Raw genomic sequence first — 288,358 nt, 5'->3', positions numbered from 1 at the left:
AACAATACCGCCCGATCTCCTGCGCACACAGATGTTGACGTCATTCGAGAGTGCAACGCCCTTGGGGCACCCCGGACCGGAAATTCAGTGGCGCCCCCCTCCTTTCCGCCTGGCGTGACCAGGGTTTTTCGCCAACAATTCTCCTACATTAATATGTTTGAGGAGCAGTGTTTGCGAACACTGCGATTCAGCAAGGAGGTGGTCACTGAGCTCTGCCACCTGCTTCAGCCAGATCTGCAGCCTCAACTGAGGAGCAGGACGTCTCTGTCGGTGGCAGTGAAGATAACAGTGGCTCTCAACTTTTATGCCACCGGCTCATTTCAATCAGCTACTGGGGACATCGCCAATATCTCCCAGTTCGCGATGCATTGCTGCATCCATCAGGTCACAAATGCCCTCTTTAAAAGGAGACGAGAGTACATCTCTTTCCCCATGACCCCGGACAAGCAGCAAGAACGCGCAATGGGCTTTGCAATGATAGCGGGCTTCCCCATGGTGCAGGCCGCCATTGACTGCACCCATGTGGCTTTACGGGCGCCGCAAGGGAATGCTGAGGATATTCCGCAACCGAAAGGGCTTCCATTCCTTAAACGTCCAGTTGGTCTGTGACCACAGACAGCTGATACTCGCTGTCAATGCCCACTTTCCAGGCAGCAGCCATGATGCCTTCATCCTGCACCAGACTTCTGTGGCAGACCTTTTTGAGGCACCGCTTCACCCAGGAGGTTGGCTTCTCGGGGACAAGGGATATCCTCTGTGCACCTGGGTGATGACCCCGCTCCGTTCGCCCAGCACCCCTGCTGAGCTACGATACAATGAGAGCCATCAAGCTACCAGGAACATCGTTGAGCACACAATCGGCGTGATCAAGCAATGGTTTCGCTGTCTGGACCATTCTGGAGGAGCCCTGCAGTACTTGCCTGAGCGAGTCTCCCACTTCGTTGTTGTGTGCTGCATGCTGCATAACCTGGCAATCCTCAGGACCCAGCCAATGCCACCAGACATTGGAGCACCAGCAGAGAAGGAGGAGGAGGGTGAGGAGGATGATCATCAGCAGCACCAAGGCGGGAGGGAGGCACAAAGTGGAAGGGCCGTCCGTCAAGGGCGCATAGCAAGTCGCTTCTAGGCCCCCTCTGAGAGAATGGCTTCTGCCATTCAAACAACCTGAATGAAACTATTCCGCAACCCCTAAGCCGGTCAAGGCAACAATGAGTGCAAAGACCAAACATGCACATTTTGAATACAGAAACTTCTTTATTTCCGAAACTGTGTCTCATTTCCGCAAGACAAAGTAATAGAAAGAAACACCAATAAAAAAATAACTGACTCCCACAACCTGGAGACAATGTCCAAAACAGCAACAAAAATTTGACCATGACCCTCGGCCTTCAATAAAACAATGGCTCAGTAATTCCTGTCACAACGCGTGAGTGCGGATGGGGTACTCACGCGTGTGCCCGGAGGAATTGCCGGTTTTCAGCATGCACAGCGCATGCGCTGAAAACCGGCATTTCCTGTCCTCTGACCCAGGGGGTTAAGAGGCAGAACGCGCACGACTGCACAGGCAGCGCGTGCGCAGTGAAATTCCTTTTTTTTTTCAGTGTTGCGCGTGTGTAAAGGCCTCCGGTATTTACGCATTGAAAAACCACACGTAAGTACTTAGTTTTTCAGGTAAGTGGTCTATTAATACAATTGAGAATTTTTTTTTCCACAGGTTTGTTATTTTTAAAGTATTTACAGTAAGGTAAGTTTAGTTTTAGCCCCGATTTTTTATATACATTTTTTTTTCAAATTTTAAAATTATTGTTTAAAATAGTTTTTCAGAGTTCTTTATGGTTCATTTAAGTAGTGCAATGTTTTTTTAAATTTTCTTTCAGGTTTAAGTAGTGTTTTGGGGCCAGGAGTTTTCATGAGTTTGACAGCTCTTACTGTCAAACTCATGAATGAACTTTTGCAACCTCCCATTGGTTGCCCTGTGCTCACGTGATCCCAGCCGGCTCATCGCACTAACTACGCCGCTGGGTCACGCACGCACAGCGCGGCAGGACCTCAAGTGGGCCAGTGAGAGGAAATGCAATGCGGGCCAGAATTAAAATGTCAGCACGCCGGGTAAGTGAACATCGGGGGCTTGCACACGCGGCAAGCTCCCGATTCTAATTTCAGGGCCATTGAAATACATTTTGCCACACCTCCTACTTTTTGCCCTTCGAGGGTGATCTGCCTCCCTTGTGAAATTGCCCCCTTCCCACCCTGCAGCTCCTCTGTAATGGAACCCCAGTGGCTGCAGCAAGGCTGGGGGAAGGCTGCTGAGTGTCAGAAACTGAGACTGCAGATGCCCTTGAGGGACGGCCTAGACCAGCTCTGGGCCTGGAGGGCCCGGCTGCTGACTGCTCCAACTCTGCATGGGCGGCAGCAGTCTGTCCTACAGGTGGTGGCAACTGCAGTGGAGAAGTGACAGTGTTGGCAGCAGGAATGCTGTCATCTTGAGAGAGGACAGCAACTCCCTGCTCGACCGACACACTGGCACTCCCACGGGGCAGCACTTCAGCATGCGGAGCAATCTGCTGGAGCACAGATTGCTGGCCTGCTGCAGCGCGGTGAGAGCCCCGGGGAAATCTGCCCGATCCAGCGAGGGTGGCAGCAGTTAGTGCTCGTGTGGCCTCAGTCTGCGTCTGCATGAGACCAGCCACTGATTGCATTGCAGCACTTAGCATTTGCGTGGCAGCCGCCTGTGCTACAGCGAAGTGCTCCACACTCCTTGCCAGTGATTCAATGGATTCGGGCATCTTTGCCACTGCAGCCATGAGCTCATTGTGCCTTTGCTCCGCCTGGGCGCTCATTTCAGTGAGGACCTGCTCCTCATCTGCGTTCAGTGCAGCAGGACTCGAGGCCATACTCTCCGTCCGGGGAGAAGGCCCCTGAGCTTCCCTACCCCCTCGCGTTGCTGCAGCCCGCTGGGTCCTGGAGCTTCACCCTCATCAGACCATTCCCCCCGCTCCCCTCCAGGAAGGTGTGTCCCCAGTATGGGCATGGGCTGCCTCGGCAGAGGGTTGCGCTGATGGTCCGGCTTCCTTTTCCTCCTTGCCTTCAGCTTCACTCCCAATGGCAGCTTGAAGGCCCGTCTGCTCACCTGGTGAATCACCATCTGAAAGCAGCGAGGTACAAGAGTGGCTTTAGCGTGAGGACAGGGTGGCAGCAAGGGAGACATGAGTGCAGCGATGTACTGATTTGGATTGAAAGTGTCAAAGGCTGCTGTTGTGAGGAACAAGTGGAAGGAGAGAGGACAAAAAGGTGATGACCTTACCATTGCTGGCCAGAATGGGGTGGGCGTCTCCAGTGGTGATGGGACCAAGCATCCAGCTTGCCACAATCCTGTGGACGCGCTGCTCAAGATCGCCGAGGGCTTGAAGGTGAGGCCGCCCTCCACCGGTCCGTTGCTGCTGCCTCCTATTATGAGATAGCTTGGCCTGCAAGAAAAAGGATGGCATCTGAGCAAATATGCAGCCATGATCTTGCCTGAAATGCCTCCCATGGTTGAATAGCCCTTACTGTATGCAGCCATGATCTTGCCTGAAATGCCTCCCATGGTTGAATAGCCCTTACTGTATGCAAAGTGTGGAATGTGCATGTGTGTTTCATGAAAGGGCCATAGGTGTTGGATGAGTGTTGGGCATTGGGGCTTTCAAGACCCTCTGGTCATAAAGTGAGGTGGAGATGGAGGGATGAAGAAGTTCTGAAAAAAGGCACTCACCCTGACGATCCGAGTGAGGTCGTTGAACTTTTTCCTGCATTGCATAGGGGTCCTAAGCACCATGCTGCTTGAGGTCACTCTGTGAGCCACCTCCCTCCACGCTTTTCTGTATTCACTTGGCAAAGGCCTCCTGCCACTCTCTGGGTACAGTAGAGATCTTCTGCGCTCCACCGTGCCAACCAAAGCCTCCAAGGCACGCTCACTGAAGCACTGTGCTCGCTCCCTGGCCCTCTCCATAGTCCTTGGCGGGGAGATTTCGCCACAGGTCTGTCCAGGCCGAGATTCAAGGCTCCAGTGAGCAGGGTGTGGCTGCAGAGCAAGATCGACCCTCCCCTTTAAGAACTGACCAGCGCCAGTGTGTGTGACAGTGCGTGACAGTGTGTCCGTGTGTGAGAGTACGTCCGTGTGTGACGGTGTGTCTGTGTGCAACAGTGTGTCACAGTGTGTCCATGTGTGACTGTGTGTCCATGTGTGACAGTGTGTGATAGTGTATGACAGAGTGTCTGTGTGAGACAGTGTGCCAATGTGTGACAGTGTGTCCGTGTGTGACAGTGTGTGACAGTGTGTGCGTGTGTGACAGTGTGTCCATGTGTGACTGTGTGTCCATGTGTGACAGTGAGTGACAGTGTATGACAGAGTATCCATGTGAGACAGTGTGTGACTGTGTGTGTGTGTGACAGTGTGTCCATGTGTGACAGTGTTTCCATGTGTGACAGTGTGTGATAGTGTATGACAGTGTGTCCGTGTGTGACATTGTGTCCATGTGTGACAGTGTGTCCATGTGTGACAGTGTGTCCATGTGTGACAGTGTGTCCATGTGTGACAGTGTGTCCATGTGTGACAGTGTGTGACAATGTGTCCATGTGTGACAGTGTGTGACAGTGTGTCCATGTGTGACAGTGTGTGACAGTGCGTCCATGTGTGACAGTGTGTGACAGTGTGTCTGTGTGTGACAGTGTGTGACTGTGTGTCCATGTGTGACAGTGTTTCCATGTGTGACAGTGTGTGATAGTGTATGACAGTGTGTCCGTGTGTGACATTGTGTCCATGTGTGACAGTGTGTCCATGTGTGACAGTGTGTCCATGTGTGACAGTGTGTCCATGTGTGACAGTGTGTCCATGTGTGACAGTGTGTGACAATGTGTCCATGTGTGACAGTGTGTGACAGTGTGTCCATGTGTGACAGTGTGTGACAGTGCGTCCATGTGTGACAGTGTGTGACAGTGTGTCTGTGTGTGACAGTGTGTGACTGTGTGTCCATGTGTGACAGTGTGTGACAGTGTGTCCGTGTGTGACGGTGTGTCTGTGTGTGACAGTGTGTGATCTTCTTAGGCAGTCCCTCGGAACCGAGGATGAGTTGCTTCCACATTAAAAATGAGTTCGCAGGTGACTGATGAGTCCAATGCGGGACCTACAGTTTCTGTCACAGGTGGGGCAGACGGTGTTTGAAGGGGCAGGTGGGTGGTGTAGTGTCCGAGGATCAATAATACTCAGACTGCAGGAGAACAATAAAACAGGTATTTACTGAACAGAGAGTAATTCAAGACTGACATACAGAAGCCTGCTATGGCTTTATATACAGGGGTGGTCACTGCCAGTACTGCAGTATAGAATCAGTTCTTCTCTTAAAGGTACATACACAACAATTCCTCCCCTTTTAGATAAACAGTACATAACATTCATTTAACAACTAAATAATAACTAATTACAATTACAATTTTCTCTGTACTATATACATCAACTGAAATAATCATTTATAAGTTCAGTCTTTGAGGAGGCTTCCTGATCCTGACTGGATAGCGCCTTTCTCGAGTATCCTGTTCTTGCGGCGGAGTTGATTCTGGTTCATTGTCATTGGTTGGTTCGTCAGCTTCCAATACCACTGCTTCTGAGGTAGACGCAATCTGTACTTCGGGTTGATTACCAGATGCCCCTGCTTGTGGTATGGGTTTGGCTTGTTCCTGTGACTCTAGAATCTGGTCAGCATGGCGTCTCACGATGCTCTCTCCAACGTCCACTGTGTACATTAGTGGTCCCTGCTGTGTGCATATCGTTCCTGGCTGCCATTTTTCTGTTCGGTAGTTGCGGGCCAAGACTGGTTGCCCCATCTTGAAGCTCCTGGTTGGCTTCTCATTTATGTGCTGGAATTGCTTATCCTCAACATCTCATCTTATGTTTGGTTTGAGCAAATCCAGGCGACATCTTAGCCTTCGGTTGAAGAACATTATGGCTGGAGCTTGGTTGGTGACTGCATGTGTCGCATTCCGGTAAGCAAACAAGAAATTATCCACCTTGTGTTGCAGTGGTATGTCGTCATTATGCATTGCCTTTATTGCCTTTTTAAAGGTCTGAACAAACCTCTCAGCCAATCCATTTGTGGCTGGATGATATGGGGCAGGTGTGTAATGCTTCACCCCATTATTCCTCAGAAACCTCCGGAAATCCTCTGACACAAACTGTGGCCCATTGTTGGAGCAAATCTGTTCTGGCAAGCCATTCCTGGCGAAGATGGTCCGTAGGACTGCAATAGTTTTCTCTGTGGTGGTGGAGGACATTTTGATGACCTCTGGCCATTTTGAATGGGCGTCCACAGCGATTAGGAACATTGAGTCCATAAATGGACCAGCAAAATCAATGTGTACCTGTTGCCATGGAGATGAGGGCCACTCCCATGGATGTAGCGGGGCCTGTGGTGGAGCATTTTGGACCTTCTGGCATCCTGTGCATCTCTTCGTCATATCACAGAATCACAGAATCACAGAATCACCACAATGCAGATAGAGGCCATTTCGGCCCATCGAGCCTGCACCGACACATATCCCACCCGATCCCCGTAACCCCTACACCAACACATATCCCCGTAACCCCACGTATTTAATCCCCCTAACACTAAGGGTCAATTTATCATAGTCAATCAACCTAACCCGCACATCTTTGGACTGTGGGAGGAAACCGGAGCACCCGGAGGAAACCCACGCAAACACGGGGAGAATGTGCAAACTCCACACAGACAGTCGCCCGAGGCTGGATTCGAACCCGGGTCCCTGGCGCTGTGAGGGAATCTTTACTGATTCCCGGCCACCACACAAACGCCCTGTCTAGGCTCTTCATTTTTACCCTCAGGAAGCTCATTGAGCACTCTATCTCTCAACTTGGGTGGAATTACCACTCGGGATCCACACATCAAGGTCCCCCGGCACACTGACAGCTGTTCTCTCCTTGGCGAGAATGCTGGCAACAGTGAGTCGCCATGTGCTGGCCATCCCTTCACCGTCAAACCATAGACCCGAGAGAGTGTCGGGTCATTTCGGGTTTCCTTCTCTATACTTGAGTTTGTAACAGGTAGACATTCGACTATGGTTGCATGGAATATCTCAACAGGGTCCACTGCAGGTGCTTCCTCTACCGTAGGCAACGGTAGGCGCGACAGCCCATCAGCCTTTCCATGCTGTTTCGTACCCTTGTACTCTATGTCGTACTGATGTGCCCCTAGAAAAAGTGACCATCTTTGCAGCCGTTGCGCCGTCATCGCCGGAACGCCCTTCTTTGGGTTAAAAATGGAGACCAGGGGCTGATGATCAGTCAGTAGGGTGAATTTCTGCCCGTGCAGATAGTGATTGAACTTCTTCACCCCCCACACCAGGCTGAGGGCCTCCCTGTCAATCTGGGCGTAGTTACGCTCAGCTGAGGTTAACGAGCGTGACACAAAGGCTATTGGCCTCTCTGAACCGTCAAGGAATTTGTGTGACAGCACCGCTCCGATGCCATAGGGAGCCGCATCACATGCTAACCGAATCGGTAGTGTTGGATTGTAGTGGGCCAATACTTCTTTTGAAGTGATTAGGCATTTACATTTCTGAAAGGCACGCTTACACTCATCACTCCATTTCCATGTTACTCCAGTTTGCAGCAGGGCGTTCAGTGGGTGCAGAATTGTAGATAAATTCGGCAAGAACTTATGGTAGTAGTTCACCAACCCGAGGAACGACCTCAGTTGTGACACATTTTCCGGTGCTGGAGCCTTGACTACAGCTTCAATCTTGTCCGGCGACTTATGCAACCCTTCCTCATCAATCATGTGGCCACAATACGAGATTTGTCTCCTGAAGAACTCGCATTTGGGGCAGTTGGCTCGTAGCCCATATTCCTGTAATCTCGTGAGCACCTGCTCCAGGTTGGCAAGGTGTTCACTGTCATTTTCGCCCGTAACCAGGATGTCGTCCAAATAACACTGGGTCCCCGGGATCCCTTGCAGGACTTGTTCCATCGCCCTCTGCCAAATAGCCGGGGCTGATGCTACCCCGAATACCAGTCGATTGTACTGGTAAAGGCCTTTGTGAGTGTTTATCGTGAGGTATTTCCTAGATGCTTCTTCCACCTCCATTTGTAGATACGCTTGGGCCAGATCAATCTTTGTAAAGCGTTTCCCTCCAGATAGTGAGGCGAAAATATCTTCTATCCGTGGAAGTGGATATTGTACTGTGTGCAGGACTGGGTTCACAGTTACCTTGAAGTCCCCACAGATGCGAACCTTCTTCGGTTCCCCAGGCGTGCTGCTCAATGATTTCTTCATTACAGGAACGATGGGCGTGGCCCACTCGCTCCAGTCCACCTTGGACAGCACACCCGAACGCTCCAGACTCTCCAGCTCTGCTTCAACGGCTGGGCGGATCGCGTAAGGTACTGGTCTGGCCTTAAAAAATTTTAGGTTTGCGTTATCTTCGATTTTTATCGTTGCCGTTACTCCTTTTAGAGTCCCAAGTCCTTGTTGGAACACCTCTTTCGCGTCAGTTAGAATCTTTGACAGTTGTCCAGGTGTGACGTCATCATCCTTTTTATCAGTCACAGTTAGCGCCTAAATTGAATGCCAATCCAATTGTATTTTTCGGATCCATTCACGTCCCAATAATGGTGGTCCTCCATCTGGTAGTATATATAGATACAGTTTCTGTGTTTCCTTGCCGTTGTATTCAACTGGCACCCTTATTTTTCCTCTGGGGTAGACTTTTTGCCCCGTGTATGTCTTCAATACAATGGACGTGTCCTTCAAGGGTATGTGTGGGAATAGCTGCTCATAGTCTCGTCGATTCATGACAGTTAGGGCTGATCCTGTATCCAATTCCATCTTTACTTAGGACCCTGCTATCATGAGGGTGACCCAAATGGTTTGGTGATCCTTCTTTGCGATCACGTTGTGTAACTTTAGACAACTTAGTCTCCTGCTCCCGGAGTCATTATCACTCTCCTGATCTTCCGAACTACTGTCTGTCATTTTTTTTACTTTCTTGTACTTTTCCTTAGTAGTTCTTGTAGTGTTGGTTTTCTTTCCCGACCTGCAGACTCTTGCTATATGTCCCATTTTCCCGCATTGCCTGCATACTTTGTCCTTAAACCAGCAGTCCTTCTGATCATGGGTTGTTCTGCCGCAGCGATAGCACTTTTCTGCTCCATACGCCATTTTGTTAGCGCTGTATTCTTGTGGTTTCTGTTGTATTTCCGCAGCTCCCCGTGCTGCTGCTTCGTAGGATACTGCCACGCTGAAAGCCTGTTCTAGCGTCAGGTCCTTTTCCGAAAGTAGTCGTTTCTGGGTTCCTTCACTCTGGAGCCCGCAGACAAACTTATCCCGTAAGGTGTCTGCCAGTTCTGCTCTGAACTGGCAGTGCTTTGATAACTTGCGTAGTTCCGTAAGATAGTCAGCATTGTTCTCATCTTTGTGCTGGTTTCTTTTATGGAACTTGAATCTTTCTGCTATCAGCAGCGGTGTAGGGTTTAGGTGTTCCTGCAAGATATTAACAATCTCTTCAAAACTTTTCTCCATTGGTTTAGCTGGGGTAATTAAATTCCGCAATAGGCCGTACGTTCTCGCGCCCATCAAATTTAATAATACCGACGCCTTCTTTCCATTGGCCACCTCATTGGCATTGCAGTACACTTCAATTCTTTCCACATACGTGGTCCAGTCTTCTACCTCGTTGTCGAAAGCAGTGATACTGCCACTCTTTGGCATCTTGGGTGATTTAAAATGGCGCCTCCCGCGCTTTTTCTTCTTCCCCAATGTAATAAAATGGCGCCTCCCGCGCTTTTCCTTCTTCCCCAATGGAATAAAATGGCGCCTCCCGCGCTTTTCCTTCTTCCCCTTGCTGCCACGCTGCGCCTAGCATTCTACAGGGTAATGGCGGCGACCCGCGGCTTCGGCGCTTCTCACTTTTCCTTCCCCGCGTTCTATCCTCTCCAAGCTGCCCTGTTCTTAAGCACCGACCGCGCCCTGTGCACTCCACCCTCTCTCGCTCTGTTTTCCTCCCGACGACGCTGCACGGCCCCTTTGCAGAGCCGCTCGATCGAGCCCGAGCCCGCCGCAGTCTGGAAGGGTCAGCGCACTACCTGCTACCAGCACGACTTGCTGGAACACCTCGACTCGGGAGCCAGGCCCAGCTCTCCACAGCCTCCCCTGCAACTCTCCGATGGATCCCTGGGCGGTTGTCCGCGGTCGAAGCCCGCCGTTCTGACTTCGACCTCCAAGAAGCTTCTCTTCAGGGAATAGATCCCCGTGAGGTGATGCAGTACTGCAGGTGAGTTCAAACCTGCCCGTCGCCAGTGTAGTGTCCGAGGATCAATAATGCTCAGACTGCAGGAGAACAATAAAACAGGTATTTACTGAACAGAGAGTAATTCAAGACTGACGTACAGAAGCCTGCTATGGCTTGATATACAGGGGTGGTCACTGCTGGTACTGCAGTATAGAATCAGTTCTTCTCTTAAAGGTACATACACAACAGGTGGGGTGCTTGGGTTGACGTGCGCTCCTTGCGCTGCCTGCGCTTGGCTTCCACTTGCTCCCGGCGAAGAGACTCGAGGTGTTCGGCGCCTTCCCGGATGCTTCTCCTCCACTTTGTGCGGTCTTGGGCCAGGGATTCCCAGGTGTCGGTGGGGATGTTACACTTTTTCAAGGAGGTTTTGAGGGTGTCCTTGAAGCGTTTCCTCTGCCCACCTGGGGCTTTCTTGCCATGCCGGAGCTCCGAGTAGAGCGCTTGTTTTGGGAGTCTCGTATCGGGCATGCGGACAATGTGGCCCGTCCATCGGAGCTGATTGAGCGTGGTCAGAGCTTCGATGCTGGTGATGTTGGCTTGAGCAAGAACACTGACGTTGGTGCGCCTATCCTGCCAATGGATTTGCAGGATCTTGCGGAGGCAGCATTGGTGGTACCTCTCCAGTGCTTTGAGGTGCCTGCTGTACATGGTCCATGTCTCTGAGGCATACAGCAGGGCAGGTATCACTGCTGCCCTGTAGACCATGAGCTTAGTGCCAGGTTTGAGGTCCTGGTCTTCAAACACTCTCTTCCTCAGGCGACCGATGGCTGCACTGGCACACTGAAGGTGGTGTTGGACTTCGTCGTCGACTTCTGCCCTTGTTGACAGTAGGCTCCCGAGGTATGGAAAGTGGTCCACGTTGTCCAAGGCCTTGTTGTGGATTTTGTTAATCGGGGGGCAGCACTGCGTGGCGGGGGCAGGTTGGTAGAGGACCTTTGTCTTACGGATGTTTAGTGTAAGGCCCATGCTCTCGTATGCTTTGGTGAAGGTGTTTACGATGGTTTGGAGTTCGACCTCCGAGTGAGCGCAGATGGAAGCATCGTCTGCATACTGTAATTCGATGACAGAGGATGGGACGACCTTGGATCTGGACTGGAGGTGACGGAGGTTGAACAGTTTCCCGTTTGTTCTGTAAATTAGCTCCACTCCAGTGGGGAGCTTACTGAGGGTGAGATGGAGCATTGCAGCAAGGAAGATTGAGAAGAGCGTTGGTGCGATGACACAGCCTTGCTTGACCCCGGTTCGTACGTGAATTGGTTCTGTGGTGGAACCGTTGGTCAGGATCACGGCTTGCATGTCGTCGTGAAGCAGGCAGAGGATAGTGACAAACTTTTGAGGGCAGCCGAATTTGAGGAGGACACTCCATAATCCCTCATGGTTGACAGTGTCGAAGGCCATGTACAGTGGTTGGTGCTGTTCCCTGCATTTCTCTTGTAACAGTGTGTGACAGTGTGTGATAGTGTATGACAGAGTGTCCATGTGTGACAGTGTGTCCATGTGTGACAGTGTGTGACAGTGTGCCAATGTGTGACAGTGTGTCCGTGTGTGACAGTGTGTGCGTGTGTGACAGTGTGTGCATCTGTGACAGTGCGTGACAGTGTTTCCATGTGTGACAGTGTGTATGACAGTGTCCGTGTGTGACAGTGTGTCCATATGTGACAGTGTGTCCATGTCTGATTGTGCCAATGTGTGACAGTGTGTCCATGTGTGACAGTGTGTCTGTGTGTGACAGTGTGTCCGTGTGTGACAGTGTGTCCATGTGTGACTGTGTTTCCATGTGTGACAGTGTGTGATAATGTATGACAGTGTGTCCGTGTGTGAGAGTGTGTCCGTGTGTGACAGTGTGCAACAGTGTGTCTGTGTGTGACAGTGTGTCCATGTGTGACTGTGTGTCCATGTGTGACTGTGTGTCCATGTGTGACAGTGTGTGATAATGTATGACAGTGTGTGACAGTGTGTGTCCGTGTGTGACAGTGTGCAACAGTGTGTCCATGTGTGACAGTGTGTCCATGTGTGACAGTGTGTGACAGTGTGGCTGTGTGTGACAGTGTGTGACAGTGCATCCATGTGTGACAGTGTTTGACAGTGTGTCCATGTGAAACAGTGTGAAACAATGTGTGACAGTCTGACGTGTGTGACAGTGTGTGACAGTGTGTCCATGTGTGACAGTGTGTCCATGTGTGACAGTGTGTGACAGTGTGGCTGTGTGTGACAGTGTGTGACAGTGCATCCATGTGTGACAGTGTTTGACAGTGTGTCCATGTGAAACAGTGTGAAACAATGTGTGACAGTCTGACGTGTGTGACAGTGCGTGACAGTGTGTCCGTGTGCGACAGTGTGTAAATGTGTGAAAGTCTGTGATTGGGTGCCCGTCTGTGACAGTGTGTCCGTGTGTGACAGTGAGTCCATGTGTGACAGTGTGTGATACTGTGTCCGTGTGTGAGAGTGTGTCCGTGTGTGAGAGTGTGTCCATGTGTGAGAGTGTGTCCGTGTGTGACAGTGTGTGACCATGTGTGACAGTGTGTGACAGTGTGGCCATGTGTGACAGTGTGTCTGTGTGTGACAGTGTGTGACAGTGTGTGACCATGTGTGACAGTGTGTCCATGTGTGTCCGTGTGTGACAGTGTGTGACCATGTGTGACAGTGTGTGACAGTGTGGCCATGTGTGACAGTGTGTCCGTGTGTGACAGTGTGTGACCATGTGTGACAGTGTGTCCATGTGTGACATTGTGTGACAGTGTGTGACAGTGTGTGACAGTGTGTCTATGTGTGACAGTGTGTGTCTGTGTATGTGTGTGTGACAGTGTGTGACAGTGTGCTCATGTGTGTCAGTGTGTGACAGTGTTTCTGTGTGTGACAGTGTGTCTATGTGTGACAGTGTGTGACAGTGTGTCCATGTGTGACAGTGTTTCTGTGCATGACAGTGTGCCCATGTGTGACAGTGTGTCCGTGTGTGACAGTGTGTCCGTGCGTGTCCGTGTGTGTCAGCGTGTGACAGTGTGTCCGTGTGTGACAGTGTGTCTGTGTGTGACAGTGTGTGACAGTGTGTAACAGTGTGTCCACGTGTGATTGTGTGTCCACGTGCGACAGTGTGTGACAGTGTGTCCGTGTGTGGCAGTGTGTGACAGCGTGTCCGTGTGTGACAGTGTGTCCGTGTGTGACAGTGTGTCTGTGTGAGAATGTGTGTGACAGTGTGTCTGTGTGAAACAGTGTGTGACAGTGTGTCCATGTGAAACAGTGTGAAACAGTGTGTGACAGTGTGCCCATGTGTGTCAGTGTGTGACAGTGTGACAGTTTCTGTCCATGTGTGACAGTGTGTCTGTGTGAAACAGTGTGTGACAGTGTGTCTGTGTGAAACAGTGTGCGACGGCATGTCCGTGTGTGACGGTGTGTGACAGTGTGTCCGTGTGTGAGTGTGTGACAGTGTGTGACAGTGTGTGACAATGTGTCCGCGTGTGATAGTGTGTCCACGTGAAACAGTGTGCGACAGTGTGCCCTGTGTGTGACAGTGTGTCCGTGTGTGACAGTGTGACAGTGTGTCACTGTGTGTGACAGCGTGTCTGTGTGTGACAGTGTGTCCGTGTGAAACAGTGTGTGACAGTGTGTCCATGTGAAACAGTGTGTGACAGTGTGTCCGTGTGTGACAGTGTATGACAGCGTGTGGCAGTGTGTCCGTGTGTGTCCGCGTGTGACAGTGTGTCCATGTGAAACAGTGTGAAATAGTGTGTGACAGTGTGTCCATGTGTGTCAGTGTGTGACAGTGTGTAGGTGTGTGACAGTGTGTCGGTGTGTGACAGTGTGTGCATGTGAAACAGTGTGAAACAGTGTGTGACAGTGTGTCCATGTGAAACAGTGTGAAACAGTGTGTGACAGTGTGTCCATGTGTGTCAGTGTGTGACAGTGTGTCCGTGTGTGACAGTGTGTCCGTGTGTGACAGTGTGTGACAGTGTGTCCATGTGTCAGTGTGTGACAGTGTGTCCGTGTGTGACAGTGTGTGACAGTGAGTCCATGTGTCAGTGTGTGACAGTGTGTCTGTGTGTGACAGTATGTGACAGTGAGTCCATGTGTCAGTGTGTGACAGTGTGTCCATGTGTGTCAGTGTGTGACAGTGTGTCCGTGTGTGACAGTGTGTCCGTGTGTGACAGTGTGTGACAGTGTGTCCATGTGTCAGTGTGTGACAGTGTGTCCATGTGTGACAGTGTGTGACAGTGTGACAGTGTGTGTCAGTGTGTGACAGTGTGCCCGTGTGTGACAGTGTGTGACAGTATGTCAGTGTGTGACAGTGTGTGACAATATGTCCGCGTGTGATAGTGTGTCCACGTGAAACAGTGTGCGACAGTGTGCCCGTGTGTGACAGTGTGTCCGTGTGTGACAGTGTGACAGTGTGCAACAGTGTGTCCATGTGTGACAGTGTGTGATTGCGTGTGGCAGTGTGTCCTTGTGTGTCCGCGTGTGACAGTGTGTCCGTGTGTGACAGTGTGTGACAGTGGGTCTGTGTGAGAATGTGTGTGACAGTGTGTCCGTGTGAGACAGTGTGTGACAGTGTCAATGTGTGACAATGTGTGACAGTGTGTCCATGTGAGACAGTGTGTGACAGTGTGTCCATGTGAGACAGTGTGTGACAGTGTGTCCGTGTGTGACAGTGTGTGACAGTGTGTCCGTGTGTGACAGTGTGTAAATGTGTGACAGTCTGTGACAGGGTGCCCGTCTGTGACAGTGTGTCTGTGTGTGACAGTGAGTCCATGTGTGACAGTGTGTGACACTGTGTCCATGTGTGAGAGTGTGTCCGTGTGTGAGAGTGTGTCCATGTGTGAGAGTGTGTCCATGTGTGACAGTGTGTGACAGCGTGTGTCAGTGTATCCATGTGTGACAGTGTGTCCATGTGTGTCCATGTGTGTCCATGTGTGACATTGTGTGACAGTGTGTGATAGTGTGTGACAGTGTGTCTATGTGTGACAGTGTGTGGCTGTGTGTGACAGTGTGTGACAGTGTGTGACAGTGTGTTCATGTGTGTCTGTGTGTGACAGTGCGTGACAGTGTGTGACAGTGTGCCCGTGTGTGACAGTGTGCCCATGTGTGACAGTGTGTCCGTGTGTGACAGTGTGTCCATGTGTGACAGTGTGTCCGCGTGTGACAGTGTGTGACAGTGTGTCCGTGTGTGACAGTGTGTCCGTGTGAGAAAGTGCGTGACAGTGTGTCCATGTGTGAAACAGTGTGTGACAGTGTCTGTCCGTGAGTGACAGAGTGTCCGTGTGCGGCAGTGTGTGACAGTGTTTCCGTGTGTGAGATTGTGTCCATGTGTGACAGTGTGTCCATGTGTGACAGTGTGTCACTGTGTGTGACTGTGTCGGTGTGAAACAGTGTGTGACAGTGCCTGTCCGTGTGTGACAGTGTGTCCGTGTGTGACAGAGTGTCCGTGTGTGACAGTGTGTGACAGTGTGTCCGTGTGTGACAGTGTGTGACAGTGTTTCCGTGTGTGAGAGTGTGTCCATGTGTGACAGTGAGTCCATGTGTGACAGTGTGTCACTGTGTGTGACAGTGTGTCCATGTGTGACAGTGTGTCTTTGTGTGATAGTGTGTCTATGTGTGACATTGTGTCTATGTGTGACAGTGTGTCCGTGTGTGACAGGCTGTCCGTGTGTGACAGTGTGTCTGCGTGAGAAAGTGTGTGACAGTGTGTCCGTGTGTGACAGTGTGCAACAGTGTGTCCATGTGTGACGGTGTGTGACAGTGTGTTCATGTGTGACAGTGTGTGACAGTGTGGCCATATGTGACAGTGTGTGACAGAGTCTGTCCGTGTGTGACAGTGTGTGACAGTGTGTCCATGTGTGACAGTGTGTCACTGTGTGTGACAGTGTGTCCATGTGTGACAGTGTGATAGTGTGTCCGTGTGAAACAGTGTGTGACAGTGTCTGTCCGTGTGTGATAGTGTGCGACAGTGTGTCCATGTGTGACAGTGTGTGACAGTGTGTCTATGTGTGACAGTGCGTGACAGTGTGTCCATGTGTGCCAGTGTGTGACAGTGTGTCTGTGTGTGACAGAGTGTCCATGTGTGCCAGTGTGTGACAGTGTGTCTGTGTGTGACAGAGTGTGACAGTGTGTGACAGTGTGTCTGTGTGTGACAGTGCGTGACAGTGTGTCCATGTGTGCCAGTGTGTCTGTGTGTGACAGAGTGTGACAGTGTGTGACAGTGTGTCCATGTGTGTCCGTGTGTGACAGTGTGTCCGTGTGTGACAGTGTGTGACAGTGTGTCCGTGTGTGTCCGTGTGTGTCAGTGTGTCCATGTGTGACAGTGTGTCCGTGTGTGACTGTGTGTGACAGTGTGTCCGTGTGTGTCAGTGTGTCCGTGTGTGACAGTGTGTGACAGTGTGTCCGTGGGTGACAGTGTGTCCATGTGTGACAGTGTGTCCATGTGTCAGTGTGTGACAGTCTCTCCGTGGATGACAGTGTGTCCGTGTGTGACGGTGTGTGACTGTGTGTCCGTGTGTGACAGTGTGACAGTGTGTCACTGTGTGTGACAGTGTGTCCATGTGTGACAGTGTGTCCGTGTGTGACAGTGTATGACAGTGTGCAACAGTGTGTCCATGGGTGACAGTGTGTGACAGCGTGTGGCAGTGTGTCCGTGTGTGTCCGTGTGTGTCCACGTGTGACAGTGTGTCTGTGTGTGACAGTGAGTGACAGCATTTCCGCGTGAGACAGTGTGTGACAGTGTGTCCATTTGTGACAGTGTGTGACAGTGTGTCCGTGTGTGACAGTGCGTGACAGTGTGTCCGTGTGTGACAGTGTGTCCATGTGTGACAGTGTGTCCATGTGTGACAGTGTGCAACAGTGTGTCCATGTGTGACAGTGTGTGACTGCGTGTGGCAGTGTGTCCGTGTGTGTCCGTGTGTGTCGGCGTGTGTCCGTGTGTGACAGTGTGTCTGTGTGTGACAGTGTGTGACAGTGTGTCCGTGTGTGACAGTGTGCCCACGTGCGACAGTGTGTCCGTGTGTGGCAGTGTGTCCGTGTGTGTCCGCATGTGTCCGCGTGTGACAGTGTGTCCGTGTGTGTCCGCGTGTGACAGTGTGTCCGTGTGTGACAGTGTGACAGTGTCCAACAGTGTGTCCATGTGTGACAGTGTGTGATTGCGTGTGGCAGTGTGTCCTTGTGTGTCCGCGTGTGACAGTGTGTCCGTGTGTGACAGTGTGTGACAGTGGGTCTGTGTGAGACAGTGTGTGACAGTGTGTCCATGTGAGACAGTGTGTGACAGTGGGTCCGTGTGTGACAGTGTGTGACAGTGTGTCCGTGTGTGACAGTGTGTAAATGTGTGACAGTCTGTGACAGGGTGCCCGTCTGTGACAGTGTGTCTGTGTGTGACAGTGAGTCCATGTGTGACAGTGTGTGACACTGTGTCCATGTGTGAGAGTGTGTCCGTGTGTGAGAGTGTGTCCATGTGTGAGAGTGTGTCCATGTGTGACAGTGTGTGACAGCGTGTGACATTGTGTCCATGTGTGTCAGTGCGTGACAGTGTGTAGGTGTGTGACAGTGTGTCGGTGTGTGACAGTGTGTCCGTGTGAAACAGTGTGTGACAGTGTGTCCATGTGTGTCAGTGTAGTGTGTCCATGTGAAACAGTGTGTGACAGTGTGTCCATGTGTGTCAGTGTGTGACAGTGTGTCCGTGTGTGACAGTGTGTCCGTGTGTGACAGTGTGTGGCAGTGTGTCCATGTGTCAGTGTGTGACAGTGTGTCCGTGTGTGACAGTGTGTCCGAGTGTGACAGTGCGTCTGTGGAGAAAGTGTGTGACAGAGTGTCTGTGTGTGACAGTGTGTGACAATGTGTCTGCTTGAAACAGTGTGTGACAGTGTGTCCGTGTGAAACAGTGTGTGACAGTGTCTGTCCGTGTGTGACGGTGTGTGACAGTGTGTCCGTGGGTGACAGTGTGTGACAGTGTGTCAGTGTGTGACAGTGTGTCCATGTGTGACAGTGCGTGACAGTGTGTCCGTGTGTGACAGTGTGTAAATGTGTGACAGTCTGTGACTGGGTGCCCATCTGTGACAGTGTGTCCGTGTGTGACAGTGTGTCCGTGTGTGACAGTGTGCAACAGTGTGTCCATGTGTGACAGTGTGTGACTGCGTGTGGCAGTGTGTCCGTGTGTGTCCGTGTGTGTCGGCGTGTGTCCGTGTGTGACAGTGTGTCTGTGTGTGACAGTGTGTGACAGTGTGTCCGTGTGTGACAGTGTGTCCACGTGCGACAGTGTGTCCGTGTGTGGCAGTGTGTCCGTGTGTGTCCGCATGTGTCCGCGTGTGACAGTGTGTCCGTGTGTGTCCACGTGTGACAGTGTGTCCATGTGTGACAGTGTGACAGTGTGCAACAGTGTGTCCATGTGTGACAGTGTGTGATTGCGTGTGGCAGTGTGTCCTTGTGTGTCCGCGTGTGACAGTGTGTCCGTGTGTGACAGTGTGTGACAGTGGGTCTGTGTGAGAATGTGTGTGACAGTGTGTCCGTGTGAGACAGTGTGTGACAGTGTCAATGTGTGACAATGTGTGACAGTGTGTCCATGTGAGACAGTGTGTGACAGTGTGTCCATGTGAGACAGTGTGTGACAGTGTGTCCGTGTGTGACAGTGTGTGACAGTGTGTCCGTGTGTGACAGTGTGTAAATGTGTGACAGTCTGTGACAGGGTGCCCGTCTGTGACAGTGTGTCTGTGTGTGACAGTGAGTCCATGTGTGACAGTGTGTGACACTGTGTCCATGTGTGAGAGTGTGTCCGTGTGTGAGAGTGTGTCCATGTGTGAGAGTGTGTCCATGTGTGACAGTGTGTGACAGCGTGTGACATTGTGTCCATGTGTGTCAGTGCGTGACAGTGTGTAGGTGTGTGACAGTGTGTCGGTGTGTGACAGTGTGTCCGTGTGAAACAGTGTGTGACAGTGTGTCCATGTGTGTCAGTGTAGTGTGTCCATGTGAAACAGTGTGAAACAGTGTGTGACAGTGTGTCCATGTGTGCCAGTGTGTGACAGTGTGTCCGTGTGTGACAGTGTGTCCGTGTGTGACAGTGTGTGACAGTGTGTCCATGTGTCAGTGTGTGACAGTGTGTCCGTGTGTGACAGTGTGTCCGAGTGTGACAGTGTGTCTGTGGAGAAAGTGTGTGACAGAGTGTCTGTGTGTGACAGTGTGTGACAATGTGTCTGCTTGAAACAGTGTGTGACAGTGTGTCCGTGTGAAACAGTGTGTGACAGTGTCTGTCCGTGTGTGACGGTGTGTGACAGTGTGTCCGTGTGTGACAGTGTGTCAGTGTGTGACAGTGTGTGACAATGTGTCCGCGTGTGATAGTGTGGCCACGTGAAACAGTGTGCGACAGTGTGCCCGTGTGTGACAGTGTGTCCGTGTGTGACAGTGTGGCACTGTGTGTGACAGTGTGTCCATGTGTGACAGTGTGTGACTGCGTGTGGCAGTGTGTCCGTGTGTGACAGTGTGTGACAGTGTGTCCGTGTGTGACAGTGTGTCCGTGTGAAACAGTGTGAAACAGTGTGTGACAGTGTGTCCATGTGTGTCAGTGTGTGACAGTGTTTCCATGTGTCTCAGTGTGTGACAGTGTGTCCATGTGTCCGTGTGTGACAGTGCGTGACAGTGTGTCCGTGTGCGACAGTGTGTAAATGTGTGACAGTCTGTGACAGGGTGCCCGTCTGTGACAGTGTGTTGGTGTGTGACAGTGAGTCCATGTGTGACAGTGTGTGACACTGTGTCCGTGTGTGACAGTGTGTCCGTGTGTGAGAGTGTGTCCATGTGTGACAGTGTGTCACTGTGTGTGACAGTGTGTCCATGTGTGTCCGTGTGTGACCGTGTGTGTCCGTCTGTCCATGTGTGTCCGTGCGTGACAGTGTGTGACAGTGTGTGACACTGTGTCCATGTGTGACAGTGTGTCCGTGTGTGACAGTGTGTGACAGTGTGTGACGATGTGTGACAGTGTGTCCATGCGTGTCCATGTGTGACATTGTGTGACAGTGTGTGACAGTGTGCGACAGTGTGTCCATGCGTGACAGTGTGTGACTGCGTGTGGCAGTGTGTCCGTGTGTATCCGTGTGTGTCGGCGTGTGACAGTGTGTCCATGTGTGACAGTGTGTCTGTGTGTGACAGTGTGTGACAGTGTGTCCGCATGTGATAGTGTGTCCACGTGCAACAGTGTGTGACAGTGTGTCCGCATGTGATAGTGTGTCCACGTGTGACAGTGTGTGACAGTGTGTCTGTGTGTGACAGTGTGTGACAGTGTGTCCGCATGTGATAGTGTGTCCACGTGCAACAGTGTGTGACAGTGTGTCCGCATGTGATAGTGTGTCCACGTGTGACAGTGTGTGACAGTGTGTTCATGTGTGTCAGTGTGTGACAGTGTGTCCGTGCGTGACAGTGTGTCTCCGTGTGTGACAGTGTGTGACCATGTGTGACAGTGTGTCCTTGTGTGTCAGTGTGTGTCTGTGTGTGACAGTGTGTTCATGTGTGTCAGTGTGTGACAGTGTGTCCGTGCATGACAGTGTGTCTCCGTGTGTGACAGTGTGTGACCATGTGTGACAGTGTGTCCTTGTGTGTCAGTGTGTGTCCGTGTGTGACAGTGTGTTCATGTGTGTCAGTGTGTGACAGTGTGTCCGTGCGTGACAGTGTGTCTCCGTGTGTGACAGTGTGTGACCATGTGTGACAGTGTGTCCTTGTGTGTCAGTGTGTGTCCGTGTGTGACAGTGTGTGACAGTGTGTGACAGTGTGTCCATGTGAAACAGTGTCTGACAGTTTGTCCGTGTGACACAATGTGTGACAGTGTCTGTTTGTGTGTGACAGTGTGCGACAGTGTGTCCATGTGTGACAGTGTGTGACAGTTTGTGACAGCGTGTCCGTGTGTATCCGTGTGTGACAGTGAGACCATGTGACAGTGTGTGACAGTGTGTCTGTGTGTGACAGTGTGTCCGTGTGTGACAGAGTGTGACAGTGTGTGACAGTGTGTCCATGTGTGACAGTGTGTGACAGTGTGTCTGTGTGAGAAAGTGTGTGACAGTGTGTGACAGTGTGTCCCTGTGTGACAGTGTGTGACAGTGTCGGTCCGTGTGTGACAGTGTGTCCGTGTGTGACAGAGTGTCCGTGTGTGACAGAGTGTCCGTATGTGACAGTGTGTAACAGTGTGTCCGTGTGTGACAGTGTGGCCGTGTGTGACAGTGTTTCTGTGTGTGAGAGTGTGTCCATGTGTGACAGTGTGTCCATGTGTGACAGTGTGTCACTGTGTGTGACAGTGTGTCCATGTGTGAAAGTGTGTCACTGTGTGTGACAGTGTGTCCATGTGCGAAAGTGTGTCTTTGTGTGACAGTGTGTCTATGTGTGACATTGTGTCTATGTGTGACAGATTGTCTGTGTGTGACAGTGTGTGACAGGCTGTCCGTGTGTGACAGTGTGTCTGCGTGAGAAAGTATGTGACCATGTGTGTCCGTGTGTGACAGTGTGTCCATGTGCTACAGTGTGTGACAGTGTGTCCGTGTGTGACAGTGTGTCCATGTGTGACAGTGTGCAACAGTGTGTCCATGTGTGACGGTGTGTGACAGTGTGGCCATGTGTGACAGTGTGTGACAGAGTCTGTCCGTGTGTGACAGTGTGACAGTGTGCGACAGTGTGTCCATGTGTGACAGTGTGTGACAGTGTGACTATGTGTGACAGTGTGTGACAGTGTGTCCATGTGAAACAGAGTGTGACAGTGTCTGTCCATGTGTGACAGTGTGCGACAGTGTGTCCGTGTGTGACAGTGTGTCCGTGTGTGACAGTGTGTCCATGTGAGACAGTGTGTCTGTGTGTGACAGTGTGTGACAGTATGTGACTGTGTGTCCGTGTGTGACAGTGGGTCCATGTGTAACAGTGTGTGACAGTGTGTCAGTGTGTGACAGTGTGTGACAACGTGTCTGCATGTGGCAGTGTGTGACAGTGTGTTCATGTGTGTCAGTGTGTGACAGTGTGTCCGTGCGTGACAGTGTGTCTCCGTGTGTGACAGTGTGTGACCATGTGTGACAGTGTGTCCTTGTGTGTCAGTGTGTGTCCGTGTGTGACAGTGTGTTCATGTGTGTCAGTGTGTGACAGTGTGTCCGTGCATGACAGTGTGTCTCCGTGTGTGACAGTGTGTGACCATGTGTGACAGTGTGTCCTTGTGTGTCAGTGTGTGTCTGTGTGTGACAGTGTGTTCATGTGTGTCAGTGTGTGACAGTGTGTCCGTGCATGACAGTGTGTCTCCGTGTGTGACAGTGTGTGACCATGTGTGACAGTGTGTCCTTGTGTGTCAGTGTGTGTCCGTGTGTGACAGTGTGTTCATGTGTGTCAGTGTGTGACAGTGTGTCCGTGCGTGACAGTGTGTCTCCGTGTGTGACAGTGTGTGACCATGTGTGACAGTGTGTCCTTGTGTGTCAGTGTGTGTCCGTGTGTGACAGTGTGTGACAGTGTGTCCGTGTGAAACAGTGTCTGACAGTTTGTCCGTGTGACACAATGTGTGACAGTGTCTGTTTGTGTGTGACAGTGTGCGACAGTGTGTCCATGTGTGACAGTGTGTGACAGTGTGTGACAGTGTGTCCGTGTGTATCCGTGTGTGACAGTGTGACCATGTGACAGTGTGTGACAGTGTGTCCGTGTGTATCTGTGTGTCCGTGTGTGAGAGTGTGTCCGTGTGTGACAGTATGACCATGCGTGACAGTGAGTCCGTGTGTGACAGTGTGTCCATGTGTGACAATGTGTCCATGTGAGAGAGTGTGTGACATGTGCCCATGTGTGGCAGTGTGTCCGTGTGTGACACTGTGTGACATTGTGTCTGTGTGTGACAGTGTGTCCATGTGTGACAGTGTGATCATGTGTATCTGTGTGTGACAGTGTGTGACAGTGTGTCTGTGTGTGACAGTGTGTCCATGTATGACAGTGTGTTCATGTGTATCCGTGTGTGACAGTGTGTCCGTGTATGACAGTGTGTCCATGTGTGACAGTTTGTGACAGGGTGTCCGTCTGTGACAGTGTGTGACAGTGTTTCTGTTCTGACTGTGTGTGTCAGTGTGTCTGACTGTGTGTGACAATGTGTCCATGTGTGACAGTGTGTCCATGTGTGACAGTATGTCCATGCGTGACAGTGAGTCCGTGTGTGACAGTGTGTCCATGTGTGACAATGTGTCCATGTGAGAGAGTGTGTGACATGTGTCCATGTGTGGCAGTGTGTCCGTGTGTGATACTGTGTGACATTGTGTGACTATATGTGAAAGTGTGTCTGTGTGTGACAGTGTGTCCGTGTGAGACAGTGTCCATGTGTCAAAGTGTGTGACAGTGTGTCCGTGTGTGACAGAGTGTGACAGTGTGTGACAGTGTGTCCATGTGTGACAGTGTGTCCGTGTGTGACAGCGTGTCCGTGTGTGACAGTGTGTGACAATGTGTCCGCGTGTGATAGTGTGTCTCCGTGTGTGGCAGTGTGTCCGCGTGTGAGCGTGTGTAACAGTGTGTCCGTGTGAGAAAGTGTGACAGTGTGTCCGTGTGTGGCAGTGTGTCCGTGTGTGATAGTGTGTCCTTGTGCGACAGTGTGTGACAGTGTGTCCGTGTGTGACAGTGTGTCCATGTGTGACAGTGTGTGTCCGTGTGTGACAGTGTATGACAGTGTGTCCGTGTGTGACAGTGTGTGACAATGTGTCTGTGTGTGACAGAGTGTGACAGTGTGTGACAGTGTGTCCATGTGTGACAGTGTGTGACAGTGTGTCTGTGTGAGAAAGTGTGTGACAGTGTGTGACAGTGTGTCCCTGTGTGACAGTGTGTGACAGTGTCGGTCCGTGTGTGACAGTGTGTCCGTGTGTGACAGAGTGTCCGTGTGTGACAGAGTGTCCGTATGTGACAGTGTGTAACAGTGTGTCCGTGTGTGACAGTGTGGCCGTGTGTGACAGTGTGTGACAGTGTTTCTGTGTGTGAGAGTGTGTCCATGTGTGACAGTGTGTCCATGTGTGACAGTGTGTCACTGTGTGTGACAGTGTGTCCATGTGTGAAAGTGTGTGACAGTGTATGACAGTGTGTCCGTGTGTGACAGTGTGTGACAATGTGTCTGTGTGTGACAGTGTGTACGTGACAGTGTGTGACAGCCTGTCCGTGTGTGAGTGTGTCTATGTGTGACAGTGTGTGACAGTGTGTCCGTGTGTGACAGTGTGTGACAGTGTGTCCGTGTGTGACAGAGTGTGACAGTGTGTCCGTGTGTGAAAGAGTGTGACAGTGTGTGACAGAGTGTCCGTGTTTGACAGTGTGTCTGCATGCATGCCTTTGCAAGCCTAAATTCGCACAGAAACTCAACCTGTGTGGATTTCCCAGTGGTTTTGTTGAGACTCTCACGTATGGTAATTGCCAGACACTTTGCTGTGTGCCATTAATTGTGAGGCAGCTGTACTGGCTCTTCTCAAACTGCATGCTAAATTTGCAAATTGCAAGTTGAAGTAACTATCGCTGCAGAATAGAGGGAAAGTACACTTCAGGTGGACACCAGAGGGAGCTCTTGTAGAATGTAATGTAAATCAATGTTTATGAATTTACCGCCCCAACACGGCACAGACTATATACATATTGTTTATGAATACACCACGTGGTACGAGGGACAGACCATAGGGGGGAAATATTCGGTATCGCCCCATTTGGGGCGCCATTATTGGAGGTGCGCAAAGTTTAGCGCCTGGCGCTAATTATCGCCTCCGACAGCAAACTTGGCTTTTATCGCCCCTGGAGGTGATTGGAGCGCTAAATCAGGCGCTACACACCTCTCTTAAGGCGCTAAGGCCAAGGAGCGAGGCGCTACCTCAGAGGGCGGGCGCAGCGCAGGTTCTGTCAGTTAGCGATGGAATACAGACACAGTGGCGCCGGTCAGTTCTTAAAGGGGAGGGTCGATCTTGCTCTGCCGCCACACCCCTGCTCATCGGAGCCTTGAATCTCGGCCTGGGCAGACCTGTGGCTAAATCTTGCAGCCAAGGACTATGGAGAGGGTCAGGGAGTGAGCACAGCGCTTCAGCGAGCGGGCTTTGCAAGCTCTGGTTGACGCGGTGGAGCGCAGATCTATTCTGTACCCAGAGAGTGGCAGGAGGCCTTTGCCACGCGAGTACAGAAGAGTGTGGAGGGTGGTGGCTCAGAGAGTCTCCTCAAGCAGCATGGTGCCTAGGATCCATCTCCAATGTAGGAAAAAGTTCAACGACCTCACTCGGGTCGTCAGGGTGAGTGCCTTTTTTTCAAAACCTCTCCATCCCTCCATTTCAATCTCACTTTATGGCCAGAGGGTCTTAAAAGCCCCAATGCCCAAAACTCATCCAACACCTATGGCCCTTTCATCAAGGGAAATTAGGGATAGCATAAGATCCAAGGAGAGGACATATAAATTGGCCAGAAAAGCAGTAAACCTGAGGATTGGGAGCAGTTTAGGATTCAACAAAGGAGGACAAAGGGATTAATTAAGAAGGGGAAAATAGAGTACATAAGGAAAATAGGGAACATAAAAACTAACGGTAAAAGCTTTTATAGATATGTGAAGAGAAAAAGATTGGTGAAGTCAAGCGTAGGTCCCTTGCAGTCAGAATCAGGGGAATTTATAATGGGGAGCAAAGAAATGGCAGACCAATTAAATACATATTTTGGTTCTGTCTTCACAAAGGAGGACACAAATAACCTCCCAGAGATGTCGGGGAACATAGGGTCTGATGAAAGGGAGGAACTGAAAGAAATCAGTATTTGTAGGGAAATGGTGTTAGAGAAATTGACGGGATTGAAGGCCGATAAATCCCCAGAGCCTGATAATCTACATCCTCGGGCACTTAAGGAAGTGGCCCTAGAAATAGTAGATGCATTGCTGATCATCTTCCAACATTCGATGGAATCTGGAACAGTACCCATGGATTAGAGGGTAGCTAATGTTACCCCACTATTCAAAAAAGGTGGTAGAGAGAAAACGGGGAATTACAGACCGGTAAGCCTGACATCGGTAGTGGGGAAAATGCTAGAGTCCATAATAAAAGATGTAATAGCAGAGCACTTGGAAAACAGTGACAGGATCGGACAAAGTCAACATGGATTTACAAAAGGTAAATCATGCTTGACTAATCTACTAGAATTTTTTGAGGATGTAACTGGTAAAATAGATAAGGGAGAACCAGTGTATGTGGTGTATTTGGACTTTCAAAAGGCTTTCGATAAGGTCCCGCATAAGAGATTAGCGTGTAAAGTTAAGGCACATGGGATTGGGGGCAAGGTATTGACTTGGATAGAGAACTGGTTGGCAGACAGAAAGCAAAGAGTTGGAATAAACGGGTCTTTTTCCGAGTGGCAGGCAGTGACTAGTGGGGTACCGTAGGGATCGGTCCTTGGACCCCAGCTATTCACAATATATATTAATGATCTAGATGAGGGAACTGGATGTAATATCTCCAAGTTTGCAGACGACACAAAGCTGGGTGGGCGTGTGTGCTGTGAGGAGGATGCCGAGAAACTCCAGTATGATTTGGACAGGTTGGGTGATTGGGCAGAAGCATGGCAGATGCAATATAACGTGGATAAATGCGAGGTTATCCACTTTGGTGTCAAAAACAGGAAGGCAGATTATTATCTGAATGGCAATAGATTGGGAGAAGGGGAAGTGCAATGAGACCTGGGTGTCCTTGTGCACCAGTCACTGAAGGTAAGCATGCAAGTGCAGCAGGTGGTTAAGTAGGCAAATGGTATGTTAGCCTTTGTAGCGAGAGGGTTTGAGTACAGGAACGAGGATGTCTTGCTGCAGTTGTACAGGGCCTTGGTGAGACCACATCTTGAGTATTATGTGCAGTTTTGGTCACCTTGTCTGAGGAAGGATGTTCTTGCCATGGAGGGAGTGCAGCGAAGATTCACCAGGCTGATACCTGGGACGGCAGGAATGACGTATGAGGAGAGATTGGGTCGATTGGGCTTATACTCACTGGAGTTTAGAAGAATGAGAGGTGATCTCATTGAAACTTATAAAATTCTGACAGGACTGGACAGACTAGATGCAGGAAGGATTTTCCTGATGGTCGGGGAGTCCAGAACCTTGGGTCACAGTCTAAGGATAATGGGGTAAGCCATTTAGGACAGAAATGAGGAGGAATTTCTTCACCCAGAGAGTGGTGAACCTGTGGAATTCTCTACCACAGAAGGCAGTAGAGGCCAATTCATTAAATATATTCAAGAAGGAGTTGGATATATGTCTTAAGGCTAAAGGGATCAAGGGATATGGGGAGAAAGCAGGGACAGGGTACTGAATTTGGATGATCAGCCTTGATCTCATTGAATGGCGGAGCAGGCTCGAGGGGCCGAATGGCCTACTCCTGCTCCTATCTTCTATGTTTCTATGTTTAAACACACATGCATATTCCACACTTTGCATACAGTAAGGGCTATTCAACTATGGCAGGCATTTCAGGCAAGACCATGGCTGCTTACAGTAAGGGCTATTCAACTACGGCAGGCATTTCAGGCAAGACCATGGCTGCATACAATAAGGGCTATTCAACTATGGGAGGCATTTCAGGCAAGACCATGGCTGCATACAGTAAGGGCTATTCAACTATGGCAGGCATTTCAGGCAAGTCCATGGCTGTATATTTACTCAGACGCCATCCTTTTTCTTGCAGGCCAAGCTATCTCATAATAGGAGACAGCAGCAACAGACCGGTGGAGGGTGGCCTCAGCTGCAACCCCTCAGCGATCTTGATATGCGCATCCAGAGGATTGTGGCAAGCTGGGTGATTGGTCCCGTCGCCACTGGAGACGCCGACCCCATTCTGGACAGCAATGGTAAGGTCACCTTTTTGTCCTCTCTCCTTCCACTTGTTCCTCACAACAGCAGCCTTTGACACTTTCAATCCAAATTACTAAATCGCTGCACTCATGTCTCCCTTGCTGCCACCCTGTCCTCACGCTAAAGCCACTCTTGTACCTCCCTGCTTTCAGGTGGTGATTCACCAGTTGAGGAGATGGGCCCTCAAGCTGCCAGTGGGAGTGAAGCTGAAGGTGAGGAGGAAGAGGAAGCCGGAGCATCAGCGCCACCCTCTCCTGAGGAAGCCCATGCCCACACTGGGAACACGCCTTCCCTGGAGGGGAGCAGGGGGGAATAGTCTGATGAGGGTGAAGCTCCAGGACCCAGCGGGCTGTAGCAACGCGATGGGGGTAGGGAAGCTCGGGGGCCTTCTCCCCGGAGGGAGAGTATGCCATCGAGTCCTGCTGCACTGGACGCAGAGGAGGAACGGGTCCTCGCTGAAATGAGCGCCCAGGCGGAACACAGGCAAACTGAGCTCATGGCTGCAGTGGCAAGGGTGCCCGAATCCATTGAATCACTGGCAAGGAGTGTGGAGCACTTCGCTGTAGCACAGGCGGCTGCCACGCAAATGCTTAGTATTGCAATGCAGTCACTGGCTGGTCTCATGCAGACGCAGATTGAGGCCACGCGAGCACTGACTGCTGCCACCCTTATTGGATCGGGCACATTTCCCCGGGACTTTCACCGCGCCGCAGCAGGCCAGCAATCTGTGCTCCATCAGATTGCTCCGGATGCTGAAGTGCTGCCCCGTGAGAGTGCCAGTGTGTCGGTCGAGCAGGGAGTTGCTGTCCTCTCTCAAGATGACAGCATTCCTGCTGCCACCACTGGCACTTCTCCACTGCACTTGCCACCGCCTGTAGGACAGACTGCTGCCGCCCATGCAGAGTTGGTGCTGTCAGCAGCCGGGCCCTCCAGGCCCAGAGCTGGTCGAGGCCATCCTTCAAGGGCATCTGCAGTCTCAAGTTATGACAATCAGCAGCCTTCCCCCAGCCTTGCTCCAGCCACTGGGGTCCCATTATGGAGGAGCTGCAGGGTGGGAAGGGGGGGATCTCGCAAGGGAAGGAGATCACCCTCGAAGGGCAAAAAGTAGGAGGTGTGACAAAATGTTTTTCATTGTTTTATTAAAGGCTGAGGTTCGTGGTCAAATTTTTGTAACTGTTTTGGACATTGTCTCCAGGTTGTGACAGCCAGTTATGTTAATGACTGTTTTTTTTTTGTGTTTCTTTCTATTAGTTTGTCATGCGGAAATGAGACACACAGAGTTTGTCAAATAAAGAAGTTTCTGTATTCAAAATGTACATGTTTGGTCTTTGCAATTATTGTTGCCTTGACCGGCTTAGGGGTTTCGGGATGGTTTCATTCAGGTTGTTTGAATGGCAGAAGCCATTTCCTCAGAAGGGGCCTAGAAGCGACTTACTTTGAGCCTTTGACGGATGGCCCTTCCACTTTGTACATTGTGTGCCTCCCTCCCGCCTTGGTGCTGCTGATGATCATCCTCCTCATCTTCCTCCTCCTCTTTCTCCTCCTCCTCTGCTGGTGCTCCAATGCCTGGTGGCATTGGCTGGGTCCTGAGGATTGCAAGGTTATGCAGTATGCAGCACACAACGAAGTGGGAGACTCGCTCAGGCGAGTCCTGAAGGGCTCCTCCAGAATGGTCCAGACAACGGAACCGTTGCTTGAGCACGCCGATTGTGTGCTGAACGATGTTCCTGGTAGCTTGATGGCTCTCGTTGTATCGCAGCTCAGCAGGGGTGTTGGGCGTACGGAGCGGTGTCATCAGCCAGGTGCACAGAGGATATCCCTTGTCCCCGAGAAGCCAACCTCCTGGGTGATGCAGTGCCTGGAAAAGGTCTGCCACAGAAGTCTGGCGCAGGATGAAGGCATCGTGGCTGCTGCCAGGAAAGTGGGCATTGACAGCAAGTATCAGCTGTCTGTGGTCACAGACCAACTGAACGTTTAAGGAATGGAAGCTCTTTCGGTTGCGGAAATCCTCGGCATTCTCTTGCGGCGCACGCAAAGCCACATGCGTGCAGTCAATGGCGCCCTGCACCATGGGGAAGCCCGCTACCATCGCAAAGCCCGTTGCGCATTCTTGCTGCTTGTCCGGGGTCATGGGGAAAGAGATGTACTCTCGTCTGCTTTTAAAGAGGGCATTTGTGACCTGATAGATGCTGCAATGCACTGCGAACTGGTAGATATTGGCGATGTCCCCAGTAGCTGATTGAAATGAGCCGGTGGCATAAAAGTTGAGAGCCACTGTTATCTTCACTGCCACTGACAGAGACGTCCTGGTCCTCAGTTGAGGCTGCAGATCTGGCTGAAGCAGGTGGCAGAGCTCAGTGGCCACCTCCTTGCTGAAGTGCAGCCTTCGCAAACACTGCTCCTCAGACATATTAATGTAGGAGAACTGTTGGCGAAAAACCCTGGGAGGGTAAGGTCTCCTGTACAGAGGCCTGTTGGCCCTCCTCCGTCTGGCCATGATTGCCACTCTCTCTCTGCGTCTCTGTGCCCTCCGAATGTGATGGAGAAGTGTTATGTTCATTAATAACTAGACATTCTTATTATGAACACAGCTAGCTTCTAGCTAGTTATTTATTCAGTACATGTTCTCCAGGTACAGTATCTGTAGAGGCTTCCATGTGTGCTCCTGTGTGCAGGCTGCCATCTTGACTGCTGCCTTGTGGGTAGCCTAGCCTCATGGGTAATGTAGTCTTAATGTATATATAGCTGGGTAGTGTAGTTTTATACATACAGCTATATACAGCTCTACTGCTCCACCTAGTGTCCACCACAGAATGACATGTTATTGATCACTACATCCCCCTTTCTTTGGAGGTTTAACAAAATCAATATCACTCAACTTTCAAGAAAACAATAAAGATAATATCAGTAACACTTTTGTTAGTGCTCTATAAACATAAACATTTTCAAAACAGTCAACACATTTTCAAAGCTTTACATTGTACTCAAAGATTAAGTCTATCAGGCTCTTTTACTTCACGTGTGGATCTTCTCAACACGGGTAAGTCTGATGTGTCTTCATGAGATTGTTCTGGCGGTGAATGACAAGATGCAGTTGCGGCATTGTCATCAATCTGCTCTTGTATAGATCGAGGTCTCCTTGCGATCTTTGCTTGGAGAGGGTTTCAATGTTTCCTTCACTCTTCATGCCATAACTCTCAATGTAGTCAATGCACTCTCGAAAAACTGCTGGCAGCTGGATCCCATTATACAGCATAGTCCTCTCAGCAGCCTCGGCTAATGGAACACCAAAGATTGGCCTGAGGGAAGAAGGAGTATCCACCGGAACTGCTTCCTGCTCTGGTGCAGGCTTCTTCTTTTTCTTTTTCTCTTTCCACTGTTTAACAACATCTGCTGCGGTTATATCTTTAGACTTTTTCTCCTTGTGTTTTTACTCTTTGTGCTTAAAGTCTTTTTCTTTCTTCTTGGAGAAACTAGGCTTTTTGAAGACATGGATACCCTTTGGCCTTTTCATCCTTGATGGGCTCTCTGCTTCATCACCTGAGTCATCTGGTCTGCTTATGGCACAGTTTATACGGTAGACTCTCTTGACCAGTTCTAAGTCTTCACAAGCTTTGTCACCTAGTATTGAATCAAGTCTTTCAGCCACAACAGAAAACATGAGATGATGCACTTTGTCTTTGACTGTCACTTTAAGTCTGCATACACCTAAGCTATCTATTTTCTGTCCATTATAGTTCTTCAGTAGTACTGACTTTTTCTGCATTTTGGGCTTTTCTTTCATATTGTTAATGTCACTCATACTGATTAAGTTTGCTTTTGCCCCAGTGTCCAGTTTCAATGTAACTAATGCTCCATTTATCTGCAGTGGGATCATCCATTTGTCCTCTTTTACTGCATTAACTTTATGTTCAGCATTGTCTATTTCTGAGGGCTGCACATTTTCTGTATCTTTTTTGATATCATCACATGACACCATTCCTACAAAAAATGTCTCACTTAAATCAGTGTCCTCAATCACATTAACTCATTGCCCTTTCGTCGTTTTTACTTTTGAAAAGCATTGTTTGGCAAAGTGATTCATTCCATTACACTTTGTGCACATTTTTCCAAATGCTGGGCATTGTCTTAACTGGTGTTTGTAACCACAGCGTTTACAATTAGAAATGTCATCCTCCGATTGCTTTTCATTTCTGTTCTGCCCACGTTTCTTCCCCTTGTAGGGCACAGCACCGACAGCAGCACTTACTACAATCGCATCATTATTGATTTCACTGAAAGTCTTCGCATGCTTTTGAGCTAGCTCGCTGGCTTGGCATATTGTCACAGCATTTTCCAATGTTAGTTCGGTTTCTCTCAACAGACGTTCCCTGACTTTTTTATCATGAATACCAAACACAATCTGGTCACGAATCATGGATGCTTTGAGCTCAGAGAAGTTACATGTCTGTGCTTTCAGTTTCAGATCAGTTATAAAGCTATCAAAAGTCTCATTTTGCTGCTGTGTCCAAGAACAGAAGATATATCTTTCATAGGTCTCATTCTTTTTGGGAGAGCAATGTGCATCAAATTTTTTTAGCACATCTTCTAATTTCTTTTTCTCTTTCCACTGTTCTAATTTTTTTTTGTTCTCCACTGGATTAAATACAAATGTATTAAATACCTCTATCGCCTGTGGGCCTGCAACCATAAGCAGCAACGCTATCTTCCTTGCGTCTGACTTTGTACCGAATCCGATGGCTGCAATGTAGAGTTCGAATTGCTGTTTAAAAGTCTGCCAGTTGTAGTTGATTTTTTCTGTGACAATCAAACGCTCTGGTGGCTTCAAATTCTCCATGTCGCTTTTCACAATTTTCAGCAGATCTTCACCACCCTGGTACCATGTTATGTTTATTAATAAATAGACATTCTTATTATGAACACAGCTAGCTTCTAGCTAGTTATTTATTCAGTACACATTCTCTAGGTACAGTATCTGTAGAGGCTTCCATGTGTGCTCCTGTGTGCAGGCTGCCATCTTGACTGCTGCCTTGTGGTTAGCCTAGCCTCATGGGTAATGTAGTCTTAATGTATATATAGCTGGGTAGTGTAGTTTTATACATACAGCTATATACAGCTCTACTGCTCCACCTAGTGTCCACCACAGAATGACATGTTATTGATCACTACAGAGAAGGACGACGTTCCCATCGATTGCAGCCCCCATAGTATCTAGGCAATCAACGTTATGAAGGTCAAAATCCAAAGTGTAATGATCAATAACATGTCATTCTATAGTGGACACTAGGTGGAGCCGTAGAGCTGTGTAGAGCTGTAAAGCTGTATGTATAGGACTACACTACCCAGCTGTATATATATTAAGGCTACATTATCCATGAGGCACTAGGCTACCCAGAAGGCAGCAGTCAAGATGGAAACCTCCACAGATACTGTACCAGTCCACATGTGCTCAATAAAGTAACTAGCAAAAGCTAGCTGTGTTCATAATAAGAATGTCTATTTATTAATGAACATAAGATGGTACCAGGGTGGTGAAGATCTGCTGAAAATTGTGAAAAGCGACATGGAGAATTTGAAGCCACTAAAGCGTTTGAAACTCACAGGAAACATCGACTACAACTGGCAGACTTTTAAACAACAATTCGAACTCTACATTGCAGCCATCGGATTCGGTACGAAGCCAGACGGAAGGAAGATAGCGTTGCTGCTTATGGTTGCAGGCCCACAGGCGATAGAGGTATTTAATACATTTGTATTTAATCCAGTGGAGAACAGAGAAAAATTAGAAGATGTGCTAAAAAAATTTGATGCACATTGCTCTCCCAAAAAGAATGAGACGTATGAAAGATACATCTTCTGTTCTCGGACACAGCAACAAAATGAGACTTTTGATAGCTTTATAACTGATCTGAACCTGAAAGCACAGACATGTAATTTCTCTGAGCTGAAATCATCCATGATTCGTGGCCAGATTGTGTTTGGTATTCATGATAAAAAAGTCAGGGAACGTCTGTTGAGAGAAACCGAACTAAATTTGGAAAATGCGGTGCAAATATGCCAAGCCAGCGAGCTAGCTCGAAAGCACGCGAAGGCTTTCAGTGAAATCAATAATGATGCGATTGTAATGAGTGATAATGCTGCTGTCGGTGCTGTGTCCTATAAGGGGAAGAAACATGGGCAGAACAGAAATGAAAAGCAATCGGAGGATGACATTTTTAATTGTAAATGCTGTGGTTACAAACACCAGTTAAGACAATGCCCAGCGTTTGGAAAAATGTGCACAAAGTGTAATGGAGAGAATCACTTTGCCAAACAATGCTTTTCAAAAGTAAAAACTAAGAAAGGGCAACGAGTTAATGTAATTGAGGACACTGATTTAAGTGAGACATTTTTTGTAGGAATGGTGTCATGTGACGATATCAAAAAGATACAGAAAATGTGCAGCCCTCAGAAATGGACAATGCTGAACATAAAGTTAATGCAGTAAAAGAGGACAAATGGATGATCCCACTGCAGGTAAATGGAGCATTAGTTACCTTGAAACTAGACACTGGGGCAAAAGCAAACTTAATCAGTATGAGTGACATTAACAATATGAAAGAAAAGCCCAAAATACAGAAAAAGTCAGTACTACTGAAGGACTATAATGGACAGAAAATAGATAGCTTAGGTGTATGCAGACTTAAAGTGACAGTCAAAGACAAAGTGCATCATCTCATGTTTTCTGTTGTGGCTGAAAGGCTTGATTCACTACTGGGTGACAAAGCTTGTGAGGACTTAGAACTGGTCAAAAGAGTCTACCGTATAAACGGTGCCATAAGCAGACCAGATGACTCGGTGGATTCTGTAGTGAATAATTTCCAGGATGTGTTCAAAGGATTTGGAGTTCTACCATTCACTTACAAGATCCAGCTAGAGCAGAATGCTCAGCCAGTGGTACATGCTCCACGAAGAGTTCCAGCACCCCTGTGTGACCAGCTCAAGAATGAACTGGACAGAATGACCACACTAGGAGTCATCAGGAAAGTCAAAGAGCCAACAGACTGGGTTAACTCCATGGTATGTGTAAAGAAAAAGAACAATGATCTAAGAATATGCATGGATCCAAAGGACTTAAATGCAAACATAAAACGTGAACACTACCAGATTCCCAAGCGAGAAGAAATCACCAGTGAAATGTCAGGTGCCAGATACTTTACAAAGCTCGATGCCTCACAAGGATTTTGGCAACTAAAACTGGATGAAGAGAGCACCAAATACTGTACCTTCAACACACCATTTGGCAGGTATTGATTCCTCAGAATGCCTTTCGGGATAATATCTGCATCTGAAATCTTTCATAGAGCGATGGAACACATAATTGAAGGTCTGGAAGGAGTTCAGGTCTATGTTGATGACATCATCATCTGGGGCTCCACACTGAAAGAACACAATGAGAGACTGACTAAAGTGCTACAGAGCATACGCCGGAATGGACTGAAGCTCAACAAAGCCAAGTGTCAGTTTGGTGTCTAGGAAGTCACTTTCCTAGGAGATAATCTATCTGGTAAAGGAATAGAGCCAGATATGGAAAAAGTAAATGCCATACTCAAAATGCCCTGACCCACTGACAAAAAAGGAGTGCTATGCATCATGGGGATGATAAACTTCATTGGAAAGTTCATTCCTAACTTGTCAGCCAAGACAGCCTGTCTGCGAGACCTGCTACATAAAACAAATGAGTTCGCATGGACAGAAAGACATGAACAAGAGTGGATAAACCTCAAAACAGTGCTGACAACCACACCTGTACTCACCTTCTTTGACCCAACAAAAAGAATCAAAGTGTCAACGGATGCATCAAAAGATGGCCTAGGTGCAGTCTTGCTACAAGCAGAGGGTGAAGATTGGAAGCCTGTTGCCTATGCCTCCAGGTCTATGACTGATACTGAGTGTCGATACGCCCAGATTGAAAAGGAATGTCTAGGCTTGGTAGTTGGACTAGAAAAGTTTCATGGCTACATATATGGACTTCCCACCTTCACAGTTGAGACAGACCACAGCCCTCTGGTTGCCATCATAAAAAAGAACCTGAATGAGATGTCTCCAAGGATTCAACGACTCATGATGAAGCTGCAAAGATATGACTTTGAACTGATCTACACACCAGGCAAATACATAGTGTTAGCAGATGCACTATCCCGAGCACCCACAATGAGTCATGTGAGCTCTACTGAAGAAGACGTGGATGTTCATGTGAGCATGGTCACTGCTGCGCTGCCCGTGTCAGACACAAAATCAAAGCAAATTGCAGAAGAAACAGTAAAAGATACAGTATTACGAACAGTAATAGAGAACATTCATCATGGTTGGCCAAAAGGTTCCTGTCCAAAATATTTTCACATAAGGTCAGAATTGAGTGTCGCAAGTGGACTATTACTAAAACAGAACAGAATAGTCATTCCACAGGCTCTACGTCAAGACATGCTCAAAAGGATTCATGAGGGACATCTCGGAATTGAAAAATGCAAAAGGAGAGCAAGAGACACTGTTTATTGGCCTGGCATAAATAAGGACATTGAGAACATGCTAGGCAAATGTGAGACATGTCAGAAACACCAAAACAAACAAGCAAAGGAACCAATGATAGTAGCTGACATACCAACAGCAGCATGGCAAAAGGTTGGTATGGTCCTTTTTCATTTAAATGGTAAAGACTATCTAATAGTGATTGACTACTGTTCTAACTATCCTGAGATGGCGCTGCTCTCAAGCACCACAGCAAGCAGTGTCATAATGCATGTGAAATCCATCTTCGCCAGACATGGAATTCCCAGGATTGCCGTTAGCGACAATGGTCCGTGCTTCAACTGTAAGGAGTGGCAACAGTTTGCAGCACATTATGACTTTCAGCACATCACATCCAGTCCTTTGTATGCTCAGTCAAATGGTAAGGCAGAGAAAGGTGTTCAAGTTCTCAAGCAGCTACTGAATAAAGCGACAGAAAGGAAGTCTGATCCTTATCTCGCCCTGCTGAGCTACCGAGCCTCACCTTTAGACTGTGGTTCTTCACCTGCTGAACTACTAATGGGTCGCAAGTTGCACACCACGCTACCCTGCTGTGCAAAAGAACAGCAAAGTGAGGAACTGAGACAGAGACTTCAACTGTTAAAGCTGAAACAGAAATCATACTATGACAAATCATCCAAAACTCTAAAACCATTGACAAGGGATGATGTTGTCAGGATTGAGGATCCAGGTGCATGGAACAGGAAAGCTACCGTTCTTGAGGAAGTAGGACCAAGGTCATACACTGTTAGAACTGAGGAAGGACAGATTCTCAGGAGGAACCGGCGTTCCCTCCTAAAAACACAAGAGACTATTCAAGACCAGATTGATGACAATGCCGCAACTGCATCGTGTCATTCACCACCAGAACAATCTCATGAAGACACATCAGACTTACCCGTGTTGAGAAGATCCACACATGAAGTAAAAGAGCCTGATAGACTTAATCTTTGAGTACAATGTAAAACTTTGAAAAAGTGTTACTGATATTATCTTTATTGTTTTCTTGAAAGTTGATTGATATTGATTTTGTTAAACCTCAAAGAAAGGGGGATGTAATGATCAATAACATGTCATTCTATAGTGGACACTAGGTGGAGCCGTAGAGCTGTGTAGAGCTGTAAAGCTGTATGTATAAGACTACACTACCCAGCTGTATATATATTAAGACTACATTACCCATGAGGCACTAGGCTACCCAGAAGGCAGCAGTCAAGATGGAAGCCTCTACAGATACTGTACCAGTCCACATGTGCTCAATAAAGTAACCAGCAAAAGCTAGTTGTGTTCATAATAAGAATGTCTATTTATTAATGAACATAAGACAAAGTACCTGCAAAGTTATGGTCAGAAGCCAAAACTACCTCAGACAGCGTTGACTCAATGCAGAAGTCTCTCTTTCTCTCTTTGTCTCTCTTAAAATCTCTCTCTCTCTCAGAATGAGTGGTGCAAAAATGGCTACCACACAAAAGCCAGGAAGAGGCCCCCTTTAAACAGCACCCCACCCCCCACAGCGACTGGAAAGCGTTCCAGTCAAACTGTCGTCGGTTGCGCCAGGCGAAAAGGAAGGGGGTGCCACTCAATTTCCGTTCCGGGGCGTCACAAGGGCGTTGCACTCTCGAATGACGTCAAGATCTGCGTGCGCAGGAGATCGGGCGGTATTGTTTAGCGCCGCCGCAAAATGTCCGGTCAATTTTGCGAGAGACGCAGATATCGCCGCGCCCGGGCGCTAGTTGCTTTCCGCCCCACTTGGCACCCTCTTAAGGCGCTAACGGGAGGCACAACCAACTGAATTTTTCCCCCATAGAGTGAGAGTCATAACGGCACAGAAGGAGGCCATTCGGCCCATCAAGTCCGTGCCGGCTCTCTGCAGAGCAATCCAGTCAGTCCCAATCCCCCGCTCTATCCCTGTAGCCCTGCAAATTTATTTCCCTCAAATGCCTATCCAGTCTCCCCTTGAAAACATTGAGTGTCTCTGCTTCCACTACTTCCTTCGGCAGCAAATTCCAGGTCCTCACCACTCGCTGCGTTAAAAAGTTTTTCTTCACATCTAGAGCCCAACACACATCAGGACCTGGGAAACTAGAGCCCAACAAGAGCCAGGACCTGGGGAACCAGAGCCCAACAAGAGCCAGGACCTGGGGAACTAGAGCCCAACACTAGTCAGGACCTGGGGAACGAGAGCCCAACAAGAGCCAGGACCTGGGGAACTAGAGCCCAACAAGAGTCAGGACCTGGGGAACCAGAGCCCAACACTAGTCAGGACCTGGGGAACTAGAGCCCAACAAGAGTCAGGACCTGGGGAACTAGAGCCCAACACTAGTCAGGACCTGGGGAACTAGAGCCCAACAAGAGCCAGGACCTGGGGAACTAGAGCCCAACACTAGTCAGGACCTGGGGAACTAGAGCCCAACACTAGTCAGGACCTGGGGAACTAGAGCCCAACAAGAGTCAGGACCTGGGGAACCAGAGCCCAACACTAGTCAGGACCTGGGGAACTAGAGCCCAACAAGAGTCAGGACCTGGGGAACTAGAGCCCAACACTAGTCAGGACCTGGGGAACTAGAGCCCAACAAGAGCCAGGACCTGGGGAACTAGAGCCCAACACTAGTCAGGACCTGGGGAACTAGAGCCCAACACTAGTCAGGACCTGGGGAACTAGAGCCCAACAAGAGTCAGGACCTGGGGAACTAGAGCCCAACAAGAGTCAGGACCTGGGGAACTAGAGCCCAACACTAGTCAGGACCTGGGAACTAGAGCCCAACACGAGTCAGGACCTGGGGAACTAGAGCCCAACACGAGTCAGGACCTGAGGAACTAGAGCCCAACATGAGTCAGGACCTGGGGAACTAGAGCCCAACACGAGTCAGGACCTGGGGAACTAGAGCCCAACACGAGTCAGGACCTGGGGAACTAGAGCCCAACACGAGTCAGGACCTGAGGAACTAGAGCCCAACATGAGTCAGGACCTGGGGAACTAGAGCCCAACACGAGTCAGGACCTGGGGAACTAGAGCCCAACATGAGTCAGGACCTGGGGAACTAGAGCCCAACACGAGTCAGGACCTGGGGAACTAGAGCCCAACACGAGTCAGGGCCTGGGGAACTAGAGCCCAACAAGAGTCAGGACCTGGGGAACTAGAGCCCAACACTAGTCGGGACCTGGGGAACTAGAGCCCAACAAGAGTCAGGACCTGGGGAACTAGAGCCCAACAAGAGTCAGGACCTGGGGAACTAGAGCCCAACACTAGTCAGGACCTGGGGAACTAGAGCCCAACACGAGTCAGGACCTGGGGAACTAGAGCCCAACATGAGTCAGGACCTGAGGAACTAGAGCCCAACATGAGTCAGGACCTGGGGAACTAGAGCCCAACTCAAGTCTGGATCCTCAAGGCAGGAGAGAAAATTGGTGGAAAAACAGTATAAGAAGTAAAGGGAGGATGTTGACTTAATCTGAACACTGCTGCAAAATGGGAATTGATGAGTTGCCACAGGCAGCTGTATACCAGCAGGAGGTTGAGGCTTACGTGAATCGGGAAAGGAACTGAGGATGAGTTGGTTAACTGTAAGCTGGTTCCAAGGTCACACTTTGACAGTGCTATAAATAAAGCAGGCTTTGGACACAAAAGGGAGCAGTGCTGGAGTTGCCCCAGTTTCAAGCTTAAAGCCAGGACAAGAGAAACGTTTGAGTTTAAAAAAAATGTACAAACAATTCTTCTTCTTAGGCAGTCCCTCTGAACTGAGGATGACTTGCTTCCACAATAAAAATGAGTTCTCAGGTGACTAATGAGTCCAACGCGGGCCTACAGTCTCTGTCACAGGTGGGGCGGATAGTGGTTGAAGGGGCGGGTGGTGAGGTGTTTGTGTTGACCAGTGCTCCTTCCACTGTTTGCGCTTGGCTTCCGCTTGCTCCCGGCGAAAAGACTCAAGGTGTTCGGCGCCTTCCCGGATGCTTCTCCTCCACTTTGTGCAGTTTTGGGCCAGGGATTCCCAGGTGTCAGTGGGGATGTTGCACTTTTTCAAGGAGGCTTTGAGGGTGTCCTTGAAGCGTTTCCTCTGCCCACCTGGGGCTCTCTTGCCATGTTGGAGGTCTGAGTTGAGCACTTGTTTTGGGGATCTCGTATCGGGCATGCGGACGATATGACCCGTCAATCAGAGCGTGGTCAAAGCTTCGATGCTGGGGATGTTGGCCTGAGCGAGAACACTGACATTGGTGTGCCTATCCTGCCAATGGATTTGCAGGATCTTGCGGAGGCAGCGTTGGTGGTACCTCTCCCGTGCTTTGAGGTGCCTGCTGTACATGGTCCATGTCTCTGAAGCATACAGGAGGGCAGGTATCACTACTGCTCTGTAAACCATGAGCTTGGTGCTGGGTTTGATATCCTGGTCTTCAAACACTCTCTTCCTCAGGCAACCGAAGGCTGCACTGGCACATTGAAGGCGGTGTTGGACTTCGTCATCGACGTCTGCCCTTTTTGACAGTAGGCTCCTGAGGTATGGAAAGTGGTCCATGTTGTCCAAGGCCTCGTCATGGATTTTGATAATCGGGGAGCAGTACTGTGTGGCGGGGGCAGGTTGGTAGAGGACCTTTGTCTTATGGATGTTTAGTGTAAGGCCCATGCTCTCGTACGCTTCGGTGAATGTGTTGACGATGGTTTGGAGTTCGGCCTCAGAGTGAGCGCAGACGCAAGCATCGTCTGCATACTGTAATTCGACGACAGGATGGAATTACCTTGGATCTTGACTGGAGGCAACGGCGGTTGAACAGTTTCCCGTTTGTTATGTAGATTAGCTCCACTCCAGCGGGGAGCTTATTGAGGGTGAGATGGAGCATTGCAACCAGGAAGATCGAGAAGAGCGTTGGTGCAATGACACAGCCTTGTTTGACCCCGGTTCGTACGTGAATTGGGTCTGAGGTGGATACGTTGGTCAGGATCAAGGCTTGCATGTCGTTGTGAAGCAAGCGGAGGACGGTGACAAACTTTTGAGGGCAGCCAAATTTGAGGAGGACACGGCATAATCCCTCACGGTTGACAGTGTCGAAGGCCTTTGTGAAGTCAAAGAATGCCATGTACAGCGGTTGGTGCTGTTCCCTGCATTTCACTTGTAGTTGACGCGCGGTGAAGATCATGTCCATTGTGCCCCTTAGTGGGCGGAATCTTCATTGCGACTCTGGGAGGATCGTAAAATAACGACCGACATTGGAGTGCCGGGAGGGCCAGATAGAAACCTCAGTATTCACCAGGTTCCCCTCTGGGAAACGAGTTTGCAAATTCATCCGAGGCACTAGATGGAAGGAGGAAAAAGACAGGACAATACTTTCAGATGCACCAGGGTAGCACAGGGTCAAGGTTATGAAGGGTAAGTTTATTATAGGGATATTTCTTTATGCAGAGGACAATTCAGGGTTCAGTGGCTTCAGTCAGTCCTGTGAGTGGTCTGAGCATCTTACTCTTATGGAGACCACGATACTCTCGATTTACTTGTATGATAGCACGACCCAGGAGTGTAGAAATCGTACACTCGTGACCTGAGCCTGATATGCATGTCTTTTACGCATGTACTTGTTCAAAGTCTCCGCCAGCAGATTGAGCACAAACAAGGTTTTGTAGGAGTCTCTGCACTCCTAGCAAAGAATCTATAAACTCACTGGAAGTTAACAAACTGAGTTTAATGTATTAAAACTTTACAAAACAAGAAAATGCAGGAGAAGCTCTAAACAGGTCTTTTCTCTATCACTCCACATGAGGACTGGCTGGCCATGCCCTCTACCTCTGACGTCGTGACGTCATGACGTTTCCCGCCGTTGGGGACGTCACATGACCCACGTGATGACATCATCGCGTCAGATCACGATTTTGTCGATCTAGCTCTGTTTAACCAGAGCCAACATTGAAAGGTAATAAACATGATTAAAGGCAATTATACAAGTCCCTGTGAGAGTCTGTTAGTGGCTTTGCCACATATACCCCCCCAGAATTGTCTTTAACGAAAAGAGTCAATCACTGAGGAGGTCGGACAAGTCTGTTGGACCGACTCCTAAATTCCCGGAAGTGCCGATCGCCATCGTGGCCGCGGGGGAAGTACCGGGACCGGCGTGCTTGACTCGTGGCGGTCTATTCGACGGTCTGGTAACGAAACTGCATGGTGGGCGGCAGCAGTGGGCCTTCGGTCCGAAACGAGCATGGTAGCAGCAGTAACCGGTCATCGGAGGCGCCGTGGTCGGAGCCGGGGCCGGGCTCCTCGTGGCGGGGCATTGCGCGAGGGCGCAGTACTGTTGCCGGACCACGTAAATCTTATCCGCCTCTTCGGCGAGCGTAACGCAGTCTGCGGTTTCTGCTCGGGCGAGGGCCGCCTGGACTTGCTCGGGGAGTTGAGTAAGGAACAGCTCGCGAAACAGAAAGCACTGGGGCTCGGACCCCAGGAGAGTCAGCATATGGCTCATAAGCTCCGAGGGTTTGGAGTCACCTAACCCTGGTAGCGTCAGTAAACGGCGAGCGCGCTCCGCTTTGGTAAGACCAAATATCTGCAGCAATCGTGTCTTGATGGCGACATACTTGTCAGCATTCGGGGGACTCTCCAGAAGGCTGATGATTCTCAACGCCGTCGAGCTCTCGAGGGCGGAGACCATGTGGAGATATCTGGTCTGGTCCTGTACGATGTTGCGGAGCTCAAATTGCGCCTCGGCTTGCACAAACCAAGAGGCCGCCTGTTGTTCCCAGAATTGGGGGAGCTTCAAGGCCACTGCATTGGCCTCCATTACTGGCCCGTTATCTGCATTCACCGCGAAAAATGATCGCGAGGATTTGGGGTCACCAATGTAGGAGTCTCTGCACTCCTAGCAAAGAATCTATAAACTCACTGGAAGTTAACAAACTCAGTTTAATGTATTAAAACTTTACAAAACAAGAAAATGCAGGAGAAGCTATAAACAGGTCTTTTCTCTATCACTCCACACGAGGACTGGCTGGCCACGCCCTCTACCTCTGACGTCATGACGTCATCACGTTTCCCGCCATTGGGGACGTCACATGACCCACATGATGACGTCATCGCGTCAGATCGCGATTTTGTCGATCTAGCTCTGTTTAACCAGAGCCAACATTGAAAGGTAATAAACATGATTAAAGGCAATTATACAAGTCCCTGTGAGAGTCTGTTAGTGGCTTTGCCACAATTTGATACAAATTGTTAAGCTACTTTATTTCACAGCAAAGCAAACATACAGAGCAGTAGTTGTGATCAGATTCACTCAGTTCAACTGGTCCAACTTGTTTGTGTGTAATACTACAAACATAGAGTCATAACGGCACAGAAGGAGGCAATTCGGCCCATCAAGTCCATGCTGGCTCTCTGTAGAGCAATCCAGTCAGTCCCATTCCCCCACTCTATCCCCGTAGCCCTGCAAGTTTATTTCCCTCAAGTGCCTATCCAATCTCCCCATGAAAACATTGAGTGTCTCCGCTTCCACCACTTCCGTCGGCAGCGAATTCCAGGTCCTCACCACTCGCTGCGTAAAATAGTTTTTCCTCACATCCCCCCTGTATCTCTTGCCCAAAACCTTAAATCTGTGTCCCCTAGTCCTTGTACCATCAACTAGTGGGAACAGCCTTTCCCCGTCTAGCCTATCCAAACCCGTCATAATCTTGTACACCTCTATCAAATCACTCCTCAACCTTCTTTGCTCTAATGAAAACAAATCCAGCTTCTCCAACCTGTCCTTGTAGCTAAGATCCCCCATCCCCAGAACTATTCAAGTAACTCTCCTCTGCACCCTCTCAAGGGCCTTCACATCCCTCCTAAAGTGTGGTGACCAGAACTGGACGCAATACTCCAGTTGTGGCCTAACTAGCGCTTTATAAAGGTTCAGCATAACTTCTCTACTTTTGTACTCAATACCTCTATTTATGAAACCCAAGATTCTATATGCTTTGCTATCAATATGTCCTGCCACCTTCAGGGACCTATGCACATTAACTCCCAGGTCCCTCTGTCCCTGCACACTCTTTAAAGCTGTGCCATTAAGTGTATATTGCCTCTCCCTGTTCCTTCTGCCAAAATGAAGCACCTCACACTTCTCTGTATTAAATTCCATCTGCCACTTGTCTGCCCATTATGCTAGCCTTTCTATGTCCTGCTGCAGTCACTGTTTGCCACACCCCCAAGTTTGTTGTCATTGCCAAATTTAGAAATTCTACTTTGTATTCCAGTATCCAGGTCATTTATATAGATCAAAACAGCAGTGGCCCCAGCACTGACCCTTGGGGAACACCACTGTCTCCCATCCTCCAGTCTGAAAAACAGCCATTTACCACAACTCACTGTTTTCTGTCCTTAAGCCAATTCCTTATCCAAGCTGCCACTGACCTACCTATTCCATGAGCCTCAATTTTGTTAACCAGCCTTCTATGTGTGTTCTGGACTTATTACATGCAGATAGCACCCTCTAGTGGTAGTTAGTGTATAGCAGTGTTATTGTATAGCAGGGTGTTATTTGACCTTCTTCCTGTTTGACCCGGAAGTAGTATTCCAGGAAGAACCTGCTGAGTTATGAAGAAAGCCACGTGAGGGATTCTCAATCCTGTTGCATCCTTCTTATACGCTAGGCAAGATGCAATGTCTGTGAGTATCCTTGTTTAATAACATGATAACAACCTTGTCAGTGTAGTATTTTGACAATACTTTGTCTATAAGAAGTTATTAGCTGTTAGCTACCGAGGTTTAGCTACAGTGCTATTTAGTTATACAATTAGTCTACTCTGTTGTCATAAACATGTTTATATCTTATGTAACATCTAATGTATAGTACTCAGTTCTATGTACAAAACATATTTTGTCTTTGTTTACAGTTTCACAAAATAAATTCAAGTAAAGCTTCAAAACAGCAACCTGCTTAACGAGGAATTATTTGAATGAGTGTTTAGCTGGCTGGATAACTAGATAGGAGTACGTCTAGCGAGACCAGTACAGTGAAAAGACAGCCATACGGCTAGCTGTGCAGAGAGGAGATCCTTCACGTGGAGCAGCAAGGACTCAGAGTTAAGTGGCCGTCATCAAGGCGCAGAGTAAGCCATCACGACACAGCCAGCTTAAGTCTTCACCTTGTACACCACACTTACCTCACATCATCATGGCAGAAGGTAATACAGAAAATGCTACTCAGTGAGTAGAAGACCTTAAACAGTTAGATGGAACTGAAGAATCTGACAATCTGTCTATAAGCTCTCGTTACTGCAGATCGTCAGCTGGTTCTAGGTCATCAGCCGGTTGACGGTCGTCAGGTGGTTCTTGGGTAAGCATGGCCATCGCCAAAGCACGGGCTAGGCTAGAAGCAGCCCAAGCCAGAGCTGCTTATGCCAACAAAGAAATAGAAATAAAAGTTGACCAGGCCCGTCTCCAAGCTGACCAGGCCCGACTCCAAGTTGACCAGGCCCGTCTCCAAGTTGGACTCCAAGTTGACCAGGCCCGTCTCTGTAGTGTATGTGCCTTTAAGAGCCCCATGTGTACTGTAATGCCGGTAATGGCCACTCGGCTATATAAGCCTGAGTATTGTGTTGTATCCGTTAGTTCCCCTCCAGACTTTGTTTAGGAAACACCTATCAAACCAACTCCTGTCTTCAGTGCCTCTATCAACACACAGACACAACAGTGGCGACAAAGTGGAAACAGACTTACCTACAATTCGGCAGCACCTCAAGGACATCGATTCCTCTGGCGTCCAGAAGAATCAAGAAGTGAAAGAAGCTGTTGTTTCACCAGCTGGCCAAGCTGGTGGCAGGTACTGCGGTAATCCTTCCTGGGCATCAGGCTGGGGCTCCAGCGGCTGGCTCTACAGCTGGGCCAAGCAGCGAAAGCGGAGGCAAGCAGTAACAGACGGGGAGGGAGCACTCGGGAGACGGCCGGCGCTGCAAGCAGGTCGGCGTTCAGACCTAGAGAGAGAGTCTGGCGGGAACGAGTCTCCAACTGTAAATAAATAAATAAATAAAAAAGAACGGAAACCGCGGGAAACAGCGTTGTCATCGGCAGCAGCGGCGGGAAAGCGCGGGAAGCGCCATATCTTTTCTGCAGAAAAGAAAGAAAAGCGCGGGAAGCGCCATATCTTTTTTAAGATGCCTAATTCTGGCAATATTGATCCTTTTGATAACGAGATAGAGGATTGGACCACATATGTGGAAAGAGTGGAGGTATATTGCACAGCAAATGGAATAGAAGATGAAAAAAATGCTTCAGTACTTCTAAATCTAATGGCCGCAAAGACATACAAGCTGTTATGAAACTTAATCACTCCAGCTGAACCGATGGACAAGAATTTTAAGGAGATTGTTGATACCCTACACTGCCAATTCGAGGCAGGACTGGCAGATTCTCTACGAGACAAATTCGTCTGCGGTCTCCTAAGTGTAGGAACACAAAAAAGGCTACTTTCTGAGAAAGATTTAACACTGGACAAGGCTTTCAGTGCAAGAGGAGCTGCAGAGATACAGCAAAAGCCACAAGGCTTTGGCACCCATGAAATGACACGGGGTTTCGAGAGATGTTATCGCTGCGGCAGATCCACCCATGACCAGAGGGACTGCTGGTTCAAGGACAAAGCATGCAGGCAATGCGGAAAGATGGGGCACATTACACATGTATGCTGATCTGGAAACAAAAAATCCACTAACAGGAAAAAAATCAATAAGGAAAAGCACAGAAAGGTACAAATGATGACGGACAGTAGCTCCGAAGACCAGAAGAGCGATAGCGACTCCGGCAACAAGAGACTAAGCTCTCTCAAATTACATAATGTAATTGCCAAAGAAGATTACCAGACCATTTGGGTTACACTCACAATAGCAGGGTCCCCAGTTAAAATGGAGCTAGATACAGGATCAGCTCTGACCGTCATAAATCGACGGGATTACGAGCGGCTATTTCCGCATATACCTTTGAAAGACACATCCATTATCTTGAAAACATATACGGGGCAGAAAGAATACCCCAAAGGAAAAATAAGGGTGCCTGTTGTATACAACGGCAAGGAAATACAGAAGTTGTATTTATACGTTCTACAAGATGGTGGTCCACCGCTGTTGGGACGTGAATGGATCAGGAAAATACGTTTAGACTGGCACTCCATTCAGGCACTGACGGTGACCAGTAAGAAAAAAATGATGATGACGTCATACCTGAACGATTAAAAGACATCTTGGCCAACGCCAAGGAAGTGTTTCAAGAGAAAGTAGGAACCTTGAAAGGCATCACCGCCTCAATAAAAGTGGAAGATGCAGCAATTCCCAAGTTTTTTAAGGCAAGACCAGTGCCATACGCAATTCGTCCAGCAGTCGAGGCAGAGCTGGAGAATTTGGAAAAGGCAGGCGTATTATCTAAAATAGATTGGAGCGAGTGGGCAACACCCATCGTCCCAGTCATGAAGAAAGCATTGAAGAATGATAAATCTGAAGAACAGAGAAAAATTTGCATCTGTGGAGACTTCAAGGTGACTGTAAACCCGGTCCTTCAGACGGTACAGTATCCTCTTCCGAGGATAGAAGATATTTTCGCCTCACTATCCGGAGGGAAACGTTTCACCAAAATTGACTTGGCACAGGCATATCTACAGATGGAGGTTGAAGAGGCCTCTAAAAAAATACCTCACGATAAATACACACAAAGGTCTGTACCAGTACAATCAACTGGTTTTCGGAGTAGCACCCGCTCCAGCTATCTGGCAAAGAGCTATGGAGAAGTCCTCCAAGGGATTCCGGGGACTCAATGCTACCTAGACGACATCCTTGTAACAGGAGAAAACGACAATGAGCACCTTGCCAATTTGGAGCAGGTGCTCACTAGGCTGAGAGAACGGGGCCTACGAGCAAATCGCCTCAAGTGCGAATTTTTCCAAAATCAAATATCATATTGTGGCCACATAATTAATAAGGAAGGGTTGCATAAGTCACCTGAAAAAATTGAAGCGGTCATAAAAGCCCCAGCACCTGAAAATGTTTCACAATTAAGGTCGTTCCTGGGATTAATAAATTACTATCATAAATTTTTACCGAACTTATCAACTCTTCTACACCCTCTTAATGAACTGCTACAAACAGGAGTAATTTGGGAATGGAGCGAAGACTGTAAACGTGCCTTCCATAAATGCAAAGACTTAATCACGTCCAAAGAAGTTTTGGCTCATTACAACCCATCACTGCCAATCAGACTGGTGTGCGATGCATCCCCTTACGGCACAGGAGCAGTATTAATGCATAAATTCCCTGATGGCTCGGAACGGCCGATAGCTTTTGCGTCACGCTCATTGAACTCAGCTGAGCGTAACTATGCCCAAATTGACAGGGAAGCACTCAGCCTGGTATGGGGAGTGAAGAAATTCAACCATTACCTACACGGACAAAAATTTACCTTGTTGACTGACCATCAACCCCTCATCTCCATATTCAACCCTAAAAAGGGTGTTCCCATTGTGGTAAACCACTGTTAACTCTGTACAGGTCCGGGCATGTCTCCGCCCCTGACTCCACCCCTAAGCCCGGGTATAAAGGTGACTCACCACCCTTCCCCTGGGAGCTCTTAGGATGGATCCACTCGCAGAGGCATGCTCCAGTTCTTAGTCAATAAAAGCCTACTTCGTATAAGTTCAACTCGTAGTCTTTGGTGTTGTTGATAGTGCATCAATTTTATTGACTAAATTTTCGACATGGAGCAAATCTTGAAGCCGGAACGTTTAGACCTGGATCCTCAAGCAGCAGATGCAGCCAATAACTTTGAACACTGGCTGAGCTGTTTCGAAGCCTTCCTGGAGGCCTCCAGCACTATCGTCACTACAGATGACGCGAAACGGCTTGTCTTGAACTCACGGGTGAGCCACCGAGTCTACTCGATCATCCGAGACGCCACAAATTACGCGGCCGCCATCGCGACGCTAAAGGAACAATACATGAGGCCTGTTAACGAGGTCTACGCCAGAAACCTCCTGGCTACCCGAAAACGGCGCCCCAGGGAATCGGGCGCTGAATATTTACTGGCACTGAGAGTCTTCGGCTGGGCCTGTAATTGCAAAGCGGTGACGGCCAAGGAATGCATGGAAGACCTGATCCGAGACGCCTACGTAGCCGGCATCAGGTCCAACTATACTCGGCAGAGGCTGCTGGAACAGAGGGGGCTCGACCTGCAGAAGACGGTGGCCCTCGCTAATTCGTTAGACGTGACCCTCCAGAACATGGACGCCTACTCCCCTGACCGGACGGCCACGTGGATGTCACGGGAGCAGCCATCTTGGGACCCGGTAAGGCCACAAGCCGCCAGCAGCCCAACTACAGCTGCAATGACCAGAGGCCAGAAATGCTACTTCTGCGGCCAGGCCAAGCACCCCAGACAGCAATGCCCAGCAAAGGACGCGACCTGCTCCAAATGCGGCAAGAAAGGCCACTACGCGAGAGTGTGCAGGGCGAAATCGACCCCCAATTCCAGCAGCGCCACGTGTGAACCGTGCAGGCCGCCATTTTGGACCCCACCAACCACGTGTGAGCCGTGCGGACCGCCATTTTGGGCACCAACAGCCGCGGGGGAGCCGCCATCTTGGACACCATTTCGAGACCAGGCCCCTGGCACGGGCGAATACTACAGCGACCCACCGACCTCGACGATGGCCTCCATCACCCTGGACCAATCTAGGCCCCATCAACTAGCCAGGTCCATGATGAACATAAAGGTAAATGGCCATGCCACAAATTGCCTTTTCGACTGCGGTGCGACGCTACTCCCCATCGGTTATGCCCACACGCCACCAGGTCTTTATGGCCTCAAAGTCCCATACGGCGGACATCGGCGGCTACTGTGTAGCGACTCTGACAGTGAACGGCGTGGAGTACAGAGGTTTTTAATTCCTCGTCCTGCCACAGCTCTGCGCTCCCGTACTGCTAGGATTAGACTTCCAGTGCCATCTGGAGAGCGTCACGATGGCATATGGCGGGCCCCTGCCCCCACTTACAGTCTGCAGCTGGCAGAATTTAAACACGGCGCCGCGCAAGTATGCAGCCTGTCCACCCTGAAGGTCAAACGCCCCCGGTTGTTCGCTAACCTCGCCAAAGACTGCAAGCCAATTGCTACTAAAAGCAGGCGGTACAGTGCCGGGGATAGGAGCTTTATTAAATCAGAAGTAGAAAGACTCCTGAGGGAAGGGATTATCGAGGGCAGCACCAGCCCATGGCGAGCCCAAGTGGTGGTAGTGAAGACCGGCGAAAAACAGCGCCTGGTTATTGATTACAGCCAGACGATCAATCGATACACGCAATTAGACGCATACCCACTTCCCCGCATATCTGACATGGTCAACCAGATAGCACAATACCGGGTATTCTCGTCGATTGATCTGAAGTCGGCATACCACCAGCTCCCCATCAGGCCTGAGGACCGCCAGTACACGGCCTTCGAGGCCGACGGTCACCTCTACCACCCTCCGAGTCCCCGTCAGCGTCACCAACGGGGTCTCGGTCTTCCAAAGGGAGATGGACCGGATGGTTGACCAGAACGCGCTGCAGGCCACCTTCCCCTATCTAGAAAACGTCAGCATCTGCGGCCATGACCGGCATGACCACGACGCCAACCTAGAAAAATTCCTCCGTACGGCCCAACGGCTGAATCTGACATACAACAGAGAAAAATGTATGTTCCGCTACCCCGCGCCAGTACCTGCTCGAGAAGGGCATAGCCACGAGCAGGACTACCAGCTACAACCCCCGGGGTAACGGACAGGTAGAGAGGGAGAACGCAACGGTGTGGAAGACCGCCATGCTCGCCCTAAAATCCAAGGGCCTCCCAATCTCCCGCTGGCAAGATGTCCTCCCCGATGCGCTCCACTCCATACGATCACTGCTCTGTACTGCCACAAACGCCACCCCTCACGAGAAGGTGTTCGTCTTCCCCAGGAAATCCACCTCGGGGACATCACTACCGCCATGACTGACGTCTCCGGGACCCGTCCTGCTCAGGAAACACGTGAGGAGCCATAAGACGGACCCCCTGGTCGAAAAGGTTCACCTCCTCCACGCCAACCCACAGTACGCCTACGTGGCGTATCCTGACGGGCGGGAGGACACAGTCTCAATTCGAGACCTCGCACCCTCAGGTACCACCCGAAACACCATCGATCACCATCCACTACCTCCACCCACCACCACTACCCACGACGCACCACCGGGGTGTCTACCATGAACTGACGACATGCTGGTGCCATCCCTACCCCGAGAGGACGACACGCCAGTGCTCTGTCCCACGCGAGAAGCGGCCGCGGGCAAAGAACCGCCGCAACCGGCACCACGAAGATCATTACGGCAGACAAGACCCCCGGAGAGACTTTCTATACGAACTTTTGAAACACTTCACCCCGTCGGACTCTTTTTTAAACGAGGGGTGAATGTGGTAAACCACTGTTAACTCTGTACAGGTCCGGGCATGTCTCCGCCCCTGGCTCCGCCCCTAAGCCCGGGTATAAAGGTGACTCACCACCCTTCCCCCGGGAGCTCTTAGGATGGATCCACTAGCAGAGGCATGCTCCAGTTCTTAGTCAATAAAAGCCTACTTCGTATAAGTTCAACTCGTAGTCTTTGGTGTTGTTGATAGTGCATCACCCATTATGACAGCGCAAAGGCTACAGAGGTGGTCCCTTTTCCTAGGGGCACACCAATACAACATAGAATACAAAGGAACAAAACAGCATGGGAATGCTGATGGTTTATCACGCCTACCGTTGCCAACGGTAGAAGAGGCACCTACAGTAGACCCAGTGGAGATGTTCCACTAAACCATAGTGGAATGTCTACCAGTAACAAATTCTGCCATTGAAAAGGAAACGAGAAATGACCCGACTCTCTCACGAGTCTACGACTTAACGGTGAAGGGATGGCCAGCACATGGCGAACCACTGTTGCCAGCATTCTCGCAAAGAAGAGAACAGCTGTCAGTGTGCCGAGGAACCTTGATGTGTGGATCCAGAGTGGTGATTCCACCCAAACTCCAGGATAAAGTGCTAAAGGAGCTTCACAAGGGGCATCTGGGTGGAGTGAAAATGAAGAACCTAGCCAGATCGTTTGTATGGTGGCCAGGTATCGATGGAGACATCGAAGAAATGACCAAGAGCTGCCTAGGCTGCCAGAAGGTCCAAAACGCTCCACCCCAAGCCCCTCTACATCCATGGGAGTGGCCCTCATCTCCCTGGCAAAGGGTACACATCGACTTTGCTGGTCCATTTATGGACTCAATGTTCTTAATCGCGGTTGATGCACACTCCAAGTGGCCGGAGGTAATAAAGATGTCCTCCACCACCATGGAAAAAACCATCACAGTATTAAGGACCATATTTGCCAGGAATGGGCTGCCTGAACAGATCTGTTCTGATAATGGACCGCAATTTGTGTCCGAAGAATTCAGGAAGTTCTTAAAAAACAATGGGGTTAAGCACTACACGTCCGCCCCATACCATCCCGCCACCAATGGATTGGCTGAAAGGTTTGTCCAGACCTTCAAGAAGGCCATAAAGGCCATGGGTAATGAAGACATAAAACTTCAGCACAAGGTGGATAACTTCTTGTTCGCATACAGGAATGCAACACATATGGTTACAAACCAAACTCCCGCCATGATGTTCTTCAATAGAAGCCTAAGATGCCGGCTGGATTTGATCAAGCCCAACATCAGAAGGGACGTGGAGAACTGGCAATTTCAAGGCATGAATGAAAGGCCAACTAGAACCTTCCAGATAGGTCAACAAGTTTTGGCCCGGGACTACCATACCGAGAAATGGCAGCCTGGAACTATCTGCACATGACTAGGACCGTTGATGTATACCGTGGACATCGGAGAAAGCATAATAAGATGCCATGCTGACCAAATCATAGAGTCATCCAAAAAGGGACAACCTACACCACAACTCTATACGCCTAACGATGAAGTAGAGATACCCATATCTACCTCCGATCCAGTGATACTGGAACCCGATGAACCCGACACTGGCATTCAAGCCGAATCAGCCTTGCCAAAAGAACCTACTACACCACCAGAAACTACTACACCACCGAGGCGTTATCCAGACCGAGTCAGGAAGGCTCCAGAGAGACTGACTTATAATTAATTAACTGCAGCAATGTATAGATTATTTTTCTTGTAACATGTAATTAATAATTACTTAAAATATTATGTACTGGTTAGCTAAAAGGGGAGGAATTGTAGTGTATGTGCCTTTAAGAGCCCCATGTGTACTGTAATGCCGGTAATGGCCACTCGGCTATATGAGCCTGAGTATTGTGTTGTATCCGTTAGTTCCCCTCCAGACTTTGTTTAGTAAACACCTATCAAACCAACTCCTGTCTTCAGTGTCTCTATCAACACACAGACACAACAGTCTCCAAGCCACATTAGATGCTCTGCAGGAAGAAAAAGAGATAGATGCTGCATTAGCTGAGGCACAAGTATTGGAGGCAGTTTTGGTGGAAGCTGATCCTGAGACAGCTAACAAACCTTTCATTCCCGTTCCGCGGGAGAGTCGACTACAGCGCACCTCAGATTACATGAGCGACCAAGCCGACACACAGTTTACGAGAGAGAGAGATGAAGACCCGCACATCTGTACAGACTCAAGCACTTCATATAACATGCCCCTTGTCACCAACCAAGGTCAAAATGGACAGCATGCCTCAAGTCACAGGATCCTCCCCCGCAGAACAGAGGACACCGTGCAGAGGAATGGAGCGCTGAAGAGAGCAAGTCAGCAGCAAACCCCCTCTCGTTTCCTTGAGACCCCCAACAGAGCCCCATCTCAAGGCAACCATGCCACAGGCCCCACCACTTACGACCTTGCCAAATACCTTGCACGCAGCCAGCTGGTGACTACAGGGTTAACCACATTTGATGATAGACCAGAGAATTATTGGGCCTGGAAGTCTTCCTTCCGTGGTGCCATATCGGGCCTAGACCTGTCGGCAGGAGAAGAGCTCGACCTTCTTATCAAATGGCTCGGCCCAGAGTCCGCCGGACAGGCACGCAGGATAAAAGCAGTCAATGTGAGACATCCGCCAGCTGGGTTGATGATGGCTTGGGTGAGGTTGGAAGAAAGCTACTGCTCGCCTGAAGCCATTGAAAGGGCTCTCTTTGCCAGGTTGGAGAACTTTCCGAAGTTGACAAATAAGGAACCCCAGAAGCTCCGCGACCTTGGAGATCTGCTGTCGGAACTCGAAGCCGCAAAGCAGGACAGCTACCTACCTGGCCTATCGTACTTAGACACTTCCAGAGGGGTAAGTCCCATCATTGAGAAGCTTCCATTGAATCTGCAGGAGAAGTGGATATCATTCGGTTCAGAGTTCAAGCTAAAGCACAACGTTACCTTCCCTCCATTCTCTGTGTTTGCCAACTTCATTCGTAGAGAAGCCAAAGCCAGGACCGACCCAAGCTTCAACCTCTACTCCTCCCACACAGCACTTGCCAGAAGAGACAAGTTTGACAGACATGGAAAGACACCAATATCTGTCCACAAAATGCAAGTGTCTTCAACCGAGAACACAAGGGATCAGAAGAAATCTGAGGATATGAGCAAACAATGCCCTATCCACAACAAGCCCCATCCATTAAAGAAGTGCAGAGGCTTCAGAGAGAAGTCCCTGGAAGACCGCAAACAGTATCTCAAAGAGAACTCTATATGTTTCAAGTGTTGTTCTTCCACGAACCATCTCACCAAGAACTGCAAGGTAGATGCAAAATGCACAGAATGTGAAAGTGATCGGCACATTTCAGCACTCCACCCAGGCCCAGTTCCTTGGAAGTCAGAGTCGTCACCTCCTGCCTCAGAGCACGGCAGGGAGGGAGAGGGAGCCACCTATGCAGAGGTTACATCCAAGTGCACCGAGGTGTGTGGAGAAGGAGTGAGCGCAAGAGCATGCTCCAAGATATGCCTCGTTAATGTGTACCCTGTAGGACGTCGCCAGGAATCTGAAAAGATGTATGCCATACTAGACGAACAAAGCAATCGTTCTCTAGCAAGATCCGAGTTCTTCGACATCTTCAAGGTCAAAGGAAGTCCGTCGCCTTACATGCTGAAGACGTGTGCTGGACTTTCAGAGACAGCCGACAGGAGGGCCTGTTTATGGTATTGAGTCAGCCGATGGTAAGATTAGTCTCCCCCTTCCTACACTGATCGAATGTAATCAAGTCCCCGACAACCGTTCTGAGATTCCCACTCCGAATGCAGCTCATCACCACCGTCATCTGAGACGCATTGCAGATGAGATCCCACCTCTTGATCCAGACGCAGACATACTCCTGTTGTTGGGAAGGGACATCCTGAGGGTACATAAGATAAGGAAACAGATCAACGGTCCACATGACGCCCCCTTCGCCCAAAGGCTAGATCTCGGCTGGGTCGTTGTTGGAGACGTGTGCCTCAGGGGTGCTCACAAGCCATCTCAGGTGAGCACACTCAAGACTTCCATCTTGGAGAATGGTCGTCCAAGCTACCTTACCCCATGCAGTAGTCAGATCCGAGTGACAGAGAAGTTCAGTCATACGGCCCAGCCTCAGAACTCCCCAGCGCTGATCTCCACAAACAGCACACAAATGATGCTCACTGGAGAGGACCCGGGTCAGTCAGTCTTCTGTCGCACCACCAATGAACACAAACCTGCTCCATCGATCGACGACATGAGATTCCTCCAGATTATGGACAATGAGGTCTCTCGTGACAGCTCTAACAGCTGGGTTGCACCCTTACCCTTCCAGAACCCCAGACGACGGCTGCCGAACAACAGGGAGTATGCCTATAATCGTCTTAACTCACTCTGTTGCACACTAGAGAAGAAGCCAAAGATGAAAGCACACTTCCTAGAGTTTGTCAAGAAAATGCTTGTCAACGATCATGCAGAGCTAGCTCCTCCACTCCAGGAAGGCCAAGAGTGTTGGTACCTCCCCTCCTTCGGAGTCTATCACCCCAAAAAGCCAGAACAAATCCGCATGGTGTTTGACTCCAGTGCACCATATCAGGGAGTCTCTCTCAACGATGTACTCCTCACAGGGCCTGATCTCAACAACAGCCTCTTAGGGGTACTCATGAGATTCAGGAACGAGCCCGTCGCCATCACTGCCGATATCCAGCACATGTTTCACTGCTTTGTGGTGAGAGAAGACCACAGAGACTTCCTCCGCTTCCTGTGGTATCGCAACAACGACCCCAGCAGAGACATTGTGGACTACAGAATGCGTGTCCATGTCTTCGGGAATAGCCCGTCCCCTGCTGTCGCCATATATGGACTAAGAAGGGCTGCCAAGGAAGAAGAAGATGACTTTGGCAGTGATGTGAGAGGGTTCATTGAACGAGAGTTCTACGTCGATGATGCACTGAAGTCATTTCCGACCGAAGCAGAGGCCATCAGTACCCTTGGACGAGCTCAGGAACTGCTTTCACTATCCAACCTCAGGCTACACAAGATAGCCTCTAACAGACCAGCAGTGATGGAGGCATTCCCCCCTGAAGATCATGCTAAGGACGTCAAGGATCTAGACCTCTTTACTGACGACCTCCCCCTACAGCGTAGCCTAGGAGTGTCTTGGAACATAGCAACAGACACGTTCACGTTCCAAGCCTTAGATGACAAGAAACCCTTCACACGTAGAGGAGTGCTCTCTACAGTCAACAGCCTATACGACCCTCTCGGCTTCCTAGCCCCTGTCATGATACAAGGGAGGCTGCTCCTCAGGGAACTCTCCACATGCGCTGAAGAGTGGGATTCACCCCTTCCTGAAGAGATGGAAGCAGAGTGGGACAGATGGAGCGACTCACTTCAAGACTTACAGGAGATCCAAATACAGGTAGACTATCCTTTATCCGAAAACCTCGGGACCAGCCGAGTTTCGGATAAAGGAGAATTTCGGATTTCGGAAGGTGGGTCGGCGGGGGTCCGCGGGGGGGTCGGCGGGGGGTCGTGCGCACGACTTACGCTGACGCTCAGCGTAAGTCAGTCGGGGTCGGCGGGGGTCGGGGCCGGCGGGGTACGCGGGGGGGGTCGGCGGTTGTCGGGGCTGGCGGGGTCCGCGGGGGGGTCGGCGGTTGTCGGGGCTGGCGGGGTCGGCGGTTGTCGGGGCTGGCGGGGTCCGCGGGGGGGTCGCGGTTGTCGGGGCTGGCGGGGTCGGCGGTTGTCGGGGCCGGCGGGGTCCGCGGGGGGGTCGGCGGTTGTCGGGGCTGGCGGGGTCGGCGGTTGTCGGGGCTGGCGGGGTCAGCGGTTGTCGGGGCTGGCGGGGTCGGCGGTTGTCGGGGCTGGCGGGGTCAGCGGTTGTCGGGGCTGGCGGGGTCGGCGGGGGGGTCGGCGGGGGGTCGTGCGCACGACTTACCCTTTATCCGAACTTCCGCAACCGGAACCCTCTAAAAACCGAAGGTTTTTTCGTTCAGCGTAAGTCGTACGCACGACTTACACTAAACGAAAAAACCTTCGGTTTTTAGAGGGTTTCGGTTTTCGGAAGTCCGGATAAAGGGTAGTCTACCTGTACCTCACTCCTATACGTCCTTCTCTCCCTCAAATGTCCAATTCAAAGAGCTTTGTGTCTTTGCAGACGCATCCGCTAAGGCCATTGCAGGTGTGGCTTATCTGAAGGTCACCACTCAAGATGGACAAAGCAAAGTCGGCTTCGTCTTTGGTAAGGCCAAGTTGGCACCCCAGCCAGACCTCATCATAACCAGATTGGAACTTTGCGCAGCAGTATTAGCAGTTGAGATTGCAGAGTTCATAGTAGAGGAGATTGATCTGAAGTTCGAGAGCATCAAGTATTATACAGACAGCAAAGTGGTGCTAGGATACATCCATAACCAAAGTAGACGGTTCTACGTATACGTGAACAACAGGGTCCAACGTATTCGACAGTCCACATCCCCTGACCAGTGGAGGTACGTCCCCACAGACCTGAGCCCAGCTGACCATGGGTCTAGATCTGTAACAGCGTCCCTTCTCAGCAGCACGACTTGGCTGTCAGGACCTGCTTTTCTTCAGGATCAGTCCCTGCACTCCTCTGAACTCAATGAGTCATTCGACCTCCTCAACCCTGTTTCTGACTCTGAGATACGCCCACAAGTCACAGCGAACGTTACTCAAATTTCTAAGGACCTGATGAGCACCAAACGCTTCGAGTGTTTCTCCAAATGGAACACTCTCATAAAGACAGTAGCACATCTAACCCACATAGCTCATACCTTCTCCCAGCCTACACAAGAGAGTAGCTGCCATGGGTGGCACATCTGTCATAAGAGTCCCTCTGAAGAGGAGCTCAAGAGAGCCAAAATCCTTGTGATGAAGGGCGTACAACACGAGTGTTACTCAGAAGAGTTGAAGTGCATAGCAGCAGAACACAACCTACCCCCTCACAGCAGTCTATGGAAGCTGCATCCTATTGTCGACACCGACAGAATTCTCTGAGGTGGTCCTTCTTTTGTCGCCAGAGGACACCAGTGACAAGTAGAGTTAGGATTATGTGGAGTCGTTAACGACCCCAGATGGGGAGTGTTCTGGACTTATTACATGCAGATAGCACCCTCTAGTGGTAGTTAGTGTATAGCAGCGTTATTGTATAGCAGGGTGTTATTTGACCTTCTTCCTGTTTGACCCGGAAGTAGTATTCCAGGAAGAACCTGCTGAGTTATGAAGAAAGCCACATGAGGGATTCTCAATCCTGCTGCATCCTTCTTATATGCTAGGCAAGATGCAATGTCTGTGAGTATCCTTGTTTAATAACATGATAACAACCTTGTCAGTGTAGTATTTTGACAATACTTTGTCTATAAGAAGTTATTAGCTGTTAGCTACCAAGGTTTAGCTACAGTGCTATTTAGTTATACAATTAGTCTATTCTGTTGTCATAAACATGTTTATATCTTATGTAACATCTAATATATAGTTCTCAGTTCTATGTACAAAACATATTTTGTCTTTGTTTACAATTTCACAAAATAAATTCAAGTAAAGCTTCAAAACAGCAACCTGCTTAACGAGGAATTATTTGAATGAGTGTTTAGCTGGCTGGATAACTAGATAGGAGTATGTCTAGCGAGACCAGTACAATGTGGTATTTTGTCAAATGCCTACCTAAAATCCATGTAGACAACATCCATTGCATTCCCTTCATCGGTCCTCCCTGTTACTTCATCAAAAAATTCAATTAGATTAGTCAAACATCCAAAGAATTCAATATACAGATTGTTTATGAATATACCGCCTGGTACAAGGCACAGTCCATATACAGATTGTTTATGAATATACCACCTGGTACAAGGCACTGTCCATATACAATAGCAAAATACTGCAGATGCTGGAAATCTGAAATAACAACAGAAAATGCTGGAAACACTCAGCAGGCCAGGCAGCATACGTGGAGAGAGAAGCAGAGTTAATGTTTCAGGTCGGAGACATTTCATCAGAACTGGTAAAAGTTGGAGATGTAACAGATTTTAAGCAGGGAAAGGGGGGGTAGGGTAGGAAGGAACTGAAGGGATGGTCTGTGCTGGAATGCAAGGCAGGAGAGATTAAATGTTGTAAATGGGGATGGCAGAATCATCAACAGCTGCCGCCTGAAAAAATGGGGGGGCGGGGAATAGTCTGAAATTGTTGAACACAATGTTGATTCCAGAAGGCTGTAAAGTGCCTCATCAAAAAATTAGGTTCTATTCCTCGAGCTTACCTTGAGCTTCATTGGAACAGGCAACCGGAAGCTCGGGTTCACCCTTACAGACTGAACGGAGGTGTTCCGCAAAGCGGTCACCCAATCTGCGTTTGGTCTCCCCATTGTGAGCAGCGAATACAGTATACTAAATTGCAAGAAGTACAAGTAAATCACTGTTTCACCTGGAAGGGGTGTTTAGGGCCCTGGGCAGTGGGAAGGGAGGAGGTAAAACGGCAGATGTTGCATTTCCTGTGCTGCACGGGAAGATGCCGTGGGGAGGGGAGGGGCTGTTGTAGGGTGATTGAGGAGTGGACCAGGGTGTTGCGGAGAGAGCGGTCCCTTTGGAATGCTGAAAGGGGAGGTGAGGGGAAGATGCATTTAGTGGTGGGATCACGTTGGAGGTGGCGGAAATGGTGGAGGATGATACGTTGAATGTGGAAGCTGGTAGGGTGAAAGGTGAGGACAAGGGGAACCCTATCGTGGTTCTGGGAGGGAGAAGGGGTGAGAGCAGAAGTGCGGGAAATGGAATGGACACGGTCGAGGGCCATGCCAACAATGGTAGAGGGGAATCCTCGGTTGAGGAAAAAGGAAGACATATCTGAAGCACTGGTATGGAAGGTGGCATCGTCAGAACAGATGCGGTGGAGACGGAGAAACTGGGAGAATGGAATAGAGTCCTTACAGGAAGCAAGGTGGAGGAAGTGTAGTTCAGGTAGCTGTGGGAGTCAGTGAGCTTGTAGTAGATGTTTGTCGATAGCCTATCGCCAGAAATGGAGACAGAGAAGTCAAGGAAGGGAAAAGAGTTGGAGATGGACCATGTGAAGGTGAGGGAAGGGTGGAAATTGGAAGCAAAGTGAATGAGATTTTCTAGTTCAGGGCGAGAGCAGGAAATGGCACCAATACAGTCATCAACGTACTGGAAAAAGAGGTGAGGGAGGGGACCTGAGTAGGACTGGAACAAAGAACGTTCCACATATCCCACGAAAAGGCAGGCACAGCTAGGGCCCATGCGGGTTCCCATAGCAACACCTTTAATTTGTAGGAAGTGAGTGGAGTCAAAGGAGAAGTTGTTCAATGTGAGAACAGACCATATACAGATTGTTTATGAATATACCACCTGGGACAAGGCATAGTCCATATACAGATTGTTTATGAATATACCGCCTGGTACAAGGCACAGTCCACATACAGATTGTTTATGAATATAACACCTGGTATAAGGCACAGTCCATATACAGATTGTTTATCAATATACCACCTGGTACAAGGCACAGTCCATATACAAAATTTGGAGAAGTTACCGAACAGCTTGAAGATCAGTTAATAGGATCCATGGGAGATGCAGCATCTTATTCTAGCCCAGCGGCAGGCATGAATGTCAATAAAAAGGATGCTGCTTTACTCACCCTGAAACGTCTTGTTAAACCAGCTATTTCGATTCACATGCAACCGCACATGTCCCTCGTGATATCTGATATCGTAAAGCTGAACAAAGTACTGAAGTGATCTTGTGGATCAGTGTTGAAGTAGTTAATGGAGCATGTAGCCAGTTTAACCAGTACAGTAGTTAAGAATATTGGCCTAGAAATTCACTTGGGCGCGGGCAGCTCGCTCGCGCCCAAAAGTTAGCGCTGGGCGGGGAGGCATTAGCGCACGCCGTATATTCGTCTTCTGCGCCCCAATTCGGAAGCGGGCGCTATACCAGGGTGTGCCCGCCTCCGTTTGGGGCGCTGCAACTGAATATCGGCGCGCTAGTTGCCGCAGCGCCACCCGATGCGGTGCAGCAGGCTGCGGTACTGCAGGCCTCCTCCTTCTCTTAAGGGGGAGGTGCCTGCAACGGCCGGAGCCCCGATCGCGAGTGCCGGCAAAAGAGCCCGGCACAACGGAGAAGTGCCGGGCTCCACGGAAACCAGCCGGCAATGCCGCGGGGGGGGTGGTGGAGGAGGCCGGGGAAGGAGGTGCGGGCAGGCGGCCGCCGAAAAAGCGGCCGGCCGCACCTTCCGCTTTAAAGCGCCCCACTATGGCAGCAGGACGGCCCCGTTTTCTGGTCACTGTTTGCGCCCACTTCGGAGGAGGCGGCCGCAAATAAATATGGGGATCGGCGCGGTTTCGGGGCGTTACGGGCCACCGTGCACACCGATGACGTCATCGGTCCCGGCGCAGCGCTAACGGCTACCGCCGCCAATACCACTGCACTCAATTTCCGCGCTACCACCCCGCCGGCGCAAAAGACCTCTTTAGGCGCTAAGTGGGCGCAAGGCCCACTGAATTTCTAGGCCATTGGGTTTAACGATAAACTTTTTGGAGTTATTTAACTACTGCTGAAACTGAAAGCCCCTTTTATGAAGCCATTGACCAAAGCTCTTACAAGGGTGCATCTCTCAGTGTGCTGATTCTCATCTCGAAAACAAATCCATAGTAAGCCCATAACAAATCCCTTAGACTAGGATAGCAACAACAAGAACATTAACTTGCACCTTTAGCTTAGTAAAATGTCCCAAAGTGCTTCACAGGAGCGTTATCAAACACAATTTGACACTGAGCCACATAAGGAGCTATTAGGACAGATGACCAAAAGCTCGGTCAAAGAGGTAGGCTTTAAGGAGAGAGCGCAGTAGAGAGGTGGAGAGGCAGAGAGGTTTAGGGAGGGAATTCCAGAGCTTAGTGCCTCAGCAGCTGGAGGCAGGGCCACCAATGGTGGAGTGATGAAAATTGGGGATGCGCAAAAGGCCAGAATTGGAGGAGCGCAGAGATCTTGAAGGGTTGCAGGGGTGGAGGAGGCTACAGAGATAGGGAGGGGCAAGGCCATGGAGGGACTTAAAAACAAGGATGAGAATTTTAAAATCAAGGCATTGCCGGACCGGGAGCCAATGTAGGTCAGCGAGCACAGGGGTGATGGGTGAACAAGACTTGGTGCAATCCCTGCATATTGCTTGATACTTTCTAAACAATGAGCTGGCTGGCAGCTTCTAAGACAGCTTCCCTGGCTCTGGTTGTATATAGTACAGTGACCTGCCTCCTCTGCCCATGCACAGAAGGAACAGGTTATCCCAGAAATTCGGGTCGGAGGCTTCCCGCGGGTGCAAGCCCCTGACCTGCACTTACCTTGCGCGCCGGCCGTTGAGCTGTGGGCCCGCGTGGAATTCCGATCCGGGGCCTGGTCCAGCTGTCGGCGCGCAGTGCTTGCGTATCCCAGGGGTGCAGTTAGTTCGATGCGGCCCCTGGGATCACGTGGGCCATGGGGAGCCAATCGGAGCAGGGAATGCTCCATTCATAAGATTGCCAGGAAGGCCTGTCAAAACTTATAAATACTACGGCCCCAAAATAGCACTAAATCTTCAAATAAATTTTTTAAAAATCACATTTTTAAAATAAACTATAAATTACATGAAATAACTATTTTAAACAATAATTTAAATTTTTGAAAAATATAATTTTATTTTCTAACAGGGCTAAAAATAAACTTACCTTGCTTTAAAATATTTAAAAATAATAAACCTGTGGAAAAAATGTTTTAATTTTAGTTAATTCACCACTTACCTTGTAAAAAGCAGGCCTTACGCCTGCTTTTTACATGTCTAACTTCTGCAGACATACCCTCCCAGGAAAACCTGTAAAAACAACCTAAGTTTGATGCGCACGCGCAGCCTCTCCCGCGCACGCATTCGACCTCTGAAACCCTTTGTTCAGGGGAACGGAAGTGCCGGTTTCCCGCGCATGCGCAGTGCATGCAGGAAACCGGCACTTCCATTGGGCCTACGGGTGAGTACCCCATGCGTACTCACCCGTGGAGACCCGAATTTCTGGTACAGTAACTTCAGCCAGAGCCAGAAAAGTTGTTTCAGAAGCTGCTGCGTAAACAGTGCAAACAGGGGTAGGAAAAAAAATTGGTTGTCCGCTCCAAGTGTAGGTGGTTGGCCACTAGTGTTTACCTTTTGATAGAACACAAGGAACCATATCATAGAATGATGTTTAAAGCAACACAGGGGCATTTCCATATACCAGTCAGGAGCTGGAAACCCTACTGCATTATCCAACAACCAATTTGTGGCCTCTCTGCAAAGCATTACAGAACTGGCCATTGGTATAGCTCTTTTTGATGTTGAACAATACAAGGATAACTGCACTACAATGACTTTAATGAACTATTAAATGCATCTATTGTAATATCTCTTAATATAAAATAAGAATAAAGTGTAGATTATTCCTCACAGGTTATCAGGCCATTTCATGCTTGTACATTCCTCCTTCACTCATTGCCTATGAGGTTGACAAATTGACACTGAGATTCCATGGGAATGCGACCAGTTTCCTGCTGTCATTCAAACAGTAGACTGGCAGTAACCCCGGGGAAATGGTGGAAATGCCCATTTACTGCGTTCCGCCAGTCTCCCACCAGAGCTACGATGGGAGACAAGTACAACCCCGCACAACTTCAAGGCCACAACCTGTTACAAGCAGTCTCAAGATTAGAAGACCGTAGATTGAATTGGCAGCATGCAATAAGGTGTAATTGGCTCTCTTCAGCATCTGAACATGAACATGATAAACCTCAGCTCATCAGTGGGCCTCCCAGATTACAGCTGCTGAGTTGGGACTGATATTAACAAATTCAAGTGTGCATAATTGGCAATGTTTCCAACCCCCTTTTGTCCAGGAGACCCTGGAGACCAGTGAGAGCCTCTCATAACCCGTTGTGCATTATCTCTTCCGTGTGTGTGCGAAAGCATCGCACTTGCTTGGAAGAGATAATGCACAGTGGAGGCAACACAAGGCTGATTTTATACATCAAAGGATCAGCAAATTTATGAGGTCAGGGGTAAGCAGCACAAATGGAGGCCAGAAGCATATAGGCCTGTGAAGAATGCAGATGGTTCCCAAGTACACATTTGCATATTGCAATTGTGGCTTCTAGATTTTAGTTTAAACTGAAAACCACCAATAAAACAACATCAGATGAAAATGATCAATTATGAACCAAACTCTGGAGAACACTGAAAATACTACTTATGCTGACTACAAAAACAGCCGTTTCAAATCAATTTGCATCTACACTGAAAAATTTTCAGTTTCCTGTATATTTTAGAGGTCATTGAATAGGCTGGGTGAGAATGATGCACAAGCTTCATACTAACCATTTATAGCTAACAGTCTCACACTCTGGCTATAGCCTTTCAATGAGCAATGAGCCTTGTATGCACGCTAAGGTAGCACTTAGCAATCACTTTCAAATCATGATATGGAAGCTCAAGTTTGGGGAGGGCCACACATTTTGGTTTCCTGACTATCTTATCATAGAAAACATAAAACATAAATAAATTCTGGTTTGCAAGTTTTGTCGTCATAAAGAAAGAAAGGCTTGCATTTATATAACATCTTTCACGACCGCAGGACGTCCCAAAGCACTTTACAGCCAATGGAGTACTTTTTAAGTTTAGTCACTGTTGTAATGCAGGAAACGCAATGACCAATTTGCGCACAGCAAGCTCCAACAAACAGCAATGCGATGATGACCAAATAATTGGTTTTAGTTATGTTGGTTGAGGGATAAATGTTGCCCAGGACACCGAGGAGAACTCCCCTGCTCTTCTTCAAAATAGTGCCATGGGATCTTTTACGTTCACCTGAAAGGACAGATGAGGCCTCAGTTTAATGTGTCATCTGAAGGACAGCACCTCCAACAATGCAGTGCCCCCTCAGTACTGCACTATGAGTTTTGTGCTCATAGCTGGGAGGGCAGAAAATTGAACTAGCAATCACTTAACTATGTAGAAACACTACAAACTAGAAAGTGCTCCCAAAGAGCACTTCAGTATCTCTATCCAAAATGATCATGTGGTTTGGAGAGAAACAATATTACGTGGTAGCTCACTTGAGCCAGGAACCAGTGTGACTTTAGCCTGAAAGGACAGTATGCTAACCCACTGCTCCAACTGTCTCTCCCCACCTTAAAAAGCAGATTTATATCAAATTAAATGTATTTTCCCCCCCATCTTACTTGATGATTCTGTTGATAAATACATTGGCCAGTGTTGAGACAAACCGTACGGACACGGAAGGTCCAGGTTCAGTCCTGATTCAGCGCTGCGTTAGATGATCTCAGCCAAGGTGCTGTAATTAGCCTCAGTACCACTGGCTATGGAGGGGGGAAAACTCAGCCAGGCATCCCACTTAGACTTGCCAACCCTCCAGCGTTGTCCTGGACTCTCCAGTCCTGGACACTGCTGAGAGCAACCCAGGAGAAAAATCATAGGGGCATTAAAAAAATGGTGTGTTTTTTCATTTTCTTTGAACACTTTGTTGTAGATCAAGATTGGAACACACACTTTGGTTTCCTGACCATCAATTGTAGAATTGCAAAGTAGAGAAGTTATGCTAAACTTGTATCGAACCTTGGTTAGACCACACTTGGAGTATGATGTACAGTTCTGGTCGCCATATTATAAAAAGGATGTAGAGGCACTGGAGAGGGTACAAAAAAGATTTACAAGGGTGATACCCGAAATGTGAGGGTATACCTATCAGGAAAGGATGAACAGGCTGGGTCTCTTTTCTCTTGAAAAGAGAAGGCTGAGGGGTGCCCTAATAGAGGTCTTTAAAATTATGAAAGGTTTTGATAGAGTAGATACAGAGAGAGAATGTTTCCACTTGTGGGGAAGAGCAAAACTAGAGGCCATCAATATAAAATAGTCACCAAGAAGTCAAATAGGGAATTCAGAATAATCTTCTTTACCCAGAGAGTGGTGAGAATGTGGAACTCAGTACCACAGGGAGTGATTGAGGTGAATAGTATACCGGCATTTAAGAGGAAGTCACATAAGCGTATGCGTGAGAAGGGAATATGCGGATAGAGTTAGATGAGGAAGGACGGGAGGAGGCTCGAGTGGAACATAAACGTCGGCATGGACTGGTTGGGCCTGTTTCTGTGCCGTATATTCTATGTAATTTATATAACTTTTGTTTATTAGTTATTTAAAAAATTGGCGATGAAGAAAAAAGGCTGTTTGACTGGACAGGCGGTTGGAGACGAGAGGTCAGATGATGGAACCTCCAGGAATACTTCCAACCAGAGTTGACAACTTTAATCCCACTCCTCATTGCTCCCTCCTGCTGCTGACCAGTAAGATTAGTCACTGGACGGGGGGCGGGGTGGGGGGTGCGGAGGAGGCAATAAATGATAAGCTAAAACAAACACTGAGACATGCTGCCGCCCGATAAGCAATTTAATAATTGGAAATTATGATTATCTTCTCAGCGGTTTTCAAGCATCCAGAATCTCGCTTTGTGTGGGTGGCCAGGGAGCAGCACTCAGTAGATATGTTTGTTTGTAAGTGGAGCCCAGCCCTTCATCGATTTCATAACAATGTGAGGGAGGCAACGAAAATATGGATCCTGCTGCCATCACTGTGATAACTGTTCTTCAATGCACTTTGAAGCTGCCATTAATGGACTGTTCCTTTGTTTTCTTCTCCCTGCTTTCTCTCATGATACACCTGGCTATAAACACTGTTACTGTGTTTTGCTTCACTTTCTTTCATTCTCCCAGGACGTTTCAGAACAATCACAGATCTCACAACCAAAGGCAGGAGATTAGCAGTTTTTACTTTCTTTTAATTTTAAATTGTGTTTATTTTAATATGGTAGTGTAAATATTCCAGTAATTAATCCATTCCTGTAATATTAACATTTGGCTCGGTGTCATAGTGCGTGACCTGCAAACAAGCAAAACCAGCTGGCTCAGTGAGATGGTCATGTCAGCAGTCCAAGAGCTGACTTCAAGTTCATTTTAATGCTGTTTGTGGGGCATTGCATGAACATATTGGTTGGCATGTTTGCCTACGAAACAGTGACTGCATTTCAAAAGCAACTCAGCAGCTGTGAAGCACTTTGGGATATCCTGAGAATATGAAAAGTGCAAAATAAATGTAAGTTCTTTCTTCCTTTACCACTCAGTGATGGCCATTAAAGGAAAACAACTTTTTATTCAAAGCACTGAGAAATAAATATTTCATAAAAATATTCAGCGATTTTTTAAAAACAGTGCCAATTATTTACCTCCAATGGAGACCTCACAGGTCAAATCTCCTCCAGTCTACTAGGCTGCTCTGTGATGTCGTGAAATGGTAGGACCAGCCTGCATCTTGGCTTGGGCAGTGGGAACCAAAAGCAGAGATAGGTTTTTAAGGTTTTACATAGAATGTGCAGCACTGAAACAGGCCATTCGGCCCAACCAGTCCATGCCAGCGTTTATGTTCCACTCGAGCCTAAGTTTTAAGAGGCTTTTGAAAGGAGGGAGAGAAGTAAATAAAGGAAGAGCTTGCATTTATATAGCACCTTATTAAATCCCAAAGCACTTCCCATCCAACAAATTACTTTTGAAGTGCAGTGACCGTTGTTAGGCAGGCAAATGCGGCCTCTAGTTGTGCACAGCAAGACCCCACGAACATCAATTCAGATGCGATGAGCAATTTTTGCTTGAATCATAGAAAGGTACAGCGCAGAAGGCCATTCAGTCCATCGAGTCAGTGCCGGCTCTTCCGAAGAGCAATCCAGTTAATCCCACTCCCCCGTTCTCTCCCCATATCCCTGCAATTTTTTCTCCTTCAAGTATTTATACAAATCTCTTTTGAAGGCTACTATTGAATCTGTATCCAGCACCCTATCAGGCAGTGCATTCCAAATCCTAACCCCTCGTTGCATAAAAAAGTTTTCCTCATGTCGTCTCTGGTTCTTTTGCCAATCACCTTAAATCTGTGCCCTTTGGTTATTGACCCATCAGCCATTGGAAACAGTTTCCCTTTATTTACTCTAACTAAACACTTCATGATTTATATATACATTGTCGCAATAAGATTGCTGTTAGATCATTACATACTATCTGTTACATAAAGGGTTTAGAAAGAAAGACTTGGATTTCTACAGCATTGGCCAGGATATTGGGAAAAACCCTTGTTCTTCTTCAAATAGTGCCATGGGATCCTTAACACCCATTTGAACAGGCAGATGGGGCTTTGTTTTAACATCCCACCGGTTGGACAGTGTAGTGTCCGAGTATAAATAATACACGGACTGCAGGAGAACAATAAAACAGGTATTTACTGAACAGAGGGTACTCTTTTTGTTCGTACCAAAAAAAAACCAAATTGACTGTAAACAAAAGTTCAACTAAAACTTAACAAATCATATTAAAATTTGGTTATCCGGGTTGATGATGCACTCCAGTCCCCGCGGCGCCCACCGGTCGCAGAAATACTCAAGCGCACCGGCGGACACCGCGTGCTCCATCTCCAGGGCCACCCGGGCGCGAACATGGCCGCGGAAGAGAGGCAGGCAATCCGGCTGGACGACCCCCTCGACCGCCCGCTGCCTGGACCAATTGATGGCTCTTTTAGCCAGGCCCAGGAGCAGGCCCACAAGGAGGTCCTCCAACCTGTCCGCTCCCCTCCGCACCGGGTGACCGTAGATCAAGAGCGTGGGACTGAAGTGCAACCAAAAATCAAGGAGCAGCCCCTTCAAGTAGTGAAAGAGGGGCTGCAACCTCTCACACTCCATATAAACGTGAAACACGGACTCCTCCAGGCCGCAAAAAATGCAGGCGGCCTGGGAGTCCGTGAACCTACTTAAAACCTTATTGCACGGGACCGCTCCATGCAACACCCTCCAGGCCAAGTCCCCGATGGAACAAGGGAGGACTCCCGCGTAGAGAGCCCTCCATTGGGGACCTCCGCCACCGCCAGTCGGCAAGACGCCACGCCAAGGCGTGTCCGGACGGTAGACGAAGATGGCAAAGTGGAGAGTGTGCAGGAGCAGCCCGTACAGGAAACCCCTCCGCGCGGAATGAAAAGGCACGGAGGGTATTTCCTCGAGACGGCTCAAGTTGTGAGGCGCCGGTTCCCGAGGGGAGTTTCGGGGCCGGGCGCCGATGAGGAATTCCGTCCGAACGGGGGTAAGCTCGGACGGGATCGCCCCACATGCTTGAGCCACCTCGATACACCTAGTGGAGTCGGGGCCCAGTGCCGCTTTCACCGATTCGATGGCTTCGACCGCGAGCCGGACGTTGGCCCAGGACAGGCGCCGCGCCAGCTCCTCCGGCGCCATCCAGCCCGCTCCTCCGCCATCAAGCAGGTCCCCGACTCTGGTCACCTTGCCAGGCACAGCCCTGCCCTCCGTCAGCCGCCCGAAACCGCGTTCGTGGAGGTGTGGATTCCTGAGCAGCGGCTCCCGAAGGAGAGCCGCCGCTCCTGACGGGGGAGAGCTCCGCCTGGAAGTGACGTAGTTCCAAACCCATAGTAGTTCCTGGTAGAAGACAGGCAGCTCCTGCAGGCCGGCACGCCTGCCGCCCACTTTCGCGAACAGGAGCTGCGTGTCGTAATTGAGGCCGTGCAGCTGGCGGAAGAAAAACGTCGCCAGCGCACACCATCTTGGAGGATTCTCGACGTACAGGTATCTCTGCAGCGTCTGAAGACGGAAAGTCGCAGCCTGGGTGCGAAGGCACACCAGCGCCTGACCGCCCTCCCTAAGCGGGAGACACAGAACCGCGGCAGAGACCCAGTGCTTCCTTTTGTCCCAGAAGAAGTCGATGAGCTTCTTCTGCATCTTGGCGACAAACGCAGGGGGAGGGATCAAAGTGACCAACCGGTACCACAACATGGCAGCCACCAGCTGGTTTATGACCAGCGCTCGACCCCTGTAGGACAACACTCGGAGCAGTCCTGTCCAGCGTCCTAGGCGAGCGGTGATTTTGGCCTCCAGCTCTTGCCAGTTCGCCGGCCAGGCGTCCTCGGCAGGGCTAAGGTAGACTCCCAAATAGAGGAGGTGCGTGGTGCTCCAGGCGAAAGGCCTGAACTCCTCCAGCAGGGAGTCCACCCGCCACTGACCCACCAGGAGTCTGGAACATTTCTCCCAGTTGATCTTGGCGGAGGATGCGTCCGAGTAAATCTGCTGGCATTCCCGCATCCTCCGCAAGTCAGCGGGATCCGTGGCCGTGAGGAGCACGTCATCGGCGTAAGCCGAGAGGACCACCTCCACGCCCGGCCCTTGCAGAGCCAGTCCCGTCAACCTCTTCCGCAAGAGGCGCAGGAATGGCTCCACACAAACGGCGTATAACTGACCGGACATGGGGCATCCCTGACGCACCCCCCTCCCGAAGCGAAGGGGCGCCGTCAAGGACCCGTTAACTTTAATCAGACACTCTGCAGTGGCGTACAGAAGTCGGATCCGGGCGACGAAATGCGTCCCGAACCCGAATGCGCACAGAGTCCCGAAGAGATACTCGTGATCCACCCTGTCGAACGCCTTCTCCTGATCCAGGGAAAGGAAGGCGACCGACAGACCAGCCCTCTGGGAGTGGTGGACCAGGTCCCGGACCAGATGGGTGTTATCGTGGATGGTCCAGCCCGGGACCGTGTAGGACTGGTCGGGGTGGATCATGTGGGCCAGCACGGTGCCAAGGCGAGCAGACATGGCCCTGGCAAAGATTTTATAGTCCGTGCTGAGGAGGGAGACCGGGCGCCAGTTCTTAAGGAGGCGGAGATCACCCTTCTTAGGCAGCAGGACAATGACCGCCCTGCGCCAAGAGAGGGGCATCTCCCCGGTCGCCAAACTTTCCCCCAGGACCCGCGCGTAGTCGCCCCCCAAGACGTCCCAGAACGCCCTGTGGAACTCCACGGTCAGCCCGTCCAGCCCCGGGGACTTTCCCCTAGAGAGCTGGCGGAGGGCGCCGGTCAGCTCCGCCAGACTTAGCGGAGCGTCCAATTTTTCGGCGCCCTCCAGGCTGACCTTCGGCAGGTCCTCCCACAAAATTCTGCGCGCATCCTCGCTGGACGGATCCGGAGAGAACAGAGCCCCGTAGTAGGCGCGGGTCTCCGCGCTGATTCCCTCCGGATCCGAGACCAGAGATCCGTCGTCGGCCAGCAGCCCCAAGAGCTGCTTACGGACCCCCCGTCTTTTTTCCAGCGAGTAGAAGAAGGGGGAGCCGCGGTCCAGGTCCCGCAGGAGCTGGATCCGCGACCTCACGTATGCGCCTCGGGACCCGACGAGCTGCAGGTCCTTCAGCGCGCCCTTCTTCTCTTCGTACACCTTTCGCAGGGCCGGGTCCTCGATGACCTGACCGAGACGGGACTCCAGGTCGAGCACCTCCTTCTCCAACCGCCCGACCCGGGCCTCCCGCCTCTTGGTCGACCCCTTCGCGTACCCCTGACAGAAGAGACGGATGTGAGCCTTGCCCACATCCCACCATAGCCTCAAGGAGGGGAAGCCCCCCCGCTTCCTTCTCCAGTCAGCCCAGAACAGACGAAACGAATCCCGGAACCGTGCGTCCTCCAGCAGCAGGTTGTTAAAATGCCAGTACGCGGACCCCCCCCCGCGCGCGCAGCGGAGCGAGCTCCGCCCACACCAGGTGGTGGTCCGTGCACGGCACCGGCCGCATGGAAGCCGCCGGAACGCAGGAGACGTACGCCCGGGAAATGTAAAGGCGGTCGATTCTGGACCTTCCTCCCCCAGACCTCACGCTAGTGAAGGCGCTGGGGTCGGGGTGGAGATTTTGCCAGACGTCCACCAAGTCGAAGGACCCAACCAGGTCCCTCAACTTCTCCATCGCCGCCGGGCTTCGCGGGGGACCCGAACGGTCCCTCGCCTCGAGGGTGCAGTTAAAATCCCCCCCGAGGATGACGCACTCGCCCACGTCGACGGAGCCCAACAGAGCGGACACTTCTTCGAAGAATCGCACTTGCTGCGCACCGGTCTGAGGGGCGTACACGTTCACTAGATGGAGCGGCACGCCCCCCAGGTGAACAGTGACCTGGAGCAAGCGGCCCGGCACGTTCTCCTTGACCCCAAAGATCTCCGGCTGAAAATGCGGGGCCAGCAAGATAGCCACCCCGCTGGAATTGTTGGAGAGGTGACTCTGCTGACCCCTCCTTGCCACTCCAGGAGCCACGTGGCTTCGTCTCCCGGAACGGTGTGGGTTTCTTGCAGGAAACACACCGCATACTTCCCGTCCCGAAGGACCGAGAAGTTATTGAATCTGCGGCGCGCCTCCCTGCTGCCGTTGATGTTGAGGCTGGCTATGGTTATCTTCATGTCAGAAGCATAGTGCAACCTCTACCTACACCTAACGCGGGGAGGAAGCGCAGCCGCTGGTCAGCTGCCACTTCCTCAGCAGCCCAGTGAGAAACGTTGTGAGCCGACGCAGCTCGAGCGGGTTCACACCCTCGTCCGCGCCCATGATCTTAACGGCGGCGCGGACGGATACGATAAGCAGCGCCAGCTCCGACCACCTGTCGAGGGCCAGCCGGACCTTATTGCGCCGACCCAGGCACGTGGCCATAAAATCCCAGAGTTCCCTTACGGGAATGAGGGGAGACTCAGCAACGGGCACGAGGTCATCCATCGCCTCGTCGGCGCTGGAGTCCGAATCGACCTCCGTGCCAATCACCGAGTCCCCATCCTCCTCCAGGGGGTCGTCACCAGCGGCCGACCCGTCCGCCGCGCAGTGCGAAGCGAACGGCTCGGCCGCGCCAGCCAGCCCCGCCTCCGCCCGGATCCCACCCCCAGGATCGGCGGCAGAGGATTTCTCCCTGGGCTCCTCTAGGGGTTCTGGGCCAGAAGACAGCGGCGGTTCAGAGCTCACCTCTGCCCCAGACGCCGGAATGACCGGAGAAACCGGGGAGAGAACAATTCCCAGCTCCTCCAGTACGTCCGGCACCAGAGACGCAGCCAGGGGGCCATCCTCCTCCCCGCCACCAACCTCCGACCCAGCGGATGGGGTATTTTGAATTAAACCCTCTAGCAGGTCAAGCAGCCCCTGGGAGATGTCTGGGTCGCATTGGGCGAGCTCATTATCCTCGAGCTCGCCCGACCCAGACCCCAGGCCGCCCGACCCGGCGAGGGGTAACGGCACGGATAGAATATGAATTTCCGCCGCGGGTGGTTCTGCGACCGCCCCCACGGGCAGGGTCTCGTCCCCATCCCCGGGAGGCACGCGCCGGACAGACACATCTGCCTCAGCCTCCCGAGGGACAGGCGACCCCTGCCGATCGCTGGTGATGATGACAGCGGGGGGGGGGGCGCAGTACCCGTGGCGGGCGACGACTTCCCCTGCTCGGAGGGACCTTCCTCCTCCTGGTCCTCCTCCTCTTCCAGGGGGTCGCGCCTTCTTTTTAGCACGGAGGGAGCGAGGGAGACCTCCATGTCTGCAAAGGCCTCCTCCTCAGCTCCCTCCGGCGGAGCAGGTTTGTCGGGTTCCTCGGGCCCGAGCCCGGCCGCAGGTGTCGGCGTTACCGCTGCGGCGGTTGCGGCCACAGGCTCGGGCACGAGGCCCCTCCCGCTCGCATCTGCCCCGATTAACTCCGCGAGGAGCGCGGGTGTGAGGGGCTCAAGGGGCAAGGGCTGGCCATCCACGGGGGGACCCGCCCTAAGGTGTTTATTTTTTCGCCGCGCCTTCTTTCCGGCCGGACACGCTCCCTCCCCCCCGCCGGAGGCCTTGGTGGCATCGGCCCCCGATGTCGACCGCGCATCAGACGTTCCCGACGCGCGGGCAGATCCGGGGGGAGGAGCGGCGGCGGCGCCAGCCTCGGCCGCACGAGATGATCCGGCGGCCTTGGAGGCGGGGCAGTTTTTCCGGATGTGCCCCACCTCCTTGCAGGCGTGGCACCGCACACCGTCCGATGTCCAGAAGACGCGATAGGCGGTCCCCTCGTGGTGGACGATGAATGCCCCGTCAGTGTCCACCTCCTGCGCCAGCTGGATAAACAGCTGGCGCCGGAAGGAGAAGACGTGGCGAAGGCTGGCCTCCCGGAAGCCGAGCGGGATGGGTGTGATCCCTGACCTCACCTCCCCAAGTTGACGTAGATGGGGAAGGAGGAGCTCACCAGGAACATAGGGCGGGACGTTGGAAACGACGATCCTCTGCGCGGTGGCCTCGAGAGGATCCACCGGCAGGAAGGTCCCGCCCACGGTGAGCCCCTTGGCAATGGCCAGGGACACCGCCCGCTCCGACCCCAGGAAGAACACAGCCTTCCCATACATTTTTGAGGCCGCGACGATGGCTGAGGGGCCGACAACCCCAGCCATGGCTTTAATGCAGGCCTCAATAGTCATAGTGGGGTGAGTGTAGCTCTTCACCCCAAGCTTTTTAGTTATTAGTCTGAATGGTGACGGGGCAGCAGAAGCAGTGGGAGCAGCTGTGGCTGTGGCTGCCACTCCCGCATACGTCTTGGCTGGCCCCGTCACCAGCGAAGATGCAGTCGCCATTCTGGGGTGTTTTTATAAGGGCTACACTCACCCCAAGTCACAGGCCTGAAGGTGTTAATGGCCTCGGGTTAAAAGTCCTCCCTTGAGCAGAGGGTGCTGTTAAATTGAAGGCACACCTCTCCCCCTATTGATTGGAATTGGGAGAGGGGCCATCTCCCCTCTGCTCAAGTGGCAATTAATAAAAAGATTTAGTAGAGGTGCCTCTTGAGAGAGAGAGCAGAGAGAGACAAAGAGAGAGCGCGAGGGGGGGGTGGGAAGGAGGGAGGCCACAAAGGCAGGGTCGCCACTCAAGATGGCGGGTGGGTGGGTGGGTGTTGGCAGGGGTACACTCTCCTGATGGAAATTTAAAGTCTCTAAAACTGGTGGTCTTCTGGCAGGGGGAGAAGATGTCTTCACCTGGGGAAGCTGGAGATGCCCAGGCTCAGTCCTGCACCAGGTCTTAACGATGTAATTGGACTTCACCTAGGCAGCTCCAGCTGACCCAGGTCAGGCAATAGAAGGCCTTGTTTCTTCTTTTCTCCCCCCACCTAAAATACAAAGTCTTTGGGAGAGTGCCCCAAATAACACCCACCTGTAGATGTTCAGAAAGATGTTTCTTCCCTCCTTCCAAACAGTTGGTTGTTTTCTGCTGATGTTGGTTTCTCTCCCCTCTCCCCCTCTCCTGAAGTGGAGGCCAATTTGGGGAGGCAGTGATAGGAAAGGCCTCTCCCCTGGTTGATGTTATTGCAGGCCCCCTTTCTCCTTCTCCTCCTCTGTCCTCTCCCTCCAGGCACCTCAGTTGCTATAATGATGGTGGAGGTGGAGGTGGTGGTGGTCTATCGATATCCTCCTCTTCCTGGTCAGGGGACCACCACTTTAGTCCACTCTCCACTCTCCTAGTCTGGCTGCTCCTTCTGCTTGCTGCTGCACAGCCAGCAATGCTGTGAATGAGGTACTGAACAGAGGGTAACTTAAGACTGAAATACAGAAGCCTGCTATGGCTTTATAGACAGGGGTGGTCACTGCCGGTACTGCAGTATAGAATCAGTTCTTCTCTTAAAGGTACATACACAACAATTCCTCCCCTTTTAGATAAACAGTACATAACATTCATTTAACAACTAAATAATAACTAATTACAATTACAATTTTCTCTGTACTATATACATCAACTGAAATAATCATTTATAAGTTCAGTCTTTGAGGAGGCTTCCTGATCCTGACTGGATAGCGCCTTTCTCGAGTATCCTGTTCTTGCGGCGGAGTTGATTCTGGTTCATTGTCATTGGTTGGTTCGTCAGCTTCCAATACCACTGCTTCTGAGGTAGATGCAATCTGTACTTCGGGTTGATTACCAGGTGCCCCTGCTTGTGGTATGGGTTTGGCTTGTTCCTGTGACTCTAGAATCTGGTCAGCATGGCGTCTCACAGTGCTCTCTCCAACGTCCACTGTGTACATTAGTGGTCCCTGCTGTGTGCATATCGTTCCTGGCTGCCATTTTTCTGTTCGGTAGTTGCGGGCCAAGACTGGTTGCCCCATCTTGAAGCTCCTGGTTGGCTTCTCATTTATGTGCTGGAATTGCTTATCCTCAACATCGCGTCTTATGTTTGGTTTGAGCAAATCCAGGCGACATCTTAGCCTTCGGTTGAAGAACATTATGGCTGGAGCTTGGTTGGTGACTGCATGTGTCGCATTCTGGTAAGCAAACAAGAAATTATCCACCTTGTGTTGCAGTGGTATGTCGTCATTACGCATTGCCTTTATTGCCTTTTTAAAGGTCTGAACAAACCTCTCAGCCAATCCATTTGTGGCTGGATGATATGGGGCAGATGTGTAATGCTTCACCCCATTATTCCTCAGAAACCTCCGGAAATCCTCTGACACAAACTGTGGCCCATTGTCGGAGCAAACCTGTTCTGGCAAGCCATTCCTGGCGAAGATGGTCCGTAGGACTGCAATAGTTTTCTCCGTGGTGGTGGAGGACATTTTGATGACCTCTGGCCATTTCGAATGGGCGTCCACAGCGATTAGGAACATTGAGTCCATAAATGGACCAGCAAAATCAATGTGTACCCGTTGCCATGGAGATGAGGGCCACTCCCATGGATGTACCGGGGCCTGTGGTGGAGCATTTTGGACCTTCTGGCATCCTGCGCATCTCTTCGTCATATCCTCGATTTCTTTACTGATTCCCGGCCACCACACAAACGCCCTGTCTAGGCTCTTCATTTTTACCCTCAGGAAGCTCACTGAGCACTCTATCTCTCAACTTGGGTGGAATTACCACTCGGGATCCACACATCAAGGTCCCCCGGCACACTGACAGCTGTTCTCTCCTTGGCGAGAATGCTGGCAACAGTGAGTCGCCATGTGCTGGCCATCCCTTCACCGTCAAATCATAGACCCGAGAGAGTGTCGGGTCATTTCGGGTTGCCTTCTCTATACTTGAGTTTGTAACAGGTAGACATTCGACTATGGTTGCATGGAATATCTCAACAGGGTCCACTGCAGGTGCTTCCTCTACCGTAGGCAACGGTAGGCGCGACAGCCCATCAGCGTTTCCATGCTGTTTCGTACCCTTGTACTCTATGTCGTACTGATGTGCCCCTAGAAAAAGTGACCATCTTTGCGGCCGTTGCGCCGTCATCACCGGAACGCCCTTCCTTGGGTTAAAAATGGAGACCAGGGGCTGATGATCAGCCAGTAGGGTGAATTTCTGCCCGTGCAGATAGTGTTTGAACTTCTTCACCCCCCACACCAGGCTGAGGGCCTCCCTGTCAATCTGGGCATAGTTACGCTCGGTTGAGGTTAACGAGCGCGATGCAAAGGCTATTGGCCTCTCTGAACCGTCAAGGAATTTGTGTGACAGCACCGCTCCGATGCCGTATGGAGACGCATCACATGCTAACCGAATCGATAGTGTTGGATTGTAGTGGGCCAATACTTCTTTTGAAGTGATTAGGCATTTACATTTCTGAAAGGCATGCTTACACTCATCACTCCATTTCCATGTTACTCCAGTTTGCAGCAGGGCGTTCAGTGGGTGCAGAATTGTAGATAAATTCGGCAAGAACTTATGGTAGTAGTTCACCAACCCGAGGAACGACCTCAGTTGCGACACATTTTCCGGTGCTGGAGCCTTGACTACAGCCTCAATCTTGTCCGGCGACTTATGCAACCCTTCCTCATCAATCATGTGGCCACAATATGAGATTTGTCTCCTGAAGAACTCGCATTTGGGGTGGTTGGCTCGTAGCCCATATTCCTGTAATCTCGTGAGCACCTGCTCCAGGTTGGCAAGGTGTTCACTGTCATTTTCGCCCGTAACCAGGATGTCGTCCAAATAACACTGGGTCCCCGGGATCCCTTGCAGGACTTGTTCCATCGCCCTCTGCCAAATAGCCGGGGCTGATGCTACCCCGAATACCAGTCGATTGTACTGGTAAAGGCCTTTGTGAGTGTTTATCGTGAGGTATTTCCTAGATGCTTCTTCCACCTCCATACGCTTGGGCCAGATCAATCTTTGTAAAGCGTTTCCCTCCAGATAGTGAGGCAAAAATATCTTCTATCCGTGGAAGTGGATATTGTACTGTGTGCAGGACTGGGTTCACAGTTACCTTGAAGTCCCCACAGATGCGAACCTTCTTCGGTTCCCCAGGCGTGCTGCTCAATGATTTCTTCATTACAGGAACGATGGGTGTGGCCCACTCGCTCCAGTCCACCTTGGACAGCACACCCGAATGCTCCAGACTCTCCAGCTCTGCTTCAACGGCTGGGCGGATCGCGTAAGGTACCGGTCTGGCCTTAAAAAATTTTGGGTTTGCGTTATCTTCGATTTTTATCATTGCCGTTACTCCTTTTAGAGTCCCAAGTCCTTGTTGGAACACCTCTTTTGCGTCAGTTAGAATTTTTGACAGTCGTCCAGGTGTGACGTCATCATCCTTTTTATCAGTCACAGTTGTATTGATTTCTTTGTGGGTTCAATGACGAGACATTTATGAAAGAGAATGAGTTTTAATCTAAAGCTTGTTCAACTCTTTATACAGCATTTACAGGAGACATCAGGCTAGTGATGCATCTAGAACGAAACTGAAACTAAACTAAACTCAACTGCTTGTCTCTCACATGACCTCTGCTGGTCAGGCATAAGTAATCAATACATGCAACTATGCTGGTAAGGCATGATAATCAAACAGGCAAATAACATCACTATTTGCTGATATCATTACATCTCCCTTTCTTAAAACAAAAGTATTTTACTTTTAACTAACAACATGTTTTCTTTGTATTAATCTGCATTTTAACTGTAACACTTAATGAACTTACATTAACATTATCATTATCAAGGTTTTTTAACCTTGCTTTGTGTGTTCACATGAAATATGTAAATGCACTAGAACTTAAAGAAAGAATAAGATAACATTACTTCCTTCTATAACAATAGTCCTTAAATTTGCTCAATGAGTCTCTCAGGAGGCTTCACGCGTCTTGAGGATTTTCTGATTGATTGTCCTTGAATCTGAGTTGTTGCCTCAGATGATGTGTTCTCAGCTGTGTGATCAGGTTGTTCAACAGTATCAGTCTCTTGACCTGCTGTGGCTGGTCCCATGAGAAGATCTCGACGATTTCTTCTCAGAACAGCACCCTCATCTGTCTGAATGGTGTATGATCTTGGTTGAACTTCACTCAGGACAGTTCCCTTCTGAGTCCATATGTTTGTTTTGTCTTTGAACCTTACTTGGTCACCAGTGTGGAGCTCAAGTAGGTTTTGTGTTCCTCTGTCATAGTAGTACTTTTGCTTTTCTTTCTGTTGTTCTTTGAACTTCCTCACTTTCTCCCCCTCTTTTGTTTTCAGGAGGTTCTCCGGGATGGGTAGGTTTGACCTTAGCCGACGTCCCATCAGGAGTTGGGCTGGTGACTTACCACACTCGAGTGGCGTTGTGCGGTATACAAGCATGCTTTGGTAGAAGTCAGTTCCACTGTCTTTTGCCTTGTACATCAGTCTTTTCATTGTCTGGACCGATTTTTCCACGAGACCATTGGACTGTGGAAAGTGAGGACTTGACGTTGTGTGGACAAAGTCCCACTCTTTGGCAAAGTGTCGGAAACTTGCATTGTAAAACTGAGGTCCGTTGTCTGTGAAGACCTCGCTTGCCACGCCATGTCTGGAGAATATGGCTTTCATACATGTTATCACAGCATCTGCAGTGGTGGTGTACAGTCTACAAACCTCTGGATACAGGGAGTAATAGTCTGTGACTACAAGATAGTCCTTCCCTTGACATACGAATAGGTCAGCGCCTACCTTCTGGTAAGGTCTGTCTGGTGCTGGGTGTGGCTTTAGTGGTTCTACCGGATTGCTTGCTCGATATTTCAGGCATATTGTGCAGTTTGACACCTCATTTGTCACATCTTGGTTGATTCGTGGCCAGTACATCACCTCTCGTGCTCTTTTCTTACACTTTTCGATTCCCAGATGTCCTCCATGGATCCTTTTTAGCATCTCTTTTCTCAGACTCTTTGGGATAACTATTTTACTTCCTTTGTAGATGATGTCTTCGACCACTGATAGTTCCGCCCTGCAGTTCCAGTATTCTGCCATGTCAGGTGAGCAGTCTTGCTTCATGTTGGGCCATCCATCCAAGATGCTTTTCCTCAGTCGTCTCATTGTTTCATCTTTGTTTGTCTCAGTCTTTATGAGCTCCATTTTTGCATCTGCTATGGGCAGTGCACTTGTGATCATGTCCACGTAGGCGTTCACTTTTTCATCCATTGTGGTGTTTGTGGGCTCACTTGGGTCTACAACTCTGGACAACGTGTCTGTTGTATACATCAGCTTACCCGGTGTGTACGCAACATTCAGTGTATAGCGTTGCAGCCTGATCATCATTCTTTGTATTCTAAGCGGACAGCTATTTAGTGGCTTTTGGAACAATGCAATCAAGGGCTTATGGTCAGTCTCTACACTGATTGCTTGTCCTGCCACAAACTGGTGAAATCTTTCACAGGCGTATGTGATGCTGAGCAGCTCCTTTTCTATTTGAGCATATCGCGTCTCCGCATCTGTCATTGAGCGCGATGCATATGCAATAGGTTGCCAGTAGTCATATTGTTGCAGAAGAACGGCACCGAGCCCACTCTGTGATGCATCTGATGATATCTTGATGGGTCTCGCTGGGTCATAAAACCTCAGAACTGGTTCCTCTGTGAGCAGTTTCTTTAGATCGCTCCATGACTTCTCATGCTCATGATTCCATTCCCATTCTATGTTCTTTTCAGTTAGTCTTCTCAGTGGCGCCATCTTTTCTGAGAGGTTGGATATGAATTTACCCATGTAATTGATCATTCCATTAAACCTCTGCACGTCCTTTTTGCATTATGGCTTTGGCATATTCTCAATGGCGGACACCTTTCTGGGATTTGGTCTGATGCCCTCACTGCTAAGGATATCTCCCACGAATGTCAGTTCTGTCACCCCGAGCTGGCATTTCTCTCTATTCAGCTTCAGGTTTGTTTTCCTTGTTGCTTCCAGCACTTTTTTCAGTCTCTCGTCATGCTCAGTTCTCGTGGTTCCGCATACTATGATGTCATCCATTGATGTATCAACTCCCTCCAGGTGCTCATAGATCATATGGATAGTTTTGTGATACACTTCAGGAGCTGAGGCAATGCCAAATGGTAACCTTAGGAATCTGTATCTGTCAAATGGACTGTTGAATGTGCACAGTCTTGAACTTGCTTCGTCCAATTTCATCTGCCAAAATCCTGATGATGCATCTAACTTGCTGAAATACTTTGCATTTGCAAACTGTGCCATGATTTCCTCACGTGTAGGAAGCTTGAAGTGCTCTCTCTTTATTGCTCTGTTTAGATCTCTTGGATCCAGGCAAATTCTGAGCTTTCCATTCTTTTTGTCCACTACGACGAGGGAACTCATCCACTCAGTTGGCTCATCTATCTTCCGAATCACGTTCAGGCTTTCCATCCTGTCCAACTCTGCCTTCAGTTGCTTTTGAAGAGCAAACGGGACTTTTCTGCATGGATGTATGACCGGTGTCATACTTTTATCTACTCTGATCGTGTGTTCTCCTGGAATGCAGCCTAGACCCTTAAATAGGTCGTTGTACTCTTTCATGAGTTCATCATAGACTGTCTCTCCTTCGCTTTCCACAACGAGGACTCTCTTTACCAGGTTCAGTCTCTCACAGGCTTTTAAACCTAGTATGGCTTGCACATCCTTTGGCACCACGATTAATGCTAGCGTGTGCTCTCTGTCCTTGTGTGTTACTTTGACAATGCATCTTCCTTTCACTGGTATATCAGTACCTGAGTATCCTGTCACTTTCACTTTGATTCCATGTATCTTTGGTCTGGGTCTAATTTTCTTAAAATCAGTCTCTGATATCACGTTAACTTGTGCTCCAGTATCCAATTTAAATGGAATGTGTGTGTCATTCACTTTTAGTGTCAACATCCAGTCTCTTTCTTCTTTTTTGTTTTCAGACACAACATCTACATAGAATTCCTCTATCTCGCTTTCATCTACTGCATGGACCTTGCTTTGTTGCGCTTGGTTCTTACAGCAATGGGCATAATGGTTGCTTTTGTTGCAACTATTGCATTTTTTACCATATGCTGGGCACTTTTTTGGTGGATGCTGTGTACCGCATCGACTACATGACTTTCGATTGTCCCTTTCATTTTCGTTCACTGGCCACGCCTCTTTTTTCACATTGGCGCTCTTTTTGTTAAACGGTTTGTATCCGTTCTTTCTCACTGCATCCACGTTGCAGCTATTGTCACTGAACAGCTCCTTTGCCTGCAACTTCACAGACTCTGTAGCCCTGCACAGTGCTATGGCTTTTCCCAGGTCTAGATCTTGCTCTCTTAGCAGTCTTTCCCTTAGACCATTATCTGGAATACCACACACCAGTCTGTCTTTTATCAGCGAGTCTGTCAGTCCCCCAAATTCACACGATTTGCTTCTGTTTCTCAGTTCAGTCACACACTGATCAATAGTCTCACCCGTTTTCTGAACACATGTGAAAAATCTGTGCCTCTCAAACGTCACGTTATGTTTAGGTATGCAGCAGGCCTCAAACTGTTCCATTATTTTATCTAGCTTCATTTTGTCTCCATTAGCAGCGAATGTGAAATTATTATACACCTCCAGCGCTTCATCACCCACGACATGTAAGAACAGTGACGATTTCCTTTTATTACTTTTCTCGTCAGCTCCGATTGCCGCTAAATACAACCCCACACGTTGTTTGAACCTCCTCCAATTTTCAGCCACATTACCTGTCAACTGAAGCGTCGCCGGTGGGTGTAATCCTTCCATTTTTCACTTCGTTAGCTATTCCCCAATGGTAAGCAACGATGTTCTCTTTTGGCTTGCTAATTTGTGGAGAGCTGATTTAACTTCAGATTTTTTCTCTTCATCTCTTTCAATCACTTCTGACACCATGTATCGATTTCTTTGTGGGTTCAATGACGAGACATTTATGAAAGAGAATGAGTTTTAATCTAAAGCTTGTTCAACTCTTTATACAGCATTTACAGGAGACATCAGGCTAGTGATGCATCTAGAACGAAACTGAAACTAAACTAAACTCAACTGCTTGTCTCTCACATGACCTCTGCTGGTCAGGCATAAGTAATCAATACATGCAACTATGCTGGTAAGGCATGATAATCAAACAGGCAAATAACATCACTATTTGCTGATATCATTACAACAGTTAGCGCCTGAATGGAATGCCAATCCAATTGTATTTTTCGGATCCATTCACGTCCCAATAATGGTGGTCCTCCATCTGGTAGTATATATAGATACAGTTTCTGTGTTTCCTTGCCATTGTATTCAACTGGCACCCTTATTTTTCCTCTGGGGTAGACTTTTTGCCCCGTGTATGTCTTCAATACAATGGACGTGTCCTTCAAGGGTATGTGTGAGAATAGCCGCTCATAGTCTCGTCGATTCATGACAGTTAGGGCTGATCCTGTGTCCAATTCCATCTTTACTGGGGACCCTGCTATCATGAGGGTGACCCAAATGGTTCGGTGATCCTCCTTTGCGATCACGTTATGTAACTTTAGACAACTTAGTCTCCTGCTCCCGGAGTCCTTATCACTCTCCTGATCTTCTGAACTACTGTCTGTCAATTTCTTTACTTTCTTGTACTTTTCCTTAGTAGTTCTTGTAGTGTTGGTTTTCTTTCCCGACCTGCAGACTCTTGCTATGTGTCCCATTTTCCCACATTGCCTGCATACTTTGTCCTTAAACCAGCAGTCCTTCTGATCATGGGTTGTTCTGCCGCAGCGATAGCACTTTTCTGCTCCATACGCCATTTCGTTAGCGCTGTATTCCTGTGGTTTCTGTTGTATTTCCGCAGCTCCCCGTGCTGCTGCTTCGTAGGATACTGCCACACTGAAAGCCTGTTCTAGCGTCAGGTCCTTTTCCGAAAGTAGTCGTTTCTGGGTTCCTTCACTCTGGAGCCCGCAGACAAACTTATCCCGTAAGGTGTCTGCCAGTCCTGCTCCGAACTGGCAGTGCTTCGATAACTTGCGTAGTTCCGTAAGATAGTCAGCATTGCTCTCATCTTTGTGCTGGTTTCTTTTATGGAACTTGAATCTTTCTGCTATCAGCAGTGGTGTAGGGTTTAGGTGTTCCTGTAAGATATTAACAATCTCCTCAAAACTTTTCTCCATTGGTTTAGCTGGGGTAATTAAATTCCGCAATAGGCCGTACGTTCTCGCGCCCATCAAATTTAATAATACCGACGCCTTCTTTCCATCGGCCACCTCATTTGCCTTGCAGTACACTTCAATTCTTTCCACATACATGGTCCAGTCTTCTACCTCGTTGTCGAAAGCAGTGATACTGCCACTTTTCAGCATCTTGGGTGATTTAAAATGGCGCCTCCTGCGCTTTTTCTTCTTCACCAATGGATTAAAATGGCACCTCCCGCGCTTTTCCTTCTTCCCCAATGGAATAAAATGGCGCCTCCCACGCTTTTCCTTCTTCCCCTTGCTGCCACGCTGCTCCTAGCGTTCTGCAGGGTAATGGCGGCGACCCGCGGCTTCGGCGCGTCTCACTTTTCCTTCCCCTTGTTTTATTTTCGCTACGCTGCCCGGTTCTTGAGCACCGACCGCGCCCTGTGCGCTCCACCCTCTCTCTCTCTCTCTTTTCCCCCCGACGACGCTGCACGGCCCCTTTGCAGAGCCGCTCGATCGAGCTCGAGCCCGCCACAGTCCGGAAGGGTCAGCGCACTACCTGCTACCAGCACGATTTGCTGGAACACCTTGACTGGGGAGCCAAACCCAGCTCTCCACAGCCTCTCCTGCAACTCTCCGAACTCCGATGGATCCTTGGGCGGTTGCCCGCGGTCGACGCCCGTTGTTCTGACTTCGACCTCCAAGAAGCTTCTTCTCAGGGAAAGGTCCCCGTGAGGTGATGCAGTACTGCAAGTGAGTTCGAACCTGCTCGTCGCCACTGTAGTGTCCGAATATAAATAATACACGGACTGCAGGAGAACAATAAAACAGGTATTTACTGAACAGAGGGTATCTTAAGACTGAAATAGAGAAGCCTGCTATGGTTTTATATACAGGGGTGGTCACTGCCGGTACTGCAGTATAGAATCAGTTCTTCTCTTAAAGGTACATACACAACAGACAGCACCTTTGACAATTTAGCACAACCTCAGTATTGCAGTGAAGAGTCTTAAAAAGAAAGACTTGCATTTATATAGCACTTTTCATATCCCAAAGCGCTTTACAGCCAATGATGTACTTTTTGAAATGTAGTCACTGTTGTGATGTAGGAAACATGGCAGCCAATTTACACACAAGTTCCCACAAACAGCAATGTGATAATGACCAGATAATTTGATTTTTAGGTGCTGGTTGAGGGAATAATATTGGCCAGGACACCAGGGAAAACTCCCCTATTCTTCGAAATAGTGCCTTGGGATCTTTTACATCCACCTGAGAGGGAAGACAGGACCTCAGTTTAACATCTCATTCAAAAGATGGCACCTCTGACAGTGCAGCTCTCCCTCAGTACTGCACTGGAGTCTCAGCCTAGATTTTGTGCTCAAGAATCTAGGGAAGAGGTAGCAGAGACATTACTACATATTATTTAATAATTCATCAGAAAAAGGTGTAGTGCCAGAGGACTGGCAGACAGCTAACGTAATACTTATATTTAAGTAGGGAGATAGAACGTGTCCAAGGAATTATAGACCAGTCAGCTTAACATCGGTAGTGGGAAAAATAATGGAATTCCTACTAAAGGAGAGAATAAAAGAACATCTAGAAATGAAAAGTATAATCATGGATTTCAAAAGGGAAAATCTTGCTTGACCAACCTTATTGAATTTTTTGAAGAGGTAACAGAGAGAGTGGACAATGATAATGCAGTAGATGTAATTCATCTAAATTTTAAAAAGGCCTTCGATAAGGTACCCCATAATAGACTAATGATTAAGGTCAGAGAATGCGGAGTCAGGGGACAAGTAGCGGAATGGATTGCTGGCTGGCTTCAAGACAGAAAGCAGAGAGTGGGAGTAAAGTGTAGCTATTCACAGTGGCAGAAGGTGGGTAGTGGTGTTCCACAAGGATCAGTGCTGGGACCACTGTTGTTCACAATTTACATTAACGATTTAGACTTTGGAATCAAAAACACAATTTCTAAATTTGCGGATGACACCAAATTGGGGGCAATAGTCAATACTGAGGAGGACAGCAACAAATTACATGTAAAAGCTTTTATAGATATGTGAAGAGAAAAAGATTGGTGAAGTCAAGCGTAGGTCCCTTGCAGTCAGAATCAGGGGAATTTATAATGGGGAACAAAGAAATGGCAGACCAACTAAATACATATTTTGGATCTGTCTTCACAAAGGAAGACACAAATAACCTCCCAGAGATGCCGGGGAACATAGGGTCTGATGAAAGGGAGGAACTGAAAGAAATCAGTATTTGTAGGGAAATGGTGTTAGGGAAATTGATGGGATTGAAGGCCGATAAATCCCCAGGGCCTGATAATCTACATCCTAGGGTACTTAAGGAAGTGGCCCTAGAAATAGTAGATGCATTGCTGATCATCTTCCAACATTCGATGGAATCTGGAACAGTACCCATGGATTGGAGGGTAGCTAATGTTACCCCACTATTCAAAAAAGGCGGTAGAGAGAAAACGGGGAATTACAGACCGGTAAGCCTGACATCGGTAGTGGGGAAAATGCTAGAGTCCATTATAAAAGATGTAATAGCAGAGCACTTGGAAAACAGTGACAGGATCGGACAAAGTCAACATGGATTCACAAAAGATAAATCATGCTTGACTAATCTACTGGAATTTTTTGAGGATGTAACTGGTAAAATAGATAAGGGAGAACCAGTGGATGTGGTGTATCTGGACTTTCAGGAGGCCTTCGATAAGGTCTCGCATAAGAGATTAGCATGTAAAGTTAAGGCACATGGGATTGGGGGCAAGGTATTGACTTGGATAGAGAACTGGTTGGCATACAGAAAGCAAAGAGTTGGAATAAATGGGTCATTTTCCGAGTGGCAGGCAGTGACTAGTGGGGTACCGCAGGGATCGGTCCTTGGACCCCAGCTATTCACAATGGCCCAGAAATTCGGGTCGGGGGCTTCCCGCGGGTGCAAGCCCCCAACCTGCACTTACCTTGCGCGCCGGCAGTTGAGCTATAGGGCCCCGTGGAATTCCGCTCCGGGGCCTGGCCCAGCTGCTGGTGCGCTGTGCTTGCATGTCCCAGGGGCGTAGTTAGTGCGATGCGTCCCCTGGGATCACGTGGGCCATGGGCAGCCAATCGATGCAGGGAAAAGTCCATTCATAAGTAGCGACAGGAAGACCTGTCAAAACTTAAATACTACGGGTCCCAAAGTAGTAGTAAACCTTCAAATAAATTTTTAAAAATCATCACACTTTTTAAATAAACTATAAATTACATTAAATAACTATTTTAAACAATAATTTAAACTTTTGAAAAAATAATTTTATAAAAAAACGGGGCTAAAAATAAACTTACCTTGCTTTACAGTATTTAAAAATAATAAACCTGTGGAAAAAATGTTTTAATTTTAATTAATTGACCACTGACCTTTTAAAATGCAGGCCTTACGCCTAGTTTTTACATTTCTAAAATCTAAAGACTTACTCTCATGGAAAAACCTGTAAAAAAAACGTAAGTTCAAAGCGCACGCGCAGATTCCCACGCGCACGCGTTCGACCTCTGAACCCCTTCGTTCAGAGGAACGGAAGTGCCGGTTTCCCGCGCATGCGCAGTGCATGCAAGAAACTGGCACTTCCATCGGGTCCACGCGTGAGTACCCGTGCGTACTCATGCGTTGGGACCCGAATTTCTGGGCCAATATATATTAATGATCTAGACAACGGAACTAGATCTACTATCTCCAAATTTGCAGATGACACAAAGTTGGGTGGCCATGTGTGCTGTGAGGAGGATGTCGGGAAACTCCAGGATGATTTGGACATGTTGGGTGATGGGGCAGAAACATGGCAGATGCAATATAATGTGGATAAATGTGAGTTTGTCCACTTTGGTGGCAAAAACAGGAAGGCAGATTATTATCTAAATGGCAATAGATTGGGAGAAGGGGAAGTGCAACGAGACCTGGGTGTCCTTGTGCACCAGTCGCTGAAGGTAAGCATGCAGGTGCAGCAGGCGGTTAAGAAGGCAAATGGTATGTTGGTCTTCATAGCAAGAAGGTTTGAGTACAGGAGCAAGGATGTCTTGCTGCAGTTGTACAGGGCCTTGGTGAGACCACATCTTGAGTATTGTGTGCAGTTTTGGTCGCCTTATCTGAGGAAGGATGTTCTTGCCATGGAAGGAGTTCAGCGAAGATTCACCAGGCTGATACCTGGGATGGCAGGAATGACGTATGAGGAGAGATTGGGTCGATTGGGCTTGTACTCGCTGGAGTTTAGAAGAATGAGAGGTGATCTCATTGAAACTTATAAAATTCTGACAGGACTGGACAGACTAGATGCAGGAAGGATGTTCCCGATGGTCAGGGAGTCCAGAACCAGGGGACACAGTCTAAGGATAAAAGGTAGGCCATTTAGGACAGAAATGAGGAGGAATTTCTTCACCCAAAGAGTGGTGAACTTGTGGAACTCTCTACCACAGAAGGCGGTGGAGGCCAGTTCATTAAATATATTCAAGAAGGAGTTGGATATATTTCTTAAGGCTAAAGGGATCAAGGGGTATGGGGAGAAAGCAGGGACCGGGTACTGAATTTGGATGATCAATGGCGGAGCAGGCTTGATGGGCTGAATGGCCTACTCCTGCTCCTATCTTCTATGTTTCTATGTTTCTATGTAGGACATTAATAAACTTGCAGAATGGGCAAATAATTGGCAAATTAAGTTCAACACAGATAAATGTGAGGTATTACATTTTGGTAGGAAGAATAGGGAGGTCACTTATCACTTGGAGGGTGCGAGTCTAGGTGGGGTAGAGGAGCAAGGGGATCTCGGAGTACAAATACACAAATCACTAAAAGTTTCACCACAGGTTAGCAAGGCCATAAAAAAGCAAACCAAGCACTAGTGTTTATTTCTAGAGGGATAGAATTGAAAAGTAGGGAAGTTATGCTAAACCTGTATTGAACCTTGGTTAGACCGCACCTAGAGTACTGTGTACAGTTCTGGTCACCATATTATAAAAAGGATATAGAGGCACTGATATAGGGGCACTGCAGAGGGTGCAGAGAAGATTTACCAGGATGATACCAGAAATGCGAGTGTATAGATATCAGGAAAGGACGAATAGGCTGGGTCTATTTTCTCTTGAAAATGAAGGCTGAGGGGTGACCTGATAGAGGTCTTTAAAATTATGACAGGTTTTGATGGAGTGGATACAGAGAGAACGTTTCCACTTGTGGGGAAGAGCATAACTAGAGGCCATCAATATAAGATAGTCACCAAGAAATGCAATAGGGAATTCAGAAGAAACTTCTTTACACAGAGAGTGGTGAGAATTTTTAAAAAATGTTTATTCGTTTTATCGGATGTGGGCGTCGCTGGCAAGGCCAGCATTTATTGCCCATCCCTAATTGCCCTTGAGAAGGTGGTGGGGAGCCGCCTTCTTGAACCACTGCAGTCCAAGTGGTGAAGGTACTTCCACAGTGCTGTTAGGGAGGGAGTTCCAGGATTTTGACCCAGCGGCGATGAAGGATCAGCAATATACTTCTAAGTCAGGATGTTGTGTGACTTGGAGGGGAACTTGGAGGTGGTGGTGTTCCCATGCGCCTGCTGCCCTTGTCCTTCTAGGTGGAGGAGGTCGCAGGTTTGGGAGGTGCTGCCGAAGAAGCCTTGGCGAGTTGCTGCAATGCATCTTGTAGATGGTACACACTGCAACCATGGTATGCCGATGGTGGAGGGAGTGAATGTTTAAGGTGGTGGATGGGGTGCCAATCAAGCGGGCTGCTTTGTCCTGGTGTCGAGCTTCTTGAGTGTTGTTGGAGCTGCACTCATCCAGGCAAGTGGAGAGTATTCCATCACACTCCTTACTTGTGCCTTGTAGATGGTGGAAAGGCTTTGGGAAGTCAGGAGGTGAGACACTCGCTGCGGAATACCTAGCCTCTGACCTGTTCTTGTTGCCACAGTATTTATGTGGCTGGTCCAGTAAAGTTTCTGGTCAATGGTGACCCCCAGGATGTTGATGGTGGGGGGGGGTTCGGTGATGGTAATATCGTTGAATGTCAAGGGGAGGTGGTTAGACTCTCGCTTGTTGGAGACAGTCATTGCCTGGCACTTCTGTGGTGTGAATGTTACCTGCCACTTATCAGCCCAAGTCTGAACATCATCCAGGTCTTGTTGCATGCGGACATGGACTGCTTCATTATCTGAGGAGATTTAGATGAGAAAAGACGGGAGCAGGCTCGAGTGGAGTATAAACGCCGACATGGACTGGTTTGGCCGAATGGTCTGTTTCTGTTCCTATGTAATCCTATGTAAAGTCTCTGGAGTGGGACTCCAACTGGTGAATATCTGACTCGAAGGTCATAGAGCTGAGTCAAGCTGAGAACATAAGAAATAGGAGCCGGAGTAGGCCATTTGGCCCCTCGAGCCTGCTCTGCCATTTAATGAGATCATGGTTGATCTGATCTTGGGCTCAGCTCCATTTCCCTGCCAGCTCCCCATAACCCATGTGAAGAGGTTTTGGAAGAGAATTAGAAAGAGCAGGAATACTAAGGTCAAAATATTAAAAAAATATATTGTACATATTTGAATAATTTGCTCTTTCACCAGCCCCATGGATTTTGGGACTGAACCCTCCACTGTCTTGATAGAAACGGATTGCCCCCCACGACAGCTCCTGCTGTCCAATCAGAGGTCGGCCCGAGTGTTGCAATGCCGGGCCAATGCCGGTTATTGACGGGTTCAACAGCCAATGGAGATGCGAGGCTGGGTGGGCGGGGCGCCGGGCCTGAGCCAATGGGAGTGCGGCGGGTGGACGGGACTCGGGGTGGTGCGAGAGGCAGCGGCTGGAGAGAGGAGGCAAAGATCAGCGAGAGAGACATCAAGAACAGGGCAGCATGGAGCCAGGGATAGCCGCATGCTGAAAAAAAAGGTACAAATGGCGTGCTTGACAACAGTCTAAAAAGGTTTAAAGTGAAGCTACTTATAAATAATTTACAGGAGATGCAGGAAGGGCTGGGGAGCGATACTGTCAGGCTCCAGCTTGCTTCAGATATTGTTGCATTAGATTTTATTACAGCCGCATGTAACTGGAGGGGATTTGCCCTTGTGCTTCAGGTTCTTTATACATTAGATTTATTAGCCACTTATACTTAATTTGTTGCTTCTTGTCAAAGTGTTCATTTTTGATATAACTCAAGTAATATGAGGCAATATTGCTTACACAGTGTTGCATTTCCTTGTTATTAAACTCTAATTATTTACAAGAAAATGTGTAATTTTAAATGTTGCATTTACTTGTTAACATTTTTAAGTTACAATTTTACCTATTAAGTGTTTTTGGTGTTGAATTTACTTGTTAATTTAAATAATATATATTAGTGTATATTATATATATTATATATATCTATCTGTCCCAAGTGTCAATTAATTTTAACTTGTATATCTTTTAAGTTTCTTATTGAACATATTACTCTATATAATACCTTTTTGTTATAATTTGTTTTTTTTTAGAATCTTTCTATGTAAAATTTGCTGGTTCTGTTATTTTAGCTATTGTCTGTTACAATCAAGTTTAAATTGTAATGTTTAAATCAGTGGTAAGGGTCTGGTGTATAGCATCCATGTTGCTGTCAGCAAGCAAATGGGCATGTATAGACCAGAATGTCCCAGCTTTGATCCTCGGTTTTCCTGGAGTTAGCTGATACTAGCTGGGAGAGCAGTTGGGGCACTACAATTGCCTTCAGTGCCCCTGGGATAAAATCTGATCAGGAACAAGCACTGCTCCTGACAGTTATTCAGTGACCTTTGCTGGAAAGTGCCCGCCTACGGATGTCACATAAAGACCTGGTTAGGTTTGGCTGTGATGTTTTTCCATGCTCCCTGTCTGGGCTTGCACGTGCGGACGGCCAGTTGGGTGAGATACTAGATGACCCTTGTTCCTCAAGAAGAGTCGGTACCTTCTGGAGAGGAGAGTAGCAAATAAGTAGAAAAAAGGGCCGAGACTAACTGTCACTGACTGAGAAGTGGCTCCTGTCGTGATTTTGTGTCTGCAACATGCACTCGCAAAAATAAACCAAACTAAGATTCACCAAAAGTAGATATTTTATCCCATTATTGCCACCTGTGGGGGTGGCTGACTTTCTCTTTCAGCTGGATGGCAGAATGATGTAACTCATTGACTTAGCTGTAAGACCAGCAGCCCCATTTAAGGTGGGTCAAATCACTGGATGTGTTTCTGAGGGTGTGACTGGTTGTGCTAGATTGAGTGAGTGCGGGTGCAGTAATGATGGTCTAGCTCAAAGTATATTTAGTGTACTTTGTAAACATACATTATACTCTATTTACTAAATATGGTGGTGAAATATAATAACAGGACACCAGTACTGCACTGGCTTTAATTTGCAAATTAAAATAAATTAACTGAGTGATTCAGTGGGCGAGACACTGACCTTTAACTTCTGTGACCCGAGTTCAAATCCAATCTAGACTGATCCGATGGAAGTCTTCTCCCTCTGTCTCTGAGGTCACATTTTAAATGCAATTAGCCAGTCTCAACCCAGTGCCAAGTGGATGTGAGTCTATAGCTCAACACTGCCCCTAATTTGGCACTAAACTGCCACTCGCTGAGAGAGATCACAGGATGGTAGGTGTGTGAAATTAATAATGTTGCTGGCACATTATGGGATGATGGAGCTTTACTCTGCATCTAACCCATACTGTACCTATCCTAGAAGTGCTTGATCAGGCAGTGTAGAGGGTGCTTTACTCTGTATCTAACCCATACTGTACCTATCCTAGGAGTGCTCGATCAGACAGTTTAGAGGGTGCTTTACTCTGTATCTAGCCCATACTGTACCTATCCTAGGAGTGCTCGATCAGACAGTGTAGAGGGAGTTTTACTCTGTATCTAGCCTATACTGTACCTATCCTAGGAGTGCTCGATCAGAAAGTGTAGAGGGAGCTTTACTCTGTATCTAGCCCATGCTTTACCTGATCTGGAAGTGTTTGATGCTGACAAAATGTGGAAAAAGTGTTCCATTTTCCTATATTGTTACCCTTCACCTTAATAAACACTAAATTCACCCAGAAATTTTTGGGGAAAAGTCAATTTTCTAGCTTGGATCTTTTCTATATTAGTTAACCAGGATTCCAACAGTGTGCTTGACAGTTGGATGTAATGTTTGTAGAGGAGGAATAGAGACTGAGATTGATAGATCTTTGTTAGGTAGGGACATGGAAGCAAGATCACATAAATGGAGTTAAGATACAGATCAGCTGTGATCTAATTGAATGGCGGAACAGGCTCGAGGGGCTGAATGGCCTACTCCTGTTCCCATGTATGTGATAATTTTGGCGTGGTACTATTTATCTGTATTGGCAATTAGGGAGAAGTGGTGAAATGATTGTTCATTTGATAAAGTTATCCTTGGATCCAATACCTAAACATAAGTACATAAGAAATAGGAGCAGGAGTAGACCATACAGTCCTTTGGGCCTGCTCCGCCATTCAATAAGATAATGGGTGATCTTCAACCTCAACTTCACTGTCCTGCCCGATCCCCATATCCCTTGAGTCCAAGAATCTAGCGATCTTAGCCTTGAATATGCAATGACTGAGCATTCTCAGTCCTCTGGGGTAGAGAATTATAAAGGTTCACAGCCCATTGAGTAAAGAAATTTCTCCTCGTCTCAGTCCTAAATGGCTGACCCCTTATCCTGAGACTATGCCCCCTAGTTCTAGACTCTCCAGCCAGGGGAAACAGCCTCTCAGCATCTACCCTGTCAAGCCCACTCAGAATCATACATATTTCAATGAGATCACCTCTCATTCTTCTAAACTCCAGAGAGTGTAGGCCCACTCTACTCAATCTCTCCTCATAGGACAACCCTCTCATCCCAGGAATAAATCTAGTGAACCTTCATTGCACCCCCTCCAAGGCAAGTATATCCTTCCTCGGGATTGGAGACCAAAACTGAGCAGAGTTCTCCAGGTGTGGTCTTGCCAAAGCCCTGTACATTTGCAGCAAGACTTCCTTACTCTTGTACTCCAGCCCCCTTGCAATAAAGGCAAACATACCATTTGCCCTCCTAATTGCTTGCTGTACCTGCATGCTAACTTTCTGTTTTTCGTACACAAGGACGCCCAAATCCCTCTGAACAGCAACCTTTAATAGTTTGTCACCATTTAAAAAATATTATGTTTTTCTATTCTTCCTACCGAAGTGAATAACAAGTACGTAATGATGTTGTGCATTACTGGCAGTTTCCCTGATGGCCCAGTTGCTAAACCCAATGAATAACTGAGCAATACAGATCAGAAGATGCCAAGTTCAATTCTCGCCTTCGATGCATCTTTTATAGCTCCTGTGTAGATGCTATTTTGTGCGCACTGAAAGTTTAAAAAAAGAAAAATCCTCTCTGCATATTACTTTGAGTAGCCGGATGAAATATCTATCTTGAGCGTATAGTACACTGGCCAATAGGTTGGGGTAAAAATGACAGGTATCTGTTTAAAAAGCAAAATACTGCGGATGTTGGAAATATGAAATAAAAACAGAAAAGGCTGGAAAACACTCAACAGGTCAGGCAGCGTCTGAGGAGGGCGAACCAGAGTCAGCGTTTCAGGTCAGTGACCTTTCACCAGAACTGAACAGCCGGGTCGTGAATGAGAGCGGGAATAGTGGTGACAAACTTGGAGCTTTGAGGGAGAAAAGAACATTTTAAGGAATCCAGTTCTTTGAGAAACCAAAATTACAGCAAGGCCCAAAGTGGGGGACACCAAGGTTGGAAGGACTAGGAGGGAAGACATGGTAAATCAGAAATAGTGGTTAATGACACCAAGCTTGGCTTTTAAAAGCATGTAGATTGTATGAGGAATAGAAGAGGTAAGACATGTCACGGTAGAGAGGGAGAGGAAGGCTAGGCAGCGAGTTCCTGCAGGATTGTAAATGTGGGGCTGATGTGCTCTCAGTTCATATGGGAAAATAGCCATTTGGGGGAGGTGCCAGATTGTTCCTTCTAACCCCACCCCCTGCATGAACGTATACTCCAGCACGGAGTCGGCATTTCAGGCAAGAAAGGTTAAAAATAAATAATAGATTTAAAAAGCTTAGCTGTGAGCGTTACAGGTCATTCACACCATCTGTTCTAAAGACAGACTGGTTCCAGTTACATGTGCCTTGTAATTTTGGGGCTGGTGAGCTCCACCTTTTGCCTTGGGTCCCTGGCTGACGAGGAGCCAAACTTCAGCGCCTCCCTGTTATATAAAAACAAGTTTTTCCTGGTAATGCACCTGTTGTGACAGTAGACGAAAGAGAATGATGCATTTACTGGGGCTCTGCCTTGGTATAGATTACCAAGTTATTTTTAACAGTAGTTAGACAGTTGGGTGAACAGGACAATACTCGGTAGAGAAAGCTAGACAGGCATAAAACAAGAGGCATCGTTCATTATAAGTAGCTGATTATCTACCCTCCATCCATAGGGAATCTAGAGATGCAAGAACATGAGAATATTTAGGGTCAAGGAAAGGGTAAGGCTCAATAAACCAGTCATAGCTCAGGTCCACCTACCAGCCTGCTCTCCGGAACACTTGATCCCACTTACCTACAACCCTACCTACCAACCTTCTCACCACACCATACACCTCAATCCCACCTACCAACCTTCTCGCACACCATACACCTCAACCCTACCTACCAACCTTCTCGCACACCATACACCACAACCCTACCTACTAACCTTCTCATCGCACCATACACCTCAACCCCACCTACCAACCTTCTCGCACACCATACACCTCAACCCTAACTACCAACCTTCTCTCACACCATACACCACAACCCTACCTACCAACCTTCTCACACACCATACACCTCAACCTCACCTACCAACCTTCTCGCCATACAGTATCCAACAACCCCACCTACCAATCTTCTTGTCATACCACTTAACCATCCATTTGTATTGTGAAGTTATTGGACTAAACCTGGTAATTTCCCCCTCCCTGTGTGAGGGCACAGAGGTGAATTATAGCACCCATTTTGTCCTCCTGAGACCAGTTAACACAACACAATTGGGGGTTCGAACTTGGGGGCCTTCTGGTCTGTGTGGCTTTGTTGTACACTCGATGTATGAATCCCAGGGATGTTTCCACCTGATGTATCCACAGTTCTATCGCCCATTGGGTAAAATTCTTCCGCTTGACTTTTCTTCTTGCTCCTATCCTCCTAACTTGTGTATCTGTTACTTGAACCCTTTGCCAAAATGCACTGGTCCCAGGAGATACATTCTTGTCAATGAGACTGTCTACACATCATCGGCAACAGCTTATATATTTATATATTGGGCTTTTCCAATAACAAAATGCCCCAAGCTGCTTTACAAGAGGAGGGGGGCATACTGTGCAAGACCTAGAGGACAAGTCAGGAGTGTGGGTCGACAGCGAGTTCAAAGATTAGATTTTGGGGAGGTTTTTGAAAGAGGGGAGAGAGATTGCAAGGAGGAGGGATTTGTGAAGAGAGAGTTCCAGGGTGTAGGGGCGTGGTGACAAGTCTTTGCCATCAGTAGTAGAGGAAAGGGTGATGCACATTAGGACCACAGAGTAAGAACAACAACAGGTACATGTGGGATGTAGGACTGGAAAGAGTTGCAGAGATAGATTGGAGATGTCGGCACCATTCCACTTACCAACCTACTGCAGACACACAGTGATTGGGAGTTGTGGTAGATGTCAGGCTGATTGCAGCTTGAGGATGCAGTGATGCAGCCTGTTGTGTGTCTGTGTCCAGGATATAATTTAATTTGCATCTGGGGCATTAGCAGCACTGTTAGAGCAGTTCAGAAGACAGCAAGTCACGAATGTGCATCAGCAGCAACTCTCTGCCCACGGCTGTTTCTAAGAACACTTACACTAGTGCCAGGGGCATTGCCCAGTGGCTCGGTGGGTGAATGCACTGCCTGGCATGGTACTGAGCCTTAGACTAGGAAGGCGTGGATTCAAATCTCCGTCTGTGCTGATTGGCCACTGTGCACCTGGGCTAGGGATGGTTGCGAGAGGGGGTGGGAATCCTAATCACTGACCCCTACTGGAATGTACACATGTGGATATTGGCTGAGGGCAGGGTCAGGCTTGACTGGGTGGAATAGAGCCTGTAATTGAATAGCACTGACCCAACAGCTGAGGTTCCTGGCTTTGACCCCTCTCGAAGACCGTGGACAGGCTCAACCCAATCCGCACAGGGCACGTGCGAGGTGGCCACCTGGTCCACAAGTGGAAGATGAGGGATGACCGGAAGTGCGACTGTGGCCGTGAGTCCCAGACCATGGAACACATCACATCAACCTGCCCACTAAGACCTGTTGCGGGAGGCACCTCATTTCTCCACTCGGCATCTCGGGAGGCCATCGAATGGACAGCCAAACTAGACACCCCGTTATAAGCTTTTCTCATGATATGAAAGTAGTAGTATTGAATACCCTGCTGACAATGACTTGGGCAGTTGGGTGAGGGAGCTCCTGGCGCTCGTGCGCCTCCTGACCCAGGAAAAGTCAGTGCCAGCAGGAGAGGAAATTGAGGATAGGGATGGAAGGTAGGAAATATTATGGAGCGTTCAGCTCTCACCACAGGCCTACTGGTGTGAAGCATAGCTGCCTTGAGTGTGTGTGTGCATATGGCCCTGTGTTGTTTTAAGACAGGGGTGTCTGTGCTTTTGTCTTTGTGGGTTGTGTGGCTGAATGCCATAAAACCTTAGGTTCACTCTAAACTTGAAATCCATGTTGCATTAATCGGCATTACGTTGCTCATACTAACAGCTCTTGAGGTTATGATTTGGGATTGATCCACCAATGAGGCAACCTTGCTGAGACAGCTGTTTCCAAACCTTGGAGGCCCATAAAACTTAAACGGGACAAACCAATGAATAAGCAATAGAAGAATAAATCGAACTGAATTGTCTGCGCTTCAAGGGTCAAGTTCCTAGGACCCATGGGCAGCAGTTTAGGCACCACTGCCTGATGGAATGTCATGCCAGTGTACACCGGTCATGTTGTTTTATTTCCCCTCCCCGCGTCAAATTTAAATAAGGAGCTGGAAAAGACTTGTAAAAAGCTTGATTTGTACGTAATTCATGAATTAGGGATATGCCGAAATAAAGATATTTGTGTATTTGTACTGCCTTGTTACAGATGCTATCCTTCAGCAGAGAGTTTGAACTAAGGCTTTGTCTGCCTGATTCAGTGGGTCACATGGATGTTAAAGATCCCATGACACTATTTGAAGAAGAGTGGAGAGTTGTCCTGGAGTCCTGGCCACCATTAACACACCCAAAAACAACCCCAGATTAACTGGTCATTTATCTCCTTACTATTTATGGGATCTTGCAAATGAGCTGCCTCGTTTTCCCACGTTGCAACAGTTACTGCACTTCAAAGTAACTCATTGTGTGTGAAGAACCTTGAGAAGTTTGAGCGCGAGGAGAAGGTGTTCTCTCAATGAACAGCTTTCTTTCAACTTTCATCTGTGTGCCACAGGTAGGAGCCCCTGAGAGTTAAACGCTGGGGGCTCATTATTTCCATCCAGGATTGACAAACCAAAGTGCCTACCTCCTCCCTCTAACATGTGTGCTATTAGCCTCAGATCCACTGCTGGCTAAGTGGCCATTCCTACCTTTCCCGTTTGTTCTGCTGCTGCTCATTCCTGTTCTTGCAGTAACAGAGAGGGTGATGGGGAATGGGTCGGTGTATGTTTTAACTTTTCCTACTGTTCGAATTGACAAATATCACAGTATTTATTTAAAAGGACAATATACTGTGGGGATAAGTGCAGAGAGTTGCAGCCTATCTCGAGATCGGTGCCACCAAGCTTGCTGTTTTAGACAGAGTTCCGTGTTGTCCAGTCCTCTTCAGAGCAGCAGACACTTTCAAGTGGCAGAGGGAGTTAGGTCGCGAAACAGCACGAGTTGTCTTGGACATCTGTGCCTTTAGGGCTGTGTTACTCACGAACCTTTTTGTCAAAGGTCACAATCCCCAGCTTGTATGTGGGTCACTCTCGAGAATACTGCAACACACTGCATCGCAGAGTGATGGGACTCCCCCAACATCACCCCACGATGTCACCCTGGGCACTTCCCCACGGGGAGAGGTGAAAAAATGTTACGGGACTGATAGTTCCATTGGAAATTTGTGTCTCAAAGGGCCCCTTCACTTGCTCTGGAGATGCCACTTCCTAACAGCACTCCAGTTTCTCACTGCGGAGTATGTGGGGAAGGGCAGCGCTGAATCCCAGTTTTAGCCACACGGCCCAGGTGGTCAGGCTGTGAGCGGAGGCTCAGAGACGCGTGGTGCAGCAGGTCTGGTACCTTGTTATGAGCATCGCTTATCCAGCAGCCGCTGTATTTTGCTTTTGTATTATCGCTTATCTAAAGTCTGTCTAGGACATGATTCGTGGATCTGTTTTTTTTTTTAAAATTGCTGTCTGAGGAGATTTGCAATGTTTGGGAATTTTTGCTGTGTGTCCAGTCTTCTGAAATGGAGGAGCCTGTAACTAGAGTAATTAACAGAATAACAGGCTGAGGGAGGGAGGAGAGCTTATTTGCTGAAGGTTACCTCAGATCTGTAGTTACACCTATACTGCAGTCCTTTAATTTTGTGTATTTTTAGCTGAGCAAGCAAGTATTGCCCCTTAAATGTGCGTGCTAGTAGTTATGTACTACCTTTAAATAGTCAGTAGAGTGGAAATGGAAACTACTGCAATTTGTTTTTTGATTTTATCTCATTTTCTGTTCCCTCCTCTTGCTGGGGTGTGGTTCCAGTGTTTCAGTCTACTCTGGTTTCCCGTCCAAGTGACCATTCTTCATATATCAGCCTAGATTGTGATTATCGGCAGACTATTCTACTGAGAGAGCATCACGGCTCACACAATCGCTCTCTGGCTCTCTCTCACACTTACTTTCTAGCCGGAGTCAATGGATAATGATCAGGACTGGGAACCCTGGATGTCTCTCTTTCTCCACCCGCCCTCCCTAACCCAAGGACACTGAGGCCAATTGTAGTGTCCCTGTAGACATCCCAGCTGGGGCCAGCAACTTCAGTACAGACCAAGGAGGGTATTTTGAAAGCGTGGGGTGTCCAGGTATTTGGGCAAGCAAGTTACCATTTGCAATTGATCCGTGCACGCTTTTATAAAGGACGTACATGCACACAATGCCAGGGCTGCAGAACCCATACAGAATCCCCTTTTTCATCCAATATTCTTGGAAATTAAGATGTATTTGGTGTTGCTCATGCACGCCTTTGACACTATGATATCATTTAACAGGGAATTGGATAAATCTTTGAAAAGGTCAAATATAATAGGATGAGGGCAGGGAAATGGGAACAGAGTAGATAGTTCCAGTTGAAGAGCTAGAATTGGTACAGACACAATGGGCCGAATGGCATCCTCCTGCGCTGTAATTAATGACTCTCTACACACGTGCAGGTGTGTATTAGAGTTGGTAAGAAGCTGAACCGGGAGTGCTCACTGCTAGTAACCGAATGTGCTCATTGGGTCAGCTCCTTTGGAGCCGTTGTTGCTGAACGTCTCGGCTACTTTACTCATTCTGTTCAAACGTTGCTAGCTTTTTGAGCCTTATTTCAAATTCTTAAACTATTTTTATCAGGGTGTTTTGGGGGGATGCTTTCCCTTTTTTACTTTTCCATATTTTTATCCCCATTCTTAGTTTCCCTGACTCCTGCCGCTGAGAGGTTGCTGACCGGCTCCCAGGACATTGGCCGTTTCCCAGCCGGCACCGGAGACCACTCTGGCTGGGCTATATTCCGATTATTATTTTTCTCTTTCCGTCCGCCCTTCTCCTGAGAGAAGCCTCACAACCACGCTCCTCCCCCATATTTAAAAATTGAATTTTCCAAAAGGTTGCTTGGGACGTGCCAACTTGTAAGAGGTTTTTCCACGTTATTGCTGATTGTGCTGCTAAGATGCTTAAAGATTTAACGCTACTTTAAGCAGTCTGGGAAATTAGAGTGGGAGAAAGAGATTTCTGGCCATAATTAAGGTCACATGAATTTGAGCTCCGTTGCGGTGCCTGCCACAGCCTAATAGCCTGCCAACACTCACTGTGAAGCCTCAAACATGAAGAATTGCCACTTGAGTGAGGTACCAGTGGGCGATTGCAATTTATGGAACTGTACAAAGGCCAAAGTCAGAGAAAATTAGGCTGGGGTGGAGATCATTAGGGACTGGTCAGCATGATGATGGAGTGTTATTTTATAGTTTGTGGAAATTATAATAAATGTGAGTTTTGTGCTTTGCTGCTAGGTCAGTGGATGTTAAATATCTTCAACACCCTCAGTGGCGGTGAAGGCATTGCTGAGTAGAGCACCCAGCCTACAGGCCAGGATGGTCCCAGTTTCAATCCCCAGTTGGCCCCACATGAGGCCAATTAGCTCATTAAAGCTCAACCCTCTATTGTTCCCATCTTTGTATCCAACCGTTTTTTGTACGTCCCCTGTATGTTCACCTCTCCTGCCATGCCGAGCAGATACATTCCAAGCATTAATCACTCTTTCAGTTAAAGAGCACTGCATTGTTAAAAGTTTGGTGTTTGTAACACTAGTGATCCTTAAGCATTACTAATTGCTCCATGGATGTGATGCCACAGACTAATCAAATTCCAACATAGGTCCATGCTAACTGATGCAAGAACCAGCTCTTGTGTGACATTATTGACCAATCGGATCCTGTCCAAACGCACAAACCACCCTTTATTTTATTATAGGTTTCTGTTTTTAACTTATTGTAATTATTTTTAATGTTCTTTCCTTTAAGCATTTATTTCCTCCTACACAACTGGGTTTTGACCAACTCTGCCTCTCTGTTCTGTCGGACCTGAGCCTCCCCTTTGATCTGGCAACATGTCAGTCTCGGTCTCTCTTCCGGACGACCCCAACCCTAATTTGGCATCCCTGCCCTGTCCAATCCAAGTTTTGTGACCAACCCATGTGTGATTATTAACTTATGTGTGTCCGTGCTTTAAACCCTTGCTCCCTCCCAGTGGTCGAGTCTCTGCCCCCCTAATTCCCGGCGGCACGGTGGCATAGTGGTTAGCACTGTTGCCTCACAGCGCCAGGGACCCGGGTTCAAATCCGGCCTTGGGTGACTGTCTGTGTGGAGTTTGCACATTCTCCCCATGTTTGCGTGGGTTTCCTCCCACAGTCCAAAGATGTGCGGGTTAGGTTGATTGGCCATGATTTAAAAAAAAAAAAAAAAAAAAATTGGCCCTTAGTGTTAGGGGGGATTAAATACGTGGGATTACGGGGATAGGGCTTGGGTGGGATGGCTGTCGGTGTAGGGACCGGGTGCTAGGGTTTGGATGATCAGTCATGATCTCGTTGAATGGTGGAGCAGGCTCGAAGGGCCGAATGGCCTACTCCTGCTCCTAGTTTCTATGTTTCCCTCCTTTTGTACCCAGAGAGAAACGAGATTGTTTCTATGGAAGTCACAGGGACTGAGCCCCCGAGTCTGTCTCCAGGTCTCCACAGGAGCTGAGGGGAAAGATATGTAGAGAGAAAGTGGAAAGAAAATGCATGAGAGGCATAGAGAAAGAGTGAAGGACATCTGGGAGAGAGGGTCAAGGAACAAGGGGAGGGAATAGGTCAGAAAAAGAGTCACAGATACAGAGACAATGACAAAAGTGTTTGAGAGCCATACAGAGATAGACAAAAAGAATTAGTGCAATATGACCAGGAACAAAAGCAACAATGTGCATTAATATGGTGGCTTTAACGTAGTAAAACATCCCAAGGCGTTTCACAGGAAAGATAGGTACAGAAAGTGAAGGACAATTTATTTTTGTCTGTTACTAATTTACATTTATTTTTCAATAATTTAAATTTGTCCTCTGCACTTTACATACCTTGTTTATGCTGCCGTAGTATTCTGGCGATACTTTATTCATTCTATTTAATATTTTATATCCCTCTGGGAGGACCCCTCAAAACCACCGCCTTGTTGCATAGTAGGGCTTGAGCTTCTCCAGTCTTTCCTCATTTAATTTACACTGGGATCAGTCTTGTTGCTCTTTGCACCCTCTGCTGTACATGTATGTACTTTTTGGTAGCATGGCGACCAGATCAGAACAGTATTTTCCAATGATTTATCTTTCTCGGGATGTGGACAATGCTGGTCAATTTGCCCTGAGAAGATGGTAGTGGACTTTCTCCAATTGCAGGGGATACAGCGCAGATTCACCATCATGACACTGGAGCTTAAAGGGTAACATTATGAGGACAGGGTGCATAAACTTGGTTTGTATCCCCTTGAGTTTAGAAGCATTTCTTCACACAAAAGCTCTTGGAAATCTGGAGCTTTCTCCCCGAAAAGACTGAATGCTGGTTCAACTTAAATTTTTCAGGAACAGAGTCCTGTTTACAGTTAGCGTGATCTAAAATCATTCAGTGTGTTACTGCCATCATCCACTGTGCCCAGTTCTACAATCTAACCTTTTTTCTTTCTTGCGACCATAAATAAACCCTAAAATGAAAAGCTTGAGCCACCAGATGGCCTGGTTCATCAGTGTGCCACCCACTGAGCCACACAAGGAAAGCTTCAAATTCAATCCCTGGTCTGTGCTCAACTAAGTTACTTCAGCTGGGGTGGCTTTGTGAGGGTGGAGGACGGGTGGGTGTTGGGTGGGGGGATGGCTACAGTTGACTTCAACATCTGAGTTAAGGAAGAGGAAAAAATCAGGCTGGGTTCCTGCTCCAGATCACTATTTGGTAACTGCGAGTGAGGAAAAGATCAGGCAATACAAAAAAAATTTTTATTCAGGGGAGAAGAAGGTGGGTGGAATAAGTTTTCTCTCATTTCTTGTGAAAATGAGCTGCAGATGTTGAACAATCTTTTGGCAGTTCCTACATGTCGGTGCCAGAGAGAAAGAAATCGTTGGAGGCCGCTGTACGAAATGCGAGTTTCCCCTTTTAGGAAAACAAAGGGCTGCTTTAAGATGAATAGACTCCCAGTCTTTTAATTTTTCTGCTGTGCAAAGTAAAGCTGATTGTGACCAATGATTAACTCTATTTCATGGGGAGGGAAAAGTTCAGACAAGTTGTGAATGGTGTTACATTACACTGAGTAACTGAGACTGTACAATTAAACCAATTTTTGGTGCGTATTTTTCCCATTGCCTCCTAAAAATGTTTGTTTCGGAGAAGTGTAACACCGTCAGCTCATTGCTGCAGTTAGCTATTCGTTGTGTGTAAGTGCTCAGTAATCTCATTGCCTGTCTGTGTATTGGATAGGAGCAGCTAACATTTGGTACAGGACTCGCTAAAGATCTCGAGGGTTCTCAAAAATGAGACAGGAGTGGGAGCTTTGGAGGAAAAGTTATGGACTAATTGGTTTTACAATCGTACTTGTAGCTTTTCATATCTCGCTGTTTTGTCTATACTACCATGGCGAGTGCTCTTGAACTTTCCTTTTTCCAGATACCCTGTATTGCACACTGCATCCTTGCTATGTTGAAACCGAGACTCATTGCACCATCTGCTGCGCTCATTTATTTCCAGGACCTCGAAGCTTGGCCCTCCTCACGTCCTTCGGTCTTCCCTTCTCCCTGCACTCTACAGGCTTCTGAAAATCAAGCGCTGTGGCCCCTGAGCCTTGGCAATCTGGCCTTCAATGCCCAGGCAGTCGTAGTTGCACTTATTTATTTCTTGCTGGTTTGAACTTTGTGGGCCTGGAGGTTTGGAAAGGGCTATTCTTCATGTCATTGGCAGGTAAATCCTAAATCAGAATACCCCAAATCTGCTAGTATCAGCTACTTCAGATATATAAATTTATAGAAATAGAAGCTTAGCCTCACAGGTCCTTGGGCTCCAAGGTATGCAGCTAAGTGTCCCACAAAGACCATAAGCTTGGCTACCCCTGACCTAACTACTACTACTTGGTTTATCTTGTCTTCTGTCTTAATCTTTTCAACCTTGGTGGTGTGCTGCTCTATGGGCCTTGGACTATCGCCTAGATTTCTCAAAATAAAAATCTCTCAAGGGGTGGGGCTAATTCATGGTTTTTCCAGCAACTATTACTAGTTCCTTTAAACCGTCAGACTTATTTGAGAAGTGTGTGCCAATGCCTTGATAAAGATTTAAAATGTATGTTATTATGTGACTCATGTCTACTGCGTATGGATTAAAAAGAAGTCTGTGTATGCTATCTGACGTGTCAACATGTTATGTTCCTGATCTTTATATAAAGATCTGAACAAAAGTTGCCTTTAATTTCCATGTTTTGTTTTGAGTAACATCCATGGCTCTTAATCTCCCTCCAGTACCTCACACAAGCGCCAACACATAGTGGGTGCCCGCAGACTATGTGAATGTGAAGCATCTCAGTGGACTTCGAGCTTGTCCTTGTCCACTGCCCATATATGTGCACTGCCCAACAGGGGTCACTGGGAGTGGAAATGCCGGCTAATTTTAAACCGTTTTTACCTCCCTAACCCATGGGCATTGAGGCCAGTTGTAGCGCCCCTTATTGTCACCCTGGCTGAGGTTAGCTAACTCGGCACAGATCGGGGATGGAACCTGGGACCATGTTATTCAGCACCACACCGAGTGGTGCACTTGCCTGCGGTATTATTGGGAAGCGGAGAGCTGACTCTCTGAGGGGAATTTTAACCAACCCGCCTGGTGGGAATGGGCTGAGTGCGAAGTTAAAATGGCTGTACAAAGACTTACCACCCTCTTCCTGCTGAATTCACGGCTGCTGACATCATAACTGGACCCTTTCTTTGGCTTAACAACAGAAAATGCTGGAAATACTCAGCAGGCCAGGCTAGGAATGCCCGCAGTATTTTGCAATCCCTTTCTTTGGCTGTCTGACTCAGGCAGGATCCTCATTAATAGATGCAGATTAGAGTCTTATGGTGCCATTAGGACCCCCATTGCATTTTAACAGCCTACTGAGTCCGTGCCTGCCGGATGCACCCCACTCAGTAAAATCTGGCAGGGGAGAAGGGGAGGCCCTATAGGGTAAGTCAGAAACTTTATTTAGTGGGACCAGGAGACGCAGGACTGCTCCTCCAGGTCCACAAGGAAAGTCTGGGCCTCTGTTGCCCGGGCGACCCCAATCACCCGCAATGGCATAAGCCAATGATTTGCAAGCAATAATAACCTGCTACTTGTGCCTTTTTTAAATCGTCCCTGCACCAATCGAAACACAGCTCCACGTTAACAGCGAAACATTACAGCCCTCTTCCAGACCCCAGAAATAATATCACGGGAGATCAGCTAGTTGGTACAAAGCAGGAAATGCCAAAACCAGCCACGTGCCAGCAAGAACGAAGAACCACGGAGGGTGGGCAAGAGAGAAAAGAACAAAGAGTTAGAGAAACTGTAGAATTGGATTCCACGATTAAACAAGGTTCCCAAAATCTGCCCAGGGTCTCCTCCCTCTCCTAGGTTTTGGTAGCTTTTCATTTCCTGTTCTTTCTAGTGGGAGTGAAACAGTTCAATTGCTGTGCCAGCGTTGCCTCCCTTGATCAATGGGGCAGGTTGGTCCAGCTCAGTGGCCAACCAGAAGCTGATCTGATGGTGCAAGAGCAGATCTTTACCAACCAGGTAGTTCAGATGAGCTCATTTTGCAGTTTCCCCCCCCCCCCCACCCCAAAATCATGGTAGCCAACCATTTCTTAAATGATTGCAAAGCTTCTGCTTCCTGCTGCTTTACCCAGAAGTTCATTCCACGTGACGTTATATTGAACATGTTTGACATCAGCCCTGAGATTCCCTCTGACTATTTGACCCTCCCCTTCCAGAATACAATCTGACTGTATTCCCATCACACTATTTATTTAGCTGTTTCTTAATTGAGTCCAGTGCCATGGGCCCAACCACCTATCCTGCTAACTTATTCTAGCTATGACAATACAAAAGCAAAATACTGCGGATGCTGGAAATCTGAAATAAAAACAGAAAATGCTGGAAATACTCAGCAGGTCAGGCAGCATCTGTGGAGAGAGAAACAGAGTTAACATTTCAGACGAAGGGTCATCGACCTGAAACGTTAACTCTTTCTCTCTCCACAGATGCTGCCTGACCTGCTGAGTATTTCCAGCATTTTCTGTTTTTATAACTTATTCGAGCTGTTGGTCACTTGCATTTTGGGATTTTTAACCATTTTTCCCCACAGAGAAGATTTGGAAAGCAAAGAGTTGCTTATAATGTTGAGTTGTAAAATGTATAATGTATTCAGACAAAGTTTATAAAAAAAAAAAAAAAAAAAAATGTTTGGTACGATAGGTAGCTAAGATGCTAATAAACTAGCTTTGGACATGGTGGGAATGTGGAGTTGAGGTCGAGGATCAGCCATGATCTTATTGAATGGCGGAGCAGGCTCGAGCGGCCATCTGGCCTATTCCTGCTCCTATTTCTTGTGTTCTTCTGTTCTTTGATGTTGTTTCTATAGATTTTAAATAAGCAATTCATTAGCCTGTCTCAGCAATTGTAAAAACACTTTAGATCTATTGTGGAAAGTTTTTGATTTCTTTTCTGGCTGTGAGCAGTAAGAATTAAAACTGTGAGAGACAGACACGATATTTTTGTTTGAAACAGGATGCGGTGAGGCAGTCAGACAGCAAAAGGCTGTGACAGGATAGAGGAGTTAGAAAGTTAGTTTAAGTCAAGCAAGACAACCTACTGATATAGTTATGCATAGAGTGTTACAGGCTCATGGAATAGGTGGGTCAGTCAGTCAGTCAGTGGCAGCTTGGATAAGGAATTGGCTTAAGGACAGAAAACAGCAAGTGTTTTTCAGACTGGAGGATGGTACAGTGGTGTTCCCCAAGGGTCAGTGCTGGGGCCACTGCTTTTTTTGATATATATAAATGACCTGGATACTGGAATACAGAGTAGAATTTCTAAATTTGCCGATAACACCAAACTTGGGGGTGTGGCAAACAGTGACTGCAGAAGGACATAGAAAGGGTGGCAGATGGAATTTAATAGAGAAGTATGAGGTGATGCATTTTGGCAGAAGGAACAGGGAGAGGCAATATACACTTAATGGCACAGTTTTAAAGAGTGTGCAGGGTCAGAGGGACCTGGGAGTTAATGTGCATAGGTCCCTGAAGGTGGCAGAACATATTGGCCCAGAAATTCGGCTCTCCCCGGGTGAGTACGCACGGGGTACTCGCCCGTAGGCCGAATGGAATTGCCGGTTTCCTGCATGCGCGGGAAACCGGCACTTCCGATCCTCTGAACGAAGGGGTTCAGAGGTCGAACGCGCGCGCAGGGGAGGCTGCGCGTGCGCTTTGAACTTAGTTTTTTTTTTCAAGGTTTTCCCGGGAGGGTAAGCCTACAGGATTTACACATTAAAAAGCAGGCGTAAGGCCTGCTTTTTGCAAGGTAAGTGGTCAATTAATTAAAATTAAAACATTTTTTCCACAGGTTTATTATTTTTAAATGCTTTAAAGCAAGGTAAGTTTATTTTTAGCCCTGTTATAATGTAAAATTATTTTTTTCAGAAATTTAAATTATTGTTTAAAATAGTTATTTAATGTAATTTATAGTTTATTTAAAAAGTGATGTTTTTAAAAAAAAAAAATAAAAAAAAAATTATTTGAAGGTTTACTGCTATTTTGGGCCTGTAGTATTTATAAGTTTTGACAGGTCTACCTGTCAATCTTATGAATGGGCTTTTCCCTCCTCCGATTGGCTGCCCATGGCTCATGTGATCCCAGGGGACGCATCGCACTAACTGCGCCCCGGGATACGCAAGCACAGCACGCCGGCAGCTGGGCCAGGCCCCGGTGCGGAATTCCACGGGGCTCTACAGCTCAACTGCCGGCGCGCAAGGTAAGTGCAGGTCGGGGGCTTACACCCACGGGAAGCCCCCAACCCAAAATTCTGGGCCATTGAGAGAGTGGTTAGCAAAGCATATGGGATCTTGGGTTTCATAAATAGAGGTATTGAGTACAAAAGTAGAGAGGTTATGCTGACCCTTTATAAAGAGCTGGTTAGGCCACAACTGAAGTATTGCGCCCAGTTCTGGTCACCACACTTTAGGAAGGATGTAAAGGCACTTGAGAGGGTGCAGAGGAGATTTACCAGAATGGTTCTGGGGATGGGGGATCTTAGCTACAAGGACTGGTTGGAGAAGCTGGATTTGTTTTCATTAGAGCAAAGAAGGTTGAGGGGTGATTTGATAGAGGTGTACAAGATTATGATGGGTTAGGATAGGCTCGACGGGGAAAGTCTGTTCCCACTAGTTGATGGTACAAGGATTAGGGGACACAGATTTAAGGTTTTGGGAAAGAGATACGGGGGGAGGTGAAGGAAAAACTTTTTTACGCAGCGAGTGGTGAGGACCTGGAATTTGCTGCCAATGGAAGTGGTGGAAGCGGAGACACTCAATGTTTTCAAGGGGAGACTGGACAGGCACTTGAGGGAAATAAACTTGCAGGGCTATGGGGATAGAGCGGGGGAATGGGACTGACTGGATTGCTCTACAGAGAGCCGCACGGACTTGATAGGCTGAATGGCCTCCTTTTGTGCCGTTATGACTATGTTTGTAGTATTACACAAAAACAAGTTGGACCAGTTGAACTGAGTGAATCTGATCACAACTACTGCTCTGAATGTTTGTTTTGCTGTGAAATAAAGTAGCTTAACAATTTGTTTCAAATCTTGTTTTTGCTCAATCTGCTGGCGGAGACTTTGAACAAGTACATGCGTGAAAGACATGAATATCAGGCTCGGGTCACGAGTGTACGATTTCTACACTCCTGGGTTGTGCTATCATACAAGTAAATCGAGAGTATTGTGGTCTCCATAAGAGTAAGATGCTCAGACCACTCACAGGACTGACTGAAGCCACTGAACCCTGAATTGTCCTCTGCATAAAGAAATGCCCCTGTAATAAACTTACCCTTCATAACTGTGACCCTGTGCTACCCTGGTGCATCTGAAAGTATTGTCCTGGTTTTTTCCGCCTTCCATCTAGCGCCTCGGATGAATTTGCAAACTCTTTTCCCAGAGGGGGACCTGGTGAATACTGAGGTTTCTATCTGGCCCTCCCGGCCCTCCCGGCACTCCAGTGTCGGTAGCTATCTTACTATTAACTGTTTCTAAAAACATTTTAAACTCAAACTTTTCTCTTGTCCTGACTTTAAGCTTGAAACTGGAGCAACTCCAGCACTGCTCCCTTTTGTGTCCAAAACCTGCTTTATTTATAGTACTGTCAAAATGTGACCTTGGAACCAGCTTACAGTTAACCAACTCATCCTCAGTTCCTTTCCTGACCCACGTAGGCCTCGCCCTCCTGCTAGTATACGGCTGCCTGTGGCAGCTCATCAATTCCCATTTTGCAGCAGTGCTCAGATTAAGTCAACATCCTCCCTTTACTTCTTATACTGTTTTTCCACCAATTTTCTCTCCTGCCTTGAGGATCCAGACTTGAGCTGGGCTCTAGTTCCTCAGGTCCTGACTCATGTTGGGCTCTGGTTCCCCAGGTCCTGACTCGTGTTGGGCTCTGGTTCCCCAGGTCCTGACTCGTGTTGGGCTCTAGTTCCCCAGGTCCTGACTCGTGTTGGGCTCTGGTTCCCCAGGTCCTGACTAGTGTTGGGCTCTAGTTCCCCAGGTCCTGACTAGTGTTGGGCTCTAGTTCCCCAGGTCCTGACTAGTGTTGGGCTCTAGTTCCTCAGGTCCTGACTCGTGTTGGGCTCTAGTTCCCAGGTCCTGACTCCTGTTGCCGTTTCGTTCCCTGCTCTGAGCTTCAGGACTGCTTCGAACGCACTGACTGGGGCATGTTTGCCCATAATGACATCGAGGAATACGCATCCACAGTGCTATTCTACATCAACAGCTGCGTCGAGGTCGTCACGACCCATAAAAATATCAGGACATACCCCAACCAGAAACCCTGGATGAACGGAGAGGTCCGCTCGCTGTTGAAAGCACGCGACGCAGCATTTAAATCTGGCGACGCGGCGGCTTACAGTGCAGCTAGGACCAACCTAAAAAAGGGTATCCGGACTGCCAAAAGGAAACAGACACTGCGGATAGAGGATCACTTCCGCAACAACTCGGACCCCCGGCGCATGTGGCAAGGCATCCAGTCCATCACTGACTACAAGGGCAAAAACATCAGTCCCCCAGTTAGCGATGCCTCCCTTCCGGAGGAGCTTAACAACTTCTATGCTCGCTTCGACAGGGACAACATGGAGCCGGCTACCAAAGCCTTGCCACCCCCGGAAGACCAGGTGCTCACTCTGTCGACCTCCGACGTAAGGGGTGTTCTACGCGGAGTGAACACACGAAAGGCTGCTGGACCGGATAGCATCCCTGGATGGGTACTCAAGGAATGTGCTGATCAGCTGGCTGATGTCTTCACCGCCATCTTCAATCTGTCATTGGCCCAGGCAGTAGTCCCTACATGCTTCAAGACCGCTACCATTATTCCTGTGCCAAAACAAACGGCTGTGACGTGCCTGAACGACTATCGACCTGTCGCACTCACACCCATCATAATGAAGTGTTGAGAGAGACTGGTCTTAGCCCACATCAAAGCCAGTGTTCCTGCCTCCCTTGACCAACACCAGTTTGCCTATCGTGCAAACCGATCAACGGAGGATGCAATCACAACTGCTCTACACTCGGCACTGAATCACCTAGATGGTAAGGAGACCTGCATCAGAATGCTGTTTATAGACTACAGCTCAGCATTCAACACTATCGTCCCCAACAAGCTGGCCTCCAAACTCTTGGCCTGAACACTTCCCTCTGCAACTGGACCCTGGACTTCCTAACAAACAGACCCCAGTCTGTCAAATTAGGTAACCACACCACCTCCCCCCCCCCCCCCTCCCCCCCCCCCCCCCCCACCCCCCTGCTGACCCTGAACACGGGGGCCCCACAAGGATGTGTGCTGAGCCCCCTCCTCTACTCCCTCTTCACCCACGACTGTGTGGCTGTTAATGGTTCCAACACCATCATCAAGTTTGCGGATGACACCACGGTAGTAGGCCAGAACACCAACAACGATGAGTCAGCCTACAGGGAGGAGGTCCAGCATCTCGTGAAGTGGTGCGCCGATAACAACCTGGCCCTTAACACCAAGAAAACAAAAGAAAACATTGTGGACTTCAGGAAGTCCAAAGGCGGAAGTCACACCCCCATCCACATCAATGGGGCTGTGGTGGAAAGGGTGGACAGCTTTAAGTTCCTCGGAGTCCACATCACGGAAGACCTCTCCTGGTCCCTCAACACCACTTCTCTGGTGAAGAAGGCCCAGCAGCGCCTATATTTCCTAAGGAGGCTGAAGGGATGTAACCTGTCACCCCTGATCCTCTCTAACTTTTACCGCTGCACTATAGAGAGCATCCTGACAAACTGTATCACAGTATTGTATGGCAGCTGTAGCTACCATGACCGGAAAGCCCTGCAGCGGGTAGTCAAAACTGCCCAACGCATTACCGGCACCCGGCTACCGACCATAGAGCACATATACCAGAAACGCTGTCTACGGAGGTCACGGTCCATCATCAAAGACCCTACCCATCCCAGCCACAGTCTGTTCACCCTCCTGCCATCTGGGAGACGCTACAGATGCATTCGCACCCGTACGACCAGATTTAGGAACAGCTTCTTTCCCAGGGCTGTCATCCTACTGAACTCCACAAATAAACTCTAAAGCCTGCACATCTGCCAATGCACTTTATTATGGTCATATTTATGTTAATATACTACAAGCCAAATGTATGTTGAATGTTTAAATGTCTTAATCCAAATGTACACTCCCGGGAGCCGCAAGCCTACATTTCGTTGTACTGCACTTGTGCACTAACAATGACAATAAAAGTTGATTTGATTTGATTTGAGCTGCCCTTTGGTATCTTTCCAATGAATATCCTTCATGTGAGCCAAGATGGTAAGCATGGCAGGCAATTCCTGGAATAGTGAGTATTGGTGTTTTTAGAATGGCGGGGGCCACTACAGTGTGGCCTCGATGCCCCCAGGTTAGGGAGGAGAAAACTCAGCAGAGGTTCTTGATCCTGATCACTATCCAGAGACCCCTTCCAGATATTGCTAGTGCGTTGACATGAGGTGAGCACAGGATTGGGCTCAGTTGCAGTGCTGTTCACCGTTGAATAGCCTGCCAACACTCAAGATTTAGACTGATGCATAGCGAATGACCACTTGGATGAGGTACCAGAGGGCAGCAGTGGAACCATATCCCATTACGAATCGATGCCCATGAAACCATTTCCTTGAAATAATCAGCATTTACAGAACTGTAACTCAGCAAGGGTTAGATCCCAGGGATCTGTCCCCCAGCAAAGGTCTGTACCCTCTGGGAGGAGGGAGAAAATTGGGCTGGGCGGGAAATAAATGTTGATTTTCAGGGAGACCATGGGGGAGAAATTCAGTATCACCCCGTTTGGGGCGCGATTATCGGCCGGGCGCAAAATTTAGCGCCTGGCGCTAATTATTGGCTCCGACTGCAAACTTGGCTTTTATCGCCCCTGGAGGTGATTGGAGCGTTAAATCAGGTGCTACACACCTGTCTTAAGGCGCAAAGGCCGAGGAGCAAGGCGCTAACTCAGAGCGCTAGCGAAGCTCATGTAATGTCAGTCAACGATGGAACACAGACTTTCTGTAGCTGGCCAGTTCTTAAAGGGGATTGGATCGATCTTGCTCTCCATCCACACCCTGTTCATTGCAGCCTTGAATCTAGGCCTGGAGAGACCTGTACATCAAATCTGTTGGAAAGAACAATGGAGAGGCCCAGGAAATAGCTCAGAGTGCAGCCCCCATAGTCTCTTCTAAATCGATACAGGTTCTTTTTTATTTGATCTTCCTTGCAAAGTGCTGCTCAGTACCCAAAACTCCTCAACACATCTTTGAATATCTCCTGCAGTCTCTCCCTCTCACTCCGAATGCGTGGTGAAAAAATTTCACTGACAAAAAAAGGCAGGAAGCGGCCACCTTTAAATGGCGCTCCCCCAGTCCCTTCCTGACTGCAAAACGCTCCCCTCAACCTGTTGTTGCTAGCGGCAGGCGGTAAGACAGGGGGCGCCACTCGGGGTGCTACCAGGGCATTGCACGCTCGACTGATGTCGCGATCTGCGGGCGCAGGAGATTGTGGTGGCAGTGTTTAGTGTCGCCACAAAATGTCTAGTCAATTTCATGAGCGGCGCAAACATCGCCGCGCACAGGCGTTAGTTGCTTTGTGCCACATTAGAACCCTCTTAAGGCGCTAACGGGAGGCTCAAACCAACCGAATTCCCCCCCCCCCCCCCCCCTCCCCATGTTTTGTAGTGAGTAGCCTGATGTATTGTGTTGGTACAAGTCAGGTCTTGAACTAAATGAACTTGATAGTTTTACGTTCTTTGTCTCTGTTCCAGCACAGGTTACCTCTGCTACCTAACGCACAATAATAAGGACCAACATGAGCTTCTGGATACAGCTTGGGCTTCTGCTCTGGAAGAATTTCACCTATCGGAAAAGACAAACTGTGAGTTACAGATTTATTAAGCCGATGTGGTCCTTGTCTTTTGTCTGATTTGCTATCTTCAGTGCTCCCAGTTTGTAGTACTGGAGGTCACTGCAGAGTGGCTCTTTAAGGGACACTGTCGCAATGGAAAAAGTGTTTCACAAAATGGTTTTCCTTCCTTAACCCATTGCCTCCTGAGGTCGCTAACAGTTCTGTAGGCTCTGTCAGCTCTCTGGTTTTTCACTAAATTAGCCATTCTTCACATGGAGCCTGGACAGTGTTGACCGACTACTCAATCATGGTGGCTTCATAACCAAGTTCAATCCTGTACTCGCCTGTTTTCCACTCAAGTACTTCTCTGACGTCACCTGAATAAGGATCATTTGTTCGAACACGGGCTGATTTTTTTTCCTTCCCTAGCCCAGGGGCAGTGAGACCAATTGAGACTCGTGACTGAAATCTGCTAACTTGGCACAGAGGGGAATGAATTTGGGAGCTTCCCAGCTCAGTGCTTTGCCCAACTCAAATCCCAGTGTCGAAAACCTAGTGTCTGACCCATTGCACCATCCTTTCGGCTTTACAAAGTAAAATATACTCCGTTGTCATGAAGACATTAAAAAGTAACGAGCTTTTCTGCTCAGAGTCCATGTTACAAAGAAAGTAATAACTTGCATTTAAAATACTGCTGATCAGAAAATTCAAGCTTGAGTGTTAGGAGGCTATTTGGTCAAGGAGGGCATCACAGCCAAGCCCAGTTCAGTTTGCAGCCTGTGTCCACACCCACCCACTTCCTGGCAGGGGTCAATGGGTTGTGACCAGGAGTTGGAACCTTGGCTGAATACTATCCCCCTCCCTGATCCAGGGCGGCTGTGTACAACGGTAGCATCTTTTATTGATACCCCATCCATACACGGTGGCAATTGAACCTGGTGTGGCTCAGCCCTGATAAACATACATAAATTCCCATTTATAGTTGGCTGGTGTGCCCATCTCTGCATGAACTGCGGAGGCCACCCCTCACTGCTGCAGCCTCTCTTTCTCTCGGTTCCTATTGATTATGTTTGTGGGAATGATAGCACTGCGGTCTCAACATGGCAGTGTTCTCCGTGCGCACTCTGCTCTTCAGATTTTAGTGTTTTATTTTGCCTCGAGTTCAGGATCTCTGTTTTAGTAGAATAGAGAGTCTAGCTCCCACTCATTAATAAAATAAAAATAGAAGGTGCTCGCACAAGGCTGTGGCAGTGAAATTTTATAGTCTGCAGCATTGTGCAATCTGGCATCATCTTCCCCAGGGATCTGTCAGAGAGCAGCTAATAGCGACTCCAATATCGGGGTGACTTTCTCCTCTCCTCTTGCTGAGGTACTGGCGCCAATGGCTTTTGCCCCTGTGGCCATTTTCACCCGTGAATCTGGACAGTGAGTGTTGGCAGGCTATTCAACCATGTGGGCATCACAGTTAAGCCAGATCATGTCCTTGTGCAACGTCCGCAATTTCTAGCGGGTGTCACTCGATGGTGATCAGGCGCAGGAACCGTGGCTGAATTTTGTTTTGTAGTTTTCCCCCTCTTTAGACCAGAGGTGCTGAGGCCAACTGTAGCTTTCCAATTGCTGGGCCGGCTGAGATCATTATATTGGCGGTGTAAGGGGAACTATGAGGAAAGAATGTTAGATAATTTTCTTTAATGGTGATGTACTAAAGTCCTGGAGTTGGGCATGGAACCGCAATCTTCTGACTCGAAGATGAGAGTGCTAACAACTGAGCCTTTTGGACATGACAAATGATTGTGGGTTAGGATTAAGATCACAGTTAGCCTGTTAGTCATCTTCCAAAATTCTATAGACTCGAACAGTTCCCATGGATTGGAGGATAGCTAATGTAACCCCACTATTTAAAAAAGGTGGTAGAGAGAAAACAGGGAATTATAGACCGGTAAGTCTGACATCGGTAGTGGGGAAAATGCTAGAGTCCATTATAAAAGATGTAATAGCAGAGCACTTGGAAAACAGTGACAGGATCGGACAAAGTCAACATGGAATTACAAAAGGTAAATCATGCTTGACTAATCTGCTGGAATTTTTTGAGGATGTAACTGGTAGAATAGATAAGGGAGAACCAGTGGATGTGGTGTATTTGGGCTTTCAGAAGGCTTTCGATAAGGTCCCGCATAAGAGATTAGTGTGCAAAGTTAAAGCACACGGGATTGGGGGTAAGGTACTGTCTTGGATAGAGAACTGGTTGGCAGATGGGAAGCAAAGAGTTGGAATAAATGGGTCTTTTTCCAAGTGGCAGGCAGTGACTAGTGGGGTACCGCAGGGATCGGTGCTAAGACCCCAGCTATTCACAAAATATATATAAATGATCTAGACGAGGAAACTAGATGTAATATCTCCAAGTTTGCAGACGAGACAAAGCTGGGTGGGCATGTGTGCTGTGAGGAGGATGCAGAGAAACTCCAGTATGATTTGGACGGGTTGGGTGATTGGGCAGCTGCATGGCAAATGCAGTATAATGTGGATAAAGGCGAGGTTATCCACTTCGGTGGCAAAAACAGGAAGACAGATTATCATCTGAACGGCAATAGATTGGGAAAAGGGGAAGTGCAGCGAGACCTGGGTGTCCTTGTGCAGCAGTCGCTGAAGGTAAGCTTGCAGGTGCAGCAGGTGGTTAAGAAGGCAAATGGTATGTTGGCCTTCATAGCGAGATGATTCGAGTACAGGAGCAAGGAAGTCTTGCTGCAGTTGTACAGGGCCTTAGTGAGACCACACCCTTGAGTATTGTGTGCATTTTTGGTCACCTTATCTGAGGAAGGATGTTCTTGCCATGGAGAGAGTGCAGCAAAGATTCACCAGACTGATACCTGGGATGGCAGGAATGACTTATGAGGAGAGATTGGGTCGATTAGGCTTATATTCGCTGGAGTTTAGAAGAATGAGGGGGGATCTCATTGAAACTTATAAAATTCTAACGGGACTAGACAGACTAGATGCAGGAAGGATGTTCCCGATGGCAGGGGAGTCCAGAACCAGGGGTCACAGTCTAAGGATAAGGGGTAAGCCATTTAGGACGGAGATGAGGAGGAATTTCTACACCTAGAGAGTGGTGAATCTGTGGAATTCTCTACCACACAAGGCAGTTGAGGCCAATTCATTAAATATATTCAAGAAGGAGTTAGATATATTTCTTGAGGCTAAAGGGCTCAAGGGATATGGGGAGAAAGCAGGGACAGGGTACTGAAATTGGATGATCAGCCATGATCTCATTAAATGGCAGAACAGGCTCGAGGGGCTGAATGGCCTACTCCTGCTCCTATCTTCTATGTTAGAAGCAGACTCTGATTTTAAATCTATTGTTAGAAGCCTCCTATTCCACTACTGCATTGTCACTTTAGTTTAATGTTGGCCTTATTGCCATTTAATATTTTATTCAAAGTCTTTCTCCAATCTCTGTGAAAAGATGTGTTACTTTTCCAAAAAGAAGTCACATTTCCTGCCTGGAGTATTGTAGGTCTCCGTCACTCCAGGTTGCTCCCAGCTGAACTCTCTGCATCCTTTGCTGGTACCATAATTTCCGGTCATTGGGTGACTCCAAAGTCAGTTCTTGGACTGACTAGTTTGAAATTGCGGACTTGATTTAAACCCAATGAAATATTTCCCAGATCCGGGCGATTACTCCCCGTCAGTGATGTCACTGTGCAGCACTGGAGGTAAGGGGACCCAATATGGTGGGTCTGCGTTGGGATAGGAACTGTGGTATGTTTATTTTTGAAAAGGTAATGTCATATTACATAGAATTTTACAGCAATAGGCCATTCGGCCCAACTGGTTTATGCTCCACACGAGCCTCCTCACCTACGTCATCTAACCCTGTCAGCATATCATTCTATTTCTTTCTGCCTCATGTACTTATCTAGCTTCCCCTTAAATGCATCTATGCTATTTGCCTCAATTACTCCAAGTTCCACATTGTAACCACTCTCTGAGTAAAGATGTTTCTCCTGAATTTTTTATTGGAAATAATTAAAAATTAAAAATATTTTATAATTGTATTTTTCTGTAATGCTCCTCAGTTCATTACAGGGTGGTGCAGGAGGAAGTAAAATAAAACAGAAAAGACAGGGGAGGGGCCTTTGAAGACCAGGGTGGAGAGAAGGGCTTTTAAGAGGCTTTTGAAAGCAAGGAGGGAGGTGGCACCTGACCAGGTGGGGGTATTTGTGGAGGGAATCCCAGAGCACAGGGGACACGGTACGCAGAGACACTGGGGAAGTACTTTGAGCTGTCAGCCGTGGCTCAGTGGCAGCACTCTCGCCTCTGAGTCAGAAGTTTGTGTTTCAACTCGCGCTCCAGAGACTTGAGCACAAAATCTAGGCTGACACTCGAGTGCAGTACTGAGTGAGTGCTGCACTGTCGGAGGTGCCGTCGTTTGGATGAGATGTTAAACCGAGGCCCCGTCTGCTCCCTCAAGTGGGCGTAAAAGATCCCATGGCATTATCTCGAAGAAGAGCAAGGAAGTTCGCCCCAGTGTCCTGGCCAATAATAATCCCTCAACCAACATCACTTTAAAAAAAAAAAAAAAAAAAAAACCATGATCTGGTCATTATCTCATTGCTGTTTGTGGGACCTTGCTGGGTAAATTCGATGCTGCGTTTCCTACACTATAACAGTGACAACACTTCAAAAATAATTCATAGGCTGTAAAGTGGTTTGGGAGAGCCTGAGCTTGTGAAAGGTGCTATATAAATGCAAGTTTTTTCAGTCTTATCACTAAGTTAATTCTTCCACACTCCCCCTCACACTTTCTATACCATCAAAGGAGAGGGAAAGTCAATCAGAAGTAATGTTCATTTACAGGCCACAGACATTGCTGGTATCTGAGGTGCTTGTGAATTGGATTTTTACCAAGTCTGATTCTTTTAGCACAAAGCTAAACAAAACTGGTGTGGCAGATCAATATATGTCCACTTTGCCGGGCGTTACTGTTTTGTTAGCAAACAGATTGAACAGATTATTGCTGCTCATGGAAGGGGACTCTGATGTAATACAGAATGTTCTGTGTGCAACGAGTGTTAAAACCTGTATTAACAATTCTTAATTCCTGTGGCGTTTGTTTTGCAGATTCAGCTGGTTATCGAGCTTTCATGGCCTCTCTTTCTCTTCTTTATATTAATCTCAGTACGTCAGTCCCATCCACCATTTGAACAGCACGAATGTAAGTAATATGGTGCATGATACAAGAATGCAGTTTCCTAGTTTCCCCCAATATTTTCTCTCCTCTCCTGAGGATCTGACTCTCTGGGGTACAGTCCCCCGGGTGCTGACTCTCACTGGGGTACAGTTCCCCCGGGTGCTGACACTCACTGGGGTACAGTTGCCCGGGTGCTGACTCTCTGGGGTACAGTTCCCCGGGTGCTGACTCTCTCTGGGGTACAGTTCCCCCGGGTGCTGACTCTCACTGGGGTATAGTTGCCCGGGTGCTGACTCTCTGGGGTACAGTTCCCCGGGTGCTGACTCTCACTGGGGTACAGTTCCCCGGGTGCTGACTCTCACTGGGGTACAGTTCCCCGGGTGCTGACTCTCACTGGGGTACAGTTCCCCCGGGTGCTGACTCTCGCTGGGGTACGTTCCCCCGGGTGCTGACTCACGCTGGGGTACAGTCCCCCGGGTGCTGACTCCCTCTGGGGTACAGTTCCCCCGGGTGCTGACTCTCTCTGGGGTACAGTTCCCCAGGTGCTGACTCTCGCTGGGGTACGGGTTCCCCGGGTGCTGACTCTCTGGGGTACAGTTCCCCGGGTGCTGACTCTTTCTGGGGTACAGTTCCCTGGGTGCTGACTCTCTGGGGTACAGTTCCCCGGGTGCTGACTCTCACTGGGGTACAGTTCCCCGGGTGCTGACTCTCACTGGGGTACAGTTCCCCGGGTGCTGACTCTCACTGGGGTACAGTTCCCCCGGGTGCTGACTCTCGCTGGGGTACGTTCCCCCGGGTGCTGACTCACGCTGGGGTACAGTCCCCCGGGTGCTGACTCCCTCTGGGGTACAGTTCCCCCGGGTGCTGACTCTCTCTGGGGTACAGTTCCCCAGGTGCTGACTCTCGCTGGGGTACGGGTTCCCCGGGTGCTGACTCTCTGGGGTACAGTTCCCCGGGTGCTGACTCTTTCTGGGGTACAGTTCCCTGGGTGCTGACTCTCTGGGGTACAGTTCCCCGGGTGCTGACTCTCGCTGGGGTATGGATTCCCCGGGTGCTGACTCTCGCTGGGGTATGGATTCCCCGGGTGCTGACTCTCGCTGGGGTATGGATTCCCCGGGTGCTGACTCACGCTGGGGTACAGTTCCCCCGGGTGCTGACTCTCTCTGGGGTACAGTTCCCCAGGTGCTGACTCTCGCTGGGGTACGGGTTCCCCGGGTGCTGACTCTCTGGGGTACAGTTCCCCGGGTGCTGACTCTTTCTGGGGTACAGTTCCCTGGGTGCTGACTCTCTGGGGTACAGTTCCCCGGGTGCTGACTCTCGCTGGGGTATGGATTCCCCGGGTGCTGACTCTCGCTGGGGTATGGATTCCCCGGGTGCTGACTCTCGCTGGGGTATGGATTCCCCGGGTGCTGACTCACGCTGGGGTACAGTCCCCCGGGTGCTGACTCCCTCTGGGGTACAGTTCCCCCGGGTGCTGACTCTCTCTGGGGTACAGTTCCCCAGGTGCTGACTCTCGCTGGGGTACGGGTTCCCCGGGTGCTGACTCTCTGGGGTACAGTTCCCCGGGTGCTGACTCTTTCTGGGGTACAGTTCCCTGGGTGCTGACTCTCTGGGGTACAGTTCCCCGGGTGCTGACTCTCGCTGGGGTATGGATTCCCCGGGTGCTGACTCTCGCTGGGGTATGGATTCCCCGGGTGCTGACTCTCGCTGGGGTATGGATTCCCCGGGTGCTGACTCTCGCTGAGGTACAGTTCCCCGGGTGCTGACTCTCGCTGGGGTACGGGTTCCCCGGGTGCTGAGTCTCGCTGGGGTACAGTTCCCCGGGTGCTGACTCTCACTGGGGTACAGGTTCCCCGGGTGCTGACTCTCGCTGGGGTATGGATACTACTGGTGCTTGGTGCCCTCTGGGGCCTGGTATAAGTGGCCATTCTTAATGTGTGAACATTGATAGTGATTGTCACCAGGATAGTTAACCTTGGGGGGGCGGGGGGGTTATTTTATGTACTCTTGATGAGAAAAAGCTATTGTACGAGCTTCCTGCACTTCTTGCTGGATTCAGCCCCATGTCCCCACCCTTCCTTCTCTCCTTCACCCCGCTCCTGAGAGGCAAAAAAGCAGAGGGACTTCTAGCCAGTCCTGTTAAAAATTCCTCTCCAACTCCTCTACATCGAACTCCAGGAGGCCACAAACACATTGTTTATTTCTCAAACCCTTCTCTTCCTTCTGCCTTGATCTCGTAGCTTTCCGAAGCCGAACCCAATGCTATCCTGTCCTCACCAGATTCCACCAGGAGTCCTGGAATAGTCATCAGAAACTGGAATTCTGGCTGACATTTTTTAAAAAGACATCTAATTCAAAACAGAAACCAAGCATTGAACCTGGGGCCCCACCTGGCCTCTTGGTTCAGTAGCTTATTTGGTGGCGGATTTACCCTCTAAGCCATCAGGACATGTACATATTAAAAATATTTAGCAACATGATCTTCAGTGTATATAGGGGGGCTGATGCCACGGGATACCGAAGTGCATGTGTGTACTTGTGTAACCTATGGGTTTAACGTATATTGGTGCGCGTATTTATCATGAGTTTAGTATATAGGCACAGGGAGGCTTGTGTAATATATACTTGCGTGTAGGTGCATGTGTAATATACTGCTGTTCAATGCATATATTGCACACAACATCAGTACTCGTGTTTCACAGGAAGTGAAGCCATAGAGTCATACAGCACAGCAAGAGGCCCATCGTGTCCGCGCCGGCCATCAGGCCCTGTCTAATTCCATTTTCCAGCATTTGGTCCGTAGCCTTGTATGCTATGGCATTTCAAGTGCTCATCCAAATGCTGCTTGAATGTTGAGGGTTCCTGCCTCTACCACCCTTTCAGGCAGTGAGTTCCAGATTCCAACCACCCTCTGGGTGAAAAAGTTCTTCCTCAAATCCCCTCTAAACCTCCTGCCCCTTACCTTGAATCTATGCCCCCTTGTTATTGACCCCTCTACTAAGGGGAAAAGTTCCTTTCTATCTACCCTATCTATGCCCCTCATAATTTTGTACACCTCAATCAAGCCAGTGTGAGCAGCCAGTAAAATCTGACTGTCAGAAAATGTAGCCACACTGAAGAGTGTTGCCCAAAGAATTGGGTCCCGTGCCATGAGATAAGTTGATCCAGAGCATAAGGGCTTTGCCAACACTGGAGTCACGGGCAGTAAGCCAGTGCTCCAGGGTGAGTATCACTCTGTAGCTGATTGCACATAATGGGTTCACTTAGAAATGAAAGATGCCTTGTGAACCAGATCTTCAGGCTCTGAGTCCTTCACTGTTCAGGACTCTGTCTTTGCTGACTTTTATTCCAGTAGAATGTCTGCACTTTTCTTGCAATTCATTTGGCACAATTCCAAATTTGAAAGCAATCTGTTTCTGCTGTGTATTGGCTCCACACAGCCTGTGAGCTGCCCAAGCCAGCTGTCTGAATGAATGCTGTTTGAGCAGGCTTTCTGTAGTTCAGCTGAAGATTTCATTGTGAGGTACATATAATAATACGATAGCAAAATACTGCGGATGCTGGAATTCCAAAATAACAACAGAAAACACTGGAAAAACTCAGCAGGCCAGGCAGCATCCGTGGAGCGAGAAACAGAGTTAACGTTTCAGGTCGATGACCCTTCGTCAGAACTGGGAAAAAGCAGGAAATGGAAAGCGAAAGCCAGCCGACAGAGCTATCCAGCCTAATCCCAAAGTAAATAATGGGAGCTTTACTCTGTATCTAACCCGTGCTGTACCTGACCTGGGAGGGCTTGATTGGGCAGTGTGAAGGAAACTTTACTTTGCATCTAATCCATGTACTAGACTTGGGAGCACTTGATGCCAGAAATAAAATGGGTTCCATTCGCCAGCATTAACTCCCCCCTCATCTCTAGCCTAGGTGGAATGTTGATACAGTTGAGAACTTTGCTCCGTAACAGCTTGGACTTGCTGTGCTGGGGGTGTTTAATGCTGACAGTTGAGCGGTCGTTTTCTGTTTTGCGTGCCCGACATGGGACTGTGCCCACCAGGAGTGCACGTCGAGAAATTGTGGACCCCTGGCCCGGGAATTTCTGTTCATTCACTTTTAATGGGCAGGAAGCCATGGCCTGGGGTGTGCAATGTCCTGATATGTGCTCCTGGCAGGTGTGGTTCTGAGCTTGTGGGGCACCAAAATGGAAATTCTGCCGTCAGTGCATGGAAAGGGATAGTATTCCAATTCTAGACTCTAAGGGGGGAAAATTGAGTCGCGCCCCAAAAAAATTAGCGCCCCCGCGGCCGAAATTGAATGGTAGTGCCCCAAGAGGGAAGTGGGGCGCTACTGGAAGCGCCCCACCTCCCTCTTTGGGCACTGTGAGGGAATCTCGCGGCACTACGCGCCGCAGCACGTACTGCAGGCCTTCCTCCCCTTCTTAAAGGGGAGAGGCCTTGTGCAGCGCGACCCAGGACCCAGCTGGGCCACCAGGGATTGGAGTGCTGGCAAAAGAGCCCGGCACTCGAAGTGCCAGGCTCATGGAGCGCAGCCAGCACTCCACAGGGGGCGGGGGGGGTGGGGGCGGCTGCAGAGGAGGCCGGGACGGCAACGGGGGCGGGTGCTGGCAGGCAGCCAGCAACAAAAATGGCCGCCTGGCACCTCGCCTTTAATTAGCGCCGCCCCGGCCGCAGGTAGGCCCCCCTGACCCCGTCGGACACCGCATCCGGCGGTAAATCAGGGGGCACCACCGAAGATCGCGGCTGGGGCGCTGTGCACGGCAATAACGTCAGCGCCGCGGGGTGCTAGCTGTTACCACCGTCGCTAATCTCCCTCTGAATTTCGAGGGAGGCATTGGTGGTGCTGCGCCTGGGCATTCGTTTCTTTGCGCCCTAGGAGGCGCCAAGTAACCGAATTTTTCTCTCTAACATACTTTACCCCAGTGAGCACAAACAATGGCCCAGAAATTCGGGTCGGGGGCTTCCCGCGGGTGCAAGCTGCCGATCTGCACTTACGTAGCGCACCGGCCGTTGAGCTGTGGGCTCCCGTGGAATTCCGATCCGGGGCCTGGTCCAGCTGCCGGCACGCAGTGCTTGCGTATCCCAGGGGCGCAGTTAGTTCGAAGCATCCCCTGGGATCATGTGGGCCATGGGGAGCCAATCAGAGCAGGGAATGCTCCATTCATAAGTCTGACCGGAAGTGCTGTCAAACTTAGAAATACTGCGGGCCCTTTCTTCTTACAAAACATCACTAAATCTTCAAATACATTTTTTTTTAAATCACATTTTTTAAATAATAAACTATAAATTAAATGAAATAACTATTTTAAACAATTTAAATTTTTGAAAAAAATCATTTTATTTTCTAACGGGGCTAAAAATAAACTTACCGTATCTTGCTTTAAAGTATTTAAAAATAATAAACCTGTGGGAAAAATGTTTTAATTTTAATTAATTCACCACTTACCTTGTAAAAAGCAGGCCTTGCGCCTGCTTTTTACATTTCTAAATTCTGCAGGCTTACCTTCCCAGGAAAACCTGTTAAATAAATAAATAAATAAATTTAAAAAACGAAGTTCGATGTGCACATCCTCTCCTGCGCACGCGTTCGACCTCTGAACCCCTGCTTTCAGGGGAACGGAAGTGCCGGTTTCCCGCGCATGCGCAGTGCATGCAGCAAACCGGCACTTCATTGAGCCTACGGGTGAGTACCCCGTGCGTACTCACCCGTGGAGACCCGAATTTCTGGACCAACGTAACTTCTCTATTTCTGTGCTAACTCCTATAGACTGTTGCCGATGACTGGTTTTTCACATTGACAGTTAGATCTGCCAAATCTCAACTTGTACAGCAGATGAAATGTTCCAATCGCACCATGTTTAAAGCTTGATATTAATTGCGTTTACTGCTTTCTACTCAAAGTAACTAATAATGTCTGGTGGGGGGGGGGGGAAACCTGGAGATTCCGGAGTCTGAGTGGGAAAGGGTTGAAGTTTGTCATTCATTTGGCTTCACAGTTTGCTCGTTTCTCTTAACAGGTCATTTTCCAAACAAAGCGTTACCATCAGCGGGGGCACTGCCATGGATACAAGGAATCATCTGTAACGTTAACAATCCTTGCTTCCAGCATGCTACACCAGGAGAAACTCCAGGAATTGTGGGGAATTTCAACCAATCCATGTAAGTATGTGTCAGAACATATTCTGTTTCACCCAAAGAATATCCATGTCCAACCAATGCAGAGCTGCAAACAACAAATGCTGAACTACACAGCCTAAAGAGTAGAATACAAGTCAGAGAAAGCAGTGATCAAACTGCACAGAGCTCTGGTCAGACTGCAGTTTGAGTACTGTGTCCAGTTCTGGTTGCCAAGATACGAGCGAGACATTCCAAGAGGCAGTACAGCGAAGAGAGCCACGAGACTGATCTCCATTGGCAGGGGTCTGAGTTATGAGGAGAGACTTGGACATTTCAGCCTGGAAAGGAAGTGATCTTATAAAGGTAAATAACATTATAAATGAAATGGAAAAGTTTAATCCAGGATGTTACCTTAAATTAAATAGAGCGAGTAAGACAAGGGGACACAGGCTCAAACTTGTAGAAGGTACATTCAGTTATTAAACCAGAAAATTCTTCAAACATAGTCGTCCATGTGTGAATCAGCTTCGAGATAGAATAGTGGAGGTGAAAAACCTAGAATCATTTAAGAACCAATTGGATTCTGCAATTAGGACTTTTCTGGCTGGATGAAATTAGATGGGCTGAATGGCCTTCCTCATCTGCAATTATCTTGGGAGCAGCTTCATCTGTATCTAGCTTCATTGTTTAGTTTTGCTCCCCAGTACCTATTTGAGTCAATGATATGCTCAGTTTGAGTGGGAGATTGATCAGACCGCGCGTCTGTCCGTGGCTTATAGTTAAGGTCTCAGTTCAGGCTGGAATGTAAATCCAGCTGTGTAGAAAACCTAAAATAAAAACGGAAAATGCTGGAAATACTCAGCAGGTCAGGCAGCATCTGTGGAGAGAGAAACAGAGTTAACGTTTCAGGTCGATGACCCTTCGTCCAGAACTGGAAAAAGTTAGAGATGGAACTGATTTTTAAGCAAGTGCAAGTGTAGGGGCAGGGAAGGAGGGGAGGAGAGGAAAGAACAAAAGGGAAGGTCTGTGATAGGATGGAAGGCAGGAGAGATTAAAAGACAAAAGGGATGATGGTGCAAGGCAAAAGGAAATGGTAATGGGACAAGTTATGCTAAACCTGTATCGAACCTTGGTTAGACCACACTTGGGAGTACTGTGTACAGTTCTGGTCGCCATATTATAAAAAGGATATAGAGGCACTGGAGAGGGTGCAGAGAAGATTTACAAGGATGATACTAGAAATGTGAGGGTATACATATCAGGCATGGATGAACAGGCTGGGTCTCTTTTCTCTTGGAAAAAAGAAGGCTGAGAGGTGACCTAATAAGAGGTCTTTAAAATTATGAAAGGTTTTGATAGAGTGGATACAGAGCGAATGTTTCCACTTGTGGGGAAGAGCATAACTAGAGGCCATCAATATAAGATAGTCACCAAGAAATTAAACAGGGAATTCAGAAGAAACTTCTTTACCCAGAGAGTGGTGAGAATGTGGAACTCGCTACCATAGGGAATGGTTGAAGCAAAAAGTAGAGATGCATTTAAAGGGAGGCTGGACAAGAGTATGAGGGAGAAGGGAATAGAGAGTTACGCTGATAGATTTAGATGAGGTAAGACTGGAGCAAGCTCGAGTGGAGCATACATGACAGCATGGACTGGTTGGGCCGAATGGCCTGTTTCTGTGCCGTATATCCTATGTAAGTTAAGAAACAAAAGATGAGTCTAGATGAGATGGGAATGGCAGAATCAACAACAGCTGCCATGTGGAAAAAAAAAAATAGGGGCAAAGGTTATGGTCTGAAATTGTTAAACTCAATGTTGAGTCCAGAAGGCTGTAAAGTGCCTATCAAAAGATGAGCTGTTCCTTGAGCTTACGTTGAGCTTCGTTGGAACAGTTTAAGAGGCCGAGGATGGAGGGTCGGAGTGGGAGTGGAGTGAATAATTAAAGTGACAGGCGACCGGAAGCTTGGGGTCATGCTTAGGGACTGAACGGAGGTGTTCCACAAAGCGGTCACCCAGTCTGTGTTTGGTCTCCCCACTGTAGAGGAGACTGCACCGTGAGCAGCAAATACAGTACTCTAAATTGCAAGAAGTACAAGTAAATCGCTGTTTCACCTGATGGGAGTGTTTGGGGCCTTGGACAGTGGGAAGGGAGGAGGTAAAAGGGCAGGTGTTGCATCTCCTGCGTTTTCACAGGAAGGTGCCGTGGGAAGGGGAAAGGGTGTTGGGGGTAATTGAGGAGTGGACCAGGGTGTCGCGGAGGGAGCAGTCCCTTCGGAATGCTGAAAGGGGAGAGGAAGATGTGTTTGGGGTAAGACATTTAGGACTGAAATGAGGAGGAATTTCTTCACCCAGAGAGTGGTGAACCTGTGGAATTCTCTGCCACAGAGGGCGGTGGAGGCCAGTTCATTAAATATATTCAAAAAAGAGTTGGATATATTTCTTAAGGCTAAAGGGATCAAGGGATATGGGGAGAAGGCAGGGACAGGGTACTGAATTTGGATGATCAGCCATGATCTCATTGAATGGCGGAGCAGGCTCGAAGGGCCGAATGGCCTACTCCTGCTCCTATTTTCTATGTTTCTATGCTAGAGGTGGCGGAAATGGCAGAGGATGATACGTTGAACGTGGAGGTTGGTGGGGTGAAAGGTGAGGACAAGAGGAACCCTATCATGGTTCTGGGAGGGAGGGGAAGGGGTGAGAGCAGAAGTGCAGGAAATAGAACGGACACGGTCAAGGGTCCATGTCAACCATGGTAGCGGGGAATCCTCGGTTGAGGAAAAAGGAAGACATATCGGAAGCACTAGTATGGAAAGTGGCATCGTCAGAGCAGATGCGAGGGAGAAACTGAGAGAATGGAATAGAGTCCTTACAGGAAGCGGGGTGGGAGGAAGTGTAGTCCAGGTAGCTGTGGGAGTCAGTGGGCTTTTAGTGAATGTTTGTCAATAGCCTATCCCCAGAAATGGAGACACAGAAGTCGAGGAAGGGAAGAGAAGAGTCGGAGATGGACCATGTGAAGGTGGGGGAAGGGTGGAAATTGGAAGCAAAGTTAAATTAAATTTTCTAGTTCAGGGCAAAGGCAGGAAACTACACCGATAGTCATCAATGTACCGGAAAAAGTGGTTGCGGGGGAGGGGGACCGGAGTAGGACTGGAACAAAGAATGTTCCACATCCCACGAAAAGGAAGGCATAGCTAGGACCCATGCAGGTTCCCATAGCAACACCTTTAATTTGTAGGAAGTGAGTGGAGTCAAAGGTGTTACGTCCGTGTAATAATAAGAAAAGGACTGCAGAGAATGGTACAACAGGTGTTTACTCAACGTGGTTCAAACTGCAACTGAAACAACAGATTACTACTCAGCGTTATATACAGGTGTGGTCACTGCCGGTACTACAGTATACATGAGCTGTAGAAAGTAGTTCCCCCCTTAAAGGTACATACATTACAATTCCTCCCCTTTTAGATTAACAGTACCATAACACTCATTTAACAATTAAATATCAAACTAATTACAATTAACACTTTTAACATGCAACATTAGCTGAAAATAGTCTGTTTATAAATTCAGTCTTTGGGGAGGCTTCCTGATCTTTTCTGGATAGCGCCTTTCCCGAGTGTCTTGCTCTTGGTGCGGAGGCGATTCTGGTCCCCTGTCGTCGGTTGGTTCATCAGCTTCCGATGCTACTGTTTCTGGGGTAGATGCTACCTGTACGTCGGGTTCATCACCAGGTACATATGGGCGAGGCATGGAGTTGACTCGTTCCTGTGACTCTAGGATCTGGTCAGCATGGCGTCTCACGATGCTCTCCCCAACGTCCACTGTGTACATTAGTGGCCCCTGCCGTGTGCATATCGTTCCTGGTTGCCATTTCTCTGTTCGGTAGTCGCGGGCCAAGACTGGTTGCCCTACATTGAAGCTCCTTGTCGGCTTCTCATTGATGTGCTGGAATTGCTTACTCTCAACATCTCTTCGTACATTTTGTCTGAGCAAATCCAGACGAGATCTCAACCTTCGGTTAAAGAACATCATGGCCGGGCCTGGTTGGTGACTGCATGTGTCGCATTTCTGTAGGCTAACAGGAAATTGTCCACCTTATGCTGCAGTGGAATGTCGTCATCGCACATGGCCTTTACTGCTTTTTTTAAAGGTTTGTATGAACCTCTCTCCAATCCATTTGTGGCTGGATGATACGGGGCGGATGTGTAATGCCTTACCCCATTCCTTTTCATAAATCTTCGAAACTCTTCGGACACAAACTGTGGTCCGTTATCAGAGCAAATCTGCTCTGGCAAGCCGTTCCTGGCAAAAATGGTCCGTAGGACTGCAATAGTTTTCTCCGTGGTGGTGGAGGACATTTTGATCACCTCAGGCCATTTCGAGTGCGCATCCACGGCTATTAAAAACATTGAGTCCATGAATGGACCAGCAAAATCAATATGCACCTGTTGCCATGGAGATGAGGGCCACTCCCATGGGTGTAGAGGGGCATGTGGTGGTGCATTTTGGACCTTCTGGCATCCTGAGCAGCTCTTTGTCAGGTCCTCGATTTGCTGATCGATCCCCGGCCACCACACAAGCCCTAGCAAGGCTTTTCATTTTCACCCCTCCCAGATGACCTTCGTGAAGCTCATTGAGCACTCTCTCCCTTAACTTGGGTGGAATTACCACTCAGGATCCATACATCAAGGTCCCCTGGCATACTGACAGCTGTTCTCTTCAGGATGAGAATGCTGGCAACAGTGAGTCGCCATGTGCTGGCATTCCCTTCACCGTCAATTCATATACCCGAGACAGTGTCGGGTCATTTCAGGTCTCCTTCTCTGTACCAGCGTTAGTTACTGGCAAGCATTCCATTATAGTCGAATGAAATATTTCGACAGGATCCACTGCTGGTGCTTCCTCCGCAGTAGGCAGTGGCAGGCGTGATAGCCCATCAGCGTTTCCATGCTGTTTCGTGCCCTTATACTCGATTTCATATTGGTGCGCCCCTAGAAAAAGGGACCATGTTTGTAGCCGTTGCGCAGTCATCACTGGAACGCCCTTCTTTGGATTAAAGATGGAGACAAGTGGTTGGTGGTCAGTCAGTAAGGTGAACTTCTCCCCGTGCCGATAGTGATTGAACTTTTTCACTCCCCACACTAGGCTGAGGGCCTCCCTGTCAATCTGGGCGTAGTTATGCTCGGCTGAGGTTAGTGACCGAGACGCAAAGGCTACTGGCCTCTCCGAGCCGTCCGGGAATTTGTGCGACAGCACCGCTCCAATGCCATAGGGTGATGCATCACACGCCAAATGAATTGGTAGTGCTGGGTTGAAATGACCCAACACCTCTTTTGATGTGATCAATGCTTTGCTCTTTGGGAAAGCTCGTTTACATTCGTCACTCCACTTCCATGGTACCCGTTTGCAGTAGGGTGTTCAGTGGGTGTAGTACGGTAGAGAAATTCGGCAAGAACTTATGGTAGTAGTTCACCAGCCTGAGGAACGACCTCCGTTGTGACACATTTTCCGGTGCTGGAGCCTTGACTACTACCTCCAATCTTTTCCGTGGACTTATGTAACCCCTCTTTATCAATAACGTGGCCACAATACGAGATCTACTTCTGGAAAAACTCGCATTTGTGGTGATTAGCTCGGAGCCCATATTCCTTCAATCTAGTGAGCACCTGCTCCAGGTTGGCGAGGTGATCACAGTCATTTTTGCCCGTGACCAGGATGTCGTCCAAATAACACTGGGTCCCTGGAATCCCTTGCAGGACTTGTTCCATTGCCCTTTGCCAAATAGCCGGAGCTGATGCTACCCCGAACACCAGCCGGTTGTATTGGTAGAGACCTTTGAGTGTTGATCGTGAGGTACTGTTTCGAGGCTTCTTCTACCTCCATTTGCAGGTACGCCTGGGCCAGATCAATCTTAGTGAAGCGTTTCCCTCCAGATAGCGAGGCGAAAATATCTTCAATCCGCGGAAGCGGATATTGTACAGTGCGAAGGACTGGGTTCACTGTCACCTTAAAGTCCCCACAGATGCGAACCTTCTTCGGTTTCCCAGGCGTATTACTCAACGACCTCTTCATTACAGGAATGATGGGTGTAGCCCACTCGCTCCAGTCCACTTTGGACAGTACTCCTGAACGTTCCAAACCTTCCAGCTCTGTTTCGACGGCTGGGCGGATCGCATAAGGCACTGGTCTGGCCTTAAAAAAAACAACAACAAAAAACTTTGGGCTTGCATTTTCCTCTATTTTGATCGTCGCTGTTATGCCTTTTAGTGTTCCGAGTCCCTGCTGGAACACTTCTTGTGCGTCAGTTAGCATTTTTGACAGTCGTCCAGGTGTGACATCTTCATCCTTTTTGGCATCTACAGTCAGTGCTTGTATGGAATGCCAATCTAGCTGTATCTTCTGGATCCATTCACGCCCTAGTAGTGGTGGTCCTCCATCTGGCAATATATATAGGTCCATTTTTGGTGTTTCCTTGCTGTTATATATAATCACCCTTATTTTTCCTTTGGGGTAGACTTTTTGCCCCATGTACGTCTTCAAGACAATCTTTGTATCTCTCAAGGGTATATGTGAGAATAGCCGCTTGTAGTCCGTTCGGTTTATGACTGTTAGGGCTGATCCTGTGTCCAATTCCATTTTCACTTGGACTCCTGCTATCTTGAGCGTGACCCAGATAGTTTGGTGAGCCTCCGTTTTGATCACATTATGTAGTTTCAGACAACCCAGCTCCTTGCTTCCGGAGTCTGTATCACTCATCTGTTCATCTGAACTACTCTCCATCACCTTATGTACCTTCTTGTACTTCTCCTGTGGAGATTTCTTGCTGCTGGTTTTCTTTCCCGACCTGCAGACTCTTGCTATGTGTCCTACTTTTCCACACTATCTGCACACTTTGTCCTTGAACCAGCAATCATTATGGTCGTGTGTTGTTCTGCCGCAGCGATAGCACTTCACTGTTCCGTATGATATTTCATTTGTGCCATATTCTTGCGGTCTCCGTTGTATCTCTGCAGCGCCCCGTGCTGCTGCTTCGTGTGATACTGCAATGCTGAAAGCCTTGCCCAGCTTAAGATCCTTTTCTGATAGAAGCCGTTTCTGGGTTCCTTCACTTTGAAGCCCACACACAAACTTGTCCCTTAACGTATCTGCTAGTCCCGTTCCAAACTGGCAGTGTTTCGATAGCTTGCGCAGTTCCGTTAAATACTCAGCATTACTTTCATCTTTATGCTGGTTCCTTTTGTGAAACTTAAATCTTTCTGCTATCAGCAGCGGTGTGGGGTTTAAGTGGTCCTGTAGGATTGACACTATGTTTTCAAAATCCTTTTCTACTGGCTTCTCTGGGGTTACTAGGTTTCGTAGTAAGCCATACGTTTTTGCACCCATTGAATTCAACAATACCAGCACTTGTCATCTGGCACTTCATTCGCCTTGCAGTATACTTCTATGCGTTTGACATATGTCGTCCAATCTTCGACTTCATTGTCGAACGCTGTGATACTGCCACTCTTCGGCATTTTTGAGTGTGGTTAAAATGGCGTCTCCCGCACTTTCCTTTCTTCCCCGCTGCGGCTTAAAATGGCGGTTCCCGCGCTGCTGCCAACGCCACTCTCGGCGGTCCTCGTGGCAAATGGCGACGCCCCGTGGGTTTCGTGCGCTGCTCCTGCGCTGCTGCCAACGCCGCTCTCTGCGGTCCTCGTGGCAATGGCAGCGCCTCGCGTTTTCCTGCGCGCCTCTCTTCCCCCATTGACGCTGCTCGGCCCTTGACCACCGGCTGCGCTCTGCTCTCTCTCGCCTCTCTCCCCTGTTGATGCCGCTCGGTCCTGAACACCGGCTGCACCCTGTGCGCTCTGCCCTCTCTCTCTCCCCCGTCGACGCTGCTCGGCCTTTTTCTGTGCCGCTCGGTCGGGCTCTAGCCCGTCGCTGCCCGGGAAGGGTCTGTGCAGTACCTGTAGCCAGCCCATTTCGCTGGACCACCGTGACTGGAAAGCCAAGCCTGGCTCTCGACAGCTTCCCCTGCGATGCTCAAATCTGCGCTGGATGACTGGGTGGTTGCCTGTGGTTGACGCCCGTGCTTCTGGACTCTACCTTCTTCCACTGTTCTCCAGGAGCGAATCCCTGGGAGGTGATGCAGAGTTGCAGGTAGGTTCGAACTTTCTCGTCGCCACTGTTACGTCCGTGTAATAATAAGAAAAGGACTGTAGAGAACGGTACAACAGGTGTTTACTCAACGTGGTTCAAACTGCAACTGAAACAACAGATTACTACTTATAGCGTTATATACAGGTGTGGTCACTGCCGGTACTACAGTATACATGAGCAGAGATGAGCGGGTTGACTTATGAGGAAAGGTTGTGCAGGCTGGGCCTATACTCATTGGCATTTAGAAGAATGAGAGGTGATCTTATTGAAACATATAAGATACTGAGGGGGCTCGACAAGGTAGATGCAGAGAGGATGTTTCCCCTCGTGGGGAAATTTAGAACCCGGGGGCATACTTTTAGAATAAAGGGTCGCCCTTTTAGAACTGAGATGAGGGGGAATGTCTTCTGAGGTTGTCTCTGAAGTTGTCTCCGAACAGTCAGTGCTGACAGTAAAGGAGGGGAGAAGAATTTTAAAAAGGTAGCTTTCCCTCACTCATAGCTAAATATCGGAGGAAAGAGACTATTTTGTGATCACTGACCTTTTTCACCTGTTAAACGTGGAATACGAGTATTTATGGATACAACTTTTCTCCTGTCTTTGTGCAGCGTTTCTCGTTTGTTTTCTGATGCTCAGAAGGTGTTACATCACGCCAACCGGGACCACACTCTACGCAGCTTCCATCAACTCATGAGTACACTGAGCATGCTCAATGAAAACAGCCCTTCATTGTCTGGTATGAGCTCCTTGTTTGATTGTAATCAATTATTTGTGTTAATGCAGAAACTTGTTAATTATTCCCCAGAGGTCCCTATATTTTCCTCATCCAAAAATGTTATCAGCTGTTCCAATATTGCTTCATTTTTTCTCTGGTAATATACTTGTGGCTTAATTATAATGTTGTACAAGTTCAGGGGTCACAATAAGAGAAAATAAAAGGGGTCATTGTTTCAGGTGGACTCCTTCATCTGATGGACGATTAATGCTTTGGGGATGATTTTTCTTTCCGTTTCATATGTTGGCCAATCTATTGTGTATTTCCAGCAATTTAGTCCTTATAGAAAAATGAGTTGATTTCTTTGGTGTTTGGGTGGCCTCGGGGTCCACATCCCCTTTGGCCTTGGGGGAGAGGGGAGACCGTTCAGCCTTGGGGCAGGCCCATCAGCATCTGCTGTAGTCGTCAGATGGCTGATCCTTGGGTGGAGAGGATGGGGGGGGAAATTTGGGGGAACAAATTTTCCACTCGGGCTCTCTCCGGGCTTGGAAGCCCACACAGCCCATGGTCCTACCTTAGGTACACTTGGCGTCCACCCCTTAACTGCTTCACCATTCTAGGTCTCGGAACATTCTCTTGAAGGGAGGTGGAAAAGTCAGGGCTGTGCAGGATAGGAGTGGAGTTAGAGTCCTGGGATGTGGTCGACAATCCGACTCAAATGCTGCAGTACCACAGGCACAAGATTTTAATAGTATAGATTTCCAGTGAGGAAAGCTCAGTTGACTGCCTGTTAGAGAATGGAGATCTTTAGCAGCAGAGTCGTCATGTAGTAAAAATGGGTTGAAATATACACACTTTTCAGTGGAAATGGTAAGGAGGAATACGTTTATTCATGTGATCCTGCCAGTCAGGCTACAGCTTACTTCTGTTGGGTTATTTTACCTGGTATAACCGAAACAGAAGGAAACTCTATGCTGGGTTTTTGATTCTCTCGAAACGGAGGAGTATGTGAGAAATTCTGGCTAAATCTACATCATAAGACTGGATGGGACTGCATATTGAAGCACCAATACATTGTACCACCTTGGGAGTTATGTTCTTCAAGCTTAACCTATATAAAGATCAATTGCAACTTTTCATTCTCCATTTTATTAGTTCTATGATGAGTGCTCCTCTGAACTTTCGTCTCTTGTTCCTTGAGTTCCAAATCCCCCATCCTACACACTCCTGCTGCTCCCGGCACATTCACTATTAAAATCAGGACTCATTACATTGTCTCCTATTCTTTTTCAGGACTTCAGATACGGTGGAACTCTCCTCCTCCCTCAATCTTTCCTTCTACAATCTATAGGCTTTTAAAACTCCAAAATTTGGCATCAACTTCCTAAGTTAACTCGTCTTCTCTTTACACTTTTATTGCTGCTGATCTGCATTTTTAGGATTGGCCCCTCAACTTTTTGTTTCTCTTTTTTTTAATTAAAAAAAGTACTGGCAATTGGGAATATTTGTGAACTGATGTTGTTCAGCGAGGTGACTGTGAAGTGATGTCAGTCCTTGAAATTTAGAGCTGGATCCATTCCATTAAAATTGGAGATCAATAACCCAAGTGAAAACTAGGCTCCACTCTCAATTCGTTGGCCTGAGTTTGAAGTTCTTCTAGAATGGTGATGTCATTTCCCCAAGACATCCCAATAAGGTTCTGTTAGTATGTTGGGGCTTACTCACTGCTCTCATCTGTGTTGATCTTTGTGTGGTGCAAGTTATAGCAGACTAGCATTGGTGTTGTGCCTTATCTGTTGAGTCTGTGTGTTCCAGGTATACTTATTTTAAATAACAGGAAAAACTTAAACAGGTCTTTACTACTTGAAGGTCAGGGCTGAACTGCTTTACAAATTACTACACAGAGCTTATACACCGGTGTGGTCACCACCGGTACTACAATATACAGTAGCAAGAGAAAGTAGTCCATCTTCTTAAGGTAGTTCTCTTAAGGTGGTACAGGTTACATACACCACATTATCAAAGTACTTCATGAAAGGGCTAATGAATTATTTTATTTTGAAGTGCAGTGACTTGGTATGTGGACAAACACGGCAGCCATTCTGTGCCAGCAACTTTCAACAAACACACAGTGAGATTAGTGACCAATTAAACAATTCTTTGGTCTAACACAGCCACTGAATAAGTGAAATGATACAACGCGATATCATGGGGCAGGGAAGCACTGCTTCACTTAGCTTCAGTTACTGTAACTCACCAGTCCTATCCGCAACGGTGCCCCCCTCAATTGTTCGTATATTGTGCATATTTTTCTTAATGAGAGCCTCGATGTAAAATTGCAGTACTACAGTTAATGATGAATAATAGAAAGTGGAACTTTGAGAAAGTTATTGAGCCTCAGATAATTTAGAATTTCCTTCTAATTAATTAATTTTTTTAAAGTTGTGTGGTAAATTTTGTATTGACTAATGTGAAAGATGCTGAGACTGAAAAATGGAATATGCTTCTGAATCTTGTCACTTACTATTCACACGAAATGCTCCCACCGATCCCTATCGCAGTGCTTCTGTACATTACAGAATGAATTTTTTGGGGCTATAGGGGTAAATTGTCAAGAGACTCGGTTGCTGCTGCTGAGTCTCGATTGGCAGGAGTGCAGACTGCAGAATCTGGCACAGAGGACATTAAAACGAATGACCTGAAAATCTGGAGTGTCGTGAATTGGGCGCACTGAATTCCATACCCACTTCTCTAATGCACCCGCCCGTGAATCAAGAAGAAGCAAGAACGTGCATTTATATAGTGCCTTTTATGACCTTGTGATGTCCTAAAACGTTTCACAGTCAATGAAGTACATTTGAAGTGTAGTCACTGTTGGATGTCGGGAAACGTTGCAGCCAAACTCCACACAGCAAGGTCCACAAACCGCCAGGAGATGAGATGAATGATTTTGGTGCTGTTGGTTCAGGGATAACTGTTGGCCAGGACACCAGGAGAACGCCCCTGCTGATTTTCAAATAGTGCCATGGGATATTTTACATCCACCTGACAAGGCCGACGGGGCCTCGGTTAAGAACTCCTCTGGAAGACAGCACTCCCTCAGTACTGCACCAGAATGTCAGCCTGAATTACGTGCTCAAGTTTCTGGAGGGGCGCTTGAACCCACAACCTTCCAACTCTGAGGCAAGGCTGCTACCACTGAGTCAAGGCTGACATTATATGAAACTCCTTATTCCACTGCTGTCTTCTGGTCTCTTGCCCTGTTGGCTGTGCTTCATAAGTGAGTTTAGACCGAGTGTGTCAGCTTGCTATTCAATCATTGTTTGTTTGGTGGGGGTGGGTGGCGGGCAATCATCAACCCAGGTTCCTACTTCCAAAGTTTATCCAGTGACCCCTTGCTGGAAAGTAGGTGTTGGGTGGGACAGTATCGGGCTCACAATGATCAGGTTGTGTCGAAGTCTATGGGATGGTGACGAATACCTTTCGATCCATATCCCAACAAGATTCCGCACCTTCGGGGCCGAGGCACAAATCTTCCCCGTGCGGTCCCCTCTTTAAGATTTCTGTGCTGTTGGAATTGACTCTGCAGTGTCGGGGGTGCTGTGAACAGCCTCTGAGCTTTTGATTATTGAGGATTTAGGCTAGTGCAGTTGGAGCTGTAGTTGTCGTGGTGTTGGTGTAGCTGGCAATCTAACTGTTACTGGTGTTGGTGTAGCCAGTTGTATAAGTGACGGTGTATCTGGTGGTGGTGTACCTCATGGTGTTGGTGTGCTGTTGGTAGTGTAGCGGGTTGTGTAACTCGGTATTGGAGTAGCTGTTGGTGGTGCCCCCTCCTATTTCTCATCTACATGTTGCCCCTCGGTGACGACACCCAGCTCTACCTCATCACCACCTCTCTCGACCCCTCCACTGTCTCTGATTTGTCACACTGCTTGTCTGACATCCAGTATTGGATGAGCAGAAATTTCCTCCAACTAAATATTGGGAAGACCAAACTCATTGTCTTCGGTCCCTGCCACAAACTCTGCTCCCTAGCAACTGACTCCATCCCTCTCCCTGGTAACTGTCTGATGCTGAACCAGATCGTTCACAACCTTGGTGTTGTGTTTGACCCCAAGATGAGCTTCTGACCACATATCCGCGTCATCACCAACACTGCCTACTTCCACCTCCGTAACATCGCCTGACTCCACCCCTGCCTCAGCTCATTTGCTGCTGAATCCCTCCTCCGTGTCTGTGTTGCCTCTAGGCTTGACTATTCCAATGCACTCTTGGCCAGCCTCCCATTTTCCACCCTACATAAACTTGAGGTGATCCAAAACTCGGCTGCCCGTGTCCTAACTTGCACTAAGTCCCATTCACCCCTGTGCTCACTGACCTACATTGGCTCCCGGTCCGGTATCGCCTCGATTTTAAAATTCTCATCTTTGTTTTCAAACCCCTCCATGGCCTCGCCCCTCCCTATCTCTCTAACCTCCTCCAGCCCTACAACCCTCCAAGATCTCTGTGCTTCTCCAATTCTGGCCTCTTGCGCAGCCCCTAATTTAATCGCCCCACCATTTGTGGCCGTGCCTTCAGCTGCCTAGGTCCGGAATAAGCTCTGGAATTTCTTCCCTAAAGCTTTCCACCTCTCTACCCCTTACTCCTCCTTCAAGATGCTCCTTAAAACCTACCTCTTAGCCTGATATCTCCTTTTGTGGCTCGGTGTCAAATTTTGTCCGATAATGCTGTTGTGAAACTCCTTGGAATGTTTTACTACGTTAAAGATGCTATATAAATGCAAGTTGTTGTTGGTGTAACTGATGGTGTAGGAGTAGCTAGTGGTGGTTTAATTCATGGTGTTGATGTGCTGTTGGTAGTGTAGCGGATTGTGCTGGTGTGGCTGGTTTATCCTGTGTCGTGGTGTAGCTATGTTGTGATGTGTCATTATGTGGTATGATAATTCTGTTACTCGTTCAGCCATAGTGGGTGTCTTGTCAGACCGCTGCAGAAATGTAATCGTGCAGTTTTCTTAAAGCTCCAAAACTGTCCTAAACTCCTTTTTCAGTTTACTGTTAAAGGTGCAGAACCCAGAACAGTGAATAGCAGAGAGCAAAACAGACTTTCTGCTGCGGGGGAGGAGAGACAGAGATCATGTTAGCTTTTTTCTTTTTTTTTAATTTTTGAAAGTTTTTCTGTTTCCTCCCCTCCATTTTTGAACTCACTGACCTTTGCTACGATGAGGGTTCTACAGACACCGATGCACGCTTGTAACTCACAGTGATTCTTCATGTGCAAGTCCAGACGGTGAGCTGCAGCTGGCTGGCTGGCGCACTGTGAAGGGCATCACAGCTGCTCCTGTCCACTCGAGCTCTCCAGTGGTGCTCACTTGAGTGAGGACCCCTGGCTGGGATTTCTCCCTCTGCTGAACTGGTTGATCCCGGTTGAGGTAATTGTATTTTTGAAAAGATTCTGCTTTCAGTGACAGAAGTCGAGAACAGGGAGTGTGGTTTTTGATGCAAAATAACCAACAGAGTGGGTGGGGAATGGGCAACGAGTGGCGATGGGTGGTCTGCGGACTCAAACTCACACCTTGAACTCTGTCTTTTTATAAAAAAAAAAAAAAATGAAATGATGAAAACGAATCCTGGTGTGTATTTTTCCCCCATCCTTCTCACTGCACTGCCGAGTCTGCAGAAATGCATCTGCTCCACTTCACTCGGAGGCGATGAATTGAAAACGTGCAGCAACAAAAAATGTCTGCTGTACTGTTTTATTAAAATTGCTTAATTTTAACTACTAGATAATTCAAACTTTTTTCAAGCAAAATATGAACAACTGCATTAACAGGAGCAGACTGGGGTTTTATTGTGTGGCAGTGCAGTTTAAATACAATTTCCTGTGGATATAGCTTAGGATTGGTCCCATCCGGTGTTGAACTGGATAGTCTTTTTTTTTTCAAATGGTTGTCCAGAAGTTTCTAGAATGTAAATTGGAAACCAAAGCCTGATTTTTAAAATAGCAAACCATTTCTTCCACTCGTATCCTATGATGTGGAGGCGTTAATTATTAATAATGTCACTGAGATTTTCATGAGCAGCAAAGCAAACGCCAGAACTTGACCTCTGATCCCAGTCTCTGCCCCGAGTCCATCCCTGTCCTGCTTTGAACTTGGGGAAATGGAGGCAACTTTGGGCACAGTACACGCTTACCCTTCTGGTGCTGGGTACTGTTTCCTCCATTTTATTCTTTTATCTGTTTTCCGCCTTCCCATCCTTGCTCCTTCACCTCTTTCTCCTCCTTCCTCCTTTCCTCCACTTCCTCCTATTTCCTTTTCCCTTCCTCCTTCCCTCCTCCATTCTTCTCTCTCCTGCTTCTCCTCCTTCTCCTCCCTCATCTCTTCTCTCCTCCGCCCTCCATATCTCCCCTCCCCTCAGCAGCATCGGACCGAATATGTCATCAAAAAGCACTAGCAAAGCTGCGGTCAGTGAAAATCAAAGTTAAAAACCCTCCAATAGTTGGGAGTCCCATCTGACACAATGGTAAATGATTGTGGTTGTTGTAGTCTCAGGACATTGCTGTAGGAGTTGCTCAGGGAAGAATCTTCAGCCCAAGATTCTTCAGCTGTTTCATCAGTGACCTTCTCTCTGTCATAAGGTCAGGAGTGGGGCTGTTCATTGATTATTCTACAGTTTCAGCTCCTTTCACAACTGCTGCAATAATGAAGCAGCCCGTGCCTGGCTACAGCAGGAATTGAACAACATGCAGCCTTGGGCTGATAAATGCCAGTTAACATTTGTGCCAGGCAGTGACATTTCCAACAAGAGATAGCTCAACCTCCTCACCAGCACCACCATTGCTGAGTCCCCTACCATCAATATCTTGTGGGGATGGGGGCACCATTGACCAGGACCTTAACTGGATCAACCATATCAACAGTTTGGTTATGAGCAGGACAGTGGCTGGGCACAACGTGACAATTGACTCACCACCTGACCCTCTCAAAGCCTCCCAATCATCTACAAGGCTCAAGTCAGGAATGTGATGGCATATTCAGCACTCAACTGGATGGGTGCAGTCACAGCAAGAGTCAAGAAGCTCAACATCATTCAGGAGAGAGCAGTTTGCTTAACTAATGCCTTTGCCACTGGACTAGATACCTACCCCTCCACCACTGGCACACTGTGATGATAGTGGGTGCTATCTACCGGATGCACTGCTGTAACAGCATCTCCCTCTATTGTAACCTATTAATCACTGAGGACCCAACAGTACAACCTGAAGGATCAAATGTTCCTCGCAAACGGTGGACAACTATCAACTGCCTCAGAACTGGTCATGGTAGATGCTGCCACATTCACCACAGATGGAAGATTCAGCGAATGGTAACATAGTGGTTGTTACTGGACTAGTAATCCAGAAGCCTGGGGTAATGATCCGGAGACGCGAGTTCAAATCCCACCGCGTTAGCTGGGGAATTTAAATTCAGTTAATTAAATAAATCTGGAATAAAAAGCTAGTATCCGTTCTCCTCACTAACATCTGGGGACTTGTGCCAAAATTGGGAGAGCTGCCCCACAGACGAGTCAAGCAACAGACTGACATAGCCATACTCACAGAATCATACCTTTCAGCCAATGTCCCAGACTTCTCCATCACATACCCTGGGTATGTCCTGTCCCACCGGCAGGACAGACCCACCAGAGGTGGCAGCATTGTGGGATACAGTCGGGAGGGAGTGGCCCTGGGAGTCTTCAACATTGACTCTGGACCCCATGAAGTCTCATTGCTTCAGGTCAAGCATGGGCAAGGAAACCTCCTGCTGATTACCACCTACCGCCCTCCCTCAGCTGATGAATCAGTACTCCTCCATGTTGAACACCACTTGGAAGAAGCACTGAGGGTAGCAAGGGCACAGAATGTACTCTGGGTGGGGGACTGCAATGTCCATCACCAAGAGTGGCTCGGTAGCACCACCACTGACCGAGTCCTGAAGGACATAACTGCCAGACTGGGCCTGTGGCAGCTGGAGAGAGAACAAAGACGAGGGGAAAAACCTACTTGACCTCGTCCTCGCCAATCTACCTGTCACAGATGCATCTGTCCATGACAGCATTGGTAGCAGTGACCACCTCAGTCATTGTGGAGACGAAGTCCCGTCTTCACACTAAGGACACCCTCAATCGTGTTGTGGGGCAGTACCACCGTGCTAAATGGGATAGATTCAGAACAGATCTAGCAGCTCAAAACTGGACATCCATGAGGCGCTGTGGGCCATCAGCAGCAGCAGAATTGTACTCCACCACAATCTGTAACCTCATGGCCCGGCATATCCCTCACTACCATTACCATCAAGCCAGGAGACCAACCCTGGTTCAATGAGGAGTGTAGAAGAGCATGCCAGGAGCAGCACCAGGCGTACCTAAAAATGAGGTGCCAACCTGGGGAAGCTGCAACACAGGACTACATGCATGCTAAACAGCGGAAGCAGCATGCTATAGACAGAGCTAAGCAATCCCGCAACCAACGGATCAGATCAAAGCTCTGTAGTCCTGCCACATCCAGTTGTGAATGGTGGTGGACCATTAAACAACTAATGCGGGGAGGAGGCTCCATGAGTATCCCCATCCTCAATGATGGTGGAGCCCAGCACGTGAGTGCAAAAGACAAGGCTGAAGCATTTGCAGCCATCTTCAGCCACAAGTGCCGAGTGGATGATCCATATCGGCCTCCTCCTGAGGCCCATTACAGAAGCCAGTCTTCAACCAATTCGATTTACTCCACATAATATCAAGAAGTGGCTGAGCGCACTGGATACAGCAAAGGCTGTGGGCCCCGACAACATCCCGGCTGTCGTGCTGAAGACTTTTGCTCCAGAACTAGCCGTGCCTCTAGCCAAGCTGTTATAGTACAGCTACAACACTGGCATCTACCTGACAATGTGGAAAATTACCCAGGTATGTCCTGTTCACAAAGCAGGACAAATCCAATCCGGCCAATTACCACCCCATCAGTCTACTCTCAATCCTCAGCGAAGTGATGGAAGGTGTTGTCGACAGTGCTGTCAAGCAGCACTTACTCACCAATACCCTGCTCACTGATGCTCGGTTTGGGTTCCGCCAGAACCACTCTGCTCCAGACCTCATTACAGCCTAGGTCCAAATATGGACAAAAGAGCTGAATTTCAAAGGTGAGGTGAGAGTGACTGCCCTTGACATCAAGGCAGCATTTGACTGAGTGTGGCATCAAGGAGCCCTAGTAAAATTGAAGTCAATGGGAATCGGGGGGAAAACTCTCCACTGGCTGGAGTCATACCTAGCACAAAGGAAGATGGTTGTGGTTGTTGATCAATCAGCTCAGGCCCAGGACATCGCTGCAGGTGTTCCTCAGGGCAGTGTCTTAGGCCCAATCATCTTCAGCTGCTTCATCAATGATCCAGAAGTGAGGATGTTCGCTGATGATTTCACAGTGTTCAGTTCCATTCGCAACTCCTCAGAAAATGAAGCAGTGCATGCAGCAAGACCTGGAGGACATTCAGGTTGGGCTGATAAGTGGCAGGTAACTTTCGTGCCAGGCAGTGTCTATCTCCAACAAGCAAGAGTCTAACCACCTGCCCTTGACATTCAACGGCATTACCATCGCCAAACCCCCCACCATTGACCAGAAACTTAACTGGACCAGCCACATAAATACAGTGGCAACAAGACCGGGTGAGAGGCTGATAATTCTGCAGCAAGTGCCTCACCTCCTGACTCTCCAAAGCCTTTCCACCATCTACAAGGCACAAGTCAGGACTGTGATGGAGTACTCTCCACTTGACTGGATGAGTGCAGCTCCAACAATACTCAAGAAGTATCCCCATCATGCAACTGTGGAGCTCCTAATCAGACCCTGGAGCACATCATTGAGCACTGCCCTCAGAGGAAATTTGCAGGCAGCCTACAAGATATCCACGCTGTTACACCGGAAGCTTTGGCCTGGATATTTGACTTGGATATTGACATTTAATTTGCTTTGCTACTACATACGAAAGATGAAGACTTGGAAGAGCAAGAGAAGCACTGCCATGGGAACACCATTACCTTCAAATTACCCTTCCAAGTCGCAGACCATCCAGACATGGGCACGTATCGCTGTTTATTTATCGCTGTGTCAATGTCCCAAAATTCTCTACTTTATGGGAGCATCACCAGATCAAGGCTGCGGCAGTTCAAGGAGAAGTCTCACGATCACCTCTCGGCTTGGACAGTAAATATGACTTTGCCAAACTTTTAAAAAAATTGAAGATTGGATTAGTGCTGTTCTCGGGCCACTGGCCCCCAACACGCAGCTGGTGACACCCCCAAAATAAACTTCCCAAATTCACTGAGTGGCACTAGCACGGCACTAAATCAATATTGAAGCAGCTTTTAACTCCGCTACTCCCTGCTTTAACCAGTGGAGCCACGTAGCGTGTTTGAAAGGCTTGCAAGGTGGCAGTAGATGCAAAGAGCCCTAGAAATTACAAACAAAATAAATGTTTGCTCCCACCCCCTCTTGGAATTTGTTCCATAGGAACCTGCAGATCCTGTTCCTGAACACTGTACTGTGTCTTAAGCTGTTAAGCTGATTTGAAAGTAGATGTGTACTATAATGGGGCTTAACTGTTCATTGTAAGTTATTCTAAATGACCCTAAGTGGGACAGGGAAAGGTGAGATTCCCATGCACATAATTATAGCACAGACACCCTTCCTAACTTCAGTGAGACATTGACAGCTACCCCATGTCATTGCTGAAAGCATCATTTTATTACTGTGCAGCAACAGAAGTAATGTCAGCAAATATACAAACAACTATTGACAGACAGACAGAAGTGCAATGATCTTGTAGAGCCTCTGGGATCCTCTCTCAAAGGGCTTGAGGACCTCCATTTATAAACCAGCCTTCTATCATGTACTCTTCCTTTCTCCCTCCCTGCCCAAGAGTTGAACATCTTTTACAGTTTAAACTTCCCCAAGTTAATATTAAACAAACTTTTATTAGAATTTGATAATTGGAGCAGCTAAAGTTACACTAGATTTGTGAAATTAATTATTGCCCAATGAGAAACTGTTTTGATGCGACATTAATCCAATAATAATGGCACCATTGCATGAGGTTTAAACTTCTTGTAAGAAGTCACACAACACCAGGTTATAGTCCAACAGCTTTATTTGAAATCATTTAAACTTCTTGTTTAAGTTATTTTTTCTTGGCAATTTTGTCCTCTCCTCTTTGTCTTTTTTTTTTGCTTTCAATGTTTAGAAATGAATGGTTTTTGAGTCAAATGGACTTGTGTAATTTACACTTTATTTCTTAGGAGATTTTGTGTTGCTTTAATGCACATTTGATGTGCTGCTAGAGGAAATGCTGAGTCACTTCCTGTTGAAGAATCTCAAAGATCATTCTCAGAAATGTGAAGCGCCGATCGCTATCTATTAACATCCTGAATATTGTACCTGCAACACATGCAGTTATACTGTCCATTATGATTTGCTGTGTTGCAGTTTAACTACAGCCAAACGGGCGTTGGTTCAACGCCAGGTCTAGTCTGAGGCTTTTACACAAGTCAATTTTTATGGTTATTGTCCAGGCAGAGTGACCTCGGTTGCTGCTCTTCCCCCCCTAATTTTTACAGCAGATTGTGCTGAGCTCTGCTGTGCAATGTGGAGACCCAGTTCCATCAGTGGATACACAAGAGGTCCAATCCCCCAGGACTGCAGCATTGAATCGGCACCTTAATCTGACTATACATTGGTAGACTCGACATATTGTTTACCCCCCAGTGGGAGCGTTTATACTGTGACGTGCAACCAATAGTTAGAGATGCTGGTACCTGTGTAATATTAAAGTACCTGCAGCTTGACGCTGCTTCAGATGTGCACCAAGTACAACCCCAATCAATGCAAACACCACTTTTTAAACATGAATAATTTTACTATTTAAAATGATCCTGCTGGGCTTTTCAGTTATCTGCTGTCGACAGTCCCATCTGCTCTTTTCAAAGCTGAGAAATTTCCTTGGCAGCTGGGGGCTGGTCAGCATTGATCTGCTTTCCCTGAGTAGAGACCAGTGTGAGTGGAGACAATACAACTCTGCGCACATCACTCTGAGAATGCTGCTGATGTTAAAAGCCAGTAACCTGCACCATTAGGAACAAATCAGATTGCAGCCAATAAGAAGGGATAGGGAAGAGAGGGGGAATTAAACTTGTACTTTGTACACAAGAATTACTTTTTCTTTTTGAGTTTTTTTTATGGTAACTGATATAACTGTGCCAGAAGCCATGTTATTTATTGGGCTGAGGGAACAACAACAACAAATTGCATTTATATAGCACCTTTAATGTAGTGAAACGTCCCAAGGCACTTCACCGGAGCATAATAGAGAGAGTGACTGCCCTTGACATCAAGGCAGCATTTGACCGAGTGTGGCACCAAGGAGCCCTAGTAAAATTGAAGTCAATGGGAATCGGGGGAGGGGGGGACTCTCCACTGGCTGGAGTCATACTTAGCACAAGGAGAATGGTAGCGTACTGGTAATGTCACTGGGCTAGTAATCCAGAGGCCTGGACTAATGGTCCAGAGACATGAGTTCAAATCACACCACGGCAGCTGAGGAATTTATATTCAGTTAATTAAATAAATCTGGAATAAAAAGCTAGCAACAGTAATGGTCACCATGAAACTATCGGATTGTCGTAAAAGCACATCTGGTTCACTAATGTCCTTTAGGGAAGGAAATCTGCCATCCTTACCTGGTCTGGCCTATATGTGACTCCAGACCCACAGCAATGTGGTTGACTCTTAACTGCCCTCTGAAATAGCCTAGCAAGTTGTAACTAACCGCTATGAAACAAAATAATAAGAATGAAACTGGACGGCACACCCAGCCCAGTCAACCCTGCAAAGTCCTCCTCACCAACATCTGGGTACTTGTGCCAAAATTGGGAGAGCTGTCCCACAGACTAGTCGAGCAACAGCCTGACATAGTCATAATCACTATCATACCTTTCAGCCAATGTCCCAAACTCCTCCATCACCGTCCCGTCTTCACACTGAGGACACCCTCCATTGTGTTGTGTGGCACTACCACTGTGCTAAATGGGATAGATTCAGAACAGATCTAGCAGCTCAAAACTGGGCATCCATGAAGCGCTGTGGGCCATCAGCAGCAGCAGAATTGTATTCCACCACAATCTGTAACCTCATGGCCTGGCATATCCCTCACTCTACCATTACCACCCAGTCTGGGGACCAACCCTGGTTCAACAAGTGTAGAGCAGCACCAGGCGTACCTAAAAATAAGGTGCCATCCTGGGGAAGCTGCAACACAGGACTACATGCATGCTAAAAAGCAGAAGCAGCATGCTATAGACCGGGCGAAGCGATCCCACAATCAACGGATCAGATCAAAGCTCTGCAGTCCTGCCACATCCAGTCGTGAATGGTGGTGGACCATTAAACAACTAACGGGAGGAGGAGGCTCCAAGAATATCCCCATCCTCAATGATGGTGGAGCCCAGCACGTGAGTGCAAAAGATGAGGCTGAAGCGTTTGCAACCAACTTCAGCCAGAAGTGCGGAGTGGATGACCATATCGGCCTACTCCCGAGGTCCCCACCATCACAGAAGCCAGTCTTCAGCCAATTCGATTCACTCCATGATATCAAGAAACGGCTGAGCACACTGGATACATCCCGGCTATCGTGCTGAAGACTTGTGCTCCAGAAGTAGCCGCGCCTCTAGCCAAGCTGTTCCAATACAGCTACAACACTGGCATCTATCCGACAATGTGGAAAACTGCCCAGGTATGTCCTGTGCAGAAAAAGCAGGACAAATCCAACCCAGCCAATTAACCCTCCATGAGTCTACTCTCAATCATCAGCAAAGTGATGAAAGGTGTCATCGACAGTGCTATCAAGCGGCACTTACTCACCAATAACCTGCTCACTGATGCCCAGTTTGGGTTCCGCCAAGACCACTTGGCTCCCGACCTCATTACAGCCTTTGTCCAAACATGGACAAAGGCGCTGAATTCCAGAGGTGAGGTCAGAGTGACTGCCCTTCACATCAAGGCAGCATTTGACCGAGTCTGGCATCAAGGAGCCCTAGTAAAACTGAAGTCAGTGGGAATCGGGGGGGGAAAACGCTCCACCGGCTGGAGTCATACCTAGCACAAAGTAAGATGGTTGTGGTGGTTGAAGGTCAATCATCACAGCCCCTGGATATTGCTACAGGAGTTCCTCAGGGCAGTGTTTTCAGCTGCTTCATTAATGACCTTCCCTCCAACATAAGGTCAGAAATGGAGATGTTCGCTGATGACTGAACAGTGTTCGGCGTCATTCGCAACTCCTCAGATAATGAAGCAGTCCATGCCTGCATGCAGCAAGACCTGGACGACATTCAGGCTTGGGTTGATAAGTGGCAGGTAACATTTGTGCCACAGAAGTGCCAGGCAATGACTATCTCCAACAAGCGAGAGTCTAACCACCTCTCCTTGACACTCAATGGCATTACCATCGCTGAATCCCCCACTATCAACATCCTGGGGGTCACCATTAACCAGAAACTTAACTGGACCAGCCACACACATACTGTGGCAACAAGAGCAGATCAGAAGCTAGGTATTCTGCAGTGAGTGTCTCACCTCCTGACTTCCCAAAGCCTTTCCACCATCTACAAGGCACAAGTAAGGAGTGTGATGGAATACTCTCCACTTGCCTGGATGAGTGCAGTTCCAACAACACTCAAGAAGCTCGACACCATCCAGGACAAAGCAGCCTGCTTGATTGGCACCCCATCCACCACTTTAAACATTCACTCCCTCCACCACCGGCATACTATATCTGCAGTGTGTACCCTCTACAAGATGCACTGCAGCAACTCGCCAAGGCCTCTTCAACAGCACCTCCCAAACCCACAACCTCTTCCACCTAGAAGGAAAAGGGCAGCAGGCGCATGGGAACGCCACCACCTCCAAGTCTCACACCATCCTGACTTAGAAGTATATCACCGATCCTTCGTCGTCGCTGGGTCAAAATCCTGGAACTCCCTACCTAACAGCACTGTGGGAGTACCATCACCACACGGACTGCAGCGGTTCAAGAAGGCGGCTCACCACCACCGTCTCAAGGGCAACTAGGGATGGGCAATAAATGCTGGCATTGCCAGCGACGTCCTGATCCCATAAAACGAATAAAAATTTTTTTTTAAATGGTTGTGGTTGTTGGAGGCCAGGCATCTCAGCTTCAGTGCATTGCTGCAGGAGTTCCTCAGGGCAGTGTCCTAGGCCCAACCGTCTTCAGCTGCTTCATCAATGACCTTCCCTCCATTAGAAGGTCAGAAATGGGTATGTTTGCTGATGATTTCACCGTGTTCAGTTCCATTCGCAACTCCTCAGATAATGAAGCAGTCCGTGCCCGCATGCAGCAATACCTGGACAACATTTAGGCTTGGGCTGATAAGTGGCAAGTAACATTCATGCCACACAAGTGCCAGGCAATGACTATCTCCAACAAGAGAGAGTCAAACCACCTCTTGCCATTCAGCAGGATTACCATCGCCGAATCTCCCACCATCAACATCCGGGGAGTGGGTGGGGTGGGGGGGGGGGCGGCGGTCACCATTGACCAGAGCTTTAACCGGACCAGCCATATAAATACTGTGGCTACAAGAGCAGGCCAGATGCTGGGTATTCTGTGGCGAGTGTCTCCCCAAAGACTTTCCACCACCTACAAGGCACAAGTAAGGAGTGTGATGGAATACTCTCCACTTGCCTGGATGAGTGCAGCTCCAACAACACTCGAAGCTCAACACCATGCAGGACACAGCAGCCCGTTTGATTGGCACCCCATCCACCACCTTAATACTCCCTCCACCACCGGCGTACTGTATCTGCAGTGTGTACCATCTACAAGATGCACTGCAGCAACTTGCAACAGCTTCTGTGACCGCTCCTCCCAAACCCGTAACCTCTACTGCTTAGAAGGACAAGGCCAGCAGGCGCGTGGGAACACCAACACCTCCAAGTCGCACACCATCCTGACTTGGAACTATATCGTCGCTGGGTCAAAATCCTGGAACTCCCTCCCTAACAACACTGTGGAAGTACCTTCACCACACGGACTGCAGCGGTTCAAGAAGGCAGCTCACCACCACCTACTCGAGAGCAACTAGGGATGTGCAATAAATGCTGGCCTTGCCAGTGACGTCTACATCTCGTGAATGAATTAAAAAAAAAAAAAAAAACTCAGACAAAATTTGACACCAAGCCACACAGAGATATTAGGACGGGTGAGTAAAAGTCTGGTCAAAGAGGTGGGTTTTAAGGAGCGACTTAAAGAAGGAGAGAGAGGTAGAGAGACTGAGAGGTTTAGGGAGGGAATTCCAGAGTTTAGGGCCTAGGCAGCTGAAGGCACTGCCACCAGTGGTGGAGAAATTAAAATCAGGGATGCACAAGAGGCCAGAATTGGAGAAGCACTGAGACTTTGGAGGGTTGTAGGGCTGGAGGATATTGCCAAGATAGGGAGAGGCGACACCATGGAGGGATTTAAAAACAGGGATGAGAATTTTAAAATCGAGGCATCAGCCGGACCAGGAGCCAGTGTAGGTCAGCGAACACAGGGTGTTGGGTGAGCGGGACTTGGTGCGAGTTACAATATGGGCAGCAGAGATTTGGAACATGTGGTACTGTGGGCTGCAAAACTAGCATTTCATGTATGCGATGTGGGCTTGACTCCACCCTAGACTAATGAGATAAGTATCCCCTCATCTCAAAAGATGTAGGGGTCTGGCATGAAATGAATTCCGATAGTCTCAGCTAGGCTCCCAGAGAGGGAGTGCATGGCTCAAAACTACATATATTTGTGTTAAACGAGCAGTCTCACTGAAAGAAGTTATTACTCTCGCAACGGCTGTTGTGCTGTGTAGAAATATTCTGATACAGTAGTTGGTGCTCTATTGAGGTTCAGGTTAAGCACATATTATTGGAGGAGATTCAGTCTCAACTTGGTTCTGTCGGTAGCACTTTTACCTTCGAGTGACGAGGCCTACTGCAGGAGCTGGGCACGTAATCGTGCCTGATTCTTCAGTGCAGTGCTGAGTGAGAGCTGCATTGTCAGAAGTGCTGCCTTTTGGATGAGACATTAAACTGAGGCCCCGTTTTCCTGTTCAGGTGGGCACAAAAGATCCCATGGCACTGCTCAAAGAAGAGCCGGAAGTTTTCCTGGTGTCCTGACAAACATTTCTCCCTCAGTAGACACTTTCAAACAGCTAATTGATCATTTATCTCATTGCTGTTGATGGGAGCTTGTTGTGCACAAATTGGCTGGAACATTTGCCGACATAACCGGGACTGGACATCAAAAATAATCCATTGGATGTGTTAGATCCACGATTCTTTAAATAGGATGTTTCCCCAAGAACTACACGGAGGCTGTAACTTAACAATCAACAGGTATTTACTGGAGTAGAGTAGTCTCAAGACTGAAGTACAGAAGCCTGCTCCGGCTTTATATACAGCCGTGGTCCCTGCCGGTACTACAGTATACAGGAGCTGTAAAACAGTTCTCTCATAAAGGTACATACACAACAATTCCTCCCCTTTTAGATTAACAGTACCAAAACATTCATTTAACAATTAACATTTTTAACATGCAACATTAATTGAAAATAGTCCATTTATAGATTCAGTCTTTGGGGCGGCTTCCTGATCCTTTCGGGATAGCGCCTTTCCTGAGGTTCTTGTTCTTGGTGTGGAGGCGATTCTGGCCCCTTTTCGTCGGTTAGTTCATCAGTTTCCACTGCTACTGGTTCGGAGGTAGATGCTACCGGTATGTCGGGTTCATCCCCAGGTACTCGAGACATGGGGTTGACTCGTTCCTGTGACGCTAAGATCTGATCGACGTGGCGTTTCACAATGTTCTCCCCGACATCCACTGTGTACATTAATGGCCCCTGCCTTGTGCATATCGTTCCGGGTTGCCATTTCTCTGTTCGGTAGTCACGGGCCAAGACTGGTTGTCCTACATTGAAGCTCCTTGTCGGCTTCTCATTGATGTGCTGGAATTGTTTATCCTCAACATTTCTTCGCACATTGGGTCTGAGCAAATCCAGACGAGATCTCAACCTTCGGTTAAAGAACATCATGGCCCGGGTCTGGTTGGTAACTGCATGTGTCGCATTTTTGTAGGCTAATAGGAAATTGTCCACCTTATGCTGTAGTGGAATTTCATCGTCGCACATGGCCTTTATCGCCTTTTTAAAGGTTTGTACGAACCTTTCAGCCAATCCATTTGTGGCTGGATGATACGGGGCGGATGTGTAATGCCTTACCCCATTCCTTCTCATAAATTTTTGAAACTCTTCGGACACAAACTGTGGTCCATTATCAGAGCAAATCTGCTCTGGCAAGCCGTTCCTGAAAATATGGTCCGTAGGACTGCAATCGTTTTCTCTGTAGTGGTTGAGGACATTTTTATCACCTCAGGCCATTTCGAGTGAGCATCCACTGCTATTAAGAACATTGAGTCCATGAATGGACCAGCAAAATCAATATGCACCCGTTGCCATGGAGAGGAGGGCCACTCCCATGGGTGTAGAGGGGCATGTGGTGGTGCATTTTGGACCTTCTGGCATCCTGAGCAGCTCTTGGTTAGGTCCTCGACTTGTTGATCGATCCCCGGCCACCACACAAGCCCTAGCAAGGCTTTTCATTTTCACCCCTCCCAGATGACCTTCATGAAGCTCATTTAGCACTCTCTCCCTTAACTTGGGTGGAATCACCACTCTGGATCCACACATCATTGTCCCCTGGCATACTGATAGCTGTTCTCTTCTGGATGAGAATGCTGGCAACAGTGAGTCGCCATGTGTTGGCCATCCCCTCACCGTCAAATCATATACCCGAGACAGTGTCGGATCATTGCGGGTCTCCTTCTCTATATCCGCGCTCGTTACTGGCAATCGTTCAATCATTGACAAATAAAATATCTCGATAGGGTCCACTGCTGGTGCTTCCTCCACAGTAGGCAGTGGCAGGCGTGATAGCCCATCAGCATTTCCATGCTGTTTCGTGCCTTTTATATTCTATTTCCTATTGATTCGCCCCTAGAAACAGGGACCATCTTTGTAACCGTTGTGCAGTCATCACTGGAACGCCCTTCTTAGGATTAAAGATGGAGACAAGTGGTTGGTGGTCAGTCAGCAAGGTGAACTTCTGCCCATGCAGATAGTGGTTGAATTTTTTTACTCCCCATACTAGGCTGAGGGCCTCCGTCAATCTGGGCGTAGTTGCGCTCGGCTGAGGTTGGTGACCGAGACGCAAAGGCTACTGGCCTCTCCAACCCTTCTGGGAATTTGTGCGACAGCACCGCTCCAATACCATAGGGTGATGCATCACATGTCAAACGAATTGGTAGTGCTGGGTTGAAATGGGCCAACACCTCTTTTGATGTGATCAATTCTTTACACTTCTGGAAAGCTCATCTACGTTCGTCATTCCACTTCCATAATTTGGTGAGCACCTTCTCCAAGTTGGCGAGGTGATCACTGTCATTTTCGCCCATGACCAGGATGTCGTCCAAATAATACTGGGTCCCTGGAATCCCTTGCAGGACTTGATCCATCGCCCTTTGCCAAATAGCCGGAGCCGATGCTACCCCGAACACCAGCCGGTTGTATTGATAGAGACCTTTGAGTGTTGATCGTGAGTTATTGTTTCAAGGCTTCTTCTACCTCCATTTGCAAGTACGCCTGGGCTAGATCAATTTTGGTGAAGCGTTTACCTCCAGATAGCGAGGCGAAAATATCCTCAATTCGTGGAAGCGGATATTGTACCGTGTGAAGGACTGGGTTCACTGTCACCTTAAAATCCCCACAGATGCGGACCTTCTTTGGTTCCCCAGGCGTATTACTCAACGACCTCTTCATTACAGGAACGATGGGTGTAGCCCACTCGCTCCAGTCTACTTTGGACAGTACTCCTGAACGTTCCAACCCTTCCAGCTCTGCTTCGACGGCTGGTCTGATCGCATAAGGCACTGGTCTGGCCTTAAGAAACTTTGGGCTTGCATTTTCCTCTATTTTAATCGTTGCCGTTATGCCTTTTAGTGTTCCGAGTCCCTCCTGGAACACTTCTTTTGCGTCAGTTAGCATTTTTGACAGTCGTCCAGGTGTGACGTCGTCTCAACCTTCAGTGCCTGTATGGAATGCCAATCTAATTGTATCTTCTGGATCCATTCACGTCCTAGCAGTGGTGGTCCTCCATCTGGCAATACATATAGGTCCATTTTTAGGTATTTCCTGGCCTTTGTATATCACTTTCACCCTTATTTTTCCTTTGGGGTAGACTTTTTGCCCCGTGTACGTCTTCAAGACAATCTCTGTAGCTTTCAAGGGTATATGTGAAAATAGCCGCTTGTAGTCCCTTTTGGTTTATGACTGTTAGGGCTGATCCTGTGTCCAATTCCATTTTCACTTGGACTCCGTCTATCTTGAGTGTAACCCAGATAGTCTGGTGATCCTCCATTTTGGTTACCTTATGTCGTTTCAGACAACCCAGCTCCTTGCTTCCGGAGTCTGTCACTTTTCTGTTCGTCTGAACTACTGTCCATCACCTTGTGTACCTTTTTGTACTGCTCCTGTGGAGATTTCTTGCTGTTGGTTTTCTTCCCAGACCTGCAGACTCTTGGTATGTGTCCTGCTTTTCCACACTGTCTGCACACTTGGTCCTTGAACCAACAATCCTTCTGGTCGTGTGTTGTTCTGCCGCAGCGATAACACTTCCCTGTTCCATAGGACATTTCATTGGTGCCATATTCTTGCGGTCTCCGTTGTATCTCTGCAGCGCCCCCGTGTGGCTGCTTCGTGTGATACTGCCATGCTGAAAGCCTTGTCCAGTGTAAGATCCTTTTCTGATAGAAGCCGTTTCTGGGTTCCTTCACTTTGAAGCCCACACACAAACTTGTCCCTTAACGTATCTGCTAGTCCCACTCCAAACTGGCAGTGTTTTGATAGCTTGCGCAGTTCCGTTAAGGACTCAGCATTGCTTTCGTCTTTGTGTTGGTTCCTTTTATGGAACTTAAATCGTTCTGCTATCAGCAGTGGTATGGGGTTTGTGGTCCTGTAGGATTTCTACTATGCTTTCGAAATTCTTATTCACAGGCTTCTCTGGGGTTATTAGGTTTCGCAGTAACCCATAAGTTTTTGCACCCATGGAATTTAACAAAACCAGTGCTTTCCTAGCATCTGGCACTTCATTCGCCCTGCAGTACACCTCAATACGTTCCACATATGTCGCCCAATCTTCGACTTCATTGTCGAACGTAGAGATACTGCCACTCTTCGGCATCCCTGGGTGTGATTTAACTGTCAAAAATGGCATCTCCCGCGCTTTCCCTTCTTCTCCGCTGGCACAAAATGGCGTCTCCCGCGCTTTCCTTTCTTCCCGCGCTCGCCCTTCTTCCCTGCTGCGGCTTCTAAAAATGGCGTCTCCCGTGCTCTTCCTTCTCAATGGCGTCTCCCGCGCTCTCCCTCCTTCTCCCTGCGGACACTGTTCAGCCCTTGAGCCCTGGCTGTGCTCTGCGCGTTTTTTTTTCTGTGCACCTTTCCCGTTTCCGCCGCTTGGTCCTGAACCCGGCTGCTGCTTTACCCTCTCCGTTTTGTTTTTCCTCGACGCCGCTCGGCTTTCAACCCCCGGCTGCGCCCTGTGTGCTTCACCCTCTCTCTTACCCCGCCGACGCTGCTCGGCTTTTTCTCTGCCGTCGGTCGGCTCCAGCCGCCGCTGTCCGGGAAGGGTCTGCGCTGTACCTGTCGTCAGTCTGTTGCTGATCATCGTGGCTGGGGAACCAAGCCCGGCTCTCCACAGCCTCCCCTGTGATGTACACTCTCTGCCAGACGACTGGGCGGTTGCTCGTGGTCGACGCCCGTGTTTCTGGCCTCGACTTTCTTCCACCGCCCTCCCGGAGCGAATCCTCGAAGGGAAATGCAGAGTTGCAGGTAGATTCAAATCGACACTTGTCGCCACTGTTAGATCCGTGATTCTTTATATAGGATGTTTCCTCAAGAACTACACGGATGCTGTAACTTAACAATCAACAGGTTGGAGTAGAGTAGTCTCAAGACTGAAGTACAGAAGCCTGCTCCGGCTTTATATACAGGTGTGGTCACTGCCGGTACTACAGTATACAGGAGCTGTAAAACAGTTCTCTCTTAAAGGTACATACACAACAGGATGTAAAGCACTTTATGCCATCCTGAGGACTCAATTATTATGATATACATGAACACAAGTAATTTCTTTTTCCTTGTTTAACCCATGCTGTACTTGAACTGAGAGCTCAACACTGACACTGGCAGTAAAATATTGGGGGTGGGTGGGGCGTTCTGTTTTCTGGCACCCCTCAAAGTTTAGCAAAAAAATTCATTAAAAACTTTACAAAGAAGTGTAATAAAAATTGAGCCTGCCAACTGACTATAACTTCACAAAGATGTCTGATGTAAATTCCTGGGTCACTTTTCTTTTTAAGTATAAAGGCAGTCATTAACACTGTGAAGACAGCTCTCCAGGAAAAGAAAATACCAGAACCACAATGTCTGTAGACTCTCAATTGGCCTTCCCACAAATATATCCAGCGATCTGGTCTACAGCCTGAATAACAAACCATAGAATGAACACACCCAATGTTTAGTTAACATTAATTAGATATTGTAGCTTTAAATCACAATCTAGCAGCAGAATAGATACTGGCCCACAAATTGCTGGAAAATTAATGGTGAGCTCAGGGCGCTCACTGTTTAGTGCGTAAAAATAAACAGCAATTTGTGGCGAGGCAGAGATACGCCATGAGTTGCAAATGCCGCTCTGTCGTTAGACTCGCAAAACCTGCAGCTCACTGTCAACCTCTGAGTGTCAAGAAATTGCTGGATTTGTGCCATAAATACAAATAAATCTCGACTTGAGACATTTAGGGCTGCTATTTCATGTCGGAAGGACCCTGTTAATGATGTGATTTATGGTCCTGATATGAAACTCAACCTTGGAGGTCAAGAAAGGGAACAATTGAAACTGGAGTCTCACTCCTGCAGGTAGTAAATTGCTCCTAGAGGTTTTTTAAATGTAATTTTTTTTCTTTCTTTTCCTTTCGGTCTCTCTCTCTTAATCCAGTCTTTATTTCTCTTTCTGTATCTAATTTGACTCTAATTCACCCTGTTTCCTTCTCCGTTCTCTGTTTCTTTCTCTATCCTTAAATTTCATTGGTTAAGGAGATAGACCATTGAATCCGATGTTCATGCGGCCCCAGATGTCCCGTTGATCTTGTTATCAATTCACTTTTCCAGCAATTTGCGGCGCAAACATAATACGATCTGAAGGGTGAGGAAAAATACCCAATTCATGGCGCTCGCCGCAAGATGCAGCAATTTCTGAGCCAGTGTGTTTTCCATGTTATAATAATCTTGCCCTTGTGAATCCTCTGACTTAGTCCGAGCAGGACCGTGGGAGATTCATTCCTAGTTTATTAAGAACTGCAGATATCATACTCCAGCTGTCACATTCCAGCCAGTCTAAAGTATAAGCAAAAGATAAATAAAGTCAGCTAGTTTATTATGGCTCTTTCCTGACCTGGAGATGGAAATTAACAAGTATTTTACAATCTACTGAACTCGCTCACAATGAACAAATAACATCTGAATGATCCAAGCAACTAGACTTTTAAAACTTGTTCTTAAAATTGCTTAATTTAAGCTCAGCAGCAGAATAATACTCCTGTTGATATAATACAGCTTATCATCTGACTTATAATGAGCACTGTCATGAAAGATCTGCTCTTCCTTACCTGGTCTGGTCCATATGTGACCCAGTCCCACACCAACGTGGCTGCTTCTTAACTGTCCTCTGAAGTGGCCTAGCAATCTACTCAGTTGTATCAAACCACTCACTAGGAATGGGCCATAAATGCTAGCCTTACCAGCAATGCCCATATGCCAAAAATATATATTTTTAAATGTGCTACTATATATCCAAATGAATAGCTTGGTGCAGAATTGCACATTTGCACCATCACTGCTATGATAGTGTGCAGCTAGAAATCTGGTTCCAGTGGTTTTGAGCCAGCTCTGATCTTCCAAATATTGTAAGGACTTTCATGAATTGAAATAGTTAAATTTGTTTTGTTTTTTAAATCGAGAAACGCAAGTGAAGGGCTAAAGCTCATGGGGCAGGACACCACCAAGTTTGAAAGGAATAGGAGAAGATGAGGAAGGAAACAACTGAGAGGTGAAGTCCTGGGAACATAGAAACATAGAAGATAAAAGCAGGCGTAGGCCGTTCGGCCCCTCAAGCCTGTTCCGCCATTTAATGAGATCATGGCTGATCATCCAAATTCAGTACCCTGTTCCTGCTTTCTCCCCATATCCCTTGATCCATTTAGCCTTAAGAAATATATCTAACTCCTTCTTCAATACATTTAATGAATTGGCCTCAACTGCCTTGTGTGGTAGAGAATTCCACAGGTTCACCACTCTCTGGGTGAAGAAATTCCTCCTCATCTCTGTCCTAAATGGTTTACCCCTTATCCTTAGACTGTGACCCCTAGTTCTGGACTCCCCCGCCATCGGGAACATCATTCCTGCATCTAGTCTGTCTAGTCCTGTTAGAATTTTATAAGTTTCAATGAGATCCCCTCTCATTCTTCTAAACTCTAACGAATATAAGCCTAATCGACCCAATCTCTCCTCATATGTCATTCCTGCCATCCCAGGTATCAGTCTAGTGAATCTTCGCTGCACTCCCTCCATGGCAAGAACATCCTTCCTCAGATAAGGTGACCAAAACTGCACACAATACTCAAGGTGTGGTCTCACTAAGGCCCTGTACAACTGCAGCAAGACATCCTTGCTCCTGTACTCGAATCCTCTCGCTGTGAAGGCCAACATACCATTTGCCTTCTTAACCGCCTGCTGCACCTGCAGCTTACTTTCAGCGACTGGTGCACATGGACACCCAGGTCTCGTTGCACTTCCCCTTTTCCCAATCTATTGCCGTTCAGATAATCTGTCTTCCTGTTTTTTGCCACCAAAGTGGAAAACCTTGCATTTATCCACATTGTACTGCATCTGTCATGCATCTTCCCAATCACCCAACCTGTCCCAATCATACTGGAGTTTCTCTGCATCCTCCTCACAGCACACGCACCCACCCAGCTTTGTGTCGTCTGCAAACTTGGAGATATTACATCTAGTTCCCTCGTCTAGATCATTAATATATAATGTGAATAGCTGGGGTCCTAGCACCGATCCCTGTGGTACCCCACTAGTCACTGCCTGCCACTCGGAAAAATACCTGTTTATTCCAACTCTGCTTCCTGTCTGCCAACCAGTTCTCTATCCAAGTCAGTACCTTACCCCCAATCCCATGTGCTTTAACTTTGCACGCCAATCTCTTATGCGGGACCTTATCGAAAGCCTTCTGAAAGTCCAAATACACCACATCCACTGGTTCTCCCTTATCTATTCTACCAGTTACATCCTCAAAAAAATCCAGTAGATTAGTCGAGCATGATTTACCTTTTGTAAATTCATGTTGACTTTGTCCGATCCTGTCACAGTTTTCCAAGCGCTTTGCTATTACATCTTTTATAATGGACTCTAGCATTTTCCCCACTACCGATGTCAGGCTTACCGGTCTATAATTCCCTGTTTTCTCTCTACCACCTTTTTTAAATAGTGGGGTTACATTAGCTACCCTCCAATCCATAGGAACTATTCCAGAGTCTATAGAATTTTGGAAGATGACCAGCAATGCATCTACTATTTCTAGGGCCACTTCCTTAAGTACCCTAGGATGTAGATTATCCGTCCCTGGGGATTTATCGACCTTCAATCCCGTCAATTTCCCTAACACCATTTCCCTACAAATACTGATTTCATTCAATTCCTCCCCCTCATTAGACCCTATGTTCCCTGAAATCTCTGGAAGGTTATTTGTGTCCTCCTTTGTGAAGGCAGAATCAAAGTATGTATTTAATTGGTCAGCCATTTCTTTGTTCCCCATTATAAATTCCCCTGATTCTGACTGCAAGGGACCTACGCTTGACTTCACCAATCTTTTTTTCTTCACATATCTATAGAAGCTTTTACAGTCAGTTTTTATGTTCCCTGAAAGCTTACTCTCATACTCTATTTTCCCTCTCTTAATTAATCCCTTTGTCCTCCTTTGCTGAATCCTAAACTGCTCCCAATCCTCAGGTTTACTGCTTTTTCTGGCCAATTTATATGTCCTCTCCTTGGATCTTATGCTATCCCTAATTTCCCTTGTTAGCCACGGTTGAGTCACCTTTTTTGTTTTATTTTTATGCCAAACAGGGATGAACAAATTCTGTAGTTCATCCATGCGATCTTTAAATGTTTGCCATTGCCTATCCACCATCAACCCTTTATGTAACGTTCCCCAATCCATCCTAGCCAACTCGCGCCTCATACCATCATAGTTTCCTTTATTTAAATTCAGGACCCTAGTCTCTGAGTCAAATACTTGACTCTCCATCTTATTAATAATGAATGAGATAGAGTGGGAGATTTCTGTAATGAGGATTCAGGGAGGAAGAAGCGTGTGTAGGATGGAATATTTCGAGCTTAAGAGCAAGAGGGGAAAGTTCAGAGGAGCAATGACCATAGATGTTTTGATAAAATCAAGATGGGGGTGGTTGGAGGCAAGAGAGGGGTCATCTCAGACAACAAACCTCCTTGTACACTGTCCAGCAGTGCACCAGAGGTGTTTGTAGACTCCGCCCTGATATGGGAGCAGTATTGAAGTCTTGAATGCACGCAATTTTAATTTTTTTAATTATTAAGTAATGACTAACTTTACTGTTGAGTATGGTCTGTTTTCCCTAGGCTTCCTGATGCAATAACTGGATCAGGTTTGTTTAGTGCAGGCCTGCCTCAGCGGGATAGATTATTGCAACATAAACGGGTTCTCCAGATTAGTAATTCAGAAGAATTTATTTTGAGTTTTGATGTGCATATACAATCAATACATTAATTTACTTTTGACTCTTCCACTAGGTCTGCCAGTAAGCGAATACCTCGAGAAGAATCAGACACTATCCCAGTTTCTCCTGAACAATGCGTCACTTCCTACAGAGGTGGTTAAAGACTTGATGACAGCAAAAATAAATCTTGAGCAGGTAAACTGCTGTAAAGTGTGGCTGTATATAAAGTTCTTAGAGGGGATGTATTGAGTTAAGTGCTATATGCAGGTTATGGTGTGATGGAATGAGTAGGGCAGAGTTCATGGTGATGGCTCCATTACATTGTGGAGCTAGGCAGACCAGGAAGGCCCCAATCCCTTGTCTTTGATGAGTAAGCTGATCTTATCAGCCGTGGCAGTGGTACATTTGGCTATGAAGGGGACAAATCAACCAAGGTTCCTGCTCCTGACTGCGACCCATGAAGTCCTGATGAAAAGTGTACAAATGTAGATATGGATCTTGAGTGAGTCCTGCCCTCCAGGATTGAATAACATACCAACATCCCTTGTCTCGAGTCATCCAGAAAGAATGGCCCCTTGTGCAGGGTACCCTGTAGCTATACAATTATGCCCCATGTACAGTCAGTCGCCCTGAAATTCCGTTGGGGTCTCCCTCGTCTCCCACTGTAGGAAATTGGCGGAACTCCCAGAGAAATGACCAAACTTTCAATGGGAGACCAGAAGAACCCTTGTGGAATTTCAGAGTCCATGGGGCAAAAATTGGGCCGCGTCCCCTTTGGCGCGCTAACTTCACCAGGGCGCTACTTTTAGAGCCCCTAAAAGGTTAGCGCCCCCGTGCCCGAAATTCGATGGTAGCGCCCCAAGCAGGTGGTGGCGCGCTACTGGAAGCACTCCCCACCCCCCCCCCCCCCTTTCCCTCTTGGGGCGCTCCGGCCCAATATCGCGGCGCTACGTGCCGCAGCGCCAATGCGTGCCGGCATTTCGCGGCGTGGTACTGCAGGCCTTCCTCCCCTGATTAAAGTGGAAGGGCCTTGCGCAACGCGAACTGGGGCCCAGCTGGGCCACCAGGGAGCGAGGTGCTGGCAAAAGAGCCCGGCACTCGAGAGGAGTGCTGGGCTGACCGATCGCAGCTGGCACCCCGCGGGGGGACGGCAATTGGGGCAGGTGCTGGTAGGCGGCTAGCAAAAAAAATGGCTGCCCGGCACCTCCACTTTAAATATCGCCACCCCAGCAGCACATACGCCCCCCTGACCGTACATAGAAAACATAGAAGATAGGAGAAGGAGTAGAGGAGTAGGCCATTTGGCCCCTCGAGCCTGCTCCACCATTCAATGCAATCATGGCTGATCATCCAAATTCAGTACCCTGTCCCTGCTTTCTCCCCATATCCGTTGATCCCTTTAGCCTTAAGACATATATCCAACTCCTACTTAAATATATTTAATGAATTGGCCTCTACTGCCTTCTGTGGTAGAGAATTCCACAGGTTCATCACTCTCTGGGTGAAGAAATTCCTCCTCATCTCTGTCCTAAATGGCTTACCCCTTATCCTTAGACTGTGACCCCTGGTTCTGGACTCCCCCGCCATCGGGAACATCCTTCCTGCATCTAGTCTGTCTAGTCCTGTTAGAATTTTATAAGTTTCAATGAGATCCCCTCTCATTCTTCTAAACTCCAGCGAGTATAACCCCAATCGACCCAATCTCTCCTCATACGTTATTCCTGCCATCCCAGGTATCAGCCTGGTGAATCTTCGCTGCACTCCTTCCATGGCAAGAACATCCTTCCTCAGATAAGGCGACCAAAACTGCACACAATACTCAAGATGTGGTCTCACCAAGGCCCTGTACAACTGCAGCAAGACATCCTTGTTCCTGTACTCAAACCCTCTCGCTACAAAGGCTACATTTGCCGCCTTAACTGCCTGCTGCACCTGCATGTTTACCTTCAGCGACTGGTGCACAAGGATGCCCAAGTCTCGTTGCACTTCCCCTTCTCCCAATCTATTGCCATTCAGATAATAACCTGCCTCCTTGTTTTTGACACTAAAGTGGATAACCTCGCATTTATCCACGTTATATTGCATCTGCCATGCTTCTGCCCAATCACCCAACCTGTCCAAATCATACTGGAGTTTCTCGGCATCCTCCTCACAACACACACGCCCACCCAGCTTTGTGTCGTCTGCAAACTTCGAGATATTACATCTAGTTCCCTCGTCCAGATCATTAATATATATTGTGAATAGCTGGGGTCCAAGGACCGATCCCTGTGGTACCCCACTAGTCACTGCCTGCCACTTGGAAAAAGAGCCGTTTATTCCAACACTTTGCTTTCTGTCTGCCAACCAGTTCTCTATCCAAGTCAATACCTTGCCCCCAATCCCATGTGCCTTAACTTTACACGCTAGTCTCTTATGCGGGACCTTATTGAAAGCCTTTTGAAAGTCCAAATACACCACATCCACTGGTTCTCCCTTATCTATTTTACCAGTTACATCCTCAAAAAATTCCAGTAGATTAGTCGAGCACGATTTACCTTTTGTAAATCCATGTTGACTTTGTCCGATCCTGTCACTGTTTTCCAAGCGCTTTGGTATTACATCTTTTATAATGGACTCTAGCATTTTCCCCACTACTAATGTCAGGCTTACCGGTCTGTAATTCCCCGTTTTCTCTCTACCACCTTTTTTGAACAGTGGGGTTACATTAGCTACCTGCCAATCCATGGGGACTGTTCCAGAGTCTATAGAATTTTGGAAGATGACCAGCAATGCATCTACTATTTCTAGGGCCACTTCCTTAAGTACCCTAGGATGTAGATTATCAGGCCCTGGGGAATTATCGGCCTTCAATCCCGTCAATTTCTCTAACACTATTTCCTTACAAATACTGATTTCTATCAGTTCCTCCCTTTTCATTAGACCCTATGTTTCCCGACATCTCTGGGAGGTTATTTGTGTCCTCCTTTGTGAAGACAGAACCAAAGTATGTATTTAATTGGTCTGCCATTTCTTTGTTTCCCATTATAAATTCCCCTGATTCTGACTGCAAGTGACCTACGCTTGACTTCACCAATCTTTTTCTCTTCACATATCTTTTACAGTCAGTTTTTATGTTCCCTGAAAGCTTACTCTCATACTCTATTTTCCCCCTGTTAATTAATCCCTTTGTCCTCCTTTGTTGAATCCTAAACTGCTCCCAATCCTCAGGTTTGCTGCTTTTTCTGGCCAATTTATATGTGCTCTCCTTGGATCTTATGCTATCCCTAATTTCCCTTGTTAGCCACAGTTGAGTCACCTTTTTTTGTTTTATTTTTATGCCAAACTGGGATGAACAAAGTCTGTAGTTCATCCATGCAATCTTTGAATATTTGCCATTGCCTATCCACCGTCAACCCTTTGACATTCCCCAATCAATTCTACCCAACTCTTGCCTCATACCATCGTAGTTTCCTTTATTTAAATTCAGGACCCTAGCCTCTGAGTCAAATACTTCACTCTCCATCTTAATGAAGAATTCGATCATATTATGATCGCTCCGACCCAAGGGGCCTCGCACAACAAGATTGCTAATTAATCCTTTCTCATTACGTAATACCCAGTCTAAGATGGCCTGATCTCTAGTTGGTTCCTCGACATATTGGTCCAGGAAACCATCCCGTATACACTCCAGGAATTCCTCCTCCACAGTATTGTTACTAATTTGGTTAGCCCAATCTACATGTAGATTATATGTACATAACGTCTGGCGGTACATCAGAGAGCGCAACCGAAGTTTGTGGCCAGGCTGCTGCGCACGGCGATGTTGTCCGCTGCATTTCACGGGAGCCATCAGCGGCGCCGCGCCCATGTGCTAGTTGCTTTGTGCCCCGTTAGCGCCCCCTTAGGGTGCTAACGGGAGGTGCAAAACAACCGAATTTTGCCCCCTATGTCTTTAGGAGAAAACTTGGGGATGGGGAGGAAGTGGGATGTAGAAACTGGTAACGTGAGATGTTGGATTAGTTAAGCCAAGTTTTTTTGGGGAGGAAGGGGTGTTTGAGCTTCTCCAGTGTCTCTTTTGGGTTCCTCTGCATCATGTCTGTTTTCTGTGCTGTATTTTTGGTGTGTGTTTTCAATCCATTTCTCCATCTGTGTTACTCCCTAACATTTAGTTAAGGGCCACTATCTTAACCAGCCTCTTGCCTGAGAACCACTTTTGGGAACTCTGCAACATGCAGTGATGGGTTCTGGGTCTGTGCTTGTGATACCCCACATAACTGAATTGGACATTTGTACTGGGTCTAGAAGCACTTCTATTTTGTATGTCAGAAAAATCATCTCTTTGTGCCACTAAGTAGTGCAGGCTTGCCAGCAGCAGTTCAAAATCTGAGACCGTTATTCACGAGAAAAGAAAAGTTTCCCCCGGGCAATCGCTTGGCATCCATTTGTTGGCACTCGCTGCCATTGGCACCAAAATTACGAATTAACCAAATGAGCAACTGCGAGCATGGAGCTGTGGCCAAGGTTACATGTACCCGGAAGGGTTATTTGTGCACTTGGACAAGAAAACTGGAACTTGTGAAAGGCTTGCTTCCATCAGGTTTCCAGATGCTTGACTTTAGTCTACCTGGGTTTGGATTTTTTGCAGATATCCCTTGCTGGTCCAAGGGCAAGTTTTAAAGAGATTGTTTGCAACGTATCCCATCTCTCCAGTTTCTTGGTCATAAAGAACAGGAAGGCATTCAACCATTTGCAGAAAAATCTGTGTGCCTTACCGGAGGGGACACTGCAAAAAGCAGCAACTATTTTCTTCTCCGAGATCAACTTTTCCAAACTCTTGGCGGTTAGTTTGTTTCCATTATTCAGTAATCTGAGGTCTGTATGATTGTGTCAGGCTCCTTGCTTGGCATATGGAAATTTCACTTGTACCGCTGTTGAGGCCCGGTTATACACTCCACCTTAGCAGCAGTTTAATACATAGCTCCTGCCCTTATCCTCGAACTTGCATAACAACATAAGAACATAAGAAATAGGAGCAGGAGTCGGCCATTTGGCCCTTCGAGCCTGCTCCGCCATTCAATAAGATCATGGCTGATCTTCTACCTCATCTCCACTTTCCTGCACTATCCCTATATCCCTTGATTCCCATAACAACATCCAAAAATCTATCGATCTCTGTCTTGAATATACACAACGACTGAGCCTCCACAGCAACAACATTACCATGAGGAGCAACACAGGAGACCTGAGAATATGCAAAATCAGTTCAGATACATGTACCCTTAGCTCATTGATCCCATCCTTGCAGAATACCAATCCTATCACCTTTCCTATTACACAATCTTCAGGTCCACCTGAGCAGAAAGGACCTTGACTTAACATCTAATCTGAAGGATTACACCTCTAACATGACAACACTCCCTCAGTACTACACTGGTGTGCCAGCCTAGATTAGTTTTGGAATGTACCCTTCTGACTCTTCCACCAACTTCATTTTATGCTCAATTCAAGGTAGCATCTGTATTATATTTAAGAAAGAGTAAAGTGTGTAAGCTTTATGACCCATTGACTGATATTTCTGACTGACCCAGATGTAGCTGTGGAATTTGAACAACTATATCCTCCCCATATAGTAATAGAATCCCCTATTTTAATTACTTTTGCCAGGGGGTGGGTAAATGTATTCGTGTTAATGGTATTCTATTTTTTTTAAATGTCAAAACTGTAGTGCCCGAATGTTTTGCATTTTATCTGGTGTTGCTGTCACATTCTTCAGGTGATCAAAACAAGGTGATAGACAGATCCTATTTATTCCCATTTTGTGTGTAACAGTACACCAACCTGCCTCTGATCTATTGTTTCCTCTGCAGGAGAGGGTTACATTTAGTGCTGGGAACATACTTGATGCAACTAATGCCATGAACAGTTTTATACATGGAATTGTATCTCTTGTACATCAGGTAAGCGGAATATGGCGACAACAATGACTACACAACAACAGTTCATGGGCTGTGAAGTGCTTCAGGATATCCTGATGGCATGAAAGACACTAAAAAAAATAGAAGATGTCCTCTTTCTCTCGCTCTCTGTTTTTTGCTGTTTTCTTTCCTTTTTTCTTTTTCTTTTCTTGGATCTCTCAGGAATTTGACCCAACTCGTCCCCTTTTCTAGGAAAACAGAAAGACTTGTTGGTGCATCAGTAGAGCAATTTGGATATGTCCCAAACCCTAATGCAGACATGCATTAATGACATGCTCTCTTGTATGTCCGTCATGCAGTCCCCCTTTTAATATCTACGTTCTGTTCACTAAGCTCTCCAGCCCACCCCATGTGGATTCAACATAAATCCCAGTTTCTCTTTAGCCTTCTGCTACCAGCACTGGGCAATAATAACAAAAAAAATGTGAAACCCATTAGTGCATGGAGAGATTCGGATATGGTAGTGTTGTGGTTATGTTACTGGACTACTAATTCAGGGAACGTGAATTCAAGTCCCAACAAGACCGTTTGAGAATTTGGTTCAGTTAAAACAAAAATCTGGAAATAAAAAGCAGGTCTCAGTAAAAGAGACTGATGAAGCTGTCGGATTGTTGTAAAAACCCAACTGTTTCATTAATGTACTTTAGGAAAGGAAACCTCCTGTCCTTAACTGGTCTGACTCCAGTCCCACGCCAGCGTGGTTAACTCTTAACTGCCCTCTGAAGTGGCTTTGCAAGTTTTCCAATTGTATCACACCACTACATAGTGATTCAAGAAGAAGGCCCATTACCACCTTTTCAGCGCAACTAGGGATGGGCGATAAATGCCTGCCTTGCCAGTGACGTCCACATCCTGAGAATGAATAAAGGGGAGGGAATTAGTGGGCTGTTTATACTTTTTTATCCAGCCAGATAATTGGGCCACGGTAGTTCTTGACGATGGGAAGATTGTGTCCCACACCTCAGATTATTGGATAGGCCTTGATTCAAAATTATTCAAAAATTCCAGCTTTCTAGGTATGAGAGTTCTTTTATACAGAAACCAAAGTGAAAGTGCAAGGTCCTAGGAGCAGGACAGGACTAACTTTGAGCTGTATAGAAGAGGATGTCTCTCTCTCCTCCATCATACCGAAGTCTTTGATCACGTAACCATAACCGTTTCCCACCACTGCTTGGTGTCTGGCTATTGTCACCTCTGTGAAACACTTTGGAGCATGTTGTTAAGTTAAAGACACTATATAAAGTGCCAGTTGTTGTTGCTGAATCCCAGCCTGTGATTCAGTGTTATTGTTTGTGTTTAGTTCAGCACATTATGTACTGTTCAACATTAAGCTTCAGTCCAGGGCCATAATCTACAACAATTCCTACAACTGAAATCAGCCAGCATTCCCGCTCCTAATTGCTGCCAGTGATTCCTGCAGAAAGTGTGCGGGTGAGGACATGATCACACCTGGCTCTAATCCATTCCACAATTGCATAGCCTTCCAATATTGTCCGGTCTCCCACATGAAGAATGGTCACGAGGTGAGGTACCGGAGGGCAGCTTGCAATCGTTGAACTGTACCCCACTGAGGCCTTGAAGAAAGAAGGGGGAAGGGAGAAAATTGGCAAAACAAGGCTTTTTTTTAAAAAAGACTGATTTGAGATTGGAGCTCAGCCACCAGGGCTTGTTTTTGTTTAGTCATATTATTCATGGTTTTTTTTTCTGTATTTTTAAGACTTGGTATTGAACTGTTGTTTACATTATTGCAGAAAGTGCACTAAGCCAGCGTGTAATGCCAACAGTAACCAATCGTAACCTTACTCGATCAGGTTTTTTGTGGCTGCTGCCTTTCAGCTGTGTGAATTTATTTGCTTTCTTCCCCATAATTCTCGTGAGGTGTTGGAGCATAGACTCCAGATAAAACAGATGCCAAGAAACAGTGAAAAGCTTTTAGTGACACTCAAGAAAAGGTTCTTTTATTGGAGTGGCTTGCATACAGGGATTGTGTTGTGTTCAATCCGCTTTCAACACATTCACCACTTGGCTAGAAGATTGGAAAGAGTTTAGCTGCTACTCGAAATTCCTTTGAACACAATAACACTACACTATAAAACCTTTGTACCAAAACAGGATCTGCTTTCCTCGGATTGTTAATTTACAAAGGATTGAGCCTGATTCTGACATGTTTATATTTAGCTTTTTTAGGCCTAGCTGATTTGGCCTGACTGAAGCCTAATCCAAGACTGCCAACACTCCTATGACTTGTGGTCTGCAAGCCATCACTCATCACTGGCCCTGATAGCAACTGCAGATATGAAATCATTTGAGCTAGATAACAAGAAAGACTTGCATTTCTATAGCACCTTTTACAACTTCAGGATGTCCCGAAGTGCTTTACAGCCAATGAAGTACTTTTGAAGTGTAGTCACTGTTGTAATGTAGGAAACGCGGCAGCCAATTTGCGCACAGCAAGCTCCCACAAACAGCACTGTGATAATGACCAGATAATCTGTTTTTAGTGATGTTGATCAAGTTGGTTAAACACGATTTGCCTTTACAAACCAATGCAGGCTTTCCTTAATTAATCCACACTTGTCCAAGTGACTGTTAATTTTGTACCTGATTATTTTTTCTAAAAGCTTCCCCACTCCCGAGGTTAAACTGACCGGCCTATAGTTGATGGGTTTATCTTTACACCCTTTTTTGAACAAGGGTGTAACATTTGCAATTCACCAGTCCTCTGGCACCACCCCCGTTTCTAAGGAGGATTGGAAGATTATGGCCAGTACCTCCGTGATTTCTTTCTTCACTTCCCTCAACGTCCTAGGATGCATCCCATCCAGTCCTGGTGACTTAGCAACTTTAAGTACAGTCAGCCTTTCTAGTACCTTGTCTTTATCAATTCTTATCCCATCCAGTAACTCCTCTACCGCCTCTTTTACTATGTCTATGGCAGCATCCTCTTGGTGAAGACAGATGCAAAGTATTCATTTAGCACCTCAGCCATACCCTCTGCCTCCATGCGTAGGTCTCCTTTTTGGTCCTTAATCTCCCCCCCCCCCCCCCCCTTTCTACGCTTTTACTATTTATATATGCTTATAGAAGACTTTTGGATTACCTTTTATGTTAGCTGCCAATCTATTCTCATACCCTCTCTTTGCCCCTCTTATTTTCAAACAAATAGCAATATGAAACAGGACAGTAACTACTAAAAGTAAAATATAACACATGTAATGAGAATATCTATAATGCATTAATTTCCCTCAGTAAGCATGGTTTCTGATTTAATTCAAATGTCTGTCAAGTTGGATGAAGAAAGATTTTGTTGACTGCTTTGCTCCAACTTGCAAAATCGTCTTCATTTTAAGAAATTCATGATCTCTTCTACACCAGCATCTTTTGAAGTCACCCCGGGCTCTTCCATGTTTTTGCGTTTAACTTGGTGGTTGTGAAAACCAACACTTCTGGGAAATCTCAATAGTTGCTGGTCCCAGATCAAATTAAGCAATGTCTTATGCAACTTTCTGATTAGCCTAGGAGATTGCTTGTAGGTTGTTTCCTGAGCAAAATAGGCAATATTCGTGTGTAAATCTGATTGAAGACATTAAGCGGATGTAGAATTTTACAGTGGCATAGTGGAGAGCCCTTAGCACATCGAGCAGGGAACATGCAAGTCTGTCTAGTGAGAGAAAAATAATCCAGCTGTCTAAGTCTCAGTGCATTAGTTAATTGGGTCGTTAGTTAATCAGTTCAATGTCTCTACCATTGACCAAGCCAGTTCTTTAATACAGCAGCCCGTCAATTAAATCGAAAAGGCTCTCTGCTATTTAGATCAGACATTACTTAAACGTTACAGTCAAGGAGGCAAATAAGTCCGATTGTTCACAAGTTTTTCTTCATCAAAGTTCTCATTTACCTAACCCATTTACCAAACAATTAGAACCTAAATACCATTACTGTTTAACCAGCAACTGCCTGCTTCGCAATCACCAAACCTTGCAGTGTAAATATTATGTCATTTGTATTGAAAGAAAACTCTTGACTTCAAATAGCTTATTAGTACAAGGATAACTCTTCCAGCAACCATTCCCCCACTGATTGCTTTCTATTCTCTTATCTACTCACTAGAGAAAGAGTTTACAATTAGGTGGAAAAATATCCCGTGAGTTACAGGTACAGACTGAGAGCTGAATTCTCACTGCGTCATAATAGTTCCTGGGACTGCGGGTGGTGATATCTGGAGGGCAGCAGGCCAGGGCGAATAGTGGAAATGGGAGGATGTCAATTTTGCTTGAATACCTTTTGGGCTTCTGGGAGTGTTTATACAGAATTTTCCCTCAGGTGATTAAGTGGGTGGGTAGAGTCCACAATAGGGTAGGTTGTACATGGACTGTGCGCGGATATTAAATGGGAGTTTATGATGGGCCGATTTGGTCTTCTCTCGCTCCTTGCTACGTTGCAACCTTGCACGTTTTGGAAAGATCATTTGAAACTTGTTTTGATTGTGGAGGTGAAACAGTAAGGGGTGGGGAAGCAGAAATGGAAGAAGACGAGGAGTGCTCATTGAACAGCAAGTCCTTGGAACCTGTATCTTCATTTACTTTAATGGAAATTAGCAAAAGGTAATACTTGGAGAAAATTAACTTGGGAAATATGAGATTTAAAGAGAATGGAAAATGTTTTCTAATTCCAAAAGTAGCTTCAATGCTCAATGGAGTGAAGACTGCAGATGCCAGTCACTGATCAGAAGCTTATTTCTTGGAATTTTACTAACAGAAAATATTATTCTAAACAGCAATGGAAAAACAGTGAAGTACAAATTGGAGGATATGTTAAAACTGTGTTGTGAGCTGGTCAGTTCACATCTTGAGTACTCTGTCCAGTTTTGGTCAAAAAGGCGCAAGGGAAACATTCAAGCCCTAGAGGTAGTGTAGAGAAGAGGCGAGAGCATCATCCCTAGAGTGGGAGGCCTGAGTTATTCGGAAGAATTGGAGAAGGATTGGTTTTTCACTCTTGAAAGAAGATGACTAAGTGGGAACATCGTAGAGGTATCTAAGATAGTAAAAGGTAAATCTGGAGCACTGCTTCACAATAAATCATGACAATAGGACAGAGGCACACAGATTCAAACTGGTAAAAGGCAACTTAGAACTGATTTCAGGTGTTAACTCACTGCTATTGTTAAATTTACCTCATCTTCTCTCATACTATTTTCAACGTTACTGGTGTCCTGCAAGGTGGACTTTGGCCCTTCATCTGGGTTTTTCAGTAATACAACATCTGCTAATGCTTCTGTTTTATGCATTTTTGTTCTGTTTTCTTATGATTGCGTCACAAGTTTTCCAACATGACGAGTTTTTCTGAATTCCGGGATGAGGTTCGGTGGTTAACTAATCCAAACACCACTGGGTCACCAAAGATGATGTTTCAGGCGATATCGAAGATCGTTTGTGGGCACCTAGATGGAGGTGGCCTGCGGATACCTTCCCTGAACTGGTATGAAGATGATGACTACAAAGCCTTATTTGGCAGGAACAGCACAGATGAGAAAATGATCACTTTTGACAATTCAACACGTGAGTACTGTATTACACTCTCAGTGAATCTTTAAGGGAAAATAATCTAATGTGACTTGAGTTTAGGCAGTCTCAACCCAGTTCCCAATGAGCTTGGGCCTGCAGTGCAAAGCTGTCCCTAATTCAATAGTAATTGGCAATTTCATTCTGGGAATCCACAGGACGGCTTGTATAGAAACTGGAAATAATATCACCGGTAAACTCTTATGGGATTGCAGCTAATATGCATCGTTAGTGTAGAGTGAAGAAGCTTTACACTGCATCTAATCCTACCATGCAACAATTTACATTTATATTGTATCTTTAGTGTAGCAAAATAACCTAAGGTGCTTCACCATTTGAAGTTAGTCTCAAGTAGGATCAGAATGAGAATTGGGGAGGTGGCTGAAGGCACAGAGAAAGGGAGGTTGTTGAAGGTGGGAAAGGATATACAAAGATGGAGGGGTTTAGGGAGAGAATTCTAGAGTGTAGGGCAAATTGTTTGAAGGCCCTGGGCAGATGGTAGGATGCGGGATCCAGAGTTTGGAAGAACGAGGGTGTAAGGGATGATAAGATAACGGCTTTGGGAATCTGGTGTGGATTTTGGGATGAGTTGGAATTTAGGGAGGGTGGAGCTCGGGAAACTGGCAAGGAGGTGCTGGAAAAATCAAGTCTGAAGGTGACCACGTGGTGAGTCAAAGTTTAAGCAGCAGCAGGGTGAGGTCGGGACAAAGACGGGCAACATTTCAGAGGTGGAAGTAGGCAGTCTTGGTGATGGATAGGATGTGGCATTTGAACCTCAGTTCAGAGTCAAGTACCACCCTGAGGTTTTGTACCATTGAGGTTGAGCTTGAGCAGCGTCACGGAGGGAGATGAGATCACACTAAGGCATGGAACTTCTGATGATGGACTTTGATCTATCCCTTATAGAAACATAGAAGATAGGAGCAGGAGTAGGCCATTCGGCCCTTCAAGGCTGCTCCGCCATTCAACGAGATCATGGCTGATCATCCAAACCCTAGCACCCGGTCCCTACACCGACAGCCATCCCACCCAAGCCCTATCCCTGTAACCCCGTAACCCCACGTATTTAATCCCCCTTAACACTAAGGGCCAATTTTTATCATGGCCAATCAACCTAACCCGCACATCTTTGAACTGTGGGAGGAAACCGGAGCACCCGGAGGAAACCCACGCAAACACGGGGAGAATGTGCAAACTCCACACAGACAGTCACCCGAGGCCGGATTTGAACCCGGGTCCCTGGCGCTGTGAGGCAACAGTGTTAACCACTATGCCACCGTGCTGCCCTTGTTGAGTTGCAGGAAGTTCTGGTTCATCCATAACCTGATTTTGGACAGAACAGTTATGGAATCAAGGGTGACCATGGAGAGGTAAAATGGGAATGATGCTGGACAGATGCAACATATTGAGGAAGAATTGGAGAGGTTAAGGGTGGAAACTTGGCATATACAGGAGGTGACCTGGGAAAATGTCTAACCCATGCTCTACCAGAAGAGACGTTAAACCGAGGCGCTGCCTGCCCTCTCAAGTAGATGTAAAAGATCCCATGGCACTATTTTGAAGAAGAGCAGGGGAGTTCTCCCTGATGTCCTGGCCAATATTTATCCATCAACCAACATCACTTTAAAAAAAAAAAAAAAAGAGCTGATCTGGTTATTAGCACGTGGCTGTTTGTGGGAGCTTGCTGTGTGAAAATTGGCTACCGTGTTTCCTACATTACTTCATTGGCTGTAAAGCACTTTGGGACAGTCTGAGGTTGTGAAAGGCGCTATATAAATGCAAGGTCTTTCTTTTATTCCATTTTAATGGTGCCAAATTTTCATTTTTAACTCCTGAATTGTTCAAGATAAAAGTTTTTTTTTTTGAGTACTGATGGATTTAGTAGAATTGTGGGGTGGGGGCGCGGAGTGCCAGTGAAGCGTTAAATGTTAGAGGAGTGTATGTTCTGCTGAACTGAATCTCTCTCCTTTCCTTCCATAGCACCTCACTGTAAAGATCTGATTAAGACTCTTGAATCTAACCCTCTCTCTCGGATTATGTGGAGGGGAATCAAACCGCTCTTTGTGGGGAAGATTCTGTACACTCCAGATACTCCAGCTACACTGAAGATAATGAAAGAGGTACTTGATTTTGGGATGAAAGATGTCACCTTTACTGAGGTCTGTGTGTAATTGGTGTGGCCAGTGACTGTAAGGTACAAAATCAGAACAAGGTACGAATGTTCACGAGATCTAGTTTGTGTTGACCACAGTGACTGCAGTCAACTTGGAGCTTCTTTGCTTGACCAGACCATTTTTATGCACTGACTAGCTTATTAAGAATTTTTGATGGGCAGTGAATTTTCTAACATTCAGTGATGAGTTGGGATAGGAGCAACTGAACAAGTCTAAGTGACTTTCTCCCCATATCAAGGCTTAGATCTGTCATCCATGAGCACCTGTTATGAACAAACACAAATGTTTTGACTGATCCAGTTGGTTATTTTTACCACTCCAAGGACTCGTAGCGAGTAAACTAATAATCTGAGCAACTAGTTACCAAATAGGTCCGCTTGTGCTATTGCATTTGGACATCAGTAAAACTGGCCCACAACGGGCCAGTGCAGGATGACCCCACCACGTCAATAGGAATTGAAAAGCTCGGCTTGACTGGAGATGCTAATAGTTTTCCTTCTTATCTTTCTCGCTTCTCGTTTATCAGGTTAACAGAACGTTCGAGGATCTCGGTTTGTTGCGGGAGGTACGAGGAGCATGGAATGAGACTGGGCCCCAGATCTGGAAGTTTATGGAAAGTAGCCAGGAAATCCACCTCCTGCAGGTTAGTGCTCTGCTTACCTCATTTTCATACATGTATTAGTTTGCCTAAGTTGGTAGCAACCTCCTCTGTGTCAGAACATTGTTGGTTGCAGCACCACTGCAGGACTTGAACACGCAATACTTAAGTGTGGGACTGGACAAGATTTTAATCCTAGGTGCCATCTGCTGGTTCAGCTGGACATTAATAATCCTATAGCATTATTTGAAGAAGAGAGGGAGTTCTCCCAAGTGTTCTCCCTGACCCAAATTACCTAAAACAGTTGCTGTTTGTGGACAGTTTCTGGTGCAGAGTGACTGCGGCATTTGCCTACATAATGGTCACTGCACTTCAAAAAAAGGGATAATTGTTGGAAGAAAAACTTTGAGACAAATGACATGATTAGGTACTATATAAAACCAAGTAGTTTATAATTATATAAGAAGGATGGATCGCCTGCAAGTGCTGCGACACAGATTGAGGTAACTTATCGGTGTACTAACAAAGCTAAGGCCTACAACAAGTTAACGCTACTCAAACTCTATCGAGGTCGTTTGAAAAGAGGGCAGAGTCAGCCATAGTGCAGCATCTCCACTGACTGCAGACTCAGTCCCCTGAGGCTCAGGTTCCTGTGATCCTGACTACGCCTCCTCCTGCCCAAGAGTTTAAGGGTGTGAGCAGGAAAGGTTTATTAAAGAATCAATTTTATGGTAAAGACTCCATTTTGTAGCAAAAAGACAGTGTCTGCTGAAACAGGCAGTATCTGGAGAATGTCAACAAGCAGTTCAGATCCCGAAGGCCCCTTGTGAAGTTGGCGTCATATAAGATAGCTTTGTGATTCTCAGTGTAGTTCTGACCTTCTGGTAGATAAATCTATCTGTTTGACAACTGTAGATGTGCCTTTTCTGTGCATGTGAGGAGACAGGCAGCTTATGCTGTGTCTTGAAGCCCACTATGGAGCTTTCACCCACTGCTACCACAGAGTCAGCAGGTCTGTGGAATAATGAGCTAATGGTAGTTGATGTAAGCTGAGGGTAAAGGTCATGGGAGAGGTATGATGTAATGGCCTATAGCTAAGGAATAAAAGCGAGACTTTGTAACGCAAAGTTAGGAAGACCAGGGCTGACCACTCCACTACTAAGTTCAGCAACTGTAACATGAGGTCTCCTGCAGCCTTTGCGTCATTGTGTGTGTTGTCTGTGAGTATAAATTTCTCTAATAAAAGGTCCGACGAGCTCAGTCTGCAGAGCATGAAACTCTTAATCTCAGGGTCGTGGGTTCGAGACCACATTGGGAGAATTTTCTCAAGGACGTGGTAACTGGGGACTTACAAAATAATAATAGGATTGGGCAGAGTCAACACTGATTTATGAAAGGGAAATCGTGTTTGACAAATCTGCTAGAGCTTTTTGAGGTTGTAACTAGCAGAATCGATTAGAGGGAACCAGTGGATGTGGTGTATTTTGATTTTCAGAAGGCATTTGATAAGGTGCCACACAAAAAGTTATTAAACAAACAAAATTAGGGCTCATGGGATTGGGGGTAATATACTAGCATGGATTGAGGATTGGTTAACGGGCAGAAAACAGCGAGTAGGAATAAACGGGTCATTTTTGGGTTGGCAGGCTGTAACTAGTGGGGTACTGCATGGATCAGTGCTTGGACCTCAACTATTCACAATCTACATTGATGATTTGGATGAGGGGACCAAATATAATATACAGGAAACTCTTTTTTATCCAGGACCGGCGTGGTGCCGGTTGATGAAAAAGTCTGGATTACAGAGAGGTATACTTACTAAGGTACGAGAGCCCCGTACACGGCCACAGATCCAGGCGTCCCTGTTGCATGGCAACAGGTGCAGGAACCCCGGTTACACGCCCACAGATCCAGGAACCCCGGTTACACGGCCACTAATGTGAAGTAAAACTTACCTGAACCTACTTCTGAATTTTGCCGGTTAAGAGAGATTTCCGGTTATTTAGGTGCAGGTAAAAAGAGAGTTTCCTGTATCCAAGTTTGCTGATGATACAAAGATAGGTGGGAATGTAAGTTGTGAGGAGGATGCAAGGAGGCTTCAAGAGGATATAGACAGGCTTAGTGAGTGGGCAAGAACATGGCAAATGGAATATAATGTGGAGAAATGTGAAGTTATCCACTTTGGTAGGAAATATAGAAAAGCAGAGTATTTTTTAAATGGTGAGAGATTGGGAAATGTTGGTGTTCAGAGAGACCTGAGTGTCCTTGTACACGAATCACTGAAAGTTAACATGCAGGTACAGCAAGCAATTAGGAAAGCAATTGGTATGTTGGCCTTTATTACAAGAGGATTTGAGTATAAGAGTAAAGACGTCATACTGCAGTTATTTAGGGCCCTGGTGAGACCGCACCTGGAGTATTATGTACAGTTTTGGTCTCCTTGCCTAAGGAAGGATAAACTTGCCATAGAGGGAGTGCAACAAAGGTTCACCAGACTGGTTCCTGGGATGGGGATATTATCCCATGAGGAGAGATTGAGTAGACTAAGTGACATAAATCGTGCCATTCATGTAGAAATGACTTATGAAATATACTGGGCAGCCTGTTGGTGGTGCTGTCCAGGGAGAGTATAAATACTCGGGCACGGGCCCAGCTTGCTCAGGGACATTTTGTAAACAGGAACTAGTGAAGGATAACTAGACTTCCATGTTGTGAAACAGTCGATTAAAGCCTTGTTTAATACTCTGACCAAGTGCCTAGTAGTTTTCTTACGTCAATTTAATCGACTGCTTGCTGCTCCACGCTCTGAGTGGTTTTGGGAACAGACGGCTACGACTCAAACGGTAGAAGGGAACCAGAGGTAGGAATCAATCCATCATGGAGAAACTACTCCGACCTGCCCGTCTTGACCTGGACCCGAATTCACCTACAACGGCTAAGGTATGGAAACGCTGGCATCATACCTTCAGCAACTTCCTCCGGGTGTGTGGTGAGAATGTTCCTGATAAGTTAGAGATACTTGCCAATTATGTATCCCCTCATGTGTTTGACTATATCGAAGACTGTGTAGACTATGACTCCGCTATCCAAATACTACAGCAACTATATGTAAAGGCCCCAAACGAAATTTTTGCTCGACATCTACTGGCCACAGCTCGACAACAACCTGGGGTATCACTTGACGAATTCCTTCAAAAGCTTTGCAGGCTCAGCAAGGATTGTAATCTCAAAGCTGTCTCAGCTGAGCAGTACAAGGCGGAGTCAATTAGTGATTCCTTTATTAACGGAATTGCGCCTCCTTTCATACGCCAGCGTCTGTTGGAGAATAAAACCCTCAAGTTACAAGCTGCCTATGACCAGGCATGTTCTCTGGACTTAGGCATCTGCATTTTTTTTGGCTATCTTTTACCGCGTGCACGGACTGCTGCTATCACTTTTGGTGACTCCTCCAATGGGCCTCGGGCCGAAGCCCTCACTGATGACTACTCTATCCTAGCCGATGACGACCCTGCCCTAGCGGCATCTTGGCAATCTGGAAGGAAGTGTTTCTTCTGTGGAGGTGCATTCCACTATAGGAAATTTTGTCCTGCTCGTAACGCAGCCTGCAGTCATTGCAGTAAGAAAGGTCACTTTTCTAAGGTATACCGGTCAAGAGCCCCTGTTATAGATAGCAGCTGCAAAACTAAAACTGCTCCTCCCCCAAGAGCCACTACTAAGGTGACAACTGTCAAGGGTAAAACTACTCCTCCTCCCATCACAGCTGTTTTTCCCCAAAGCCTGTCCCATGCAGCCACGAAGGTTTCGGTAAATGGACACATTTTGAGTGCACTAATCGACTCATGCAGCTCTGACAGCTTCATCAGTGAGCAGGCTGTCAGTAAGTTAAAACTGCGTATTTACCCCTCGGACAGGGAAATTGCAATGGCTCTGACGACAGTGACCACCAACTCTTCCAGAAACAACACAAAAGACTCACTTTTGAGTTTGGAGGGTCAAAACCGGAGCTTACTATTTCCAAAGTACCGTTTTGTGCGCTTTCGGTGGCTTCGCTCGACGAGCCCTCCTTGTTTGCCAATGTTTTCCCCCCCCCCCCCCCCCCCCCCCCCCCCAGATGCGAGCCCATAATCACTAAATCACGACGTTTCAGCCAAGATGATCTATCCTTTATCGGGCAGAGATCTCTCACCTTCTTCTTGCTGACTGTATCATTGAGCCATGTTCATCTTCCTGGCGGGCTCAAGTCGTTGTTGTTAAAAATCCTCTGAAGCAACACAAGAAACGTCTTTGCATCGATTACTCGCAAACTATTAACCAGTATACCGACCTGGATGCCTACCCACTACCACGCATCGATGCCATGGTCAATAACCTTGCCAACTACAAGGTATTTTCAACTTTTGACTTCGAGCGCATACCATCAAGTACCGTTAAAGGACTCTGACAAAAAGTATACGGCCTTTGAGGCCAATGGTCGGCTTTACCAGTTTTGTCGCCTTCCATTTGGGGTCACCAATGGGGTGGCCGTCTTCCAACGGGCAATGGATAGCCTAGTCAAACAGGAGAACTTAACAGACACTTTTCCATATCTGGATAATATCACCATTGCTGGTCATGACCAGAAGGAGCATGATGCCAACCTCCAGAAATTTCTTGACGTTCTCCGTCGACACAACTTAACCTTAAATGAGTCCAAATCTGTGAAATCAATACCATCAGTCAACATCTTTGGCTACTGGGTGGGCAATGGTGTCATCAAACCCGATGCGGAGCGACTTCGTCCGCTTCAGGAGCTCCCTCCTCCTACGAGTCTCGGCTCTCTTCGTCGGGCCCTCGGCATGTTCGCCTATTATGCGAAGTGGATACCCCACTTTTCCGACAAGATCCAGCCCCTGCTTCACGTGAAGTCATTTCCGTTGAAGGCAACGGCTATTTCAGCTTTCGACCTCCTCGAGCAACAGCTGGAACAAGCCACACTTCGTTCCATCAATGAAAATCTCCCTTTCGTGGTCGAGTGCGATGCATCGGATGTGGCGATCTCGGCTACCTTGAATCAAGGTGGTCGACCCGTTGCATTCCTGTCCAGAACTTTGCAGGGTGGGTAGCGAGCTCCATTATCCTCCTGTCAAGAAGGAGGCTACGGCTATCATCGAGGCAGTACGTAAACTGAGTTATTTTCTCGCTCGTCGCCATTTCACGCTTATAACCGATCAGCGCTCCGTGGCTTTTATGCTGGATAACCGGAAACGCACTAAGATCAAAAATAACAAAATACAGCTCTGGAGGATGGAATTGGCCGCCTTTGGCTACACCATACATTATCGACCCGGCAAAGAGAATGTGGCCCCGGATACCCTCACATGTGCATTCTGCTCTTCCATGTCAACTTCGACTCTTGCGGATCTTCATACTGACTTATGCCATCCTGGCGTTACCCGTATGTTACACTTTGTGCGATCTAAAAATCTCCCATCTTCTACGGAAGACGTGAGAAGAACATGCTCCACTTGTAGAATTTGCGCGGAATTAAAACTGCAATTCTTCCGTCCGTCGGATGGCTCACTCATACATGCTGCACAGCCTATGCAGCGACTCCGCATTGACTTTAAGGGGCCACTGCCTTCCTCAACGCAAAACACCTACTTGCTTACTATGGTGGATGAATATTCACACTTGCCCTTTGCTTTCCCCTGTCCCAATATGCTCACTTTCACAGTGATCAAATGCCTCGATCAGGTCTTTTCCCTTTGCGGTACGGCCAATTTCATCCACTCTGATCGGGGTCCCTCCTTCATGTCAAGCAAACTCAAAAGTTATCTTTCCCAACGGGGAATCGCCACAAGTAGAATGACACCGTATCATCCTATTGAAAACGGACAGGTTGAGAGATACAACGCTAACATTTGGAACGCTGTTCGTCTTGCATTGAGGTCACACAACCTATCAGACCGGCAGTGGGAAACTATGCTCCCTGATGCATGGTATTCCATCAGGTCTCCTCTTTCTACATCCACCAACGCTACTCCTCACAAACGATTCTTCGGGTTCCAGCATCGCTCCACTCATGGGACGTCCCTACCATCATGGTTGGCAGCTCCTGGCCCCGTGCTGCTCCGAAGAATCGTCCGATCCTCTAAGAGTGATCCCCTCGTCGACGAAGTGGAACTGACAGATGTCAATCCCACGTACGCATACATGCGGTACCCTAATGGCCGGGAATCCACAGTGTTACTTCGGGATTTGGCTCCCTGCCCAACCGGTCCCACGGACCCAATCGATGGTGGGACCCGTATCAATGATGCGGATACCCTGCGCTCCTCTGAGGATGACGTCCTACCCGGGACATCAAGGGATCTGCCAGCTATTCTGACTGATCAACCCGGGGAACAGCGCACTCCCCGCGGGATGGCCACCCGAAGCCAGGACGCCGGTCAGTCACCGACTACTGGGCAGGGTGAAGCCAGCTTTGTGCCTGTGGGGGCCCGCACCCGGAGCCACGATCTCCCCAGTCCCCCTCAGGTCGATCAAGGCGACACGGACTCTGTCAGCCCGCTGGTACGAACTAAGCGACCAAAACACGGTCTGAGGAGACGTGCCTTCCGGCCACCGACGGAGATCCAAACTACTGCGTCTATTCTTAGTCCGACTAATTCGGTAGAAAGAAGCCACCAGACTTCCAATCTTTCAGGTGGTAAGAATGACACAAATCGTGCCATTCATGTAGAAATGACTTATGAAATATACTGGGTGGCCTGCTGGTGGCACTGTCCAGGGAGAGTATAAATACTCGGGCATGGACCCAGCTTGCTCAGGGACATTTTGTAAACCGGAACTAGTGAAGGATAACTAGACTTCCATGTTGTGAAACAGTCGATTAAAGCCTCGTTTAATACTCTGACCAAGTGCCTAGTAGTTTTCTGACCTCACTAGGCCTATATTCTCTGGAGTTTAGAAGAATGAGAGGTGATCTCATTGAAACATACAAAAATCTTACAGGACTTGACAGGGTAGATGCAGGGAGGATGTTTCCCCTGGCTAAGGAGTCTCAAACCAGGGGTCACCATCTCAAAATAAGGGGTCGGCCATTTAGGACTGAGATGAGGAGAAATTTCTTCACTCAGAGGGTGGTGAATCTTTGGAATTCTCTACCCCAGAGGGTTGTGGAGGCTCAGTTGTTGAGTATATTCAAGACAGCGATCGATATATTTTTGAATATTAAGGGAATCAAGGGATATGGGGATAGTGCAGGAAAGTGGAGATGAGGTAGAAGATCAGCCATGATCTTATTGAATGGTGGCGCAGGCTTGAGGGGCCAAATGGCCTACTCCTACTCCTATTTCATATGTTCTTAATGAGCATAAATATCAGTGTCTCAAACTCTCATTTCTGGCACAAGGACAAAGAAGGGAGACCTTGCCTAATTCAACACTATCGTTAAATGTACCTGCCACAATTATGAAACCTGCTATTTTGCCTTTCCCAGGAAATGCTGAAGAACCCTGCTGTCGCCAGCCTTATTAACCTACAGCTCAACTCTACCTCCTGGAGTACAGCAAGTATCGCTAACTTTCTGTCGAGCCAAACTCTGGAGAGTGAAAAGTCCATTTACACCTGGAAACAGGCTTACAGAGAAGTAGATCAGATGGTCAACTCTTTGTCCCAAGTCATTGAGGTATGTTCCTGTTAAAATTTACAGTAGTTCAAAGCCTTTCAGTTGAGGAAGAGATGTTCAACTTGGTCAAAGCTCCAAAAATAGAGTGCACTCTTTATAATCCATACATTTTGGAAGCCAGGGTAACTCCATAACCTAAAAGGATTTGCAGAAAGTTTGGAATGTGCTTAATTTCCACCCCCTCCCAATTTCAGTCATGTGGGTGAACACCTGTTTGTATTTATATGATCAATAGTTTAAGGGAATTTCCATATCATATGTAATTTGTTTATTACATTTCTTAGTTAGATGGATTAAGAAAAAAACTCTCAATTATTGCTTAATGGCAAGCTAGCTGGCTGTGTATTGAAAGAAGTTCACTGGAGTATATTTTAATAACTCATCCCTGAGGTAGTTTCATATCTGGCATTGTTAATATAAAATCCAATTCAAATTTAGCTACGGAGGGGGAGGGAGCCTGGCACTGGTGTTTAGCAGTAAGAATGTCAGCTGACTGTTTCGATATTACAATTCTATAAATATATTCCTAATGCCACTCATGGAAATGTGAAGCAGTCCACGAGGAGCTGGTATGTATATTTGGAGCTGGACCTGAGAGTTAACTTTGAACTTGGACTCTTGCGAATGGGATTTTCATCTTGGTGGGAAGATATTCTCAGGATATGGAACTGAAAGTTATCTATTTAAAGATGTGGGATGTTCTACAGAAACCAAACCCTTTAAAGGGTTTTATAAATTCAGACCCTTAGATGAAATGCCAGACCCCACCACAAAGGCGGGATGATTTAGGAGATAGTCATAAGGTGACGCCAAGCTTTTCACGCTCTAATTAATTAATGTTATCATTTATGTTTTATAACAACCCTCAGTAAATTCCTATGTTGCCATAGTAAATTAAATTGAGTATTTTCATTTCCTTTCATACTGTGCATCTGATGGAGACTCCTTGATGTAAAGTAGCTGGGTGTGGAGTTTATCCCACTGTGAAATGCACTTACATTGCCAGTGATCTTTACAGGTTACTGGTATCCTCTCAGTCATGGGTTAATACTCCATGTATCCATGCAGGTAAGTTCAATCAGTTACCTAAACTGATTAAAAACACCTTGTATTTAGTATTTAACGTATTTAAATAACGTATCATAGATGTGGCAATCATTCAGAAGTGACAACATGTGTTTTATTTACTGGGCGAAACATGTGGGAACTCGTTTGATACAACAACCCACCTTTTTTTGATTCAAAGTTTTGAGCTAAAATGAATGGACGTACAATTTACAGATGCCTGGTTATCAACTGCACAGTCAGTGGGCACTTATCCACTAATGTGAGTCATGGTTCTTGGAAACCAGTTAGCTGCCAAATTGCCTGGTACTTTGGGCTTTACGGTTATACTGCGTGTAGTTTGAGGAAAGGATAATACAGTTTAAATCACTTGAAACATATTCTGGTGGGAAATTGCTGATTCAAATATGAAGCAGTTCGTTCCTGTTGATCGTTTCTTTCATGATCTGCACAATGTTAGTTAAGGACGATACCAAAAGCTATGTCTAACCTATGGTCCCAAGGAACACTATCTGTAAATAATTCCTTTTCCATTGGACAGCAGCAATTTCACCCCAGCCTTTTTCTTCCAATTTTCTCATGTCCTCCCCTGAAGGATGGATAAGAGTTCCCTGGACATCAGGTGCCCTCTGATGCATTACCCAACTTGCCATTATTCATGATCAGAGACATTGAGTGCTGCCAGGTTATTTAATTGTGATGGGCATCATAACCAATATTGCGCCTGTCCTCACCAAACTGCCAACCGTCCTTCCAGCAGGTGTGACTGGATAGTGACTGGCAACTCTGGTTAAGGTTGTCCCATGAGTTTTATCTTCCTAAAATTAAACCCGTAAACACAGATCATTCGTCCCAGGAAAAAAAAACATTTCTGCCTTTTTATTGAGTAGTGAACTGTGATGTTAGAAAAAGTAAGGCTTTTTGTTCTGTTGAGAAACTCAGGTGAAGGATCAAGACCCACAGTGTTGGACAGCACCAAGGTTGAAAGGAGTAGGAGAGAATAAAAGATAAATCAAGATTAGTGGTTAGGTGACGCCAAGCTTAAATGTTTGTAGATTACAGAAAGTCAGGAAGACTAAAGGAGGAAAGGAGTTCCATAGCAATCCTGGAAAAGAATGAGTTGGAGTAGAAGACAAGTGATGATCCTTAATTTCAACACCGTGAGGATACAGGAAGGAAGAAGAGTGTATTCGAAGAACAAGCTTAGGAGGAGCGAAAGAGGAAAGTTCAGAGGAGCACTGATCACTGACAAAATAGGGAAAGGTGAGAAAAGTCCCAGTGGAGAGAGGCAGAGGTTGGAGGCTCGTAAACAAATCTCAAATTATTTTGTTTATATGGACACCTGGTGATCAGCCCAGATTGGAATTTGTGTTCCTGAGCCAGCTGTGCACTGTTTATATTCTCAGTTCTCAGTGGAGTACCTCCATTCCTCTCCATGCTGCCTCTGCCCACAGGTAAGCAGTGGAGACCTTTGAACATGTACATGTGCTGTCTGTGTGAGCAAGTCCCCACAATGTGGATGGTGTGACTGTTCATTGAAGGAAGCTTGGAGTCTGGTTTATACTGCGCTGCCTCTGGGTTTGTTGCAACATGAAACCTGTACCAGTGTTCTTTGACACCTGGAACTCGTGTTACACATGGTAATTTTAAAGGTAGATTTGTGCGGCTGTCAGGGTCGTTGCTGCCATCGATTTGTTTAGGCCTAGGTCAGAAGTGAAACACCAGACACGGTGATTCTACAGACTGTTCCCTCGCTGTCACTGTTTTTGTTGCTCCTATAGTCAGTGCTCCTCTGAACTTTCCTCTCATTTCTCCAAAGCTCCAAATAACTCATCTTACATAATCCTCATCCTCGATCCTTCTCCCTGCATTCTCACTGCATTGAAATCAAGACTTGCGTCTCCCACTGTGACTCATTCTTTGCCAGGACCTCCTTGCCCTGATGAAGGGTATACACTTCAGATATTAACTTGTCTGTTCTCTCCAGAGATGCTGACTGACCTGAGTGTTTCCAGCGTCTTCTGTTTAAGTTTCAGATTTCCAGCATCTACAGTTTTTTATTTGCCTCCTGCGGTCATGCCTCCAGCTACAATCTACAACCGTTTAAAATGCAACTATGGCATCACCTAATCACTACTTCTTGATTGCCCTCATTTTCTCTCCAATTCTTTTTATCCTTAATATCCTGCACTATGGTCCTTGACCCTTTACTTGGGTTTTCGATAAGAGTATAAACCATAATCCTGCTTTAGTCCACTTTTCAGAGGTATATTTCTGTTATTTATGGACAAAATGCCAATCGTTGTGCCCAGTAAAAATTAAACCGATCATTTTTACAATCCTAGTTTCTTTTTTCTTGACAGTGCGTATCTCTGAATAAACTAGAAGCTGTCCCGACTGAAGAGAAGTTAGTGGTCCGGGCGTTGCAGCTCCTGGGGGAGCGACAGTTCTGGGCTGGCGTGGTGTTTATGGTTGAGGAGCAGATGGGCACTGAGTCGCACAACCTCCAGTCCCATATCAAATACAAGATCAGGATGGACATTGATGATGTCGCTCGGACTAATAAAATCAAGGACAGGTCTGGTTGTGTCTGTTATTTAAATTCAGTTCTTTTGGGGACATGGGCTGAGAATTTCTTTGGAGCTGCTCCTGCACTGTCTCCATAATCTCGCCAGAAACCCCATTTGTGTGCGTGAAGGGGTTTCTGCCGTGTTTAATGCGACGTTTTGGTGGTGGAGCACGACCAGCGCCGAGGAGATTCCCGGCCATGTTATTTTAATATTTTCTCGGCTTTTCCAGAAATTTCCCTTGGGTGATCAAAAATTCAGGCCTGCTGTCAGATTCAAGTAATTGAACGTCCGATCCAAATGTATCGAACCACTATCCATTAACTCCAGCTATGACGTTATCTCCCAACGGTTGCTTGTTTTTTTTTTGCTTAAAGGGAAGGAAGTTGTGGCCTTAGACTGTGACAAGTAACCACCCATCATGTCTGTGTGAAGAGTACACACCATCGCGTACTTGTTACTTCCTCCAAAATATTGTCACAGCAGCTTCAGGGGATTTGACTTTTTTGAGACTCCTTTCTTTCTCAGCCATTGCTGTGACTGGGTGGGGCAGCATGTATCCCATCATGGCTCCATTCACTTTAAGGGGAGCTGGTGTTTTGAGGCTGCCAAGGAATTGCCCGATTTTGGGAAATAGGGATACCAGCTGGGCACGACACGCTATCTGATTCATTCCCTGCTGCCAGATCAATTGTTTCTGCTGACGTGTGTACGTGCGCAGATGCAGTTTGGCAAGTAGAGAAATAGCCTTGCTTGGTGCTTTGCAGTTTCTCTGCCGCACAGGCTGAGGAGCTGGGACTGGCAAAGGCGACACACACAAGTGTGACAAAAGAATGACAACAGGAAGTAAACTTTTGTAGACAGGAATTACCCACGAGTTTAAAGTTAGATTATACAGCATGACCAAAAAATGTCATGAAACCTCGGTCAGCCTGTCTTGTGTGCGTGATAAAATTAAATTGCAAAACATTACACAATTCACCTTTCAGTATCAGCTGGTTGGAGCTTCGGAGTTTCTCTGCTGCACAGGCTGAGGAGTTGGGAGACACAAAACCAAGGCATTACAGCACCAGCAGTGGCAGGAAGACGCAATTACAGTGTGACACCTTTTCAGTATCAGAAGTATGGAGTAGTTGTGCTGGGTCATGTTACTGGGACGAACGCTCTTTGGATGTGTTAACCCTTTAGGTTTTGGGACCCGGGACCTGCAGCAGACCCGTTTGATGACCTGCGGTACGTCTGGGGAGGATTTGTCTACATCCAGGATTTGGTGGAACAGGCAATTATTCGAGTACAGACCGGTGAAGACAAGAAGACTGGGATTTATTTACAACAGATGCCATACCCATGCTATGTAGATGATGTGTGAGTACTGGAACAGATCTAACATCTAGATGATTTATAAATATAAGACCTAACTTCATATTTTTTACTGGCATGCCAGTTGATGAATAGCTGGGGTTATGGTACTAAGTCATAAAAGTCTCTGGTTTGATCGCTGATCTGGGCGAAGTTACTGATATCAGTTAGAACACTAGGAGGGAACATTAGCCAGAGGACCCCCACTAATGGCTGTCCAATGACCAATGTGAACAGCATGTAAAGCTGGATGTCAGGGGGGCACAGGAGTTAGCTCTGCAGTGATACCTCCTGTGAATGAGTGTGCTGCTCACATTCGCTGTTAACACTCCCACATGAAGAATGGCCAGTTGGGTGAAGTAATGGAGGGATATTGTTGAGTCTGATCAAAGACCTCACAAGTTTTATCTCTTAAGGCACAATGTGATGCATGCTAACTGCAGGGCAAGGGACCATAGGTACAAACTGGTAAACGCCAAGCTTAAGACTGATGCCAGGAAGAGTATCTTCACACAGAGTGAGCAATACCTGGAATGGTAGGGTAGGGTAGTGAAGGCAAAAACTCTGGAGTCATTCAAGAGGCAATTAGATGTTGTGAGGGGGAGATCATGGGTTTCTGTGGAATAATGAGCTAGCTGCGTCGCACAGCTTCCCTCACTGCACTGATCTTTGGGATCTTTGCCCTGTGATCTTTTTGATATTTTTCCTCAACTCGAGGATGGTTAAGGAAATCTTATTTTTAGTTCACTCCAACTGTTCCAGAATAATGCATCTGTGCTTCCGCCTGCCCATCCATCCATTTCCACACACACCTATCCACCTGTGCACACAGGCATTCATCATTTATCTGCCTGCCCACTCACCCATTTATACACAAGTGCTAACTTTTCTCCTCTAGTTGCTTAAGGGGATTAACGCCCCGCCCAGTGTGGTACTGAGCCACACGGATCAGGAAGGTCCCAAGTTCAATTCTGGGTGTGTGCTGATCTCAGCCAGGGAGATGTTTGGTGCACTAAAGTTGACCTCAGTGTCGCTGGGTGAGGGAGGGGAAAACCATTCCTGAGCCCATTCCTGATTGCTATCCAGTTAAGTCCTGTGTGGGATATGATGCCAGCATTCTAGGGTCCCACATGAAAAATGGTTATTTGAGGGAGGTACAGGCTGGTATCACGCACATGTGGAACCTGTGTCCCAGCGAAAGTCTGCGCCTTAAGGAGAGAAACTTTAGAGCCAAAGGCCTAGAAATTCAGTTGTTTGCACCAGCTGCTAGCGCCTTAGGAGGAGGAGAAGTGCGGCGCTAAGCGGCTAGCGCCCGGGCGCAGCGCGATCTGCGCCTCTCGCGAACTTCAGTTAAGATTTAGCGGCGGCGCAAAACCTTTGCGCGCGCTCAGCTGCGCACGCAGATCCTGACGTCATTTCATGGTGCAGCGCCCTTTGTGCGCCCCGAACCGGAAATTCAGTGGCGCCGGCCTATTGTGCGCCTGGCGCCCCTAACGACTGGTAGAGGGGAACGGTTCCCAGTCACTGGGGGGCGCTAATTAAAGGAGACTCCTCCTGCAGTATAAATGGCAGCCATTTTGCACCACTCCTTCTTTGTGAGAGACGGATCTTTGGAGAGAGACAAAGGTAGAGAGCTTTCTGGTTTGGCTCAACACTCGCACAGGTACTTGTGGCTTCAGGCCACAGCTTTGCACTTGCCTTTAACTTCAGAGTCATAGCACTGATTGGAAACATATAATGGGGGCTGCAATGGGTGGAAACGTTAGGCTTCTCCATTGCATTCAAAGGGCTCAGAGACGCCGTGAGAGAGTGCCAGTCATGGCCAGACGGAGAAGGGCCAACAGGCGTCGGCAAAGGAGGCCTTACCCACCCAGGGTATACCGCCAGCAGTTCTCATATCTGAACATGTCTGAGGAGCAGTGTGTTCGGAGGCTGCGATTCAGAAGGGCGGTGGTCACCGAGATCTGCCACCTGCTTTGCGGAGATCTGCAGCCACAGCTGAGGAGCAGGACGTCTCTGTCGGTGGCAGTGAAGGTGACGGTGGCTCTCAACTTCTATGCCACCGGCTCCTTCCAATCCGCTACTGGGGACATTTCCAACATCTCCCAGTTTGCAGTACATTGCTGCATCCGCCAGGTGACCAATGCCCTTTTCAGAAGGAGACGTCAGTTCATCTCCTTCCCATGACCGTTGACAAGCAGCAACAGCGTGCAATGGGCTTTGCAGCATTAGCGGGCTTCCCCATGGTGCAGGGCGCCATTGACTGCACGCATGTGGCTTTGCGAGCACCTCTAGAGAATGCCGAGGATTACCGCAACCGGAAGGGCTACCATTCGCTCAACGTGCAGTTGGTGTGTGACCACAGGCAGCTCATCCTAGCTGTCAATGCCTGCTTTCCAGGCAGCAGCCACGATGCCTTCATCTTGCGCCAGACTTCTGTGGCAGACATGTTCGAGGCCCAGCCTCACCCACGAGGATGGCTTCTCTGGGACAAAGGCTATCCTTTGTGCACCTAGCTGATGACCCCGCTCCGTGCGCCCAGCACCCCTGCTGAAGAGGGATACAATGACGGCCATCAAGCAACCAGGAACATCATTGAGCAAACAATCGGCGTGCTGAAACAACGGTTCCGCTATCTGGATCGTTCCGGGGGAGCCCTACAGTACTCGCCTGAGCGAGTCTCCCATTTCATTGTCGTGTGCTGCATGCTGCACAACCTGGCTATCCGCAGGACTCAGCCACTGCCAGCAGACTTGGAGGATCACCGGAGGAGGACCAGCACAGGAGGGAGGCAGAAAGTGCAAGGGCCGTCCGTCGGCGGCTTATTGCAAGTCGGTTCTAGGCCCCCTCTCAGGGAATGGCTTGTGCCAATGGCAGAAGATGAATGTAGCCGCTCCACAAGCCCTCAGCCGAGCAGGGCAACCAGGACTTCCAAAAGAAAGCATGGACAGTGCGATTTTAGAATTTTTTTTACTGTGATACCTCTGTGCCCTTCCCACATGACAAACTAATGGAGAGAACCCCCCCCCCCCCCCCCCCAAAACACAAATACACCAGTCTCAGCCTTTACAAGTAAAACAAATATACCAGTCTCGGCCTTTAAATATGAAACAAATACAGCAGTCTCGGCCTTTATATATAAAACAAAACATTTGGCCACACCTTCTACTTTTTCCCCTGCGAGGGTGATCCGTTTCGCTTCCGTGACTGGCCCCTACCTGCCCTGCAGCTCCTCCTCAATGGGACCCCAGTGGCTGCAGCAAGGCTGGGGGAAGGCTGCTGAGGGTCAGATGGTGAGACGGCAGATGCCCTTGGGGGTCGGCCTGGACCAGCTCTGAGCCTGGAGGGGCCGGCTGCTGACTGCTCCAACTCTGCTTGGGCGGCAGCAGTCTGTCCAACAGCTGGTGGCAGCTGCAATGGAGGAGTGACGGTGTTGGCTGCAGGAATGCTGCCAACCTGACAGATCACAGGCACTCCCTGGTCGGCTGATACATTGGCACGCGCACGGGCCAGCACTGCAGCATGCGCAGCAATCACCTGAGGCACAGACTGCTGGGCTGCTGCGGCACGGCGAGTGCCCCGGCGATGCCTGGCCGATCCAGCGAGTGTGGCAGCAGTTAGTGCCCGTGTGGCCCTGGTCTGTGTCTGCATGACAGCAGCCAGTGAATGCACGGCATGACTGAGCACTTGGCTAGAAGCCGCCTGTGAAGCAGCGAAGTCCTGCTGACTCCTAGCCTGTGCTGCCGCGACGTCCTGCAGACTCCTGGCCTGTGCTGCACTGAATTGTTGCAGACTCCTGGCCTGTGTTGCAGACTCCTGCGCTGTGCTGCCGCGACGTCCTGCAGACTCCTAGCCTGTGCTGCCGCGAATGTTCTGCAGATTCCTGTACTGCACTGAATTGTTGCAGACTCCTGGCCTGTGCTGCACTGAACTGTTGCAGACTCCTGGCCTGTGCTGCCCTGAATTCATGCACTCTCCTTGCCAGTGACTCTATGGAGTCAGGCATCCTTGCCACTGCAGCCATGAGCTCAGTGTGCCTGCGCTCAGCCTGGGCGCCCATTTCCGCTAGGAGCCGCACCTCCTCTGTGCTCACCGTAGCAGGACTGGAGGCCACACTCGCCCTCTGGGGAGAAGTTCCGCCGAGCTTCCCCACCCCTCCCGTGTTGCTGCAGCCCGCTGGTCCCCAGAGCTTCACTATCCTCCGACCCTTCCCCCCCTGCTCCCCCCCCCAGGGAAGACGTGTCACCATCATGGCCATGGGCTGCCTCGGCTGAGGGTGTCCCTGATGGGCTGGCTTCCTCTTCCTCCTCCTCTGTCTGACTCGGCCACAGTGCCAGCTTGAGGGGCCGCCTCCTCACCTGGCGAGTCACCATCTGAAAGCAGGGAGGCACAAGAGTTGCTTTAGCATGAAGACAGGGCGGCAGCGAGGGAGGCATGAGTGCTGCTGTGCACTGCATTGGTTCGATAGTGGCAAAGGATGCTGGTGTGAGGCGCAAGTGGAAAGGGAGAGGTCAAAAAGGTGATGACCTTACCATTGGTGCCCAGAACCGGGTCAGCATCTCCAGTGGCGACGGGGCCACTCAGCCGGCCTGCCATGATCCGCTCCACTCGCTGCTCGAGGTCGCTCAGCTGTTTCAGGTCAGGACGGCCTCCCCCGGTCTGTCACTGCTGTCTTCTGTTATGCGCCAGCTTGGCCTGCAAGAGGAAGGACCGCCTCTAAGTACAGTGTCATGCCCTGATCTTGCCCGCACTGCCTCCCATGTTCGATTAGCCCTGACAGTGTCTAAAGTCCTGAATGCGCAAGTGCTTTTCATGACAGTCCCATAGCTGCTGGATAAGGGCTGGCCATTAGGGCTTTCAGACCCGTTTGGCCATAATGTGAGGTGCATATGCAGGGATGAGGAGGATACTGGAAAGGGTACTCACCCTGACAACCCGAGTGAGGTCGTTGAATTTTTTCCGGCACTGGGTTGGTGTCCTGCCAACCACGCTGTTGGACGTGACCCTGTTTGCCACATCCCTCCATGCTTTCTGATATTCGGCGGGCAGCGGCCTCCTGCCACCCTCAGGGAAGAGGATATGGCGCCTGCGGTCCACTGCGCCAACCAGCAGCCTCCGGTCGCCCTCGCCAAAGCGCTGCGCGCTCTCCCTGGCCTTCTCCATTCTCCTGGGTGTGGAGCTGTTCCGGAAGCAGTGCTCAGGCCTTGCCTTAGGGCTGCAGTGTGCAGGGCGTGGCAGCCAAGCAATTCCTCCCTCCCCCTTTAAGTGCTGACCGGCGCCTGACTGCCCTCAATGAGCAACTCGTCGCACCAACGCTGCGCCCGCCTTTGGTGTTTGCGCCCCGGATCGCCAGCTTAGCGCCTAATGATAGTCGTGCATCGCCTGCTTTAGCGCAGCAGCAACCTCTTGGGGCGATGCAACTGAATATCGGCGAAGGTGGCGCTAAGTTGCACCGGGCGCAAAAGTTAGCGAACGCCATGCTGTAGTGCCCCAAACATGGCTATACTGAATTTCTAGGCCAAAGAGTTGGATTTACGGTTGTCAGTTTTCATTCATTCTTCCTTGAAAGAAAAATGAGCAACACACAAAGCTAAAAGAGACCTAGGAGTTTCAGAAGGCTCAACACCAATCTTGTGCAACTAATGCAGAGCAGCAATGAACAGAGCCAATAGAATCTTCAGCTAGACAGCCAAAGCCCTAGAATATAAAGCAGAGGAAGTTGTGGTCAAACTGTACAGTGCTCTGGTGACAGACTGAGTACCGTATCTCCCTTGTTTCTCCGTGATCAGAACTGGACATTCAGCACTGGAGGCTGTGCAGAGAACAGCCACGAGGCTGATCCCTAGTGTCAAAGGTCAAAGTTATTGGGAAACAATGGAGAGACTTGGGCTTTTCCGCCTAGAAAGGAGACATCTGAGAGGTGATCATATAGAGGAATGTAAGATAGTTACAGGGATGGGAGAGTAGGACAAAGAGGAGCAAGTTCAAGGGTAAATATCAGGAATTTTTCGCCACACAAAGAATCATCAACACATGGAATCGATTTCCAGATAGATTGGTGGAAGCAAAAACCCCGGAAGCATTTAAAAATAATTGGATGCTGCAGTGGGGGTTCGGACTTTAGGATCTTTTGTACAGATGAATTTAAATGGGCCAAATGGCCTCTTTCATAGATAACGATCTTGATCTTGTGAAAATTGAGGCAGAACTTGGAAGTATTTCATGTTTAGACTTCAGCTTTGGAAACCAGCGCCAGTGTAATTTGAATTATGATAAATAGTTTTGTAGCAGATACTGAGTTGGATTACATAGGATATACGGCACAGAAACAGGCCATTCGGCCCAACCAGTCCATGCCAGTGTTTATGCTCCACTCGAGCCTCCTCCCGCCTTTCCTCATCTAACTCTATCAGCATAACCCTCTATTCCCTTCTCCCTCATGCTTAGCTAACCGCCCCTTAAATACATCTATACTATTCACTTCAACCACTCCCTGTGGTAGCGAGTTCCACATTCTCACCACTCTTTGGAATTCCCTATTGGATTTCTTCATGACAATCTTATATTGATGGTCTCTAGTTTTGCTCTTCCCCACAAGTGGAAACACTCTCTGTATCTACTCTATCAAAACCTTTCATGATTTTAAAGACCTCTATTAGGTCACCCCTCAGCCTTCTCTTTTCAAGAGAGAAGAGACCCAGCCTGTTCATTCTTTCCTGATAGGTATACCCTCGCATTTCTGGTATCATCTTTGTAAACCTTCTCTGCACCCTCTCCAGTGCCTCTAGCCTTTTTATAATATGGCGACCAGAATTGTACGCAGTACTCCAAGTTAATATGACATGCAATCATTATTTGAAATAATAAATTTGAACCAAATGTTTTAAAATGTACTTCAGTTATTTTGTGGCAAATGATGTAATGAGTTCCAGATAATCCCCTCTAAGGCCTAGAAATTCGGTAGCGCCAGCTCGCCTGGGCACTGGAATTTCCTCTCCGGACGGAGCCACTTGCGCCAGCGCGATATTCAGTTTCAGCGCCCTAAACGGAAGCGGGGTGCTGCTCAAGGCACCCCACGTCCCTCTTGGGGCGCTGCAACTGAATATCGCAGCGCAACGTGCCGCAGCGCCACACGCTGTGGCACGGCGCGCTGCGGTACTGCAGGCCTTCCTCCCCTTCTTAAAGGGGAGGGGCCTGCACCAGCGCGATCAGAGATCGTGAGTGCCGGCAAAAGAGCCCAGCACCGAGGATACACAGCCGGCACTGCCCGGGGGGGGGCTCAGGAGGCCGGGGACGGTGGCGCGAGGAGGTGCTGGCAGGCGGCCAGCAAAAAAAAATGGCCGCCCCGCACCTCCCCTTTAATTAGCGCCACTACCGCCACAGGTTGGCCCCCCTGAACCGATCACAGATTGCAACCGGTGTTACAGTGGGGGGCGTGACCGAATGTCGCAATCAGTGCGGTAGCGGGGCGCTGCGCACACCGATGACGTCATCGGTGGCGGCGCAATGCTACAGGCTAACGCTGCCATTAGCGCCCCGCTAAATTTCGCGGGGGGCGTAGCCAGTGGCGCTAAAGCCACTAAGTGCCCTCTTTGGGCGCTAACTGGTGGCGCAGCCCACCGAATTTCTAGGCCTAAGTGTCTTATAACATTGTTATAATAGTGGGTTCTTGCTAAATGTCTCCAATGTTCTCCATTCCTCTCTTGAAGACACTGACTCTTGTTGTCACCAGCCACTTTCTGATACCTCATCCAAGTGGCCATTCTTCATGTGTGAGTTTGCACAGTGAGTATTGACAGGCTATTTAAATTCATGGCACATCACAGCTGAGATTGTCCCTGTCCACACCTGTCACTCGTGCGCTGGATATTGACCAGGAGCTGAAACCCAAGGCTGATTCTCATTCCCCTCGCCCCCTTTCCCCCCACCCAACCAGGGGTGCTGAAGCCAATTGCAATGCCCAAACCATCACCCTGGCTGAGATCAGCTAATTCAGCACAGACCAGTAATTGACCCTTTGACCTCCTGGCCTGTGCCTGTGTGTCTCAGGTACTCACTGTGTAAACTCACTGACCCATCAGACAGCTCCAAGTAGTTATTGAATAAGTTCCTCTTCCCAATCTCAAAACGAAACACTCCAAACTATTTAGCTGTTTTTTATTCTTCCAAATAGCTGATTAATTTTGGTTTTCTCTTAAATCAGTTTCTTGCGAGTTTTGAACCGTTCGTTGCCCCTCTTCATGACCCTGGCTTGGATTTACTCCGTAGCAATGATAATCAAGGGGATGGTTCACGAGAAGGAGGCGCGGCTGAAGGAGACGATGAAGATGATGGGGCTGACCAATGGAATATTGTGGGTCAGCTGGTTCATCAGTAGCTTCATCCCGTTCCTCATCAGTTCTGCTTTCCTCATTTTAATCCTGAAGGTAAATGTCCTGTAATGGCTGAAGACTGATGAAATTATTTGAACAAGATGTTGGGTGTTTTAAACATTTTCGGTTAATCTTCATGTTGGAAGACCATTCCTGGGGGAGTTGTAGATCTTTTGTTTTAATGCAGATCTTCCAACTGCCCTCATTTCTGAATAATCGCTAGCATTACCTCCTTGTTTAGTTTAAGGTTGTGATTACCCAGAGCCGCTGTAGGTTCCAGTGCAACCCTTGAATTCCTGGTAAATTTGACAACACCTTTGCTGCCTGCCTGAGTTTTTATCCTCGGAACATTTTCCAGAGATTGGAGATGACTGTCTTGCTATTTTAACAATCCCATCTGTGTTTCCCTTACCTGATATTTCCCACTGTGTGCCTCATTGATCCTACATCTAATCACATGCATTGGGGTGGGGGGGAGGTCTAAGCTCGTGCTTGTTCCTACTTGTGCTAATCAATGATTTGAAACTCTTGTATAGATTGGCTTTCATCATTGTAAAGGACCGTGCAGCACAGTTCTAACTGGTGGTGGTTGTTACCTATGCTCTTTGGTACAGTGGAAAAACCACTATCAACCTTTTGGAACTGTTCATCTCCTAAAGTCTTGCACTTGCCAGTTTTTTGTAGTAATCTTCCCTCTTATTTCCTGTCATTTTTTAATATTGTTTTTTTCTCTGCCTAGCGAGGCCAAACTTGAACCCACCAACATTTACACAAGGCACAAATAATTTCAAATCTCAGTAAGTTAAGTAGTTCAACTAATCAAGAATTGTTTCTGAAGCAATTAAAGGATGGTTAGACTTATTCTAAACAGGTATTTGGATACTCTTTCTATTAATCTGCAGTTTCTAATATCAATCTCTATTTTAGTGTGTTGTGCTCTCTAGAAATTCACTTTTCTGTCCGCAGGGTTTAAGTAAAATATCGATTGATTGTGGTGGATTTCTGCTGCTAAGAGGTAAACTAGATCCCAAGGTTGCTGTGAAATTCCATATTGCATCATTTCTATTTGTAGATTTAATGCCAAGTTTATATTGCAGAGCTACCTCAGGAGCCTCAGCTTCCCTGGTGGCTGTGGCTCAGTGACACGCCAGTGCTGCACTGTCTGAGGTGCTGTCTTTCGGATGAGACATTAAACTGAGGCCCCGTCTGTTCTCTCAGGTGGACATGAAAGATCCCATGGCACTATTTCAAAGAAGAGCAGGGGAGCTATCCCTGGTGTCCTGGCCAATATTTATCCCTCAATCAACATCACTAAAACAGATTATCTGATCATTATCGCATTGCTGTTTGTGGGAGCTTGCTGTGCGCAAATTGGCTACCGCGTTTCCTACATTACAACAATGACTCCACTTCAAAAAGTACTTCATTGGTTGTAAAACACTTTGGGACGTCCGGTGGTCGTGAAAGGTGCTAATGCAAATGCAATTTTTTTTTTCAGCTAATTAGTAAAAATTTAGTATAGTATTACTTTTTCTTTTCTTTCTTATGACAGGAATTGTAAATTCACTGCTGGATGTAATATTGCACATACCAAACCAGAAGGTCCCAGGTTCAATCCCGGATCTATTCTGAGTTAGCTGATCTCAGCAGGGCTGCTGCAATTCGCTCCAATACCTCCATGTTATGATGGGGGAAAAACCAGCCAGGATTCCTGATCTCTGTCCGGTGACCCCTGCTGGAAAGTGTGTGCGTGTAGTTGTTGGTTGATAGGATCATGTTCGGCTTCGCTAGTCGAATAGATTGCTGGCGCGCCCGCCTTCAAGGTTTACACACGGAGAATGTCCCCTTGGGCAATGCCGTGGAATTGTGTGTCAGGAAAGAGACCGCATCTTCTGGAGAGATGGGGAGAAAATTGAGGGGAAAAGAAAAGGGACAGTTTCTGACAGACAGAACAGCAGAACAACAGTCCAAAGATGTGCGGGTTAGGTTGATTGGCTATGATAAATTGACCCTTAGTGTTAGGGGGATAGGGTGGGATATGTGTTGGTGCAGGCTCGATGGGCCGAAATGGCCTCTATCTGCACTGGGGTTTCTGTGATTTCTGTGAACCCGTGTATGTTCATGTGTTTTTTTTTTAAGTCGTGATGCATGGCTTTCCAGCTGACCAGTGTACGATCCTCGATGGTTGAGGAAGCTTTGGGCATGTCTCAGGCAGTGAGAGCACTTGTCCGAGCGGCTCAGCGAGTCAGGCTATCTGCCAGTCAGAAAGCACAGTCAATGAAATGTCTAACTCCCGCAATCAGAACTCTCTCTCTTTCTGTGTTGCATTGCAGCTAAGCTCCTGGTGCTGTTTTTATGTAGCAGGATGCACATTGGCCCCTGATATCCCTCTGTTTGTAACTTAAATAGTAATAATCTCAAACACAGAATGGACCACTCACATGGATGTTTGTGTACAAAGTTAAAAGATTGGGTTGGATAGCTGTACTGGTCCTGAATGTTAGAGACAAACAATTGTATTTGTTCAGCTTTCTTTTTTCTTTTGTTACAGAAAGGAGGGATTCTCCCATACAGTGACCCCTCCGTCGTGTTCGTATTCCTTGCAACCTTTGCCGTTGCTACCATCATGCAGTGTTTCCTGATCAGCACGTTCTTCTCTGGGGCAAACCTTTCAGCTGCATGTGGAGGAATCATCTACTTCTCCCTCTACCTCCCATATGTCCTGTGCGTTGCCTGGAGAGACTATGTCACTTACCCACTCCGAATATTTGCGGTGAGTTTAACGGCAGTCTTTGCCGTGATCCCGTACAGCTTCTGTTGTGGTCTTTACCAGATGAGTCCAAATGCTGTTCATTCTGGAATAAACAAACCCAGTGTTGGAAATTCGCAGCCACCTGTTGAGTCCAAGAGGGGAAGTTGGGGTAATGTTTTGGGCAGGACCCTACATCACGAGTTAGCTTGGTTTTTACAAGCCTGATGAGGAAGAGAAGACCAAGGGAGTTGAGGGGGGGCGCGGGGGTCGATGTTTGGCTCGTGAGTGCTCGGTGTGTCCCAGTTCATGGGGAGGCAATTTTAACCTTCAGCTGCCTAGGCCCTCAGCTCTGGAATTCCCTAAACCTCTCCGCCTCTACTCCTCTCTCTTCCTTTAAGACGCTCCTTAAAACCTACCTCCTTTGAGTCAGAGATCTGTCATGTCATTCTCTGGCCCTTGTACATGATGTGCATTCTGGTTAGCTGGGGGACAGTGCAGCTGCAGCTTTGTTCTAATATTCAAATGATGTAGGAATGACAGAATAGCACCACCTGTGTCTTTTCTGGACTTTATTCCAGTTCCTCATTATGCTGATATAACTGGGCATGCAAAGTTGCTAGGCGATCAGCTGTTTACAGGAGTATGTTTAAAGAGCTTGAAAGAAGATTCATTCAACAATCTTTTTGGACATTCTTTACCCATTTCTTCAGTCGTAACTTTCAAAAGGAAAGTGGATATATACTTAAAAATTGCTGCAGGGAAGAGCAGGGGAATGGGACTAATTGGACAGCTATTTCAAAGAGCCGGCACAGGCACGATGGGTCGAATAGCCACCTTCAGTGCTGTATGATTCTGTGAACACTATTACTGATAACAATGGGCTTTCCGGTCATGATTCTCTATTTGAAGTTGGAAGAGGAGGAGAACCATTGAAAGGATGCCAGGCAGGTCAAGCTGCATAGGTGCTCTGTGGCGGGTACCCGCACACCCACATCTGTAGAGGGAGGTGAACATACCTGATTGGTCACACCTGCCAAGATATAGCCAAGCATATTTGCAGACATTATCGTACCTACCAGGTAATGACAGAGGGACTGATTTCCAAATTTCCAGTCAACAACAGCTTGTAGCTTTAACATAGTAAAACGCCCCCAGGCGCTTCACAGGAGCGTTATCAGACAAAATTTGACACCGAGCCACATAAGGAGATATTAGGACAGGTGATCAAAAACTAGGTCAAAGAGGTAGGTTTTAAGGAGCGTCATAGAGGCTTAGGGAGGGAATTCAGAGTTTAGGGCCTCGACAGCTGAAGGCACGGCCGGCAATGGAGGGGCGAAGGAAATTGGGGATTCACAAGAGGCAAGAATTGGAGGAACGCCGACTTCTCGGAGGATTGTAGGGCTGGAAAAAGTTTTGAGGACCTGGGAAAGAAGGAGACATTTTAATTTCAACGCAGCGAGGATGCTGGGAGAAGGAAGAGTGTGCAGGATGATGCGTACGTAGAATAAGACAATAGCAGAGTAGTACTGATAGTTTTGCAGTATTGAGAAAGGCCGGGCTGGTTTCAGCAATAATGGGGCTTGTTTTTGTGCTCATTATTCTGCTTTTCCGGTACCCACTGCCAGCATCAAGCACTTCCAGGTCACGTACAGTATGGGTTAGGAGTATAGCTCCTTCTACACTGTCGCATCAAGCACTCCAGTGTCTGGTGAGATGGTGAGTAAAGTTCCCTCTACTTCAATCCAACAATGTGTCTCAGTCCCAACCGCAAAATTTCTAGCAGTATGACATTTTTCCATTTCTCCACCAGCTATCATGTATCCTCTCTAAGTGAGATTGCCAATTAGAGCTATTTTAGGGCTGTGCTTATGCTGTAGCCTAAACTAGATTGAGACTGCTGAAGCTCATTTAATGTGAGACCATTAGAACTAGTAGATATGGGAGACTTTCATCCCATCAGTTTGGGATTAAGGCCAGATCCAAGAGGTGGGAGACAGTGACCTATTAGCACCCACAGCATTCATCTTTGAGCTGCAAATATCACTCTGACTGGGTGTGCTGTAAATACCTGTTAATATCTATACAGAGCTTTGCCTAATGGATGTTGAATAATAAATGACATGACTCATTTGATCTGGGAATAAAATGGATTGCCTGAATACACGGTGAACAATTTCCATCAGTGCTTCCCCCATCCCAATTTATTCATATAAAAGTGATGAGGAAATGGCCTTATGTTGAACACAGGAAAAAGGCGAACCAATTCATCTGTGATTCAGTGACAAAGCCAAACACGTTCTGTGTTCCAAATTGCCATCTGATAATCTGAACTCAAGCCAAGCGAAGGTTGGACTCAGTTCTATTCTACTGAATTACTCAGCTTTGGGTAAGATGCAGTTATCGGCCAGGGTTTCCCTCTGTTGTATGCTGCTTTGCTGTGTTTATTTTAAGCGAGAGCCCCAGATGGGCAAAGAGAGATTCTATTCTATGCGGTAAATCAAAAAGTAATGATTAGTGAAAACAAGGTTGGGATTCAAAAAAGCTGAAGGTTGTCGAGGAAAGGGAAGACTGAGAGTGGAGGAGTTCCACAGTTTAGACTTGGGTGGGGACCTTGCATCCAAACTGAAAAGGGAAGGCTGACCCAAGCATCATGTAATGGTTGCCGGGTTCAGTGCTAAATACTAGCACAAAGAAGCAGCTAATATTGAATTTAATGAACTAGGAATTGTTTTTTTTTTTTTTAAATGCTGCAACGAGATGAAAAAGTCTTGCGTTATACAAAGCTCATCTCCGACAGCAGTGGATTAAGTTGAGTTGGAGTTAGTTAGACTCTTATTTTTTGGGTTAGAGTTGATTAGGATGGGATTAAGTCTCTGGTTAGTCTCAATTTAGGGTTATGTTAAGTCTTGGGTTAGAGTAGATTTGAAGTTGACTTGGGTTGGTTAAGTCTAGGATTAGAGTTGGGTTAAGTCTTGTTGCGAGTGGGGTCTCAGGCTAGGGTTGGTTACACTCAGTTAAAGTTGGGTTAGATCTGTGGTTAGAGTCAGTTAGTCCCAGGCTAGAGTCGATGACAAATTAGATTTTAGGGTTGAGTCTCGAGTTGGAGTCAGTCGGTTAGTCTTGTTTTCGAATTGGAATGGGTTAAACTCTGCTCTGTTGTAGGGATATAAAAACTAAAAATGTTGGAAATACATCTGAGGAAGCTGCTATGCATTTGTCTTTTTTCCCTGCAGCAGCTGCCAACCCCAGCTGATGTGTAACATTGTGCAATCTCGTCCGAGACAAACAATGAAGTAGAAATACTGATGGATTGTTTCACTGACAGAAACTAGTCACTGAATTGCTTTCAGATGGAAATCCAAATATATGAAGCCTGTAATTCTGGGGTCCCCGCTCTGCCACCAAGTACCTCAGTGGAGCAGGACTCCTTCCTGCATTGGCCAGCAACACAGCCCCCATCGCAAATCACAAGGATGGAGTCATCCCCATAATTGGGGTGAGAAGGCACTACTCATCTGTAAGGGCATTTCATAGGCGCCAGCCCTGTTGTGCTGAAATCTGTCCGCTTCATCAGTGAGACATTGAAGCCTGGGAAAGGCCAAAGATGATAATAAGTTACATATTCTTCTGTTCCTAAGGGAGCAAGTGTGCATGTTTTCAAAAATAATCAATCCCCTCCGGGATCTTTTGTTTTTTGGTCTTTCCTAGGCCCTCAACAGAACTTGTGCTAGTTCTCAGCTGGCGAGATTTCTGTTGGGTCTTAATAGATGAATTCTGGAGTTGCCCAGCAACGTCTCCAGATATGCCAGCAAGACTTGCCATCAGAACCTGGAGCCAAATTTAACCAGGGCAGATTGAAGTTCTACCCCATATTGCCCCTTCAGCAATCCATCCTCATTATGCTCTCCCCAGACCCAGAATTTCAAGCCCACACTACTTTCTTTAGAAAAAAAAAAGTCATGTTTTCATGATTTACCAGAAGTTTGCTATTGTTCATGGGATTAAGAAGTGCGTTAGATTGTTTCTGAAATCCCTTGCGTCTTTGCTCACAGAGCCTGTTGTCTCCGGTTGCATTTGGTTTTGGATGCGAATATTTCTCTCTCTACGAGGAACAAGGAATTGGTATCCAGTGGTTCAACCTTGCCTCCAGCCCTGTAGAGGGCGATGCGTACAATTTTACTACTTCCATCATCCTCATGCTGTTTGACGCTGTCCTCTATGGCATTGCCACCTGGTACATTGAAGCAGTGTTTCCAGGTAATTAATTATTTTATCATGTTTTATATTATGTCCAGAGTGCAATGCAAATATCCCCTTGATCTAGCTGGGCTAAATAAAAGACAAATACAATTGTTAAACAAATTTCATAAATTTGTTAACCAGCCAAATGAAAATCCATTTGAAAACACTTCATCCAGAGAAGCTTTTCTGAAGGCTGAGTTCATAAGTACATTGTACAGTGCAGCATTGAGCCATACAGATCAGGAAGTCCCAAGGTTCATCGCAGCTGAGTTAGCCAATCTCAGTTGGGTGGCATTAGGGATGCTACATTTGGCCTCAGTGTGTCTTGGGCTGCGGAGGGGAATAATCAGCCAGGGTTCCAGCTATCCACTGACTGCTGCTGGAAGGTGTGTGTATGAACATTGGGTGAGGGCTGGTCTGTGATGGCCCCACGGTTAAATATCTTGCCAGCTTGCACTGTATAGGCTCTTACATGAAGAATGGTAACTTACACAATGTACTGGCAAGCAGCCAGTACCCGTGAACCAAATCCCAGCAAGAGTCAGCTTCTTCAGAAGAAGAGGGAAGAAAGTCAACTATTCTCAGAAATTCTCTAAGGGTCCACTTGGCTTAGTTGATAGCATTCTTGTCTTTGAGCCAGAAGGTTGTGGGTTAAAGCCACACTCCAGGACTTGAGCCCATAATCTAGGCTGACATTTCAGTGCAGTACTGAGGGAGTTCTGTTGGAAGTGTCAACTTTCGGGTGAAACATTAAATTGAGGCCTGTTTAGGTGGACATAAAAGATCCTGTTGCACAGTTTGAAGGGCAGGGAGTTGTCCTTGTGTCCTGGCAAACATTCATCCCTCAACCAGTACATCAAAAACCAATTAACTGGGTGATCCAGCTCATATTTGCTGTGGAGCCTTACAGCGTGCAAATTGGATGCTGCGTTTATCTACATAACAGTAGTGACTGCACTTCAATAGTAATTCATTGGCTGATGATGTGAAAGTTGCAATATAAATGCATGTTCTTTCTTATCCTTTTCCTTCTGCCTTGCCACCTTTCTCTCTACTTTCAAAAATCCTCCTCAAAACCTGCTTCTTTGACTCATGCCTTCAGTTCACCATCCTAACTTCCCTGCTCCCCTCACATTTTCCCATGCTTGGTTTTGCATGTGTTCTTGTCCTCCTCATTGTAAAGTGCTTTGAGGCATCTTTCTGCACATAGAGTGCTACTTGAATGGGAGTATTAGTTGTTAAGGTGTAACAGATTCTGGTCCCATTTTATTACTGGATTTATGCTTGTAGGTCAATACGGAGTCCCCAAACCCTGGTATTTTCCTGTCCTCAGGAGTTACTGGTGTGGAGAGTTTCATTGTAATGAGGATCCGTTTCAACTCTCTGATAATGGCAGCACCAATAAAGGTAAGGGCTTCGGAACCAAATGGCTCAGATCCACCATTTTGGATTTGTTATATTTTTGTGTGCCTCCAGTAATTTTAAGATCATCAACGGTTCCTTCAAGAGTGTCTTGCCAGTCTATGGTTGGCTTATATTCCCAAAATTGATCTTGGTAATGCGGCTGATATCTAACTACACCTTGTTTTACACTACAGGGTGGATTTGGAGTGCTGCATGAGACGTTTGAACAGCTGTGCTGTAATGACTTTTACGACTACAGTTTTGCCTGTGGATGTGTGCAGACGATGTTGCTGCTGTATATGGGCAGTCAACTCGCCTCACAGTTTTTAAAAATAAAATTGGTGTGAATTCCAGGCCCAATCCAGCCGTGTGTGTGATGAGGGGAAGCAGAAGGGAGACAAAGGGGGTGAAATTGGGTGCCTTTGCGCCTCCCGTTAACGCCCTCGGGGGTGGGGGGGGCGCTAATGGGGCACAAATGACTTTGCAACCGGGCGCAGCGCTGACATATGGCGGAAGTTTTGCGGCGGCGCTACAGCATTGTGCCCCGATCTCCTTCGCCCAGAGATCGTGACGTCATCGCCCCGGTAACGCCCCGGACCCGAAATTTACTTCCGCCCCCCTGCAGCAGCGTCGGTTGAAAACACCGACAGCTGCAGGAGGCGTGCATCGGCCAGCGGCCGCTTCAGGGGAGATGATTAAAGGCGAGGTGGCCGAGGTAAGTATATAAAAAAAAAAACTTAGCTCACCTGTTGACATTTTTTTCACGGGTTCTCGCCCACGAGCGATCAGCCCGGCACTCTGCTTGAGTGCTGGGCTGATCATGCAGGATCGCGGCTGCCTTGGTGGTCCAGGTAGGTACTTTTTAAATTGCAGAGTCTGTAGCGATGGCCCTTCCCTTTAAGAGAGGGAAGGAGCCTTTGAACACAGTAGCGCTGCACGGCCCAGTGTGCAGCGCTGCTGAAGTCTCCGCCCCCGCCTGCTGCTTGATTTAGCGCTCCACTTCCTTCCTGGAGCGCAAAACTGAATTTTTTAAAAGTTAAGAAACATTAGTGCCTGGTGCTAATTTTAATTTTCTCAACTTTTAAAATTTAGTGCCTCAAATGGGGCTATAATGAATTTCTCCCCCAAAGAATATAAGAGAGTGTCATTTTTTTATTCGCAGTCAAGTAAAGGAAGTCCCCCAACTGTTCCTCTACCTGGGAATGTTTGATTGATCAGTGTGTGGTTAGTTTAAAATGGCTGAGCAATAGGAGCACATGTTTTTAAGCTCGGGCCTTCTTGTTTGCTACTGACTGACCTGAGACAATTATTTTACAGAGTGAATCACATTTCAAAACATTTTTTTCTTTGTTTCTTTCAGTCCATCTGGAGAAGGAACCAACTCATCTCAAGTTGGGCGTGTCCATCCAGAAGCTGGTGAAGGTTTACGGGAATGGGAAGAAGGTGGCTGTTAATGGACTTAGCCTCAATTTCTATGAGGGGCAAATCACCTCATTCCTGGGGCACAACGGAGCTGGAAAAACAACGACCATGTAAGATTTGTTTGATGGGTGGGCCGGTATTGATTGGGATGGGTAGGTAGGGGATGTCTTGCCTGGTAAGTATTTTTTAATATTAAATAAACATTACAATATTTACGATGTTTGATCTAATGATAGTAACTGCTGGCCACCATTATACCACCAAGTTGTACCTTGCAGTTCTCCTGCTGTATTTGGGAGGATTACCCGTGCCAGCTCAAATACTGATGTCGTGGGGCTTCTGATGGGGCAATACTGATCAAAAGACTTGGGAAACATCAAATGGAATTGCACAATTTGGAGCAGGAAGAGTCACGTCTCCCTCAGTGGTTGCACATGTGCTCCTGATTGCTCTGCTCCATTGGTCACTTGATATTTTTTTCTTTCGGTCTTTCCCATTTTCTTTCTTTACCATCTCCCTCGCCCCCCTCATTATCTCCCTCGCCCCCTCACTCCACTCTTTTTCGCTCTTCCTCCCCCTCTCTCCCCTTCTCGCTCTCTCCCCCTCGTGTTCTCTCTCTCTCTCTCCCTAGTATTCCCTCTCTCTCTCCCTCGTGTTCTCTCTCCATGTTATCTCTTTCGCTCTTTCTCTTCTCTCTCTCTCTCTCTCTCTCTCTCTCTCTCTCTCTCTCTCTCTCTCTCTCTCTCTCTCTCCCTTTCCCTTTCCCCTTCTCTTTCTCTCTCTCTCTCTCTCGAAATCTCTTCTTTTTCATTCTCTCTCACCCGCCCTCTCCTTTTTAAAAAAAAAAAAAAAAAAAAAACATTATCTGAGTGATGGGCATTTTGGAACACAGTATAAAATAATTACTTATTGATAAATTACGGTTATAAATGCTGCGCTCTTTCAGCAGGAATGTGTTTGGGCTGGCTAATGTTCTTTGATTGGGGCAAAGAGCCTGCTAGACTCTCCCATTAAAACCTTTCCTTATCCTGACCCCCATTCAAAATAATGGAATTACGGAAAAATTTCATTTATTGAACTGTTTCTTAGACCCTTTGTTAGAGTCAATGATTTGTTACGCTCAGACCCAGTGAAACTGGCATTCTCTGCCTCTGGGACTTTGAATCACTCTTCATGGGTAAATGTAGCCATGGCGGGATTTTGTGCTGTAATGCACCCCACCAAATCGCTTCCCCTCTCCTGTATTGAATTAACGTAATTTATTCATGTGTGAGATGATTTCTTTTTGCAGCCAAACTGTGAACAAAACTAGAGAATTAAAGTAAAAAGGAAGACGTCTTTATACAGTGCCCTGTCGCAGCTCAGATAAATCTCAAAAGTGCATCACAGCCAAAGAACTACTTCAAATCGCACTGACTTTTATGTAAGCAAATGTAGCAGCTGTTCTGCACACAGCAAAACCCTACAAACACCAATAAGATCATAAAAATTACTGCACAGAATGATGCCATTCAGCCTGTCACACGTGTGCTGGTGCTAGCTCTTCAGCGAGAGCTGTCTAAGCATGATTTCCCTGCCCTTTCTCATTATATTTTTGATAATTAATCGGTTCATCTGTTTTTGGTGGTGTTGGTTAAGGAATGAATGTTGGCTGGGAGAACTTGCTCTTTTTAATTAATGCCACAGGATCACAGGCCTGATGATGCAATACTCCCTTTACTGCCTGGAGTGTTAGTCTAGTTGATTGGCTCAAGACCAGGAGTGAGGCATGAATCCGCAGCCTAGCTTGGGTGAGAATGCTTCCAACTGAGCCAAGCTGGCACCTTCAAGATGAAAATGCACAGTCGTTCAGTCAGAATCTGAAAGAGAAAAGGTGGAGTAATGTTTCGGGTGGGACCTTTCTATCGGGATACAAGAGGTGCAAAGTGCTGGATATCAGTTCAAAGGCATCTCTGCTAGGCTCCAAAGTGATTGGAAAGGCGAAAGAGCTAAACATGCTTCCGAAGAGCAATAGAATGTGAATGGGAGAACCCAATAAGAAAATTGGGAGGGGGAAGAGGAAGCGGAGGGGCAGGTAGGCTTCCTGCATTTTTGAAGTCAGCGTCAAGACCAGAGGGTTGAAGCTTACCCAGGAGGAAGATGAAATACTGTTCACGACAGTTGCCTTGAACAAGTTCCAGCACAGGGTTTGCTCTTTTAATGTGTCTTTCCTCTTGCCAGATGCTGACCTACCTACTGTGTATCTCCAGCATTTGCTGATTCACATTTTTGATGGTCTTTTTCTACAGTGACACTTCCATTATAGTCTGAAATTATGTTTATTATTTCCTGCAAGGTCTATCCTGACCGGATTGTTCCCACCCACCTCTGGGACAGCCTATATTCTGGGCAGAGATATCTTCACCGAGATGGATACAATCAGAAAGTCACTAGGGATATGTCCACAGCACAATGTACTTTTTGACATGTAAGTATTTTTTTAAAAAAAGGACATTTACATCACCAGATCACCCAGATAGATGTGGGTGAGAAAGGCTGTCAGCCCATTCCAGTTTATCTATCTAGAAAAAGCTGCAGTCCTCCCAATTACAGCATCCCTCATCCCTCAGTCATGCCTTTGTTACCTCTAGACTTGATTATTCCAGTGTTCTCCGGGCCAGTCTCCCAAACCTGCATCCTCCATAAACTTCAACTCATCCAAAACTCTGCTGCCCGTATTCTAACTCGCACCAAGTCCCACTCACCCATCACCGCTGTGGGCACTGACCTACATTGGCTCCCAGTCCGGCAACGCCTCGATTTTAAATTCTTATCCTTGTTTTCAATTCCCTCGCTGGCCTAGCCCCTCCCTATCTCTGTAACCTCCTTCAGCTCCACAACCCTCAGATCTCTGCACTCGTCCAATTCTGGTCTCTTTCTCCGATTTTAATTGCTCCAACATTGGCGGCCGTGCCTTCAGCTGCCTGGGCCCTAAGATCTCTCTGCCCCTCTACCTCTCCTCCTTTAAGATGCTCTTTTAAACCTGCCTCTTTGGCCATGTTTTTGGTCACCTGGCTCGGTGTCAAATTTTGTTTGATAACGCTCCAGTGAAGCACCTTGGGACGTTTTACTATGTTAAAGGCACTATATAAATACAAGTTGTTGTTGTTACCTAAATAATTCCAAGGTTTTTTTTAAACCTTCATTACCCTTCCCAACTCTTGATTACTCTCTGTGAAGAACATCCTCATATCCATCCCATGTTTTTCCAATTCTCTAGCATTTATTGCTGTAAAAAATAGTTCCCCTTCTTCACCCCCCCTTCTCCCAAAGGCAATGACAAATGCTGCGGTACAGCCCCTGGGTGCTTGTGCTGGTAACCCACAAGTACTTTGTCCAAGTAGTGAGTGTGGCCGTTGAGTGTCAGCAGCCTATTCAACTATGGAGGTCATTATAACTGAGCCTTAATCTGTCTTCATCCAATGTCCACACGCACATTTTCCAGCCGGTGGGTCACTGGATAGTGATTACAGGCAGTAAACCTCCCTAGCCAGAGGGCACAAAGGTGAATTGTAGCACCCCAACCTCTGCCCTGATCAAGGTCCGTTTACTCAGTACAAACTGAGGATAAAGCCCAAGGGACCTTCCTGGACTGTGTGGCATGGTTGAACACTGGATGGAACACTTACCCACCGAACCAGGGAGAGAGCTGAGAAATTGATTCACTGCCTTGATGTAAAGTAGTCTTCCTGACCAGTAAGCATTAATAAATACACAGCTTCAATAGCAGAGGATTGAAATTTGATCAGAAAACCAGAGCGCTCAGTGACTGTTGCGTATCTATTCCAATCCGAATCTGTAAAGGGCCAATGGGGAAGGGACGCTGCACCGTTCAGTAATTTGTTGTTTGTAATTGTTAAACTGATGTTTTAGACTGACTGTGGAGGAGCACATCTGGTTTTACGGAAGACTGAAGGGGCTGACTGAGGAGGAGGTGAATGAAGAAATTAAGCTGATGATTGACGATGTGGGTCTGCTGCACAAACGTCAAGAACAAACAAAAAATCTCTCAGGTGACAAGTCAATTCTTCCCATCAACCAGTGTAAGAGGTCACCATGTTTTTTCTGCCTAAATGTATAAATATTCTATTTGTGTATTTATTCTAAGGTGGCATGCAACGAAAGCTTTCCGTCGCCATAGCCTTCGTTGGTGGGTCAAAGGTTGTTGTTTTAGATGAGCCAACTGCTGGCGTTGACCCTTACTCCCGCCGAGGAATATGGGAGCTCCTGCTTAAATATAGGAAAGGTGAGTCATGTAACAAATGACTATTAACTCATTGGTGGGACTAATAAAACATGCTGATTAATTGAGAGTGTCAGTTAGATCCATAATAAATCAGTGGGTATCCTCTGCCTCTGAACCTTTCACTGTTTTGTGCTGATGTAAATTACAAAAAATTGTGACCAATTTTATTCAAAGAACTAGGAAAATAGTGGCTTCTCGATGGGCCAGAGCTGCTTCTCGTCACTTCCAGCTTATTCCCCTCTGCTGAGTCTTTCTTCCCTTCTCCATTTTTCCCCCCTCTCTCTCCCTAACGCTACTGCTACCCTCGCAGTTGCTCCTGTGACCAAGGCGTTTGGTGCTTTCCTGGTTACCAAGACCAGTGTCCGAAGGTCATTCGGAGAAGTAATTATAATGTCCCAAAACCACATTTTAATCCAAGTTCTGGGTTTCTTTAGTTGATCCTTTTCATTTTTGTTCCAAAGCAAAGTTCAATGATCATCAAATCACTCATTTTCTGTTCTAAACCTTTGAACTGTTGCAGGGGTAAAGATGCTGGATGTTCTTTGTTACTTTTCCCAAGTGGCCACTCATCATGTCTGATCCCCCAGGCAGTGACTGTGCCAGGCTATGTGACTCTGGAGGGCATCATAGCCACGACTAATGCTGACCTTCTCAGCAGGAGCAGGAACACCAGCTGATTAGGTTCCCCCCCACCCCCATTCCTAGGGCTACTGAGAGCAATTCTAGTGGCACTTAGTGCCACGCAAGCTGCGATCAGCTAACTCATCACTGACCAGGGATTTAATTTGGGAAATTTACCGCTTCCGCCAAGACTCTAACTATTTATGGAGCTTTTTAAAGGAGATTGCATTTGTTAGTTGTGATTTGTCATTCTGCAGGCCGCACCATAATTTTATCGACCCATTACATGGATGAGGCGGACCTCCTTGGGGACAGAATTGCCATCATCTCCCATGGAAAGCTCTGCTGCTGTGGCTCCTCGCTGTTCCTCAAAAACCATTTGGGAACTGGCTATTACCTGACCTTAGTTAAAAAAGAGAACGATAAGACAACACCAGCCAGCTCCAGCAGCACCACCATCGGTCTGAGAAAGGTACCCCAGGAATTTTGCACTTGTCTGTCTCTCTCTCTCGCACACACTATTGAGCCATCTGTAAATGGCCAAGGCCCACAGTGCAGGGCCTCACCAAGGGTGAGATGAGTAGCAGATAATATCGGGTACATTAGGAAGTAGTGGTTGGGTGAAACCAGGTTTTCTTTTAAAAGCTTGTAAATCATAGGAGGGAGTGGAAACTGGGGGAGGTGAGGAATTCCATCGTTTTGAGATCCTGGGAAATAATCAGTCAGAGTAGGAGTTAGTGCAGTGAACCTTGATTTTGACACAGGAAGGAGGGAAAACCGGGTCCCTGGTTGGATTAATGTTTATATTTTTTAAACTTGTATTCATTGTAGTTATTAGAATAAACATTTACATATAGCAGCATGACTTATCTCATCTTCTCTCCTATTCGTCAACCTTTTTGCTGTCCTGCACTGTGCGTGCGCATTCACTCTCACTCACTCACTCACGTGCTTTGCTTTTCTAGAGTATTAAAATTCTCTGGTATTGGTGAGACCGCACCTGGAATACTGCGTACAGTTTTGGTGTCCATACTTAAGAAAAGACATACTTGCTCTCGAGTCAGTAAAAAGAAGGCTCACTCGGTTAATCCCGGGGATGAGGGGATGGACATATGAGGAGAGGTTGAGTAGATTGGGACTCTACTCATTGGAGTTCAGAAGAATGAGAGGCGATCTTATTGAAACATATAAGATTGTGAAGGGGTTGGATCGGGTGGATGCGGGGAGGATGTTCCCGATGATGGGTGAAACTAGAACTAGGGGGCATAGTCTTAGAATAAGGGGCTGCTCTTTCAAAACTGAGATGAGGAGGAACTACTTCACTCAGAGGGTGGTAGGTCCATGGAATATGCTGCCCCAAAAAGCTGTAGAAGCTATATCATTACATAAATTTAAAACAGAAATAGACAGTTTCCTAGAAGTAAAGGGAATTAAGGGTTATGGGGAACGGGCAGGAATTTGGACATGAGTCTAGGTTCGGATCGGTCATGGCCCTGTGGGTAGCGGAGCGGGCCCAGGGGTCATGTAGCCTGATCCTGCTCCTATTTCATGTGTCTAATTCTGTTAGGTTCAGGAGATGGTTCAGTGATAGTAGATTGGCGGTTAGGATCAGATCAGCCATGATCTTATTGAATGGCGGAGCAGGCTCGAGGGGCCGATTGGCCTACTCCTGCTCCTATTTCTTATGTTCTTATTTTAGGGGGGATTTTTCACATTCTGATATCTGCATAATATTCAGTCCTGACATTCCTTGTGTTAGTTTCCAAGGCTAGGATTGCCATGAGTTTTTACTTCTGTTCGGTTGCAGATTTTAACCTCCGTTTCGCTAGAGGGATCCACTCTGATGGCCTTTTGTCGTCATTGACTGTTTCTTGTGTTCTTAATATTGCCAGGATGACAGTGATTCCGAGAGGAGCTATGATACTGGGCTTGGCAGTGAGCAGTACAGTGAAACCGGCGCACTGGGTAAGTTTCACTCCCTTTATTGGTACGAATAAGGTGTGCTTTGTCATTGTTCCCTTTCACTTACGGCACTCACAGTCCAACCGAGCACTTAGGCACTTTTATCCTTTTTGCTTCAACTGGATCCAGTTTCAGTCGAGCGGTGCCTCTACGTCATTCTCTGACTTTTACATTTGCAACAGGTCCCCAGGGCTCCTAAAAGGAGCAAACCCACAGGATCAGCTCCTTTGTCCCAACAGCAGAATCATAGACCCAGGTTTTCATTGCTTGTTCACACTGGACAGTCCATTCAACAGAGAGTCTGGAATGATTGAGTTTCACTAAGGTCGCGATCTTGCCAGCCCTGGGGAGGGGGGTTTGGAGGCGGGACTGCCGGGAAAATGGCAGAATCTGGGGGCGGGTACCCATCCCGCCTCCGTGCCATCTTCCCACGAGGCGGGTAGCTGACCCGCGCTGGGTCCTGTCTCCTGGAGGCAGGAAGGGGATTACAGCCACTTAACTGCCTGTTAACAGGTAGTTAACAAGCAGTTAAGAGGATTATCCCCATTTTTCCACCAGAGGTGCGGGCTTCCCGATGTCGGAAATCCCCGCCAGGGTCACCGAGGCGAGCAGTGGGTCTGCGGGGGTCGGAGGGGTGCAAAGGCGGAGGTAAGTGATGGGTGCAAGTGTGGAGAGGTAAGTATGTGAGGTGAGTGGAAAGTGATAGAAAAAGTTTACCTACCTTTGTTTCTTCCTGCAGACTTCAAGAGTTGGGGATGCGGAGAGTCTCGCATCTCACCGGCAGAGATGACAGACGGCTGCTGCATTCTCCGATACAACATCCATCTAATTTCTGCTCACAAAAGAGGTTTGATGAGTCTTGAATACAAGGACTCGTCAAACAACATAGAATGTCAGTGTTTGACAGCTTCACAGAGCTGTCAAACGATGACACAGATGAAACGTCATTCGCTGATGTTCTCTCTAACCGGCTTCCCCTTAATTGACTTGCTAAGCCCGCCGGGCAGGCTTAACAAGGTCAATCGAGGGAAAATAGTGTGGGTTGGCCACAAGTCGATGGAGGCGGGACTAAAACCTGACAAGCAGCAGTCCCGCCTCCAATGCTCCCACATTGGCAAAATCACCCCCAAGTGTAACTATACCTCTAAAGTTGGTGGGGCTGAGCCTTCGGATGAACTCTCTGTCCCAACATAACATATTGGCCCAAAAAGATCAGTGGGATTCTAAATAAATCCATAATGGGAGAGGGGAGTCTTGGGAAAGATTTTTGATATTTTGTTAAGGCACCAGGATACCGATAGAACCAGACACCCACAAGAATGTTATATATTTCTTTTTCTTTACATTGAGACTCATGCAAATTTCTGTGCCATGCTTAAATAAAAAGCTTTTAATAAAAAAAGAGAAACTTTCCCATGTGACAGAAAATGCCGTCCAATTGACTTCAGGTGTCCTACTTTTATAAAAAAAAAACAGAAAGCCAGTATAAACTAGAGTCATAGAGTTATACAACACAGAAAGAGGCCCTTCGGCCCATCGTGTCCGCGCCAGGCATCAAGCCCTGTCTATTCTAATCCCATTTTCCAGCACTTGGTCCATAGCCTTGTATGCTATGGCATTTCAAGTGCTCATCTAAATGCTTCTTGAATGTTGTGAGGGTTCCTGCCTCTACCACCCTTTCAGGCAGTGAGTTCCAGATTCCAACCACCCTCTGGGTGAAAAAGTTTTTCTTCAAATCCCCTCTAAACCTCCTGCCCCTTACCTTGAAACTATGCCCCCTGGTTATTGACCCCTCTACTAAGGGGAAAAGTTCCTTTCTATCTACCCTATCTATGCCCCTCATAATTTTGTACACCTCAATCAGGTCCCCCCTCAGCCTTCTCTGCTCTAAGGAAAACAACCCCAGCCTGTCCAGTCTCTCTTCATAGCTGAAGCACTCCAGCCCAGGTAACATCCTGGTGAATCTCCTCTGCACCCTCTCCAATGCAATCACAACTCTAACTAGCCTGAGGATCTGCTGATAAGCAATTAGCCTCCGTGTCAAATGTTGTCTGATAACGCTCCTGTAAAGCATCTTGGAATGTTTTAATACGTTAAAAGCACTATATAAATGCAAGTTGTTGTTGACTGACCAGCAAGGCAACTTGTGACCTTAAGGGAGTGCACAGAGTTATACATAGTTGTACTTTAGCAGTAGAATAATAGATTGGGTGTTACATGGTATAATAGATTGGGTGTTATATGGTATAATAGATTGGGTGTTACACGGTATAATAGATTGGGTGTTACATGGTATAATAGATTGGGTGTTACATGGTATAATAGATTGGGTGTTACATGGTATAATAGATTGGGTGTTACACGGTATAATAGATTGGGTGTTACACGGTATAATAGATTGGGTGTTACACGGTATAATAGATTGGGTGTTACATGGTATAATAGATTGGGTGTTACATGGTATATAATAGATTGGGTGTTACACGGTATAATAGATTGGGTGTTACACGGTATAATAGATTGGGTGTTACATGGTATAATTGGGTGTTACATGGTATAATGCTCCTTCCCCTGTTTGGGAGAATATGAAGAAGGTTCCACTGCTCAGATGAAAAAGCTTCATTTAACTCATTAATAGAAGACAATTGAGGTTGTAACCATGCTGGCCAATGTTAGCGGTGGGTTTATATGAAATTCCTTTGTATCCAATTTTGATGAAGGTTTTAACCTGCTTAAAATAAATGCGTTAGGTTATCAGAGAAAAGAATGTCATACAAAGTGCAATTTGAACCCAAATGAGTCTATGAACATTACAAATTAGAGTTTGATTGAAGGAGAGTGGTTTTTACTTTCTTTGTTGCAGTCCTTCTCTGGTTACAATGAATTATCTTCTATTACATTCATAGTATTCAGTTCTGATACTCCTATTGCGGCTCCTCGGACCACTTGCGGCTCATCTCCCCATGGGACTTAGCAGATGTGCTGCTCCATGTATTTCTGGGCCCTCATCCGCAACCTTCCCATTTTGGAATGTTTCTTGGGACCCGGATGTGGGAGAGGAGCAAAAAGAGAGGGCAAGTGAGTTTTTAATCGGTAATGTGTAACATTTAAAAAAATATATTAACATGGGTTGCTCTGTGGTGGATCTGAGAGCCCGTGAAGTCGCTACTCAAGCCTGTGGCCTGGGCATCAAGTTAGTGAGTTGAACTGGTACGATGTGTACAAGGTGGATGATGCAGAGTGGTGATGAGTGGGACTTAAAGTGGCTTGCTCTGGAGATGCATTCTGCGGGTGTCCGCCTGCCGAGTTGGTGCCTTTTGGTTGTGCTGCCCTGGTGTTATGGGTTACCATATTTCAGTGGGATGACCCGCCCTCTCTGCTAAAGCTGGGTAAGGACTGATCCTGACAGGCTGGCGAGCTGCAGGCAGTGGGTCATGGGCATGGCTTTCATGTTTGTCTCCTTGTTTTTGTATTTCCCCAGATGTGTCGACCGTTTTAGCACTGGTGCAGAAATACGTCTCCGACGCACGTCTGGTGGAAGATTTTGGGCACGAAATGACTTATATTTTACCCTATGTTGGGGCAAAAGATGGCGCGTTTGTGGAACTCTTCCAGGAACTGGATAACCGTCTCTGTGAGCTCGGAATTTCCAGTTACGGTATCTCCGACACCACCCTCGAAGAGGTCAGCATACAGAGGAATGGACTAAAATGTGGCAATGGTCCGGCCACGCCTCGATTTTAAATTCTCATCCCTGTGTTCAAATCCCTTCATGGCCTCACCCCACCCTATCTCTGTAACCTCCTCCCGCCCTACAACCCTCCGAGATCTCTGCGCTCCTCCAATTCTGGCCTCTTGCACATCCCTGATTTTCTGTGCTCCACCATTGGCAGAGGTGCCTCTGTCACCTAGACCCTAAGTTCAGCCATTTGCTCCCTAAATGTTTCTGTCTATCTATCTCCCTTTCCTCCTTTAAGATGCTTCTTAAAACCTGCCTCTTTGACCAAACTTTTGGTTACCTGTCCTACTATATCTCCTTATGTGGCTCGGTGTCAAATTTTAATTGATAACACTCCTTTGAAGCACCGTGGGACATTTTACCATGTTAACGGAGCTATATAAATACCTTATTGTTCTGGGGGTGGGTGTGGGGGGATAGTTTTATTGGAGGGCAGAGCCAATCTCTCTCGTTGGTTTTCATTGATCTTGAAAGAAAGAACTTGCCTTTATATGACACCTTTCTTGTCCTCAGAACATCCTAAAATACTTCATGGTTAATAAATTACTTTGAAGTGTAGTCACTGTTGTTTTGTAGGCAAATGTGATAACCAATTTATGCACAGCAAGGTCCCACAAACAGCAACAGAGATGGATGGTCCACCATTTGGTCTGTTTTTGGTGGTGTTTATTTGTATTTCTCTACTTGTCTATTTATCTTGGCAAAGCCCACTGCATGCACCAGTGTGGGGGTCTTTGTTTCTGTTTTTGGTAAATGTGTCTCTCAGGGCGAGGGATGTTGGTGTTTGGAAATGGAACATTTTCCCGTTTCAGGCACGCCGCGACAGTATCGAGCAACTCCCAGGTCAGGTGCAGCACAGGTTACATGCAGTGTAAAGCTCCCACTACACTGCCCCATCAAACACTCCCAGGCCAAGTACGAAAAGAGTTAGATACAGAGTAAAGCTCCCTGTATGCCACCCCATCAGGTGGACATAAAAGATCCCATGGCAATATTCGAGGAACAGCAGGGAAGCTCCCCTTCCCCCCCCCCCCCAACCAGTGCCCTGGACAATATTCATCCCTCAGCTGACATCACTAAAACAGATCATTTGGTCACTTATTTCATTGCTGTTTGTGAAAATTGGCTGCTGTGTTTCATACATTACAGCAGTGACTACACTTCAAAAGTACTTTTGGTATGCTCCTATGGAATGAAGAAGAAGGATAGAATGTCTTCCTGGTAGGATAGTCATTGCTTGAATCATTTGTGTTCTTCAGACTTCAGTCCCATTCCCCTGCCCATGCAGAAGTGTAGTTTTGAGGGTTACGGGTAAATGGTGCATTAATTTCAGTTTGGCTTCCGGTCGAAACGATCTGGTACGATGGTGTAGGTTATGGGGTTTTGTGTGATATGGGATTAGGAGACCACATTTAGCACTGCCTATCTGCATGTGCATGTTCAGCCTATGGTTTCCCCAGAACCTTTCAGGCAAGGCTACACTGCTATAGAGGGTGTGGGTACATATCATAGAATCTGACAGCACAGAAGGAGGCCATTCGGCCCATCGTGTCTGTGGCAACTCTTTGAAAGAACGATCCAATCAGTCCCTCACTCTTTCTCCAGGGCCCTGCAAAATGTTCCTTCTGCTATTTATCCCATTCCCTTTTGAAAGTTATTATTGAATCTGCTTCCGCCACCCTTTCAGGCAGCGCATTCCAGATCACAACCACTCGCTGCATGAAATAAATTCTCCTTGTCTCCGCTCTGGTTTTTTTTGCCAATTATCTTGGATCTGTGTCCTCTGATTACCGACCCTCCTGCCAGTGGAAACAGTTTCTCCCTATCCACTGTATCAAAACCCCCTCGGAATTTTGAACACCTCTATTAAATCTTCCTTTAACCTTCTCTGCTCTAAAGAGAGCAATCCCAGCTTCTCTAGTGTCTCCACATACCTGGGATGATAGACTTCAGTTATTATTCTGGTAAATCTTCTCTGCACCTTCTTCAATGCCTTGATATTCTTCCTAAAGTGTGGTGAAGAATGAGGCAACTCTACCAGGTAGATTTTTTTTATTAACCAGCCATCCTGTGGCCTCTGAGTGCGACTGTCCTATTAGGGGCAACTTTGTGCTGGAGGCCCATGCCCACCAGGAAGTGGATTGGAGCTGCCCAAACTCAGGTCATATAGGACGATCGCAAAGTACTGCGGATGTTGGAAATCCGAAATAACAACAGAAAATGCTGGAAAAACTCAGCAGGTCAGGCAACATCCGTGGACAGAAATTTGAGTTGACGTTTCGGGTCGAACCCTTCTTCAAAACTGGAAAGAAAAGATGGATCGGAGGCAGGGCTGCGATCGGATAAAAGAAACAAAAGAAGTAAAAAAGAGACAATGAAATGTGTTAGAAGCTAGACGAGATGGTAACAGGCTGATATTGGGTGTAAAGTGTACTGGCAGGGCAAGGGATAGCTGCCAGGTGTGAGAGCGAAACAGAAGGAAAGTGGGGGGGGGGAAAGGAGTGGAAAAATTACAAGAAAAAATGAAATAGGGGCCGAGGTTATGATCTGAAATTGTTGAACTCGATATTGAGTCCGGAAGGCTGCAGAGTTCCTGCAGCCAGCAGACACAGGAGATGTTTGTCCCATCAGACTGGGCTGGATTTGAGCCCAGAGTTGAAAGGACAGTGGGTAACCCACTGCATCATCCAGCCCCCAAGAGCCTGTTTACGTGATGATCACTGACAATGGAGAGAGTTACAACGTCACAGAGCAGAAGATCAAAGTGGAGGGGGAGTTATTAGGAAGAGAGATTACACAGTTTGATAACTCACTCACAAGCCTCTGATAGCTGATACAATACTGGCATTACTGCTGTTTGTTGTCACATTTAGTGAAGTGTGACAGGCAGATTAAATTACAGCTCTCTTGCTCCGATCCTAGTATCCGTTATCCCATGTTTCATTTTTTTAATCTGTCTTTTTTGAGACCATTGAAATTGATAAAATGTTATATAATTGATACATTTTTAATATGTGGTGTATCTTCTAGATTTTTCTCAAAGTGGCTGAAGACACAGGGGTGGACAGTGATGTTACAGGTAATTTAAAAGTTATTACTTACACCTTCACATTGTTCTCATTCACTCTTCACAAACATTTATTTTATTTAGAAAAGCCTGTTTCAAGCCCCCAGACTTGATCCTCAATCTCAGCTAAGTTAGCTGGTGTCAGCCGGGGTGGCAGGAGGGATGCTACAGTCGGATTCAATGCCTTAGGCTAGGGATGGGGCAAAAAAATCAGCTGGGGCTCCAACTCCTGCTCACTAACCAGTGACTTCTGCTGGAAACTGCATACATGTGGATGTTAAACAGTGAGGAAGATAGTAAGCTAGGTGGGCGTGTGTGCTGTGAGGAGGATGCCGAGAAACTCCAGGATGATTTGGACAGGTTGGGTAATTAGGCAGATGCATGGCAGATGCAGTATAATGTGGATAAATGCGAGGTTATCCACTTTGGTGGCAAAAACAGGAAGGCAGATTATTATCTGAACGGCAATAGATTGGGAGAAGGGGAAGTGCAACAAGACCTGGGTGTCCTTGTGCACCAGTCGCTGAAGGTAAGCATGCAGGTGCAGCAGGCGGTTAAGAAGGCAAATGGTATGTTGGCCTTCGTAGCGAGAGGGTTCGAGTACAGGAACAAGGATGTCTTGCTGCAGTTGTACAGGGCCTTGGTGAGACCACACCTTGAGTATTGTGTGCAGTTTTGCTCGCCTTATCTGAGGAAGGATGTTCTTGCCATGGAGGGAGTGCAGCGAAGATTCACCAGACTGATACCTGGGATGGCAGGAATGACGTATGAGGAGAGATTGGGTCGATTGGGCTTATACTCGCTGGAGTTTAGAAGAATGAGAGGGGATCTCATTGAAACTTATAAAATTCTAAAAGGACTAGACAGACTAGATGCAGGATGGATGTTCCCGATGGCCAGGGAGTCCAGAACCAGGGGCCACAGTCTAAGGATAAAGGGTAAGCCATTTAGGACAGATGAGGAGGAATTTCTTCACCCAGAGAGTGGTGAACCTGTGGAATTCTCTACCACAGAAGGCAGTTGAGGCCAATTCATTAATATATTCAAGAAGGAGTTAGATATACTTCTTAAGGCTAAAGGGATATGGGGAGAAGGCAGGGACAGGGTACTGAATTTGGATGATCAGCCATGATCTCATTGAATGGCGGAGCAGGCTTGAGGGGCCGAATGGCCTACTGCTGCTCCTATCTTCTATGTTTCTATGTAATAAGCTTCAAGAGGACAGAGACAGGCTGGCAGATTGGGCGGACACGTGGCAGATGAAATTCAACGTAGAAAAGTATGAGGTGATAGATTTTTGTAGGAAGAATGAGGAGAGACAATACAAGCTAAATGGGACAATTTTAAAGGGGGTGCAAGAACAGAGAGAGCTTGGGGTGCTTGTGCACAAATCTTTGAAGGTGGTAGGACAGGTTAACAAAGCAGTTAATAAAGCATATGGGATCCTGGGCTTTATAAATAGAGGCATAGAGTACAGAAGCCAGGAAGTTATGCTAAACCTTTATAAAACACTAGTTCAGCCCCAGCCGGAGTATTGTGTCCAATTCTGGGCACCGCACTTTAGGAAGGATGTGGAGGCTTTGGAGAGGGTACAGAAGAGATTTACTAGAATGGTTCCAGGGATGAGGGATTAAAGTTACGTGGATAGACTGGAGAAGCTGGGGTTGTTCTCCTCAGAGCAGAGAAGGCTAAGAGGAGATTTGATAGAGGTGTTTAAAATCATGAAGATTTTAGAGTAAATAAAGAGAAACTGTTTCCAGTGGCCGAAGGATTGATAACCAGAAGGCACAAATTAAGGTGATTGACAGAAGAACCAGAGGCGACATGAGGAAAATCTTTTTTACGCAACGAGTGCTTAGGATTTGGAATGCACTGCCTGATAGGGTGGTGGAAACAGCTTCAAAAGAAGCCTTCAAAAGAGAATTGGATAAATATTTGAAGGAGAAAAAATTGCAGGGATATGGGGAAAGAATGGGGGAGTGGGACTAACGGGATTGCTCTTCAGAAGAGCTGCTCCAGACTCGATGGGCCGATGAGCTGTACTATTCTATGATTCTATTTTGAGGGACGACACAATGAGGCTCAGCTGTGATGCCCCCCCATGGTGAAAGAGCCTGCTGACACTCGCTTGGATTGGATGGCTGTCGCTGCCCATGAAGTGCTACCCCAGCAAAAATCCACATCTTGAGAGGGAGGGAGAAGGAATTTTGCTGGGGGAGAAACAAAATAACAAAAAAAAACTGAGCGTGGTGGGTCTGTGCCACATGTACCTGAGGTGGCAGTGTCTCATTTACCCGAGATCCATTCGGTTATTTAATTTACCTCTAAGTATACACACATGTACATTTTGGGGTAAAGCATATGAGTAATTTGAGGCATGATGTGTGCTAAGTATAGCAAGCTTGAGAGGGAAAAGGTGACTTTGGAGTTACGGTTCCAAAAGCTTTCCACCCCTGGGGTTTTCTTCATGTCATTTCTGGGTCTGTTGTAGACTAATTAATAGAGATTGATTGCCGTGATTAGACAAAACTCCATTATCATTGTATCATGCGGCTACTAGGATGATAGAAGGTGAACTAGATAGACCTTGGTCTTTTATCGTCTAGCAATTCCTATGTTCCTATGCACTTTTTTAAGTATCCGCATTGCCAGCACTCTCAATTTATAGGGAGGTCTCGCACAGTGTACGAGCGGGAGTATTGCAGTGGTGCTGGAGCAGAGTCAAAGGAGCCATCTGTGACTTCTGCTGTACCTCTAGACTCCCGCTTGGCTTCTGTGCTCATTTAAGAATCTGGGATGTTGGCAGTGCCAGAGTGGGATTTTTCTTAATTGCGTTAATCTGAGTTGCTGAATTATGGGAGGAGGGGGGAGGAATGTGTTAAATCATCACGAGATTTCAAGTCACGAGTCCATTGCGTTTACACCAACACCAGATCGGATTCTGAGGTGGGATTTCATCCTGGGCCAGATCTGGCTGTTGGCCAATTATTGCAGCAAATGGAGGTCGGTATATTGGGGTCAAACGCTGACACATGATCAGGCTGCATCAGCAGAAGGGCTTTTGTTCATCTATTGCACTACTCATGAACTTTATAACCATTTTATTTACTCAAGATTTCTTTGTGTCACTTTCTGTGTTCTTAATATTTTTCTCTGGTTTCACAGATGGAAATGTCCCCATTAAAAGAGTCAGATGTTCGAGGTCCAGTGAGCACACACTGCAGCCAGTCAGCGAGGAAGGGGATTTTGAGATGCCTGATGCAGAACCTGGTAATGTGCATATTTAATGATCTTGATAGATTTTGGGGACAATATTGTTGTGTGTTGCTGCCGCCAGATTAAAGTTCACTGGATGAACGGACCTTCCCCTCAACTGATGTGTTACGAGGCCAGGAAGGTCCCAGGGTCAATCCCCTGTCTGTTAGCTCTTCTCAGCTGGGGTGATGGTCATGGTGGTACATTTGGCCTCAGTGGCCCTGGGTTAGTAAGGGGGAAATAAATCAGCCCGGGTTCCCGATCCTGATCACTATCCAGCAATGTTCCCCATAAGCTGCACTGCCTCCTGCGCGGCCTGCCTCCCCCAATGCGCGGGCCATTCAAATTTTCACGCATGCGCGGTATCTCCGCTGTAAAAGCCAGTGAGCGGCCTGCGTGGGACCTTGCAGTTGACTGCGCAGCTTAGCGGGAACATTGCCATCTAGTGGCTCCTGTTGTGAGGTGCCAGTGTGTTGCCACTGGACTTGGCTGTACCGCACCCTCATGGTTGAATAGTCTGCCAGCACTTACTGCCTACTAACACGGCCATTTGGATGAGGTACAGGACGATGACCAACGGCAGTGGACCAGCACAAGCCGGCTCTTTCAGGAGTGACAGAGAAGGGAAACGCATAAATGGGACTAAGGAACAGAAGGCACCCCTCGGGAAGCAGTTTCAGAATCCAAAGGACAAAAGGAAAGGCAATGGCAAGTCTCGCTGCTCTGGTCATTTGTCAAGCTGAGCAGCAGCAAAGTGCCGAGCACAGGCTGGGATGGGAGATTCACAACTGGCTCAAGGTGGCCAGCTGGAGGGAGCAGCAGTGCTAGCCTGGGAGCTGCCGGAGTGGCCCACACAGCCATAGGGAGTAACATCACTCGGATATGAAAACACTTGCCCAATAAATACCCCAATAAAAAGGAACATGAAAAAAGCACTGTATTTTTCACAAGGACGCCAGATGTTAATGTCCGAATTTAACTTTAAGAATACTGCTAAATTTAGGTGAATCCGTCACTTGTTCCAGTTCCGGGAACAGCATGTGTGGGTATTTGGAGCAAATTCAGGATTATTACATGAAACTTATTTCCTGAATGTTTTTATATTGAACATATTGTCTCTCTGTTTCTAATGCTTCCCAAATGCCAGTAAAAAGGAAAGTTGGAACGAAAGGTATGACTTGAATAAAAATTGGATACAGTTTTGACTGAAGTTAACCTGTTGGGAGCGCATGCAAAACCTGAAAGAGAAGCAATTTTGCTCAAAGAGCCTCTTGCATTTGCCCAATATTTAAATCCATTAACTCTTAGAGTAACATTTAAATGAAAAAAATGACCGTCAGTGACAGGGTTGAGGGCGTACAAATCCTGGTCTGTGCTGAGCTTGCTGATCTCAAATAGGACTGAGATTCGGGAGCTCTGCCCCTGGTTTAAGGAGAAGAAAACTGGCTGGGGACTCCTGACCATGATCTTGCTGGAAACTGCGCATGTGTGGATGTCGGATCAGGCTTGGCTGTGCTGCCCCTCACAGCCCACCTGCTGACATTCAATGTCTAGGCTGACACGTGAAGAATAGCTGCTTGGGGAAGATACCAGAGGGTGCCTGGTACCCGGGGGAAAGTCAGCGCCGAGAAGGGGAAGGGGAGTTGAGATATCACAACATGTGTAAGTTGAAATTGATACTTTTCTTTAAGTGCAGCCTCAGCAGGGAACACTGAGCTCAGCCAGCGTATCCGTGAACCTTGCTGACTGAAATTTTAAAAGATAAAACAACATAAAAGATTATTAATTATTGTTTGTTGAATTATTTGCAATTTTCACTAACCCAATATTTTACATTCACAGGCAGGTATTTTCTAAAATATTAAGTTAAAAGCACCGAGCTTCTGCCATTTTTTAATAAAACATTTTCCTTTGAACCCTTGCTCAGAATCCAAGGAGACAGACTTCATGCACAGTATGGATGGCAGAGGCTCATACCAGTTGCATGGCTGGCAGCTCACCCGACAGCAGTTCCATTCCTTGTTCATCAAACGCTTTCTCTATGCCCGGCGAAGCCACAGAGGACTCTTTGCTCAGGTAGGTTTTTAACTGTCTGTAGGATTGAAATGTGATGTTTTCTCTCCTCGCCCCCGCCCAAAGCAGCTGACTTTTGTTGTGGTGTAGTTCCACATGCCGTCCTTGCCCTATTTGTGACTCCCAGTCCCACACCAACGTAGTTGACTCTTAGATGCCCTCTGCAGTCGCCTTGCAAGCCACTCCGTTGCATCAAACCGCTACCCAGTGGTTCAAGGTGAAAGACCACCACCACCACCTTCTCGGCAACTAGGGATGGGCAATAAATGGCGGCCTTGCCGGCGATGCCCACATCCCGAGAATGAATTTTTTTTAAACCCTCCCCTCAAAAGCAGCTGACTTTTGCTGGGATACAGTTCAACAGCTGACTGCTCCCATCCAGTGCCTCGTCCAAGTGGCCATGTGTCAGCTTGGACAGTGACTGTCAATGGGCTATTCGACAGTGCGGGTAGCACGCCCGAGCCCACCAATCCTGTCTCGCTCAACATCAGCACGTGCAGACTTTCCAGAGGAGTCACTGAAAAGCGACCAAGTGCACAAACTCCAGCTGTGTTTTCGGTTCCATAGCTCAGGACCAGAGGCTGGTTAAAATGTTCCCACTGGCCTTCCACTGCTGGGATCTGGGTTACACCGCAGCCTAGAGTGATGAATGTTTTCCTTGTCTGGTGGGTTTAAGACTCCTATGTGAAATTAGTTTGAGCAGTTTCATCCTCGTTCCTGTGGGCCCACAACACAAACTGCCCTCAATTCAGCACTAATCGGTAACCTCCCTCAACATGGGAAATGGAACTGTCAAACTGGTGCAGCATAGGGTGCATTTCTGAGGGACAGTGCAGAGGGACATTTAACATCTAACGTGTGTTGCACCTGCCTGGGAGTGTTGTATGCTGACACTATTGAGGGGGGCGGAACTTTAATTCCTCTCCTGCCCCCCACCCCCCGGGCTCCACAGCAGAAAATGAGCAGGGAAGGCAAATGGAGCTGGAGTCTTTGCCGCTGGCCTCTCGCCCTGATTCTGCTAACTGCAATTTTAAATTGCTGCCGCCAAGGATACTCGCTTGAATTGGTGGGGTCCTTGTTTAAATAGCCAGGTGTATCATTAGTTTATATAGCACAGCACATCAATACCAGGTGAGCTGATCCAGTTTAAGTATGTATAAAGCATGGCCCATTGATACTGGGTCAATGAACCAATGGATGATTCCTGTTGTATCTTTTCCAGATTGTGCTGCCTGCAATGTTTGTGTTTGTTGCTCTGCTCTTTAGTCTGATCGTGCCTCCATTTGGGAAGTATCCACCATTAGAACTGAATCCCTTGATGTATGGAGAACAGTACACCTTCATCAGGTACTCAACTGAATGTGTATTTCCCAAGAGCCCAGTGATGGGTGTCGAACATTGCTGTACTATTATATAACAGGAAGCACTGGTCAGAGCCCCAAGAAAGGGCTTGCATTTGTGCGATGCCTTATCACATGTCTCGGAAATGTGCCAAAGTGCATGTACCATGAGTTGCTTTACAAGTACAGTCACTGTTGTTATGTAGGTGTGCGCAGCAGTCAATTTGTAAGCAGCAAGATCCCACAAACCGCATTGAGAATAGTAACCAGTCAATCTCTCTTTGGTGGTGGTGGTTGAGGGAGGCATGCTGACCTGGACACCAGGAGAACTTCTTCGAATAGTGGCCTACACTCGGCACTCAAGGCCCAGAGTGGGGCTGAAACATTCTGACTTACAGGCAAGCGTGCTCCCAACTAAACCAAGCTGCCAAAAGATGGCATTTGGCCCGCCAAGCACACTCCTTCCACAGCCCACGTACAGTCTGTCCTATTGTGGACTCTACCCACCCATTTAATCTCCTGAGGGAAAGTTCTGTATTAAACACTCCCAGATCCCCAAAATTAATCAAGCAAAACTCCAGAATATTCATCCGTCCTTCCATCTCACCTATTCAAAGCCATGGAGTATTTGATCATTTCATTCTTTATGTACCTGAAACTCTCTGATCCCATGTCCACTGAATATTTATACAAGTGTCATTAATATTAAACAAAAATCAGTAATTGTCGATAAAAGGTCAGTGCGAATGTAAATTTTTTCTTTTTGTTTTCTCCTCTCTGAAGACGCCGACTCTCACTGGGGTACGGTTTCCATGGCACCCAGCCGGCCTCCAGTACCTCACTGAAGTGGCTATTCTTCATGTGTGAACCTAGCCAGTGAACATCAGCATTATTTCAGGCTGATATCAGGACGGTCTTCTTCACACAGTGTGATCAACACGTGGAATGGGCGTCCAGGTAGAATAGTGCCCTAGGGAAACTCGAAGAGTCAGTTGAGGGGGGGAGCTTTGGTCTCTTTCTGGATGGATGAGTTAAGATCGGCTGAATGGTCTTCCTTATCCCTAATTATGTAGTGCGATGTTGAGATTTGAATACAGGAGGCATCACAATGTGTTTTCTTCACTCAACGTTGACACACAGGCACTTCTCAGCAGGAGCAGGAACTGTGGCTATTTTCCACCTCCTCCTCCTTCTTCACCTTCTCCCCACCGACTGCCAGGGATGGTGAAGCCAAACTCTAAGCCTCAGCCACCACCCTGGGTGAGGTCAGACACTCGGCACAGACTGGGGATGCAACTTGTGTTGTGTGGCTCAGTACCACCCCAGAGAGAGCATTTACCCACTGAGCTCGTATTTCTCAAGTAAATGGAAAATGACTGCAGTGACCCCTTGGATTTATTGGTTTCTCTGCCTACCTGTTGTTTTTAGATGAGGCAGGAGGGTTGCTTGTAGTATGCAGGTCAGCTCTGTCTTTCCAACTGTTTGCACAGTTTGAGCTGCTGATTGTGAACAGATCTATTGGGTCCAGTGTTGATATTGTTGATTTAATTTATCTTTTTTCCCCTTCAGTGATGATATACCAGAGGATCCCAGTACTCATCAGCTGATCAGTGCACTCCTCAGCGATCCTGGATTTGGTACCACGTGTATGGCAGATGGTTTGAATAAGTGAGTATCAGCCCGGGGTCACTCTGTCCCTCAGACACTGTACGGTGTTTGCACCTACCCTTTCCTTCTCCCACCCTGTTACTTTTAACCCAAACAGTAGAAATTCCAGTTGACTAATTGACGTAAGAAAATTACTCGGCACTTGGTCTAAGTGTTAAACAAAGCTTTAATCAATTGTTTTACAACATGGAGGTCTAGTTGTGTCCTTCACTAGTTCCTGTTAAGAATGTCCTGTGCAAGCTGGGCCCGTGCCCGAGTATTTATACTCTCCCTGGACAGCGCCACCCGTAGGCCATTCAGTATTATTTCATACGCCTTTCTTTCATGAATGACTGATTCATGTCACTAATTATCATACATTTGAATACGGGAGGCATCACAATTGAGCCCAACCTTGTCTTCACTCAACATCAACATACATGCACTTCCCAGCAGGAGCAGGAACTGTGAAACAATGTTTAGCTCCCTCTATCTAACCCCCCCCCCCCTCCCCTCTCCTCAGCACTACTTTAACGGAGCCATTTAAAATAAACACATTAACAAATCCTAGGACCCATTCCACCATGGTGTGCTTACAGATTCAACGAGGTACGCCATGGATTCTGTGTTAGCCTCACGGAAACAGACGATCGATCAGAGCACTGAATTAATGAGACGCCAAATTTGGCAACCCCACCGTTTTTATATATGCTGATTCTGGAGGCTGTGCCCAGTTTATGCATGGGGCTGATGTAAAGCTCTTAATTGTACTCTTGGATCATAAAATCAGCCCGTTGCAATAAACAGAATGATACCTCCAGTGCACATGTTAAGCACCCATGCAATAACAATAATTTCTACCCTTGAGCAGTGGATCCAAACTGCAGCCCATGAAGCCCAGGCCACTCTATTTCCACTTGGAACTCTTATTTGCTAATTCGTCCTGTTTGCATTGCAAGGGCCTAGAGGTTTGGAAATGGCAGTTCTTAGCGCTGTTACTTCATTGGTAGGTACATCCTGAATTAGAACACCACGATCTGATGGTATCAGCGACTTGAGGTACCTGTAAATTATTGGGAACCAGGATTTAAACTCTGTGTGACTACCGACACACCATGGTATGCAGCAAACTGCCCCACGATGGCAAACACTTGGAACAACAACTTGCATTTATATAGTGGCTTTAACATAGTAAAATGTCCCAAGGCGCTTCACAGGAGCAATTATCAAACAAACTTAGACACTGAGCCACATAAGGAGCTATTCGGGTAGATGACCAAAAGTTCTCTTCCCAGACGGTCCTTCCCCTTAAATTTGTGTTGTGTTTATATTGGATGGATTTTAAGAATTCCTTTTACATTGTGTTTCTTCCCTCCATTTTCTTGCCCCTCCTTCCCCCACAGAGAAGCCCATTGCTCGGCAGGCAGCACTGAATGGATAACTCCCCCAGTCCCAGAGTCAGTCATGAACATCTTTCTCAATGGTAACTGGACTATGCAAAACCCATCCCCCGCATGCGAGTGCAGCTCGGAGGAGAACAAGAGGATGTTGCCTGAATGTGGCGAAGGAGCAGGAGGGCTCCCGCCCTCTGAGGTGAGTTGGACCGGGGGGGGGGGGGTGCGGTTGAGACGTGTTGTACCCTCCCTGCTGTCTCTGGTGCTGATGCTTTTGCTCGATGATAGAAATTATCAGAGAGGCCAGGGTTTAGTGAATGTTACTCAGATTTCCAGTTTGTGAGGTTTACTGCTAATTTATTGGAAATTCAGAGCCAGACTCTAGAGAGTGGTTTCACACTGTTATGTGTAGTGACGTTATAAGTATTGCTCGTGGAATTATAAACAGAACCTGGCCTGAGGTAATCTTACTGCATTTGTTTTGATGTCTCTGTACGTGCTCAGATGTGAACATCCCACGTGATTGGAGTGCGTCTGTAAGTCTGAAGTGTCAGTGTAGCTGTATACCTGTAATTTATTAAAAATCTTGTGCACGCAATTTCTGTCTGCACATGTTGCCATGTTTTTGTCTCACTTTTTCTATCTACTTTACTTTATCCAGTACCAATTCTTGCACTCACATTTTTCATGGAAAACCCCAGTGTAAACTTGTCACGATCACTGCACGATTGCATGTGACGGTGCCGGCTTGGTTTAGATTTTTTTCTGCTTTCACATAAATAAGTTTGTATATTTAAAACGTTGAAGTTTTAAAAATATATACATATATATGTTAATTTTTTTTAAGGAGAGTTCTCTTCATTTTTAGTGACCTGTTTTTAGTTGGCTTCAATCTGCGCTGCTGCCAGCTCTTCCGATTTAGAATCTTACAGCACAGAAAGAGGCCATTTGGCCCATCGTGCCTGTGCTGGCTTTTTGAAAGAGCTCTCCAATTAGTCGCACTCCCCTGCTCTTTCCCTGTAACCCTGCAGTTTTTTTGCCTTCAAGTATTTATCCAATTCCCTTTTGAAAGTTATTATTGAATCTGCTTCCACTGCCCTTTCAGGCAGTGCATTCCAGATCAGAACTGTAATTAGAAACGTTTATTTTTTAAATTTTGCCTTTACACCCATCGGGCCGTCCAGCTGCAACTCCGTGGTGCCCATTTTAACCCCGCCTAGGGGCCTCCCGCCTTCCTATAGCCATTCGATGGGCTCAGTATTGCTCTTTATTAATATTTTAATTTTAAGGCCCTCAGGCCGCTGGCGACTATTTTAGGAGCTTTATATTTCTGTAAATTTAAGCTGTGAGCTGTCAGGCCATCCTGCTGGGTCTCTGGAGTGAGCGTTCTTATTGAACTCCTGCCTCCCTCCATGGCCCCAGCAGCGTTGGGTTGGGATTGCTGAAATATTCTAATAGAAAATGTTAATATTTCAACCCTCACTTTTGGGAGACAACTTTAAAGTCTTTTAAATATATATTTTAAATCTTTAAATTTCCCCCCCCCCCCCCCCCCCCCACCAAACCTAAATCCCCTCTCCACTCCAATTACATTGTGACAAGTTTACATAGACATCTTTCATTATAAATGAAAATGTAGGAATTTATAATGGCAATTTAAAAATAAGGACAGAATTTATTTATGACTTTAAAATGGAGACTGAATTACATCTGTATTCCCTGGTCCAGCTATCCCCCGACCTCTAACACTGCTTCACCTAAAGATTACACATGTTCCTGAGCAATGTTCCTTTTTTTTTGGCTGCGCGGCCCCTTTAAGGGGCTGCAAACGCCATTCGGAATACGCATGCGCAGTTTTTGTTTTGAAAGGCCGGCTGCGCGGGATCCCTGGAGTGCTGTGCGGTCGCGCAGCTTATAGGGAACATCGGTCCTGACTCTCTTGGGGGGTTGATCTTGACTTTGTGCGATAGTGTAGAAGTCAATGGAAACAACAAATCGGGCAAGATGTAAAATGAGCTGCCGATTCGCTATCACCCGATTAACACTATCGCACAAAGTCACGATCTACCCCCCCCCCCCCCCCCCACCTCACTGTGTGCAACTCCATGGGAGATCAACTAGTATAAGAATGTGAGAGAAATTATTCTCCTCCCCCTCCTGCCCCCAAACTACTTCCCTCTTCTCCTGAATATACTGATGGGTTCCACAGGCACCTGCTGCCCAAACTGGCCCCCCTTCTCCAGTGAGCCTAGACAGTGAATGTCGAAGGCCCTACCGCCGAGCCCAGTCCATCCTCTCCTCGGTGAACTGCCTTGGACTGTTTTATTCTGTCAAAGGTGATGGAAGTTTGTTGATCCAGTCCTTGTATTGTGTGTACGTGCTCTTCTACCGGGGGTTGCTGGACAGTGATCCGGATCAGCAACCCTGGCTGATTGCTGTTGTAGGAATTACTGTGTGTTATGAGCCTGCGTGAAGCCTAGTGTTGAACAGTATGTAACCCGCTGCACTGAGCACAAATGCCAGCACTAGAGCGCAGGCTGGGATTCAGACTCCATGGGCCGGTTGTGATAGTTGCATTGCACACGACTGTAGTCACTGGAATCGGGATTAGCATAACATTGCTTTGTGCTGACCGCATCGGATTTCTATTTTTGAACAGTTGCGGCGGAATACAGGAGACTTACTTCAGAACCTAACTGGCAGGAATATCTCTGACTACCTCGTGAAGACCTACCCCCAGATCATTAGTAAAAGGTACAAAGCGGCACCAGCTTGGATGCAAACCAAATGTATCCGTCATTAAACTTGCGCTGAATTACTCAAGTATGCTTTTCAAGCCGTCCTTTTTAGTGCAGTATTCTGTATGTAACTTAAACCTCTTGTTCATGTTTACAGTCTGAAAACCAAGAAGTGGGTGAACGAGTTCAGGTAGGTTATTTCACCGAGTTAATAGCCAAGAGATCTTTATGATAATCAGGGGTGAGAAGGTTTGCATTCGCATTTTGGTTGTACAAATATTAAGGAGTGTTGTGTACTTAAACTGCCCCAAATAAAAAGAACCTGTACCTGCCTTTGAGTCCCGCGGTCTGTAATTTGACATTCACTGGTGTCCGATGATGTCAGACTATTGCTAGCGTTCTCTAACGTAAGTACGGATGTACAAACTTTGCTAATTTTTCATAAAATTATCTTTTTTTTGCTGCTGTCAAGAAAAGAGAAACCTGCACAGTGGGGATTTTATAGGGTTTGAAAACTTTTAACCATTCCCCCCGCACCCCCCCCCCCCCCCCAAGAATGTGTGTAATTATAAATTAAAAAATAGAAAAGGCTAGAAATACGCAGCGAACCTGTCAGCATCTGAAAGAGAAAGAACAGGCTAATGTTTAAGGTGTGGACATTTCATCAGAATTGAGAAACATGACCTGTCCTTTCTCCTTCAGATGCTGACGGCCCTGCTGTCTCATTCTGACATTTTCTGTTTTTCTTTGATTTCCAACACTTACATTTTCTTTTTATCAATGTAGTTATAAACCTGCGAGCTGTAAAATTGAAATGTGTTCATGTCATGTGGGGGCTTCAAGGGGATACAATGAGAGGTGTGCAGAATGAAGAAGCTGAGACCCTTCATTGTGATGCTCTGTTGTAGGTATGGAGGACTCTCATTGGGAGCACGAAGTTCCCAGATTTTACCTTCACTGAAGGAAGTTAATAACTCCATTATTGAGATCAGGTCACGACTGAACGTCACAAAGGTATGGAACTGGCTTAAACCCTTTTTTTAAGTTGGGTCTTCTGCTGCATGTCTGTTAGATGGTGAGAAACATACAGGCCAGTCCATGAGCCTCAGGAATTGGTCAGAGCTGCTATACAGGGTGCTCTTTGTATTGTGAGCATTGAGGTGAGGGCTGTTGGCACTTGGGAATGGAACACTTTCCCATTTCATGTAGTGTTAGCATCACTCACTCATAGGGCAGGTACAGCACAGGTTAAATACAGTGTATGCTCTCTAAACTAGCCCATCACACACTCCCAGAGCAGGCAAAGCACAAGTTAGATACAGAGTAAAGCTCCCTCTACACTGTCCCATCAAACACTCCCAGGGCAGGCACAGCACGAGTTAGATACAGAGTAAAGCTCCCTCTACACTGCCCCATCAAACACTCCCAGGGCAGGTACAGCACAGGTTAGATACAGAGTAAAGCTCCCTCTACACTCTCCCATCACACACTCCCAGGGCAGGTACAGCACGGGTTAGATACAGAGTAAAGCTCCCTCTACACTCTTCCATCAAACACTCCCAGGGCAGGCACAGCACGGGTTAGATACAGAGTAAAGCTCCCTCTACACTGTTCCATCACACGCTCTCAGAGCAGGTACAGCACGAGTTAGATACAGAGTAAAGCTTCTACTCAGCCCAAGCCTCCGAACAGTCCTCTATTGCACTATTGTGACATTTTCCCATTTCCCCCGCCAGCGATGCTGTTGCCTCTGAGTGGGATTTACATTGGAATTCGGCCCAGTTTAGTACTGTTAAGCCCATGCCCAGTAGCAACTGGTCGAGACTGTCCAAAGTCGTTTTACGTAGGATTCCTACATCCAGCAGACAGAGTAAATCTTTAATCCCGGGCTCCAGAGTGATTCCTAAACCTGCCAGCTTAGTTTGTTTCTTCAGGGGTTGGAAAGACGGGCGTTTGTCGGCTCGTGCTACTGTAAAATGTCATCGTTTCTGAGATGGATGCGTTTATCAGTTGTGTATTCTACATCTTCACCTTGCTTTTTATATATGTTATTGCCCTGGTGTATTTATATGGTTTGGGGTTTAAACCTAAATCTGCTCTTAGGCATAACTACATTTTGAAATCAAATCAAATCAAATCAAATTTTATTTGCCATATGTATATTACTATAATGGAATGTTTTTACTCCCCGATCACTTCCACAATAGGCTGTGGGAGCTCACAGAGACACGTCGCTATTCTACAGCGCCATGTTCAGTAAAAGTCAATTCAATTGCGTCCAATGGCAGTGACTGAGGGTGGCCCGATCAGTCTTGTGTTCTCCAACTGATCTTGCTTGGTGGGGTCCACTCATTTTATAAGCGGTGTAAAATATAATCTTTCATATGTAAATGTAATGTGACAATGTATAAATATGTGATGGATATATTCTATGTGAATATATTGTGACAGATATATTCTAAATGACACATTCCATAAATCCCAGGTCTGCGATCAGCTGCAGCCACTGATCAGGCTGGGGCGCCATCAGCAGATGCTTCGCGGTACTGCAGTCTGATTAAAATAAGTTTGTGAAATTGGTCAGCATTTTTTATTCCAAGTTGGCGGAACATGAAACGTAATCGGTCCTGGAAACAAAGACTCATGAATGACTTCTTCTGTTCCCTTATTTGGGACTCTGACTATCCGTCTAAACGTGGTTGTTGGAATTGTTTTCGTAGTTAATGTGTTTGCCTCTCGCTTTACATTATTGACGTTGAGTTTCCTGTTGCTCTCAGGGCAGTTCCACAGACCGACTGCTGGGAAGCGTCGCAAAATTTATCAAAGGACTGAGCACAAAAAACAATGTAAAAGTAGGTCTGAAAGATTTCTATCGATCTTCTCCTGCCTGTCTGTTTACCTTTAGTTTTGAGTCAGTGTCAAAAGTATATATTTTTTAAAGCCAGTTATTTGCTGCTGTTTTCTTTTGATCTGGAGTCAAAAAATTTACAAGTATCTGCCAATCTACAAGCTTCCCTTCATATAGCAATCAAACTCAAATTGACCGCAGCAATTATACCATGTGCCTTAAAAGGAGAGGCCAGATGAAACCACATGGAGTAGTTGAGGCGAATAGCATAGATACTTTTAAGGAAAATCTAGATAAGTTATTGATCAAGAAAGGAATAGAAGGATATGCTGATGGGGTTAGATGAAGTAAGGTGGGAGGAGGTTCGTGTGGAGCATAAACACTGGCATATGGGCCATTTGGGCCGAATGGCCTGTCTCTGTGCTGTAAATACTATGTAATTGCACCTTTGTTTCGAAATAGCACGCTGTGCGCCACGCGGTATAACAATGCTGTAAAACATGCATTGGCCAACTTGCCTTGAGCAATACCGTGGGACAGGAGATCTGCTCACTTTTCTTTTAAAATATTGGAGGCTGAATTTCCTGTTGGGCAGTAGTTTGTTACCCAGTTTTTGTGTGTGTGTTGTACAGGATTGCTGCTGATGTCAGCAGAGCGGGGCGAGCAAGGATGGGTTGACTCTGTTGCCGCTCCAGGCCGTTTCAATTAGATTATCATGCAGTCCAGGCTCGGCACAGCGCAGCTCCATCTGTGTGTTTAACGTGACTGACCCCTGCTGGAAAATGCGTGTCTCTGCACGTCAGCCAGGGACAGGACCAGGCTCGGCTGTGATGCCTCCACAACTGAATAGCCAGCTGCCACTGGCTTAGCTCACACCTGAAGAACGGTCACTGGGGAAAGCTGCTGAAGGACTCGCACAGAAAGAGTCAGCACCTGCAGGAGAGGAGAAAAATGGGCATGGGTCGAAGGAATTTGACTCTTGGGTATCATTCCAGTAGAATATTGTGGGTATCATTCCAGTAGAATATTGCCTGTATGTTATGGGCTTCACTGCGATGTGCAGTATGTTGTGTTTGCCTATGGCCCAACTATATAATGTTTAGAAACAGCTGAGTTATTTGAATAGGAGACTCGAGTGTACTCCTGATATGATGGAAAGAATCTTATCTTTCCTTTTTTTGTAGGTGTGGTTCAACAATAAAGGCTGGCACGCCATGGTGAGCTTTGTGAATGTCATGAACAATGCAGCGCTGAGAGCAAATCTTCCGCCAGGAAAAGATCCCAAAATGTTTGGGATTACAGCCTTCAACCACCCGCTCAACCTGACCAAAGAGCAGCTCTCTGAGGTCGCACTGTAAGTAGCTGGTAGAATCTCACAAGAACGTAAAGGGCACCCACTGAGCCAGACAGATCAGAGATCCCACGTTTAATCTGTGTCAGTTCAGCAGCTGGGGTGCGGTTGGCCTCGGCACCCCTGGCTAGGGAGGGGGAAAAAGTCAGCCAGGTTTCCTACTCCTGATCACTGTCCAGTGGCTCAGGGATCTTGCGAGTATGGATATTGGGCGAGGACAGCATTGGGCTCAGCCGTGATGCCCTCTACAAGCAAAATATCCTGTTGAGGCTCATGGATGAATAATTGCCATTTATTGGGTGGAATAAAGCTCCCTCTACGCTGCCCAATACTGTACCTTGCCTGCACCTGTTCATGATTAAATTAGACGTGCACTATTCCAGGCTTATTTTCTCCACTACCAACTGTCTCCTTAAACCCCTCTTCCCCTGCCCCTTCCATCCTCACCTTCATAACCAGTGTGGTTTCCCTCTGCCCAAGCCCTGAACCTGCATTTTTCACCATTTTCTCTTCCATCTCTTTGCCCCCACCCAACCCATGCCCACTTCAAGCTCCTCTCACCCATGAGACCCACCTCCTGGTCCCTTGACCCCAATCAAGGTGTATTATACCTCCTCGACATCCTTGATCTCTCTGCAGCCTTTGACACGATTGACCAAACCATCTTCCTTCAACCAAGCTCCTCCGTTGTCCAGCTCGGCAAGACTGCCCTTGCTTGGCTCCACTCTTAGCAATCCATTTAAAGCCAAACCATCTGCAGCAAAGGCTTCTCCTCCCACCCCTGTACCGTTACCTCAGGTCTCGCCTATCTTTGGCCCTCTCCTCTTCCTTGCTGAGCCTTGGCAACATCATCAACAGACAAGTGGTCAGCTTCCACATGAACACCAATGGCATGCAGCTCCACCTCTCACGATTCCCCCCCCCCCCCCCCCCCTCCCTGCTTCTGTGTGGTTGGACCACTTGTCCGACATTCAGTCTTGGATGAGCCGCAGTTTTTCCAGCTAACCATTGATAAGACCAGAGCCATTGTCTTCAGACCCTGCCACAAACTCTGTGGCCGCAATTTTATCAGCACTGAGAGGGCAGCTTTGGAGGCGGGTCAAAGGTTAGTCGTTTTGATTGACGGGTTGCGATCACGCCGTCAACCCACCTCCAAACAATTTTCCCAAGTGTCGGGCCCCCAATTTGCGCATGGACCCGACACCTAGCGGCAGGAAGAGGATTAAAACCAATTACCTGCCTATTAGCTAGTAGTTGACAGGCTATTTTTTAATTTTGCTGCTTCTGCCTCGGGTTTCCCGACATCCGGACACCACGCCAGGTAAGTGTGGTGTGTTGTGAGTCTGCTGTAATGTTTCTGGATTGATGACCGCTGCAGAAGTGGTGTGAAGGATCCAATGGTGCACTGGTGAGTCTCGGAGGTAAGTAAATGTTTGGAAATTCATTTTTAATGTATTTACACATTTCTTTAGGTCGCAAGTTTTGAAATCCATGTCCAGTGCCATCTCATTGGGAGAACCTCTCTCACCAGTGACATCGCTTCTGTCACCTCACCTGCAGCTGCCATCTATTCAAGCCTATGGAGGGAGTCATTGGAGAGCCTGGGTGCAAGAGCTCACCTTTGTACAGTGATTCAGTGTTTGCAGCATCTCAATGCTGTCAAACACTGAGAAATCCACTGTCAAAAAAAAATTGTGTGTGGTCCCTTTAAGAAAACCAGCAGTTGACGCGTCATCAAATGACGTCATCTGACCGGCTTCCTCTTAATTGGTCAGCAAGCCCACAGGGGGGGCTTAACAAGGTCAGTCAATGTAAAATCACGTCTGTGGGCCAGATGCAGTTGAGAGCGGGACTGGAAGCCGGAAACCACCTGACCCACACCCAACCCGCCTCCAATGAAAAAATCGCGGCCTGTATCTTTGCCATTGATTCCATCCCCCTCCCCATTCACTGTCTCAGGCTGAATCGGACATTTTGCAGCCTTGCCGACCTATTTAACCCTGAGCTGAGCATCCGAGCCCATATCCTCTTCACATCAAGGACCACCTACTTCAACCGCCATAACACCAGCCGCTAAAACCCTCATCAGTGTCTTTGTCACCTTCAACCTCGACTGTTCCATTCCTCTCCTCGTCAACATCTTCCACCCACTAACTTCAGCTCATCCAAAACTCTGCTGCTCGTATCCTATCTCGCTCATCCATTACCCATGTCTTCACTGACTTACATTAGCTCTTAGTTTCCTAGCGCCTCAAATTTTAAATTCTCATCCTCGTGTTTAAATCCCTTCATGGCCTCACCCCTCCCTATTCTGTAACCTTCTCCAGCCCTACAACTCCCTGTGCACCCTGCCCCCCCCCCCTCCCTTTTCCCCACAATTGGCGGCTGCCCCTTCAGCCGCCTTGGCTCCATGCTCTGGAATTCCATTCTTGAACCGTTCTGCCTCGCCACCTCCATGTCCTTTAAGACCCTCATTAAAACCCACCTTTCTGACCAAGTATTCGGTTGCCCCATTTAATATCTTTGGCTTGGTGTCCATTCTTTCATTATGCTTCTGTGACGTGCCTTGTGATGTTCTTCTGTTACAGGCACAATGTAAGTGCAAGTTGTTGTTGATTGGAACTCCCCACTGGGCTGGACATTTCTCTACTGGGTTTTTCACTAATGTGGATGCTTTACCCAATTGTCACGTTTGGGTTGGCGTGTGGCCTTCGGTATTCAAACACACATTGAGGAATAAAGTGATGTCTGAAATCATTGTTTGCGTGACCGTGTGCTAATATCTAGCTTGTAACACCGAGCCTCTCCCCCCTTCTTGCAGGATGGCTACCTCTGTTGATGTGCTTGTCTCCATTTGTGTCATCTTTGCCATGTCCTTTGTGCCAGCCAGCTTTGTTCTCTTCCTCATTGAAGAACGTGTCAGCAAAGCCAAGCACCTTCAGTTTGTTAGCGGCGTGAAACCTGGCATTTATTGGCTCGCTAACTTTGCGTGGGATATGGTAAGTATGTTTCACGTACAAGTCCATGATAGAGTAGCGTGTACGTGGGCTGTGGAAGGAAACTGAGTTAATGGGGTAAGAGTCCAAAATAGGATATATTGTACATGGGCTCTGGAAGGAGATTAAATAGATGGACAAAGTGCTGTGGGATTGGAAAGCAGATGATCTAAAACCGTTATTCAAGAAAGGAGATAAAATTACTAATCATTTAGAAATGCATGGGTTAATCCAGGACAACGAGCATGGATTTGTTAAAGGCAGGTTGATTTTGACCAGGTTGTTTTTTGAAGAAGTGACCAATTGGATAGATAAAGGGAATACATTAGATGTGGTGTATATAGAATTATTTGATTGATGTCTCAAAAGGTTTGTTAGAAAAATTCTGTTTCTTATTGCAGGAGGGAATGTAGCAGCAAGTTAGTTGGCAGACAGGAAACAGAGTTGGGGTTAATGGGTGTTGCTCGGACCAGAGAAGGGTTGAAAGTGGTGTACCCCCAGGGTCGCTGCTAGGTCCACTTTTGTTCCTGGTATATAGATGATTTGGACTTGAGTATCAAGAGCGCAATATTAACATTTTCTGATGACACAAAAGTAAGAGGTTTGGCAAACAGTGAGGAGGACCCTGAAAGACTTCAGGAAGACATAGCCAGGCTAGTGGAATGGGCAGACATGTGGCAGGTGCAATTTAATATGGATAAGTATGAGGTAATACACTTTAGGAGAAAAACAATGAATATGTCTATGTACAAAATGGAAAGACATTAAAGTGTATGGATGAACAGAAAGACCTGGGGTTCAAATACATAATTCCCTGAAAAAGCAAGTGCATAAAGCCATAAAAAATGGCCAATCGAATTTGAGGTTTTATAAGTAGGGTCGCAGAGTACAAGTGTAGAGATGTAATGATGCATTTATGCAAAACATTGGTTAGGCCACAATTAGATTATTGTGTGCAGTATTGCATGCCGCAATACAGAATGTACAACGTAGATTCACAAAGATGATGCCAGGGATGGGAAACTCTAGTTACGAGGAGAGACTTGAAGTACTGGTACTATTTCCACTAGAGCAGAGAAGGCTGAGGAGATTTAATAGCGAGTTTTAAAGTTATAATAAGTTTTGGTACAGTGATTAGGGAAAAACTTATTTCTTCTGGTTGCAAAGTTGGTGACAAGGAGCCCTCAGTTTAAAGTTGAGGAGAGAGATTAGGGCAAAATTTGTTTATGCAGAGGGTGGTTAATGCATCAAATGCTTTGCTACGGAGTGGTTGAGGTTGCAACCTTTGCACCTTTGAAGGGGAAATTGGATAAGTATTTGTAGTAGAGGAAGATACTGAGCTATAAGGAGAGAGCAGAGCAGTGGGATTAGTCTTGGATGCTTTTGCAAAGAGCCACACAGACACGGTAACCGAATGGCTCCTCCTTTAATCTAAACCTCTGTGGTAGGGTGGAGTGTGCATGGATCGTGAAAGGAGATTAAATGAGTCAGGTAGAGTCCATGATGGGGTAGATCGCTCTTTGGAAGGAGTGGACTGATGGCGAGTGTCTTATCTCATTCCATACCTTTTCTTCTCAGTGTAATTACGCAGTGCCAGCTACTCTGGTAGTCACCATCTTCATCTGTTTCCAACAAAAATCCTATGTATCTGCCTCCAATTTGCCAGCACTGGTCCTCCTGCTGTTCCTCTATGGGTAAGTGGGCAGTGCTTTTGAGGCCTGAGCTGCACTTTTGGTTGAATTTGTGAAAGTTCTATTGGTGTCCTTTCTAGTTGGCTTCATGTTTGTTGATTCTGTTCCTTCAGGTGGTCCATCACTCCCCTCATGTATCCAGCCTCCTTCTTGTTCAGCATCCCCAGCACGGCCTATGTGGTGCTGACCTGTGTTAACCTGTTCATCGGTATCAATGGCAGTGTGGCCACCTTTGTCCTGGAGCTCTTCACAGACAAAGTAAGACACTGTTTTCCTGCTTGTTACGTGTTAAGTTGTGCCCTATAAGATTGTTCAGTAATCGTGAGGAAAGTCTAGAGTAATTAATAGATGATAAGGTGGTGTGTGCCAGTGCTGGCACTGGGCGTATTCAGTGTATTGGTACCAATATACTGTCGGAAAAATCACTCTTAAACCGAATGGCCTTTACTCGTTTGTGATACACATTTTGTACAACACTTAATTCATCCCCTCACACTGCGCCATCACTGATGACAGACTAGTACCCACCAATACTTCACCCTGTTATTCCCCTCCATCCACTGGGTAAAGATGTCCTGTTATTCCCCTCCATCCACTGGGTGTAGATGTCCTGTTGTTCCCCTGTATCACTGGGAGAAGATGTCTTGTTCCCCTCCATCCACTGGGTGAAGATGTCTTGTTCCCCTCCATCCACTGGGTGAAGATGTCCTGTTGTTCCCCTCCATCCACTGGGGGAAGATGTCTTGTTCCCCTGTATCACTGGGTGAAGATGTCCTGTTGTTCCCCTGTATCACTGGGTGAAGATGTCCTGTTGTTCCCCTGTATCACTGGGAGAAGATGTCCTGTTGTTCCCCCTCCATCCACTGGGTGAAGATGTCCTGTTGTTCCCCTCCATCCACTGGGTGAAGATGTCCTGTTGTTCCCCTGTATCACTGGGTGTAGATGTCCTGTTGTTCCCCTGTATCACGGTGTAGCTGTCCTGTTGTTCCCCTGTATCACTGGGTGAAGATGTCCTGTTGTTCCCCTGTATCACTGGGTGAAGATGTCCTGTTGTTCCCCTGTATCACTGGGTGTAGATGTCCTGTTGTTCCCCTCCATCCACTGGGTGAAGATGTCCTGTTGTTCCCCTGTATCACTGGGTGTAGATGTCCTGTTGTTCCCCTGTATCACGGTGTAGCTGTCCTGTTGTTCCCCTGTATCACTGGGTGAAGATGTCCTGTTGTTCCCCTGTATCACTGGGTGAAGATGTCCTGTTGTTCCCCTGTATCACTGGGTGTAGATGTCCTGTTGTTCCCCTGTATCACTGGGTGTAGATGTCCTGTTGTTCCCCTCCATCCACTGGGTGAAGATGTCGTGTTATTCCCCTGTATCACTGGGTGAAGATGTCCTGTTGTTCCCTTGTATCACTGGGTGAAGATGTCCTGTTGTTCCCCTGTATCACTGGGTGTAGATGTCCTGTTGTTCCCCTGTATCACTGGGTGTAGATGTCCTGTTGATAATTTAGTAACTGCGGGGGAGGGGTGGATAGTCGCAGAATTCCAGTGAGGATTTGATCCTGTGCAACAAAAAGTTTGAATTTGCTTTTCATAAACGTGAGTTTGAAAAAGAAATAACAAATGTCTGAAATAGAAACGGAAAACACTCGAATTAAAAAGTCACTGTGTGGTCATGTCGCTGATGTATCCACTATGCATTTTCTGTTTTTATTTCTTTAGAAAGGCGAAGTGTTGAGGAAGCAGTAATGGTGGAATGACTGTATCGCAGCTTGGCTCAATTAGCAGTATTCTCCCCTCTGAGTAAGAAGGTTCAAGGCCCACTGCAGGATTTGAGCACATAAGCCTCGGCTGACACTTCAGTGCAGTACTGAGGGAGTCCTGCATCGTTGGATGGGCTGTCCATCAGATTAAAGCGAGTCCCTATATGTCTGTTCAGGTGGTTCAGTTGGATGTTGATCTTGTGGCACTGGTGGAAGAGGAGGAGGGAGTTCTCCTGGTGTCCTAGCCAACATTCCTCCCCAGCAGTCATGGGACAATGGTTGCACTCGCTGTAATTATCCATAATCTGCTGTTGTTTGTGCTGGAGAAATGCAAATGTGGTACTGAGGTGTAGAGACCAGAGGCTCCCAGGCAAGATTGATCTTAACCGGGGTAGTGATGAGGACCCTACAGTTGGCCTCAGCCTGCCTGGCTGGGCAGAGGTAAATCATCCAGGGTTCCTGCACCTGATCACTTTCTGGTTACCCCCACTGGAGAGTGTGTATTGGATGCCGGGTGAGGACAGGGTCATGCTTGGCAATTGATATCCCCCAAATTTGAACAGGCTACTGACCATTACTGTCTAGACTCACACCTGGAGAAGGGGTATTTGAGTGAGGTACCCGAGGGCACTCTGGGCCTATGGAGTAAGAATCAGTGCTCGGGAACGGAAGGGCAAAAATGGAAATAAAAAGCTTTTATTTTTCTTCTGTGCAGAAATTGAATGATGTCAATCGAATCCTGAAAAAAGTTTTCCTCATTTTCCCACATTTCTGTCTGGGCCGAGGACTGATCGACATGGTGAAGAATCAGGCCATGGCAGACGCTTTGGAGAGGTTTGGTCAGTAACTAACTGTTTCGAATGATTTTCCTAATTCAAGCCAGTGCTGCTCTCCACTGGGGAGGAAGGAGATTGTATCTGTTGCGGTTTTAGCTGATAAGCTTCAGATCGGGACATTTTCAAGTCCAGTTCAAAATTCTCATGGGCTGAGGAATAATAGTTGCACTCTCGCCCGCCCAGTACAGATATATATATATATATAAATTACATAGAATCTACAGCACAGAAACAGAATCTACAGCACAGAAACAGACCATTCAGCCTAACTGGTCTATTCCAGTGTTTACACGCCACACCAGCCACCTCCCACTCTAACTACCTCTTCCCATCCTGCCCCCATATCCCTCTATTCCATTCTCCCTCATGTATATATCAAGCCTCCCCTTAAGTGCACCAGTGCTCTCTGCTTCTCTCATGTGGCAGCGAGTTCCACATTCTCGCCACTCCCTGTGTAGAGATATTCCTCCTAAATTCTTTAATTGATCTGTTAGTGGCCATCTTATATTTGTGACCACTTGTTCTGAACTCACCCACAAGTGGAAACAGTTTCTCCACCTCCACCCTATCAAAATCCTTCATCATTTTCAAGACCTCTATCGGGTCTCCTCTTGGTCTTCTCTTTTCCAGACAAAAGATCTCCAGCCTGCTCAGTCTTTCCTGATTGTTGTGTAGATGTTATATGAAACTGCTTCTGCAGTATCTGCGTGATACAGTTTATACTACCAGGCTGTAGGGGATTTGGTTTGGGGTTTTTGTCTGGTCAGTCAGTCGTGTGCCTGAGCTGCCCCAGCCCCGTGCGGTTCGAATCGCTTCCCCCTTTTTAGTTCTGAGCACCGGACTTATTTACGAGTAGCGATATAGACAAACGAGACCAGTGGTTCGGTGCAAAGAAAACCAATGTTTATTAAAATAGAGAAATAATTACTATACAGAGAAAATCACTGGATGCAACACAATTACACTTAGCGGGGGAGGAGAAACAGACACACCGAGGGAAAATGACTAAAATGACACTTTAGCAATCCCCTTAACTCCCACCTTTACACCTATCTAGGTTGTCTTGTGATGGACCAGAAAATTGATGCTCACCAGTCTAGGGTGTTGAAACGCCTGCTCCGTGCCCTGTTGCCTGTCGATGTTTTTAGGTTTTCACCGCCCCAGAGCAGAGATACCCCAGTAATTCAAGCGTAACTGCGGGTGTCCTACTTCCCTGGACAGGATCTTCGTCGACGATCCTCTCGCTGAGTTGATGACACGGCAGGGCACTGGAGGCGAGGCGAGAGAGAGAGATGGCTTCCCGAGGGACTAGTTATACCCTTCCCGGTAACCCTTATCTCCTGCCAGATCAGCTCATTTCTTTGTCTGACCTGGACATGTTGAAGCTTATACAAAGGAAACCGATCTGGGCCCATCGACCTGAATGGCCGGTTAATCGGTTTTAAATGTCTCATCAGTGTTCCCCTTTGTCCAATGGGTTTCGTGATGGGGCCATTCCAGTCCGAATGCCCCGATGATCGTTTGTAAACAGTGTCAATGTTCTCTAACAAAGGTCTGAATGCAGCTATTACATATTGAATAGGCCTTGCTTGCTCCTGATTGCTTGTGCAAACAACCTTGATGGGTTTTAATCAGAGGCCCGAATGCCACTGGGTTTGCTTCTCGTGCATAAATGCAGACGGTCTGTCTGCATTCTAATTTCTGGAAAGTTCCTTCTTTGTCAGTCCAAACTGAAACTTACAGGCCTTGGCCATGAGGTTGACCGCAGCCATCTTCTGGAGCCCTGGAGCCCTGGATTTTAAACTCAGTCCAGCCAGGGTTTCTTCAATAAGCCAAAAGTAAATCTTCGGGGGGGGAGACATGAAATTTGCGAATCCTTTCAAGGCCTCCCATGGCATTGCTTGCTATAAGTCTGATAAAATGTGGCGTGTAATAACATGTAACACACAATGGAAGAGATTCTCCTGGTCCTGCGCCTGGGTGCAGCAAGTATAGAAAAATCACGTGGGTTGCTAAGGGAGCCCGCTGGCTTTACGCCCATTTTATGTATTTGATTAATTAATTAAAACAATCCATTAATTAAGGACATAATCAGTGGTGTCAATTTAAACAGCCTGCACATAGAAATCTTGGAGATTAAGTTTATCTTTTAATGAATTTCATTAGCCTGTTTGACCTTGTAATTAATGACCGATTACAAAATCAGTTTGTCAAAAATTACACATTACAAAGCTACAGATCCTGTGATTTCATTAATGGGCTGTTCGTTACGGGAAGGACGAGCATTATCCTGTTTTCGCCACTCTCCCCCCAAACTTGCTGGGTTTTTTTTCCCCAGGGTCAATGGTGTTTTTTTTTTCCCCCTCCCCTCTTCGGAGGGTGCTGCCTTACAGGTTCCACGGGCAGCAGTCACCCTCTGCTGCTTCACCCGAGTGACCATTCTTCATGTGCAAACCTTACTTGTGAGCATCTGTCGGCTGTCTGTTAACAGAGGGCCTCTCAGCCAAGCCCAATTCTGGCTTCGCCCAACACCCAGATGTGCACTACACCTGGGGAGGTGTGATGGAGGGGGCGGGTGGGGGGAGAGGTTGGTCACTTGAAGTGATCAGGAGCAGGAACCTTCTCTAACCCTTGGGCACTGAGGCCAATTGTAGCACCCCTGCTGTTCCCCTAGCTGGACTTGGCTAACGCAATACAGGAAACTTTGTGCTATCCGGCACCGACGGGACCGAGCTGTTGCCGTTCCCTCAAAACTGCCAGACACACCAGCGTTAATGTTGAAGCATACGGAGCTTTTCATCTCCGTATCTGACAACAAACACTGTTGCTTAGCAACAGCTTCTAAACGGTCGGCCCGTACCTTGGAAGCGTCTCTCTGAAGCTGTTGCTAAGCTATAGAGATTTTGCAGAGCCTGACTGTTGGAAAAAAAAAGCCACGAGAAGAAAAAAACCTAACAAAACGACTCCTGATTTTTGCCGGTGGCTCGAGCTTGCCGGACATTTAGCCTCCGGATAACACAAAGTTTCCTGTATAATACTGAAAGTGACGCATCTGTTTCAATGGCTTATCATGGACGTGACGATTGGAAAACCGAGGTCAGTGACTTTGTCAGATGGTTTTATTACCAATCGTCCAGGTTTAGTGAAGGTGACGATGTTTCTGTTGGTTTGAAGTTGGCTGACCCAAGCATTTTGTGATTTGTGTCTGGTGCAGGCGAGAAGAAGTTTGTGTCTCCACTCTCCTGGGACCTGGTGGGGAAGAACATGTTTGCCATGGCTGTCCAGGGAGCCGTCTTCTTTCTGTTCACAATTCTACTTCAGTACAAGTTCTTCATCAAAATGAGGTGAGGTGCTCTGCTGGTGGCTTCTAGTTTTACTGCAACACCTTTTTAGGAAAGGGTTTTGTGATCAATAAGTGTCTGCGGGATCTCTTTTATGATGCAGTATGAGAGACCCAACCCTCTGCTAAAATGTGTATTGTGGAATTCTGTATTAGTAAACTGTAATAACGGGTTACAACTGACCTTTCAATTCTAGGGTCTGGATTTAAATCCAGCCCTGATTGATGGGATGAAAGTCTCTTCTGTCTGCTGGTTATAAGGATCTTATCTGACGTCTCAGTCCTGTTCCTAGTGGGCATAGAAATACAATACAAAACTGTCCCTAATTCAGAGGGATTATTTGCTTTGATTATTGTCCCACAGTTTTAGTTGTAGCTTACTTGCAGGATTGCAGGGTTGCTGATTTGTGATATGTCCAGATGGAATATTTATGTATAAGTTGCTAAGAATTTAATTTTACACCATACAGTGCTGCTGACTCCTGACACTCCTTAAGCACTGGTTACGATACAGGTTTCAAACTGACGCTCCCTGTTTATTTCAGGGTTTGTAGAGGGGTTTTTTTTCTCCAGTGTTCCCCCCTCCTCTTCTGAAGGTACAGACTTTTTGCTAAGTACACATCCACCGGCATCAGTCGCCCTCTGCTGCCTTGCTGACCATTCTTCCTGTGCGAGCCTTCACAGTGCATCAACAGGCTGTCTCACACTATCGAAGGCACACTACCAAATATCAACCTGCAGGCCCACATTCAGTTCCTTGTATCAGAGACCCAGTTTTCCTGGGTGCCTCACTCAGATACTCACAGCTCCCTTAGCATTGTCGTAAATGCACTGAGCTGGGTCAGCTCCATCACGATGTGAGTGTATGTAATACAACAGAATGGAGTAGGGACGTATATGAGTGTGTGTAACAGGGCTGGGTCAGGGAATGGTGCGAGTATGTATAACACAATAGAATGGGTCACGGAATTTTGTGAGTATGCGGAAGGCAATGGAATGGGTCAGAGAATGGGGTGTGTGTGTGGTGTGTGTGGGGTGTGGTGTGTGTGGGTGTGTGTGGTGTGGGTGTGTGTGGTGTGGGTGTGGTGTGGGTGTGTGTGGTGTGGGTGTGTGTGGTGTGGGTGTGTGTGGTGTGGGTGTGTGTTGTGTGGGTGTGTGGGTGTGGGTGTGTGTGGTGTGAGAGTGTGTGTGTGAGTGAGAGTGAGAGTGGCTGGATCAGGGACCGTGCACCAGTTGTGTTTAAAGAAAAGAATTTTTCTAAATCCAGAAGAGGACTGTACTGCCTCTGCAAAATCAGGAGACCTGATCTCTGTTCTCCAAATCAGTCTTCAATGGGCCCAAAGGAGAGTAAAGGCACCAGCCTGTATATAAATGTAGAGGGAGGGGGTGACACACAGAGGCAGTTTGACGTCACATTGGGGTAAATATAAAATCATCTGTAATATAATACTTTGAAGGATCTGTGTACAGGGTAAAAGGTTTTGTTTTTACTTTGTGATTGGGCAACAACAAGCATCTGACCCACTGCTCTATCTCCACAGGCCTCTGTCTTTAAAGCTTCCACAATTGGGAATGGAAGATGAGGATGTAGCCAGAGAGAGGCAACGGGTCACCTACAGTGGGAGCGAGGGTGACATTCTAGTCATCAAGGATCTCACCAAGGTAAGAGATACTCCAGTTTTTTGCTTTTCATTCACTCTGTTAAGGCTGTGTAATCATAATTATAACAGATTTGATCATAGTGACACAAAATATGAGGTTCACTATTCAGAAACACAACACGGCTTTCTCTGATGACTCAGTTGATGAGCACGTTGAGCCAAACAGAGCAGAGTGTCCCAGTTTTGATCTCTGGTCTGTGTTGAGTTAGCTGATCTCAGTTAGGATGGTTTCAGAGTGTCTGCTCTGGGCATTTCTGAAAGCACTGTGGTGCACCTCACAGCTATTGTATTAATGACAGGCTCACCTGAGGATCCAGTGCTCACTATCTTGAGCAATAAGCTAATCAGTGGGATATGGTGGTTGGTGTCGCCAAGTGCGGTATTTATGGCTCAAGGAAATCTTGGGGTGATGATTTGGAGGATGCAAGGCATCCGCCCCAACTGTTGATTCATAAGAGTACTTGGTAGCTGTCGACGCCAGCCTGGACACAGTTTCCTGGGCTTGCACTGAGAAGGAACAAAAGGTATTTTGGTCTTTGCTGTTATTGAAGAGAGACAAAGAAGTACCAACGCAGGTTCAGCTTGTGACATACAAGAGGTGTCCAAACCGTTCTCCCTTATGGTTCGGTACTCCTAGGCATGCAGTGGAAGGGTTTCTTCAAACCCACATGTGAGATCCAGGAGAAGCTGTGAGGTGGATTTATGGCAAAAAAAAAGAGGGTATACAATTGCAGGGAGAGGGCTCCACCTTACACCAGCCTGTTACTGGGTACCCTGAGGGGAGGGCATTAGCCTCACAATGGGTATGGCCCTTTGCTAAAGCCCTTCATGTGAAGGCCTGGAATAAACAGCTGGTGATGGGTAAGTCTGGTATCTGGCATTGGACTTGGATATTTGCAACATCAAGGGGGCTGGCACGATACAAACTCCCCAGTTGTGAAGCTGGTGAGGAAACTGGGATGACAGCTGCTGAAAGCAGTTACCTGGAGGCTGATTATAAGAACACATGCTCATATAGCCATGGCTGTGTGCCTACCACCATTGGGCTGCAGAGAGGCAAGCTGCCACAGCTCCACACCTCCAACTGGTGGAGCCACCATTCTATGGGATATGGTATGTGGCAGTCAGAAGATTGGTGGCAATGCACCCACATATCTAATGGTGAGTTATGCTGCTTATGAGACGCTCCTGGTACCTGATATTCAGCAACTGCGGGATCAATCCTGCACTTATCAGTTGTCTAATGACTAATTTGTGATTATCCTCCTTGGAGGGGGGGTGAGGCGGTGGAGGAGGTGAGTGGAATTTCTGAGTTGGCTTCAAGATGACAAACCTGGTAATAGAAGTTTGGAACCAAGTCTGTGGAAGAGCCAGGCAGGGCTACAATACTGGGCAGCACTGTTAACAATTGATCAGACTGACTAATGGAATCGGGAGGGGTAGACGACTGGGGCTTGGGATTCTTCCCACTCTGCTGCGGATAACCTGACAAGCCAACGCCCTAATGACACAGGAAGTTCCAGCTGGACAAGCAATGGGAAGTTTACCTGTGCCTTGTGCTTTGCCGACCTGTGCCTAGTCTCCCTGAATTTGATTTGGCAGGGAGAGAATGTGCATTCTACTTTTTTCAAACGGAAGCTAGGGATGGATTTTTGTGTCAGATACCAAAAATGAAAATCTTAAAACTACTGCCATCATCTAACAATAAATCACTTCATTTGGTCTCCAGGTTTACAGAAGGAAAAAGAAACCAGCTGTGGACCGATTGTGTGTGGGAATTCCCCCCGGGGAGGTAAGAGCCTGTGTGCGCAGGCATATGGGCGTTTGCAAATAGATAAGATTGTTTTATCTGACGTTTAGATTTGTCAACATTGGATATCACGTTTTCCTATCCAGTGACGCCTGCTGGAAAGTGCATTTGTGTAATTGGCCCAGAAATTCGGGTCGGGGGCTTCCCGCGGGTGTAAGCCCCCGACCTGCACTTACCTTGCGCGCCGGCAGTTGAGCTGTAGGGCCCCGTGGAATTCCGCTCCGGGGCCTGGCCCAGCTGCCGGCGCGCTGTGCTTGTGTATCCCAGGGGCGTAGGTAGTGTGATGCCTCCCCGGGATCACATGGGCCATGGGCAGCCAATCGGCGCAGGGAAAAACCCATTCATAAGTAGTGACAGGAAGACCTGTCAAAACTTATAAATATTACGGCCCCAAAATAGTAGTAAACCTTCAGATAAATTTTAAAAAATCATCACACTTTTTAAATAAACTATAAATTACATTAAATAACTATTTTAAACAATAATTTAAATTTTTGAAAAAAATAATTTTATATTCAAACAGGGCTAAAAATAAACTTACCTTGCTTTAAAGTATTTAAAAATAATAAACCTGTGGAAAAAATGTTTTAATTTTAATTAATTGACCACTTTTAAAATGCAGGCCTTACGCCTGGTTTTTACATTTCTAAAATCTAAAGATTTACCCTCACGGAAAAACCTGTTTTTAAAAAAAAAAAACATAAGTTCAAAGCGCACGCGCAGACTCCCGTGCGCACGCGTTCGACCTCTGAACCCCTTCATTCAGAGGAACGGAAGTGCCGGTTTCCCGCGCATGCGCAGTGCATGCAGGAAACCGGCACTTCCATCGGGCCCACGCGCGAGTACCCCGTGCGTACTCACCCGTGGAGACCCGAATTTCTGGGCCATTGAGTGAGAACAGGATCGGGTTCAGCTCTTGCTGTCCTTGCCTGGTGGAATATCCGACAGATGTTTATTGTCTGGACACATATCGAGAATGGATGAGGTATCCGAGATGGCCCAGTGCCTGTGGGGTCCGTGTCCAGCAAAGAGTCAACACCTTTATCAGAGATGGAGAGAAAAAAACAGGGGGGGACTTTTAATTTCACTTCCCTGTATTATTTTTCACGTTTCAGTAGAAGCACTGGGTCCAATAACGTGATTAAAGAGACTGCTGTTCCCTGCTCTTGTTAGCGACACTGTAGAGGTTGGTGAGACGAATCTCTCCTGAAGTTTCTGTAAATGTTCCGTTGCAGTGTTTTGGACTTTTGGGGATCAATGGAGCTGGGAAAACATCCACCTTCAAGATGCTGACAGGAGACACTGAGGTCAGCAGCGGTGAGGCTTTCCTGAACGGATATAGGTACAAATTCCTTTATCAATGGTATTTGATGATTCCTGAGAATTAAACTGTTAAGCCAGGGGTATCCAACCCACAACCAGTGAGTGACACCCAGCCCCAAACCCTGGGAATTATAAATATTACTCACTGGTTTGTCCTGTTTGAATCTCATGGGTTTGGAAGGGCTGGTTTTAGCATTGTTGCCTCATTGGTGGATAAGTCCCAAATCAAAACACTAAGATCTGTTAATATAAGCAACTTCAGATAAATGCAGATTAATGGGAACATGGATTTAAACTTTATATACCGTCGCTGAGGTCCGATAATGACCCAATAAGACAAAAAGCTTGGACAAGCCTGTGTTAAATAATTAACTACACGCACATAGTTAGGAAAAAGAAAAGACCATTAGTCCCAATAAACCTTTGATAGCTCAGCTCAACTCAACTCTACCTACCTGCCATCTTACCATATCCCTCAGTCCCCTCACCTGCCTTCCCACCATATCCCTCAGTCCCCCCACCTACCTTCTCACCATATCCCTCAATCCCCCCCGCCTACCTTCCCACCATATCCCTCAATCATCTCTACCTACCTTCTCACCATATCCCTCAGTCCCCCCACCTACCTTCTCACCATATCCCTCAGTCCCCCCACCTACCTTCTCACCATATCCCTCAATCATCTCTACCTACCTTCTCATTATATCCCTAAATCCCCTCTACCCACCACTGCCTCATCATATCCCTCAATCATCTCTACCTACCTTCTCACCATATCCCTCAGTCCCCCCACCTACCTTCTCACCATATCCCTCAATCATCTCTACCTATCTTCTCATTATATCCCTAAATCCCCTCTACCCACCACTGCCTCATCATATCCCTCAATCTCCGACCCACCCATACCATATCCTTCGACCCTCGTCAACCCACCATCTCACCATGTTCAGTGATCCCCCTCTCCAGAAACACATTTTGGGGATAATTATCCCACCTCAGGATGATGGTGTGAAGATGGAATAAAATTGGGAATAATGTACAATTTTTTATTTATTATTTATTTTAGTACCTATGTTTCTTTCCTCCTGTAGCATTCTGTCCAACATCCAGGACGTGCACCAGAACACGGGATACTGCCCGCAGTTTGATGCCATCAACAAATTGTTGACAGGTCGGGAACATCTAGAGTTTTACTCGCGGCTGCGTGGCGTTCCTGAGCACGAGGTTGCTAAGGTATGTTGACATTTACAAATTATGAATTAAGTCAGGTGACCATCTTGTACTGCAGGACAAAAAGCTACTGAGGCCAACCACAAACCATCATAAAGCTCCTTGTACACTGCCACTGGCCCTTCAATGGCATCACTATTTCAAAGTCCTAAGTTTGAGCAAGAGGAGTTTGGGAGTTTGATTTTACTCTGGGTTTACTGTACTGTTTTTTTTCTTTTTTTCTTTTATCAATGCTACTGTGGTTATTGCTCATCTGAACTTTCCTTTTCTACCTTCTAAGATCCAGATTCCTCCTCCCCTTGCGCGCTTCCTCCTCCTCCTCCTATATACAACAACAACTGTTTGCATTTATATAGCGCCTTTAACGTAGTAAAACATCCCAAGGCGCTTCACAGGAGCGTTATCAAATAAATTTGACATGCAGCCACATAAGGAGCTATTTGGGCAGATGGGCAAAAGCTTGGCCAGAGGTAACTTTTAAGGCGCGTCTTAAAGGAGGAGAGCGAGGTTTAGGGAGGGAATTCCAGAGCTTGGGGCCTTGGCAGCTGAAGGCATGGCCACCAATGGTGGAGCGATTGAAATCAGGGATGGTAAAGACACCAGAATTGCAGGAGCACAGAGATCTCAGAGGGTTGTAGGGCTGGAGGAGGCTACAGAGATGGAGAGGGGCGAGGTCATGGAGGGATTTGAAAACAAGGTCACACTCTTCCTCCTCCCTGTATCCTCACTGTGTTGCAATCCAGATGAATTGCATCATCTCCTACCCTAACTCATTCTTTCCAGGGCCTATCGCATTTCTTACCTCCCTCAGTCTTCCCATCTTCAAGCTTGGCATTTAATTACTGAGTTTTCAAAATTTATTTTCTTTGCTTTTCAACCCTGGTTGTGTCCTACACTGTGGGACTGGGCCCTTCACCTGGTGCCCTGCACTGTGGGACTGGGCCCTTCACCTGGTGCCCTGCACTGTGGGACTGGGCCCTTCACCTGGTGCCCTGCACTGTGGGACTGGGCCCTTCACCTGGCGCCCTGCACTGTGGGACTGGGCCCTTCACCTGGCGCCCTGCACTGTGGGACTGGGCCCTTCACCTGGTGCCCTGCACTGTGGGACTGGGCCCTTCACCTGGTGCCCTGCACTGTGGGACTGGGCCTTTCACCTGGTGCCCTGCACTGTGGGACTGGGCCCTTCACCTGGTGCCCTGCACTGTGGGCTCAGATCCTTGAGCTGGGCTTTCAAAAAATGTCTTCACCACAGCTTGAAATGCTGTTTTTTTTTTTATGGAGCGAGAGGTTTGCTTGCAGTCTGCATTAAGACCTAGGATTGTTTTATAGGTCACTGAATGGGGCGTGAAGAAACTCGGACTCGCACGTTATGCGGACAGACCTTCTGGGACATACAGCGGTGGTAACAAGCGGAAACTGTCCACTGCCATCGCACTGATCGGATGCCCGCCAGTCATCTTCCTGGTTAGTGAGTTGTCCTGTGATCCATGGCTGGAATTTCCTCCGCGCTTCTCTCACTCCGCCAACCTAACTTCAGCGGAAACCCCGTTTAGAAGCATTAATAGGGTTTCCGCCGCTCCTCCGTGGCAGTTACGGCAGCGGAGCGGGAGCAGCTTCAAGGAAATTGCCGGCCAATAATGTATGAATGGAATGAGGAAGCTGCTGAGGGTTCAAAAAGTTTAACAAAACCCTATTCCGAATGTTGGTGATGAGAATCACTCCTGTGGCGCAGTTGGTACATGCACCACCCAGAGTGGACCAGAGCCACACGGACCATGCAGGTTCAAGGGTCAATCCCTGCTCTGTTCGGAATTTATTGATTTGAGCCAGGTTGTCAACTGGGGCACTCCAAATTGCATTAGGGAGGAGAAAGAAAATCAGCCAAGGTTCCTGCTACTGTCGAGGACTGAAAGGGCGCGTGGCTGAGGAGAGGACCAGGCTCAGCTATGATTTCCCCACTGCTGAGCAGCCAACCAACACTCACTGCCTAGTCGCTCAAGCTTATAGGACATTCCAAGGTGTCCAAGGAGTTGTTCCCAGCTAGAGTCGCTGCCTTCAGGACAGGAGGGAGAATAGATGGTGCAGAAAGAGACATTGTCACCAAAGGACTATTTGTCATTCTCCTCTTCATTGACAGGATGAACCTACGACAGGAATGGATCCCAAGGCCAGGCGATTCCTCTGGAATTGCATCCTGAGTGTGATCAAAGAAGGGAGATCGGTGGTACTCACCTCACACAGGTCAGTGTGCAGTAACTGCGGCCATTGGAGATAAATGCATTGTGAAATGTTAGTGTTACCAAGCCCACATTCAGCCCAGCCTAAAATGAAGAGGTTTGTCAGCTGTGCCTATAGTTTGAGTACAGTAATTGCAGTGACTGAAAATTATATACCTGCAAATTAGGCTTTTACAATGCTCTCTTGATTTCTCTCTCTAGTGCATTTATTTAGGTGTATCGATATGTAGAATCCTCCACCCTCTGGTTCCCTTTTCTTTTGGTCAGTTTTGTGCTCATCAAGTTGAGGAGTGTTAATGCTGGAGAACGGAACAATATCAGCTTCAGGTTCCCAGTTTCAGCATCAAACACTCCCAGGTCAGATACACAGTGAAGCTTCTTGTACACTGCCCCATCAAACACTCCCAGGTCAGATACACAGCGAAGCTTCTTGTACACTGCCCCATCAAACACTCCCGGGTCAGATACACAGCGAAGCTTCTGGTACACTGCCCCATCAAACACTCCCAGGTCAGATACACAGTGAAGCTTCTTGTACACTGCCTCATCAAACACTCCCAGGTCAGATACACAGCGAAGCTTCTTGTACACTGCCCCATCAAACACTCCCAGGTCAGATACACAGTGAAGCTTCTTGTACACTGCCCCATCAAACACTCCCAGGTCAGATACACAGCGAAGCTTCTGGTACACTGCCCCATCAAACACTCCCAGGTCAGATACACAGTGAAGCTTCTTGTACACTGCCCCATCAAACACTCCCAGGTCAGATACACAGCGAAGCTTCTTGTACACTGCCCCATCAAACACTCCCAGGTCAGATACACAGCGAAGCTTCTGGTACACTGCCCCATCAAACACTCCCAGGTCAGATACACAGCGAAGCTTCTGGTACACTGCCCCATCAAACACTCCCAGGTCAGATACATAGTAAAACTCCCTCTATAACTACCACATTAAGCACTTCCAGGTCAGGTATAGCACAGGTCAGATACAGAGTAGAACTCTCTCTCTAACTGTCCCATTAAGTACTCGTGAACCAGGATCTGATCCCATTTAGGTGCAGAGTAAAGTTCCTTCTGCACTGTCCGGCCCAATAGTAAGCCCAACCTTGGTTCTGCTGGGCAAGTGGAAAGGGGAGGTGTTGTCTGTGGCGAGCAGCAGGCCAGGGTTAAATAGTGGAATGAATAAATATTCTGGGATTGTGCTTGAATATCTCCCGAAGATTGGGGAGTATTTGTACAGAACTTTCCCTTAGGAGATTAGGTGCAAGTTACACTTCCCCTCTCACACCATGTGAAGTGGCTTTGTGTGTTGATCAATGCATAAAGTTGCAATACAACATTTGGGTCTGAACTCAGCCCCACAGTGTTAACCCCTCTCCAGCAGCCTGTTCCATGCCACTGTGAGTCTGCAGTAGCTGTGATATAGCTCCTGCCCAGTATGACTCACTCAGAATTATCTGCAAAATCTGGTGGATCTTTTCAAAACTTTTACAACTTTGAGTGGAATGTTTCTGATGTTGGAAGAAAGCAATTCTCCCACCCCATCCTCTCCTGACTAAACATTACCCACCTGGGGAGTGGAGCTCTGCCCATGTGTCGAGCGTTGGATGGCCAGCGCTCTGTTGTACCTTGGTGTGGTCTGATTCTGCTTGGTTTGCAATATACAGCAGTACTTTCCAGCCAGGTTAGAAAAAAATCTACAAGACTGTCTGATCAGAGCCTCATCTCCTCCCTTCACCTTGCCCACCAAGCCAGACCATCCCCACTGCCCTAGCTCTGAACCCATGCCTTTCTCTAGTTTCACTCTTATCTCCTCTCCGAGCTCACGTTAACCATTAAAACCATCTCATGCTCCATTGACCCCATTCCCACTAAACTGCCAGCCACCCAACTTATCTTCCTGGCCCCCATTCTAGCTGACCTTGTAAATGGTTGCCTCTCCTCCGGTACTGTCCCCCTCCCTTTCAAAACTGCCTCTCCCCGGCCACTGTCTCCGGTTGAAGTCGACTGTTCATAAACTCAGCGTCCTATTTGACCCTGAGCTGAGTTTCCGATCCCACACCCTCTCCATCACAAAGACCACCTACCTCCACCTCGGTAACATCACCCATCTCGGCCCCTGTCTCAGCCTATCTACTGCCGAAACCCTCATCCATGCTCCAAACTCGACTAATCCAGTAATCTCCTGGCAAGCCTCCCATTCTCCACCGAGCTCATCCTAACTCGTGCCGAGTCCCATTCACCCACCACCCCTGCCCTCGCTGACTTACATTGGCTCCCAGTTCCCCAACGTCTCCAATTTAAAATTTGTATTCTCGTGTTGAAATCCTTTCATGCCCTTGTCCATCCCTATCTCCGTAACCTACTCCAGCTCAGCAATCTGTTGAGAACGCTGCATTCCTCTGCCGAGCCTCTTGTGCCTTCCCCCACTGCTTTTGCCCCACCATTGGTGACCGTGCCTTCAGCTGTCTAGGCTCTAATCTCTGGAATTGCCTTCCTAAACTTCTCTGCCTCTGCACCTCTCTCCACCTTTAGACCCTCCTTAAACCCCTCTTTGACCAAGCTTTTAGTCACCCCTCCTAATATCTCCTCCTTTTGCTCAATATCACTGTTTTTCTGATTATGCTCCGGTGAAGTGCCTTGGAATGTTTTCTCCATTGAAGGTGCTGTATAAATGCAAGTTGTTATATAGGTGGGGCGGGGCCTCGGCGTGCAGCCAAGCTTGGTGGGATGAGGCAATTCCAGTCAAGCAGAGGAGAGAGGTTGAATAAGATGGGACGCAGGAGAAAAATAATTTTAAAAAGGGGAAAAAATAGAACGCTTAAAGATTTTTTTTTAATTTTTTTAAAAGGCATCGAATGTGAGGATCTGATTGGTCCATGCTAACTACATGACAACACAATCCAATCAGCAATGTTAGCTCATTATAGGCACAAGATTTTTAATGATAGAGAGAGAAATTTTGTCTGGTTTGACTGACGACTGAGTAACCAATACCTGCAGTGTTTTGTAGCAGCAAAAGGATGCGTGTGTCTGATGGCCTTTTTATTCCTCGAGGTAGTATGGAGGAATGTGAGGCTCTGTGTACGAGGATGGCCATCATGGTGAATGGGCGATTCCGCTGTCTGGGCAGTGTGCAGCACTTAAAAAGCAGGTAACCTCATCCTCTGCTTTCAAATCAAACTATGATTCAAGCATGTGCCATTTAATGTGGTGTATTTTTGACACAAACCGAATATCAGGAGCTACATTAACATTCTGTGCCACGAAGATGAACCTCAGTCAGTCTTTGGATAAGTCAAAGCTATTCCTTTCTAACTCGTTGAATTCTTTTGTAAACCACTATCAGAAGCAGCCTTGTGAGGCCCTTGTTACACCAGTTTATTGAAATCACCAGAGAAATCTCTTTAGAGCTTTCTGTTAACCTTTAGACTGTCCCCAATCCAGGGGAATATCAGTCTGACTGGGCTGTCGGTATTTATTTAAAGTAGCTGGCTAATGCACTGTGACGCTGAATCAAACACATGTTACAGTAATAAAGTGATGCTCCTGCTGTTTGAATCACCTAGTACTGTAACATCAGTGTTTGTTTCAGCGTCACAGTGCATTTGGATAACTTTGGTAATCTGCACTCATTAATTGGATTAGTGCCATGTAATTCACTGCCAGCCACTCGGCATCTCCTGTACAATTAGAATGGCTCGCTCAGGATAAGCCAGTCTTTAAAAGCATGTTGATGGTGCTGGCCCCTACATGTCTGATGGACTGAATGTCAGCTTGTCTCAGTCGGTAGCACTCTCCCCTTTTGAGGGAGAAGGTTGTGGGTTCAGATCACGTTGCCGGACTTGAGCATAACATCTAAGCTGACACTCCAGCAGAGCATTGGTGGATGAGACATTAAACCAAGGCCCCAATCTGCCTGCTCATGTGGATGTTGAGCATTCCGTGGCACAATTCAAAGATCAAGCAGTTCTTCAGTAAACTGGCCATTCGTCACATTGCTATCTGTTGGACCTTGCTATGCACCAAATGGCTGCTTTGTTTTCCAATATAACAACAGTGACTGCACTTCAAAGTAATTCATTGTATGGAAACCATGTTTGGGAGGTTTTTGAAAGGCAGTAGATAAATACAAGTTCTTAAATGTTCTATTGAACTATTGCTTGGCCATGAACCTTTTTCCCATTTTTCTAAACTTTGTTTTTCTTTGGGGATATTTTTCTACAAAACTTTTTTTCTCTGCCCAGTTGACCTGATGCCTCTGTAACCAAGAGGGTGAGTACACATCCCACCGCCCGCCTTCTCTCTCCCCCAGCCCTCCCCCACCATGTCCCTTGCAAATGGGTGTTGGAAACTGGCCAGGCATAACTTTTCCCACTGCATCGTTTTTTTCAGATGTTACAGCCTCTCCCCTGTTCCAACGAGCTGGGATTCGGAGCAGGACTGGAACCTAGGACCGCCCCCGCCTCCAGCATGTGCCGTCGTGTGGCCCGTTTGTTCCCTGCGTTTTCACATGTGAATTATATTTTTGCAGAACATCGTCAGGGGAGGGGAGGGGGAGGAAGAATCAAAGCTGTGATGGAAGTCAAACTGAAGAAAACTGTTATGTTCATTAATAAATAGACATTCTTATTATGAACACAGCTTTTGCTAGCTACTTTTATTGAGCACATGTGGACTAGGTACAGTATGGTAGAGGCTTCCATCTTGACTGCTGCCTTGTGGGTAGCCTAGCCTCATGGGTAATGTAGTCTTAATATAATATATAGCTGGGTAGTGTGGTCTTATACATACAGCTATATACAGCTCTACTGCTCCACCTAGTGTCCACCACAGAATGACATGTTATTGATCACTACAAAAACTTTGAACTTTTGTCTGTTTTTGGAATTTTTCTGCCATCGAACTGATGAATCTTTGCCCCTAGGTTTGGAGACGGTTACACCATCATCCTGAGGATGGATAGCTCCACGCCGGACTTGCCTCCTGTCGAGGAGTTCATGGTGCACACGTTCCCAGGCTGTGTGTTGAAAGAGAAGCACCATAGCATGCTGCAGTACCAGATCCCAACTGGCTGCTGCTCCCTGGCCAAAATCTTCAGCGCCCTCATGACCAACAAAGAAAAGCTGAGGATCGAAGACTATTCCGTGTCTCAAACCACATTAGATCAAGTAAGAGCTCATTTGCCAGATACACCAGGGCGACGCTACACTGTAGCTCCTAGACCAGGGCCAGCACACCCAGGCACACTGTCAGCTCCCACATTGCTCTCTGGCCAGGGAAAGCAGAGCCCGGGATGTGCACACACAGTAATGATTACCAGCGTCCAAATGTCGACTCTCAACATTTTAAAGATTCAATGTGTTCATTTAAATACTTCCCAGGGCTGAATCGACAGGTAATTTTAAAATAGCTTCCAGTTATACTGCAGTGAGTGTGAAGCCCTGGAGCTTGCCTTCTGGAGACACCCATCGGATTGGATGTTCAGTAGAAATGAGATTGATCACATGAAAAGTTCCTCTGACCCCCCGCCCCCCCCCCCCCCCCCCCCAAAGCCAGTGCACCAACTGCTGCTGATAGGGTAGGAACTGCTGGGAGGGCAGGACCTGTTCTCAAGGTATTTCCCACCCCCACCCCATCACTGCTGTCTGCCCCCCCACAGCTCGTTCTGCCCTCCTCCCCTGCAGACCCAACCCCCCGCCCACCTGTCCATGCTACTCCAAGCCCCATTCCCTACTAATCTCAGACCACTCAATTCTCATCCCCACCTGCTATTCTGCAGTCCTTTGCCCGCGAGTTTCAGCGAGTGACCAGAGGGTGATTCTCCCACAGGTGGCCATGTTTGAGTCGAAGAAAGAGAACAATTCTAACAATATGGGGCTCACCGAATGGGTAAACACTTGAGAGATTTTAAACTCTTCTGAGGGGTGAATGCTTTGAACAGCACACAAGGGATGGGTGGGTGCAGCAGCTTATTTTCTGCCTTTTCCCACTGTCCTGACATCACATGGAATCACTAAACTATTGTGGTGCAGAGGTGGAAGGTGGTAGTCAAGTTTGTTCCCCACTCCTGAGCGGTCTGTCTGTACTGTGGCAAGTGGAGCCTGAGGACCAGCTTACAAGGCAATGGGAACATTATTGGCTTAATGAACAATATAGTGTACAGGAAACTTTGGTTTATCCGGAGGTTGTATGTCCGGAAACCTCGATCTACCGGCAGAAATCGGGAGCCGTTTTGTTAGGTTTTTTTTCTTCTCGTGGCTTTGTTTTCAACAGTCGGGCTCTGGAAAGTCTCTCTGAAGCTGTTGCTAAGCTACAGAGACACTTCCAAGGTACGGGCCGACTGTTTACAAGCTGTTGCTAAGCAACAGTGTTTGTTGTCAGATACGGAGATGAAAACCTCCGTATGCTTCAACATTAACTTTGTATGTCTGGCAGTTTTGATAGATCGGCAACAGCTTGGTCCCGTCGGTGCCGGATATCACAAAGTTTCCTGTATTTAATATCTGTACTGCCAGCTCCATTTAGGATTGGTCGCCCATGGCTTAGATGGTAAAGGTTGTGAATAACTGAGCCATTCAGGTCAGGAAGATCCCAGCTCTCAAGTTGGTGCTGACTGGTTAGCTCCTCACTGGTTGGGTGGGGGTAGGGGATGCTACAGTTGGCTCCAGTGCCCTGGGCCAGGGTGGGGAAATCACCTAGTGTCGCTAATCACTGTCTAATGATCCCTGCCGGAAGGTGGACGTGTGAACATCTAGTGAAGACAGGGTCAGGATCGGCGGTGATGCTCCTCATAGTTGAATAGCCGGTTGACATTCATTGTCCAGGTGCACAAGTGAAGAATGGCCCCTTGCGTGAGGTAACAGAGGATTGCCTGTGCTGGTAGACCCTTGTCCCAGCAAGAGTCAGCACTTTCAGGAAAGCGGAAGGAGAATTAAAATCCAATAAAATGTTCTAATATATAATTTATTTATATATAACATATATATATTAAAATAAACATATGTCTAATTGTTGGGCCTAGATTTTACATTTCCTGCTATTTTAACTCCTTCCTCTTCCTCATCCAGGTATTTGTCAATTTTGCCAAGGACCAAAGTGAGGACGACTATTTAAAGGACGTTGTCACGCATGGGCCACAATATAAGGACACAGTAAAGGGCATCACAAACTTTTTAGCAGATGAAAACATGAGAGAGAGTTCAGTATGATCCGGGTATGAGTAAAACCGCTTCCCACCTGAAGTGCAAACGGAAGATTCCAAAAAGCAGTAAGTTGAGGGCTGTGCCAGGACTGGACTATCTGTCACTGGACCATCGACGACAAACTCGTCTGCACCTCGACTCAGAACCTACTTTACCCTCCGCCCCCATTTCAACTTCCCTTTAATTAACTTCAGACAAAACAAAACTTTTATTCTTAACCTTAGTCCTTTCTGGATTTGTATGAACGATGATTCAAATGTACAAACGGATTTATTTATACTGTTTCTTTCGACACTTTTAGTACTTTTTGGGGGTTTTTTTAGCTCTTGCAGCTAAAGTTTACCTGGCACTTTTGTCCTGGAGTTTTCTGAAACAGAAAAAAAAATGAACGATATCACGACGATACATTGCAGTAGACCTCCGTTTATCCCACCTTAGTGGTTCTGCACTGCCAGAGTAACCCACAGTGTTTTGTGTGTTTGATGATCAAGGGTGGTATGCTGCCAGGTGAGGGGTAGGAGGGAGGAATCCAGGGGTTAAAGGATATTATGGGCGGTGGATAAGGTGTGAGGTGAAGAAAGGGTCATTTGGCCCATTGCGCTGGTCCGTCTGATGGTTGGAGGCTGCTGGCAGATTCTGAACTGCTGTTAACTGAATTATAGGTGTCAGCCTCGGCTCCATGGAGCCCCTCCCCATTCAACCCCGCCCACCCGCCTTGGCCACCCAAAATCAGGATGTGTGCTCTGTTCCATGTGCATCTGATTTTCATGGACTCAGTGGAAGCTAACCATGGCAATCCCTACATTGAACAGGATTCAACCACAGCACTCGCGCCTCTGAGTCAGAAAGTTGTGGGTTCAGTCCCACTCCAGGGGCTCTCACTGGCTCACCGCTGTTGCTGTTCTGAAATAAATTAATCTATTTTATTTTTAAAAAGCAACAAACAAATTAATTTTATCTCTTAAATTAACAAGGTACCTTTTTTTTACAATGGCTCTTTACAATTCAAGTCTGAATAAGAAGCGCTGCTTGGCCATGATTCCGACAGCCAGGCACAGTGTCCATATTGTGGGCCAGTGTTTGAAATCGCCGAGTCTTGTACCTGTTCTGGAAATGTCGACAAATGCACACGTTTTACTCCGAATCCAGATGTTGATTTGAGCTTTGGATTCTACCTCAAAGATCCGAGTTTATTTTTTTAAAGAATTGCCAGAGTATTTCCAGTACGCATTTCTGCAACTCTGAGCTCCCTCTAATCAATGAACTCTGTCAAAAGTTACAGCCAGCCCTGAGCGCGGGGAGAGAGTGCCCACCTCGCTCTCATTGACCAGTTCCTGTGGATGAATGTGTTTCGCACACAACTCCTGTTGACATCTCATTTAGCAGCTGGACGGACTGGAACCCACTTTTTACTCGAGGTGGAACTTCAAACCAGATCTCCCCCACTGCCCCCGCCCCCTCAAAAACCCACGAGGCCACACGAGCCCCTTTTCTTAAATATCTGCATTAAACTGAGTGATCACATTGAGCAGCAATGGACAGCTGGCCATTGACCAACATAAGTCGTGCCGTCCATTCTTGCTATCCGCCTTCACTCAGGCTCTAAAGATGAATGGAAGTTTCAGTGAGTTGCCTCAGTTACTAGGGATTTGCACTCCTATTACAAATCAATGCAACATGTCTGTGTGACTGGGAGATGAGCAGTCCATCGCGATGCCTCACATCCAGAGGTGTCAAAAGAACAAAGAAATACTGGCATTTTTATAGCACCTTTCATGACCTCCGGATGTCCCAAAGCGCTTTAAAATCAATGAAGTACTTTTGAAGTGTAGTCACTATTGTAATGTAGGAAATGCGGCAGCCAATTTGCACACAGCAAGCTCCCACAAACAGCAATGTGATAAGGACCAGATGATCTGTTTTAGGTGTTGGTTGAGGGATAAATGTTGGCCAGGGCAGTGGGAGAACTTGCCTGCTCTTCTTCGAATAGTGCCATGGAATCTTTTACATCCGCCTCAAAGGGAAGACAGGGCCTTGGTTTAACATCTCATGGTGCCTCCAACAGTGCAGCACTCCCTCAGTACTGCACTGGAGTGTCAGCCTAGATTAAGTGCTCAAGTCCCTGGAGTGGGACTTAAACTCACAACCTACTGACTCAGAGGCTACCATTGAGCCACACCTGTCACGAGTGTACTAGTAAGAAAGGACTTGAGACTGACTGACATTCATTGGTGTGTGTGGCCCTCACTATAAATACTGCCCTTGGGAAGCAACTTCACCCAAAGATGCATATTACAAAAAGGGTCCTTTTATTAGGGTGCTACATCAGAGTAACTGTGAGAGGTACTTGTATATTTCATGAGTGCTTTTAACTATTAATGGGGTGGAATTCTTTATGTACCTGAGCATCCAGGATCCCTGGCCCCAGTAGCACCACCTCAATCTTTGTTAACATCAGAGGCTGATGCATTCAGTTTAAAAGATATGTCACTGTGAAGGTTTGTTGCAGCTGGCTAGATGTTTCAAGGATGTCACACTTAACACTACTGGGGGGAATTTAACCCACTCCCACCACCACATGATGAAAACCGGATAGGGGGACATTTGAAATCAGGGCAGCAACTTATCCCCAGCAGGCAAAGTTCTATCTGCCAGAAGACAGTGGGGTACCGCTTTAAATATGCAGATCAGGCCCTGATGAAATCTACAATTTTAACCTGGTGTGAGTAGTGACTTCCCCGCCAGGTCAAACCTGCCGGGAGACAGAAGAGGCTCAGTGAGGTAAGTAAGTTGTTTTAGGTTTCTTTCTGGGCCAGGAGGAGCAGGAGTGCTCCTCTGGGCCAGGTAGGAAATCATGGGCCTTTCCTGCCCCAAGCTTCCCAAACATCGCCCCCCGCCCCAACGATCGTGATTGCCTGCCAACTCCCCGATCAAGATCAAGTGCTGGGGGCCATTCCAGCGGGTCCCTGGCGGCCTCCTCTCACCCGAGATCCTGCTCCTGCTTGCCAGATATTGGGTTCAGCCATGAGGCCCGACCGTTAAAATCGCACCAATAATGGAGTCGGGTCTATTGCCCACCTCAGACCTCCGCGCCCCCCCCCCGGCAACAATCTCATCCGAGTCAAAATTGAACCCTGCACGGCAGTGAAATTCATGCACGGGCCAGGGGCCACGTGCAGCCCAGCTCCCTGCACCTACGACCCTCATCACAGCTGCTACTCCACATGTCTCTGGGTGTCCATTCACAGTATCTTTAACTATGGCATGTTGACGGGGCTTGATTCAGTGCGGTTCCCCCTCTTACTGTCCACTTACTTTGAAAACAAAGGAACACTTGAGATGTGGGGCTATTCCAGTTTCCACAGAGCCAGTGAAAGGGCGCCACTAAAATAGAACTACTGGGCTTGTAGATTTTTTTCTTTCCCTGTGAGGAATGGCCTTCATTGACAAGTGCCCACAATAGGATGACCAATCAGGAGCTTGGTGTGTGGGGGAATCACGGGGGCCGACCCACATCCCATAACTCGGAGCAGGGTTCCTGCCTCTCGAGAAGGCATTGGTTGTGGCCTTTGACGAAAAGTCAGCGATACTGGTGCTCAGTCCTTGAAGTGAATTCCACCTTGGTGCTTGTTCGTGATGTATTGGTCAGTCAGTGGGCCCTACGCTCCATAGGTAAGTAGCCATTGAGGGTGCATAAGAAGAATTGAGTGGGACTGTGTGAAAATCCAGCTAATCGTAGCATTCCTGCGAATGAGCCCGAGCGAGGGTTTCAATCTTAAATTGGACATTTCCCTGTGGTACTGACGGGTGGTAAAAGAACTGCAAATAAACCAACACTTGAAAACAAGCTAATGTTTGAAATGTTACATTCTTTGCTATTTTGCGCTTCTGTTACTTTGCACTTTTGTATTTGAGATGGACTGTAATAAGCAGGAAATTAAGCAGAGAACAAAAAGCCATGTGTATATTGAAAATAAAATCACTATTAGCAGATTGTGAGCAGGGCGCTGAAAGGAGTCACAACACTGGAATTGTGGGTGAGTCAAGATATAATTCAGCTCTTTCCATTATCTCTCTGAAGGGGAGGGAAAGCCTGGAGAAGGGGAGGTACTTTTTGTTCAAAATACTGGCCAAGTGTGACAGAATTTTTTTTTAAACGGTCGATTTTCTTACCCGTATGGAGACCCGGTACCCAGTGGAGACGTCGTATCCCGTGGATCTGGAGCTCTTGGGACTGCTCCAAAGTCTTGGCCTAGGAAGTGTTTCCTATGAAGCTGCTCAGGAATGGTCCTTGCCACCGGAACGGCCTAGCAGGGAGGGAAGCCCAACTCGAGGGTCTCCACTCGAAAAACGGCAACCAAAATTCTTGACGATCTGTTTCTCCATAAAATGGGGGAAATATTTTGATCAGGAACTACTCCCCTGAGAGACTTTTCTTCCTCTTCACTTGCACAAGTTTAGGAACACAAGTAGCATTTAAGGATAAAATGTGACATCATTATTTTCTGAATATTCCGGAGGTTAGGGCTGAGGCTTGTTTTTGGGACAGTCTAGAAAGGAACCTCGTTCTGCATCAAGCCTGTGCTGAACCTGATCTGGGAGCACTCAGTCCTGCCACTGGATGCTAAAGGGAGTCAAATCTTTCATTCCCAGTGCCGACATCGATCAACGTGAAAACAATTTTGAGCAAAATGCCAGGTCTGACCCCTGGTCTGTGCTGAGTTAGCTGATTTTAACCAGGGTGACGGGAGGGGCTACAAATGGCCTCCGTGACCCCGCACTGGGCGTGGGTGGGAGGGGAAATCAGCCAGGGTTCCTGCTGCTGGCAGCCATCCAGTAACCCATGATGGAACAGGCAGGTTTGTGGTCAGGTGAGGACAGTATTGGACTTCCCCAGTCAGAGACACAGAGGCTGATCGTGACGCCTCAATTTCTGAGCCAGGTTGATCCACTAACTCGTTGTGACTGGGGATTGAGCTTGGCATCTTTGAAATCTAATGTTCATGAAATGTTATGGTGATGCTGATATGGAGTTGCTGCAGATCTATTCCAGATACAGTTCCTCAAAATCACATTCCAGTGTTCTTTGTCATTTTATGGGTGAGATACGGATACTTCTGGGTACACATTGCACAAGAATAAAGTACGTGTACCTGAGCTGGGTTATAACTCTCGAGCTGCTCTTAATGTTGCCTCTGTTCATGGTCCCACTCTATTATTATTGTATTGGGCAGTGTACAAAATTTCGACAAATGAAAATAAAGACATACACTGAGACAGTGCTTTGCCTCCAATATCTTCATTAATGGCTTGAGTCCATTGTGTTAAAGAGTTGAGTTACTGGCCGTTGTGCACTCTGTGTTCCACTCCGTGTATTTGAAAAAGGGGCCTGGAAATTGCGGTTGGAGGCTTGCCGCCCGCGAATGCCTCCAAACCGCAAGAAAATGCCGTACTTCCCTGATGGCTCCAGAGCTTTGGACTCTTGTGGTTCTGGGCCTGCGGACGTACGCCTGCGTAAAGCCTCACGTATCCCGGGGAGAATGCGGTTCGCAAGCGTCCCGGGGATCACGTGGGTCGACCCAACCATTGACAAAGGGGAATCCCCATTATGCTTATGGGGATTCCATTTATGTACAGAGTCCCCATAAGCATAATCGAAATCACCAAATAAATAATCACAGGTTCAAAATTAATTAAAATACCCTTTAATTAAACATATAAAATAAAAATTTCATTTTTTGAAAATTAAATTTAAACATATTTAAATGGGACAACAATAACCTAAACTAATTTTAAATGTAAGTGAATTTTAAATTATTTTTAAAATGTTAACATTTATTTTAACCCTTCCGCTGGTAAAAGAAGGCCTTGGGCCTGCTTTTACCAGGCATAAGGGTTTGGTAGGTATTCGCTGGGCAGTAGCTGGGCAAACAGCCCAACTCTGCGCCAGCGAAAGTGAATGTGTAGCGGAGGCGTACGATCTGTCGAGGCGAACCTTGACAGATTGCAAGTTCCGAGGTTTCGTGTATGTGCATCGCAAGCGGAAACCCGGAACTCGCGGGGCACTTGTGATGCTGTGCACACGCCGTCATAAAATCCGGGCCAATATTTCTCGTATGCCCAGATTACCCAGTAACTCTGCGCATTTTGTGGCAGAACAAAGGGTGCAGGGTACTTACTCAAATGGAGCATTATTTTATTCACAATCTAAGCTTCCTACTGCAGAACAAATGGTAGAATCCAAGGTCGCTGACTGGGAGCAAAGCGAATGTTTGCAGTCCCGCTCAACCTGGACTCTAACACAACTGATGAAGGTCTCTGCCCATATGGGTTCAAACTGCCCATCTGGTTGTCTGGAGATTTCTCAAACGTAAACCAGACATTTTTTTTTAATATGTGTATAATTGCATTTTTCACACGTGTGTCTCAGCAGGTGGGGATTATAACTGTTTTTGCTTCTCTTTGAATTTCTCGGCACTCTTATTTTGATTCTTCTGGCAAACCTCTCCTTCTCACCACTATTCTACCGGGATGGGTCTTACTTAACTGTAAATGCAATTGTCTCACCCAGCAAGATGCATTTTGGGCAACTATTTCCAGTTTATATTACAGTACATGGCAGAGAGAAACAAAATACACACATACACAAACTCACTGACTCACACACTCAAATACTCGCAGACTCTCACATTCACACACACTCGCTGACTCTCACATTCACACACATTTGCTGACTCACATTCACACACACTCGCTGACTCTCACATTCACACACACACACTTGCTGACTCTCTCATTCACACACGCACTCGCTGACTCACATTCACACACGCACTCGCTGACTCACATTCACACACGCACTCGCTGACTCACATTCACACACGCACTCGCTGACTCACATTCACACACGCACTCGCTGACTCACATTCACACACGCACTCGCTGACTCACATTCACACACGCACTCGCTGACTCACATTCACACACGCACTCGCTGACTCACATTCACACACGCACTCGCTGACTCACATTCACACACGCACTCGCTGACTCACATTCACACACGCACTCGCTGACTCACATTCACACACGCACTCGCTGACTCACATTCACACACGCACTCGCTGACTCACATTCACACACGCACTCGCTGACTCACATTCACACGCACTCGCTGACTCACATTCACACACGCACTCGCTGACTCTCACATTCACACAGATATGTAGGCAAATCTCAGAGAAATGTGCAAATAATAGGGTAATAATCGGGGATTTCAACTTCCCCAATATTAACTGGGATAGTCAGAGTGTGAAAGGCTTAGAGGGTGCAGAATTCTTAGTGCATCCAGGAGTGCTTTTTGAGCCAGCATGTAGAAAGCCCAACAAGAGAGGGGGCGGTACTGGACCTAATTCTAGGGAATGTGGCCGGGCAAGTGGTAGAAGTGTTAGTAGGTGAGCACTTTGGTGACAGTGACCATAATTCGGTGAGATTTAAGGTAGTCATGGAAAAGGACAGAGATGGACCGGAAATAAAGGTTCTAAATTGGGGGAAGGCCGATTTTAATATGATAAGGCAGGATCTGGCCAAAGTGGACTGGGATCAGCTACTTGTAGGAAAATCCACATCGGAGCAATGGGAGTCTTTCAGAAAGGAAATTGAGAGTACAATGGCAACATGTCCCCGTAAAGGTCAAGGGTAGGACCAACAAGCCCAGGGAACCTTGGATGTCAAGGGATATACGAGAATGGATTAGGAAAAAAAGGGGGGCTTTTGGCAGATACTAAAGACAGAGGAAGCCCTAGAGGAGTATAAAAAGTGCAGGGGGATACTTAAAAAAAAAAAAAAAAAAAGAAATTAGGAGAGCGAGGAGGGGCCATGAAATAACACTGGCAAGCAAAATAAAGGAAAATCCTTAGGTGTTTTATAAGTATATTAAGGGCAAGAGATAACTAGGGAAAGAGTAGGGCCCATTAGGGACCAAAGTGGCAATCTGTGTGTGGAGCCAGAAGATGTAGGTGGGGTTTTAAATGAATTTTTTGCATCTGTGTTCACTATGGAGAAGGACGATGTAGACATAGAAATCGGGCAGGGGGACTGTGATATACTTGAACATATTAGCATCGAGAGGGAGGAGGTACTAGCGGTTTTAGCAGGCTTAAAAGTGGATAAATCCCCAGGCCCGGACGAGATGTATCACAGGCTGCTGTGTGAGGCAAAGGAGGAGATTGCAGGGGCTCTGACACAAATTTTCAAACCTCTCTGGCCACAGGGGATGTGCCAGAGGACTGGAGAACAGCTAACGTAGTAACATTATTCAAGAAGGGTAGTAGGGATAAACCAGGGAATTACAGGCCAGTGAGCCTAACATCAGTGGTAGGGAAATTATTGGAAAAAATTCTGAGGGACAGAATTAGTCTCCACTTGGAGAGGCAAGGATTAATCAGGGATAGTCAGCATAGCTTTGTCAAGGGAAGATCATGTCTGACCAATTTGATTGAATTTTTAGAGGGGGTGACTAGGTGTGTGGATGAGGGTAGTGCAGTGGATGTGGTATACATGGATTTCAGTAAGGCTTTCGATAAAGTCCCGCACAGGAGACTGGTCAAGAAGGTAAGAGCCCATGGGATCCAGGGTGCCTTGGCACATTGGATCCAAAACTGGCTTAATGGCAGAAGGCAGAGGGTGATGGTCGAAGGTTGTTTTTGTGACTGGAAGCCTGTGTCCAGTGGGGTACCGCAGGGATCGGTGCTGGGTCCCTTGCTGTTTGTGGTCTACATTAATGATTTGGATGTGAATGTAAAAGGTATGATCAGTAAGTTCGCAGATGACACGAAAATTGGTGGGGTGGTAAATAGCGAGGAGGGTAGCCTCAGTCTGCAGGACGATATAGATGGGTTGGTCAGATGGGCGGAACAGTGGCTAATGGAATTTAACCCTGAAAAGTGTGAGGTGATGCATTTTGGAGGGACTAACAAGGCAAGGGAATACACAATGAATGGCAAGACCCTAGGAAAGACAGAGGATCAGAGGGACCTTGGTGTGCATGTACATAGATCCCGGAAGGCAGCAGAACAGGTGGATAAGGTGGTTAAAAAAGCATATGGGATACTTGCCTTCATTAGCCGAGGCATAGAATATAAGAGCAGGGAGGTTATGATGGAGCTGTACAAAACGCTGGTTGGGCCACAGCTGGAATACTGTGTGCAGTTCTGGTCACCACACTAGGAAGGATGTGATTGCTTTGGAGAGGGTGCAGAGGAGAGTCACCAGGATGTTACCTGGGCTGGAGCGCTTCAGCTACGAAGAAAGACTGGACAGGCTGGGGTTGTTTTCCTTGGAGCAGAGAAGGCTGAGGGAGGACCTGATTGAGGTATACAAAGTTATGAGGGGCATAGATAGGGTAGATAGGAACTTTTTCCCTTAGTAGAGGGGTCAATAACAAGGGGACATAGATTCAAGGTAAGGGGCAGGAGGTTTAGAGGGGATTTGAGGAAGAACTTTTTCACCCAGAGGGTGGTTGGAATCTGGAACTCACTGCCTGAAAGGGTGGTAGAGGCAGGAACCATCAACATTCAAGAAGCATTTGGATGAGCACTTGAAATGCCATAGCATACAAGGCTACGGACCAAATGCTGGAAAATGGGATTAGATTAGACAGGGCTTGATGGCCGGTGCGGACGCGATGGGCCGAAGGGCCTCTTTCTGTGCTGTATGACTCTATGACACACTTGCTGACTCACACACACACTTGCTGACTCTCTCATTCACACTTGCTGACTCTCACATTCACACACACTCTCGCTGATTCTCACATTCACACACACACTCGCTGACTCACATTCACACACACACTCGCTGACTCACATTCACACACACACACTCGCTGACTCATTCACACACACACACTTGCTGACTCTCATATTCACACATACACTCGCTGACTCACATTCACACACACTCGCTGACTCTCACATTCACGCACACACTTGCTGACATTCACACACACTCACTGACTCACACTCGCTGAACCTCACACACATTCACTGACTTTCACACTCGTTGGCTTGCAAACGCAAACACCTGCTCACACAATTTCTTGCACTAGCGCGTACACATGTACTATCTCGAACTCAGTCTCGTGCACTGACGTAATAAAACTCACTACGCACTTGGTTTGAGCATAAAGCAAGGCTTTAATCAACTTGTTTCAGAACAGGGAGGTCTAGTTGTACTTCACTAGTTCCTTGTCTTACAAAATGTCCCTGGAAAGTTGGGCCCATGCCCCAGTATTTATACTCCTTGGACGGCGCCACCAGCTGGCCATCCAGCATTATTTCACGAGTAGTTTCTTGATGAATGATGAGATTTATAACATTCTTCCGGCCTAAAAGATTTGGAAGTCCGACGACTTCCTCGTAACGGATTAGGTGGACCACGAATAGCCGCAGTCTTTTAGATTTTTGTTTATGGCTAGAAGGCACGTTTCCCCAGACCGTGTCTTGGTCCCTGGGCCGCTTGATCCGTACCGGTGGATCGACAGGGCCCGTGTTGCCCTGATTGACTCGAGGGAGGCTGGGGAGATCGTGACTCCGGGTGCGGGTCCCCACAGGTGCAGAACTGGCTTCATCCTGTTGGATAGCCGGGGAATGACTGGCGTCCTGGCCTCGGGTGGCCATCCCACGGGGAGTGCTCTGCTCCCCGAGTGGATCCGGTGGGGCAGCTGGCAGATCTCTCGATGTCCCAGGTAGGGCGTCATCTTCGGGGGAGCGCAGAGTGTCGGCATCATCCCCGTGGGTCCCTCTATTGGTTGGGTCCGTGGAACCGGCCGGACAGGGAGCCAGGTCCCGGAGCAAAACGGTGGACTCCCGGCCATCAGGGTACCATACGTGCGCATACGTGGGGTTGACATCCGTGAGTTCTACCTCGTCAACGAGAGGATCGTTTTTAGATGATCAGACGAATCTTCGGAGCAGCACGAGGCTGGCAGCTGCCAACCATGACAGTAGAGACGTCCCATGGGTGGAGCGACGCTGGAAGCTGAAGAATCGCTCATGAGGTGTGACATTGACAGACGTAGAAAGGAGAGACCTGATTGAATGCAACACGTCAGGGAGCATAGTTTCCCACTGCTGGTCTGGTAGGTTGCGTGACCTCCGCGCAAGAAGAACAGCGTTCCAAATGATAGCGTTGTATCTCTCAACCTGTCCGTTACCAATGGGATGGTATGGTGTCGTTTTACTTGTGGCGATTACCCGTTGGGACAGAACTTTTGAGTTTGCTTGACATGAAGGAGGGACCCCGATCAGAGTGGATGAAATTGGCCGTACCGCAAAGGGAAAAGACTTGATCAAGGCATTTGATCACTGTGGAACTAAGCATATTGGGACAGGGGAAAGCAAAGGGAAAGCGTGAATATTCGTCCACCATAGTCAGTAAGTAGGTGTTTTGCGTTGAGGAAGGCAATGGCCCTTTAAAGTCAATGCTGAGTCGCTGCATAGCGTGTATGAGCAAGCCATCCGATGGACGGAAGAATTGCGGTTTTAATTCCGCACAAATTCTACAGGAGGAGCACGTTCTTTTCGCATCTTCCATAGAAAATGGGAGATTTTTAGATCGCACAAAGTGCAACATACGGGTAACGCCAGGATGGCATAAGTCAGTATGAAGATCCGCAAGAGTCGAAGTTGACACAGAAGAGCAGAATGCCCGCGTGAGGGTATCCGGGGCCACATTCTCTTTGCCGGGTCGATAATGTATGGTGTATCCAAAGGCGGCCAATTCCATCCTCCAGATCTGTATTTTGTTATTCTTGATCTTAGTGCATTTCCGGTTATCCAGCATAAAGGGCATGGAGCGCTGATCAGTTATAAGTGTGAAATGGCAATGAGCAAGAAAATGACTCCATTTACGTACAGCTTCGATGATGGCCGTAGCCTCCTTCTCGACAGGAGGATAATGGAGCTCGCTACCCTGCGAAGTTCTGGACAGAAATGCAACGGGTCGACCACCTTGATTCAAGGTAGCAGAGATCGCCACATCCGATGCATCGCACTCTACCACGAAAGGAAGATTTTCATCAATGGAACGAAGCGTGGCTTTTTCCAGTTGTCGCTTGAGGAGGTTGAAAGCTGAAATAGCCGTTGCCTCTAATGGAAATGACTTTGCGTGAAGCAGGGGCTGGATCTTGTTGGAGAAGTGGGGTATCCATTTCGCATAATAGGCGAACATGCGAGTGCCCGACGAAGAGAGCCGAGATTTGTAGGGGGAGGGAACTCCTGAAGTTGATGAAGTCGCTCCGGATCCGGTTTGATGACACCATTGCCCACCCAGTAGCCAAGGATGTTGACTGATGGTATTGATTTCACAGATTTGGACTCATTTAAGGTTAAGTTGCGATGACGGAGAACATCAAAAAATTTCTGGAGGTTGGCATCATGCTCCTTCTGGTCATGACCAGCAATGGTGATATTATCCAGATATGGAAAAGTGTCTGTTAAGTTCTCCTGTTTGACTAGGCTATCCATTGCCCGTTGGAAGACGGCCACCCCATTGGTGACCCCAAATGGAAGGCGACAAAACTGGTAAAGCCGACCATTGGCCTCAAAGGCCGTATACTTCTTGTCAGAGTCCTTTAACGGTACTTGATGGTATGCGCTCTTTAAATCAAAGGTTGAAAATACCTTGTAGTTAGCAAGGTTATTGACCATGTCATCGATGCGTGGTAGTGGGTAGGCATCCAGGTCGGTATACTGGTTAATAGTTTGCGAGTAATCGATGCAAAGACGTTTCTTGTGTTGCTTCAGAGGATTTTTGACAACGACAACTTGAGCCCGCCAGGAAGTGAATATGGCTCAATGATACCGTCAGCTAGAAGGCGAGAGATTTCTGCCTCGATAAAGGATCAATCATCTTGGCTGAAACGTCGTGATTTAGTGACTATGGGCTTACATCGGGGGGAAAAATTGGCAAACGAAGGCTCGTCGAGCGAAGCCGCCGAAAGCGCACAAAACGGTACTTTGGAAATAGTAAGCTCCGGCTTTGACCCTCCAAACTCGAAAGTGAGTCTTTTGTGTTGTTTCTGGAAATCCTGTCCCAAGAGCACATCACCACATAGGTTCTTGAGTACCCCGAGCCGGGTGGAGAAATAAGTGCGGCCATTGAGAATAAGGTCGACAAGACAAAAGCCGGAAGAATTGGTGGTCAGTGTCGTCGGAGCCATTGCAATTTCCCTGTCCGAGGGGTAAATACGCAGTTTTAACTTACTGACAGCCCGCTCACCAATGAAGCTGTCAGAGCTGCATGAGCCAATTAGTGCACTCAAAATGTGTCCATTTACTGAAACCTTCGTGGCTGCATGGGACAGACATTGGGGAAAAACAGCTGTGATGGGAGGAGGGGCAGTTTTACCCTTGACAGCTGTGACCTTAGTAGTGGTTCTTGGGGGAGGAGCAGTTTTATAGATTGCAGCTGTAACCTTAGTAGTGGCTTTTGAGGGAGGAGCAGTTTTATAGATAGTAGCTGCAAAACTAACAGGAGCTCTCGACCGGTATACCTTAGAAAAGTGGCCTTTCTTACTAACAGCGGCTCTTGACTGGCATACCTTAGAAAAGTGACCTTTCTTGCTGCAATGATTGCAGGTTGCGTTACCAGCAGGACAAAATTTCCTATAATGGAACGCACCGCCACAGAAGAAACCCTTCCTTCCAGGTTGCCAAGATGCCGCTAGGGCGGGGTCGTCATCATTGTGGGTTTCTAGGGTAGGGTTGTCATTAGCCAGATTGGAGTCGTCATCCGTGAGGGCTTCCGCCCGAGGCCTATCGAAGGAGTCACTAAAAGTGATAGCAGCAGCCCGTGCATGTGGTGAAAGATAGGTATCTGCATTCCTCTTTGCTAATCCAGAGAACATGCCTGGTCATAGGCAGCCTGTAACTTGAGGGTTTTATTCTCCAACAGATGCTGACGTATGAAGGGAGACACAATCCCATTAATAAAGGAATCACGAATTAACTCCTCCTGGTACTGCTCAGCAGTAACAGCTTTAAAATTACAATCCTTGCTGAGCCTGCAAAGTTTCTGAAGGAATTCGTCAAGTGATTCCCCGTGTTGTTGTCAAGTTGTAGCCAGTAGATGACGAGCAAAAATTTCATTTGTGGACTTGACATATAGCTGCTGTAGTATTTGGATAGCGGCGTCATAGTCTACAGTCTTCGAAATAATGAAACACATGAGGGGATACATAATTAGCAAGTATCTCTAATTTATCAGGAACATTCTCACCACACACCATAGAAACATAGAAACATAGAAGATAGGAGCAGGAGTAGGCCATTCGGCCCCTCGAGCCTGTTCTGCCATTCAATGAGACCATGGCTGATCATCCAAATTCAGTACCCCATTCCTGCCTTCTCCCCATATCCCTTGATCCCTTTAGCCTGAAGAAATATATCCAAATCCTTCTTGAATATATTTAATGAATTGGCCTCTACTGCCTTCTGTGGTAGAGAATTCCACAGGTTCACCACTCTCTGGGTGAAGAAATTCCTCCTCATCTCTGTCCTAAATGGCTTACCCCTTATCCTTAGACTGTGACCCCTGGTTCTGGACTCCCCTGCCATTGGGAACATTCTTCCTGCATCTAGTCTGTCTAGTCCTGTTAGAATTTTATAAGTTTCAATGAGATCCCCTCTCATTCTTCTAAACTCCAGCAAGTATAAGCCCAATCGACCCAATCTCTCCTCATACGTTATTCCTGCCATCCCAGGTATCAGCCTGGTGAATCTTCGCTGCACTCCCTCCATGGCAAGAACATCCTTCCTCAGATAAGGTGACCAAAATTGCACACAATACTCAAGGTGTGGTCTCACCAAGGCCCTGTACAACTGCAGCAAGACATCCTTGTTCCTGTACTCAAACCCTCTCGCTACGCAGGCCAACATACCATTTGCCTTCTTAACCGCCTGCTGCACCTGCATGCTTACCTTCAGCGACTGGTGCAAAAGGACACCCAGGTCTCGTTGCACTTCCCCTTCTCCCAATCTATTGCCGTTCAGATAATCTGCCTTCCTGTTTTTGACACCAAAGTGGATAACCTCGCATTTATCCACATTATATTGCATCTGCTATGCTTCTGCCCAATCACCCAACCTGTCCAAATCATACTGGAGTTTCTCGGCACATGCCCACCCAGCTTTGTGTCATCTGCAAACTTGGAGATATTACATATAGTTTCCTCGTCTAGATCATTAATATATATTGTGAATAGCTGGGGTCCTAGCACCAATCCCTACGGTACCCCACTAGTCACTGCCTGCAACTTGGAAAAAGACCTGTTTATTCCAACTCTTTGCTTTCTGTCTGCCAACCAGTTCTCTATCCAAGTCAATACCTTGCCCCCAATCCTATGTGCCTTAACTTTACACGCTAATCTCTTATGCGGGACCTTATCGAAAGCCTTTTGAAAGTCCAAATACACCACATCCACTGGTTCTCCCTTATCTATTTTATCAGTTACATCCTCAAAAAATTCCAGTAGATTAGTCAAGCACGATTTACCTTTTGTAAATCCATGTTGATTTTGTCCGATCCTGTCACTTTTTCCAAGTGCTCTGCTATTACATCTTTTTAATGGACTCTAGCATTTTCCTCACTACCAATGTCAGGCTTACCGGTCTGTAATTCCCCATTTTCTCTCTACCACCTTTTTTGAATAGTGGGGTAACATTAGCTATCCTCCAATCCATGGGTACTGTTCCCTGAGGAAGTTGCTGAAAGTACGATACCAGTGTTTCCATACCTTAGCAGCTGTAAGTGAATTCGGGTCCAGGTCGAGACGGGCGGGTCTGAGTAGTTTCTCCATGATGGCTCGATTACTTGTCTGAGTTCCCTTCTACGGTTCGAGTCGTAGCTGGCTGTTCCCGAAATCACCCAAAGCGCGGAGTCGATACCAAGTTGATTAAATTGACGTAATAAAACTCACTACACACTTGGTTTGAGTATAAAGCAAGGCTTTAATCAACTTGTTTCAGAACATGGAGGTCTAGCTGTACTTCACTAGTTACTTGTCTTACAATATGTCCCTGGTAAGCTGGGCCCAAGCCCAAGTATTTATACTCCTTGGACGATGCCACCAGCTGGCCGTCCAGCGTTATTTCACGAGTAGTTTCTTAGTGCATGTTATAAATCTCATCATTCATCATCACACATACACGATGTAATCCAGCCTCCACATTTTATCAAGGCCAAGAGTGGACAGTTATGTAAAATTTACAGCACAGAAACAGGCCATTCGGCCCAACTGGTGTATTCCGGCATTTATGCTCCACACGAGCCTCCTCCCACCCCTCTTCATCAAACCCTATCAGCAGATCCTTCTATTCCTTTCTCCCTCGTGCTTATCCAGCTTCCCCTTAAAGGCATCTATACTATTCACCTCAACTAATCCTTGTGGTAGCAAGTTCCACATTCTAACCATTCTTTAGATAAAGAAGTTTCTCCTGAACTCCCTTTTGGATTTATTGGTAACTATCTTATATGTAGAAACCCTAGTTTTGGTATCCACCACAAATGGAAACATTTTCTCTGCATCTACCCTATCAAACCCTTTTATAATCTTAAAGACCTCTCAGGACACCCCTCAGTGTTCCCTTTTCTTCAGAAAAGAGCCCCAGCCTGATCTGCCTTTTCTGATAAGTATATCCTCTCAGTTCTGGTATCATCCTTGTCAATCTTTTTTGCACTTACTCCAGTGCCCCATATCCTTTTTATAATATGGAAATCAGAACAGTGCACAGTACTCCAAGTAGAGTCTAACCAAGATAAGTTTAACATAGCTTCTCTGCTTCTCAATTCTAGAAATGAACCTCAGTGCTTGGTTTGCTTTTTTATGGTGTGGAGATGCCGGAGTTGGACTGGGGTGGACAAATGTAAGAAGTCACACAACACCAGGTTATAGTCCAACAGCTTTATTTGAAATCACAAGCTTTCGGAGCGCTGCTCCTTCTTCAGGTGAAGTGGAGAAATGCATAAAGACACAGCTTATATAGTCAGAGAATCATGTCAGATGTTTACAGGTAACCTTTCCAACTGCCATTTATCGCACCTCGGCAGAGAGATAATCACAGCAGTCAAAAGGTGTGAATGGTGTCCAAACAGGTCAGTCAGGTCAACAGGTCTGACTGACCTGTTTGGACACCATTCACACCTTTTGACTGCTGTGATTATCTCTCTGCCGAGGTGCGATAAATGGCAGTTGGAAAGGTTACCTGTAAACATCTGACATTCTCTGACTATATAAGCTGTGTCTTTATGCATTTCTCCACTTCACCTGAAGAAGGAGCAGCGCTCCGAAAGCTTGTGATTTCAAATAAAGCTGTTGGACTATAACCTGGTGTTGTGTGACTTCTTACATTTGCTTTTTTATGGCCTTATTAACCCATGTCACTACTTTTAGTGATGTGTACCTACCCCTAGCTCCCTTTGCGCCTCTACCCTATTTAGACTTATTTTCCATGGAGTATGTGGCCTCCTTCCTACCAATGTAACACCTCACACTTATCTATATTTAAATTAATTTGCCAATTACATGCCCATTCTGCATGTTTATTATTGTTGTCTTGTATTTTGAGGGCCCATGTGATGGATGTGGGCTCTGTCTTGCATCATATCCTAAAAGAGTTCTATGTTATAGTTGTTCATGGGAAACTGTAGCTAGATCAATACATCAGGATATTTTAAATGGATCTAGTTCTCCTGTTTCTGAAAGAATGTCCTTCATCTTGACGTGAGATCCTGAGTGTAAGGAAACTCGCCTGTTGTCTGGTGTGGACACTGAGATTCAGAGAGTATGGACTGCCTTTGCTTGTGGTACAGTTTGCAGACGGACCTCCATCAATTACAATTACAATTACAATTTTATTGGTCACATAACTAAATACAAGAAGTGTAATCTAGTCAGTGAAATGTTTTTTTCTTGACGAGCCGAGAGCACCAAGCAGCAAGAACACTAACACTCATAGAATCATAAAAATGATACAGCACAGAAGGCAGCTGTTCGGTTCATCGTCACTATCCAATTAGTCCCACTCCCCTGTCCTTTCCCCAGAGCCCTGCAACATTTTCCCCTTCAAGTACATATCCAATTCCCTTTTGAAAGTTATTATTGAATCTGCTTCCACCATCCTTTCAGGCAGTGTATTCCAAACCATAACAACTCACTGCATTTATTAAAAAAAAAAAAATATCCTCATCTCACCTCTAGGTCTTTTGTTAATTAACTTAAATCTGTGTCCTCTGGTTACCGACCCATAGAATCATAGTTATACAGCACAGAAAGAGGCCCATCGTGTCCGTGCCAGCCATCAAGCCCTGCCTATTCTAATCCCATTTTCCAGCACTTGGTCCGTAGCCTTGTATGCTATGGCGTTTCAAGTGCTCATCTAAATGCTTCTTGAATATTGTGAGGGTTCCAGCCTCTACCACCCTTTCAGGCAATGAGTTCCAGATTCCAACCACCCTCTGGGTGAAAAGGTTGTTCCTCTAAACCTCCTGCCCCTTACCTTGAAACTATGCCCCCTGGTTATTGACCCCTCTACTAAGGGGAAAAGTTCCTTTCTATCTACCCTATCTATGCCCCTCATAATTTTGTGCCCCTCATAATTTTGTACACCTCAATCAGGTCCCCCCTCAGCCTTCTCTGCTCCAAGGAAAACAACCCCAGCCTGTCCAGTCTCTCTTCATAGCTGAAGCGCTCCAGCCCAGGTAACATCCTGGTGAATCTCCTCTGCACCCTCTCCAATGCAGTCACATCCCTCCCATAGTGTGGTGACTAGAACTGCACACAGTATTCCAGCTGTGGCCTAACTAGCATTTTGTACAGCTCCATCATAACCTCCCTGCTCTTGCCTTCATTAGCCTAGGCATAGAATATAAGTATCCCATATGCCTTTTTAACCACCTTATCTACCTGTCCTGCTGCCTTCAGGGATCTATGTACATGCACACCAAGGTCCCTCTGATCCTCTGTCTTTCCTAGGGTCTTACCATTCATGTGTATTCCCTTGCCTTGTTAGTCCTCCCAAAATGCATCACCTCACACTTTTCAGGGTTAAATTCCATTTGCCACTGTTCTGCCCATCTGACCAACCCGTCTATATCGTCCTGTAGCTTGAGGCTTCCCTCCTCGCTATTTACCACCCCACCAATTTTCGAGTCATCTGCGAACTTACTGATCATGCCTCCTACATTCATATCTAAATCACTAATGTACACTACAAACATCAAAGGACCCAGCACCGATCCCTGCTGTACACCACTGGACACAGGCTTCCAGCCACAAAAACAACCTTCGACCATTGTCCTCTGCCTCCTGCCACTAAGCCATTTTTGGATCCAATGTGCCAAGTTGCCCTGGATCCCATGGGCTCTTACCTTCTGCCACTGGAAACAGTTTCTCCTTATTTACTCTATCAACCGTTCATGATTTTCATCGCCTCAATTAAATCTCCCCTTAACGTTCTCTGCTCCAAGGAGAACAACCCCAGCTTCTCTAGTCTCTCCACGTAACTGAAGTCCTGCAACCGTGGTACCATTCTAGTAAATCTCCTCTGCACCCTCTCTAGGGCTTTGCTGTCCTTCCTAAAGTGGGGTGCTTATAACTGGACACAATACTCCAGCTGGGGCTTAACCAGTGATTTATAAAGGTTCAGCATATCTTCCTTGCTTTTGTAGTCTGTGCCTCTGTTTATAAAGCCAAGGATCCTGTATGATTTTTTAACAGCCTTCTCAACTTATCCTGCCACCTTTGATTTTGGGATATTGCAAGAAAGCCAGAATTGTAAAAACAGCATACAGGAATGAGTGGGATAGGATGTTGCGGCTCGGGACATTTTCATATGTTAAAGCTGTTATATAAGTACATGTTGTTGAAGTGGGACAGAAGGTTGCGGATAGAGGACTGGCAGAAGGTGGGAGAGAAGGGCAGGAGGGGTCTGGGTCAGGACCTTAGTTCTGAGAGTTACTTCACTGCTGATGAAAATTTACTGAAAGCTTTTGTAATGTATGTACCTTTAAGGGGGGGACTACTTTCTACAGCTCATGTATACTGTAGTACCGGCAGTGACCACACCTGTATATAGCCCTGAGTAGTAATTTGTTGTTTCAGTTGCAGTTTGAACCATGTTGAGTAAACACCTGTTGTACCGTTCTCTTCAGTCCTTTTCTTATTATTACACGGATGTAACAGTGGCGACGAGCAAGTTCGAACCTCTCTGCATCACCTCCCAGGGATTTGCTCCTGGAGAACAGTGGAAGAAGGTCGAGTCCAAAAGCACGGGCGTCGACCACGGGCAACCGCCCAGTCATCCAGCGGAGATTTGAGCATCGCAGGGGAGGCTGTTGAGAGCCAGGCTTGGCTTTCCAGTCACGGTGGTCCAGCAAAACGGGCTGGCAACAGGTACTGTGCAGACCCTTCCCGGACAGCGACGGGCTAGAGCCCGACCGAGCGGCACAGAAAAAGGCCGAGCAGCGTCGACGGGGGAGAGAGAGAGGGCAGAGCGCACAGGGCGCAGCCGGTGTTCAGGACCGAGCGGCGTCAACGGGGGAGAAAGACGAGAGAGAGCAGAGCGCAGCCGCTGTTGAAGGGCCGAGCAGCGTCAACGGGGGAAGAGAGGCGCGCAGAAAAACGCGAGGCACTGCCATTACCACGAGGACCGCAGAGAGCGGTGTTGGCAGCAGCGCACGAAACCCACAGGGCATCACCATTTGCCATGAGGACCGCCGAGAGCGGCGTTGGCAGCAGCGCGGGAGACGCCATTTTAAGCCGCAGCGGGGAAGAAAGGAAAGCGCGGGAGACGCCATTTTAAGCCAGTCTAACCACACCCAAAAATGCCGAAGAGTGGTAGTACCACAGCGTTCGACAATGAAGTTGAAGATTGGACGACATATGTCGAACGCATAGAAGTATACTGCAAGGCGAATGAAGTGCCAGATGACAAGAAAGCGCTGGTATTGTTGAATTCAATGGGTGCAAAAACGTATGGCTTACTATGAAACCTAGTAACCCCAGAGAAGCCAGTAGAAAAGGATTTTGAAAACATAGTGTCAATCCTACAGGACCACTTAAACCCCACACCGCTGCTGATAGCAGAAAGATTTAAGTTTCACAAAAGGAACCAGCATAAAGATGAAAGTAATGCTGAGTATTTAACGGAACTGCGCAAGCTATCGAAACACTGCCAGTTTGGAACGGGACTAGCAGATACTTTAAGGGACAAGTTTGTGTGTGGGCTTCAAAGTGAAGGAACCCAGAAACAGCTTCTATCAGAAAAGGATCTTACGCTGGACAAGGCTTTCAGCATTGCAGAATCACATGAAGCAGCAGCACGGGGCGCTGCAGAGATACAACGGAGACCGTAAGAATATGGCACAAATGAAATGTCATACGGAACAGTGAAGTGCTATCGCTACGGCAGAACAACATACGACCATAATGATTGCTGGTTCAAGGACAAAGTGTGCAGACAGCGTGGAAAAGTAGGACACATAGCAAGAGTCTGCAGGTCGGGAAAGAAAACCAGCAGCAAGAAATCTCCACAGGAGAAGTACAAGAAGGCACATAAGGTGACGGAGAGTAGTTCAGACGAACAGAAGAGTGATACAGACTCCAGAAGTAAGGAGCTGGGTTGTCTGAAACTACATAATGTGATCAAAACGGAGGATCACCAAACTATCTGGGTCACGCTCAAGATAGCAGGAGTCCAAGTGAAAATGGAATTGGACACAGGATCAGCCCTAACAGTCATAAACCGAAGGGACTACAAGCGGCTATTCTCATATATACCCTTGAGAGATACAGAGATTGTCTTGAAGACGTACACGGGGCAAAAAGTCTACCCCAAAGGAAAAATAAGGGTGAACGTTATATATAACAGCAAGGAAACACCAAAAATGGACCTATATGTATTGCCAGATGGAGGACCACCACTACTAGGACGCGAATGGATCCGGAAGATACAGCTAGATTGGCATTCCATACAAGCACTGACTGTAGATGGCAAAAAGGATGACGACGTCACACCTGGACGACTGTCAACAATGCTAACTGACGCACAAGAAGTGTTCCAGCAGGGACTCGGAACACTAAAAGGCATAACAGCGATGATCAAAATAGAGGAAAATGCAAGCCCAAAGTTTTTTAAGGCCAGACCGGTACCTTATGCGATCCGCCCAGCCGTCGAAGCAGAGCTGGAAGGTTTGGAACGTTCAGGAGTACTGTCCAAAGTGGACTGGAGCGAGTGGGCTACACCCATCGTTCCTGTAATGAAGAGGTCGTTGAGTAATACGCCTGGGGAACCAAAGAAGGTTCGCATCTGTGGGGACTTTAAGGTGACAGTGAACCCAGTCCTTCACACTGTACAATATCCGCTTCTGCGGATTGAAGATATTTTTGCCTCGCTATCTGGAGGGAAACGCTTCACTAAGATTGATCTGGCCCAGGCGTACCTGCAAATGGAGGTAGAAGAAGCCTCGAAACAGTACCTCACGATCAACACTCATAAAGGTCTCTACCAATACAACCGGCTGGTGTTCGGGGTAGCATCAGCTCCAGCTATTTGGCAAAGGGCAATGGAACAAGTCCTGCAAGGGATTCCAGGGACCCAGTGTTATTTGGACGACATCCTGGTCACGGGCGAAAATGACAGTGATCACCTCGCCAACCTGGAGCAGGTGCTCACTAGATTGAAGGAATATGGGCTCCGAGCTAATCGCCACAAATGCGAGTTTTTCCAGAAGCAGATCTCGTATTGTGGCCACGTTATTGATAAAGAGGGGTTACATAAGTCCCCTGAAAAGGATTGAGGCAGTAGTCAAGGCTCCAGCACCGGAAAATGTGTCACAACTGAGGTCGTTCCTCGGGCTGGTGAACTACTTCCATAAGTTCTTGCCAAATTTGTCGACCGTACTACACCCACTGAACACCCTACTGCAAACGGGGGTACCATGGAAGTGGAGTGACTAATGTAAACGAGCTTTCCAGAAGAGCAAAGCATTGATCACATCAAAAGAGGTGTTGGCTCATTTCAACCCAGCACTACCAATTCGGTTGGCGTGTGATGCATCACCCTATGGCATTGGAGCGGTGCTATCGCACAAATTCCCGGACGGCTCGGAGAGGCCAGCAGCCTTTGCGTCGTAACTACGCCCAGATTGACAGGGAGGCCCTCAGCCTAGTGTGGGGAGTGAAAAAGTTCAATCACTATCTGCACGGGCAGAAGTTCACCTTGCTGACTGACCACCAACCACTTGTCTCCATCTTTAATCCAAAGAAGGGCGTTCCGGTGATGACTGCGCAACGGCTACAAAGATGGTCCCTTTTTCTAGGGGCGCACCAATATGAAATCGAGTATAAGGGCACGAAACAGCATGGAAACGCTGATGGGCTATCATGACTGCCACTGCCTGCTGCGGAGGAAGCACCAGCAGTGGGTCCTGTCGAAATATTTCATTCGACTATAATTGAATGCTTGCCAGTAACTAACGCTAGTATAGAGAAGGAGACCCGAAATGATCCGACACTGTCTCGGGTATATGATTTGACGGTGAAGGGATGGCCAGCACATGGCGACTCACTGTTGCCAGCATTCTTGACAAGGAGAGAACAGCTGTCAGTATGCCAGGGGACCTTGATGTGTGGATCCCGAGTGGTAATTCCACCCAAGTTAAGGGAGAGAGTGCTCAATGAGCTTCACGAAGATCATCTGGGAGGGGTGAAAATGAAAAGCCTTGCTAGGGCTTATGTGTGGTGGCCGGGGATCGATCAGCAAATCGAGGACCTGACGAAGAGCTGCTCAGGATGCCAGAAGGTCCAAAATGCACCACCACA

At 47.3% G+C, this 288,358-nt stretch overlaps 1 protein-coding gene across 6 annotated transcripts; it reads left to right on the top strand.

Moving 5' to 3' along the window:
- Positions 1–92,092: 92,092 nt before the first annotated feature.
- Positions 92,093–269,754, top strand: LOC147108271 (phospholipid-transporting ATPase ABCA1-like). Of its 6 annotated transcripts, none has more exons than XM_086004830.1 (51): positions 92,093–92,216; positions 93,437–93,496; positions 115,692–115,796; positions 120,888–120,981; positions 126,986–127,127; positions 135,830–135,957; positions 162,999–163,120; positions 167,553–167,747; positions 168,775–168,864; positions 174,203–174,440; positions 176,424–176,563; positions 177,144–177,260; positions 184,696–184,884; positions 188,313–188,527; positions 189,705–189,881; positions 198,079–198,301; positions 200,799–201,020; positions 205,052–205,256; positions 206,532–206,648; positions 208,006–208,177; positions 210,403–210,534; positions 211,980–212,119; positions 212,215–212,352; positions 213,231–213,445; positions 214,866–214,938; positions 218,417–218,619; positions 221,705–221,753; positions 224,907–225,011; positions 226,924–227,072; positions 228,292–228,416; positions 229,979–230,077; positions 231,460–231,649; positions 234,110–234,204; positions 234,346–234,378; positions 235,097–235,202; positions 236,966–237,040; positions 238,221–238,390; positions 241,209–241,386; positions 242,962–243,077; positions 243,188–243,332; positions 245,546–245,669; positions 248,881–249,010; positions 250,548–250,668; positions 252,397–252,459; positions 253,713–253,819; positions 254,892–255,033; positions 256,360–256,494; positions 257,168–257,271; positions 260,334–260,426; positions 262,200–262,443; positions 264,343–269,754. In XM_086004830.1, exons 3-51 carry the CDS (start codon positions 115,731–115,733, stop codon positions 264,481–264,483), a joined length of 6,792 nt encoding a protein of 2,263 aa, XP_085860956.1. In that variant the 5' UTR covers positions 92,093–92,216; positions 93,437–93,496; positions 115,692–115,730; the 3' UTR covers positions 264,484–269,754. The 6 variants fall into 6 exon arrangements, with proteins under 6 accessions (XP_085860956.1, XP_085860955.1, XP_085860953.1 ...); XM_086004829.1 differs by having other exon boundaries at positions 115,687–115,796; XM_086004827.1 differs by lacking the exon at positions 93,437–93,496.
- Positions 269,755–288,358: the final 18,604 nt, after the last annotated feature.

Source organism: Somniosus microcephalus, chromosome 13 (assembly GCF_052327205.1).
Source record: "Somniosus microcephalus isolate GS21.2 chromosome 13, FLI_Smic_1.0, whole genome shotgun sequence".
Classification (NCBI taxonomy): Eukaryota; Metazoa; Chordata; class Chondrichthyes; order Squaliformes; family Somniosidae; genus Somniosus; species Somniosus microcephalus.
Note: the sequence above shows the minus strand (reverse complement) of the source record. Positions and strands in the feature narration are given on the sequence as shown.

Bases quoted from the DNA above. Each gene is read 5' to 3' on its own strand.
- LOC147108271 (XM_086004827.1), top strand. From the start codon at position 115,731: ATGAGCTTCTGGATACAGCTTGGGCTTCTGCTCTGGAAGAATTTCACC. The intron at 213,446-214,865 runs GTACCCCAGGAA...TAATATTGCCAG, and splicing joins CCACCATCGGTCTGAGAAAG to GATGACAGTGATTCCGAGAG. The intron at 231,650-234,109 runs GTGAGTTGGACC...ATTTTTGAACAG, and splicing joins GAGGGCTCCCGCCCTCTGAG to TTGCGGCGGAATACAGGAGA.